A 288,358-nucleotide genomic window follows, 5' to 3' on the forward strand; every position below is an offset into this window, starting at 1 on the left:
TTCATAAACCATGAATGATACATTAGAACAGTGTTCAAACTGGGGAGCTACAATATGGTGAGGTAAGTATGACTGTAAGAGAAATACCTGTCATTGGTCAGGAGGACAACACAAATGGGAAGTTTGTTGGCTTGAGGGGGACTTTGGCACAACAGTCATACCTGACTGATTCAAAAAGATGTCCAATAAGGGAATGGATTAACTGAATGAAATGGGGGGAAAACCTTGTATGACGCTCGTGATTACAGTACATAATTTCCTAACACTGTGTTACAGTGGCTCAGAGAGGACAATAGAAGGGGGAAAGGGATAGGCAGTTCATTTCAGACTTAAGGTGGCATAGGTCACAATGAATTTGTGGTTTGTAGAGAGAGATGGAAATGGACACAGTCAATAATCTCCTCTTGAAATCCTCAGTGATTGGGATGAGGTGAGGGAGCATGCTGGCTGACTTGAGACACATGGTGTCTACGTTAAGACTCCTCCTCTGATCCTCATGTCATCTGGCAGACTGTGGGATGGAGGAGGGAAATGCACCGGCATAGATGGGCCTGTGTGGGAAACCTGCATTCACCTGTCACTCACTGGAAGGACACAGGAGAAGAGGTGGGTTAGGAAGTGACTTCTGTCATTTTACACGGTTGTTTGGTGGTGTACCATATCTACAGAGAATACTTTTTTTTTAGCAGTTTGAACAATATCTTCTCAAGAGGCAGAGTGAGTAGAAACCAGTTAGATTTTTGAGGTAAGTGCATTCTTCAGGGATGGGTTTTAAAAGATGTTCTGCTAGAGACTTTTTATTAGAGACAGTTTTGAAGTTTTAATTACAGATTGTGTTCTTTATAATGATCTTCTGGAAATGTGCATGCTCAGGTGAACGATAATTGAACAGAGCACAACAAGTTGTTGACTGTTTGCTGCCGTTAAGAGGCAATGGTTCAGGACGCTCAACTGCATTTCAGTCTGTGCTCCGGACATCAAAGACGATGTAGAACAAATCCTCAAGCTGATATTATAGATGTTTCCATGTTTTGCAAATAGAGTGCCTTTAATCTTGTATAAGAGGCTTTGTAACCCCAGGGACTCTGTTGATGTGTTTACATCAGCAACTCTGAAACACCTGTCTCCCTGGGTGACACTCTGTCCTCAGTGGTCCTCTGTTTCTCTATCTATTGGTTTCTCAACCCTCCATCTGTTCTTTAACAGTGTGGCACCCTGATGTGGGGTCGCTGGGGTTGTTGAAACACTTGTGAGAAATTGGCACAACTGTACAATTAGTGTGAGGATACATGCATCTGTGATGCGTTATGCATCAGTAATACGTATATCCAACAACTCAACATCTCTGAGGCTTATCCTCATAAGCGAAAAACAACAAGAGACGTTTCAATGGCCAAGATGCGAGGATGGCCTTGTACAGGTGTGGCTGGATTTAAAGCCCAAACACGAGCCGCTGAAATCCCACGTGTGACTCTATTTCTTCTTAGTGTGAATTTAGCGTTGTGTTCAGAAGGGCTTTCAGATGCTAATCCAGTTATTCAACACTGAAGGCACGTTGAATTTGCTCAGCCACAACCATTCTGTTGCCATACACAGAGATTAAACGGGCAATCTAGGACAACATCAAACCGGTCATCCCCCCACTTATTTGGTAAACAGCTAAGGGATAGGGCTGGAGAAGTGTAACCACTCTCAAAGAGATAAACCATCATTATCCCTGATGGAGAATTATGTTGCGTTACCTCCAGTCAAACTGTCAGCCATATCAGAGAAATGTGTTGTTGATCTATAGATCATTCTAATGGCCCATTGAATGGCTCTGTGGTTTTGCCTCAACTTCAATGCCAACACAATCAACAGACTGGTCTGACTACTGGTTTATTTCCCTAGAGATCTCTAGGTGTGTGCCTATGCCAGACTGCGTTTTAGTCTCTGACCTTTGACCCCTCTTGTTCTGTTTCTCAAAGCTCCAGTTGTGATGTAGGCTGAGGGTCCAGTTCCATCTCTTCCAAGATGGCTACTGTGAAGAACTCTGTGTCTGAGGACCCCCTCCTGGGCAAAGGCCCTGACAAGGACGCCTCAGAGGTGTCTTTGTCAGGGAGTGTGTTAGACTCCGGGAGTGTACTCTCAGATGACTCAGTGCTTCCAGACTATGAGCAGGAAGGTGATTCACAGGGTACTGCCAACACGCTGTATGAGGCGTGCACTCGGAATGACCCCCTGGAGCTCCGAAAGGTTCTGGAGAGAGGGATTACAAAAGAGGAGGTCATGGCGGTAGACCACAACGGCTGGGTATGGGTCTCTCTTGCTATTTCACATTTGGGATAGCTTTTGGGGTGTATGATCCAGCGAGTCCTGCGGGTTACTAGTTCAAATACCAGGAACATCATGCCCTGTATGAAGACAGAATGCTTCAATCAAGTCATGTAAAATTGTTGTTGGACTTAATTGCAGCCTTGACTCTGACGCAGTCAGATTTTTTCTTCATCAGTCTAATCCACATTTTTTACCCAACAGACTGGACTGATGGTGGCGTGCTATAATGGTTTTTTGGACATTGTGCAATCTCTTTACCACTGTCCTTACTTGGACATAAATCACCAGGACAACGATGGCAACACAGCACTGATGATCGCTGCACAAGCAGGTGAGCCACTCTCCCCAGACCTATTACTAAATACTACACAGTGAAACCTCATTAGCACTTCTCTAGGTTGCATCCCAAATGGCACCTATTACCTTTATAGAGTACAACCAAAGATTTTTATAACTAATCCATGATATACCAGAGCCTGTCCTTTCCAGTGGGAGAAAATGAATCATAGTGGGCAGAACAAGCACGGTGGTGGGCAGAGCCAAGCACAAGCTAGTGAGATCCTATTGGAGCGTTCTAGTATTTATTTGAATATTTCAGTTGGGGAACGTATACCCTGTGAAGTGTGCGTGTGCAATAACTCATTTTGCCCTTACACTCCTTTTAAACAACTACATTTTTTTTTTACTTTGACAAAGGATAAAGTCTACAAAACACAGTCCACTCTGTTTGTTACAGATTATAGTTTTGGAAGGAGAAAACTGTATAGAGATCAAATGTTTAATTGATGAGAAAATGAGCAGAATGTTGGCCAAAATCCATATCGCTCCATCTTCTCCCACTGCTGGCCACTGGGCTTCCTCTTCTTACCATATTTGGTTGTGAGTGGAAACGCCAACCAGATTTTTCACATTCAAACATCCAGTGAAATTTCTGGCTCATTGTTCTATCTGTGGTACTTACTACTTCAAAAGTAGTGCACTATATAGGAAATAATGGTGACATTTGTGACAGGCCTTTAGTATTTTCGATGGCACTTCATGATCCCCTGAACCCATTCTCACCCTGTTTCCTTCTCCAGGTCACGCCATTACAGTGACCTACATCCTCAACTACTACCCCGGGGCAGACACAGAGATCCGGGACTGCCGTGGCTTCACTGCACTCATCAAAGCTGCCATGCAGGGCCGAGATGATGTGGTGTCTTCCCTCGTCATGGCCGGTGAGTGAGAGGCCTCCTCCACTTCAATGCTACTATACACACCATACTGTAGTCATGAGAAACCATCTTATAAATGTTTAGATAACCTGAGAAATTGATGTTACAAGTATAAAAACATAATTCTGACCCCAATTTACCTGCGTATACTGAGTATAAGCCTTCATGGTATGTTTGTGCAGTTCACAGTGGCACATAGCTCACATGTATTATCAGACACACAACAGTGTGTCCACTGACATTAAATTATTTCAATTACCTTAGAGATTCCAAAGGGTATACTTCTAAACAGAAGTAAGGCCCAGAGAGGGTGAGAGGAGGAATAGATAGTTATACACACAGAATTCTGGGATTAGCCTATGCTTTTCTCCCAGGCAGCAATGTTGCTAATTTTAGAATTGCCAATTCTAAAATCTCTGTTCTATTTGGGGTTGAGCATGAACCCACAAATTGAAGGGCTAAGGGTATAGGAAGTGTGTAGTAATGTGGTTGGGATGGCTGTACCTGTGGTGTCAACTTTCTCTGGTTGAGAGCATGTGTTAGTGACGGCTGCCAGGTTTAAGGGGTCAATTTGGGGGCACACTGGTGTAATCTTTGTCTTGGCTGCCAGGAGATTAGCCAAGTTTATTTACTCCAGATATTTTGTCCTCTTTTCACAAGATCAGTAGTATCCACTGGAGTCACAGTCACTCATTTGTCAATATACTAAAAGAGTTGAGGAAAACATGCTCAGCTAACTGAAGCTTTTCCCCCATCACATTAAAGATAATTAATTCTCCCCTCTATCCATCATAAACCAAGAAGCATCTATGTTTTCTTATTCATGTAGCACATGATTATCATTATGGTGCTATAATATAGATCTATATGCAATGGAATGTGAATGAAAGTGTTTCAATGGAGAAATATTATGACCTGAAAGCTATTTTATTTTTTTCCCTTCACTGATATTTCTCTTTCAGGTGCAGACCTAAATGCAATAGACACCAGGAAGCAGAAGTGTGCGCGGGACTGGGCCCTAAAGACGGGCCGCTACGAGACGCTGAACCGCCTCCGCCGCCTCAACCTGCGGCCTAGAGCCGAGCAGTTTACTGAGAGCTACGTCCCCGAGTGGCCAGAACTGAAAGTGCTGGTTGCCAAAGCCACAGCCAACAAGAGCGCCGGCCAGATGATCACCCAGCGCATCAAGTCCATCTTCAGCTTCAACTTTCCCCAAGACCCCCAGGACAACGGGGTCTTGGACCATATGGTGCGTATCACCACCAGCCTTCACAGCCCTTTGGTGGCCACCGCCTGCCGGCCGCTATGCCCCACCAGCCCCCCTGAGGTGGGGAAGAGGCGCTTGGCCGTGCCTGAGCTGATGAAGAAGCACTCAGAGAAGAAGCTGGAGGAGAGGTCTGTGTGCCACAGCAACGGCTCCGTCTCCTCCATCATTCCACACATCCACTCGGCCGAGACCATCGCCACGTCCTGCTGTGTGGACACAGAGCGCAGGGGCAGTATTATCTTTATAGTCTCCACCGGGGTGCGCACCTTCATGCCCCGGAACATGGCCCACAGGAACAGTGTGTTCCCTTACGGCTGCATCCCCAAGATCCAGATAGTGAAGTCTGGAGAGCCCACGCCTAAGAAGGAAAAAAAGAAGAAGAGGCACAAGGGTCACCTGGAGCTGCCCATATGGAAGTACAAAGCAGAGAAGCAAGAGAAGAAGAAGGAGAAGAAGAAGGCAGAGAAAGAAAAAGAGAAGGCCAAGAAGGAAAAGGAAAATAAAAAAAAAGAAAGAGAAGTAGTGAGATGTCTAAAGCTGCCAATTTATTTCGATGCCACACATTTCCAATAACTTCCAATATATTTTTCCTGGAGTTATACTCCAAACATCTGAATTATGAAGTACTGCTCAAATTACTCAAAGGTCTGGACTCGGTTTTACGGCCAATGCAGTAAAATGGATTCTTTAAAGGTCATCATATTCATAATGCTTTGTAAATATTTTTCTTTTTTAATTTTACAGGACTAGTAAAGGCCTAGTGCACTACATTTGTGAAATTTTTATAACTAAATGTATTCAAGTGTTTACCAGCATTTGCAACTTGAGTCTGATAATTATCTGCATAAAACAGTTAATCTGATAATACTTCTGGAATATACAGGAAAGTATTCAGAATAATACTTCTGGAATATACAGGAAAGCATTCAGACGTCTTGACTTTTTGACATTTTGTTATGTTACAGCCTTATTCTAAAAAAAAAATATTTTTATTTTTATCCACAGCATCTACACACAATACCCCATAATAACAAAGCGAAAACAGGCTTTTAGAAATGTTTGCACATTTATTAAATATAAAAAACAGAAATACCTTATTTACATAAGTATTAACACCCCTTTCCACATTTTGTTAAGTTAAAGCCTTATTGTAAAATTGATTAAATAAACATTTTCGTCATCAATCTACACAAAATACCCCATGACATTTGCAAATGTTTCCATTTTTTTTTTTACTGAAATACCTTATTTACATAAGTATTCAGACCCTTTGCTATGAGAATCCAAATTGAGCTCAGGTGCATCCTGTTTCTATTGATCATCCTTGAGATGTTTCTACAACTTGATTTGAGTCCACTTGTGGTAAATTCAATTGATTGGAAAGGCACACACCTTGTCTATATAAGGTCCCACCAATTGTATATATGTGTGTATGTATATATATATATATATATATATATATATATATATATATATATATATATATATGTATATGTATATGTATATACACTGCTCAAAAAAATAAAGGGAACACTTAAACAACACAATGTAACTCCAAGTCAATCACACTTCTGTGAAATCAAACTGTCCACTTAGGAAGCAACACTGATTGACAATAAATTTCACATGCTGTTGTGCAAATGGAATAGACAACAGGTGGAAATTATAGGCAATAAGCAAGACACCCCCAATAAAGGAGTGGTTCTGCAGGTGGGGACCACAGACCACTTCTCAGTTCCTATGCTTCCTGGCTGATGTTTTGGTCACTTTTGAATGCTGGCGGTGCTTTCACTCTAGTGGTAGCATGAGACGGAGTCTACAACCCACACAAGTGGCTCAGGTAGTGCAGCTCATCCAGGATGGCACATCAATGCGAGCTGTGGCAAGAAGGTTTGCTGTGTCTGTCAGCGTAGTGTCCAGAGCATGGAGGCGCTACCAGGAGACAGGCCAGTACATCAGGAGACGTGGAGGAGGCCGTAGGAGGGCAACATCCCAGCAGCAGGACCGCTACCTCTGCCTTTGTGCAAGGAGGAGCAGGAGAAGCACTGCCAGAGCCCTGCAAAATGACCTCCAGCAGGCCACAAATGTGCATGTGTCTGCTCAAAGGGTCAGAAACAGACTCCATGAGGGTGGTATGAGGGCCCGACGTCCACAGGTGGGGGTTGTGCTTACAGCCCAACACCGCGCAGGACGTTTGGCATTTGCCAGAGAACATCAAGATTGGCAAATTCGCCACTGGCGCCCTGTGCTCTTCACAGATGAAAGCAGGTTCACACTGAGCACGTGACAGACGTGACAGAGTCTGGAGACGCCGTGGAGAACGTTCTGCTGCCTGCAACATCCTCCAGCATGACCGGTTTGGCGTTGGGTCAATCATGGTGTGGGGTGGCATTTCTTTGGGGGGCCGCACAGCCCTCCATGTGCTCGCCAGAGGTAGTCTGACTGCCATTAGGTACCGAGATGAGATCCTCAGACCCCTTGTGAGACCATATGCTGGTGCGGTTGGCCCTGGGTTCCTCCTAATGCAAGACAATGCTAGACCTCATGTGGCTGGAGTGTGTCAGCAGTTCCTGCAAGAGGAAGGCATTGATGCTATGGACTGGCCCGCCCGTTCCCCAGACCTGAATCCAATTGAGCACATCTGGGACATCATGTCTCGCTCCATCCACCAACGCCATGTTGCACCACAGACTGTCCAGGAGTTGGCGGATGCTTTAGTCCAGGTCTGGGAGGAGATCCCTCAGGAGACAATCCGCCACCTCATCAGGAGCATGCCCAGGCGTTGTAGGGAGGTCTTACAGGCACGTGGAGGCCACACACACTACTGAGCCTCATTTTGACTTGTTTTAAGGACATTACATCAAAGTTGGATCAGCCTATAGTGTGGTTTTCCACTTTAATTTTGAGTGTGACTCCAAATCCAGACCTCCATGGGTTGATAAATTGGATTTCCATTGATTATTTTTGTGTGATTTTGTTGTCAGCACATTCAACTATGTAAAGAAAAAAGTATTTAATAAGATTATTTCTTTCATTCAGATCTAGGATGTGTTGTTTAAGTGTTCCCTTTATTTTTTTGAGCAGTATATATATATGTATGTATATGTGTGTGTATGAATATATATATGTATGTATGTATGTATGTATGTATGTATGTATGTGTGTGTGTGACTTTATTGTGTAAATAAACCATTGTGAAAGATGCCTGTTTATGATGTCATTTGATTCTGTGCTGTTTACCGTGGTCCTAAAATGGGGTGCTGAGGCTATTTAAAGATTTAGGAGTCAGTACTGAGTTGTGTAAATCAAGTCTGCAAAGGGATTACCATTTTAAAGGTGGACTCAGAGAAATTACGTTGAGATGAGATAGATGCAAGACTTCGCTCTCACACAGTCACATACAGTATAGCCAGGGGACCAAAACAGATGAGAACTTGAGCCTCACACGTCAACGCTCTTAGTTGATGCGGAAATTGACCCACTATGCTGTTTACTTTCTCAATCTACGTCATATTGCTGAGTCTACCTTTAAAATAGTAATCCTCTGGCATGAAGTCAAAGGTATAATGGGAAGTTAATTATGGCCATGCCATCATTAGGTATATATATATATATATATATATATATATATATATATATATATATATATATATATATATTACATTTTAATGATGTATGAGCCAGATATAAGCATGCAATAGTGCAAAGTCGGCACCTGCTATTTTCAGAAGTAAAAAGAACTTGACAGACTTCACTTGGGCTACACTTTACCTCAAATCTGCCACCTGATGGCGACCTTGTTTCTCTTTTTACATTCCTCACGGCTTTACTAAAGACTGTCGACGCAGTCTGACTGGAAATATTCCAATCAAGGTAAAATGATCAAAGTACAATAAGTGAATGCAACTACAAGACAGCATCGATTTAAAAATTCTACTTTTAAGATCAGAGTGTAATACGCAAAACGAATGAGCTCTAACTAAGCTAATCAAAATGGAAATGTATTTGAAATGACTTATTGGTCACACTTACAAAAATTATACAACAAAAGAATACTAATCCAAAAAAAAATACATTGGTTCTTTGGATTGTACTTCACCTTAATCCACATTTTGACCCCCCAAAAATAATGCATTTGTGTCCCACACTCCTATCCATTACAGTTTGTCAGTATATGGTTGAAGGCAGTGTTTCCTCTCTACACTTCTCTCTGTGTAAGATATGTGTAGGCCTGTCGGGGTATGGTTGTAAATATCTGTATGTGTGGGAGTCAGTGAACTTCTGAGAGATAATACCCCTTCAAAGCCTCCGCCTGTCTGGTCAGTCTGGCAACCTAGGGCGTGGTGGGGGTTGACGGGGGCCAGGGGCAGAGTATTTTTTAGATTTAGGGGGATTAGGCATTGCCATAATGTACAGACCAATCCCCCTATAAAGGTAGAGGACAATAGATTATGGTCTGGAGCTAATTCAAAGGAGTTCAACCTTTATGCAAATACTTACAAATAGAATTAGGCTATAGTACATATAATATTCATGACTTTAATTTATGCAACTAAAGATATTACAAAGTTTATTTGGGGTAAATGTCTGCACTTTTAGTTATTTGAATGCTGGACAAATGGAGAGTTACAGAGGAAAAAGAGAGCTTCTATTTATTTATTTTACAAAACAGAGAGAGATCATGAGTGCTTCACTGGATTCGGTATCTAGATGGTAATCATGAGTAATTAAATCAACTCGTGTTGTATGCACACATCTCGTATTATCGGTTTCAGGAGGAATGTTGGGAGTATACATGTACTGTAGCAAGACAGAGTTGCATTTCTTTGAACACTACACTTCCACTGGTACACACTGGTTGAATCAATGTTGTGTTAATGTAATTTCAATAAAATTACGTTGAACCAACATGGAATAGATGTTGAATTGACGTCTGTGCGAGAGAGAGAGATACAATAAACTGGATCAAACTAGCTCCCTCCATAGGTGACATACATGAGCAGGACCACACCCTCTTCTACTGTGAACACATAAATCAATCCAAGGTGGAGCTGAGTGGAAAGACATTATTAGGTAACTGATGCCTCTACAATGTAACACAACACAATGACAATGGAGGGATTACTGCACTGTGTCCAGCCTAAAGGCACATTTCGCTGTCTAGGAGGGAGGGACACGGCTCTCTCAAAAAGATGGAGTTGATTTCTGTGTCCTCCTTTTTAGATGTATGGTACACATTGTTCATTTTTCAGAAGTTCAGTAGCATTGTCTGATAAAGTGGGGCGGTGGTATGGGTATTCTTATTGGGGCAGCATTATTGGGGTGGCAGGTAGCCTAGTGGTTAGAGCATTGGGCCAGTAACTGAAAGGTTGCTGGATTGAATCCCTGAGCTGACAAGGTCAAAATCTGTCATTCTACCCCTGAACAAGGCAGTTTTGTAAATAAGAATTTGTTCTTAACTGACTTGTCTAGTTAAATTTAAAATAGTATAGAGATCATGTTCTATGTGAGTGGTACATACAATGTTAAAGGCCTATTCAATATTTAAACCACCTGGGTATAAAATCACATTATCATATTACATTTTTTGAATTTAAAGTTTATATTTTAAGCCTTGACCAGACGTTACATTGTGCTTTCTAATCTTATCTAGTTTATTTTATCGCCCTACTTCAAAATAACAGCTAGTTAGCCATTCCTCTCCTTTAAATTCTCCACACCCCTTTAAGGCGTCTGTCTGCTGGCTGGCTGGAGCTGTGTGTCCAATGATGTATATTTAAATCGTTGGTTGTGTCTCGCACTGCTGTCAATACCACACCACCCAACATATTAATGCAATGCAATGGGAATATAACGATCATGGCTAAGAAACAAATGTTGTTAACGCTTCTCGTCTTGGGCTTATTCAGAAGTTATGATGGTGAGTATAATGTTTTATTCCGCCTGTGTGTATTTATTTACTTGGTTTGTGCGACTGGGGCTGACATCGCTTGGCACAACAACATGGCGCACGTAACGTTATTTGGTATCAAGCAAGCCGAGTTAGCAAATTGGACCTGATTTTAAAATATATATATATATATATTATTATTTTTTTACTGGTAGTTAATTGTTTGAATAGAGCAGAAATAAATTAAGAGAAGCAGCTACCTACCCTTCTTGACTGCGTTGTTTCAAGATGCTTCGTAACTAGCTATCTACTTGAGAATATCACAGCCAGCTAGTAACTAATTGTCTGATACGATCACGTTAGTAAGTTAACATCTCAGAAAGCACATATTTTAGGATTTGGTAAGAACAGTCAAGGTTAGCTATCTACCAAGGATCTTCCACCATTCCTTGACACCCATCACAATAATCAAATAGCAGCAGTTTGAGTCATCTGATCAAAGTCAAATTAATTCATTTGCTGTATTCTCAAAAGCTAATATGGAAATATTTGTTTTATTTATAATAAACGACCACATAATATTACATATATTATCAGCTTCCTGCTCAGATTCATACAGGTATGATATCCTTATTCCTAAATGTGAGTTTGTTTTTGTCATAATTTTCAGTGAGAAAATATTTGCTTATCTGCTTTTTAACAGTTTCTGTTAGTGTGTAAACTGTATGCTCTGCACACACGATAACGAGTGGTTTTTAAAGTGAAGCTCTCAATAAGCTTTTGCTGAAACTACAACACAATGAGGGACTGAGGCTGACCTATTTAGCTTTCAAGAGCTGCTGTACATTGAAAAATGAGCCATTGTGTGGTGTTCTACCCATCAGCCTGAATAGGCTTACACTGTAGCTATCATTATTGGATACAATATTTAATTTATAAAGGAGGAAATTGGATGTTAAACAGATGTTGAGGGACGTACCTTACAGTAGCCAGGTGTGTGTGTGTGTGTGTGTGTGTGTGTGTGTGTGTGTGTGTGTGTGTGTGTGTGTGTGTGTGTGTGTGTGTGTGTGTGTGTGTGTGTGTGTGTGTGTGTGTGTGTGTGTGTGTGTGTGTGTGTGTGTGTGTCAGAGATAGAGAGTGATATGTGAATCTGACAGTCAAACCTTAGAGGTTGTCAGGGCCAGTGGCAGAACGTGAGAGAGTGGGCTCATGCACCTCGTTCAGTTGAAGTCTGGGTTGCTTTTGTTTCAGAAATGAGGGCAGGGATGGAGTTAGGCAGAAAGAGGTGACCTCCATCTTATAGGCTACCCAGGGGCAGGTCCACTGCTGCTACACCCCCACCCTCTGCATGAAAATGCAGCCCCAGTGAACATGAACCTCATCTGATGGAGCTGATCAATGGAGGACTGGACTGATACAACTGTAATGCAGCAAGAAGCTGCTTTTTTCACTCACTCAACCGTTCAACAATGAGCAAACAGAACAACCCCCTCAGCCTCAGTTCCTCCTCTCCCTGGCCTTTAGTGCTTTTCAAGGTCTATAAACAGTCTGTCCCTCCCGATAAAGTCCCCAATTGTGCACTCATGTTTGAATAACATGGATGATATGGTTTGGCTCTTCTGTGGTTGGGTGCTTGTCTTCAGCGTTGTCTTATCAAAACAGTTTGAACACAGATTGCATGTATACAGGCCTTTTACATGTAATCTGGGCACGGCAGGGGGCTTTGTTGTATCCATGTTTTGAGATTTTTTTAAAAGACCAAAAAGTTGGATAATGGTGATTTTCCAGCTTGTTATCTAATCTGCCAGACTGAAGGGTGTTAAAAGCCTGAATAAAAAAATCACAGCTTTTCTTTGCAACTGACTCATTGTGAAAGTTTGAGCCTGTTTCAACCTTTAAGTCCTGTTTCTGTAGGCCTATTTGATTGCTGTTCTCCAGTTTTGTGACTTTAGGCAACTTTGAAGGGGGTGGGGGCCACAAAAAATCTGAACTCATCATGAAGGGCCGCAGCTGCTCGAGGGTCTGCAGTACCCACATCCGCCCTCTATCTGTTGAGTTTAGGAACATTTGCGCTGAGGAAAAAGGTGTGTGTTGAATTTGAACTTAACTCATTATGACATTATACTGAAAAAACTTGAACAATAAATAGTTTGCATAACTGTGACATGAGAATCTGGTAATTAACATGATTATGACATATTGAGTCATAAAGTGACCTGAATGGCACAACACTACATTTGGTCGTTTTAATTATGACAGACAATTGAAATACCACAACATCATAACCCAGTGACATCATAAACATCACAGCGTGCCTGTTAGGCTACATCACATAACAATGTATAAAACAATGTTCAGTTTGCCCTTTTTTTTTTTTTTCCTCTCTACCCTTCCTCTTTCCCCCTCTCCCTCCCCCACTCCCTTCACACAGCCCTGTCACCAAACAATACCTGTACTAGAGGTCGACCGATTAATCGGAATGGCCGATTTTCAAGTTTTCATAATCATTTTTTTTGGCCACCGATTTGCCTATTTTTATTTTTTTTATTTTATTTTTTATTAATTTTTTTTGTATAAAAAAATAAAATAATTGTATTTAAAAATGTTTTTAACTAGGCAAGTCAGATTAAGAACACATTCTTATTTTCAATGACGGCCTAGGAATGGGGGTTAACTGCCTTGTTCAGGGGGGATTCGGGGATTTGTTTTTGCAACCTTCAGGTTACTAGTCCAACGCTCTGACCATCTGCCTTACATTGCACTCCACGAGGAGCCTGCATGGCAGGCTGACTACCTGTTACGCGAGGGCAGCAAGAAGCCAAGGTAAGTTGCTAGCTAGCATTAAACTGATCATTTTTTATAAGATAAATCTTAACATAATCACTAGTTAACTACACATGGTTGATGATATTACTAGTTTATCTAACGTGTCCTGCGTTGCATATAGTCGATGCGGTGCCTGTTAACTTCTCATCGAATCACAGCCTACTTCGACAAATGGGTGATGATTTAACAAGCGCATTTGCGAAAAAAGCACTGTCGTTGCACCAATGTACCTAACCATAAACATCAATGCCTTCCTTTAAAATCAATACACAAGTATATATTTTTAAACCTGCATATTTAGTTAATATTGCCTACTAACATGAATTTATGTCACTTCTCTTGCATTCCGTGCAAGCAGTTAGGGTATATACAGCAGTTTGGGCCGCCTGACTCATTGCGGACTGTGTGAAGTCCATTTATTCCTAACAATGACCGTAATTAATTTGCCAGAATTGTACATAATTATGACGTAACATTGAAGGTTGAGCAATGTAACAGGAATATTTAGACTTAGGGATGCCACCCATTAGATAAAATACGGAACGGTTCCGTATTTCACTGAAATAATAAACGTTTTGTTTTCGAAATGATAGTTTCCGGATTCGACCATATTAATGACAAGGCTCATATTTCTGTGTGTTATGTTATAATTAAGTCTATGATTTGATAGAGCAGTCTGACTGAGCGATGGTAGGCAGCAGCACGCTCGTAAGCATTCATTCAAACAGCACCTTCGTGCGTTTTGCCAGCAGCTCTTCGCAATTCTTCAAGCATTGCGCTGTTTATGACTTCAAGCCTATCAACCCCCGAGATTAGGCTGGTGTAACCCATGTGAAATGGCTAGCTAGTTAGTGGGTGCGCGCTAATAGCGTTTCAAACGTCACTCGCTCTGAGACTTGGGAGTGGTTGTTCCCCTTGCTCGACATGGGTAACGCTGCTTCGAGGGTGGCTGTTGTCGATGTGTTCCTGGTTCGAGCCCAGGTAGGAGCGAGGAGAGGGACGGAAGCTATACTGTTACACTGGCAATACTAAAGTGCCTTTAAGAACATCCAATAGTCAAAGGTATATGAAGTACAAATCGTATAGAGAGAAATAATCCTATAATTCCTATAATCACTACAACCCTTAAACTTCTTACCTGGGAATATTGAAGACTCATGCTAAAAGGAACCACCAGCTTTCATATGTTCTCATGTTCTGAGCAAGGAACTTAAACGTTAGCTTTTTTACATGGCACATATTGCACTTTTACTTTCTTCTCCAACACTTTGTTTTTGCATTATTTAAACCAAATTGAACATGTTTCATTATTTATTTGAGGCTAAATTGATAGTATTTATGTATTATATTAAGTTAAAATAAGTGTTCATTCAGTATTGTTGTAATAGTCATTATTATAAATAAAATAATCAGCCGATTTAATCGGTATCGGCTTTTTTGGTCCTCCAATAATCGGTATCGGCGTTAAATCATAATCGGTCGACCTCTAACCTGTACAGTGTTTGACTTCAGTAACACACCAAACACCAGCTTTTAACCTCTCTGGGCTAGGCTGGACGAATTCGTCCCACCTACGTAACAGCCACTTTAAGCCTGTGGCGCGATTTTCAAAACCTTAAAAATCCTATTACTTCAATTTCTCAAACATATGACTATTTTACAGCTATTTAAAGACAAGACTCTCGTTAATCTAACCACACTGTCCGATTTCAAAAAGGCTTTACAACGAAAGCAAAACATTAGATTATGTCAGCAGAGTACCAAGCCAAAAATAATCAGACACCCATTTTTCAAGCCAGCATATAATGTCACCAAAACCCAGAAGACAGCTAAATGCAGCACTCACCTTTGATCTTCATCAGATGACAACCCTAGGACATTATGTTATACAATACATGCATGTTTTGTTCAATCAAGTATATATTTATATCAAAAAACAGCTTTTTACATTAGCATGTGACGTTCAGAACTAGCAAACTTCCGGGGAATTCGCTAACATTTTACTAAATTACTCACGATAAACGTTCACAAAAAGCATAACAATTATTTTAAGAATTATAGATACAGACCTCCTCTATGCACTCGATATGTCCGATTTTAAAATAGCTTTTTGGTGAAAGCACATTTTGCAATATTCTAAGTACATAGCCCAGGCATCACGGGCTCGCTATTTAGACACCCGGCAAGTTTAGCACTCACCATAATCATATTTACTATTATAAAAGTTTGATTACCTTTTGTTGTCTTCGTCAGAATGCACTCCCAGGACTGCTACTTCAATAACAAATGTTGGTTTGGATCAAAATAATCCATCGTTATATCCGAATAGCGGCGTTTTGTTCGTGCGTTCCAGACACTATCCGAAATGGTAAAGGGTCGAGCGCATGGCGCAATTCGTGACAAAAAAATTCTAAATATTCCATTACCGTACTTCGAAGCATGTCAACCGCTGTTTAAAATCAATTTTTACGCCATTTTTCTCGTAGAAAAGCGATAATATTCCGACAGGGAATCTCCTTTTCGGCAAACAGAGGAAAAAAATCACAAAGGCGGGGGCGGTCGGGTCACGCGCCTAAGCCCAGTGTCCCTTGATCGGCCACTTGAGAAAGGCGATAATGTGTTTCAGCCTGGGGCTGGGATGACGACATTCTGTTTTTTCCCGGGCTCTGAGCGCCTATGGACGACGTAGGAAGTGTCACGTTAGAGCAGAGATCCTTAGTAAAAGATAGAGATGGAAAAGAAGTTCAAGAAATGGTCAGACAGGCCACTTCCTGTAAAGGAATCTCTCAGGTTTTGACCTGCCATTTGAGTTCTGTTATACTCACAGACACCATTCAAACAGTTTTAGAAACTTTAGGGTGTTTTCTATCCATATGTAATAAGTATATGCATATTCTAGTTACTGGGTAGGAGTGGTAACCAGATTAAATCGGGTATGTTTTTTATCCAGCCGTGTCAATACTGCCCCCTAGCCCTAACAGAACACCACTATGGCCCAAGGGTTGTTCCACCTCAAAAAGCACAACAAATAGGATTTTGAAACCCACCATCTCAGATTGTTCTGAAATATTTTCTGTAGTTAGAAGCAAGTAAGATTAGTATTCCTGCAGCATTATTTTGTTGAAATATAATTTTATCTCTGAGAAATTAAGCTAATTGATTGCGCCCTCATTGGCCATTTTTTATTTATTTTTATGATTCATATAATATTCAATAAATACAGTACAAAACCTCTGATTTGGACCCCCCCAAAAAAGATAAAAATATATTACTGACAGATTTTCATGCAAATATAAAAAAAAAAAAATCGGAAAGTTATGTTTCCATCAACTTGACTTGTTGTGGATTAAAGGCTGTGTGTGACGACGTAGTGCACATAAATTCCCGCAATAATAAAAAAAATTCAAGTTAGTAAGTCATGAGGATTCCAAAGAAATAGTAAAAAGCCACTCGCGAACCCCCGCACACCCCATTTCAATCCCAAACTAACAGAGTATACAGTATCAAATAAAGTAAAAAAATCTAATCAATCACAAGGTAACACAAGAAATGTACATAACAGGCTATATACAGGGGGTACCGGTGCCTAGTCAATGTGCGGGGGTACAGGTTAATCGAGGTCATTTGTAAAATGACTATGCATAGATAATAAACAGCGAGTAGCAGCATTGTAAAAACAAAATGGGGAGAGTCAATGTAAATAGTCCAGGTGGCCATTAGATTAGTTGTTCAGCAGTCTTGTGGCTTGGGAGTAGAAGCTGTTAAGGAGCCTTTTGGTCCTAGACTTGGTGCTCGGGTACCGCTTGCCGTGCAGTCTATGACTTTGGTGACTGGAGTCGTTGATAATTATTTTGAGTCCTTCCTCTGACACCACCTAGTATATACAGTGGATATAAAAAGTCTACACACCCCTGTTAAAATGCCAAGTTTTTGTGATGTAAAATAATAAGATAAATCATGTCAGAACTTTTTCCACCTATAATGTGAACAATTGAAAAACAAACTGAAATCTTTGAGGGGGGAAAATAAAAAAATAAAAAAACTCACAATCTGGTTGCATAAGTGTGCACACCCTTAAACTAATACTTTGTTGAAGCACCTTTTGATTTTATTACAGCACTCAGTCTTTTTGGGTAGGAGTCTATTAGCATGGCACATCTTGATGTGGCAATATTTGCCCACTCTTCTTTGCAAAATCGCTCCAAATCTGTCAGATTGCGAGGACATCTCCTGTGCACAGCCCTCTTCAGATCACCCCAGAGATGTTCAATTGGATTCAGGTCTGGGCTCTGGCTGGGCCATTCCAAAACGTTAATCTTCTTCTGGTGAAGCCATGCTTTCGTGGATTTGGATGTGTGCTTTGGGTCGTTGTCGTGCGGAAAGGTGAACTTCATCTTCAGCTTTCTAATGGACACCTGAAGGTTTTGTGCCAAAATTGCCTGGTATTTGGAACTGTTCATAATTCCCTCCACCCTGACTAAGGCCCCGGTTCCAGCTGAAGAAAAACAGCCCAAAAGCATGATGCTGCCACCACCATGCTTCACTGTGGGTATGGTGTTCTTTGGGTGATGTGCAGTGTTTTTGCGCCAAACATACCTTTTGGAATTATGGCCAAAAAGTTCAACCTTGGTTTCATCAGACCATAACACATTTTCCCACGTGCTTTTGGGGGACTTGATGTTTGCAAAAACAAACTTCAGCCGGGCTTGGATGTTTTTCATTGTAAGAAAAGGCTTCCGTCTTGCAACCCTACCCCATAGCCTATTCATATGAAGAATACGGGAGATTGTTGTCACATGTAGCACACAGCCAGTACTTGCCAGAAATTCCTGCAGTTCCTTTAATGTTGCTGTAGGCCTCTTGGAAGCCTCCCTGACCAGTTTTCTTCTTGTCTCTTCATACATTTTGGAGGGACGTCCAGTTCTTGGTAATGTCTCTGGTGCCATATTTTCTCCACTTGATGATGACTGTGTTCCATGGTATATGTAATGCTTTGGAATTTTTTTTGTACCCTTCTCCTGACTGATATCTTTCAACAATGAGATCCCTCTGATGCTTTGGAAGCTCTCTGCGGACCATGGCTTTTGCTCTGAGATGCAACTAAGAAAATGTCAGGAAAATCCTACTAGAACAGCTGAACTTTATTTGTGATTAATCAGAGTCACTTTAAATGATGGCAGGTGTGTAATGACTTCTATTTAACATGAGTTTGAATGTGATTGGTTAATTCTGAGCACAGCCACATCCCCAGTTATAAGAGGGTGTGCACACTTATGCAACCAGGTTATTGTAAGGTTTTTATTTTTCATTTTTCCCCCTCAAAGATTTCAGTTTGTTTTTCCAATCGAATTGTTCACGTTGTAGGTCACATTAAAGGTGGAAAAAGTTCTGACATGATTTATCTTTGTCTCATTATTTTGCATCACAAAAACCTGGCATTTTAACAGGGGTGTGTAGACTTTTTAAATCCACTGTAGGTCCTGGATGTCAGGAAGCTTGGCCCCAGTGATGTACTGGCCGTACGCACTACCCTCTTTGAGGATCTGAGGACCCATGCCAAATCTTTTCGGTTTCCTGAGGGGGAAAATGTGTTGTCGTGCCCTCTTCACGATTTTGTTGATGTAGACACCAAGGAACTTAACTCTCGACCCGCTCCACTACAGCCCTGTCGATGTTAATGGGGGCCTGTTCAGCCCTCCTTTTCCTATAGTCCACAATCAGCTCCTTTGTCTTGTCACGTTGAGATGGAGGTTGTTGTCCTGGCACCACACTGCCAGGTCTCTGACGAACACCCTATAGGCTGTCTCATCGTTGTCGGTGATCAGGCCTACCACTGTTGTTGTCTGCAAACTTAATGATGGTGTTGGAGTCGTGCTTGGCCACTAATCATGCACCCCTGAGGGGCCTCAGTGTTGAGGATCAGCGTGGCAGACGTGTTGTTGCCTACTCTTACCACCATGCCAAATCGTTTCAGTCACCTGAGGGGGAAAAGGTTTTGTCATGCCCTCTTCACAACTCTCTTGGTATGTTTGGACCATGATAGTTTGGTGATGTGGACACCAAAGAACTTAACCTCTTGGGGCTATGTGGGACGCTAGCGTGCCACCCGTGGTGCACCCTATCAACAGCAGGTGCATTTCAAGAGCGGCAAATTTGAAACCAAATAAATGTCAAAATTCAAATTTTTCAAACGTACAACTATCTTACACCCTTTGAAAGATAAACATCTCCTTAATCTAACCACGTTGTCCGATTTCAAAAAGGTTTTACGGCGAAAGCATAAAGTTAGATTATGTTAGGAGAGTACATTGACAATAGCTGTGTGTAATGTTTTGTCAATTCAAAGACAGGCGTCACCAAAACCATAAAACCAGCTAAAATGATGCACTAACCTTTGACAATCTCCATCAGATGACACTCCTAGGACATTATGTTAGACAATACATGCATTTTTTGTTCTATCAAGTTCATATTTATATCCAAAAACAGCGGTTTACTATGGTGTTGATGTTCAGGAAATCGTTTCCCTCCAATAACCGGCAGTCAAGTCAGCACCACAAATTAAATAATTAAAATTAGAAAACATTGGTAAAATATTATATTGTCATTTAAAGAATTATAGATTTACATCTCTTGAAGGCAATCAACTTGCCAGATTTAAAAATAACCTTACTGGGAAATCACACTTTGCAATAATCTGAGCACTGCGCCCAGAAAAATACGCTTTGCGATACAGACAAACGGCCATGTTGGAGAGATCTAAAATCGAAAATACTATGTAAATAATCCATTACCTTTGATTCTCTTCATCAGATGTCACTTCCAGGAATCCCAGGTCCATAACGAATGTAGTTTTGTTCAAAAAAGCTCATCATTTATGTCCAAAAAGCTCCGTGTTGTTAGCACATGATCTAAGCCAGCCGGACTTCTCGTCATGAACGAGGGGAAAAAATATATTTATGTTCGTTCAAACATGTCAAACGTTGTATAGCATAAATCATTAGTGCCTTTTTTAACCAGAACATGAATAATATTCAAGGTGGACGAATGCATTCTCTTTTAAAACGAATTGGAACGAGGGTACCCTACATGAACTCGCGCGCCAGAGTCTAATCGGCCATCACCGTTCCAAGGCTCTTGTTCGGTCAGATCTCACAGTAAAAGACTCAAAACACTTTGTAAAGGCTGGTGACATCTAGTGGAAGCAATAGGAAGTGCCAAAACATTAATCAGCCCCTGTGTGTTTCAATGGCATAGGCTTAAAGGTAATTCAACACATCAGGTATCCACTTCCTGTCAGAAAATGTCTCAGGGTTTTGCCTGCCAAATGAGTTCTGTTATACTCACAGACACCATTCAAACAGTTTTAGAAACTTTAGGGTGTTTTCTATCCATATATAATAAGTATATGCATATTCTAGTTACTGGGTAGGATTAGTAACCAGATTAAATCGGGTACGTTTTTTTTAATCCAGCCGTGAAAATACTGCCCCCTAGCCCCAACAGGTTAACTCTCGACCCACTACAGCCATGTCAATGTTAATGGGGGCCTGTTCAGCCTGCGTTTTCCTGTAGTCCACGATCGTCTCCTTTCTCTGACTCACATTGAGGGAGAGGTTGTTGTCCTGGCACCACACTGCCAGTTCTCTGACCTCCTCCCTATAGGCCATCTCATCGTTGTCGGTGATCAGGCCTACCACTGTCGTCAGAAAACTTAATGATGGTGTTGGAATCGTGTTTGGCAACGCAGTCGTGGGAGAACAGGGAATACAGGAGGGGACTAAGTACACACCCCTGAGGGACCTCAGTGTTAAGGATCAGCATGGCAGACGTGTTGTTGCCTACTCTTACCCCCTGGGGGCGGCCCATCAGGAAGTCCAGGATCCAGTTGCAGAGGGAGGTGTTTAGTCCCAGTCCTTAGCTTAGTGATGAGCTTCGTGGGCACTATGGTGTTGAACGCTGAGCTGTAGTCAATGAACAGCATTCTCACATAGGTGTTCCTTTTGTCCAGGTGAGAAAGGGCAGTGTGGAGTGCGATTGAGATTGCGTCATCTGTGGATCTGTTGGGGCGGTATGCGAATTGGAGTGGGTCTAGGGTGTCCGGGAGGATGCTGTTGATGTGAGCCATGACCAGCCAAAGCACTTCATGCTACCGACGTGAGTGCCACGGGGCGGTAATCATTTAGGCAGGTTACCTTCACTTCCTTGGGCACAGGGACTATTGTGGTCTGTTTGAGACATGTAGGTATTACAGACTCGGTCAGGGAGAGGTTGAAAATGTCAAGTGAAGACACTTGCCAGTTGGTCCGTGCATGCTTTGGGTACACGTCCTGGTAATCCATCTGGCCCAGCGGCTTTGTGAATGTTGACCTGTTTAAAGCTTTTGTTCACATCGGCTACCGAGAGTGTTATCACACAGTCATCCAGAATAGCTGGTGCTCTCGTGCATGCTTCAGTGTTGCTTACCTGGAAGCGAGCATAAAAGTATTTTAGCTTGTCTGGTAGGCTCGTGTCAATGGGCAGCTCGCGTCTGGATTTCCCTTTGTAATCCGTGGTAGTTTTCAGGCCCTGCCACATCCGGCTCTGACGCTCGTCTGTGTAGTAGGATTCAGTCTTAATCCTGTTTTGACGCTTTGCTTGTTTGATGGTTCGTCTGAGGGCATAGCGGGATTTCTTATAAGCATCCGGATTAGTGTCCAGCTCCTTGAAAGCGGCAGCTCTAGCCTTTAGCTTGATGCGGATGTTGCCTGTCATCCATGGCTTCTGGTTGGGATATGTACGTACAGTCACTGTGGGGATGACGTCGTCGATGCACTTACTGATGAAGCCGATGACTGAGGTGGTGTACTCCTCAATGCCATTGGATGAAACCTGGAACATATTCCAGTCTGTGCTAGCAAAACAGTCCTGTAGTGTAGCATCTGACCACTTCCGTATTGAGTGAGTCACTGGTACTTCCTGCTTTAGTTTTTGCTTGTAAGCAGGAATCAGGAGGATAGAATTATGGTCAGATTTGCCAAATGGAGGATGGGGGAGAGCTCTGTGTGGAGTAAATCCACTGTGTGGATATTTATTTTCTCTGGTTACACATGTGACATGGTGGTAAAACTGATTTTAAGTTTGCCTGCATTAAAGTCCCCGGCCACTAGGAGCACCGCTTCTGGGCAAGCATTTTCTTGTTTGCTTATGGCCTTAAAGAGTTGGTTGAGTGTGGTCTTACTGCCAGCTTAGTTCTGTGGTGGTAAATAGACAGCTACGAATAATAGAGATGAGAACTCTCTTGGTAGATGGTCTACAGCTTATCATAAGGTACTCTACCTCAGGTGAGAAATACCTTGAGACTTCTTTAATATTAGACATTACGCACCAGCTGTTATTGACAAATAGACACACACCCCCACCCCTCTTCTTACCAGAGTTAGTGTCTCGGTTCTGCCGGTGCATGGAAAATCCCGCCTGTTCTATATTGTCCTTATTGTCGTTCAGCCACGTCTCGGTGAAACATAATATGTTAGTTTTTGATGTCCCGTTGGTAGGATAAGCTTAATCGTAGGTCATCAATTTTATTTTCCAATGATTGCACGTTAGCAAGAAGAACTAATGGCAATGGGAGTTTACTCGCTCACCTACGGATTCTCAGAAGGCTGCCCGATCTGCGGCCCCTTTTCCTGCGTCTTTTCTTCACGCAAAAGGTGTGGATCTGGGCCTGTTAGAGTGAAAGCAGGATATCCTTCTCGTCTGACTCGTTAAAGGAAAAGGTTTCTTCCAGTCCGCAGTGAGTAATCGCTGTTCTCATGTCTGTAAGTTATTTTCGGTCATAAGAGACGGTAACAATAACATTATGTACATAATAAGTTACACAACAAAACTAACAAAATAGCACAATTGGTTGGGAGAAAGTAAAACGTCAGCCATGTTCTTCGGCACCATCAACTGTTCTCTGTCGTGGATGATGTTGGCTTTCCCCGACTGTTTGAGCACCGGTACACACTACCAAGTCGGTGCTATTTTTCAGATGTTGCCCTACTGGAGTTACACAGTATTGTTGAATCACATCCATGAGCTACTTGCTATGGGCGTCGCTGCTATTAGCTTCACGACTGACATTTGGGCCAGCAACGTCAGCCCCATAAGCATGCTGAGTCTGACAGCACAGTGGGTCAACAAGGATTTTGTACTGAGGAAAGCTGTATTGCATGCTCAAGAATGTGCTGGTTCTCATACCACTGCTGCCATTTTCAATTGCATTTGAGAACATGTTTGAGACTTGGAAACATGAACACACTCCTAGCGCCATTTGAACAACTGACTCGAGAAATAAGATCAACTGCGTCTGCAGCAGACGTGATACCCTCTGCCATGGCATTGAAACGTGTGCTCAACAAAACTGCTGACACAGACTGTGGGGTTAACTTACAAATGTACTCGAGGCTGTGAACAAGTGATTTGGTGGCATACTCTCTGACCCTCTACTGTGTCGCCACCATGCTCAATGCTAGGTACTTCGATGCAGACAAGAAACAGGGTTTACGTGAAATGTTACATACGCAGCTGGACAAGATAGAAATGGACAAAGTGACAGTGCGCACCGAGGAAGAGGGGCCACGGACAGACGGAGCTGAAACTTCACTGCTTGACATGTATGATGAAATCCTTGTTGAGAATGAAACGACTGAACAAATGAACAATGAAACAGCAAGTGAAAGAAATGGGTTTTGATTATGTTTTACTGGTAATGGGGACATGCATAAATGCCAACATAACTTTTTTGTGTGTGTAACCTTTATTTACCCAAGAAAGTCAGTTAACTTCATCGGGGTAGAGGGCAGTATTTTGACGTCCGGATGAAAAGCGTGCCCAGAGTAAACTGCCTGCTACTCAGGCCCAAAAGCTAGAATATGCATATAATTAGTAGATTTGGATAGAAAACACTCTGAAGTTTCTAAAACTGTTTGAATGATGTCTGTGAGTATAACAGAACTCATATGGCAGGCAAAAACCTGAGAAAAATCCAACCAGAAAGTGTGGAAATCTGAGGTTTGTAGTTTTTCAACTGATTGCCTATCCAATATACAGTATCTATGGGGTCATATTGCACTTCCTAAGGCTTCCACTAGATATCAACAGTCTTTAGAATGTTGTTTCAGGCTTATACTGTGAATGGGAAGAGAGTAAGAGCTGATTGAGTCAGGTCTCTGCCAGTCGGCCATTATTTTAGTTACGCGCGCGGCCATGAGCACGAGCTCAGTTCTCTTTCCTTTATGAAGACAAAGGAATTGTCCGGTTGGAATATTTTTGAAGATTTATGATAAAACCATCCTAAAGATTGATTCTACACATCGTTTGACATGTTTCTACACACTGTAATATAACATTTTTGACTTTGTCTGGACTTTAGTGCGCGCGCCTTCTGCATTTGGAATAGTGAACCTAACGCGCGAACAAAATTGAGGTATTTGGACATAAAGATGAACTTTATCGAACAAAACAAACATTTATTGTGGAACTGGGATTCCTGGGAGTGCATTCCGATGAAGATCAAAGGTAAGTGAATATTTATAATGCTATTTCTGACTTCTGTTGACTCCACAACATGGCGGGTATCTGTATGGCTTATTGTGGTTTCTGAGCGCTGTACTCAGATTATTGCAAAGTGTGCTTTCGCCGAAAATCTTTTTTGAAATCTGACACAGCGGTTGCATTAAGGAGGAGTTTATCTATAATTCTGTGCATAACACTTGTATCTTTTATCAAAGTTTATGATGAGTATTTCTGTAAATTGATGTGCTCGTTCACCGGGGGTTTTGGAGGCAAAACATTTCTTAACATTACACGCCAATGTAAAATGGGGTTTTTGGATATAAATATTAACTTTATTGAGCAAAACATGCATGTATTGTGTAACATGAAGTCCTATGAGTGCCATCTGATGAAGATCAAAGGTTAGTGATTCATTTTAGCTGTATTTCTGGTTTTTGTGACGCCTCTCCTTGCTTGGAAAATGGCTGTGGTTTTTCTTGTCTAGGTGTTGTCCTAAGATAAATTAATGCTATGCTTTCGCCGTAAAGCCTTTTTGAAATCGGACACTATCTTTAAAATGGTGTATAATACTTGTATGTGTGAGAAATTTGAATTATGAGATTTTTGTTGTTTTGAATTTGGCGCTCTACTATTTCACTGGCTGTTGGCGAGTGGGATGCTACCGTCCCACATACCCCAGAGAGATTTTAACCTCTCTTGGGTAGGGGGCAGTATTTTCACGGCCGGATAAAAAATGTACCCAAATTAAACGGCCTACTACTCAGGCCCAGGAACTAGAATATGCATATTATTAGTAGATTTCGATAGAAAACACTCTGAAGTTTCTAAAACTGTTTGAATGATGTCTGTGAGTATAACAGAACTCATATGGCAGGCAAAAACCTGAGAAAAATCCAACCAGGAAGTGGGAAATCTGGTTCTTGTTGTCTTTTCAAGTCATTGCCTATCTAACACACAGTGACTTAGGGTTCATTTTGCACTTCCTAAGGCTTCCACTAGATGTCAACAGTCTTTAGAAAGTTGTTTGAGGTGTCTATGGTGAACAGAGAGCCAACAAAGGAAGTTGGAAGTTGTTGACTCAGGAAAGCACATGAGTTCATTGGCGCGCATTCACGTGAGGGGTAGCTGTGTTCCAAAACGTTTTTCAAGACATTGGAATCGTCCGGTTGGAATATTATTGAAGTTCTAAGTTAAAAAGGCCCTAAAGATTGATGCTATACAACGTTTGACATGTTTGAGCGAACGTAAATATAACATTTTTTTTTTACTTTTCGTCATGACATTTTGGCCGCGCTTCCTACACTTGGAGTAGCTTACTGAACGCGCAAACAACAAGGAGGTATTTGGACATAAATTATGGACTTTATCGAAGAAAAAAAAACTATTGTGGACCTGGGATTCCTGGAAGTGCCTTCTGATGAAGATCATCAAAGGTAAGTGAATATTTCTAATGCTACTTATGATTTTAGATGACTCTAAAGTGGCGGGTATTTGTATTGCTTGATGTCTTTTTCTGAGCGCAGTACTCAGATTATTGCAAAGTGTGCTTTCCCCGTGAACCTTTTTTGAAATCTGTCACAGCGCTTGCATAAAGGAGATGTTCATCTATAATTCTTTGAATAACAGTTTAATATTTTATCAATGTTTATGATGAGTATTTTTGTAAATTGTAGTGCTGATTCACCGGCAGGATTGGAGACAAAATATTTTCTGAACATCACGCGCCAATGTAAAATACTGTTTTTGGATATAAATATCAACTTGATCGAACAAAAAATGCATGTATTGTGTAACATGATGTCCTAGGAGTGTCATCTGATGAAGATTGTCAAAGGTTAGTGATTCATTTTAGCTGTATTTCTGGTTTTTGTGACGCCTCTCCTTGCTTGGAAAATGGCTGTGTGGTTTTTCTTGTTCAGGTGCTGTCCTAACATAATCTAATGTTATGCTTTCGCCGTAAAGCCTTTTTGAAATCGGACAATGTGGTTGGATTAACGAGAAGTGTATCTTTAAAATGGGATATAATAGTTGTATGTTTGAGAAATTTGAATTATGAGATTTTTGTTGTTTTGAATTTGCCGCCATGCTATTTCACTGGCTGTTGAATAGTGTGTCCCGCGGGTGGGACCGCGGGACGCTAGCCCAGAGAGGTTAAAGAAAAACTCTTAAACCAGTTCGAGGTGAGTAATCGCTGTTCTGATGTCCAGAAGCACTTTTCGGTCATAAGAGACGGTAATAGCAACATTGTGTACAAATGATTTACAACTTTTATTTTTATTTTTTTTAACTAACAAAATAGAAAAGTTGGTTAGGAGACAGTAAAATGGCAGCCATCCCCTCCGGTGCTAGTTCTCTATGTTTAACAATTAGTATGGAGTGGTGTCTCAGAGTATTGTTTCTTCATCCTATGTAATGCATTCTCAGTGAATTGTGTGTGGCTTTTTTTTTTTTGCATCAGAGAAATTAGTGATTGAAGTTGTTAGGTTTATGTCCCATTCTACATCTTGATATTACCAGGTTCTGACTGTAAATTGGTTCACCCAAATTACAAAATGATATATATTGGTTTCCTTACCCTGTAAGAAGTCTATGGACAAGGTATGACCGCTACCTATGCTTTGGTTTTGTTTACCTGGCCAGTGTTTCAAACGCTAACTTATATTTGGCACAAATACAATATGGTACCGACAGTTGAAGTCGAAAGTTTACATACACTTAGGTTGGAGTCATTAAAGGCTAATTGACATAATTTGAGTCAATTGGAGGTGTATCTGTGGATGTATTTCAAGGCCTACCTTCAAACTCAGTGCCTCTTTGCTTGACATCATGGGAAAATCAAAAGAAATCAGCCATGACCCCAGAAAACTAATTATAGACCTCAACAAGTCTGGTTCTTCCTTGGGAGCAATTTCCAACTGCCTGGAGGTACCACGTTCACCTGTACAAACAATAGTATGCAAGTATAAACACCATGGGGCCACGCAGGCGTCATACCGCTCAGGAAGGAAACGCGTTCTGTCTCCTAGAGATGAACGTTCTTTGGTGCGAAAAGTACAAATCAATCCCAGAAAAACAGCAAAGGACCTTGTGAAGATGCTGGAGGAAACAGGTACAAAAGTATTTATATCCACAGTAAAACAAGTCCTATATTGACATAACCTGAAAGGCCGCTCAGCAAGGAAGAAGCCACTGCTCCAAAACCGCCATTAAAAAAAAACAGACTACGGTTTGCATCTGCACATGGGGACAAAGATCGTACTTTTTGGAGAAATATCCTCTGGTCTGATGAAACAAAAATAGAACTGTTTGGCCATCGTTATAATAGCCATCGTTATGTTTGGAGGAAAAAGGGGGAGGCCTGCAAGCCGAAGAATACCATCCCAACCGTGAAGCACGGGGGTGGCAGCATCATGTTGTGAGGGTGCTTTGCTGCAGGAGGGACTGGTGCACTTCACAAAATAGATGGCATCATGAGGCAGGAAAATAATGTGGATATATTGAAACCGCATCTCAAGACATCAGTCAGGAAGTTAAAGCTTGGTCGCAAATGGGTCTTCCAAATGGACAATGACCCCAAACATACTTCCAAAGTTGTGGCAAAATGGCTTAAGGACAACAAAGTCAAGGTATTGGAGTGGCCATCGCCAAGCCCTGACCTCAATCCCATAGAAAATTTGTGGGCAGAACTGAAAAGGCATGTGTGAGCAAGGAGGACTACAAACCTGACTCAGTTACATCAGCTCTGTCAGGAGGAATGGGCCATATTCACCCAATTTATTGTGGGAAGCTTGTGGAAGGCTACCCAAAACGTTTGAACCAAGTTAAACAATTTAAAGGCAATGCTACCAAATACTAATTGAGTGTATGTAAACTTCTGACCCATTTGGGGATCTGATGAAATAAATTAAAGCTGAAATAAATAATTCTCTTTACTATTATTCTGACATTTCACATTCTTAAAATAAAGTTGTGATCCTAGCTGACCTAAGACAGGGAATATTTACTAGGATTAAATGTCAGGAATTGTGAAAAACTGAGTTTAAATGTATTTGGCTAAGGTGTATGTGAACTTCTGACTTCAACTGTATATTAGCATTTTCACGCTTCATTTTCAAATCATCCTGAAGTATTAAAAACATTTTGTGAAACTCAATTATGTTACTCAAGATGATTTGGATCGCCCCACCCCCGACGTAGATGAGAATAGTCCCTATACTCTCACAGCCTAGTGGCTGTAACTGACAGACCCCCTCAGACCCAAACAGACATATTTGTGTGTTAATATCTATACCACACCAAATAACAGCCCCCAAATTACTTTGCTTAACCACTCAAGCCCAGGGGAAATTAAACCACAGCTGTACCTTGTATCAAGGTTGGGGGATGAGAAGGTTCCTTCACTTCAGGCCTCTTTTGAAAATATGAAAAATCCCTGGCCTTTACAACTCGGCATGTACATCCTTGTTGATAAAGAGCATCAGAGTAAACAAGCTTAAAGACAAACAGGGAATTGTTTGTGAAACGGTATGATTGAGATGTTTAAAGAAGAGGTTACAGTGAGAGTGACCAACTCGCGTTCCCTGGGTTTGTGATACGTGGAAAGGAGAAGTATTTTAGACTGAGGATGAGCTGGACTGTGTAGTAAGATTAAGTACAGTTCATGGGATCTACAAAACAGGCATGTAATTACATTGAGAGAGAGGCTAATGCTGAAAGCATTTTACAAATGCATATCTTTTACCAAATGTGTCATTCAGTAAGTTAAAGAGGTCTGTTTTCCCCTCTTATCTAATTTCTATCAACTGCATTATCTACTCTTCTTCTGTAGTCGCTCATTGATTTTCAATGTTTTTTTTCTCCCTCTCAAATTGACACGCTGCATCCTGTCTCCAAGGAATCCTGTGTCAAGACTGAGTATCTGAGGCCAGTCTCCCATGGGCACTATAGCCAGGGGGGGAAAACAAATCAAGTACTCACAAGTTTGGGCTGCTTGCCTATTATGTATCTGGTTTTACTGTCAGTTTTAAAAAAAATGGTTACTCTTTTGAACAGACCTCGCTCTGGCCTTGATTGATCAAAGTATGTTGACATGGAAACATATTTTGTTCCAGCATAACCTACATGTTCTTCTCACCGATCAAATTAGCATGTTTTCTGGTGCTGGAGTTTCTCAGGCTTGCAGTTTTCCCTCTTGCTTCCCAATCATTCTCCAGCCAAACACTGACCCAACATGGCAAATGGCCATTCCAACACATGAATGTTAACATGCCTCCCCACATCCTCACGGACTAAGTACCATGCGAGGAACACACTGCCTGCTTATCTGAGATCACTGAACCTATGTTTAGAAAGCCAGCTAGAATCAGAATACTGAGAGCACAGATACAATAACAGGAGCATGTGCACAAGCGTGCGTGTACGCACACATCCTCTGTATCGATCCGAGTGGGGTAGTCGGGGAGGATAGGGTGAGTAGAGTGTTTTTTGCGTGGTGGCGTCTGGGTGTCTTAATCAGTTGTTCCCTGTCTGGGTGCTGCCTGCCTCGCGTGGTGCTCTTTCCTCCCTCCTCGTCTAGAGTATCAGCACTTAACTACACTACCTACAGCAAGTAACAATCCCCTTTCATTTCTCACTACTTTAGCTATTCATGTTTTTGAAGCCTTATATTCAGGGTTCTGGTTACACTTTCAATTAGGCTTCTATCAACATTCAGCTTATTCAGCTTTTTGGGGTCTCAACTTATTGTTGCAAGTTAGTATAGTAGAATACACAAGGTGGAATTTTTTTAATGGGGTCGTGGATCAGCAGTTTTTCTCAATTAGCCCATGTCAAAAATGTTGGGAGTTAGTTTAGCAGCCAGCTATCTAAACTTGTTATCATTACTGGCCGGGGGGGCTAACTTTTCTCTCCACCCTATGGCAAAATGTGTAGAATTGCAGGAAATTAGCTGTAAAACAGCTTATTGTCCTCTCCGCCCCATGGCAAAATGTGTAGAATTGCAGTAAACTTTCTTTTAAACTGCGACATTTTCTCTACATTGCAGAATGTGTAGAATTACACAAAATTAACTCTAAAACATTGGGGGGGGGGGCACAAACGTTTTGCTCACTGTGTGGATGTGGGTCCGCAGACCTGTGAGCAGCTGCGGCCCCTCTATGCACAAGGACTACCTTTTTAACTATTTTGTTGTGTGACAAAACTGCACATAGAGTGGCCTTTTATTGTCCCCCGCACAAGGTGCACCTGTGTAATGATCATGCTGTTTAATCAGCTTCTTGATATGCCACACCTGTCAGGTCGATGGATTATCTTGGCAAAGGAGAAATGCTCACTAACAGGTATGTAAACAAAATTTGAGAGAGATAATAAGATATTTTATTTCAGTTCATAAAACATGGAACCAACACTTGCATTTTATATTTTTGTTCAGTGTAGTGGGCAGGGGTCTTTAGTTCTACATTATTGTGTTTTGATGTATTTCTAATACCTTTTTAAGACTTTTTTTTCTGGTAGATATATTTTTAAACTTTTCCATCTGTTTGACCAGAAATGAAAGCCTTTGCTTATGCCCCCAAAAATATATACAGTACCTTCGGAAAGTAATCAGACCCCTTGACCTTTTCCACATTTTGTTACGTTACTGCCTTATTCTGAAATGGATTAAATAAAACAATTTCCTCAGCAATCTACACACAATACCCCATAATGACAAAGCGAAAACAGGTTTTTAGAATTTTTTTCAAATGTATAAAAAATAAATAAAAAAATGCCTTATTTACATAAGTATTCAGATCCTTTGCTATGAGAAATTGAGCTCAGGTGCATCCTGTTTCCATTGATCATCCTTGATGTTTCTAAAACTTGATTGGAGTCCACCTGTGGTAAATTCACTTGATTGGACATGATGTCAAAATAAGGTCCCTTAGTTGACAGTGCATGTCAGAGCAAAAACCAAGCAATGAGGTCGAAGGAATTGTCCATAGAGCTCAGAGACAGGATTGTGTTGTGGCACAGATCTGGGGAAGGGCACAAAAACATTTCTGCAGTATTGAAGGTCCCCAAGAACACAGTGGCCTCCATCATTCTTAAATGGAAGATGTTTGGAACCACCAAAACTCTTCCTAGAGCTGGCGGCCCAGCCAAACTGAGCAATTGGGGGGGGCGGGAAAGGGTCTTGGTCAGAGAGGTGACCAAGAACCCCATGGTCACTGACGGAGTTCTCGAGTTCCTCTGTGGAGATGAGAGAACCTTCCAGAAAGACAACCATCTCTACTGCGCTCCACCAATCAGGCCTTTATGGTAGAGTGGCCAGACAGAAGCCACTCCTCAGTAAAAGGCACATGACCGCCCGCTTGGAGTTTGCCAAAAGGCACCTAAAGGACTCTCAGACCATGAGAAACAAGATTCTCTGGTCTGATAAAACCAAGATTTAACTCTTTGGCCTGAATGCCAAGCGTCACGTCTGGAGCAAACCTGGCACCATCCTTATGGTGAAGCATGGGGTGGCGGCATCATGTTGTGGGGATGTTTTTCAGTGGCAGGGACTGAACGGCGCAAAGCACAGGGAGATCCTTGATGAAAACCTGCTCAGAGCGCTCAGGACCTCAGACTGGGGCGAAAGTTCACCTTCCAACAGGACAGCGACCCTAAGCACACAGCCAAGACAACGCAGGATTTGCTTCGGGACAAGTCCCGGACTTGAACCCGATCTAACATCTCTGGAGAGACCTAAAAATAGCTGTGCAGCAACACTCCCCATCCAACCTGACAGAGAAGAATGGGAGAAACTCTCCAAATATAGGTGTGCCAAGCTTGTAGTGTCATACCCAAAAAGACTCAAAGGCTGTAATCGCTTCCAAGGGTGCTTCCAGAAAGTATTGAGTATAGAGTCTGAATACTTGAGATTTAGGGGGGGGAAAAAACAATTTAATATATTTTCGAATAGGGCTGTAACATAACAAAAAGTCATGGGGTCTGAATACTTTCCGAAATATGCCTTTTTAATTTAGAGAGAAATTACAGGATCTTAGCTTTCGATTGACATCCAATTTGACATGCTCCTATGAACTTCACTTGTTCACGCTCATGGATCATTTCACACCGTGTTAGCCTCGGTGCCCCAATAAATTTCACTTATTCAGAATTTGACTTAGGCAGTCACCGTCTAGACTGAGTTTAATGACTGCCACAGCTGCTCACGAGTCAACTCCGTCTTCTGTACAAACCACTACTTCAACCCCATCCCCTTCTTCCCAAAAACACACCAAAGCCTACCCCCCCAAAAACAGTAATTGCTGCTGGGGATTAAAAAACCTTGAACGCTACTGTGCCACCCCTCAAACCCCTCCTCCCTTCTCTGCCCTTAATTCCCCTACCATCTCCTCTGCTGTTGGTTGGGATTAGCCCCAACCTAATCTCCCCAAAATGTAGGAGCTCCCCCTTTTAGTACTTCCCCACCACTACATCCTGGGTTCACTCCCCTACCCCCAATGATCTCAGTCTGGGTTGGTCAAATTCCCTGTAATTGGCAGACAAAGGACCAGTATTATGTCACAAGATGAAGGATTATAAAATTGTATGGGCAAAGTCCACTTTTGACTACAGTAACACTGTCAGTAGAGCAGCACTATTTAAAAGCAAGCTGTCAGCATTAAACAGATAGCCCTTTTGTCTTTTGAACTTCACTTCCCCCATGTGTTTTACCATTTTTATAGAGCCTGTAGGTTCAGAGTATCAAATGACCAAGGTGTCTTTGAGCTTTCTGTTGATGTTTGCATGTGCAAGAATTTGTAAAATTGCTTGTCATTCAAAATAGAGCCCGACCATAACTAATGAAATTACAGTTAACGAAAATGTATGCTAAATCCAGTATAAACTCATTTATATAATTTATTACTCGAGTCTAATTCTACAGCACAATTGGCCTGGACCCTTTGCTGCCGACACGGAGTCCCGCCGATCCATCACGACTGGTATGCCGACCTAACCGTCCGAGGGGGTTTCAGACTCTCCCGTTGCGACGTCCCCCTGAGGCCCATCTGCTAGCCTGCTGCTAGCCCCGGCCTGCTAGCTGTCTGAATCACAATGCCTCCAGCTCGCCTAGCTACTCACTGGACCCTATGATCACTCGGCTACATATTCCTCTCCCTAATGTCAATATGCTTTGTCTATTGCTGTTTTGGTTAGTAATTTTGGTCTTATTTCACTGCTCAATATGCCCTTATGTTCCACCCCCCACACATGCGGTGACCGCACCTGGCTTGAATGGTGCCTCTAGAGACAAAACCTCTCTCATCGTCACTCATTGCCTAGGCCTACCTCCACTGTACTCACATCTTACCATACCCTTGTCTGTACATTATGCCTTGATTCTATTCTTCCTCACCCAGAAACCTGCTCCATTTACTCTCCGTTCCGAACGCACTAGACGACCAGTTCTTTTAGCCTTTAGTTGTACTCTTATCCTACTCCTCCTTTGTTCCTCTGGTGATGTAGAGGTTAACCCGGATGTCCTAGCCGTGTCTGAATCCTGGCTTAGGAAGGCCACCAAAAATCCTGAAATTTCCATCCCAAACTATAACATTTTCCGACAAGATAGAACTGCCAAAGGGGGCGGAGTTAGCCTGCAGAGTTCTGTCATACTATCCAGGTCTGTGCCCAAACAATTCGAGCTTCTACTTTTAAAAATCCACCTTTCCAGAGCAAGTTGCTCACTTTTGCCACTTGTTATAGACCCCCCCTCTTATATTGATTGCCCCCCCCCCCATCTATCTTCAGAGTTCGTACGGTTAGGTGACCTAAACTGGGACATGCTTAACACCCAAGCCGTTCTACAATCTAAGCTAGAATGCCCTCAATCTCACACAATCATTAAGGAACCTACCAGGTACAATCCTAAATCCGTAACCATGGGCACCCTCTTAGACACCAACCTGCCCTCTAAATACACCTCTGCTGTCTTCAACCAGGATCTCAGTGATCATTGCCTGCGTGCGTACTGGGTTCGCAGTCAAACGACCACCCCTCATCACTGTCAAACGCTCCCTAAAACACTTCAGCGAACAGGCCTTTCTAATCAGCCTGGCCCGGGTATCCTGGAAGGATATTGACCTGATTTGACTGCCCTTGACCAGCACAAAAACATTCTCCTTCACCCAAATCCAGACAGCTGATGTTCTGAAAGAACTGCAAAATCTGGATCCCTACAAATCAGCTGGGCTAGACAATCTGGACCCTCTCTTCCTAAAATTATCTGCCGCAATTGTTGCAACCCCTATTACTAGCCTATTCAACCTCTTTTGTATCGTCTGAGATCCCCAAAGATTGGAAAGCTGCCGTGGTCATCCCCCTCTTCAAAGGGGGAGACACTCTAGACCCGAACTGTTATAGACCTACAGTGGGGCAAAAAAAGTATTTAGTCAGCCACCAATTGTGCAAGTTCTCCCACGTAAAAAGATGAGAGGCCTGTAATTTTTATCATAGGTACACGTCAACTTTGACAGACAAAATGAGAAGAAAAAAATCCAGACAATCACATTGTAGGATTTTTTTAATGAATTTATTTGCAAATTATGGTGGAAAATAAGTATTTGGTCAATAACAAAAGTTTATCTCAATACTTTGTTATATACCCTTTGTTGGCAATGACACAGGTCAAACGTTTTCTGTAAGTCTTCACAAGGTTTTCACACACTTGCTGGTATTTTGGCCCATTCCTCCATGCAGATCTCCTCTAGAGCAGTGATGTTTTGGGGCTGTCGCTGGGCAACACGGACTTTCAACTCCCTCCAAAGATTTTCTATGGGGTTGAGATCTGGAGACTGGCTAGGCCACTCCAGGACCTTGAAATGCTTCTTACGAAGCCACTCCTTTGTTGCCCGGGCGGTGTGTTTGGGATCATTGTCATGCTGAAAGACCCAGTCACGTTTCATCTTCAATGCCCTTGCTGATGGAAGGAGGTTTTCACTCAAAATCTCAAGTTACATGGCCCCATTCATTCTTTCCTTTACACGGATCAGTCGTCCTGGTCCCTTTGCAGAAAAACAGCCCCAAAGCATGATGTTTCCAGTCCCATGCTTCACGGTATGGTGTTCTTTGGATGCAACTCAGCATTCTTTGTCCTCCAAACACGACGAGTTGCGTTTTTACCAAAAAGTTATATTTTGGTTTCATCTGACCATATGACATTCTCCCAATCCTCTTCTGGATCATCCAAATGCTCTCTAGCAAACTTCAGACGGGCCTGGACATGTACTGGCTTAAGCAAGGGGACACGTCTGGCACTGCAGGATTTGAGTCCCTGGCGGCGTAGTGTGTTACTGATGGTAGGCTTTGTTACTTTGATCCCAGCTCTCTGCAGGTCATTCACTAGGTCCCCCCCGTGTGGTTCTGGGATTTTTGCGGGGTGAGATCTTGCGTGGAGCCCCAGATCGAGGGAGCTTATCAGTGGTCTTGTATGTCTTCCATTTCCTAATAATTGCTCCCACAGTTGATTTCTTCAAACCAAGCTGCTTACCTATTGCAGATTCAGTCTTCCCAGCCTGGTGCAGGTCTACAATTTAGTTTCTGGTGTCCTTTGACAGCTCTTTGGTCTTGGCCATAGTGGAGTTTGGAGTGTGACTGTTTGAGGTTGTGGACAGGTGTCTTTTATACTGATAACAAGTTCAAACAGGTGCCGTTAATACAGGTAACGAGTGGAGGACAGAGGAGCCTCTTAAAGAAGAAGTTACAGGTCTGTGAGAGCCAGAACTCTTGCTTGTTTGTAGGTGACCAAATACTTATTTTCCACCCTAATTTGCAAATAAATTCATTAAAAATCCTACAATGTGATTTTTCTGGATTTTTTTTTCTCATTTTGTCTGTCATAGTTGACGTGTACCTATGATGAAAATTACAGGCCTCTCTCATCTTTTTAAGTGGGAGAACTTGCACAATTGGTGGCTGACTAAATACTTTTTTGCCCCACTGTATATCCATCCTGTCCTGCCTTTTCTAAAATCTTCGAAAGCCAACTTAATAAACAAATCACCGACCGTTTCGAATCCCACCGTACCTTCTCCACTATGCAATCTGGTTTCCGAGCTGGTCAAGGATGCACCTCAGCCACGCTCAAGGTCCTAAACGATATCATAACCGCCATCGATTAAAGACAGTACTGTGCAGCCATCTTCATCGACCTGGCCAAGGCTTTCGACTCTGTCAATCACTGCATTCTTATTGGCAGACTCAATAGCCTTGGCTTCTCAAATGACTGCCTCGCCTGGTTCACCAACTACTTCTCAGAGTTCAGTGTGTCAAAACGGATGGCCTGTTGTCCGGACCTCTGGCAGTCTCTTTGTGGGTGCCACAGGGTTCAATTCTCGGGCCGACTCTTTTCTCTGTATACGTCAATGGTGTCGCTCTTGCTGCTGGTGATTCTCTGATCCACCTCTTCACAGACAACACCATTCTGTATACTTCTGGCCCTTCTTTGGACACTGTGCTAACAAACCTCCAAACGAGCTTCAACGCCATGCAACACTCTTTCCATGACCTCAACTGCTTTTAAATGCTAGTAAAACTAAGTGCATGCTCTTCAACCGATTGCTGCCCGCACCCTCCCGCCCGACTGGCATCACTACTCTGGATGGTTCTGACCTAGAATATGTGGACAACTACAAATTCCTAGGTGTCTGGTTAGACTGTAAACTCTCCTTCGACTCACATTAAGCATCTTCAATCCAAAATTAAATCTACAATCGGCTTCCTATTTCGCAACAAAGCCTCCTTCACTCATGCCGCCAAACATACCCTCGTAAAACTGACTATCCTACCAATCCTTGACTTCGGCGACGTAATTTACAAAATAGCCCCCAACAGACTGCATCCAGTTTGCTGAGTAAAGTATCACAGTGCCATCCGTTTTATCGTGTGTGTGTGTGTGTGTCTCAAAAAAATAAAGGGAACACTTAAACAACACATCCTAGATCTGAATGAAATAAATAATCTTATTAAATACTTTTTTCTTTACATAGTTGAATGTGCTGACAACAAAATCACACAAAAATAATCAATGGAAATCCAATTTATCAACCCATGGAGGTCTGGATTTGGAGTCACACTCAAAATTAAAGTGGAAAACCACACTACAGGCTGATCCAACTTTGATTTAATGTCCTTAAGACAAGTCAAAATGAGGCTCAGTAGTGTGTGTGGCCTCCACGTGCCTGTATGACCTCCCTACAACGCCTAGGCATGCTCCTGATGAGGTGGCGGATGGTCTCCTGAGGGATCTCCTCCCAGACCTGGACTAAAGCATCCGCCAACTCCTGGACAGTCTGTGGTGCAACGTGGCGTTGGTGGATGGAGCGAGACATGATGTCCCAGATGTGCTCAATTGGATTCAGGTCTGGGGAACGGGCGGGCCAGTCCAAAGCATCAATGCCTTCCTCTTGCAGGAACTGCTGACACAGTCCAGCCACATAAGGTCTAGCTTTGTCTTGCATTAGGGGGAACCCAGGGCCAACCGCACCAGCATATGGTCTCACAAGGGGTCTGAGGATCTCATCTCGGTACCTAATGGCAGTCAGGCTATCTCTGGCGAGCACATGGAGGGCTGTGCGGCCCCCCAAAGAAATTCCACCCCACACCATGACTGACCCACCGCCAAACCGGTCATGCTGGAGGATGTTGCAGGCAGCAGAACGTTCTCCACGGCGTCTCCAGACTCTGTCACGTCTGTCACGTGCTCAGTGTGAACCTGCTTTCATCTGTGAAGAGCACAGGGCGCCAGTGGCGAATTTGCCAATCTTGGTGTTCTCTGGCAAATGCCAAACGTCCTGCACGGTGTTGGGCTGTAAGCACAACCCCCACCTGTGGACATCGGGCCCTCATACCACCCTCATGGAGTCTGTTTCTGACCGTTTGAGCAGACACATGCACATTTGTGGCCTGCTGGAGGTCATTTTGCAGGGCTCTGGCAGTGCTCCTCCTGCTCCTCCTTGCACAAAGGCGGAGGTAGCGTTCCTGCTGCTGGGTTGTTGCCCTCCTACGGCCTCCTCCACGTCTCCTGATGTACTGGCCTGTCTCCTGGTAGCGCCTCCATGCTCTGGACACTACGCTGACAGACACAGCAAACCTTCTTGCCACAGCTCGCATTGATGTGCCATCCTGGATGAGCTACACTACCTGAGCCACTTGTGTGGGTTGTAGACTCCATCTCATGCTACCACTAGAGTGAAAGCACCGCCAGCATTCAAAAGTGACCAAAACATCAGCCAGGAAGCATAGGAACTGAGAAGTGGTCTGTGGTCCCTACCTGCAGAACCACTCCTTTATTGGGGTTGTCTTGCTAATTGCCTATAATTTCCACCTGTTGTCTATTCCATTTGCACAACAGCATGTGAAATTTATTGTCAATCAGTGTTGCTTCCTAAGTGGACAGTTTGATTTCACAGAAGTGTGATTGACTTGGAGTTACATTGTGTTGTTTAAGTGTTCCCTTTATTTTTTTGAGCAGTGTATTTTGATTTGTTTAACACTTTGGTTACAACATGATTCCATGTGTTTCATAGTTTTGATGTCTTCTCTATTATTCTACAATGTAGAAAATAGTAAGAAATTAAGAAAAACCCTTGAATGAGTGTCAACTTGACTGGTACTGTATGCATGTACTGTACGTACATACATCCATACATACATACATACAGTACCAGTCAAGTTGACACACCTCTTGACTTTTTCCACATTTTGTTGTTACACCCTGAAATTTAAATTGGATTGAGATTTTGTGACTGATCTACACACTATCCCTTAATGTCAAAGGGGAATTTAGTTTTTAGAATTTTTTTACAAAACTGGAATGTCTTGAGTCAAGTATTCAACCCCTTTGTAATGGCAAGCCTAAATAAGTATGGGAGTAAAAATGTGTCTGTGGCCAATAATGGTTGTTTAACAACAAAGACCAGGGAGATTGCCCAATGGCTCACAAAGAAGGGCACCTATTGATAGAGGGTAAAAAATAAATAAGCTGGCACTGAATATCCCTTTGAGCATGGTGAAGTTATTCCAAAACATGCATCCTGTTTGCAATAAGGCACTAAAGTAATACTGCAACAAAAAAAATGTGGCAAAGGAATTAACTTTTTGTCCTGAACACAAAGAGTTATGTTTGGGGAAAACACAACACGTCACTTAGTACCACTCTTCATACAGTATTTTCAAGCGTGGTGGCTTCATGTTATGGGTATGCTCGTCATCGGCAAGGACTGGGGAGTTATTTAGGATTAAAAGACAAGTAGCCTGATAGAGCTAAGCACAGGCAAAGTCCTAGAGGAAAACCTGGTTCTGTCTGCTTTCTAATAGACAATGGGAGACAAATTCACCTTTCAGCAGAACAATAACCTAAAACACAAGGCCAAATATACACTGGAGTTGCTTACCAAGACCACATTGAATGTTCCTAAGTCCTAGTTATAGATTTGACTTAAATCAGCATGAAAATCTATGGCAAGACTTGAAAATGGCTGTTTAGCAATGATCAACAACCAACTTGACAGAGCTTGAAGAATTAACACAAATAATAATGTGAAATCATGTACTATCCAGGTATGCAAACCTCTTAGACTTATCCAAAACACATATTGACTCAGTGGGTTGAATACATATCTAATCAAGATGCACTGAGTGTTCAAAACATTCCGAACACCTACCCTATCCATAACTTAAACTGACCAAGTGAAAGCTATCACCTCTTATTGATGTCACTTCCACTTTAAATCAGAATAGATGAAGGGGAGGAGACAGGTTATAGAATGATTTTAAAGCCTTGAGACATGGATTGTGTATGTGTGTCATTGAGGGTTAAAGGGCAAGACAAAGGATTTGAGTGCCTTTTGAACAGGGTATGGTAGTAGCTTTCAGTGTGTCAAGAACTGCACTGCTGTTGGGTTTTTTGCACGCAACAGTTTCCTGTGTGTATCAAGAATGGTCCACCACCCAAAGGACATCTAGCAAACTTGACACAACTGTGGGAAGCATTAGAGTCAACATGGGCCAGCATCCCTGTGGAACGCTTTCAACACCTTGTAGTCCATGTCCCGATGAATTGAGGTTGTTCTGAGGGCAAAAGGGGCTGCAGCTCAATTTTAGGTGTGTGTGTGTGTGTGTGTGTGTGTGAACTTTTTTTTTTTTTACGCTGTTAGAGGACCCGGGAAAAAAAGAAAATAACTCTTACGCAGCCTGTCCAAATGGGCTCGGGAGAGGCGCAGGTTGAGTCATGCGTCCTCCGAAACATGACCCGCCAAGCCACGCTCCTTAATGCCCGCCCGCCAGCTGCACCAATGTGTCGGAGGAAAACACCGTTCAACTGATGACCGAAGTCAGCCTGCAGGCACCCGGTCTGCCGCAAGAGCGCGATGAGCCAGGTAAAGCTCCCTCCCGGCCAAACCCTCCCTTAACCCGAATGACGCTGGGCCAACTGTGCACTGCCCTATGGGACACCCGGTCACGGCCAGTTGTGACAGAACCTGGGATCGAACACGGGTCTGTAGTGACGCCTTAAGCACTGAAATGCAGTGCCTTAGACCGCTACGCCACTCGGGAGGCCCCTCCATCCAAGAATTTAAATGGCAGAGACATTTAAAATGGCCACAATTGTTTTGTGGCCCGCCACTGAGTGTGTCTTTTGAAGATGTCGTGCAGTTTGATTTACAGTTGATACACTGTTTCTGGGATGAACCACCTCTGTAGGGTAGGGGTGTTTTTTCATTTGGAGGAACAATGTAATAAACACACCGTTAATCTGTTTGTCTGTAGTCCTATGCTTGGTGGCACTGCTACTGTCTGAGAGCCCTCTGCTGGATATGTACTTGCATCTCATACAGTGGAGGAGTGAAAAATGTCACTTGTGTCAACGCCGGACACAACTTCATAAGCAATTACAAAATATTGAAATTCTGTCTCTTTCTGTTTACAGCTTTGTGGTGTAACTGCACCACGGCCCAGTGTCAGAAGACTGGCTCCCAGTGTGAGACAGACGGGGCCTGCATGGCCTCCACGTCCTTCATCGATGGCCAAGAGCAGCACATTCGTATCTGCATCACCCGGGACAAGCTGGTACCCCCGGGCCAGCCCTTCTACTGCCTGAGCGCTGAGGGCCTCCTCAACACACACTGCTGCTACACTAACTACTGCAACAGCCTCGACCTCAAAGTGCCCTCTGGTGAGCTCCACACATTCCACAGGGATAGGCTATCTGCTGCCACAGAAGACATGGGTCTCAAACATAGTTCACAGAGTTGTGTTTGGGTTGTTATGTTTACTCATTAAATATATACTCAACAAAAATATAAATGCAACATGTAAAGTGTTGGTCCCATGTTTCATGAGCTGAAATAAAAGATCCCAGAAATGTTCCATACGCACAAAAAGCTTATTTCTCTCAAATGTTGTGCACAAATTTGTTTACATCCCTGTTAGTGAGCATTTCTCCTTTGCCAGTATAATCCATCCACCTGACAGGTGTGGCATATCAAGAAGCTGATTAGACAGCATGATCATTACACAGGTGCAACTTGTGCTGGGGACAATAACATTTCCCCAGCACAATGTGCAGTTTTGTTACACAGCACAATGCCACAGATGTCCCAAGTTTTGAGGGAGCGTGCAATTGGCTTGCTGCCTGCAGGAATGTCCACCAGAGCTGTTGCCAGAGAATAAGCCGCCTACAATGTAGTTTTAGAGAATTTGGCAGTACATCCAACCGGCCTCACAACCTCAGACCACGTGTAACCACACCAGCCCAGGACCTCCACATCCGGCTTCTTCACCTGCGGGATCGTCTGAGACCAGCCACAGACAGTTGGTGAAACTGAGTTTGCACAACCAAAGAATTTCTGCACAGACTGTCAGAAACCGTCTCAGTGAAGCTCATCTGCGTGCTCGTTGTCCTCAACACGGTCTTGTATGGCGTCGTGTGGGCGAGCACTTTGCCGATGTCAACGTTGTGAAAAGAGTGGTGGAGGGGTTACGGTATGGGCAGGCACAAGCTGCTGACAATTAACACAATTGCATTTTATTGATGACAATTTGAATGCACAGAGACACCGTGACGAGATCATGAGGGCCATTGTCCTGCCATTCATCCGCCGCCATCACCTCATGTTTCAGCAACATAATGCACAGTCATCATCCATTTGTGCAGAACCTTTGTGACAATTCCTGGAAGCTGAAAATGTCCCAGTTCTTCCATGGCCTGCATAATCACCAGACATGTCATCCAGTGTTTGGGATGCTCTGGATCGATGTGTACGACGGCATGTTCCAGCAACTTCGCACTGCCTTTGAAGAGGAGTGTGACAACATTTCACAGGCCACAATCAACAGCCTGATCATCTCTATATGAAGGAGATGTGTCGCGCTGCATGAAGTAAATGGTGGTCACAACAAATACTGACTGGTTTTCTGATCCACACTGCTAGCTTTTTTTATGCATCTGTTTGTCACAGATACTTATCTGTATTCCCAGTCATGTGAAATCCATAGATTAGGGCCTAATGAATTGATTTAAATTGACTGATTTCCTTATATGAACTGTAACTCAGTAAAATCTTTGAATTTGTAATGTGTTGTGTTTTTATATTTTTGTTCAGTGTAAATGAAATGTGTATTTATTCTCATTGTCTCTCTTCCCTCTTTCTCAGTGACGTTGCGGCCGGGCCTGGGGGGCGGCTTTGGCCCTGACGGTACATGGGGTCCAGTGGAGCTGGTGGCAGTGGTTGCAGGGCCTGTCTGCCTGCTGTGTGTGCTGCTAATCATGGCTGTGTTCCTGTTCCAGTACCACCAGAGGGCCTACAGCCACAGGCAGAGGCTGGAGGTGGAGGACCCCTCCTGTGACCACCTCTACATGGCCAAGGACAAGACCCTGCAGGACCTCATTTACGACATGTCCACCTCTGGATCAGGATCCGGTCAGTACAGCACAGCTGGGGCTCTCTAGGGGTCTGATCGATCTCAATAAATGTGTGACTGTAGCTTTAATGATGTCTTCCATAGATAAAGAAGATCCATAGGGGGAAATGTGGTTGATATTAGGCAATGTGTTTCATTGTCTGACCGCATATTCCTCTCTCTTTTTGCCTTGTCTCTGTGTCCCGTATGCCTCGGTCCTGTCCCTCTTCTGTCTCTGTGCAGGCCTCCCTCTGTTTGTCCAGCGGACGGTAGCCAGGACCATCGTGCTGCAGGAGATCATAGGGAAGGGGCGTTTTGGAGAGGTATGGCGGGGCCGCTGGAGAGGAGGAGACGTGGCGGTGAAGATCTTCTCGTCCAGAGAGGAGCGCTCCTGGTTCCGGGAGGCTGAGATCTACCAGACCGTCATGCTGCGCCACGAGAACATCCTGGGATTCATCGCCGCGGACAACAAAGGTAAACACTGGCCGTCGTCATGTGACATCACATAAAATATATTCCCTTTCGAAAGGCACTTCTTGTAGCTTTCTGGTGTTCAGGTCAGTTTTTCGTATTAGGTGGTGTAGGGTCTAACAATTGGTCTCTAAACTTAGTCTCTCTTTCTCTCATAGATAATGGCACATGGACCCAGCTGTGGCTGGTGTCAGACTACCACGAGTACGGCTCTCTGTTTGACTACCTGAACCGCTACTCCGTCACCATCGAGGGCATGATCAAACTGGCACTGTCTGCTGCCAGCGGCCTGGCACACCTGCACATGGAGATCCTGGGCACACAGGGTGAGTGTGTGTGTGTGGGAGTGTGTTGTACTTGTGCCCATGTGCAAACTGGATTGCATGTTGCTGTATGTGTCAAATCTTCTGGGCTCTTCGATTTGTTCCCTACTCCACCTTTTCCTGGCCTGTGCAAACAGTGAATGTAGGCCATGCTTCCTAGCTGATAGAAACTCCAATTCAGGGTTATTGATTTGCCTAGTTTGATTTGCATAGCAGCCCCTCTAAAGCATCTATTGATAGTTGAGTTATTAACATCATTCAACATGTTTTGAAATGTTGTTGACTGTCATTGGAAGCCAGTGGTTTACTGCAGATAACCATGATCAATGTTTGATTTAAATGAATTGGAAATCATAAACACCTGTTTCACACGAACATGTTACATCATTCCTGACAATCAATGGAACTTCAGTAATTTTCAGGTAGTCTAACTCTCTTTGCCTTCCTCTAGGTAAGCCTGGTATTGCCCACCGGGACCTCAAGTCTAAGAACATCCTGGTGAAGAAAAACAGTACCTGTGCCATCGCTGACCTTGGGCTGGCAGTGCGCCACGAGTCCACCACCGACACCATAGACATCGCTCCCAACCAGAGAGTGGGCACCAAGAGGTACAAACACACATACCATCAACCTTAAGAAGTACTTGATTTCTCAACTTCACCTACTGACACCCCCCCCCCCACACCCCACATCCCACAACACATACCGCCACCTATCAGGGATATAGACCAGCTTACAAATACTTATTTTCTCTGTGTCAGGTACATGGCCCCTGAGGTTCTGGATGAGAGCATCAACATGAGGCACTTTGATTCGTTTAAGTGTGCAGACATCTACGCTCTGGGCCTGGTGTACTGGGAGATCACACGTCGCTGCAATGCTGGAGGTCAGACAGGCTCCCCCTCAGCACACTCTGGCTGGGTTCCAACTGGCACCCTAATTGGCCATATCAGGGATCATCAACTAGATTTAGCCTCGGGACAATTTTTTTTTCTTGAGCGGATGGTCAGGGGGCCGGAACATAATTTGTAGACTGCATATTGACCCAAGAAGCCCAAAGAGATATAATATTTGATTAAAACATCATCTTTGCAAACCTTTCTTATATTTGTATACAATCACATACACTGAATGTACAAAACATGACATAGACTGACCAGGTGAATCCAGGTGAAAGTTATTATCCCTTATTGATTTAACTTGATAAATCCACTTCAATCAGTGTAGATGGAGGAGACAGGTAAAATAATGTTTTTTTTTAACCTTAAGACAATTGAGACATGGATTGTGTATGTGTGCCATTCAGAGGGTGAATGGGCGAGACAAAAGATTTAAGTGCCTTTGAACGAGGAATGGTAGTAGGTGCCAGGCGCATTGGTTTGTGTCAAGAACTGCAACACTGCTGGGTTTTTCATGCTCAACAGTTTCCTGTGTGTATCAAGAATGATCCACCACCCATAGGACATCCAGACAACTTGACACAAGTGTGGGGTCAACATGGGGGGCTGTTCTTAATGTTTTGTACACTCGGTGTATATCTCTCTATTATGCGTGGGAGTACTTTGGAACCGATTTCCAAAATTAAAAAAACTTGAAGCTGATTTGCTGGTGTTTTCAGTCTTTTATGTCCAACAATAAAAAATACAAAAACTTGGGACCAAATAAAATCACCTGTGCGCCGAATTCGGCACGCCAGTTGGGAACCTATTTATTGCCCGTTGGACTCCCTATAGTAGTGCACGATATAGGGAAAAGGATGTCATTTGCGATGCATACAGTATCTCAATGTAGTTAAAAGTTTAATTCATCATCAATTAGAAACTGGGCCTTACCTGACCTTTGACCTCTGCCCCTAGGTATCCATGAGGAGTACCAGCTGCCCTACTATGATCTGGTGCCCTCTGACCCCTCCATAGAGGAGATGAGGAAGGTGGTGTGTGACCAGAAACTACGGCCCAACGTGCCCAACTGGTGGCAGAGCTACGAGGTAGGGACAGACACATGTAGATAGATATGCAAGCTCTTTTAAGGTCAATCAAACAATCCTATTATGATAGCTCAGCAGTTGCTCACTAATATGAAAGTGTCACTGGTTTCTTATAAGTATTACATTGTATACTTGTGTATTTTAAATGAAGTATGTTCATTTGTCGGGCTTGTTCTCTGGGGATGCTTTGGTGGTTTTGATAAGCTTGTTTAGCCCTGTGCATATCTGCATGTATGACTTTATCTAATCTAATTTTCTTCATGTTCGCTCAAGCCTTCATGTTCGCTCAACCCTACTTTATCCCAGAGCTCTAGATAACACACTACATTATCCCAGAGCTCTAGATAACACACTACATTATCCCAGAGCTCTAGATGACACACTACATTATCCCAGAGCTCTAGATAACACACTACATTATCCCAGAGCTTTAGATAACACTCTACATTATCCCAGAGCTCTAGATAACACACTACATTATCCCAGAGATTTAGATAATGCTCTACATTATCCCAGAGATTTAGATAACGCTCTACATTATCCCAGAGATTTAGATAACACTCTACATTATCCCAGAGCTTTAGATAGTGCACTACATTATCCCAGAGATTTAGATAACGCTCTACATTATCCCAGAGCTTTAAGATAACTCTACTTTATCTCTCCTTCTTTTCCTCCCCCCAGGCCCTGCGTGTAATGGGGAAGATCATGAGGGAGTGTTGGTACGCCAACGGAGCCGCCCGCCTCACCGCCCTGCGCATCAAGAAGACCCTGTCCCAGCTGAGTGTCCAGGAGGACATCAAAGTCTGAGAGGGTTCCGTCCCAAAGACCTGAGAAGAGCGCTAGGGACCCTGTCCCGCACTAAAGTATACTAAGAGAGAAAGAGCGGGGGACAGTGTCTTTTCCAATGAATGCACAAGCTAACAAAAGAAAAGAATGCAATGACAAAAGCAAAATGTAAAAAGAACACTATATTAAAACTTTCCTGCCAGTCTTTTTAAAGCCACCACTGTTTGAGTTGTGACAAGCCCTACCTCGCCTATTCAGCCAAAACTACTGTCCTTCCCTGTCCCCAACCTACCCCACCCTTCTGTCCCTGCAGCCCCCCTTCCCCGTTCTGTTCCTACTAAAATGGCTGCCAACGCAATTACTACTACTACTACTACTACTACTACTACTACTACTACTACTACTACTACTACTGCCCCTGACAATGCCCATGTTAATCTCAATGGCAGGATATATACTGTATACAACTGTGTATTTATTAACAGAATGTGTAATTTCATTCTAAACCTTTTTTCTTTCTTTTTTTTTTGTTCTTTTTTTTAGTAACTTTCCCCAAAGACTTATCAAAGGACACTAATGGATACCCTATACATTAATTTATTTTTGTTCTGTTTGTCTTTATACTGTATTCATGTTGACTCGATGTTGGGAGAGGTCTGACTGTTTTCAGTGTTTTCTTTGTCAGGGAGTATATAAGGGGAAAGTAAAGTCTTTCTATGAATGCTGTGTAGGGGTCATTCCACCAATTCAGTGCCTTTTGAGATATCTAACTTGGTGGGGGAAAAAAATGTTGGATTTCTCCACATTTTTACATTCTGTCATAAAGAGCACATGTTCAACTTAATAAAAAAAACATGTTTTCCCATCTCAAGGTTAAATCAAAAAAATAAAAATAAATAAATAAAAAAAGACTAGTATGTGCCTAATAAAGTATATAGGTTGACTAACAGTGTTGACGATTTCCTCTTAAATCAGCCATGAATCCTCTTGTGACAGGGGAAATGGAAGCTTATTGTGTGCAACAGGGAGGGGCAATTGAATGCAAGCTCTTCACAAAAATATTTTAAAGATTCTAGCATGTCTATCTATGAGTAACATGGTTGATGTGTTATACTTGACCCACTCAGTTTCCCACCACAAAACACCAGAAAATGGCCAGAAAGAGTAGAACCTGCTCACTTGCTTTTACACTATTAGATGTTCAGAGTTCCACCATATTAAAAAGAGAGTTCAGCTCATGTAACAGGGTATTTTTATTCTCCTTAAAATTAATCATCACATTTTAAAATATATAATAATCTTCAGAAATGACTTTGTCAAAGCAAAAAAATAAATAAGGGAGCAATGTTGAGGTTAAAACCTCTACGGGATCGGTGTCCCTATCCCGGGACAGTTGAGATAACGTGCGCTAATGTGATTAGCATGACGTAAGTAACAGTAAACTTTCCAGGACATAGACATGTCTTATATGGGCAGAAGTTTAAATTCTTGTTAATCTAACTGCACTGTCCAATTTACAGTAGCTATTAGAGTAAAAAAATACCATGCTATTGTTTGAGGAGAGTGCACAACACACAACTTTTATCACAGCAACTGTTTTGATACATTCACCTCTGAAGGTAAATAATGTACTTACATTCAGTAATCTTGCTCTGATTTGTCATCCTGAGTGTCTCAGAGATAAAATGTAGGAACTGGGTTCTACAGTTTGAACCCCTACTGTCTCTGCTCCACACCCACCCCACCCGGCCATCTAGATGTGTGAAAGTTAGATGATGGCTCATTAGCTTATACACTATGACATTCCTGGGAGTGTGTACACTTAAATGTTGTATTACCATATCATTTTCTGTATGTTCTCTATAGTTATCTACTTGAAAATGTATCAATTGACCAGTTCGGGCACATTTGGGCAAACTTGATACAAAATATTGTCCAGTATTGCTATGCTTCACTGGATCAATCTGAAACTTTGCACACACACTGCTAAATTGCACCTAAACTGCAATATTATATTATGGCCTTTCTCTTGCATTTCAAAGATGGAGAGAGAAAAAATAGAAATCGCATGTTTTTTTTGTTCGTATTATCTTTTACCAGATCTAATGTGTTGTTCTCCTACACTAATTTCACATTTCCACAAACTGTTTCCTTTCAAATGGTATCAAGTATGTGCACATCATTGCTTCAGGCCCTGAGCTATAGGCAGTTAGATTTGGGTATGTCATTTTAGATGAAAACTGGAAGGAAAAAAGGGTCCGATCCTTAAGAGGTTTTAAGTGGGTAAAAATCTTTCTGGAAGTCAGAGGGTGCATGGAGGGACAATTCAAAATGCTGGCACTTTAACAGAAACTCTGATTGAATTCTCCCTGTGGTCTATATTAAAGGGTACATCATTGAATATAACAGTCTTTTAAAATTCAATATTGGTGCACAATTTCTATTTAAAATATTAAAGGGAAGCAAAAGGCACTCATTTGTGGAAATGATCAAGTTGTAGACGGAGCTCTCTGTTGTACACATAAACTAAGAAATTGTTTTTAAAATCAATGAGGACCAAGTCTTCCTCATTTATCGGGTCATGTTATCTATCATTTATGGTAGCAGTGGACTATGAGTCATTGAGAGATCAGCTTACATAGATTTAAAGAAACTATGTTTCCCATTACTACATCCATTGTTGTAATGGAACTCCTATTGCCCACTCAGAGGCAGGAGTGGTCCATACAAACACCTGGCTCTATGGTATTTCATGACGATGGACTGTATTGTAGCCATTTTGTAAACACATAAATTGTTGTTATGATTATTTTATTTTTTCTCACAATACCTCCATGTATGTTTCCCCTCATGTTATATTCTCCCTGACCGAGTATTATCACTGTACATACGATAACTTTTTTAGGTGTGACTATATATGACCCTTTTTTGAGTTTCCATTGATATTTTAATAATGTTTTGGAATGTTTGCCAACAGTTACACTGATTACTGGTCTTGGATGGGAGACAATTGGAGAGGCTTATGTGCTGTCAATCATCCACTGATAAACCAATGGAATATCTACAAAGCAACACTACTGTACACTGAGTCATTGAAAGCACATACTGAGTCCCTCCTATTTGATGTCTCCCATTACTATAGAACAGTATTTGATTTTTAATCTATTCCACTCCATATTCATAAATTATACCCCACCTACATTACCTCTTTGATATGCAAATTGTAAATAGTTTGTATGATGGATGATGATTTATCTGTCAAAAATCTTGTTTTCACCATGTATTTTGTTTTCAGGAAAATAATATGTACTGTTAAATTTGTCGCTTTATTTTATTTTTTGTTGAGCACAAACTCAAAAGGTACTGCTGACGTGAAGTCTCCATCCTTGTGTTCTTAATCCTGCCAGTTTATTGTTAGTTCCTAGAAAAGGCTCTACAGGGCCAATATGTGCACTACTCACTCCACCTCAACCAAACTGTTCTCAACACTGTTTTACTGCAGATCACAGCAGTGACAACAGAGGGTGTTTATAATATATTAATTAAGCATTTTAATCACAGTTCTTCAGATTTGGTGATTGGTAAATAACTGTCACAGATTTCTTCACATTTTCATAAAGCTTAGTAACAGTGAGGAGTCACCAGACCCTCTGTAAAGAGTGCTTATTCAGTGTGGCTGTAGCACAAAAAGATTGTTGTTAAACTTTTTTGTGGTAAAATTAATACTACTGATACTTATCAATGCTGTTCCCCAGGAAATATGTATGGCCTGTATGCATTTATTTGATTTAATTTGTGTTAGTTTATGACCATGTCACACTCGCCTGTACTGTATATTATTTGTTTATAGTTCTTGGGAGATGTCCAAGAGGACTTGGCGTGTGTACATGTGCATATTTTTCCTGAAAATGTGGTTGCTTATGTTTTTGGCTGTGAGTGGTAGACGGAGCCTGGGTGTTGTCTGCGTACTGTTAGGTGAGTTGAGATTTTCTGTCCTTGGTCGGGGAGTGATCCTATGTAAACGTCATAGGCCATGGATGGGATGTGTCTCTATGGCCTTGTTTTGAGCACATACTGTTAAGGGGAATTATGACAAGATGAAATGTTGTATGCTGTTGTATTGCACTATGGAGTGTTTAAGCAGTAAGGCACGAGGTGGTGTGGTATATGGCCAATATACTACAGCTAAGGGCTGTTCTTATGCGCAACGCAGAGTTCCTGGACACAGCCCTTAGCCGTGGTATATTGGCAATATACCTCCGAGGTGCCTTATTGCTATTATAAACTGGTTACCAACATAATTAGAGCAGTAAAAAGAAATGTTTTGTCATACGGTCTGATATACCACGGCTGTCAGCCAATCGGCATTCAGTGCTCGAACCACCCAGTTAATGAAGCGACGAATGATAACGCCCAGGTCTCTTTGTCCAGACATCTGGACAAAGAAATCAAAATACGATTTTAAAACCAAGTGAAAATCTTTTCAGGACTAGTATCCAATCATGTATATAGGTAATATTATATAGCCTATAGTAATAAATACAACTGTTTTCCTACATAGTTTTTGTCTTTATTTGCTCACACCAGTATGTACACCTAATGCAAAAACAGTTTATAATACTGCATTTGTGTATGCATCTTCCAATGTTTTTCAGATGCAACCTTAATTGTGTCTTCCTTCTTAATTCCCTGTAAAAATGCTTTGTCCACAGTTGCTGATTCGTGTGGTCAGCAGTCTCATTACCCTGATTTAGGACTAGATTGTATCAGATCTGCACTAGCCTACACCCGCGTAGCAGTAGTTTGAGGTCAGCAGTGCTTTAGAGCCGTCAAATCCACAAGCGACTCCCGGCATTGTACCTAAAGCAGACATTGCCATTGGCTGTATGGTGTTTGTATTTAAAGATCTCCATTAGCTGCTGCCAAGACAGCAGCTACTCTTCCTGGGGTCCAGCAACAAAGGCATTTCCATTAAGATAAATCCCATGCAGACTTGATAAAAATCCTCATTTTGTTTAATGAGTGTCATTTCTATATAGCCTACACTTTCTCGTTTGGAAATGAACGAGTGAGACGGGTGTGGCTTTTTGACAATGACCAGCTGCTCACCGATTTGAACATTTGAAAGCGCCAACGCAGGTACACCGCCGACATCTGCTATCGCCGGTTAATTCTTCATCTGATTAAATCTAGGCCATAGTGTTACATCACATCCTGCTCGTCCCCACAACCGCCGACTGACCTACACCCACTCAGTTACACATCAACCCTACTGCTTCACCAAGACAAAACATTCAGAAGTGCATACATGTCAAAAACAACCCCATGTAAGAGAAATAATATTTATTGCTCATGCATCAAACTAGAACTTCACATGAGTAGTAGAAAAAAAGACAGCATTTACATACTTGTACTCATCTTATTCATACCAAAAGTCAATTTTGAAAAGTAAAAATGTTAAAATGTACTGACTCAATGGCCCAAGGAAGTCCTTTTCATAAGTCGAGATTGGTTTGCCCTCAGAATGTAAAAAGAAGAAAGAAAATGGTGGCGGTAATGAAAAGGCTAAAATTGAATCCTATAACAAGGATGAAAGAAAATGGAATAGACACAGCAAAAAGATAATGTCTAATGCTTCACTGATATACCCCCAATAACAATCATGATGATAGCGCAGAAGCACTTAACATCCAATCAGAAGGACTAGAAAAGGCTCACAAGCAAAAGTGAACGAATCCATCGTAATCAATCCACACACTCACGCTACATGTTGTTGAAAACTGTCTAAAGAAATATTGTTGGGATTGGGAAATGAGTAAAACTTAAAAAGGCAAAATAATTTCTCATGTAGCTCTAGAATGACTTTGAGGAACAAGGCCCTAACAGCAGCCTTATGTTATGGTTCACGGTGTAGCACTTTCTTCAGTCTTCGGAGTCCAACTGAATGCATGTCAAGACAAACAAGGACACACTGACTAAACCCCCCCCCCAAAAAAACTAAATAAGAGCACTTTAGCAACAGAAATAAACATAAAACATTGTTATATTTACAAATATTAATTGGTTGTGCATCAATATATAAAGGAGTACAACTCTAAAATGACATCTACAGCAGTTCCATCTCCGACAATCCAGACTTTCCAGCGGAGTTGCCGTTGTAGATTTGTATATCTTCAAGTTCCACTGTGACATTCTTTAACCTGCGATCCATGATTGGCTGGCTAGTTGTGCTTTAGAGATACCAGACCTATAAGGATGATGGGTGAAGGAATGCTGCTCAGTTTCGGGCCAGGGAGGGAAGTTATGGACTCCTCTCTCCAGTGTATCTACAGACCAAATGGGAGAGAATAGGTGGGGAATGGATTTGTCTGAGAAGTGGCAAATTGATCCCCATCATTCCTGTACTGTATAGGTCCGCCACTTGTATTTACAGAGGAGAGACACTAGGTTGTGTTGGGCTGCCCAGAATGGACATACAGCGCCACTCCATTGGCTACTTCTGGTCCTGCTTCTTGTTTGGGTCTTTTTGGTTGCTTGGGTTTTGGCTTGGTTTACAGTGTTCCTGTATGTCCCTTGTTACTGTACGCGTCTATATTGCTGGATTGAGAAAGTCAATGAGACTTCACATTTGTAATCCGAGAGAAAGATGTCCTCCTGTGTTGTAGATGTACATTTCTACATGAGGGGATGTAGAAGATTCTTATCTTTTCCTCTCTCGCGTCACTCCTCTTTCTCCCTCTTCCCAGATCGTCATTTTCTCTATCCTTCCTCATCTTTTTGGAGGAATATTTCCTTTATCACTCCCTCAAGCAGTACCTGAAATACAAAACACCAGATGAATCTTTAGTTCAACTTGACAATTATTTAAATCCTTTAAAAAAAAATATATATATATATATATAAAATAAAAAATCACAAAACAATTTACAGGTAAGACATTACCTCTCAGAACTGAGTTGAAGCTAAATTACATTCACATTGTTTTCATTTGATTTATCAAGGTCAGTGAATAGAGAAGGTTTGTTTACCTTAGTCTGCTTCTTCATTAGTGAGAACCAGTGCCTGGAGGATGTCTGAGAGAGAGACGATGCCCTTCACCACCTCCTGCTCATCGACCACCACCAGCCTGTGCACCTGAGAGAGAAGATAGAGACAGAAAAACAAAACCATAAGTTAAACTAAAAGCCAAGAATAGATCTCAGCACCTGTGTGTATTACATTGTGTGTACTACTTCTATTGACCTAAACAAACGCCCAGGAAACGATTTAAATTGTCGACCCAAACAATAATAAAGTGTATACACAGGTGTCTCCAGCTCTCTCACCTCTGCCTCCACCAATCTGTTGATGATGGACTCCAGTGTGTCGTGTGTGTTGCAGGTGAGCACTCCCTCAAAATACTGAGAGCGGTGCTGTAAAGCTTTGGTCACAGTCACATCCAGGTTGTTGTACATCTTCTCTGCTGCTAGGTTCTGTGTGGGGGACATTATTACTTCTCAATGCTGCTTGTGTTCAGTACTGTATTTGGATAGCAGAGATGAAAACACACAGACAGACACATACTGTCATCTAGGGGTTAGTGGAGTCCAGTGCAGAGTGAGCCCACTTGCTCTTGTTTCCTCAGGCTAAAGGCTAATAAACCCCAGCCAGTCCGCTGGTCGATAACAGCCCACAGGCTCTATATACTGCCTGCCCACTGGGTAAGAGACCCATTGATCTAGAACAGGAGAGACTTACTTTGGTCTGCACTGAATTCTTTGCCTTTATAAAATACTCTTACAGCACAAGGATACAGACAATTTTGGTTACGGTCTTTCTGTTTCGTCTCATTGTCGGTCTCTCACAAACAATATTTTCTGCTAACCAGTGACTATTCTGTTTAAATACCACCCATTGGTAGCACAGCTGTTCAGTACTTACAATGACATCAAATTTGGAGTAAATGTCCACCACTCGTCCTGTGTGTGAGAGAGAGAAACATGGGTACATGAGAACTACCTACCATTTACAACAGGAGAGTGTCTGGGTCAGACATGTTTAACCAACTGTCCCGTCTCCCTAACTTACCGTTGTCATCAACGACAGGCAAGGCAGACACTCTCTGGTCCACGAAGATGCCCAGTGCTGTGTAGAGGGGTGTGTCAGAACGCACCACTGCAATCTTATGGAATGTTCCGATGCCAAGCTCCTCTAGAGTCTGGCCTAAGAAGGCAGGTTTCGCCATCTCCGATATCTGGGAGGAAAATAACACACAATGTTCCACTAATGCAAGTGGCTTGAAAAATACATAGAAATGAAACACGGTATATTACCTCAAAAGAATGAATAAACACTTGTGTGGACTTCATTAACAAGGCCTACAGTTGTAACAGTGCTCTTGTCCTACCTTACCTACTGCCGAGAATGAGACATTGAGATGTCAAGGAACAGCAGATGATAAAATGTGGTAAAAGAGATGAACGGGCAGAGTGTAAGAAAGAGAGGATCACAAGAAAGACTCACAAAGAGCTTGAGGAACTTGAGGATCCTTTTGTGAGTGAGGATGTATAGGGTGTTCCCTGTCAGAGGGTCGACCACAGGCAGCCTGTGGATCTTATTCTTCAGCAGAGACGATACAGCATCATACAGACTGAAACAGGGAGGAAGCGGAAATTGTATACACGCGTGTCAGTATCAAACAGTGCCAGTAAGTAACCGAATTGATCTCAAGCTGATTGAACTAACTGTCCAGTGACAACCCTCAACATCTCGCCATGGCAGTAGACCCACCTTGCGTTAGGGGATATGCTGACGAGGGGCTTGAAGGAGTCTTGAAGGTAGACTTCTATGGTGAAGGAGAACAGAATAGGTACTAGTTAATTCACTGGCTCCAGAAGGCTATCAGTCACTTATTATTACACAGTTAATGAATGCCCTTACCTCTCCACGTCTCTATCTTGTGCTCCTCCAGCTCATATATCTGCACCTGAAACATTAGAACAGGAGAAAGTGCTGACTAAAATAACAAGGAGGGTGAGAGGCATGAAGGTCAACTGTTCAATAGACAGAAGGATGTGCGCTGCAAATCACGTGTTGTGCCTTTTCACCCTCTACCACCACTATGATTCAAAATGTGAAATTGAGATAGGGTATCCTATAAACAAGCAAACACAGAAACAGTGGACGTCGAGGGCAGGCTGAAAGCTAGGACAGGCCTTACCAAAGGAGACTTGTAGTAGCGATGGAGGATGTTGATGAAGTCTGTGATGGTCAGCATACCTGCAGTGAGAGATCAGCAGGAGAACACTGTCACCAGAGTCCAAAGGGACTCTACTCATTGTGCATTCGAAATCTGCCAAAAGCCCAGCCAGCAAAAGTGATGGACTCTATTCTTACCTACAAAACACTGCTTCTTACTGTCCCAGAGTGGCGCTGCTCTCACCCCATTGGACACCAGAGCGAAAAACGCCTTCTTTACCTATGGAGATATGAACACAGTTATACACACACAAACACAAAGCAGCATCTTTGGTACAGATTTATTTGACAGGATGGAGTTAAAAGCAGGATGTGGTCTTGCCTGCAGTGAAGTATCGAACACCACCAACTTGGAGCTGGTAGGGACCAAGTCATAGCACCGATGAGACTTCATAAACCTGGTGTAGACATTATAATCTGGGTCTGAGGAGAATGAGGAGGAAAGGGAAAGGGTTCAACTTACTGTCCATTCCTTATACGCATTTACAATTGTAATAGTTTTGTATTTAAAAAGAGCTGCCTCAATAGATTCCAGAATTTATCACAATGTCACACTTTCAGGATTCCTTCCAACATAGGCAAAAGAATGCTTTTTAAAAACTCATGTAAAAGAAAAGCACATTAACAATTTCTCACCATGCATAGGATTAAGATTACCTCATCATGCATCGCTATTTATCCTTTCATTGCTGTCTATTACACTATGCATTAACAGTAAAAGGTGGCTCTTTACCTCCTAGAAGTGGCTCCTTTTTACAATCCACATCATCAACAGCAAGTGGAATCTGAAAGAGAGTATAAGTTCATTGACTCATTTCCCCCAGGCAAGGCAAAATTCTAAGGAAATGAAATATCTTATGTTCTCTACAAGAACCCAAGGCTTTTTATATTAATTACCACCAATGTGTTAGTCATGGATAATCATTGCATAGTTATATCAGGAATATAAAGTACATTTACATTTTACATTTACGTCATTTAGCAGACGCTCTTATCCAGAGCGACTTACAAATTGGTGCAGTCACCTTATGATATCCAGTGGAACAACCACTTTACAATAGTACATCTATATCTTTTTTTTTTGGGGGGGGGGGGGGGGGGGGGTGTTAGAAGGATTACTTTATCCTATCCCAGTAGCCAACATACTGCTGTTTGAAAGTGGTTAAATGTTTGATCACTCCTCCTAATCAGCAACAAACACTCTCTGCACCAACACAAATGGCTTTATTTAGCCACTACTGAGGAATGGGAGTAATTATGTGACTGTCCTTGTCACATTTAGATATAAGAACCTTTGGACAGAAAAGGTAGCCAACAAAGCTTAGCTGGATCATAGCTCAGATATTAGACAGTTCATGCAGTCAATGTAACATTAAAGGAAAAATCTGCACAAAAAAAACAACAACTAGTATTTAGGTCATTTGTCCACTGCTGATACAGTCCCACAATGTTTTGTGTGACAGCAGTCAACTTTTCAAGATATTGGACATTCAAAGAGCAATGCCACTTGCCACATCATCATATGATGCATTTTCGATCATCATGATATAGCAAGTGTCACTTGCTTCCTGAAAGTCTAATACCTTGAAAACTTGACAACTGGCATGCAAAACATTGTGGGACTGTATCAACAGTGGACTAATTAAAAAATATAGTTCGAGTGGATTTTCCCTTTAACACGACAGGTAATGTTATCTCACCTAGTTCGCCATGTAGAAGACAAAGCATCTTAACCTCTCTGAAATGATAACTAGGGCTTAACAATGTCAACAGCTAATGATGGCCTACAATTTGGTATTTTAAGAGGTCATGATGTAAACTAGTACTGTAACGTTAACTAACTAAGGTTACTGGCTGGAATGTGAACACAACAGATGCAGCAAACTAACGACGTTAGCTAACTAGTTACGCAGGCTTCCAGTAGTTATGACACACAACCACAGATAACCAAGCTAATCTTGCTGGCTTAGCCTGGCTAGCTAATCATGTATCATCTTGAATGTAGCTAGCAAACATCAAGTACTGTGATTGGCTAGCTAGGGTAGGCTAACGTTATTAGATAGCTAGTTTAGCCTTGCTGGCGGTGTAGCTAAGCTACTTACACACTCCATATTCCATGCACTGGCTCGCCCTTGCTTGATCCTGTAAGGTAGCGTCGTAACCACTGTTTCTCACGACGGACTTCTTCCCGAGGTATATACGTTATTTGTTAAACTGGAGCTAGACGACGAGAGACAAGCATTGAAACTCCCCGGAAGCGCGAGAGATTGCCCTCTCTACTTGACTTCCGATTACGCATGACCGCGAAAAAAGTGTGAGTCGGGGTGCTCGGGAGATCCCACCCTCAAAGTCAAAATTGGCTATTATCGTAAAAAATCATGAAAAAAAAGTGCTTTTTGGTCTTCATTTAAGGTTAGGGGTAGGCATAAGGTTAGCAGTGTGGTTAAGGTTAGGTTTAAAATCTGACTTTAATAAGATACATTGTAGAAATATGTTTCTCTTTTTATGTCCGTCACTGACAATAACCACATTTCCATCCACAGTTTTTATGGTAGTAAAGTCATACAGTATATATATATATATATATATATATATATATATATATATATATATATATATATATATATATATATATATATACAGTATATATACATACAGTATAGTAAAGTCATACAGTATATATATATATATATATATATATATATATATATATATATATATATATATATATATATATATATATATATACATACAGTATATATACATACAGTATAGTAAAGTCATACAGTATATATATATATATACTGTATGACTTTACTACCATAAAAACTGTGGATGGAAATGTGGTTATTGTCAGTGACGGACATAAAAAGAGAAACATATTTCTACAATGTATCTTATTAAAGTCAGATTTTAAACCTAACCTTAACCACACTGCTAACCTTATGCCTACCCCTAACCTTAAATGAAGACCAAAAAGCACTTTTTTTCATGATTTTTTTACGATAATAGCCAATTTTGACTTTGAGGGTGGGATCTCCCGAGCACCCCGACTCACACTTGTTTCCATCACGACAAATGTGATGGAAACAGTACTTTCGGTAGAATTTTTTAAATACCAAGAGATAATTTGTTCGTTGGACATGGTGGGATCTTTTTGTGTAAATGTGGAGTGGCAATGACATGGTGTGTAGTCCTCCCACTATGACTAGAGAAATCATGCAGTTAATAGAGCCCCACAGTGGAGGTGTCATAACAGCCATAGAAACTAGCGGTCAAACATGGAAATGGTTCCAATCATTTTTTTACAATTCATTTTTCCCATAGGGAGTTTTAGAAACACTTAAAATAACGGCTGTGTTTTGTGTAGGCTTACCCTGGCGTAACTTTTTGATAACCATGTAAATGTCTCTCAGACAAGGTGACTTTTATCAATAATTCAGCTCTATTTACTCTCAGATTCAAAAACGCTAATAAGTATCAAAGTAGACATCATGCAAGACTACAAATCCCTGCAAGCTCCTGCACATCATCTCTAGCTGACACCTTTTCTAACAGGTACTGTGTCAATTTAAAACTTGCACAACACAGTTCCCAGAATTGTTCATTTAAAGAAATGTAGCCAATTTATTCATTTATTTCTACATTCAGCTAACATTAGATAGTTAATCCAGAGAGTTTTGCCTTTACCTCGATTCGGCAGTCTCCTCCAGATCATCATGACATTTGAAGTTCTTTATGATATCCTAATTAGCAGTTCATTTTGGAGGTATATATTGATAAAAATCACCTCCTAGAGAGATTTGCATAGTTATCAAAACAACAGGCTAGGATAAGCCTACACAAAATACAGCCTTTATTTTAAGTGTTTCTAAAATCCCCTATGAAAAGTGAATAGTAAGAAAATGAGTGGAACCATTTCTTTGTTTGACTGCTAGGTTTAATGGGCATTATGGGCATACTGTTGTACTCTATTAGGCTACAGTTTAAACAAGTAATGATGAACTTCACAGGGTGGTGAAAGTGCCCAGTGATCTTGATGCTCCTTTCCAATAAATAATCAAGGGTCTTATTCTGGTGACATGATGATCGATGCTTGACTGCCATTTGACAAATAAAAATATTCTCTATAAAAATTCTTATCCATAATAATCTCATCGTGTAGACTAGCCTACCCACACAGCCTACCCGCACTGTATCTGGGAGCTGTTGGCTAGAGCTTGTGCCAAGGCCAGTGTAGGAACATTTACTATTTAACGCAACAGTTTATGTGACAAAACAATCAGTAGAGTTGAAAATGCGATGGAAAAACATTGAACTTCAGATTTTTATTTGGTACATGGAAATTTTATTGAAAAAGTACATTTTGTGTGTGCTACGTCATCACACACTGATTTTTATCTTCAACAAATAGTTTGTTGGAAACACCACTGGTGGGGAAATGCGCATATTTTCTTAATGCATATTTTTGAATATTCGCATGAAAATCTGTCGCCAATTGGATGGAAGCCTAGCTACTCACTCAATTAGCCATGTCAGCTAATCATTTTTTGATTGGTATGTTAGTCTAGCCAGCTATCTAAACTTGTACTAATCATTGCCGAATACTGACCGGGCACGCAAGGCACGTGCCCAGGGGCCATGACCTCCGGGGGGCCCCATTGATTTTGTTAGTCACTCTCAGATACCATATTAAAATGGCATAAGTCATGGCACAATTTGTAGAAATGCTGGAAATTCATTTTAAAACTCAGTGGCATGTATTCATGGATGTCAAGGGAAGCCAGCCCCTCCTCCCAAACAAGAAAATAACATAAAATATCTTTCATCTCTGTGTTTCATCATTTTCCTTCAATTCACAAGAGACTGAATGTATCTCACCGGAAAAAGCATCCGAGCGAGCGAAACAGCGCCCCTCTGTATGTGTAGTCCATCTATCTGATGCTGTCTGGTAAAAAATAGTAAGACATCGTTGCCGCCCGTAGCATTAGATGAAAGGGAAGCCATCGAGCATTTGGCCTCCCTTGATAAAAAAAGTATAAAATAATAGCCAATCAGCATTGGGCTAAACCTAAACTGAGTGAGCCCAACTATGAATGGTCCTGGTGCACCCAATAAAAAAGTGTTAAGGGAAGCCAGTTTGGATTTGGCTTCACAGCAATCACATCACATCAAAAACTAAACGTCATTTACAGAAAAAACTTGAATTGTTGCATCTCATTGTGTTGTTGTCCTCCGGTGGCTAGCTAGCTAGCTAAAATTGTCCCTTTCCTAAATTAGCCATGGATGGAGATAGGGATTTGGACTTGTGGTTTGACTTAATACTCCGTACTGGTCAATGATTATAACGGCGCTTCTGATCTAACCATTCACATACATTGTGCGCCCTTTGCCTGAGAGGATGGATGTTTAATATGTAGCTAGATGTAGTAGGCTAATGTTAACTAGTGGTCTCATCATTGCCCATGAAAGGAAGTTTGGCTAGCATGCAAGCATTTTAGCCAGGTAGCCTAGCACAACAAAAACTAAAAGCATGTACTGTGTAACAATCATACACATTGGCGTTTCTCTACAAGTAGGGTGAATCAACATGTTTTTTCTACACACACAAATCAGTACCATGGACAGCCACTTAACAGCCACATAATGTTTAGCTTACATTGATTGGACTAAATCGTTTTGGATATATTTTAGTGGTTCTGTATTCTGCAGAGGTGATTTGATGATGTTGAAATGTTAAAGTTGAAATGGTGCTGGAATAGTGGAGGCAGCATCTGTTTTCTTTGACTTGCGGTAGCCTAACTCTCCGTGGTTCTAAATTAATTGTTATTTAGTAATCCGAAAATGTTGGAAACATTAACTTGCTTGACCATTCTGTAGGTCATGTAACTGTTTATTACACACAATATGCTTTGTGGACTTCACCAGACAGATGTTGCTCTCCGGTTGTGTGATGAAACACAGGTGTGGTTGAATTTATTCTGCCACTGTGTCTTCTTATTGTCTCGGCTTTAGGCTTATATACACTATATATGCAAAAGTATGTGGACACCCCTTCAAATTAGTGGATACGGCTATTTCAGCCACACCCGTTGCTGACAGGTGTATCATTTATTCATTTAATCATTTACATTTTAGCAGAAGCTCTTATCCAGAGCGACTTACAGTAGTGAATGCATACATTTCATACTTTTTTTTTCTTTTTTTCCATACTGGTCCCCCGTGGGAATCGAACCCACAACCCTGGCGTTGCAAACACCATGCTCTACCAACTGAGCCACACGTGTATAAAATCGAGGACACAGCCATGCAATCTCCACAGACAAACATTGACAGTAGAACGGCCTTGCTGGCCTCCCGAGTGGTGCAGTGGTCTAAGGCAGTGGTGCAGCAGTCTGAGGCAGTGGTGCAGTGGTCTAATGCTTAAGGCGTCACTACAGACCGATCCTAGGCTGTTTCACAGCTGGCCGTGACTGGGAGACCCATGAGGCGTCGTCCGGGCTAGGAGAGGATTTGGCCGTTCGGGATTTCCTTGTCCCATCGCGCTCTAGCGATTCCTTGTGGCGGGCTGGGCGCCTGCAAGCTGATTTCGGTCGCCAGCTGGACGGTGTTTCCTCGGACACATTGGTGGGGTTGGCTTCCGGGTTCAGCGAGCAGTGTGTCAAGAAGCATGGCTCTCAACCTTCACCTTTCCCGAGTCCATAGGGGAGACAAGACTGGATATCACGAAATTGGGGAGAAAAAGGGTTAAAAAATATTTATTTTTTTATCAAGAATGGCCTTACTGAAGCGCTCAGTGACTTTCAACAGGGCTGCATCATAGGATGCCACGTTTCCAACAAGTCAGTTTGTAACATTTCTGCTCTACTAGAGCTGCCCCGGGCCAACTGTAGGTGCTGTTATTGTGAAGTGGAAACGTCTAGGAGCAACAACGGCTCTGCCGTGAAGTGGTAGGCCCCACAAGCGCACAGAACAGGACCACCGAGTGCTGTAGCACATTGCGCGTAAAAATCGTCTGTCCTCGGTTTCAACACTCACTACCGAGTTCACAAGCCTAAGATCACCATGCGAAATGCCAAGTGGTGTAAAGCTCACCGCCATTCGACTCTGGAGCAGTGGAAACGCGCTTTCCGGAGTGATGAATCACGCTTCATCGTCTGGCAGTCCGACAGGACGAATCTGGGTATGGCAGATGCCAGGAGAATGCTACCTGCCCGAATGCATAGTACCAACTGTAAAGATTGGTGGAGGAGGAGTAATGTTCTGGGGCTATTTTTTCATGGTTTGGGCTAGGCCCCTTAGTTCCAGTGAAGGGAAATATTAATGCTTCAGCATACAATGACATTCTAGACGATTCTGTGCTTCCAACTTTGTGGCAACAGTTTGGGGAAGGCCCTTTCCTGTTTCAACATGACAATGCCCCCGTGCACAAAGTGAGGTCCATACAGAAATGGTTTGTCGAGATCGGTGTGGAAGGCTTGCACAGAGCCCTGACCTCAACCCCATCAAACACCTTCGGGATGAAATGGAACGCCGACTGCGAGCCAGGCCTACTCGCCCAACATCAGTGCCGACCTCACTAATGCTCTTGTGGCTGAATGGAAGAAAGTCCCTGCAGCAATGTTCCAGCATCTAGTGGAAAGCCTTCCTAGAAGAGTGGAGGCTGTTATAGCAGCAAAGGGGGACCAACTATTTTTTTTTTTTATTCTATATATATATTTAACCTTTATTTAATTAGGCAAGTCAGTTAAGAACAAATTATTATTTACAATGACGGCCTACCAAACTACCAAACCCTAACCCGGACGACGCTGGGCCAATTGTGCGCTGCCCTATGGGACTCCTAATCACGGCCGGTTGTGATATAGCCTGGAATCGAACTAGGGTCTCTAGTGATGCCTTAGACCGCTGCGCCACTCGGGAGCCCAACAACTAACAGGTTATAGAGCAAAAACCGCAATTATCATAACACATAATGGACTTCACCGGACAGATGTAACATGGCATTTTTTTTCCTGGCTTCCCCACTGATTTTACCCACACACCGCGAGTGTTAAATCTGCAAAAGTGTCTCTCCACCCCATGGCAAAACTGATAGAATTGCAGAAAATGTCCTGTTAAACTGTACATTGTTTTTCTCTGCCCCATAACAAAATGTTTAGAATTGCAGGAAATGTACTTTAAAACCTACATTTTTCTCTCCGCTGTCAAGACAGGGGCCAGTAAAATGCTTTGCCCGCGAGGTGGGGGGAACCCCAACCAAATCTCGCTAAGGACCCCCAAAAGGTTAGGGCCATCCCTGGCTACTGGTAATGCAATTAAGAGTTAGCTTAACTGCACAAATGGATTGATTCCATAAATCAGTTGACTGCATGTGTGGGTATGGATGTGGGTACGCAGACCCTCATGATCAGTTCATATTTGTTTGTGTAAAGTCAGTAAAGACCATTAATGACGGCTTAGGCTTAGTACAGGGATAATTTAAAAATACATCTGCATAATTGTAAGCATCATAATTCGGTTTTGTCAAATAAATAATTACTCATTTACTAACAGATTTGTCTCCAAGTGGTGTGGTATTATAGTGGCTGCATGTTTCTGTTTCAGAGATGGAATTCAAATTCTTAGCTGCAGACAGTTATTGAGCAGCCATAACACAACTAATCAATAAAAAAAAAATTAAAAAAAAAATACTTTTAAAGGAGTAAAAGATTTATATATACAAAACAGTTTACAGCAATATTTCTGAGCTAACACTAACCAATGTGGGGGTATTGGTGTTCAGGTGTGTGTTGTGCACCTTGTTTTCCCCATCGGGTCAAGTCAACAGAGAAGGGGAAAAAAACCTAGAGGACCTTGAGTCAGGTAGGGAAACATGTGGGGGGGGGGGGGGGGGCGGGTAAAGCGGGGGATTGAAGGGTAAGGCACAAGACACAGCAACACCAGCTCCTCTTAGGCTGAGTTTACACAGGCAGACCAATTCTGATATTTTGACCAATCACATCAGATCTTTTTCAGCACAAATCTGATTGGTCAGAGGACCAAGTAGTGAAAAAAAGTTTAGAATTGGGCTGCCTGTGTAAACTCAGCCTTAGACTGCATCATCAATCATCAATCAATCTACTACTTATTCAAAGAGAAGCACTCTATAAAAAAAATCTAAACAACAAATAATAGACACTAGGGGGTGGACCATCTGGATAAATGTAAGTAATGTCAGTAAAAACCATTGGGCATCAAATTGCTCTTTTGTGGACACGCAAATCAGGTTATGGTGAGCACTGTGTCCGCTGGGAGTCCCCGACACAACATAAATTCATAAGTGATAATGTGTCATAAGGCGTCCTTGCTTGGCTTGATCGAGCCCTACATCACTTCTGGAATGAAAACCCCAAAACGGAAACTAAACCAGCAGATCCTGTGGTCCCCATGAACTGGTTAACAGTCCACAGTGGTAAGGAATTATCAGTGAATACCAAAACTGCAACTCCATCTTCTTAATTATAGTATAATTATATGCAGACATTTCGTTCAATATGCTGCTGAATGAACACACTTGTATTATCTCAGAATATAACTAACAACACTATCAAACCTGTGTCTAGGATCCTAGTTCTCTGGGATCAAAAGGCCACAACGTTTTTATATAACAGATCCATTCCATTCTTTTTGAAACACCATTCAAGGGTGCCTCATCCACTGGATAATTGCAGCTTAATTATTAAAGTCAGATGGTAGATCATAGCGGAAAAGAGCGAGGACCAAACTGCCAACCAGAAGAACATAAAACTGTATTCTAGAAAATACAAATTGGCATGTTTCCTAAAAGACATGATTTACAGTTCAAGAGTGAAGTGTAACCTGAAGTTGACTTGCTGAAAGCTTTACAGTGAAAAAATGTTAGCCAAGACCAATGCTAGATGAAATGTATTTCTGCAATACACATCTTGTGTGAAAGAGAACTCATTCCTAGATACTGTAACCAATACATTAATCAGTTGTGAATTATAGTGCTTTCCAAACAATGACCTGAGAAAAAAAAGTCAGGCATGTTTTTTAGGCATCAAGGTCAGCCCTTATTATGTACAAGGTGAAGCTAGCCAGTGAGAGTTGGGGACACTAACCAGTCACCGCTCCATCTGTTGATACATGGCTAGCTATTTGATTGCAATTATCAGGGAGCTGTTTTTTGTTGTGAAGTTTGGGCTTGTGGCTCTTACATTACATTTGGTATTTTCATGAGGTTTGGTTTATGCCAACCAAACTTATGTACAAGGTTTTTTCAGTAAAACTGACAATGAAACCCTTGTGTGACACCTGTCAGAGTTCTTTTTAGTCAGCCTTGAGTGTGATTGGGTGCCTTTGTGTAAAACACTGTTGAATTATAAAGTGGCCACATTTCGACTGCGGCTCCTTGGTGCTAGGGAAGTCATGATTGGCAGGCTGGTGACGTTGTCTCCCCTGGCTTCATCCAATGAGCTTACTGCTGTCCTGGTGAGACCCTCTTACATCACGGCACACTTTTTATCCTCTGAAGGAACGTTCCCATCCGCCCTCTCCATCTCCAGAATGATCCGCTTGAATACCTCTACAGCGGTCTGCAATGCATAGAGTTGAATGTAGAAAAACAATCAATAAATAAGTTCATACCTTTGAATAGACCATTTTTTTATGAGTAGCTCTGTCTACAGAGAAGATATCTTTGTCTACCTCGTTTTCCTTGGCAGAAGACTCCATGAATGCTGCTCCCCATGAGTGGGCCAGCTTCTTCCCTTCCTCTGGCTTGATCACCCTGAGGGGAGGAGGGACACACTGAGAATGATGTAATGGTAGCATGAATGTACCTATATGACCACAAGGTCCAAGACCTCAGCTGGAAAACCAAGGTGAAACCATATACCAGTTTTTAAAATGAGATGGTAGTGGCATGGTTCTATACATAATGTACCAGCTATGCATGTGAGTGGGAGCACCAATGCTCTCCTCTTTCATTCAGCTCAAGTAGGTTTACCTTTCCATGTGGAGATCTTTTTTATTTCCAACAAGAACAGTTGGCACCCTAAAAGAACACACATCAATTTTAAAAAAATGTACTGGGAAAGCCGATTTCTTAAGACAAACAGATCATCAAAAGCAGCATCACCAACCTTTTATAACTTCGGTTAACTTACTGTATTTTCCCAACCATATCTAGCAGCTTGTCATGAAGAACCTGAACAACTTCAAAACTGCAAAAAGTTAAAGACAAAAAGAGACAGGTTACCAGTGTGTATTGATGGACAGACAACTATCTATACACACAGTAGAGTCACAAGATCAGAGGGCCAGCACAAAGGATGAACTGCGAATTAAATGTACCTGTGACTACTCACCTTTTCATGGAGGTTACTGCGTAGACCAAGACATAACCATGGATGTCCATTGAATGAGACTGAGGGAAAATAGAGTACTCGTCCTGTAGAGATAAGGCGAGAAATCGGTTAAAGAGAAAACACACAAGGACAGACAAGTGCTTCTGAAAAGAATATTGTCTGTTGTTTTCCTGAGAAACAGAGGTAAAGAAAGAAGATGAGTAATGTAAAGCATACATACCTGACCAGCAGTATCGACCAACTGAAGATTGAAATCTTGACCGTTGACAGACACCATTTTGTTGAAGGCTGGAAAGAGTTGAAGAGGATGTTGTCAAGCCCAGGCTATGCCACATAAGGTGAGCACGTGGTAATTGCTGGACATAGCATGATCATAAAAAGGAGCATATGTTCTGCTTTTCACCCATGCATATTATTTGACCCTCAATGACACCTTAATAGTGGCTGCAATAACTTAGAATAACAAAACTGATCCAACGAAAAAAACGAAATAAAAATACTTACTGTTTTCAATGGTAGGGTCATATGAATCTACAAACTGTCCTTCCACGAACTGTATTGTGAGAGAAGACTTTCCTGTAGAGACAGAGATAAATTGCATTGTTATGGCCGATGAGCAGCAATTTCCAAAATCATAGGAAAACAAAATGACCATTTGTTACCTGACTCTGAACAACAGTTATACAATGTGATTGGCCGTGTTAGCTATGACTGCAGCGGTTTCACAATGAAAGTATCTAGCTAGCTAGGTCTATGAGCTAACGTTAGTAACGTTTGTTGGCCGCGTTAACACATCGTGGAACTTGGCTTAAGTTGTTAGCACACAACTTTGGCATGGTGACTAGAGTGAGTAGAAGCTTATCAACTACAACGTTTATACATTAACACACTACATAATTCACAATTACAGAGCTATGACATTTTCTTATGTGCTTGATTCTGTTTTGGTACTAGAAGCTAGCTAGCTTTTTTGTTTATCATAGCTACGCTATTGCTAACTAACCATCTAGCAGCAACGTTAGCTATGAAAACAAAAACAAAGGCTAGCTAAGTAACTTAGCTTCTTATTTCACTCACCAACAGATCTGTACCCAATCACAGCAATCTTCCTGTATTTTGGTTGAGGCATTGTTTTAAAATAGTAACGTAATATGTAATGTTGTTTTTGTATCTATGGTCGTTTTAATAAACAAACAAAAACTTTATCACTACATTCGTGTCACGTGACAACAACAAACTTTTCAAAGCCGCCGGGCTTCGCGTTGCAACTTCAGAACTGAACTGAAGCTGATAGAACACGTATTTCGACTGATACTTTCACTATATCGGTTATCGATATAGTTATGTATGGCGGTAATTAGTTTGAAATTATCTAAATATTAGTTTTCAGAACTTAAAACAGGAAACCAAAACGGTTTATTCACAAGAGTTGCGCTTCCCGAGTAACACTGTCGGAAACTGGTAAAGCACACCGTCGTAAAACTACATACGTCAGAGCTTCTTCTTCTTCTTCTTCTTCTTCTTCTTCTTCTTCTTCTTCGATTAGGTTCAACGGCGGTTGGCATCCAGTAAATGTTGCATTACCGCCACCTACTAGACTGGAGTACAACTCCCTAATACTTTGTTTGAAGAAATAAATAAACAAATACCCTACCATCTAACACAACACTCACAAAAAAATACAAATAACACTACCCTACTCCACTATTTACATCTATTTAGTCCTACCTCAGGCCAACAACTTGAAAGGAAGGGACACCACCACTTAAGACACCCTGTAACTCTTCTGATGTATAGTCTCGTACACCCAAATTCGCACAACCTCAATTTTCTGCAACATACGTTCCATCCCTGCAGTACAGTTGATAACCATTGCTATAAATGCAAAAAAATCCAATCTTACTGAAACATATCACGTGTTGGCATTTCCCTCTTTACTGGTACAGATCTACTACTCACACCACTCCTCCCAGGACCCCTCTCCCTTGACTCATCTTCAAATCAAATCAAATCAAATCCAACTTTATTTGTCACATGCGCTGAATACAACAAGTGTAGACCTTACCGTGAAATGCTTACAACAGTGCAGTTCAATAAGAGTTAAGAAAATATTTACCAAATCATCTAAAGTAAAAAAATTATAAAAATCAAATCAAATCAAATCAAATTTATTTTTATATAGCCCTTCGTACATCAGCTGATATCTCAAAGTGCTGTACAGAAACCCAGCCTAAAACCCCAAACAGCAAGCAAAGCATGTGAAAGAAGCACGGTGGCTAGGAAAAACTCCCTAGGAAAAACTCCCTAGAAAGGCCAAAAACCTAGGAAGAAACCTAGAGAGGAACCAGGCTATGAGGGGTGGCCAGTCCTCTTCTGGCTGTGCAGGGTGGATATTATAACAGAACATGGTCAAGATGTTAAAATGTTAAAATGTTCATAAATGACCAGCATGGTCAAATAATAATAATCATAGTAGTTGTCGAGGGTGCAACAGGTCAGGGTCCGGTGAACAGGTCAGGGTTCCATAGCCGCAGGCAGAACAGTTGAAACTGGAGCAGCAGCACGGCCAGGTGGACTGGGGACAGCAAGGAGTCATCATACCAGGTAGTCCTGAGGCATGGTCCTAGGGCTCAGGTCCTCCGAGAGAAAGACAGAAAGAGAGAAAGAGAGAATTAGAGAGAGCATATTTAAATTCACACAGGACACCGGATAAGACAAGAGAAATACTCCAGATGTAACAGACTGACCCTAGCCCCCCGACACATAAACTACTGCAGCATAAATACTGGAGGCTGAGACAGGAGGGATCAGAAGACACTGTGGCCCCATCCGATGATACCCCCGGACAGGGCCAAACAGGCAGGATATAACCCCACCCACTTTGCCAAAGCACAGCCCCCACACCACTAGAGGGATGTCTCCAACCACCAACTTACCGTCCTAAGACAAGGCCGAGTATAGCCCACAACGATCTCCGCCACGGCACAACCCAAGGGGGGGGCGCCATCCCAGACAGGAAGACCACGTCAGTGACTCAACCCACTCAAGTGACGCACCCCTCCCATGGACGGCATGGAAGAACACCAGTAAGCCAGTGACTCAGCCCCTGTAAAAGGGTTAGAGGCAGAGAATCCCAGTGGAAAGAGGGGAACCGGCAAGGCAGAGACAGCAAGGGCGGTTCGTTGCTCCAGCCTTTCCGTTCACCTTCACACTCCTGGGCCAGACTATACTTAATCATAGGACCTACTGAAGAGATAAGTCTTCAGTAAAGACTTAAAGGTTGAGACTGAGTCTGCGTCTCTCACATTGGTAGGCAGACAATTCCATAAATATGGAGCTCTATAGGAGAAAACCCTACCTCCAGCCGTTTGCTTAGAAATTCTAGGGACAATTAGGAGGCCTGCGTCTTGTGACCGTAGCGTACGTGTAGGTATGTACGGCAGGCCCAAATCGGAAAGATAGGTAGGAGCAAGCCCATGTAATGCTTTGTAGGTTAGCAGTAAAACCTTGAAATCAGCCCTTGCCTTAACAGGAAGCCAGTGTAGGGAGGCTAGCACTGGAGTAATATGATCAAATTTTTTGGTTCTAGTCAGGATTCTAGTAACACAATAAAATAACAATAAAGAGGCTATATACAGGGGGTACCGGTACTGAGTCAGTGTGTGGGGGTACAGGTTAGTTGAGGTAATTTGTACATGTAGGTAGGGGTGAAGTGACTATGAATAGATAATAAACAGCGAGTAGCAGCAGTGTACAAAACAAATGGGGGGGGGGGGGTTCAGTGTAATTAGTCCAGTGGCCATTTGATTAATTGTTCAGCAGTCTTATGGCTTGGGGGTAGAAGCTGTTAAGTACAACTCCGGTACACCTTGCAGTGCGGTAGCAGAGAAAACAGTCTATGACTTGGGTGACTGGAGTCTCTGACAATTTATGGGCTTTCCTCTGACACCGCCTATTATATAGGTCCTCCTGGATGTCAGGAAGCTTGGCCCCAGTCATGTACTGGGCCGTACGCACTACCCTCTGTAGCACTATCCTCCTTTTTGAGGATCTGGGGACCCATGCCAAATCTTTTCAGTCTCCTGAGGGGGAAAAGGTTTTATCGTGCCCTCTTCACGACTGTCTTGGTGTGTCCTCTACTTTCTTCACTGCCTCAGCATATGACAACTTCTGCACTACTCTAACCCTGAAAACCTCAACCTGCCTCTCTCGCACGGGACATTTCTGATTGCCAGCCCCATGGGCACCCCTACAATTAACACATACCACTACTTTCCCCAATGATACACATTCCTTTGTCTCATGCCCTTCTGCACACTTCTCACACCTAGGAACCTCCCTCCTACACACTGCTGCCACATGCCCATAAGCTTGACACCTGAAACAACATAATGTATTCGGCACAAAAGCTCGTACAGGATAAGTTATATATCGTAATATCACTTTGTCGGGAAAAGACTCAACATTAAAACTCAAAAGAACAGACATTGACTCTTCTGTTTCACCACTCTTGCCACCCTGTCTGCGTCCCACCAAACAATGAGCATCACAAACACTGGGAATCTTCCCCTTCAGTTGGTCAACTTTTACATTTACTGCTACCCCAGTAATCACTCCTTTAAATAGTGCCCTTTTCTTGAGAACAAAACAATTCACATTTCTTGCCCCCATTCGTTTATCGCAGAGCGCCTTCTCCCTCTGACCAGCAGAAACACAAACAATTATCACAAGACCACTTCTGGTTACCCTCACTGATTCCACAGCACCCAACTCTGTTTTCACCCACCCTGAAACCACACATGGATCAGCCAAAAGCCAAGGATCCACTTTTTCCAAAATCTTCACTCCTATTGTCACAGATTCATCTTTATCCTGACCCTCAGTGCAAGCCTCAGGCTTCGTGAACTTCACCACATCTACCACCTCAGATACTTCGCCCTCATTCACTTCCATTTCTCCTCCTATTTCAGCTCACTCTGTTTACATTTTCTACCATTCTTCTTTAACAAACCATCTCACTTTTTAATGACTCAAGCTCACCCTTTTCCTCCCTCTCTCTCTTCAACATAATCTGCCTCTCTTTTTCCCTCCATATTCCAAGTGATGGTCTCTTTATGATAATACTGTACTTCTCCTGACATACATCTTGTTATTGCCTTCTCAAGGGACACCATTTAACTGGCTGTCACAATCTCCGTACAATCAGCACGAACCCCTCGGGATGTAGCGCTCAACAGTGCATCCCACTTATAAAGCAGCTGCTTCGTCTTGATGTTCTTCTTTATAAGAAGCTACCGCAACGCTTTTCCGTTTCAAACAAGCGCGCTCTTCCAACCACCATCCACCGTCTCGCTTCATGCGCTTGATACCCTCACGTCAGAGCTTGACATGAGGGTGCCCTATTTTGTACAGCAGAGGTCACTCTCACCCTGATTTAGTTATATGCAAACGCGTGTGAGAGAAATTCACATTCATATAGCAAAACACGTTCAGCAGTTTTTATTATTAAATGCTCAATGACCATACAATATTAACATATACATCCTTTTACAGAAACATTATTTTTTTTATAAATAATAATATGTGCCATTTAGCAGACGCTTTACCCAAAGCAATTTACATTCACGCGTGCATACATTATAAGTATGGGCAGTCCCCAATACTTGACTTGGACTGAAATAGGTGCCGGTACTCATTTTGGGTGTTGGTACTGTTTATATTTAGGTGCAGGAGTTCCACAATATGTTTGAGATAATATTCTATAACAGGATCAGGAGCTTAAGCAGTAGAACATTTGATGTGCCGCTACTAACCCACTACCCTGGCGTTGCAAGCGCCAGCTGTACCAATTGAGCTACAGAGGACCACACAGAGAACCTTCTATCAGTTTTAAATAGGCCTATGCTTATTTTATGGCCCTATCAACCACGAATGTGTACGGTGGTCCTTGTTGTGTGGAAAGTGATCACTTCACAACAAAATCAAAATCTGTTAAATAGCTGCTTAAAAAGTTGTTAGGTTGAGTACACTTATGCCATCTTTGTGTAGCCCCAGCGGTCCCTCAATTACACAACTGAAGAATTAAGAAACAATTTAAAATGATGACAGACTTATCTTTACCATACCATTTGGTACTTAGACACATAACAGATGTTGTGGGAGAAGGAAGACGCGCCTACTTTTGAGGCTCTAAAAACTTCAGGCAGCCTTACAGATTGGAGTGAAACAGGGTTGCCAAATCAATATATTTTCTCAGTGGGTATGCTATGCTCAAATCAAAACAAGCAGCAATGGTGTAAGAAACAGACTGAAAAAAACATTTATTGTTCCAGTAGAGGAGTCCTTACAAAACTCTCTTCAGTTTAGATATTCACAGTTTTAAACAATCTTCATATACTTTTAACCTGAGTTCACATTTATAGATAGCTAACAATCATACATCATCGTAAAGAATAGTTTAACAAGACATACAGGCAATTAAACATGCAGTAGCTGACTGTTCTGGCATTGAAATGACAACACATTTTGACATTTGTATGATTCAGGAGAGGTTAAGGAGTGTTTTTAACCCTGTGAGACAATAACATATGAACATTCACTTGAGGTCAACATAAATCTATGGACACAAACTCATAATTGAAAAACGTAATTTACAAAATGAAAGGAACTTGGTAAAATATTGGAGAAAAATCTCCATGCATGTACACAACACGCTGCACAAAAAATGAATGTACACTGACGGACAGATCCACGCACGCACGCACTCAAACACACACACACAAACAGTCTTACTTGGTCTTAAGTTCCAGGCCATTGTTTCCAGTGTTTGTTGCTGTTCTCTTCATAAAAGACTCTTGTCCAACTTTTCAATCCAACAATAAAATGTCCTTATTACATAAGGTTGTGATACAAATATGTAAATGACAATGATATACTAAAAAAAGTTATATAGTAGAATTGGCCATATGCATTGAAGTAGAGTTAATGTACTTTAATTACTGTCAACTGATTTACTCTTATTCTTTGACACCATGCAGACATCTCCTTCATTCCTAAACATTCCATTAGAGGACAACAGAAAGAAGGGAAATTAAGTTCACAAGATGACACAGCAGAATAAATCTTTTGAATAATACACAAAAGGTAATAAGTGCAAGAGAGCAATAGGCAAAAAGGGAGAGAGAGAGATGAAAAGACAGCGATATCGAGAGAAGTACACAGAGCTGAAGTTGTTGTGGATATAAGGGCACAAGGCGAGACCCAGATGCAGACACAGGAGGCAGATGGTTAGTCTTTGTAGATTCTTTATAATCCAAAAGGAGTAGGCAAGGACAGGCAAAAGGTCAAAACCAGATTCTGAGTCCAAGAGGTAAAGAGTGGCAGACAGGCTCGATGTCAGGGCAGGCAGAAGGGTCAGGCAGGCGGGTACGGAGTATAGAAAAAACAGGCAAGGGTCAAAACCGGGGAGACAAGAAAAAGAGCATAGAAAACAAGAGCACGGGAAAACACACTGGTTGACTTGAAAACATACAAGACAAATTGGCACAGAGAGACAGGAAACACAGGGATAAATACACTGGGGAAAATAAGCGACACCTGGAGGAGGTGGAGACAATCACAAGGACAGGTGAAACAGATTGTGGCGTGACAGAGTTTTTTCCAGTCAAGGATCAAGATGTTTTGAGATTGGCAGACATTTTAGCAAAAGTCACCGTGGATGTCGATGAAGAGTTCATGTATTGGGAAAGACCTCGAGACGAGAAGACAACCATCTCCATACTCTATATACTATACATGTATATACTATACGTCTATACTCTATATACTATACATGTCTATACTCTATATAAGATACATGTCTATACACGATACATGTCTATACTCTATATACGATACATGTATATAGTACGGCTCCTCTCCCCGTTCGGGCGGCGCTCGTCGTCGCCGGCCTACTCGCTGCCACCGATCCTCTTTTCCTTTTTCGTTTGGTTTGGTCTGGTCTGGTTTTGTGTTACACCTGTTTTGAGTTTAGTAATTGGTGGGGTATATAGTCTTGCTGTCGGGGTTTAGGTTTTTGTGCGGGATTGTTCGTTTGTTGCTTGTCGTGGGGTGTTTTTGTTTTCTACATTTCTTTTATGCGGAGGACGTTTGTTTCATTGCTGGACTGCGCTCATACTATTTTTGAGTTGGACATTTTCTGTTTTGTCGTCTGGTATGGTTTTTCCTTGTTCATTTTTTCCTAAAGGATTTTTTGTGGAACTAGGAAAATAAAACACCCTACTCTATTTATGTGGTCTCCTGCGCCTGACTTCACCCCCCATCACTCTAGTGAATCGTGACAAAATCTCGCACCAACTATATATGGAGTCAGCAGGAGCAGAGGCGCCACAATCGTCGATGGAGGAACGTGTCGTGCAACACACCAATATACACATCGTCTGGGATCAGCAATGGACCAGGTGTTGGCCAGAATGGAGATTTGGGAGAGAAGCGCTCTCCCTACACCACCATCAGCTGCTCTACAACCTGCGCCACCACCATCACCGCCGACGTCCAGCAGCAGCGGAATTAAACTCTCTCTCCCGAGGGAATACGATGGGTCGGCTGCCGGGTGTAAGGGGTTCCTGCTTCAGTTAGAACTTTACCTGGCGACTGTTCACCCTACTCCCTCGGGAGAGGAAAGAGTCAGCGTCCTCGTCTCCTGTCTTACTGGGAGAGCCCTGGAATGGGCCAACGCAGTCTGGGAGGGTCCAGATTCGGCTAGGTACCACTACCCAGAGTTCACTCGTCGCTTCCGGGCTGTGTTCGATCATCCACTTGAGGGCAGAGCGGCGGGTGAGTGGCTGTTCCATCTGAGACAGGAGACGAGGAGTGCGCAGGACTTCGCGCTGGAGTTCCGGACCCTGGCCGCTGGCTCGGGGTGGAATGAGAGGGCCCTGATGGACCATTATAGGTGTAGCTTTAGAGACGACGTCCGCCGGGAGCTGGCATGTAGGGACACCACTCTGACTCTTGACCAACTTATTGACATGTCCATAAGATTGGACAACTTGTTGGCTGCTCGCGGGCGTCCCGATCAGGCCCTCTTCGTTCCACCTCCCAGCACTCCTGCTCCAACGCCCATGGAGATAGGGGGTACTGCTGTTAGGAAGACAGGAGGGGGAGTCTTTTCCTGCACCAACTGTGGTCGGAGAGGGCACACTGCTGGCCGGTGCTGGAGGAGCTCTTCTGGGAGTCGAGATGGCAGGCAGAGTACTACTCAGACACCACAGGTGAGTCAACACCACGCTCACCCAGAGCCCCCTGTCGGCCATATGCATGTATTGGTTTCTTTCCCTGAGTTTTTCCCTCATTCCCAGCATAAGGCGCTAGTCGATTCAGGCGCAGCTGGGAGTTTTATGGACCGTGGGGTCGCGAGTAAGTTAGGGATTCCTTTGGTTCAGTTGGACCAACCCTTCCCCGTGCACGCCTTAGATAGTCGACCACTTGGGTCAGGGCTGGTCAGGGAGTCCACAGTCCCAGTTATGGGGGGGGGGGGGTCATGAGGAGCCGATTAGCCTCTTCCTCATTGATTCCCCTGCGTTTCCTGTGGTGCTGGGGATTCCCTGGTTAGATGATCACAATCCTAATATTTCATGGCGAGAGGGTGCTCTTAAATTCTGTATGGTAACACATGAATAATAGGCCTACAGAGCTGCAACTCTCACGCATTCACCGTGAGACACACGCAATTGACTCTGAAAACACGCGCTCACGCTACACCTTTTTGTGTGCTTCATTTTTTTATGAATTGTGTGCAGGTATGAATATGAAGGCGGTATTTCGCCATTACTTATGGGCGTCTGCTGCAAGCCCAAAGAAAGCCCCTCCTACTCGTAGCCACACTACGGTCAAAGTTGATACAGACTGCGCTCGTGCATTGTCATCAAGCTTCACTGACAGAATTTAGTGTTCAGCAGCTCTCGGACTCCCGTCATTTTCCAAATCAAGACAAGTCCCCAGAGAGAGTTCAATTCAAAGAAAGAACAAAGTAATTTAGGTAAGCAATGCAGTCCGCGTTATCATTGACGTAATTTTTGAATGTATTTATTATGTTTTATTTTGTTTTGATTTTATTTATGATTTTTTTTTTTTAATGTTTTGTATATTTTAGTATTTTTTTTTTTATCATTGACATAAATTACAATGTGAGGCAGGCTGTTAAGTTTGTTATTTTATTTATGGAAAACTTAACCTACCTACTGTAGCTAACTTAGCTAATGCTGGCTTGACAGAGAGTCTCAAGTTCCTCCTAAAAAGTGTAAAACCATCCCCCATTGGTTTACTTTGGATATTGGGGAACACAGTCAGTCATCCCTCTCTCCTTTGAGAAATGATGAGGGTGGTGATGAATTGCATCAGGTAGCTGGCTTGTAACTATTGATTTTTAGAGATTGATTCAATCTCATAAATTACGTCAAACAATCAATCCAGATTGGAGTTTAGCTAATGCAGTCAATCTCTGTTTTAAGGATGTTATCTAAAGTGGCAGGGAAGAGAACATTAATTTCAATGTGGGCAGCAAAAGATCAGCCCACAACAACAAAAAGGCACCAGCAATCGTTCAGAGAAGCCAGAGAGAGAACTGGGCCCTATCCTTCAGAGCAGCTAGAGAGAAAGGATGACAGAGAGACAATACAGCAGACCCAGCCAGAGACGGCAGCAAGAAAATAAGTGGTCAAAAAGCAAAGAGCCCTGAGTGTAGCTGCCAAGTATAAGTCCATGTTTAAAAATGAGTGGACAGCCAAATGGTCATTTTTATATAATGGAACCATGAGCATGCATTATTGGTGTTCAATATGTCGACAGGAGAACACATGTTCTAACCAAGACATTACAGATGTTATCAGACATATTAAGAGCCAGGGCCACCAGGAGAAACATGAGGTGCTGCAGTCTGCAAGTGACATTGCCTGGTTTTCTGTCTCGGTAGCCACTTCTGTTGGTGGGATGTCTACACAAGAAGCCAAGGTACACTATCAATGTAAATCAGGGGGAGTGTAGAGCTTAAGACTGCACTGGATGGGCAACATCTGGAAGAGAAAAAAAACCGGAATGTAACATGAACACATGTAACACTGTTAAATCTACTACAAATAAAACATTTTTTTTGTTGCAGACAAGGAGGGCAAAGGTTAAGGTGGCCTTGTCATTGGTTGAGCACAATGTGCCGATGGAGGTGGCAAATCACCTGGGGCCTCTGTTCAAGGAGTGTTTCATTGATTCCCAGATTGCTAAAGACTACAAGTGTGCCCGCACAAAGACCACCTGTATAATCAACAAAGCTGTCACACCACACATCAAAAATGTACTGGTGATGAAGATGAAAGACAATCCGAACACGATCATCACCGATGGATCCAGGAAATCCCACACCAAGCTATCTCTGAAAGTTGGCAGCCTTGGGCCTATCTAGAAAGTAGAGAGTAGAGTAGTAGGCATACTTTAATGATCCCAATTTGGGAAATGATTTCATCAATCAGCATCCTCCATAAATTACAAGGACTAGACACATATGAATGACAAACATGATTTAAAAAAATACATCATCAGTATGAAGGCACCTGCACCTTAGAGATAGAGCTGATTTAAAAAGGTAAGAAATTCGGATTTCTATCTTACTGGGCAAACAAGCAACAACCCTGATGAGGACAGCTTGTCTGTCTAAACGTTGGATATTAGGTTATTCAGTTATTGCATCTGAGCTCCTAGAGTGTGTGGCTCTCCTTTAATTTTTCAAACAAGCAACAACAACATTCATATTAAGAAGCATGGTTGGGTATGTTACTTTCTAAATGTAATTCATTAGTTATTAGTGAGCCTACTTGTCCAAAATTGTAATCATTAATGTAATTTTCAGATGACCCAAATTCAGTAACATAATCTGATTTCTTTCAGTTACTTTTGGATTACTTAATTAGAAGAAGACAAAAGGGATCCAGCAAATACATTTGGTGTGTCATCATAGTGGTAACCCTAACCTTAACCACACTGCTAACCCTGATGCCTAACCCTTACCTTAAATTAAGACCAAAAAGAAGGGGAAAAAATCATTAATGTTTACAATATAGCCAATTTTGACTTTGTAGCTGGCCCATCTAGCGGAAATCGCTCAGTTCTGCTTCAAGAACAAGACTCATTCCAATAAACGTCAACCTGCTTAAGAGGCATTAGAAGAAGACTAAATTGAATATTACCAATTGAACAACATCTATTGCAGGATAAATCAATGTTAGAGTTTACAGCTGGCCATAACAGCCAGGTCACACATGATACAAGTCAGTATTAGACTAGCCCAACCTCCACAATTGGATGTTGCATTTTACTTTCTGGGTTATTTATCTAGGATTCTTATAACCCATCGCTTTCTACTACAGATAATAATACGTTTAGACTATCTTTACATTTAAAAAAAATAAAGTCTGTCAGATTTCCAGTCATTCCAATTAATTGAATATCCCTTGATCTTCAAGAATTGGACTTGTAAATATAGATTAGCCAAATATGTTTTACCTGAGCATAACCCTAAAACGAAGTACTAATTATCTGAATCTATTGTTTTTTATTTTGTTGCCATGGAGGACTGATTGGGCTCATTGCTTTGAGTTGAAAAATAAATGCTGCTCTCGGAATGACATGTTTTGAGCACTACCGAAAAGGGCTAACAGTATTCGCATGTGAAAAACTAGATGGTCATTTTTCATGAAGAAAATAAAAGCCCCACTCTTGGTCGTCTTAAATAAACTTGTTTTTGACAGTATGGAACACAATGCCAAGGGGAAGTTGAGAAGGGAGGAACTCAAACTTTAATTCCATAGGCTGGGATCAGTAATATGCAGCTGTTGCCAGGGCCGGAAATCCCGGGGGGGACACAACCCCCCCCCCCCCCCCCCCCATCCTGGGAAAAATATGATTTGTCCCCCCCAATATATCACTGAAACATAACTATGTAATTTAAATAATATTAATAATACGCAATAAAAGCAATTGTGCTGATTATAGACACTTAATAGCACATTTTTAAGTTTCAAAAGATTGCGACCCCCCCCCCCCACCCTTTGCCTCACAATGGTTTGATCCACTGCCAGTTCCTTAGCTTGCTAGGTAACGTAGAGGTCGTATCTACTGTCTGAAAGGCACTCAATGTACGTAACTGTCGTGAGGTTAATCCAGTCAATCGCGCACACACACTAGCTGAATATGCAGAGCTAGCGCGCGAATATTAACTATTAAGCTAGCTAGTACCTATTCCATTTATGTGGCATCGTCAAAGATGGAATCTTTGCTATCGTCAATTTATTCCAAGATCAGCATGCATGTAAGTTAGTGCTTCAAAGTCCCTGTGATAAGGTTAGTGATCAATTGAACAGAACTACACTCTCTTCTACCATTGTTTTAAATATATTTAATGGTCTCGTTGCAAAAGCTAAATTGTCGCAAGGGAACTTTTATTTATATATTTTATTTCACCTTTATTTAACCCGGGTAGCAAAGATTATAGCAAACACCACTAAATTGGTGCTCGCTAGCTTTGCAAATTCAGCTATTGTTAAAAGCCAGCCAATATGAAACAAACTATTAAAATTACAAAAGGTTGCAGCATATGTTGTGTAAATGGTGAACTCATACAGCTGTCAACTCTTGTCACTGCAATCCGTTTCACATTTGCTAGCTACCTTTTAGATCGAAGCCCATATAGAATGATAGAAGATAAGATGATAGAAGCCCATCTCCTACTGTAAATAACCTACATACTGTGTGTGTGTAGCCAACCAGGTAGAAAAATGGCTGAAAAATGGCAGAAAAAAGACGGACATCAGAGTATTTTTCAGTACACCAAAACGCAAAGTAAGAACCCTAGTAGCCTAATATCTCAAAGACTAGTTGATAAAATGTTCATAACAAAGAAATGAAATTCTAATGGAAATGTTTCACAATGATGTCATTAGGCAGAGCAGGCAACAGATGGCAGACAGCAGAGTTGGGGACAGATATGCAGCGACAGACTTGCAGAGAGGGGAGTCTCAGGTAAGTTTGTTGAGTCTTTGTTTGGCAACATTATGAAAGGTTCTCAATTTTTTTTACTTGTAAAATAGGAACATAATTGGAAAATGCCATGGATACCCCCACTCAACTTAAACTGGTGACTGAACTAAGATTTGTTCAAGGCAATGGTATTGCTGTTGTGATTAGTTGTGTAGTTTTGGGTACCGGTAGTTAGGAGTACGGCAAACACCTTATTTCTTTGGTTCCTCAATATACATTTACCATATTAAACGTAGGCCATGTGTTACAGCACTACTTTTGGTGTCCCCCTCAGGAATTGCTCTTGAGAAAATGTAATGTAATTGTCCCCTCCAAAGTTGATATCAGATTTTCGCCCCTGGCTGTTGCAAGAGCTCAGGCAGTAGGACCATCCTACCCATGCTAGATTACGGAGACGTAATTTATAGATCGGCAGGTAAGGGTGCTCTCGAGCGGCTAGATGGGCATTACCATTCGGCCACCAATATTCCTTATACATCACTGCACTCTATACTCTGTAAACTGGTTCTCTGTATAACTGTCGCAAGACCCACTGGTTGATGCTTATTTATAAAAACCCTCTTAGGCCCCACTCCTCCCTATCTGAGGTATCTACTGCAGCCCTCATCCTCCACATACAACACCCAATCTGCCAAGGTCCCCAAAGCACACACATCCCTGGGTCTTTCCTCTTTTCAGATCGCTGCGACTGGAACGAGCTGCGATAAACACTCACTGGACAGTTGTTTCTCAATCTTTTCAGTGAAAGACTCAATCATGGACACTCTTACTGACAGTTGTGGCTAATTTGCGTGATGTATTGTTGTTTCTACCTTCTCGTCGTGCTGTTGTCTGTGTCCAATAATGTTTGTACCATGTTGTCATGTGTTGCCGCCTTCCTATGTTGTCTTCGGTGTCTCTTTATGTGGCGATTTGTGTTTTGTCCTATATTTAGGAGGCATTTTGCCTTTTGGTAAGCCGTCATTGTAAGTGAGAATTTGTTCTTAACACACTTGCCTAGTTACATAAAGAAAGAGCGCATTTTTCACTGGCTGTCCAATGGGGCGTATTCATTACTCCAATTCTGTTGCAAAACGTTTCTTAAACGGAAGAAAACGGGATGGAACGAGGGAACTACCTGAATTCGTCCAATAGAAACTCTCGGTTTGCTTCCTTTTGGTTCTTAAACGGTTTCGGTAATGAATATACCCTGTTTGCAAAAACGATGAACGATTGGCTTTTTAAACTTATTTATTTCAACCATTATTGGTTAAAATACACATATAGCATACATTTGTAAACAGCCATTCACAACAACCTCAATCCGTAAACCGCAAATAAATGAGAGCGCAGCAGTGTGGTTCACATCAATGTGCTATGTAGCCTAGATATGAATAATAAATTATATCAGTATCACACGTAGGCTACACCACTGCTGTTGTCCTTCCCGCCAAGCGTTTATTCAAGTTGGATAACCTTTGGATCCTAGAAGTAATCATCTAGATTTTCAAAAGTATCTGTAATCTGATGACAATATATTTTATGGTAATGTCACTGATTACAGTTAGTTTTTTTTGTAATCCGTTACATGTAACTGATTACATGTAGGCTAAACCGTTACTCCACAACCCTGAACGCAGGACATGTTTAGAAAAAGGCTGCAAGCCAAGGCTCACATGATGATGGATAATGTCATGGAAACAATCCACAGCACTCTAATGCAGCACAGAAGCTCCACAGAAAGGTTTAGAATGGTCGTTCTTACCCACAGCCATGAGACTTTTTAATGAGTGCAATGATTAATTGAAGTATGATGCTTCTTAACAGGGCCCAACAATTACAAAAAAAAACTAGGCCTAACTGTAATCTTTTATGTTACAAGCAGAAATATTGTAATCCAATTACAAATACTTTTTAAAAACTAAATGATTACTTCCAAGATAATTTTTTTAATTCAGATGACACGAATCAGTTTGTTCCACCTGAGCAAGTCTGACCACAAATCAGAGACCACTATGACCAACACTATGACAAACCAAATGTGTTTGCGGGAAAAGAGCAGGAATAGGCTTTTGTAGGCTACAGTCCAAACTACAGTGCTTCTTCCAATGGTGCAACTGCTGTCGGCATTCAAAAACTATCCAACTTGAAAAACTTTTGGCAGTAAGACTTGACAGCAGTGGTGTAGCCTATACGGGCAATACCCAGTGGGCACATACACTACCGGTCAAAAGTTTTAGAACACCTACTCATTCAAGGGTTTTTCTTTATTTTTACTATTTTCTACATTGTAGAATAATAGTGAAGACATCAAAACTATGAAATAACACATATGGAATCATGTAGTAACCAAAAAAGTGTTCAACAAATCAAAATAGATTGTATATTTGAGATTCTTCAAAGTAGCCACCCTTGCCTTGATGACAGCTTTGCACACTCTTGGCATTCTCTCAACCAGCTTCACCTGGAATGCTTTTCCAACTGTCTTGAAGGAGTTCCCACATATGCTGAGCACTTGTTGGTGGCTTTTCCTTCACTCTGCTGTCCAACTCATCCCAAACCATCTCAATTGGGTTGAGGTCGGGTGACTGGAGGTCAGGTCATCTGATGCAGCACTTCATCACTCTCCTTCTTGGTCAAATAGCCCTTACACAACCTGGAGGTGTGTTGGGTCATTGTCCATCAAGGCCTTGGAGGCGGTCAAAAAATTTAAGTGGTGAAGAAATTTGGCCTGTCCCCAAGGGCCCTCACAGAGTTTTACAGGAGCACCATCGAGAACATACTGTCAGGCTGCATCACGGCCTGGAACGGCAACTCCACTGACAGCAGGGCCCTACAGAAGGTGGTACGCTCAGCCGAACACACTATTGGGTTCTCACTGCCTGTCTTCCAGGACACGTACAACACCAAGTGTCGCAGGAAGGCCAAGAAGATCATCAAGGACCTCAGCCACCCGAGCCACGGCCTGTTCTCCCCATTTCCATCACTCAGACGCGGGCAGTATACGAGTATCATGGCAAAAATGTTCAGACTGGCCAATAGCGTCTACTCCCAGACCATCAGACTGCTGAATAGCCACTAAGTAGTTACCTGCTCCCCCTGTCCCCCGGACTTCCTGCCGCTCCCCCTATGAATGTTCTTCCACCCCCTTCCAACAGACACTTACCCTGCCCCCCCATCGGATTATTTATTTATTTATCACCTTTATTTAACTAGGTAGGCCAGTTGAGAACAAGTTCTCATTTACAACTGCGACCTGGCCAAGATAAAGCAAAGCAGTGCAACAAAAACAACAACAGAGTTACACATAAATAAACGTACAGTCAATAACACAATAGAAAAATCTATGTACAGTGTGTGCAAATGTAGAAGATTAGGGAGGTAAGGCAATAAATACGCCATAGAGGCGAAATAACTACAATTTAACATTAACACTGGAGTGATAGATGTGCCAGTAGAGATACTGGGGTGCAAAAGAGAAATAAGATAAATAACAATATGGGGATGAGGTAGTTGGGTGTGCTATTTACAGATTGGCTGAGTACAGGTACAGTGATCGGTAAGCTGCTCTGACAGCTGATGCTTAAAGTTAGAGAGGGAGATATATCTCCAGCTTCAGTGATTTTTTTTTAATTTTTTTTGCAATTCATTCCAGTCATTGGCAGCAGAGAACTGGAAGGAAAGGTGGCCAAAGGAAGTGTTGGCTTTGGGGATGACCAGTGAAATATACCTGCTGGAGCACGTGCTACGGGTGGGTGTTGCTATGGTGACCAGTGAGCTGAGATAAGGCGGGGCTTTACTTAGCAAAGACTTATAGCTGACCTGGAGCCAGTGGGTTTGGCGACGAATATGTAGCGTATCATTGCTACAGTTGTAAACGTGTATATATTATTATTGTAATTTGTATTTTTTATTATTGTCTCATTCATTCCCTTTTTTGACCTGCACTGTTGGAGCTCGGAGCATAAGAATTTAATCTAATACAGTGCATTCGGAAAGTATTCCCCTTTTCCACATTTTGTTACGTTCTTATTCTAAAATATATATTTTTTAAATGTTTCATCAATCTACACACAATACCCCATAATGACAAAACAAAAACAGTTTAAATTGTTTTGGCAAATAAAATATAGAAATAGCTTATTTACATAAGTATTCAGACCCTTTGCTATGAGACTCGAAATTGAGCTCAGGTGCATCCTGTTTCCATTGAAATGTTTCTACAACTTGATTGTATCACGTTTTAGGGAAGACCCAGATGCAGACAGTGTCGAAGTAACAAAAGTTTATTACCAGAACAGGGACAGGCAAAACGACAGGTCAATGCAGGCAGAGGTCAATAATCCAAATCGGAGTCAAAAGGTACAGAACGGCAGGCAGTCTCAGGAACAGGGCAGGCAGAGGTCAATAATCCAGGGCGGTGTGACAAGGTATAGAATGGCAGGCAGGCTCAGGGTCAGGGCAGGAAGAATGGTCAAATCCGGGAAAACTAGTAAACAGGAACTATAGAAAAAGACAGGAGCAAGGGGAAAACCACTTTTAGGCTTGACGGACAAAACGAACTGGCAACAGACAAGAGAACACAGGTATAAATACACTGGGGAAGATGGGCAACACCTGGAGGGGGGTGGTGACAAGCACAAACACAGGTGAAACAGATCAGGGTGTCACAGATTGGAGTCCACCTGTGGTAAATTCAATTGGTTGGACATGATTTGGAAAGGCACACACCTGTCTAGATATTATGTCCCACAGTTGACAGTGCATGTCAGAGAAAAAACCAAGCCATGAGGTTGAAGGAATTGTCCTTAGAGCTCCGAGACCGAATTGTGTCGAGGCACAGATCAGGGGAAGGGTACCAAAAAATGTCTGCAGCATTAAAGGTCCCCAAGAACAAAGTGGCCTCCATCATTCTTAAATGGAAGAAATTTGGAACCATCGAGACGCTCCCTAGAGCTGGCCACCTGGCCAAACTGAGCAATCGGGGGAGAAGGGCATTGGTCAGGGAGATGACCAAGAACCCGATGGTCACTCTGACAGAGCTCCAGAGTTCCTCTGTGGAGATGGGAGAACCTTCCAGAAGGACAACCATCTCTGCAGCACTCCACCAATCAGGCCTTTATGGTAGTGGCCAGACAGAAGCCACTCCTTAGTAAAAAGCACATGACGCCCGCTTGGAGTTTACCAAAGGGTACCTGAAGGGCTCTCAGACCATGAGAAACAAGATTCTCTGGTCTGATGAAACCAAGATTGAACTCTTTGGCCTGAATGCCAAGCGTTATTATTGTTGCGTCTGGAGGAAACCTGGCACCATCCCTATGGTCAAGCATAGTGCCAGCATCATGCTGTGGGGATGTTTTTCAGCGGCAGGGACTGTGAGACTAGTCAGGATCGAGGGAAAGACGAACGGCGCAAAATACAGAGAGATCCTTGATGAAAAGCTGCTCCAGACTGCTCGGGACCTCAGACTGGGGCAAAGGTGTTCACCTTCGGGACAAGTCTTTGAATTGCTTGAGTGGCCCAGCCAGAGCCTGGACTTTAACCCGATCTAACATGTCTGGAGAAACCTGAAAATAGCTGTGCAGCAACGCTCCCCATCCAACCTGACAGAGCTTGAGAGAATCTGCAGAGAAGAATAGGAGAAACTCTCCAAATATAGGTGTGCCAAGCTTGTAGTGTCATATCCAAGAAGACTCGAGGCTGTAATCGCTGCCAAAGGTGCTTCAACAAAGTGCTGAGCAAAGGGTCTGAATACTTATGTAAATGTCATATACATTTGCAAAAAATTCAAAAAATCTGTTTTTGCTTGGTCATTATGGGATATTGTGTGTAGATTGATGAGGGGGAAAAAACTATTTAATCCATTTAGAATAAGGCTGTAACGTAAAATGTGGAAAAAACACTTTCCGAATGCACTGTATGTGAGAGACTTTTTAACATTTATTTCACCTTTATTTAACCAGGTAGGCCAGTTGAAAACAAGTTGTCATTTACAACTGCGACGTGGCCAAGATAAAGCAAAGCAGTGCGACACAAACAACACAGAGTTACATATGGAATAAACAAACGTACAGTCAATAACACAATCAAGAGTCAAGAATCAAGACGCATCAAGAGACACCAGAATGCCACATTTCAACTGATATCATGCAGTTAAATCAACTGAAACCTATTCTGATAGTTCTCAGGCTCTGCATGGCCTTATTTGGATGCACCATGCAATCACATTTTCTCTTTTGGACACAGAAACACACACACACACACACACACACACACTGTACAGCAGTAGTGCCACCCTGTGGCAGATGAGTAAACAGCCGATCTAAACTGTTTCGTATACTGTCTATAACATTACTACCACTGCCAAAGTTCTAGTTTTAGGAATACAAATATGTGATTGAACTTTTTTTCACCCAGGTCAGTATAAATGTTTGAAGTCAATCTGCATTATTAGACATTATCAGTGACTGTACACGACTCTTTCGCAGTCTTATGATTGATATTTTATCCTTCAAACGATTTTACTACTTTTTCCCAACCACTTGATTTTCATAAATCCTCCACTCATCAAAATCTTTAGGTTAACAAAAATTATACTTCTAGTGGGCTGCAGCCTAAATGGAACTATCTTTGATGAATACAAGGGCAGCCCAGTTTCGTAAAAATACAACACTGGTGAAAAGGGAATTGCCAAGAGTGTGCAACAAATCATTGCATGAAAGATAGACAGCCTACAGGGAATAAAAAAACGATCATCTTTTCCTCTGAATGAAAAGGCTGGACTATGTAGGTACTAGGTCCTATGTGACATGTAATGTGCAACACGTGGGTCAGTTTGGGAAGATGGCAGTCCTTAGCGGAGCCACAAACTCGATACACGACATTCTGTTGATGAGAATCCATGGGAGTTGGATTAAACCGGTCTGTATCCCGGAAATTGTTTAGGATTTGAGGTAAATGCTGCCGGGAGATGCTGTCGCCGCAAGGGAAAACAAGCGGAGAACCAGAAAAATAAAATCACAGAATCGAGGCCTATCGTGGCAGGTACGGAAGATTTTCAAAAAAATATTTGTGTAGATGCTGTTTCTACAGATGGTTTGTTTAAATGCTTTTAATTAAGTGTATAGCTGACGATGCCATCAGCCAGATAGGCTAGCTAAATGATTAGCTGTAGGAATAGTGAATGTTTCTGGGCGGTGGGTACCATAGCAACCGCTTAAGAAACATTATTAATGTAACTAGCCAACCAGACATGCTAAAACGTGGAATTGAGAGTAAACATATCTACAATGTTTGCATTCGATATGATTTAGCTAGGCACCATTTAGTAATATTTTATGTTCTTTACTATTTGGTTTTTGTTATATCGAACTGTCACTGTCGGTTTGACTCCGGTAGCTAGCTAGCAAACGTTAGGTATCTGAAAACAATTGGCTAATTACAGTAGTAACGTTCGTTAACAACGTTATCAGTTGGCAGGCTGGCCAGACAGCTAGCTAGTGGTCGCTGAGCTCAGTTAGCTAGCATGTACTAACAAACTAGCCAACTAAATGAGCCAACTAACGTCAAATATCATAACTAGCTAGCTAACCCTTTCATCTGTGCTAACCAAATATTATTTTTGCTAACGTAGTACAGGTTACAACCCCCACCAAATGAACAAATAGCTAGGTAACGTTCGCTAACTATGTACAGTAACGTTACAAGCACGAATAAAGTCTGTTTGGTGGTTAAAATAACTTGCATAACCAATGTATCTATAAAAGTAACTAGCTTTTTAGGCTGTCACACTGTAAGCAAGTAAAGTAGCTAACTAGATATTTCGATACACATTGACTGAGTGTTAGTGACTTCCTTCTGTACATAAACTTAGCCAAGTGTATCTTGGTTTTGCCAAGTTAGTCTTTAATTGTTATGTACTTGGCTGGTAGCATATTTGCTTGTATTGCAATCTAGCTCTACCAACCAACTATCCTAAATTACAGACAGTATAGGCCTAGTGCACAGTCTTGAAGAAATTGATAGCTAAGTGTTCAACAAAAGGCCATTGTATCTAGCTCCATTTCATGTCCCCAGAAATTGCTGGGCTTGGCTCAATGAGGGCCAGTTGCACTTCAGGAATTTTCATCTACTATGCATTTCCTGGAACTGTGAATGTGTGTACAGAAGAACAACTGATAATTTAGAGGCTCTTCTCTACCTCTTTGTTTTTTCCTTCGGTTAGCTGGTGTTAGAATGGATGACGACTGCAATGGCCATCCCTACATGTCAGGTATGGAGGGCAGGGCATGGACAGTCCTTTGTATTAGCTGACTTACTGACCTTATGGTTGTGACATTATTGAGATGACTGAATGGACTGTCAGTAGGCCTGTGTGGTGTGTGTCTGTGTGTGTGGACTGCAGGCAGTGGAGAATCTTCGAGGGAGTTTTCAGGGGCCATGGGAGGCCGCACAGTGAGCACCCCCAACAGCCAGCACACTTCCCCCAGCCGTTCTCTTAGTGGTCAGTTCCAATTAGTCAATTCCTTTGTTGTAGAAGTAGTGAACTTTATTATTCCCAAGGCAGAGTATGGTAGTTGGTTTTGTGGCTCAGATGTTTTTATTCTAATTTAGCAAGCACAGCCGTGTCTCTGCTCTCATCATATATCCTTCTCCTGGTCTATTCACTGTCTCTCTCCAGCCAACTCCATCAAAGTGGAACTGTACAGTGACGAGGAGGTGGGCCGTGGCACAGGGCCAGAGGATGAGAAAGGGGACAAGGTGGAGGAGGATGATTCTGAGCAGGGAGGAGAGGCAGGAGGCGGCTACAGGGAGCTGGCCAGTCCGGAGCCCATGTCACCAGGAGGTGCCATCCGGCTGCCCAATGGGAAACTCAAGTGTGACGTCTGTGGGATGATCTGCATTGGGCCCAATGTCCTCATGGTGCACAAACGCAGCCACACAGGTGACTGACCAATTAATTGAGTGATTAGTCCTTTATACGATAAGATTAGTTTGCGGAGCAAATCTGCCCCGAAACCAGGTTGACAGTGTGATTTGGGCACGTGACTGGGGGTGAAACTGATTTCAAATTACTCAAACTGGTTTGAAATTTGGTTTGTACGGGGTCGGTGTGTGTAAACGGGTATGTGCCTCCTCCAGGTGAGCGGCCATTCCAGTGTAATCAGTGTGGGGCCTCCTTTACCCAGAAGGGGAACCTGCTGCGTCACATTAAGCTGCACTCAGGGGAGAAGCCTTTTAAATGTCCCTTCTGCAGCTACGCGTGCCGCAGACGGGACGCTCTCACCGGCCACGTCCGCACTCACTCAGGTGAGAGGGATACACATACTGTACACACATTATCGCACACACTTGGGTGATGAAAAGAGGGTCTGAGTTGAGCCTGTCAGCTCCTGAGCAAAGTACACACATATTCTGTATGTACTGTATTTACGGTATGTTTACTTTGTCCCCAGTGTCGTCTCCCACAGTGGGAAAGCCCTATAAGTGTAGTTACTGTGGACGCAGCTACAAGCAGCAGAGCACCCTGGAAGAGCACCGCGAATGCTGCCACAGCTACCTGCAGAGCCTGGAGACACAGAAGCCAGCCAGTGCTCACACTCAAGGTAGTGGCGAACAAACTCTCACACACGCACACAGAGCAACCTATAGAGCCTTGATGACATTTAAATCACATTCATACATACACAAACACTGCATGTTACTGCTTTTATCTACGGTGTGATCATGTCTTCTATAGTAGAGGAGCTGAGGGACCTGGAGTTCATGCCTGACACCCTGCTGCAACCTTCCTCAGACAAGATTACGTTCATCGATCGGCTGGCCAACAGCATCACCAAACGCAAGAGATCCACACCACAGAAATTTGTAGGTCAGCACTTAGTTGGAATGTGTAAAGGGGTGGGGTGAGCAAAGACACCACTCACACACGCACACAGGTAACACAAAGGGTACAACATCATTGATGAGATCAGGTGTCTGTTTAAAAAATATATATAATAATTACCTACCTTCACATCACTAGTTTCTCTGAGTTGTGGTACAGTGTGATTCCCTGCCTTCTATCTGCCCTGCAGGACAGAAGCACTTGCGCCACAGTCTACCTGACACGCCTTACGAGCTCAGCGACGCCTTTGACAAGGACGGGGAGACACACCACGGTCTGGACCAGCCACACTACACCGGCCTGGGAGGAGGCTACCTGGGGGTGCCAGGAGCTGGTGGATCTGAAGGCCTCCGACCCCTATGGCTGCCACCCCCTCACCCCTCCTGTCTGTCAGAGCTCCGGCCAGTCATCAGCTCGGCTCACACCCCCATGGCGCCGCTGGGGCCGGGGCTGGACTGCATGGGGGCTGGCCTAGGGTCCACAGGAGTGGGGGGCAGGGAGGCTGCAGAGGGTCACGAGGACCTACCTCTTGGCCGCAGCCACGCCCCTTCGCCTAGCAACGTTTGCCAGGACTCCACAGACACTGAGAGCATGCCGGACGAAGTGTTAAGCAATGTGGCGCCTGCCCTGCCTCTCCACAACAACAATCACCACCTCCACTCCAACCACCACCCACCTCCTCCGCCCCTACTGCACCACAGGGGTAGGGACAGACACAGCCCAAGCCACGCCAGGGAGAGGGAAGAGGATGCCATCCCCCCGGCCCCAGGCTCCCCCACATCCAGGGAGGCGTTTCAGGTGGTGGACGGAGAGGGGCACGTGTTGCGCTCCTTCCGCTGCGAGCACTGCCGCGTGCTCTTCCTGGACCATGTCATGTTCACCATCCACATGGGCTGCCACGGCTTCCGCCAGCCCTTTGAGTGCAACATCTGTGGCCACCGCAGCCAGGACCGCTACGAGTTCTCCTCGCACATTGTCCGCGGGGAGCACCTGCTAGGCTGAGGGGTGGCTGGGCAGGCCTCTGTACTTAGGTTTTGTTTGTTTTTTACTCTGAGAGAAGGGCCTGCTTGGGTTTGGTCTGCATCACAATAGGGGGTAGGGGTAGTACGAAACTGCTTTTAGTAAATTATTTGTGCAAAGGCGTTGATACTGTTAACACATAAACCTTGACTTGAAATTGGTACATTAGGTCAATTGCATCACTTAAAGGAAAGAGAATCCTCACCACTCTGAATGCACTTTTCAAAATGCATGAATTCTTAATGAGAAAATGCACTTTCAAATAGATTTTATTCTGAAGTAAATGGAGTGAATGCACTTTTTTTTATCCTCAAAGTGCCTTTCTCTGCTGTGGTCTACCTTTCCTCTCTTATCCTGGTAAAAACTGGGTGCACAAAACAGCGATGCTACCATCTGGACAATGTGATTTATGTGACATTTTGAGTTGCTTTGTCTACTGCACTTTAATCAATATTTTAACCAAGATAAAAACAAGAACAGTCAGGCTACCTTGGAATTTGTCAAAGCTCTATTTGAAAAGCACTTAACGGATCTATTCCATTCCGTAACACACCTAGTCCCTGGGGGTGTGGCAGGCAGTGTTGTTTCAGATTATGTGTAGATGGTATATATCACTGTTGGTCATTTATTAGAATAAGTTGCGGTGCAGACCGGACCCAGGATCCCAAGTTAAATGTTCAGAAGAGATTTGAGGGGTTGGCCTCAATGAGGAGTGCACTTTCCAATTTCAGTTTGTGTATAGGTGTGTATGTTTGTTATTTTGGAAGTTAAGTTAAATGAGAGTTTTAGGCTTTTAGCAGTGTGAATGTCGTGGAATGGGGTGCAGTATGTTTGTTTTGTTTACTTTAATTGCTTTTGTTGCACTGAGATACCTGCCGAGATAGTTCAATATAAATTATTTTATAGAAGATTACATTTATGGCCTGCCCCTTTCTCTGTGCAGCATGTTGAAAGAAATAAAATGTTTTTAAAACTCATTCCACAAAAGAAGAGGGCCACTGCCACTATTTTGGAGTTGATGTCAACAAAGGTTGGGGATAAGATTTTTGGCCATTTTAGGTCCTTGATATCCCACTGCTTTGTGTACTACGAAACAAACCTAAACATGATTATTATTTACAAGTGAGACCTAAAACAATTGTATATTCATTGTACTGTGCCTTTCATGATGTTGACCTGGGGGACATGTATTAACAGCCATGTCTTGCCAACATATATCTTTATGGATGAGAAGATGTAGTTATTTTGACGATATAACATGAAATATCCTGTCTGCCCCTGCTAAGTAGCCTGCCCATGCTGAATTCTAGATTGCCCTTCACTAGTCACTTTGATTTGCACAGTCACTCATTTCTTAAGTAGCCTAATCATGATGTAAATTGTATTACCTTGTCCAAAAAGGAAATAAACATGTTTAAAAAAGCATTCGGGCATGTAAAAGATTTTAAAATATTCAGTTGATAAGTACATGTCCACAAGATTGTCACCTGCTGCTAAGGCGTAAATGAGTAGTGTGTCATAAATGAGCAGTGTGTGTGTGGTTGTCCACAGTCCTCGGTGGTTGAGATTGAGAACGTGGTTCTTGCGAAGTGACGTTGAAATGCTTATTCTTGTTCAATGATTTTCCTTTTTTCTCATTGGACTTGTTTTTATAGTGCACTGATGTTGGTAAACATTTTCCTTGGAATCATGACTCATTTAGATCCCTTTGGTCGACTTTGACGACCAAGATGTATATTTTGTATTTTATTTTCCACAACAATGCTTTGCTCAAAGGAACTTGATGAATATGCACTTGTGAATTTAAAAAAGCACTTCCATTGAGAGATTAGGAGACTGAGGGTAAGGGGTCAGTTAGGTCCTGATTGGTTTTGGCAGTTGCCTTACTCGTTTACCTAATCTCTTGGTCTTCACAGTGAATGAACTTGGAAGCCTGTGGGGTGTATAGCTCTTGATTAGGGCCCCAGAGTTTTCTATGGTCAAGCAAAACTACTGGCTCTACTAATGACACAGATGAAGTATGACAGACTGGAAAATCTGCCATTGGATTTAAAATAAATGACACTTTACCTCATAATTGCCTCTTGGGGGATAAAGGTTTGGTGAATGTTTATTTTTTTTGGTGGTTAATTTGACCTTTTATGTTTTGACAGCGACGGCTCTGTATCTTCACTTAGATATTTTAATACGTTTTACCAACAAAAAAAAGGAATGTGGCTTTGAAGTGGAGTACAAGAAAATATCAGAAAAGATCTTAAACTATTTCATAGCACTTACATTGTGCTGAATTACAGGGCATAGTTGCATTAATGTTAATCTGTACTGCTGTTCTAAATGTAATGCCTTATGAACGGATATGTAATTACTCTTCAAAGTAGATAATATTTAGAAGGTAAATAAAAAATGGTTTGATTATTGAACTGATATGGAAGTTGTGCATCGTTTCACACTAATTCGAAGGGCAGGATCTCTCTCCAGATCTGTTGTTTCGCTTTAAAAATCGGTCTATTGTGCCTTACTCCGTGAGGTTCACTGTTTGAGGATGTTGGCTCAACATAGATTTGAGGACAGAACACTTGGTCCAGGGTCAACCTCAATAAGAAATAACAAATGTATGTAACAGATATTAGGGGGGAAAAAACTTTAATGAGTGTTAATTATAGTTGTTTCACATCAGTCACCAATCCGACACCTAGCTACATAGACATGACCTTGTCGTTCCACAAATCACGCAGATGGCACAGCACAAAACTCTAGCTTCTGACTCATCTCACAATAGCTTTCATTTACAAATGTGTCTGTGACTTCACTCGTGTTATGATGCAAAAACAGTTTGTTCTGTAAACCAAATGGCATGTACACAATAATGGACATTAACTGCCAAAGATCCAGGTTTGAGATGGCATGATCTATGCATGATATTACGGGTCTTTATAAGAATGAATTCTGCCTGTCCCAGAGTAGATAGATGGCTTGTTCTAACAGAGCTATATTAAAGAGCTTGTCAACGGAAATACTAGCAGAGATGTCTGGGCTTTGGTAAGTGTGAAAATGCCAATTCAGTTAACCTAACCAGACAAGGATAATAGGACAGGATGTCTCATACTTGCCCTGGCAATGACCAGTGCAGTTTCTCTTACATGAAATCCATTTTGACCAGAAGTTAAGCAAATCCTTGAAAAAAAAAAAAGTAAAGGAGGTGATCCTGGATTTTATTCTTTGGTGTACTACACTGGATTGCCTTTATGCTTTTAAAACCTGGTGCATGTGGTAACAATGTGGTCTGCTAAACCTTAAAAGTTTTCACAAAAATCTAAAGTACAAATGAGTAACGCTTATTTTGTATTTCCCCTTAAGTCACCCCAACCTCAGAGAAAAATATTTTGTTACTGATGTGTGCTTGTTTTTGCCTTCGTTTCAACGTTCCTTTCCTTTTCAAGGTTTCTTGATTGCACTGTGTTTGTGTTCCCTTTGACTTGACTATCTGCTCTGAGACCTTTACTCCTGCCCCTGTGAATGGTGTGAATTCGCTTTAACTGCAGAGCCTTTTTTCATGTACCATAATGTAATTAAGTATTTGTGTATTAAGATTAAACTACTGTACATTTTGTACTGTATTGAAGGAGACTATTCCAAATAAATACACTTGACTGGCTGATATTTTCTACAATGATAAGACATTCATATTTATAAAGATGTATATAAATGTTTTGCAAGTGAAAAATATATTCCAATCTGTTTTACATGGGCCGTGGAGAAACTCTGGGTGGGCCACCCTGTAGAAAGAGAACACATTCCATCAGAACAGTATTCCACAATCACATCATGCAATAACAGCCAACGTTAGAGGAAAAGCAAGAATGGAAATGTCAGTTTCTGTATTTGACTGAGGATTCTCTCAATCCAAGCAGATATCCCAGACATGAGGACTTGTGCAGGCCACAGTTGTCAAACTCATTCCCTTGTACTTGATTGATCCTTACGGTCACTGACTATTAAGGAACTCCCCTCACCTGGTTGTCTAGGTCTTAATTGGACAAACTGAAAGGAAATAAAGAAAACTAGCACATATTCAGCCCTCCATGGAATGAGTTTGACACTCATGATCACCATTTAATTGCCATGGCAGAGCTTGGTGCTCGAGTACTCACAACTGGGCCTGAAGCAGGATGGTGGTGTGCGGTCCTTCCTGGCCTCTGTGGAGTGGTTCCTGACCACCTTACAGTGGATGGCACAGCTCACGCAGTAGTGCAGTTTCACATAGAGCTTGGGCAAAACAGGCTTGCCAGAAGAAAGGATGTTTGAGTATGAAGTGTAATAAACCAAGGATCTGGTGGATCTAATCGAGCGAAATACATGCTCCAGTGCCATTCAATGCTGGTCCTGGGGACCAACAGTGTGCCTAATAGCATCACATGACTAATTACCCTCAGACCATTCAACAATCTAGCCTCTGAGATATCCCTGACGGCAGCAGCCTCAACAATGTTCCTGATGACAAACTTTTTTTTATGGCCTTGTCCTTGTGCAACGGATGGGCTGCACATGCCCACAGCCCTTCTTGGCACGACCGCAGTTCCGTCTCTTCTTAGTCTATAAACAAAGGCATAATGAATGTCTTGAAACATCAGCAGAGACTCACTGTCGAGTTATTCACAAGTGTTCCTCAACTCTAGTCCTTTGTGTAGGTTCATTTCAGCCAATTAGCTACTCCCATTAGCAAGGCTCAATCAACTGATCTAAAAATGTCACAAATGCTGAGTCAGTAATTTCAGTATAATTAATATAGGTAGAATAATTTGTTAAGCACAAACATACAGTGCATACAAAGAACCAACCTGCGATATACCGACTCTTGGTCAACCAAAACAAAACCCATGTTTCAAGCAAGCTCAATTTCCTCAACTTAAGCCTTATTCAGCATATAAAAAGAGAAAATGTTTATAATTGTTGCCTACGAGTTTCCTATTATTGCAGTGGTCTTTGCCAGAATGTGCAAGAAACTAGCTAACCAACTATAGTACATACCGTACCGGCAAATTAGCAATCTAGTTAGCTAGCTGGTCCACAGTTATACAATATTCAATTAAAAAGCTTGACTTAATGCATCAACAGTCACAGTACTGTGGAAATTATTTTTATTGCTTTGTTTTTTATTAATATTAATGAGTATGTAAAACAAATAGTTAAGTTGAGTTGTTATATAATCAATTGAAATGTATTTAACGTAACTTTAGACAACGTTAATTCATATTGGGAAATCGACCCTGTGAATTGCATTTGACTGATCAGTTGATTCAGCATCTTCATGAATGATATCACCACACAGGTTACACAGGGCAGTACAGATTCAAAGTATTTTGTCCATTTTAGATGAGAGGTTGATTGGCACTGTCTGTGAGATGATTCTAAACCGTTTGAGTCTTTTAATTACACGTTCCAAATGAACCCTCACTTTGGCTATCCATCTTGTACATGTGGTGTCCTCCACTGACAGCTGTGCGCCTCTTTTTGTGAAGGCTGGAATTGCTCATTTGACCTTCCTCTCATGTACCAGATCACGGATTGTGAAGCCCCGGTCAGCCATGACCTCAACATCTGGACAGAGGTTCTCCAGGAACCTAGAATCCAACGTTATATATTTGTTGCTACATCTACCTCGATATGCTGAGGGGATGAGCATCACCAGACCACAAGGTGCAATGACCACCACGTACTTTTTTGATTTATTTCACCTTTATTTAACCAGGTTGGCAAGTTGAGAACAAGTTCTCATTTACAACTGCGACTTGGCCAAGATAAATCAAAGCAGTTCGACACATATAACACAGAGTTACACATGGAGTAAAACAAACATACAGTCAATAATACAGTAGAAAAATATGTCTATATACAATGTGAGCAAATGAGGTGAGATAAGGGCGGTAAAGGCAATAAATAGGCCATGGTGGAGAAGTAAATACAATATAGCAATTAAAACAATGGAATGGTAGATTTGACAGTAGATGAGTGTGCAAAGTAGAAATACTGGGGTGCAAAGGAGCAAAATAAATAAATAATACAGTAGGGGAAGGGGTAGTTTGGGCTATTTATAGATGGGCTATGTACAGGTGCAGTGATCTGTGAGCTGCTCTGACAGCTGGTGCTTAAAGCTAGTGAGGGAGATAAGCGTTTCCAGTTTCAGAGATTTTTGTAGTTCGTTCCAGTCATTGGCAGCAGAGAACTGGAAGGAGAGGCGGCCAAAGGAGGAATTGGCTTTGGGGGTGACAAGTGAGATATACCTGCTGGAACGCGTGCTACGGGTGGGTGCAGCTATGGTGACCAGCGAGCAGAGATAAGGCGGTACTTTACCAAGCAGGGTCTTGTAGATGACCTGGAGCCAGTGGGTTTGGCGATAGTGTTTATAGTTTAGTTTTACTTGATAGTGTTCTGGGCGTAGTAATGGTTGAACGACTCCCCCCTTGAATCCAGATTCTTGCATTCTGTAAAGCAATTTCTGAGCAGTCGATAATCCAGGTTGTTCCTTGTTAGTGGTCCTTAAAACATTGTGGCATTGTAGCACGGATGGTCTCCCTTGGCAACCATGGAATGTACTCCCTCAGACTCTCTTCCATCATGTCAATCCAATAACTAATCACTCAACTGACAATACTCTGGGAAACACCAAACCTTTCTGCTAGGTACTGCTGCAGCAAGTTGAGCTTCAGCTTCATCAGAAGTTGATCTGTCAGGTCTAATCGAAAGCTGCCTTTGTAAAAGGGTAGGAGATGTTCCACCAGGAGGGTAGAAAAGGCAGCAAGAGACAAGCCTGTATGCAGTCAACAGAGTGCTTCATTCCTCAGCAGGGTTTTGTAGAGGTAATGCTGGGCACTGTGTCCCTGCCTCACAGGTAGTGGGCTTTATATGATCACCTGAGCTGAAGTTGTGATCACTTAGAGATGGGTCTTCCCATTGGGTTTGGGCATCCTTTTCTGAAGCCATATCCATTCCTTCTATTCGTGTTGGCCAATCCCCATTTTCAATTTGGTGAAAACCTGAACCTGTTGTGTCATCTGTTAAGAAATCAGTATGGCTTGTTAAACAAGTCAATGGACAATTAATAACAAAACACCACACTGCATGGACGCTCCTAATAATATGTAATAAACATAATAATTAAGTATATATATTTTTATTGAGTTGTAGAGGAAATAAATTGTGCTATTATGAGACTGCTTAGCTACAAGAGCGAGACACAAAGGAGAGAATGCAAACTGCTCAAGCGTTTGGCTTAACGTTACCTGTCACTGATGACTGCCTGACCAACACCCGCACGTTTTACGAGTGGATTTTAAGATTTTGTGCGGTTCTGTCAGTGTAAAACTTTCAAGCTCTCAACGGAAAGTACAACTTTTGCATGCGCGTCACGCGAATGTTGCCGGAAATAGAAACACAATTGCAACGAACTCGCCGTGACGTTCCAAGAATAAGGCCAATACGTTCCATTTTTTCTGCATCAGAATATAAACGAACTGGACCGGAAGCATGGGTGCCGGCCGTACATTTCACAACAATGACAGTTTTTAGAAAATTAATTCTTTTTCAAAATCATGGACAATTCAGCAAAGCACTCACCATTTTGAACAGGAGGACCTGAGGGATGGGTGCCGACCGAATTATATCTCTCTAGCACCCTGGATGTTGTGAACGACACAGAAAGCACTCATATGTATTTGTTTTAATATATAGTTTGCATAATTATGCTATTATCAAATAAATCAAATGTTTACTTATTTTAGTTCTACAAAATAACAAGAAGGAAGGATATGTGCCATCTTTGCTAGTAATAGACGTCATTTCCCATTATGCATTTCCATTAATCCGCAATTTACAAACATTTGTTTGTACAATCGAAGTTTCTCTGTTGATGTTACAAATTGACTGGCGCTTCGCTTCGGCATTCCAATACTTTTATTTCAATGCTAATTGTAAATTATTTCAATTTGCTAGAGAGTAAAAGCATGCGTTTCGTGTTCCTGTCTGTGCTGGACAGCGAGAAATGTCTCCCAAGAAAGGGCACATTTGCCATTATGTTAATTCGCATGACGCTTGCTTTATTTGCATAATGCATCGTTTCTGCAGCTAGGTATTGATAAACCTACTTTTCACATTATCACAAGTTACTAAATTAATTAATTTTATGATATTGTTCATTCATTCATTGATAATGATTGTTTTGTCGATAACATTTTTCCTAGCGCTTTATTTTTGGCACATTGGCGGCGCGGTATGTGCAGTCTGGCGCGCCCCCTGGGTGGGTTTAACTCCTAGAATGTTGCTAGGAGACCAAACACAAACTCATTTTGTGGAGATCTCGCAATCATATCTCTAGAATTCACACAGGTAAGACATCGCATCATGTTAGTTGTCGCAAATACATTTACGGGTTGTTTGTAAACTGCATGGACATGGGAAGCTCTGGACAAGACCATATGACAGTGCGAAATTGCGTCATAGAATGAATGGTTAATTAGCTAGGCATTGGTCATGAGGTTTTTACTATGCTTTTGCTTGGTTATTGGACAATGACAACCAACTTGATGTTAATTAAATGTTTAGGCTGTTTTGTGTGGGTTGCTCATTTTTTTTAAGTATGTCTGTCTTACCTCTTAAATCTTGGCTTCCCATTCTGAATGAAGAGAGGGCGAAGTGGGCTGAGTGACACCAAAACAGCACCCCAGGTGGAGCTTGAGAGAGGAACCATGCCAAAGAAGGGTGCAAAAAAGGGGGGAGCAGGGAAGCAGGCAGGGATGACAGAGGAAGAGAGACTCTTGTACATGCAGCAGAGGGCCCAGGCAGAGGATGAAATGGCCAAAAGGAAGGAAGACATGCTAACTCAATTTCTCAAGGTACGTTAAAGAATGTAACCCAATGAATAGTCACACAGCCTGATGCAACTTGTTAAGCCTATTCTATTCTCAAAATGTCCTTGCATGACCTCTAAGTACTGTCCCCATCATCTCTACCCGTAATGCAACCAGGATAAGCTGCAGAAGGAGGAGCGCAACAGTGCAGTGAACCTACACAAGTTGACGCAGCAGTGGCGAGCAGTTCTCCGCCAGACACGGGCAGCTGAACTGCGCAGTGACATTGCTGTGCTCAGCCAGACCTTTGAGAGGGTGCTGGACCGGAAGGACAGTGTCATCAAGGTTAGGTATTTATTTATTTCCACAAGCATCTGTGAGAGACTTCTACTTAGGGGGGGGGGGTGTGTGTGTGTGTGTGTGTGTGTGTGTGTGTGTGTGTGGGTGTGTGTGGGTGTGTGTGTGTGTGTGTGTGTGTGTGTGTGGTGTGTGTGTGTGTGTGTGAGAGAGAGAGACACACACACAGAAGGCTACTGAGGGGAGGACGGCTCACAATAATGGCTGGAATGGAGTGGTATCAAACACATGGAAGCCATGTGCTTGATGTCTTCGAAACCATTCCATGAATTCTGTTCCAGCCATTACGTACTCCCAAATTTAGGTATCACCGGCCGCCTGTGGTGTGACAGTCTCTTTATCTTTCTCTCTGCTGTAGTGTTTGGTGTGTGACCTGAGTGAGGCAGAGCAGCAGTCAGCCCAGGCCCTGCGCTCTCACCTGGAGTGTGTGGACTGTCTGCTGGCCCTGCAGAAGGGTAGGCTGGCATCCCTGGAGCAGCAGTGGAACAGCGGCCTGGAGGGACTGAGCTACGAATTCAATTCTGAGAGGTGTGTGTAAAACCTTCTCACACACACCATGACAGATAGACCTATCCGTCCAGTTCTCTAATAGACAGACAGAGACACTATACACAGTTCTGCACAACAATTAATATAACTGAATTATGCTGCACTAAACTATTTAATTGAAAAGCTTTTCTAACCTTGATGCAAGTTTGATATTTACTAGATAGTGATGCTCTGTGTTGTATGCGAATTGACAGCTGTGTGTGTGTCACAAGCGACCGGTGGCACCTTAATTGGGGAGGACAGGCTCATAGTAATGGATGTAACGGAGTAAATGGAATGGTGTGGAACACATCATTTCCATGTGTTTGATACCATTCCATTCAGTTCATTCCAGCCATTACACACCATTCCAGCCATTGTTATAAGCAGTCCTCCCCTCAGCAGCCTCCTATTGTGTGTGTGATAGTGTGTGTGTGTGATAGTGTGTGTGAGAGAGTGTATCTTAAAAAATTCCACAGCACCCCCCCCCCAAAAATGTGCCTTTTGTGAACTACCACTCGCACTTTGTTGATAGCTTCTTTATTGTGGAAAATTGTACTTACTATGACTAAGATATGTGGTTGTCTCACCTAGCTGTCTTAAGATGAATGCACCAACTATAAATCACTCTGGATAAGAGTGTCTGCTAAATTACTTAAATGTGTGTGTGTGTTTCCCAGGGAGCAGATCCTGTCCCAGCACCAGCAGGAGTGTGCTTACCTGGAGGATGTGACCTTTGCCATGGAGCAGTTCTACATAGAGGTAGATGGGGAGGCTCGCCAGGACTACCAGAGCACCAGAGACGACATCAAGAACAGGGTAGGGGTCTGGCTCAGACAACCAGCATCAGAGTTGTTTTTCCCTCTGGTGGGCCTCTTTCATTTCCCCTCTCTCCATTTGCAGATCCTCACAATTGGTCTAGGATAATCTCTCCTCTTTAGCATGCTAGCAGATACCCATAGACTTCCAGCCATTGGACTAACGCTAGTTAGCATTGGCTTGCAAAACTACCTCTAACTTCCTTCATACTGGACACAGACATAAAAATGGTATCCACGAGTTCATCTTAGTTCATCATTTGGGGAAGTAGATAAAGGGCCTCATTGCCAAAATCCCGAAGTATCCCTTTAACCTTAATCATTATGAACCACAGAACAAAACAAGCCTTGAACCAGCTGTTAGGGGATATTGTGTGAGCTGGCTTACATTCCCTGTCTGTGATCTGTGATCTCTTTTCCCTCTCCCATTAGAACATAGAGGAGAAGCATGCGTTGAGGATCCAGTTAGAGGGGACGGTGGAGGGCCTGTGGCGTCAGTTCCAACATGCCCTACGCAGCTACAATGAGGCTACAGAGGACCGTCACATCGCCTTTGAGTCGTTGAGGACCCGCGATCAGCGCAGTGCCCAGGAGATCGACACGCAGATGAGGAGGCTGCAGAAGATGCAGGTCAGTGTAGGGCTACAGAGACTACTTTTCCAATGGGGGCCGATTCAGACTTAGGAAATGTATGCCTTTTTAACATGTTTTGATTGAAACACTTCTCAGTATTTGGTATTCAGACTTACCGTATGCAGGTGCGCAACAAACTCTTTGGGTGTGCCTCCAATATGCGCACTGAATACATTTAATTAAACTGCTGAAAACCCTCCCACTTGTTGGCCAACAGATTTTCTCATGGAGTTTTCATTTAATAGGGTTTTCAGTACTTTTATCAAAAGCCATCCCGTTAAATACGGTGTACCTTTTAATTACATTTTCTCAAGACTCACTAGAATATATCGAGAGAACGGGTTCTGAGTATTAGAGATCAATGAAGAAAGCCATCAAAATATTATTATTTAGGTTTAGGAAAGTATTTATGAATCTACCTAATTAATACATTTAAAAAACTGGTTTGGAATGCCTTTATGCACAGCGTATATTGATTAATCAAAAATACATAGGTTTGGTTCATCCTGAAAGTTGCTATATTCAGTTGTTCAATCCTTGAAATATTGGAAGGGGAGCAAAGTGTAGTCATATAAATCTACCTTAGTTCCATCATCAGTGAGTATTGTGATGACAACAGTCCAGTTGTCGTGAACCGTGCGCCAGGCTCCAGGTTTAAACTGCCACATTTTGTCTGCGTTCCTTAATGATTGAAATAGGCTACATGTCCCAAATTATTGGACAATTTGTAATTAAAAATGATTTACTACTGCTAGCGACCTTCCGCAACAACCACATGGACAGGACAGCGTTTACAGAGGAAACAAATAAAGGTCGGCAAAATCAAACAATGGAATGATAGGAAGGGAATTAACCCTAAATTGACAGTTAAATATGTGTGGTTATTACTTATGGTCGCTACCAATAGAAAATTGTAGGAAACAGGAAAAGTTGGGGAATATGATTAAAACATTCTAGAGCGCACAAAGGTACAATTTGGCATGACTGTCATTCTGCTCGGCTTTGCACCTCCAAGATTTATCCTTAAAAGTTAAGGCCATACGATTTAAATTATGCATAGCGGCACAACATTTCGTACTTCACTGTGGGAAAGGGGCATAAATACCTGTCATGTTGATAAGCTTTTCAGTTTGCAGCCATATTACTGATTTCAAATTTGTCTCCATAAGTTAAAATAGATCTAAAACAATTATTTATATTTACAATCCCCTTATCCAAATGGATTACTCATTTACCTAGCTCTTTATCAATTTATAAATGACAGTGCGTGGAGAATGGCGTTATTACTATCGGGTAAAAATAAAGATGTTTTTCCACTTGGAACTGACAGGTGCTAAACCTTATTCATGGCTCCTCGCGAGTAAAGGTGTTGGAATTCTGAGGGAATTAAGTCAAGGTCAGAATAGACGTATCTGTAGACACACCTCTGCCACACCTCCATTTCTGTGATCACCTCCCCAAACTAATATCTGGCTGTCACATGCATTTCCTCATACTTAAGATCAAGGTCAGAATACGCATAGAGAAAAATGCATAAAAGGGAATTAAGTTCCATTTACAGGCGCGTAACTCGGGTCTGAATTCATCCTATGTAGAATACAGGGTCAAGAGGACTACTCTGCAACAGTCTACCATATGAAAATAGAATGATTATATTGCTCATCTGTTATGTGATTGTATTAACTTTATTTGAATACAGTATTCATGCATGCCCTCTGTATGTCAGCATGAGTGCTCGTTTCCCACTGTATTTGTGTGTCTCCCCTCCAGGACTCTATCTCTGCTCTGCGCTCTAGGCTGAACTCCAGCCAGAAGGAGAGTGAGGGGGCAGCAAGGGGCCTGAGGGCGGCCAGGGAGGAGGTGACCCTGCAGGCTCGCCAGCTCAAGGCCCAGCTGAGCCGTGCCCGTGCAGCCGAGAGGAACCAGCTCACCAACCTCACTGTGCACAGCAACGCCGCTGCCAAGAACCTACAGGGCATCATCACTAAGGTGCTAACGTTAATGCATGTGGCCACATACAGTATATACGTTTAGCAGCCAGACATACACACGCTTTGACTTACATATGCATACATTGACAGCACACTTATGCATGTGTACTGACTGATATTCACTTCCTATGAATTCTCACACCCTGTCCTGTGATGTTGTGGATCAGGGGGAGAGGGTGCTGCGTCTGGCTGAGATGTGTCGTAAACTAGAGACAGAACATGAGAAAGTCCTGCCCTTCTACACCTCATCTCTCACTGCTGAGGAAGAGAGCCAGGAGAGAGCTAATGCTATGGAGCCTCCATCTGAGGAGCTGGCACAGGTATTGGTAGTACTGTATTATACACACACTGATCTGATCTTTGACTCCCACCTAACTTCATTTGTAACCTGGTGTGCTCAGGCCATGCTGGACTACCTGGTTCTGGAGCGGTTCTGGCAGCGTTATAACAAGGTTCTGCTGGAGCGGTTGTGTTTGGAACGGGAGAGAGGAGCTCTGACCCAGGAGAACCAGCAACTGCGGATCTTACTGCGCCAGTACCTGGATGGCATCTCCGTTAGCGACGAGATCCTTCGCCATCGCAACCCCCTGCTGATGGTGTCACGGCCCACCCTCGCCGTTCAACCCACTGCTGACGTCCAACGCAAGCGCCACACTGTCATTGAGGCAGCACATGTTGTGCAGCGCATGCTATAGACACAATAACAGGCTCACATCACACACCATCACTCCTAGATTAACTTCAAAAGGGGTTTAAGTTGTACACTGACTAGGAGTAACTAACTTCAAACTGCCAGAATGCACTCCTGACAGAACTCAATTCCTTATTCTATTTGTGTGTAAATTCTTTCTACCAGGTGTCTTACAATATCCATCAAATAAAAGAGGACTATTCCATCCGATAATAACAACGTTCCCTTGTTGTTTTTACATTTTATTATTTAAATAGTTCTGAGTTTCCTTTATTTATTCTTGCTCTTCTTGGCCGCCTTCTTGCCTGGCCGCTGGGCATTGGCCTTGTTATAGAGGTAGAGGCCCACCATGCCCAGCAGAGTGGGAACCAGACCCAGACACACTAGGGGGAAGACATCGTTCACCATCTTCTGCCATGGGGTTGCCTGGATCAGTGACATCACCTCCACTTCAAACTCTAGAGCAGCATCAGCTAACAGGACAGAGGGAAGAAGAGCGAGAGAGGATCAACTACTGAGTTGTGTGTGTTGCTGTGCTCAGCCAGACCTTTGAAAAGGTGCTGAACTAGCTAGACAGTTAAAGGTGAGACATTTATTGCTGTATTTATTATTGTGTGTATATGCAGATGTGGTTAAGTACCTGGGATGGTGGGAGGGTATCCTCTCTTTCCATAGGCAAGGTGTGGTGGAATAGTAGTCTTGATTTTTTGTCTAGAGAACCATAAGACAGACTGAGGTTATTCTCATAGATTTTCATGTCATCCACTATTTGTGACATTTTACCAAAGTAATTTGAGACAGGATCTTTGATTGCTTCACATAGTGGTAATATCTATATTTGAAAAAATTGTCCTTGCTTAGCCAAGTCATATTGAATTCCTAGTGAAAGTGGTTCTAAATTAATGTAGTCCACTTCAATTTTGTATTGGCAGACCTTGACTGTTTACTTACCTTTCACAAACTCCAACCAAGCTCTGTTCCAGACCTGTTGGAGATACAGTATCACAGTGAATGATGCAATAAACACTGCACTGCAAGTGTGAGCTATATTTGAAGGTATATTTAAGCAATAAGGCACGAGGGGGTGTGGTATATGGCCAATATACCACTAAGGGCTGGATACAGCCCTTAGTAGATATTGGCCACATACCACAAACCCCACAGGTGCATTATTGTTATTATGAACTGGTTACCAATGTAATTAGAACAGTAAAAATAAATGTTATACCCGTGGTATACGGTCTGATATATGACAGCTGTCAGGCAATCAGCACTCAGGGCTAGAACCACCCAGTTTATAATACTGTTAACTTAATTAAGCTAGTGTTCCTGTTTTGTGTGATCAATATATTGTCTAAAACTGTCTTTTTGAATGGTTGTGATTTTACCAGGGATAACGGTCCTCTTTCCCAACACAACAACAAGGGGGTCCCGGGACAGTGATGAGTCAATCACCTTGCCATCTGCCAGCAGTTTACCCTGTTCAGAGCATTGGAACAATATGGTAGGTGCATGTTAAGAGATTTTGCACGCAAGCTGTGATTCTAATCTAGATAGAAGGTTAAGATGCCTATCCTGTTCAAGTCACATAAAAATGTGAAACACTTGACAGACCGTTCAACTTTCTTTACAGGAGTGGCTGCACTGGGCACACCGTTGAATCAATGACCTCGTCGTTTTAATGAAATCACGTGGGACCATTCTAGCCAATGAGATGGCAGACACGCATGTGAACAACCAGCGCAACGGTTTTCACTAGTTAACAGCCAGTCAAAATTGGCTTTATCGTAAAAATGAAGGAAAAAAAAGTGCTTTTTGGTTTTAATGTAAGATTAGCAGTGTGGTTATGATTAGAAAACGCCACCTACTGCTGAAGACAGATTTTAGGCCCAGTTATGCCTCATCCTTTCTGGTTTGGTCATGTTCTCCTGCTCAGACATTGCTGAGGCATGACAGATCTTACAACGCCTGGTTAGGTATTTTACTTATCAAACCACATGTTATAGCAATCTGGTAATGAGCAGGAGTGCTGACGTGTTGCAGCTCCCCCATCACACTACCGAGTAGAATGTTTGGCACGCGGAAAACTTGTCCATTGCACATGGGGTAAAACACGCAATTTACTTGCCATCCCAGATATGATTACAAACTAAGTGTAATGCAAAACTGAAAGTTGCTTTTATTTGACTGGCACACGAATTTCCCCAGTCTTTAGTGAAACGAACTTGCTGCTTCACACCGTGCCACATAGGCAAGATCGTATCGAGGTGCAATGAATCAGCACCACTTCAATTGCAGAGAACACTTTTGACCAGATTTCATAAAAATCGACAGTTGTCTCAATAAGCATGTAGGCTAGGTCTGATGTCAAACAGGGCGGTGCCTAGCCTACCTTTGAAATTGAAAATGTTAGTTAGGCCATTAATGTACACTTTTTTTCTTACCGTATAGTGGATTTGTAGCGTGTCTCCCATTTCTGACATTATAGAGCAAGTTTCGGGTTTCACCTTATGAAGGGGGAGAAAAATGGGGGGGAAAATAAAATCAAGTAATTTTTGCATTCAAAATATGACATCGTTTTATTACATAAAATAAGCGATACCTTAATAACAAGCTGATAGGCCTACATTGTTTGAATTTGGTCTGAATGTTGCAATGCATTATTGTATTCGGCTCGTGCAAGAGTCGCCACTTTCTTATCGCTGCTTTGGCAAAAACAGACAGAACTCACCAAGGTTTCCACCAATAACTCTTCCACAACATTTTCCTCGGCTTCAGCATCCTGTGCTGCAACATAAACGAAAGCTGCAAGCATGACTAGGATGACCCCAATCTTGGCTTTCATTGTAAATCCGACCTTTTGGAAAAACTATCCAACTAACTTCAGTGAAGCTGTAGAGCATGCAAGCGCCGACGATTGACTATCGAAGGTAAAGCAGGCCGGTTAAGAATGATGTGTTGTTATATTAGGCTATGGCGATAACGGGGCAGCCGAACCACGGACGTTGTCCTAAAACACCTGGGTCGCCGAAGTGCCCGCCTTAAACATTCCGCCAGCAACCCAGAAGTCCCTTGCTGATGGGTAACGGTGCAGTTACATTCTTCGTGTCGGTTGAGGGCAGTTGTGAGTCTGATAAAAGCCTCAGCAGTTAGGATATGTCCTTTCAACTGGCCTAGGACCAGGCTACTTTCATCGCGATCTGAAACCTCAGATCATGGGGGTTCCCATGGTTGCTGCTCGTTGTGCTGTATCTGATTAGCGCTATAGCTTGTTTGTTTACTTTCCATACCTCACATGACAGTCACCACCATCTGTACTGACCTGTGTGCCAGCTGGACTCAATTATGTGTATATAAACCCTAGATTGTTAATGTTATGGTTGACCATTGAGGCTTTGAAGCCATCGGTCCGCCATATTGGCACTCCCCAGTGCAACCTGGTCTCAGAGCAAAACGTATTATATTTTACGAAAGTCCAGCACCGACATTTAGTGTGATATGTTACATTACATTGGCCAACCAATGTTGTAGCGGTCTTACAATTACAAATGAATTGCAAGATGTATAGTATCTTACGTCTTGATCATTTAGTATGACATTTTGTTTGACTACTTTAGTATGATATGCTATGTTTGACTGCTTTAATATGATAGAATAAGTTTGACTGCTTTAGCATGATACGCTACGTTAGGCATTAAGGTTAGGGCTAGGAGTTAGGTTAAAGGGTTAGCTACCATGGTAAGTAGTTGCAATGTAGCTAAAAAGTAGTAAGTAATTGCAAAGTTGCTAATTAGCTAAAATGCTATAGTTGTCTGTGATGAGATTCGAACCTTTGGGATGCTATATTTTCGCATTATATATCCAACCACGCTTCTTTTGTTTTTGCCTTAAGTAATCTAATGTCAGACCAAACATAACATACCAATTTCAGTGTCCTGAATTTACATAGACTAATGTAATCTAACATAAAGTAAGAATTCATACTAAATGGAGTGGCACAGATGAAGAAAATATAAGCAGCCCTCCACAGTATTTCAATGAAATGTTAAGGACAAAAGTACATGTGTTAAAGCATTTTTGTTGTTGTATTGGGAATAGTAATGTTAGAAATCTGAAAATGTATAGCTTAAGAATTTTTTATTTATTTTTTGTTTAGTTCACAATATAATTTAATAATATTCATTAAGGTGTCTGTAATATAACACGTGGCAAAAACGAATGTAGACACTAATAAATGCATTTCTATAGCGTCCAAAATATGTTTTACAAGATGGAGACACGTTGGTTTCAACACAGCACCCCATATTAGTCATCTAGTGTATTTATGAATCATTGGCTAAAATGCAGCTCTTTAAAAGAGAAGGGTGCAATTGTGGCCCGCAATTGCGGCGTTCCTGCATGTGGGCATTGGCAGGAACCCCTCTATATATACTTCTATAGGTCCATTTTTAAAATAGGACTCCCGTACACAGTCTGGAGGCGGGGGCGCTCCAGTACAGTAGGTGGCGGTAATGTACCATAAAATTGGATGGAAACCACCAATAAACTCCACAGAAGAAAGGACAGGCGAGTCCAATGTTGCCAACTTAGCGATTTTGTCGCTATATTTACATTTAAGTCATTTAGCAGACGCTCTTATCCAGAGCGACTTACAAATTGGTGCATTCACCTTATGATATCCAGTGGAACAACCACTTTACAATAGTGCATCTAAATCTTTTAAGGGGGGGGGGGGGGGTTAGAAGGATTACTTTATCCTATCCTAGGTATTCCTTAAAGAGGTGGGGTTTCAGGTGTCTCCGGAAGGTGGTGACTGACTCCGCTGTCCTGGCGTCGTGAGGGAGCTTGTTCCAGAGTAGAGCTTGTGCCAGAGCAGCGAACAGTTTTGACTGGGCTGAGCGGGAACTGTGCTTCCTATTTCCTATTTAGCAAGTATTCATACCCCTCTAGCGACACATTTTTTAAAAATCGACTAGCGACAAATCTAGCGACTTTTTCTGGTGTTATTGGAGGCTTTTGGAGACTGACGTGAAAGCACGTATCGTTCTTACTCTTCTCAACGAGCAGCGGGTGCTGCCGTGGGCCCAACCCCCGTCACAAAGCACTCACAGGCGGCCCAGTCCTCGCGCTGAAGTCAGAGCAGGAGATGTTCACCCCTCCGCGTCCAGACTGCAAATGAATCGCGCATGCGGGAAGCCGCCGCTGGCTGATCCTGTAAATGTAAAATGTTCTTTGTCTAAAATAAATCACTGCACAAAAATAAATCACTGCATTTGACTCACACAGCCTCAGTCACTTACTCACCTTGTCCAATGTGTGTGTGCCTCTCTGTGACATAAGATAAACATCTAGCTGGCTAGCTCATCATGTCTCAGTCTAAACTGTACACTCAAAAATACAGAAAGGAGTGGGAATCAAACCCTGAATTCAAAGGCTGGTTGAAGCTGTTTATTGGAGAATACGGGCATACTGCCTGTATTGTAAGGCTGATTTCTATGCCAAACTTCGTGATGTAAAAAAAACACATGACAACTCAAAAACATACTCAAAAGGCAAAGCCTTATAATGTGATCACATTGGAGAAGCATGTAGAGCTGCTTTCTCAGACTCCACTGCTGCTACCCACTTCAAAATGCACAGGACAAAGTGCACAGAAATGATTAATGGTGTTCTAGCACCATACTTTCTGAAAAAGTTGGTCGCAGATGTGGGTGACCAGCGTTTCAGCCTCCTCCTCGATGAGTCCACGGCAGTGGCGGTTCTAGACCATTTCAACTGGGGGGGGCCAAGCTGGGGCCAGTTGTACTGTTAGAGGGGCCAGTTACATTAGACGTTATTGTTGTCATATCATTTTCTTCACTGCATTGCAGGCATTAGCAGGCAAAAGACCATGTTCATAATCATCATCGTTGCTACTGTCTAATAACGGATGTAAAAAAACAATAGCATAACTGTATCAATTTATTCGACATGCTCATTTAATATATTTAATTATTTGCACAGTTTGTTACTTACAAATAAGCAGGGTGAAACCATTTCACTTTGTATTTTTCAGGTGTTGTATTCTATTTTGACCTGTCAGATACAGTATGTTGTTAACACCTAAAGCTAATGACAGTATAAATGGAATGCATTGAGAATATTCATCGCATTACTAGAACAATACCTGACCTCAAACCTCCCTCTGATTGTATTCTGTCAAGACTCATCAACACATCAGTCTGATTTAGTTGCTTGTCCAGATGTAAGCCATTCTACCACCACTGATACCAGCAGAACTCAGAGGTTACTGTCTTTTTGGAGTGTTGTAATATGTAACACTATTATATCATATACAAACCAAACAGTCCAGTATTCACATACATACAGCATCTATGTTACTTGTTCGTGTTGAATAATTTGAGTTGTGTTGCCTTATACACTGCTCAAAAAAATAAAGGGAACACTTAAACAACACAATGTAACTCCAAGTCAATCACACTTCTGTGAAATCAAACTGTCCACTTAGGAAGCAACACTGATTGACAATACATTTCACATGCTGTTGTGCAAATGGAATAGACAACAGGTGGAAATTATAGGCAATTAGCAAGACACCCCCAATAAAGGAGTGGTTCTGCAGGTGGTAACCACAGACCACTTCTCAGTTCCTATGCTTCCTGGCTGATGTTTTGGTCACTTTTGAATGCTGGCGGTGCTTTCACTCTAGTGGTAGCATGAGACGGAGTCTACAACCCACACAAGTGGCTCAGGTAGTGCAGCTCATCCAGGATGGCACATCAATGCGAGCTGTGGCAAGAAGGTTTGCTGTGTCTGTCAGCGTAGTGTCCAGAGCATGGAGGCGCTACCAGGAGACAGGCCAGTACATCAGGAAACGTGGAGGAGGCCGTAGGAGGGCAACAACCCAGCAGCAGGACTGCTACCTCCGTCTTTGTGCAAGGAGGAGCAGGAGGAGCACTGCCAGAGCCCTGCAAAATGACCTCCAGCAGAAACAGACTCCATGAGGGTGGTATGAGGGCCTGACGTCCACAGGTGGGGGTTGTGCTTACAGCCCAACACCGTGCAGGACGTTTGGCATTTGCCAGAGAACACCAAGATTGGCAAATTCGCCACTGGCGCCCAGTGCTCTTCACAGATGAAAGCAGGTTCACACTGAGCACATGTGACAGACGTGACAGAGTCTGGAGACGCCGTGGAGAACGTTCTGCTGCCTGCAACATCCTCCAGCATGACCGGTTGGGCGGTGGGTCAGTCATGGTGTGGGGTGGCATTTCTTTGGGGGGCCGCACAGCCCTCCATGTGCTCGCCAGAGGTAGCCTGACTGCCATTAGGTACCGAGATGAGATCCTCAGACCCCTTGTGAGACCATATGCTGGTGCGGTTGGCCCTGGGTTCCTCCTAATGCAAGACAATGCTAGACCTCATGTGGCTGGAGTGTGTCAGCAGTTCCTGCAAGAGGAAGGCATTGATGCTATGGACTGGCCCGCCCGTTCCCCAGACCTGAATCCAATTGAGCACATCTGGGACATCATGTCTCGCTCCATCCACCAACGCCACGTTGCACCACAGACTGTCCAGGAGTTGGCGGATGCTTTAGTCCAGGTCTGGGAGGAGATCCCTCAGGAGACCATCCGCCACCTCATCAGGAGCATGCCCAGGCGTTGTAGGGAGGTCATACAGGCACGTGGAGGCCACACACACTACTGAGCCTCATTTTGACTTGTTTTAAGGACATTACATCAAAGTTGGATCAGCCTGTAGTGTGGTTTTCCACTTTAATTTTGAGTGTGACTCCAAATCCAGACCTCCATGGGTTGATAAATTGGATTTCCATTGATTATTTTTGTGTGATTTCGTTGTCAGCACATTCAACTATGTAAAGAAAAAAGTATTTAATAAGGTTATTTCATTCATTCAGGTCTAGGATGTGTTATTTTAGTGTTCCCTTTATTTTTTTGAGCAGTGTATATAACCAATCTACAGTTTTTATATACCTTCTCCTATGAAATGTTTTGTTTTTTGCTCCATAATGCAAAATTGGTCAACAAGGGGTTTCTGTCCTCTGTCTTCCTTTTGGTTCCTGTGTTTGATGAGTGTGCTTGGTTCATTTTTGGTAGTTGGTGTTTGGGGTACAAAAATGTGATGTTGTCTGTGAACATAAAGGAACATAAATTATGATAATCAATGGGAAATTGATGAATTACCTAGTGACTTATTGATGAATTACCAAGTATCTGGGGTGTCATGGACACCCTACCATGTAAAGCTGTAAAGTGGTGTAATAAAACAAAGGAAAATAAACCCATTTCTCTATGACCTGTCTCATAGGCTCTGTGTGAAAGTTACTGAAATGTACAGTGGGGAGAACAAGTATTTGATACACTGCCGATTTTGCAGGTTTTCCTACTTACAAAGCATGTAGAGGTCTGTAATTTTTATCATAGGTACATTTCAACTGTGAGAGACGGAATCTAAAACAATTATCCAGAAAATCACATTGTATGATTTTTAAGTAATTAATTTGCATTTTATTGCATGACATAAGTATTTGATCACCTACCAACCAGTAAGAATTCCGGCTCTTACAGACCTGTTAGTTTTTTTTAAGAAGCCCTCCTGTTCTCCACTCATTACCTGTATTAACTGCACCTGTTTGAACTCATTACCTGTATAAAAGACACCTCTCCACACACTCAATCAAACAGACTCCAACCTCTCCACAATGGCCAAGACCAGAGAGCTGTGTAATGACATCAGGGATAAAATTGTAGACCTGCACAAGGCTGGGATGGGCTACAGGACAATAGGCAAGCAGCTTGGTGAGAAGGCAACAACTGTTGGCGCATATATTAGAAAATGGAAGAAGTTCAAGATGACGGTCAATCACCCTCGGTCTGGGGCTCCATGCAAGATCTCACCTCGTGGGGCATCAATGATCATGAGGAAGGTGAGGGATCAGCCCAGAACTACACGGCAGGACTTGGTCAATGACCTGAAGAGAGCTTGGACCACAGTCTCAAAGAAAAGCATTAGTAACACACTACGCCGTCATGGATTAAAATCCTGCAGCGCACGCAAGGTCCCCCTGCTCAAGCCAGCGCATGTCCAGGCCCGTCTGAAGTTTGCCAATGACCATCTGGATGATCCAGAGGAGGAATGGGAGAAGGTCATGTGGTCTGATGAGACAAAAATAGAGCTTTTTGGTCTAAACTCCACTCGCCGTGTTTGGAGGAAGAAGAAGGATGAGTACAACCCCAAGAACACTATCCCAACCGTGAAGCATGGAGGTGGAAACATCATTCTTTGGGGATACTTTTCTGCAAAGGGGACAGGACGACTGCACCGTATTGAGGGGAGGATGGATGGGGCCATGTATCGCGAGATCTTGGCCAACAACCTCCTTCCCTCAGTAAGAGCATTGAACATGGGTCGTGGCTGGGTCTTCCAGCATGACAACGACCCGAAACACACAGCCAGGGCAACTAAGGAGTGGCTCCGTAAGAAGCATCTCAAGGTCCTGGAGTGGCCTAGCCAGTCTCCAGACCTGAACCCAATAGAACATCTTTGGAGGGAGCTGAAAGTCCATATTGCCCAGCGACAGCCCCGAAACCTGAAGGATCTGGAGAAGGTCTGTATGGAGGAGTGGGCCAAAATCCCTGCTGCAGTGTGTGCAAACCTGGTCAAGAACTACAGGAAACGTATGATCTCTGTAATTGCAAACAAAGGTTTCTGTACCAAATATTAAGTTCTGCTTTTCTGATGTATCAAATACTTATGTCATGCAATAAAATGCAAATTAATTACTTAAAAATCATACAATGTGATTTTCTGGATTTTTGTTTTAGATTCCGTCTCTCACAGTTGAAGTGTACCTATGATAAAAATTACAGACCTCTACATGCTTTGTAAGTAGGAAAACCTGCAAAATCGGCAGTGTATCAAATACTTGTTCTCCCCACTGTATGTGACAGATGTGGTGACATTAGATGAAACTAAAGTAGATGACATACAGTCAACAATCAGAGTATTATTGGCTATAGCCCTCTATCTGCACTAGATCCCAACTCCGGTTCTCCAGTACCCCCAACAATTCACATTGTTATTGTAGCCCTGGACAAGCACAACCGATTCAACTAATCATCAGGTCCTCAATGAGTTGAATCAGGTATGTTCGTCCAGGGCAAAAATGTGTGCTGTTGGGGGTACTCAAGGACCAGAATTGGGATCCACTGGTATAGAGTGCTCCATCACATCTTGCCTAGAGCCAGGACATAATCACATTAAGTAATTTCTGTAATAAACCTGTGCATGTTTTCATGTTGGCCAGATGAGGTCAGTCTTCACCAGCACAGCTCACTGGCGAACGCATTACAAAAATGTTATTGCCATATGCCTATGAAATGTTTCATTGCCTGGCCTAACATGAAGGCAACTTTTGTCTAGCTGAATGAAGATATTGTAAAACAACCCCTACATGCTTGTGTTTAACTCTATCTTTGTTTATTGTATTTGACCCCATACCTCACTGTTAACCAAGATGAAACAAGAGGTCCTTTTTCGAAATTATAAGATCTTTGAGAAGATCTTCCTGGTAGAACCTCTGGCTATAGTGAGATATTTACTATTTGTTTTAACATTGCATAACAACAGTAGGTTTATGGCAATGGCACAAATAAGAACATTTTGGGGTGTTTTGTAGGGTGGTTCTACTAAACTAACATATGGAATTGTTTCAAGATGATCATACCATGGATCATTTAACTATATGATTTGGAATTTTAGGAACCTTTTACGTATCAAAAAAATATTTAAAAAAAAATGATTTGATAAAATATTGAATGAAATATTATAGCCCATAGAAACGCATTGATTAACACATTCATAAATGACAAAAAACAGTAAAGAAACAAATCATAAGGAATAAGGTTTTGAAGTGTCTGTCCTATTATCTAGGAGATATAAGAAAGCGCAGGATTTTTTTTTTTGGACACATATTTAACCCCTTATTTTTGTTGGCAGAAAACTACCTCCGTACTTCTATTCATTTGTATGGGTTATGTTCAGATAACTCCTGAGACACTTATGGGGGTAGTAGAGCAAAATGGAGAACACCATCATGTTCGTGAGTCTCTTCTTTCCATAGAGTGGTCATTAGTTTGTAGCCCAAAATGTTGGGACACTACAGACGTTTTCGTGAGAAGACCAATTTTTGGGATGTCTCCTGGTCTGACAAACAGCTGTACCTCTGCCACTTTCCAGGGCAGATGCATAAGGGTGACATTGGCGGATGTGAGACGCAGACCAATTTCTCAAGCTTAAACTAATGGATTTTGATAGGGATTTTTTAAATTATGTTCATTAGCTTGACACATGGGTGCGTCAATACACTCAAAGATTTTAATTAGTGCCTGTCTTGTTCAATCACTGACAGACACACTCACACAGACTGGAGTTACAGGCAGAGCCAGTTTCAAGAGAGCAGTTGTTAAGCTGGCTCATCCGCTCAGACAGACATGTCTGTCTCTCTCCCTCTGTGTGTGTGTGTGTGTGTGTGTGTGTGTGTGTGTGTGTGTGTGTGTGTGTGTGTGTGTGTTTTTATTTTTGTGTGTGCGTGTGTGAACTATTCTGAGTCATTGTTCAATCGACAACCATCATGATGACATATAAACAGTATATTCATATGCAGGTCCTCTACTAGGATAATCATCAGTTCATCACTGTCTGTCACAGAATACCAAAATATAAATAGTTGAATTCATTTGATGTACTGAGAAAAACAGTGTTTCAGTGACGCACACGAGAGAATGCAAGAATGTTTGCCCCCTCTGTGCACGGGCTTGTAGGGTTGAGAAGTAAATTTGACCCGTGGACAATGCTGTCATTCTGATAGCGCTGGTCCAGCCCCCTTCAAAGAAAGAGTGACCAGTCCACGCTACCTAGGTACAATTCCGCCATTCACGGAGAACAGCGGGGCTTGTCACCAATGTAACTCTCAACAAGCAGACATTTATCAATGGTGGACTTACATTAGCCCTGCGATAAGCCAGGAATACCAAACGATGTTGAGTCAATTGTGTGTAGTGTTGTTAATCATAATTAATTGGTAGGGCTACAAGAATGTCTACAATTTATTTTTTCAAATACGTTATGTATATAATTATGGAAGGATATCCAAAAGACATTACAGAAATCAGAAAGATGATACGAAAATGATTTGTATTTTTCATATTGACATGACCAATACGATTAATATAGGCGAATAAAAAAAAGAACGATGAATAGGAAGCTTTATTTACTCACAAAGATGGTTCAATAATGATTAATTCGGGACACTTCGATACAAAGTGATTTTCGTAGCAGGTTAGGAGAGCAATTTCCCAACCTTAACCCCAGTCTCATAACCTGTTATGTTAATTATCCTTGCCTGCTGCGTAAATTCTCCTAACCTGCTACGAAGACAGTTGTGGAGTAGCCTACAGACGGCGCATTTGTCTCTGGTTGGTTCAACGACAGTCTCTTGTCCAATCAGTGACTACCGATGATTTTACACATCAGAGAGGTTGAAAGATTGTAAACTCTGTTCCAAACAGATATACACTCTCCCAATCCTAGCCTATATTTTGGTCAATAGGCCTACGAGTCGGCTTTTTACGTTTAGTTTTTCTGTAAATTAAAGGAATGTTTTAATCAATTCGAATCTGCTGATTAGCCTTCTGCTGCAAAGAAAACGTTCAAGATTGGGGACTCTTCAATCCGAATTTATTTACTTTGCCTGTTCTCTATGAGATACTGTACATAGCAGGGGATACATGTTTACATTTAAATGATTTATTCGACTAACAATTCATGAGCAGGAGGAAACCGTCGAGGGTAGTCGATATTGTACATCTCTCCCAGCTCGTAATGTTTAATAAATTGTGTCAACTGTCGGAATGAGGGGACTCCGGAAGGTGCTCGCGCTGTGCGTCGCGCTACCATGGCTCCAGCTCACCTGCGCTCAAACTCAAGAAGGTAAGTTTCGTGCCTCTATTGGGCTCGCCGTCAAATTTGTTAGACTTTCTGTCAAATAATTTCCTATTCCCCCGACAGTGCCCAAATTTCTGTTCAAAAAACCTATTATGAAAATGAGGAGTAATTTGGGAATTGGCCCAAAGTGTCTCATTCTGTGGGATACCTCATTTACGCCTCAAAAAAGTTGCCTATTATTTTGTCAATAATCCCAATGTGGTTTGTGTTTTTTTAGGAGGGACCAATCCCACAGAGTTGTGTACATAAAATAGTCAATATGGCATCACTTGTCTTCACCTAAATCAGTGCTGTGAATCTGACCCTCGAGACAAAACCCGTTTTCATATGTGCTGAACCTGTTTGCTGTGTGTTAGTCGACTTAAGTTAGCCGACTTTCGAAACAGTGTGTTTGTATGTGTTTGTGTCAGCTGTGTCTGTGTTATCGCTTTGCCATGCAAGTTGTTAAGGACAAGCAGCTCCTCCCTATAAATGTCTAAGAAAACAATGTTTACTTTCTGTTCTTTTGTGTCTTTCTCACTTTGCACCTCAAAAGTGTTCCTGGTAAATACTTTCTAATCTGTGCAGTTTATTCACCTGGTATTCATAGTGGGTCAGGTGTGAGTGTGTATAGCCTCCATGTCAGAGTGAGGTGTTGTGATTCGAATCACAAACAACCACAAACACTGGCTGAACTTTGCCTCTGTACTTATGTCATCCGGCTGTAGGTAAATAAGGTGGTGCATTGCAGGAGGAAAACAATGTAAACAACAGGTCAGGGTGATCCCCATCAGGTGACAGTCATTGGAGGATAAAAGGCTGAAGTAAATAGACTCATACTGTACATGTCACACAACAGTACAAATAGATTTAATGTAGATTTTGATCAGCATCAAATCAATACTTGTTTTCCTCTGCATAGCACACTATCCTTATTTCAATGTATTCTCTAGAGATCTATAACTCCTCATCAATATCTGGTAAACAATACATTCATTACTGGTAAATGTTGCATGGATCCATTTTTTTTTTACATGTTAATAAATTGTTTATTACACAATGGACCAGAGTTGAATCTGCATGTTAATATAGGTGGTCCTATATATAACAGGTTGGCTCCAGTCAAATTTAATGAAATATAATTTGATTGATGGACTGGTTGATTCATTGTCCTATATGTGACCATGGGCACTGGTCAGGTAGTGCTTTGTTGTCTTAACCATCGGGGATGTGGCACAGAGCTCAAGATTACAAGGCCCTGTGTGCCATAAACTCATATCAGGGTTCAGAGATAACGATAACTGCCATGTCATAAAAATATACCTATCACAACACTTTTTCAGGCATCTCTGAAGTTTGGATTTTCCTCAATCTCTTCAAGCTTGTTTTCTATCACCTGGAATTGTGTGTGTATGTGTGTGTGTGTGTGTGTGTGTGTGTGTTTGTCTGTGTGTGTTTGTCTGTGTTTGTCTGTGTGTGTGTGTGTGTGTTTGTCTGTGTGTGTGTGTGTGTGTGTGTGTGTGTGTGTGTGTGTGTGTGTGGTGTGTGTGTGTGTGTGTGTGTGTGTGTGTGTGTGTGTGTGTGTGAGTGTTGAGGTTTGACATTCCTGGCATGACTATTCTAATGCTCAGATGTTTGTATGTTTGTCTGTGTGTGTGTGTGTGTGTGTGTGTGTGTGTGTGTGTGTGTGTGTGTGTGTGTGTGTGTGTGTGTGTGTGTGTGTGTGTGTGTGTGTGTGTGTGTGTGTGTGTGGTGTGTGTGAGGTTTGACATTCCTGGCATGACTATTCTAATGCTCAGATGTTTGTGACTGTAGCATATTTATCTGAATCATTTCATTCTTGTTACATGACACAAATTTATCTTCAATGATTGATAATTTTGTGATTTCTGGTAAAGACCTTAATTGAATTATGATGCACACCCTTGTAGAATGTGCATTATTTTTGGTTAATAAAAAAACAAACAATTTACCTGTTCAGGTTTTATACTGCAGATGTTGGTGTCAGGTCTGTGAAATAGAGAGGTAGGAAAGCTTGGTTATTTCCTGTGATAGGGGAAAAACCGATACAGTTATATATCAGGATATTATTTTTGACGATATATCGCAATATTATTATTATTATTTAAATGGTTCCAAAATGTATTTATAGCTTTGATTTAATCTCCTTCTTTGTAATTGCACAATAACTACCCACACAAAACAATTTGTGCCTTACAGGTAATCCTCTCAGTGTTTACTGCTTCACTAGAGGGACACCTGTTCTTATTTACGGATACGTCACAAAAAAATGTTGTCGCACCTGTTAGTGAGGCATGTTATTGTGAAACCCCTGAACTTTTCAATGTGAACCTCTCAGTCAACACTAGTGTTCCCTTCGCAACACAGGTAGTTGTACCCCTTACAGTGAATATTTACCATTTTCATCTATCACAAATAATACCCTGTGGGAAGAGAACAATAGTACCGTTTTTTTTCATCACTGATGCAATTTTCACCAGTAAGTGGTACATTTTCACAACTCTTAGTACGAAACTCAAAACAGATCATCAAAAGGGCAGTTCTTTCAAAACTCTAAGTGCAAAATCCTACACTCACTTTTTTACCAAACTTAATCAGTGTTTCATCTGGAAATACATGTTTCACATTGCAATACATGTTCATATTAAGTCATTGTCTTTTACAATGCAATGCTCATATTATTTTTGAGAACTACATAATTAAAATACATGTCTGTAAAGTACAAGCCTCTCACTGTAATCAGTACCTGGAATCTGGTTCAGGTTATTAATCTACCAGGGTGTTTACAAATACTACAGAAACAAGATCATCCACATGTAGTGATCACATTTTTGCTAATACTGTAGGACTTTGTTCTAAAGCTGTATCCATACCCATTGGATACAGTGATCACAATACAGTGGCTATATCCAGGAAAAACAAAGTTCCCGAAAGCTGGGCCTAAAATAGTGTATAAGATATTATACAAAAGATTTTGCTGTGACTCTCATGTGGATGATGTTAAAAATATTTGTTGGTCTAATGTGATTAATAAGGAGCATCCAGACGCTGCACTCGATGAATTTATAAAATGTATTCTTCCAATTATTAATAAACATGCACCTGTTAAGAAACTGACTGTTAGAACTGTTAAGGGTCCATGGATTGATGAGGAATTGAAAAACACATGGTTGAAAGAGATGGGGCAAAAAGAGTGGCTATTAAGTCTGGCTGCACATCTGACTGGCTGAATTACTGCAAATTGAGAAATGATGTACAGTGAGGGAAAAAAGTATTTGATCCCCTGCTGATTTTGTACGTTTGCCCACTGACAAAGAAATTATCAGTCTATAATTTTAATGGTTGGTTTATTTGTACAGTGAGAGACAGAATAACAACAAAAAAATCCAGAAAAACGCATGTCAAAAATGTTAGAAAATGATTTGCATTTTAATGAGGGAAATAAGTATTTGACCCCTCTGCAAAACATGACTTACTACTTGGTGGCAAAACCCTTGTTGGCAATCACAGAGGTCAGACGTTTCTTGTAGTTGGCCACCAGGTTTGCACACATCTCAGGAGGGATTTTGTCCCACTCCTCTTTGCAGATCTTCTCCAAGTCATTAAGGTTTCAAACTGTTGGAAAAAATTGTGTTTGACCAAATACAAATACAATACAACAGACTTTCAGAATGCTTATAGAGAAGGGCACTCAACATGTACTGCACTGACACAAATGTCCGATGATTGGTTGAAAGAAATTGATAATAATAACATTGTGGGAGCTGTCCTGTTTGATTTCAGTGCAGCCTTTGACATTATTGACCATAACCTGTTGTTGAGAAAACGTATGTGTTATGGCTTTTCAACATCTGCCATATCGTGAGTTCAGAGCTATCTATCTAATAGAACAGAGGATTTTCTTTAATGGAAGCTTCTCTAATGTCAAAAATGTAAAGTGTGGTGTACCGCAGGGCAGCTCTCTAGGCCCTCTACTCTTTTCTATTTTTACCAATGATCTGCCACTGGCAGAAAACAAAGCATGTGGGTCTATGTATGCTGATGATTCAACCATATACGCATCAGCATATACGCAACAGCTAATGAAGTCACTGAAACCCTTAACAAAAAGTTGCAGTCTGTTTTGGAAGGGGTGGCCAGTAGTAAACTGGTCCTGAACGTCTCTAAAACTAAGAACATTGTATTTGGTATAAATCATTCCCTAAGTTCTATAACTCAGCTGCATCTGGTAATGAATTGTACCAGTAACGGAAAGTGCAAAAATGTATCCACTCACTACTATAAGTCTTTCTGGAGAAGAGTGTCTGCTTATGACTAAAATGTAATTGTGAACTGTCATGGTCAAAACATAGATTCAATGGTTGTAAAGATAGGGAGAGGTCTGTCTGTAAAAAAGCAATTCCTGCAGGCTCTAGTTTTACTTTATCTTGATTATTGTGCAGCCGTGTGGTCGAGTGCTGCAAGAAAAGACGTAGTTAAGCTGCAGCTGGCCCAGAACAGAGCGGCATGTCTTGCTCTTCATTGTAATCAGAGTGCTGATATAAATACTATGCATGCCAGTCTCTCTTGGCTAAGAATTGAGGAGAGACTGACTGCATCACTTCTTCTTTTTTATAAGAAGTATTAATGTGTTGAAAATTCCAAATTGTTTGCATAGTCAACTTACACACAGCTCTGACACACACACTTACCCCACCAGACATGCCACCAGAGGTCTTTTCACAGTCCACAAATCAAGAACAAATTCGAGAAAGCATACAGTTTTTATTGAGCTATTATTGCATGGAACTCCCTACCATCTCTTATTGCTCAAATGAACAGCAAACCTGGTTTCAAAAAACAGATAACGCAACACCTCGCGGAACAACGCCTCTCCCCTATTTGACCTAGATAGTTTATGTGTATGTATTGATATGTAGGCTACGTGTGCCATTTTTAAATTGATGTAGTTCTGTCCATGAGCTGTTCTTGTTTATTAATGTTCTGTATTATGTCATGTTTCATGTTTTCTGTGGACCAAAATTCCAAAATACCAAACATAAAAAGTATGATATATACTCGAATGTACTACTATGATGATGACTATTATGTAACAAATCAAAGTTTTTTGGTTGCGTACAAAGATTAGCAGATGTTACAGCAGGTGCAGCGAAATGCTTGTTTTTCTAGGTCGTACAGTGCTGTAATACAATATCAATACCATACTCATTATATTTCACAGTAAATTTATATTTTGGATCAATGGTTGTGTGGTGAAAGATGTTTACAAACAAAATCAATGCACAATGAAAGGTTTTTAATTTAAGACTGGCTGCGTTACAAGTGTCACTAGTTTGGAGTTTTGTACTAAGAGTTTTTAAAATTCAGCATATACTTGTGAAAATAGTACCAAAGCAATAAGAAACATACATCTCAGTGAGGCATGTGTGTGAATAGACCTCTAAGGTATGCGGTAGTCTCTTGGTGTCCCGAGCCAAGTTTCTGTTTACCTCATCCACCGTTTATATCACTTTATAAAACGTGTTTATCTCCTCCTCCCTCCCTCTTTTCTTTCTTGTCTTTCTTTTCTTCCCATTTTCTTTCCACTCCACTTTTTTAGTGTTGAAACATTGGAAACATGAATAAAAATTACAACTAAAACTAATCCAGGACTGAGTAATGTTTCTAGAGTGTTAGGCTACTGGCTATGGCAGTAATGTTTTCAAACGTGTTAGTTTACTGTCTATGGCAGTTTTCAAACGTGTTAGGTTACTGTCTATGGCAGTAATGTTTTCTAGCGTGTTAGGTTACTGTCTATGGCAGTAATGTTTCCAAGCATGTTAGGTTACTGTCTATGGCAGTAATGTTTCCAAGCATGTTAGGTTACTGTGTGTGAGTTTTCTGTGAACTCTTCCACCCCTCTCCATCTCTCTCTGTCTGCCATCTGCAAATACTGAAAGTATCTCAATACCAGCGAAACCCACCTACTCAGCCCAATCAGATTCTTCACTTCTCCAGCAACAATATTTGAACATGTATGTTGCTCTGCCTGTCTGTGTATTTGTGTGTGTGTTAATGTCAATTACTGTGATGGAACATTTTGTATGTGTGTTCTTTTTCATCTGATGACCTGGTATACATGGATTCTTCATTTCTTTGTGTTCAATTATTGTGCTTGCATACACATTAGTGTTTGTGTGGTGATTGTATACTTTCGTGATTGTGTGTGCCTGGGTGTACATGTGCATGTGCACAGGACTATTTCTCAACAGGCAATTGAACTGGTTGAGTGTCAACAGCTTTAAGCCATCTACTGATAGCAGTCACCCAGCTCAGGCTTCTCCCAGCGTAGGTGGGGTAGTGATAACATGGTTCTCATTGGGAAATGTACACATAAGAATATAATTACAGTCTAATGGGTTTCCAATGACCAAATGTGTATACATTGCACAAAGTCCATGATCCAATTTGAGCTGAACAGAACTCCTACAGTACACTGTGCTTGACTGTAACTTGTACACCTTGGATCTAGTTGGTGATTCATTATATAAGAATTTCTGATCCTTGTTTTTTACATGTTTATTACTCTCATGCAACCTCACAATGCAGGTTGCACATGTATGCAAATGCATGGCTATAGCAAAAATGTGCAACCCTGTGGGTGTCCAGGACCAGGATAGAAGAGCACTGGTCTAATGTAGCATGCTGCTAAGTTAGTGTTCAGGAATGTCCCTTGACCCTCTAACAAGGTAGAGTCAGTGTACACTGTCTGGCTCTGTGTGTGTTCACATTCCTCAGACTAGAGTCAGCACCTGTGACCCCCCCCCCCCCCCCTCTCTCTTTCTCTAACATCCATTCACAGGGAAATATTGTGATGAACCTTAAGAAACTATAATTTCACTCTGAACCTAACACTATTTGAACCCCTGTCCTTCGTCTCTCTCTTGCTCTCTCTCTCTCCTTCACAAACACAATAAAGTGTCTACTATCTCTGCTTTATGACGTCTGGTCCTGCTCATTGGACTGTTATCACACACTATGCTACTCTCTCCAGAATCACCTGCAAGCTTTTACTGATTGTTATTTCCTGTGTGAAGCGAATTAACTAGTACTTGTTAACACTCTCCTAGCTCATGTCTGTGTGACTCACAGTCTCCAGATTTAATGCTGAACATTTATTTCAGATAATTGTGAGAGCATAGGAACACAGCACATAGACAACATGTAAAAAGAGCAAATTAACTTGACAACATGGTCTATTTACAGTACCTCTAGTTAGTTAAAGGTCAATGTCCCATCAAACCCAACACAGTATATCTTGTTCTTAGAGATATATCTATCTGTGAATCTGTGAATAAATAACTTATTGATATATACAGAAAAATATTAATGGAACAGCAACAGCAACTACAGTGAGGGAAAAAAGTCATTGATCCCCTGCTGATTTTGTACGTTTGCCCACTGACAAAGAAATGATCAGTCTATAATTTTAATGGTAGGTTTATTTGAACAGTGAGAGACAGAATAACAATAAAAAAATCCAGAAAAACTCATGTCATGAATGTTAGAAAATGATTTGCATTTTAATGAGGGAAATAAGTATTTGACCCCTCTGCAAAACATGACTTAGTACTTGGTGGCAAAACCCTTGTTGGCAATCACAGAGGTCAGACGTTTCTTGTAGTTGGCCACCAGGTTTGCACACAACTCAGGAGGGATTTGGTCCCACTCCTCTTTGCAGATCTTCTCCAAGTCATTAAGGTTTCGAGGCTGACGTTTGGCAACTCGAACCTTCAGCTCCCTCCACAGATTTTCTATGGGATTAAGATCTGGAGACTGGCTAGGCCACTCCAGGACCTTAATGTGCTTATTCTTGAGTCACTCCTTTGTTGCCTTTGCCGTGTGTTTTGGGTCATTGTCATGCTGGAATACCCATCCATGACCCATTTTCAATGCCCTGGCTGAGGGAAGGAGGTTCTCACCCAAGATTTGACTGTACATGGCCCCGTCCATCGTCCCTTTGATGCGGTGAAGTTGTCCTGTCCCCGTAGCAGAACAACACCCCCAAAGCATAATGTTTCCACCTCCATGTTTGACGGTGGGGATGGTGTTCTTGGGGTCATAGGCAGCATTCCTCCTCCTCCAAACACGGCGAGTTGAGTTGATGCCAAAGAGCTCCATTTTGGTCTCATCTGACCACAACACTTTCACCCAGTTGTCCTCTGAATCATTCAGATGTTCATTGGCAAACCTCAGACGGGCATGTATATGTGCTTTCTTGAGCAGGGGGACCTTGCGGGCGCTGCAGGATTTCAGTCCTTCACGGCCAATTGTTTTCTTGGTGACTATGGTCCCAGCTGCCTTGAGATCATTGACAAGATCCTCCCGTGTAGTTCTGGGATGATTCCTCACCGTTCTCATGATCATTGCAACTCCATGAGGTGAGATCTTGCATGGAGCCCCAGGCCGAGGGAAATTGACAGTTCTTTTGTGTTTCTTCCGAATAATTGCACCAACTGTTGTCACCTTCTCACCAAGCTGCTTGGCGATGGTCTTGTAGCCCATTCCAGCCTTGTGTAGGTCTACAATCTTGTCCCTGACCTCCTTGGAGAGCTCTTTGGTCTTGGCCATGGTGGAGAGTTTGGAATCTGATTGATTGCTTCTGTGGACAGGTGTCTTTTATACAGGTAACAAGCTGAGATTAGGAGCACTCCCTTTAAGAGTGTGCTCCTAATCTCAGCTCGTTACCTGTATAAAAGACACCTGGGAGCCAGAAATCTTTCTGATTGAGAGGGGGTGAAATACTTATTTCACTCATTAAAATGCAAATCATTTTAGAACATTTTTGACATGAGTTTTTCTGGATTTTTTGTTGTTGTTGTTCTGTCTCTCACTGTTCAAATAAACCTACCATTAAAATTATAGACTGATCATTTCTTTGTCAGTGGGCAAATGTACAAAATCAGCAGGGGATCAAATACTTTTTTCCCTCACTGTACAATTAAAAAAACACATGTTATTATCCAGAGTTAGCCTCTCTTCCTTCCTCTCTCCTTCTTTCACTTTTTCTCTCTCTCTCTTTGGACATCTGGCTAAGATTTGATTAGCAAAACAGTCTCAGTTCCAATGACGTTGAAAGGGAAAAGGACTGGACTCCTACAGTCCACAATAAACAAGGCCTTGTAGGTCTGCCCCAGAGACAGTCAGTCACTGTATTATATGTAGCACTAGCCTAAAGGGAATGAGAAGGGAGAGTGAATAAGTTATTTATTATTCCTAGCACTAACATGTATTAGTCATAGTCAGAGTTTGAATGTAAGTTGTGACCTGATGTGTTACATCAAAACTACACAAAATGCATCAGTACAACAACAACATAGCCTAGAGTTTTGAATTTAAGTCCTTAAAACTGAAGAACTGTCTTTACCCATCTTTCCCCCAGTGATATGCTCCGGCACCCAAAATGCACTAAGCGTGACAGGAAGTTCACAGACGCAGTACACGCTAATGAAGGAGATGTACAGTGGCTGTGAGATCGTCATGGGTAACCTGGAGATCACCATGATGGAACACTGGAGGGACTTCACCTTTCTACAGGTGAGGGGATGAACAGGTGGATGAATGGCAACAGGGGGGGGGGGGGGGGGGGGGGGGGGGGGGGGGGGGGGGTGTGTGTGTGTGTGTGTGTGTGTGTGTGTGTGTGTGTGTGTGTGTGTGTGGTGTGTGTGTGTGTGTGTGTGTGTCTTGCATCAGGAGTATGTATCATCTACTCCAGTCCATAGAAGTCTATATATATAGTGCCAACACTAAACACACAATCAGACATGTCAGGCCACACTTCCCTCTGGGGCACAGAGAACAACACAGAGATTTTATCATTGTTTGTCTCTTGTGGATGATGTCACTGTCTCCTGTACACAATGAGTCCTCTTACATTCCCCTGTTGAAACCTTTAGCACTGTGGTAACTGATCACACAGCCATGGTAACTTAACACAAAGCCATGAAAACCAGTTAGTTATCCGTAAACAGAGCCATATACTGTATATGGCTCTGCCTGTAACTAGTTTAACTGTCATGGCACAGGTGTAGGATCTTAATTTTAGCCAGTTTGGTCAGCGGACCGCCCCGGAGGAAAATTATGTGGATTATAATTAATGGACATTTTTTTTGTAGGAGTTGATACATTCAAAAGCCTTTTTAAACCTCAAATACACTAGGTTTTACATGTCCTGCATTTCAGGAAAGTTCTCCTGCAACAGGGTGATCAAATTAAGATCCCACATCTGTACTGTAGTTAGCTAATGTTACGGCTGTCATGGAAACAATTGATGAGTGAGAGAATAAGAGGGCTGTTGTGATGTTATAGTCAAAGTTGTTGAATTTTAGAATTAAGATGTCAGGCTACCATGCAGTACATGATCCGCAACATCAGGTATTCCCAAACTGGGGCACGCGTACGCAATGCCGTCGGGGATACGCAAAATAAAAATGTGATTCACATTTTTACAAATATATATAAAGAAATAAAAACAATTCTTCACATTTTCAAACAGTACATTTATATTTTCCAACGGGGCTATACATTTGGGTGAGGTTTTTTTCTCGCCTGAGTAGCCTCGTTTCACTACCAAAAATAAAACTAAACCATCTAGTGTTCAGTGAAATAACAACACAATGTCAAATACAGGTAGCCTAGTCAAATAATGAACATCCAATCACATTAACCGTTACTCTCTCGCGGGAAACCTTCACTCTTGCGCAGACATTTAGAAACGAAACATGACAATTTAAAAAATAAGCCACATTCGTTTTTTGAGAGAGAATAAAGACTTTCGAGTAGTAAGACATGTATAAAAGCAACAGATACCATTAATAAGAAGGGGCTAGAAGCATCTTATATGGTGAGCTACCGAGTGGCTAGGACAGGCAAGCCCCATACTATTGTGGAGGACTTAATTCTTCTTGTTGCCACAGATATGGCTGGGACAATGCTGGGGGAGAAGGCCAAAAAACTATACAGACAATGCCTTCATCAAACAACACTGTTTCACGACGCATCAGTGACATGGCAGGAGATGTTTTGAAACAATTACTGCTTCGCATACAAGCCAGTGAATTATATGTGTTACAGCTGGATGAGTCAAAAGACGTGGCGGTCCTGGCCCAGCTCCTGGTATATGTCCGTTACGTTTATGGGGGGTCAATTAAGGAATTATACCCTGATGAATACAGCTTGTCTGTCGAAACGTTGGTTATTAGGTTATTAAATTATTGCATCTGAGCTCCTAGAGTGTGCGGCTCTTCTTTAATTTTTAAGTGTTCTACTCTGCTAGCCAGCACCTCGCCTAAATAGGTGTGCTTTTCTTTCACCTCTGGGTAAATTAAGGAAGACATCTTCTTCTGCAAACCACTGGAAACCAGGACAACATGAGAGGATGTTTTTAAGGTACTGGACAGCTTTGTGACATCAAATGGACTTTGGTGGTCAAGATGTGTTGGTATCTATACTGATGGCGCAAAAACCATGACAGGGAGACATAGTGGAGTGGTAACGTGCGTGCAAGCAGTTGCTCCCGGCGCAACTTGGGTACACTGCAGCATCCACCGAGAGGCTCTTGCTGCCAAAGGAATGCATGACAGCTTGAAAGATGTTTTGGACACTACAGTGAAAATGGTTAACTTTGTTAAAGCAAGGCCCCTGAACTCTTGTGTATTTTCTGCATTATGCAATGATATCGGCAGCGACCATGTAACGCTTTTACAACATACAGAAGTGCGCTGGTTATCAAGTGGCAAAGAATTGACATGTTTTTTTTTTAATTGAGAGACGAGCTAAAAGTTTTCTTACTGACCATAATTTTAACTTGTCTGACCGCTTGCATGATGACGAGTTTCTCACACGACTGGCCTATCTGGGTGATGTTTTTTCTCGCCTGAATGATCTGAATCTAGGATTACTGTCAGGGATTTCTTCGTCGGAGGACGATATGGCGAAATCATAATCGGAAAATGAGGACCAATATGCAGCAGAGTTGAGATGGTTCATTTTGAACTTTTAATAAATTCCAAAACGAACATACAAAATAACAAAAACACGAACGCACGATACACTGACAGTCCTGTTAGGTTTACACACACTAAACACGGAACAATCTCCCACAAATACACAGACAAACACACCCAACTAATATAGGACTTCCAATCAAAGGCAACACCACACAGCTGCCTTCAATTGGAAGTCCACCCCAATTAACTCAACATAGAAACAGATCAACCAGACTACACATAGAAATACATCAACATAGACCATAACTCAAAACCCGGAAATAATAAATCAAACGCCCTCCTAACTAACACACCACCCTGAACCACATAAAACAAATACCCTCTGCCACGTCCTGACCAAACTAAAATGACAATTAACCCTTATACTGGCCAGGACGTGACAATTACAGGGACTCTCCTCACCTTAATTCAATGTGCGGGACAAAATTGAGGCTATGATTAAGAAGTTGGAGCTCTTTTCTGTCTGCACTAACAAGGACATCACACAGGTCTTTCCATCACTGTATGATTTTTTTGTGTGCAAATGAACTCAAGTTTACGGACAATGTCAAATGTGATATAGCGAAACACCTGAGTGAGCTGGGTGCACAATTACGCAGGTACTTTCCCGAAACGGACGACACAAACAACTGGATTCGTTATCCCTTTCATGCCCTGTCTCCAGTCCACTTATCGATATCTGAACCCGAGAGCCTCATCGAAATTTCAACAAGCGGTTCTGTGAAAATTGTATTTAATCTGAAGTCACTGCCAGATTTATGGATAGGGCTGCGCTCAGAGTTTCTTGCCTTGGCAAATTGCGCTGTTAAGACACTGATGCCCTTTGCAACCACATACCTATGTGAGAATGGATTCTTGGCCTTCACTAGCATGAAAACTAAATACAGACACAGACTGTGTGTGGAAAATGATTTAAGACTAAGACTCTCTCCAATACAACCCAACATTGCAGAGTTATGTGCATCCTTTCTATCACCCCCTTCTCATTAACCTGTGGTGAGTTAACAAATTTTGATGAACAAATAAGGTTTTATATGTAAGATGGCTAAATAAAGAGCAAAATTATTGATTATTATAAGAATATTATTTGTGCCTTGGTCCTATAAGAGCTCTTTGTCACTTCCTACGAGCCGGGTTGTGACAAAAACTCCCACTCATTCTTATGTTTAATAAATGTATCGTATAGTGTGTGTGTGGCAGGCTTACAGTGATTGCAAAAAACAACATATGAGAGTGCGCTGACCCTGGTGCTAGAGGGGGTACGCAGCTGGAGGTTGAATGTTTGAAGGGGTACGGGACTATAAAAGATTTGGGAACCACTGCACTACATAAATGTTCTTTACTCTGCATACGAGAGGGATATTTGCATGCAGGCTTTTTTCCCCAGCCCAGTTCTCACACACCTGACTGAGCAAATCAAGGTCTTGATGTGTAGTTCATTCAATTGAGTCAGGTGACAAATGCCTGCTGACACTGCAGCTCTCCAAGATCAACAATGAGGAATATATCCGTATCCTGTTTCCGTCTACAGTAACACCTTTTTCTTTCCTCTTTCTCTTTTCCTCTTTACTTCTTCCCTGACCTCTCCTCCCCCGTAGTCTATTAGAGAAGTGACGGGCTACATCCTCATAGCCATTAACCAGTTCAGCCGGCTGCCGCTGGACCAGCTCCGTGTCATAAGAGGCACCACTCTGTACGAGGATCGCTTTGCTCTGGCTGTCCTCGTCAACTACCAAAAGGACGGCCAACACGGACTGAAGGAGCTGGGCCTCACACACCTCACAGGTACACACACACACACACACACACACACACACACACACACACACACACACACACACACACACACACACAATTATTTTTTTTATCATTGTGATGAAGATAAGTCTTTAAGTGATATACATCATCATCATGAACAGCAACATGGTTATCATGGTCCACATGCCAACTACCATACGAACTTCAGTAGCAGGATTGGGGTCAATTCCAGTCAATTCAGGAAGTGCAATGAAATTCAAATTTCAATTCCCAACTGTAGCATGAGAGATGAGAGGAGCCACTGTGGAGAGAGAAATACACATTTGTGCCCGTTTTGATTTGGTTAGTCACCAACGTGTTCTGTTAAACTAATTGTGCGTCTTCCTGTGTGTGTGTGTGTGTGTGTGTGTGTGTGTGTGTGTGTGTGTGTGTGTGTGTGTGTGTGTGTGTGTGTGTGTGTGTTCCACAGAGATACTGGAGGGAGGGGTGCAGATCATTCAGAATAAGTTCCTGAGCTACACCCCTCAGGTAAACTGGCTGGACATAGTGAAGGATGGAGACTCTGAAGTCATCATCAACGAGAACGGGCCTGAACGTGAGTATAGCAGGAGGTAGATGGTAGCACTCACAGAAATTATACAGTGCCTTGCGAAAGTATTCGGCCCCCTTGAACCTTTCGACCTTTTGCCACATTTCAGGCTTCAAACATAAAGATATAAAACTGTAATTTTTTGTGAAGAATCAACAACAAGTGGGACACAATTATGAAGTGGAACGAAATTTATTGCATATTTCAAACTTTTTTTAAAAATAAAAAACTGAAAAATTGGCCGTGCAAAATTATTCAGCCCCTTTACTTTCAGTGCAGCAAACTCTCTCCAGAAGTTCAGTGAGGATCTCTGAATGATCCAATGTTGACCTAAATGACTAATGATGATAAATAGAATCCACCTGTGTGTAATCAAGTCTCCATAAAAATGCACCTGCTCTGTGATATTCTCAGATGTCCGTTTAAAGCGCAGAGAGCATCATGAAGAACAAGGAACACACCAGGCAGGTCCGAGATACTGTTGTGGAGAAGTTTAAAGCCGGATTTGGATACAAAAAGATTTCCCAAGCTTTAAACATCCCAAGGAGCACTGTGCAAGCGATAATATTGAAATGGAAGGAGTATCAGACCACTGCAAATCTACGAAGACCCGGCCGTCCCTCTAAACTTTCAGCTCATACAAGGAGAAGACTGATCAGAGATGCAGCCAAGAGGCCCATGATCACTCTGGATGAACTGCAGAGATCTACAGCTGAGGTGGGAGACTCTGTCCATAGGACAACAATCAGTCGTATAGTGCACAAATTTGGCCTTTATGGAAGAGTGGCAAGAAGAAAGCCATTTCTTAAAGATATCCATAAAAAGTGTCGTTTAAAGTTTGCCACTAGCCACCTGGGAGACACACCAAACATGTGGAAGAAGGTGCTCTGGTCAGATGAAACCAAAATCGAACTTTTTGGCAACAATGCAAAACGTTATGTTTGGCGTAAAAGCAACACAGCTCATCACCCTGAACACACCATCCCCACTGTCAAACATGGTGGTGGCAGCATCATGGTTTGGGCCTGCTTTTCTTCAGCAGGGGCAGGGAAGATGGTTAAAATTGATGGGAAGATGGATGGAGCCAAATACAGGACCATTCTGGAAGAAAACCTGATGGAGTCTGCAAAAGACCTGAGACTGGGACGGAGATTTGTCTTCCAACAAGACAATGATCCAAAACATAAAGCAAAATCTACAATGGAATGGTTCACAAATAAACATATCCAGGTGTTAGAATGGCCAAGTCAAAGTCCAGACCTGAATCCAATTGAGAATCTGTGGAAAGAACTGAAAACTGCTGTTCACAAACGCTCTCCATCCAACCTCACTGAGCTCGAGCTGTTTTGCAAGGAGGAATGGGCAAAGATTTCAGTCTCTCGATGTGCAAAACTGATAGACATACCCCAAGCGACTTACAGCTGTAATCGCAGCAAAAGGTGGCGCTACAAAGTATTAACTTAAGGGGGCTGAATAATTTTGCACGCCCAATTTTTCAGTTTTGTATTTGTTAAAAAAGTTTGAAATATCCAATAAATTTCGTTCCACTTCATGATTGTGGCCCACTTGTTGTTGATTCTTCACAAAAAATTACAGTTTTATATCTTTATGTTTGAAGCCTGAAATGTGGCAAAAGGTCGAAAAGTTCAAGGGGGCCGAATACTTTCACAAGGCACTGTATGTATTCAGATTAGTGCTAGGACTGCTATTATATACACTACCGTTCAAAAGTTTGGGGTCACTTAGAAATGTCATTGTTTTTGAAAGAAAAGCACATTTTTTGTTCATTAAAATAACATGAAATTGATCAGAAATACAGTGTAGACATTCTTAATGTTGTAAATGACTATTGTAGCTGGAAACGGCAGATTTTTTTATGGAATATCTACGTAGGCGTGCAGAGGCCCATTATCAGCAACCATCACTCCTGTGTTCCAATAGCACGTCGTGTTAGCTAATCCAAGTTTATCCTTTTAAAAGGCTAATTGATCGTTAGAAAACCCTTTTGCAATTATGTTAGCACAGCTGAAAACTGTTGTTCTGATTAAAGAAGCAATAAAACTGGCCTTCTTCAGACTAGTTGAGTATCTGTAGCATCAGCATTTGTGGGTTCGATTACAGGCTCAAAATGTCCAGAAACAATTAACTTTCTTCTGAAACTCATCAGTCTATTCTTGTTCTGAGAAATGAAGGCTATTCCATGCGAGAAATTGCCAAGAACTGAAGATCTGGTACAACGCTGTGTACTACTCCCTTCACAGAACAGCGCAAACTGACTCTAACCAGAATAGAAAGAGGAGTGGGAGGCCCCGGTGCACAACTGAGCAAGAGGACAAGTACATTAGACTGTCTAGTTTGAGAAACAGACGCCTCACAAGTCCTCAACTGGCAGCTTCATTAAATTGTACCCGTAAAACACCAGTCTCAATGTCAACAGTGAAGAGGTGACTCCGGGAGGCTGGCCTTCTTCTATGGTTTTGTGTGATGTAGCTTTTATGTTTTCTAACATTTCTGACATGTTTTTCAGAGCCATGTGATGAGGCATGCGGAGGTCCATGTTGGGGGCCCAGGAATGACACCTGCCAGAGCTGTGAGTCACTTTTGACCCCTGGCTCTCATTTTCTGACAACACTAGATAGCTTCGCTCTGATGTAATGTCCTACAACCCAGCTCAGTCAGTTTGCTTGGCTCAAAGTACTCTCTATCTCTCTTTCTCTGCCCCCCCAGTGACGAAGACAGTGTGTGCCCCTCAGTGTAATGGCCGCTGCTTTGGGAGGAGTCCTAGTGAGTGCTGTCATATGGAGTGTGCAGGAGGTTGCACCGGACCACTGGACACCGACTGCTTTGTGAGTTTGCTATACACACAAACACACCGCAAAGAAGTCTTAAAAGTAGTTCTGATAGTCATTGCATAGAAATGAATGGGTTAAAACTATACTACTAAGCAATGCATACAGTATCATATAACTGTGTATTTTCTCTATCCAGGCCTGCCGTAACTTCAACAACTCAGGCTCCTGTGTGCCCCAGTGTCCCCAGACCCTCATCTACAACAAGCACACCTTCAAACTGGAGCCCAACCCCAGCGCCAAGTACCAGTACAGTTCCATCTGTGTGGCCCAGTGCCCCAGTGAGTCCACACACAGCATGCTCTACCCACTTCCCCTCATTGGTCAACTCCTGGCCATAACCATGACCATCATGTCTCACTCATTGTCCTCATTCAATCTATAAATGTTCTAGCATGGTCCAATCTTCCTGTGGATTTCCCTATGGATTTTAATGATTTGGTTTTCTCCCTTTACCTGTCCCTCTGCCCCACTCTTTCTCTCTCACATTACATTCCTCCTCAGCTCATTTTGTGGTGGACGGGAGCTCGTGTGTGAGCAGCTGCCCTTCTTATAAGACGGAGATGGAGAAGAAAGGAGTGAAGAGGTGTGAGCCTTGTGGAGGCCTCTGTCCCAAAGGTACCCGGCTGTCCGGTGCCCATATATACACCCTTCAACTATCATTGCTTTATAGAGAGTCTTCTACTCCAGCAACATGCCCTTATGACTCATGTTCTGAAACTTTGGCTTTATTAATTATTTCCTCTCCTCTCCTCTCCTCTCCTCTCCTCTCCTCTCCTCTCCTCTCCTCTCCTCTCCTCTCCTCTCCTCTCCTCTCCTCTCATCTCTAGCTTGTCAAGGAACAGGCACAGCCTCCAGACAGACAGTGGACTCTCAGAACATTGACAGTTTCATCAACTGCACCAAGATCCAGGGTAGCCTGCACTTCCTAGTCACCGGGATTAAAGGGTGAGTGACAGCAGCAATATTCTATCAAAATTGCATGGCTTGGGGTAGTCTAGCTGCCTCTGGAGCACATGTACGATGTATTGCTACCAGCATAGGTTCCAATCTGGCCCAATGTTTTCACAGCACTCTTTCTCCTACCTTTCAGCTCTAGCTCTTTCTATCCAATAAACATACAAAATACTGAAATATATACAGTACCAGTAAAAGGTTAAGTACCAGTAAATCTACTCATTCAAGGGTTTTTCTTAATTTTTTTACTATTTTCTACATTGTAGAATAATAGTGAAGACATCAAAACTATGAAATAACACATATGGCATCATGTAGTAACCAAAAAAGTGTTAAACAAATCATAATATATGTTCGATTTTAGATTCTTCAAAGTAGCCACCCTTTGCCTTGATGACAGCTTTGCACACTCTTGGCATTCTCTCAACCAACTTCATGAGGTAGTCACCTGGAATGCATTTCAGTTAACAGGTGTGCCTTGTTAAAAGTTAATTTGTGGAATTTCTTTGCTTCTTCATGCGTTTGAGGCAATCAAATCAAAATCAAATCAAATTCTCACATGCACCGAATACAACAGGTGTGGACCGCACAGTGAAATGCTTACTTACAAGCCCTTAACCAGCAATGCAGTTTTAAGAAAATTCCCGAAGAATAACAAATAATTAAAGAGCAGCACTAAATTACAATAGTGGTGCTATATACAGGTGGTACAGGTTCAGAGTCAATGTGCAGGGACACCGGTGTCGAGGTAACTGAGGTAATCTGTACATGTAGCTAAAGTTATTAAAGTGACTATGTATAGATAATAACCGAAAGTAGCAGCAGCGTAGAAGAGGGTGGGGGCAATGCAAATAGCCTGGGTAGCCATTTGATTAATGTTCAGGAGTCTTATGGCTTGGGGGTAGAAGCTGTTTAGAAGCTTCTTGGACCTAGACTTGGTGCTCCGGTACTGCTTACCGTGCGGTAGCAAAGAGAAAAGTCTATGACTAGGGTGGCTGGAGTCTTTGACAATTTTTAGGGCCTTCCCCTTACACCGCCTGGTATAGAGATCCTGGATGGCAGGAAGCTTGGCCCCTGTGATGTACTGGGCCATACGCACTACCCTCTGTAGTGCCTTGTGGTTGGAGGCCGAGCAGTTGCCATACCAGGCAGTGATACATTCCATCAGAATGCTCCCGATGGTGCAGCTGTAAAACCTTTTGAGGATCTGAGGACCCATGCCAAATAATTTCAGTCTCCTGAAGGGGAATAGGTTTTGTCATGCCCTCTTCACGACTGTCTTGGTGTGCTTGGACCATGTTCGTTTGTTGGTGATGTGGACGTCAAGGAACTTGAAGCTCTCAACCTGCTCCACTACAGCCCCGTCGACGATAATGGGGATGTGTTCGGTCCTCCTTTTCCTGTAGTACACAATCATCTCTCTTGTCTTGATCATATTTAGGGAGAGGTTGTTGTCCTTGCACCATACGGTCAGGCCTCTGACCTCCTCCCTATAGGCTGTCTCATCATTGTCGGTGATCAGGCCTATCACTGTTGTGTCATCTGCAAACTTAATGATCGTGTTGGAGTTGTGCCTGGCCGTGCAGTCATGAGTGAATATTGAGTACAGGAGGGGACTGAGCACATACCCCTGAGGGGCCCACATGTTGAGAATCAGCGTGGCGGATGTGTTGTTACCTACCCTTACCACCGTCGGTAGTCATTTAGGCAGGTTACCTTCGTTTTCTTGGGCACAGGGACTATGGTGGTCTACTTGAAACATGTTGGTATTACAGACTCAGACAGGGAGAGGATGAAAATGTCAGTGAAGACACTTGCCAGTTGGTCAGCGCATGCTCAGGGTACGCGTCCTGGTAATCCGTCTGGCCCTGCGGTCTTGTGAATGTTGACCTGTTTAACCTGTTATGGTTGGGGGCAGTATTTTCACGGCCGGATAAAAAACGTACCCGATTTAATCTGATTATTACTCCTGCCCAGAAACTAGAATATGCATATAATTATTAGCTTTGGATAGAAAACACTCCAAAGTTTCTAAAACTGTTTGAATGGTGTCTGTGAGTATAACAGAACTCATTTGGCAGGCCAAAACCTGAGAGGATTCCATGCAGGAAGTGCCCTGTCTGACAATTTCTTGCCCTTCTTGATTATCTCTATCCATTACAGGGGATCTCTGCTGTTACGTGACACTTCCTACGGCTCCCATGGGCTCTCAGAAGGCGGCAAAAAGCTGAATCGTGGCTTTGCAGGCTCTGGCTGAAAAAAAGTAGCGCGTTTGGATAGTGGCTGGTTACAGTACTGTGAGACTCAGGCTCGTGCCCGAGTCGACCCCATGCTTTATTTTCTTTCGTCTGTTTACCTAAACGCAGATTCCCGGTCGGAATATTATCGCTTTTTTACGAGAAAAATTGCATAAAAATTGATTTTAAACAGCGGTTGACATGCTTCGAAGTACGGTAATGGAATATTTAGAAATTTTTGTCACGAAATGCGCCATGCTCGTGACCCTTATTTACACTTCGGATAGTGTCTTGAACGCACGAACAAAACGCCGTTATTTGGATATAACAATGGATTATTTTGAACCAAACCAACATTTGTTATTGAAGTAGCAGTCCTGGGAGTGCATTCTGACGAAGAACACCAAAGGTAATCAAACTTTTGTAATAGTAAATCGGAGTTTGGTCAGAGCTAAACTTGGTGGGTGTCTAAATAGCTAGCCGTGATGGCTGGGCTATCTACTCAGAATATTGTAAAATGTGCATTCACCGAAAAGCTATTTTAAAATCGGACACCTCGATTGCACAACGGAGTTCTGTATCTATAATTCTTAAAATAAGTTATGTTTTTTGTGAACGTTTATCGTGAGTAATTTAGTAAATTCACCGGAGGTTTGCGGGGGGTATGCTAGTTCTGAACGTCACATGCTAATGTAAAAAGCTGGTTTTTGATATAAATATGAACTTGATTGAACAAAACATGCATGTATTGTATAACATAATGTCCTAGGTGTGTCATCTGATGAAGATCATCAAAGGTTAGTGCTGCATTTAGCTGTGGTTTTGTTTTTTGTGACATTATATGCTAGCTTGAAAAATGGGTGTCTGATTATTTCTGGCTGGGTACTCTGCTGACATAATCTAATGTTTTGCTTTCGCTGTAAAGCCTTTTTGAAATCGGACAGTGTGGTTAGATAAAGGAGAGTCTTGTCTTTAAAATGCTGGAAAATAGTCATATGTTTGAAAAATTGACGTTTTTGTATTTTTGAGGAATTTGTAATTCGCGCCACGCCTATCGTTGGATATTGGAGCAGGTGTTCCGCTAGCGGAACGTCTAGATGTAAGAGGTTAATGTTGCATCTAGACGTTCCGCTAGCGGAACGCCTCGCCAATATCCAATGGAAGAACGTGGCGCGAAATACAAAACCCTCAAATGCAATAATTTCAATTTTTCAAACATACGACTATTTTACACCATTTTAAAGACAAGACTCTCGTTAATCTAATCACATTGTCCAATTTCAAAAAGGCTTTACAGCGAAAGCAAAACATTAGATTATGTTAGGAGAGGCGTTCAGGTCACTATCCAAAGGGTAACGCGCGAGCGCATATCGAGACAAAACATTTCAAAATGTTCCTTTACCGTACTTAGAAGCATGTCAAACGCCGTTTAAAATCAATTTTTATGGTATTTTGTCTCGTAAAATAGCGATAATATTCCAACCGGACAATAGTGTATTCATTCAAAGAGGAAAAGAAAAAACAGCATGGTCGCGGGACCGCGCATATCCAATCTCTTAGTCACCAGGCAGACCACTGACAAACTGTGCTACTATACTCTGCCCAGAGACAGGAGACGCCTCAATCCGCTTTCTGAAGGTTTTAGAGAGCCAATGGAAGCCTTAGAAAGTGCGACGTAACCCCACATATACTGTAGTTTCGAAAGGGACTAGAAAGAAGAACTACAAATTCGCAGACAGGCCACTTCCTGCTTGGAATCTTCAGGTTTTTGCCTGCCATATGAGTTCTGTTATACTCACAGACACCATTCAAACAGTTTTAGAAACTTCAGAGTGTTTTCTATCCAAATCTACTAATAATATGAAAATATTTTACTCTGGGTCCGAGAAGTAGGCCGTTTAATTTGGGTACGTTTTTCATTCGGCCGTGAAAATACTGCCCCCTATAGCGAAGAGGTTAAAGGTCTTACTCACATCGGCTGCGGAGAGCGTGATCACACAGTCGTCCGGAACAACTGATGCTCTCATTCATGTTATTCAGCTCATCAGGTAGACTCGTATCACTGGGGGGCTCTTGGCTGTGCTTCCCTTTGTAGTCTGTAATAGTTTGCAAGCCCTGCCACGTCCGAAAAGCGTTGGAGCTGGTGTAGTACGATTCAATCTTAGTCCTGTATTGATGCTTTGCCTGTTTGATGGTTCGTCAGAGGGCATAACGGGATTTCTTATAAGCTTCCGGGTTAGAGTCCCGCTCCTTGAAAGCTCTACCCTTTAGCTCAGTGCGAATGTTGCCTATAAGCCATGGCTTCTGATTCGGGTATGTACTTACAGTCACTGTGGGGACGACGTCATCGATGCACTTACTGAAGCCAATGACTGATGTGGTGTACTCCGCAAAACAGTCCTGTAGTTTAGCATCTGCTTCATTTGACCAGTTTTTTTAAAGACCGAATCCCTGGTGCTTCCTGCTTTCATTTTAGCTTGAAAGCAGGAATCAGGAGGATAGAATTATGGTCAGATTTGCCGAATAGAGGGCGAGGGAGAGCTTTGCACTCTGTGTGTGGAGTAAAGGTGGTCTAGAGTTGTTTTCCCTCTGGTTGCACATTTAACATGCTGATAGAAGTTAGGTAAAACTGATTTAAGTTTCACTGCATTAAAGTCCCCGGCCACTAGGAGCGCCACCTCTGGATGAGCGTTTTCCTGTTTGCTTATGGCGGTATACTACAACGTTTCAGGTAAGTACACAAATTCAGACTGTGTTGAAGTAAAAATGTTTATTACAGCAACAGGGGCAGGCAAACAACAGGTCAAGGCAGGCAGGGGTCAATAATCCAGAGTGGTGGGGCAAAGGTACAGAACGGCAGGCAGGCTCAGGGTCGGGTCAGGCAGAGGTCGGTAATCCAGAGTAGGGGCAAAGGTACAGGACGGCAAGCAGGGTTAGGGGCAGGCAGAGTGGTCAAGCAGCCGGACAGGCAAGGGTCAAAACCAGGAGGGCAAGAAAAAGAGACTGGGGAAAAGCAGGAGCTGAGAAAAATGCTGGTTGACTTGACAAACAAGAAGAACTGGCAACAGACAAACAGAACACAGGTATAAAAGGTACAGGGGATAATGAGGAAGATGGGCAAGACCTGTAGGGGTGGAGACAATTACAAGGACAGGTGAAACAGATCAGGGCGTGACAGTACACCCCCCCAGGGACGGCACCTGACATCCTATCTGGGCGCATACCTGGTTGAGTGGGGTACTGGTGTTGGAATTCAGAGAAAAGGCCTGGGACCAGGATGTCCCTAGCGGAGACCCAGCACCTTTCCTCCGTGCCATAACCCTCCCAGTCAACCAGGTACTGGAAACCCCTGCCCCAAGGTCGAACCTTCAGGAGACATCTCACCCTATACACCGGTTGGCTGTTGATGAGAGAGGGGAGAGGGGTGGGCCTGGAAACAGGAGACAAAAGGCTGTGAGACATGGGTTTACATCTAGACACATGAAAATTAGGAAGTATACGGAGGGTACGGGGCAACAGAGGACGAATAGCAAAGGGTCTAATGATCTTGGAGCAGGGGGAAAAAATGTCTCTGCTTCCTGGGGTGTAGCCGCGGGGCTATAGCGGTGTGCCAGCGCATCCGACTTAACATCCTTGGGTACCGGTCGGTGTTGCGGAAGCGAAGTGGCCTTACTGAATCCTCCCGGAAGTCCTGGCACACTGCGGGAATGGCGGAGAGGTCCGGAGCAGAACGGGCACCAGCTCACAATGGCACCAGTAGACCAGTCAATCAAGGGATTGTGCCACTGGAGCCAAGAGAATCCCAATACCAAAGGAACCTGCGGAGAATCAATTAGCAGGAATTGGATCGTCTCGCTGTGGTTCCCGACACTCGTAGGTTGATGGAGGTGGTATGGTGGGTGACCCAGCCTATAGAACGCCTGTCTAGTGCTCTAACATTCATGGGAAAGGAGAGGGGTTGAGTGGGGATGCCCAGCTCGGACACCAGGGACTCATATCGGCCCCCGAGTTGATGAGTATCTGGAGAGACTTGGACTGGTCGCCCCACAGCAGGGTGGCATGGAGAGGGGGGAAAGTAGGGGGAGAAGCTAAATTGTCCTTAGGACCCACCAGAGTACTCATCCCTACCAATGAGCTAGATCTTTTGAAGGGACATGTAAACACATAATGATCGGCAGTACCGCAATACAGACAACTCTGGGTGTTAAGTCTGCATACGCGTTCGGCTGGAGACAGCCTAGCCCTGCCGAGCTGCTTTGGCTTGGGAAGAGGTAAACTAGCAGTCTTCGGAGACTCTTGGAGGAACTCGGGTAAGCACGGATCCTTTCATGGACGTAGACGCTGGAGACTTCCGGAGTCCATCAGATGCAAGGTGGGATCCTTGAGTGAGAGATTGGGACCGCAATCAGTCCTTTTCTCCCTCCTACATTCCCGTAGCCGTCCATCAAGCTGGATGGTCAAAGCGATGAGTGAGTCGAGATCCGTCAGTAGTTCCCGGGCTGCAAGTTCGTCCTTTACTTCCTCCGATACACCGTGCAGGAAAGTGTCCAACAACGCTTCCGGGTTCCAGGCACCCTCCGCTGCTAGCGTGTGGAAATCCACCGCATAGTCTGCCACACTGAGGGAGTCCTGCCAAAGCTGGAGTAACCTCCGGGCAGCTTCTCTCCCGGACGCCGGCACGTCAAACTTTTGTCACCTCCGACCACGAATACCTCCAGACTGAGGCAGATGGCGGATTGTTGCACCCACACCACCGTGGCCCAGGCGAGTGCCCTCCCGGACACCAGCGTAATGATGTACGCTATCTTCGAACGGTCCAAGGGGAATGAAGAAGGCTGCAGCTCGAAAACGAGGGAGCACTGGCACAGAAAGGCCCAGCAGGTTCTGGAATCTCCATCGTAGCACTCCGGTGGAGGTAAGTGGGGTTCCTGGGAAACCGGGGTGACGTCGATGCTACCAGCCGGGTTACTTAAGGGCTGGGAGGTTACCGTTGTGGTAGGCTGCCAGTAGGCATCCCATGGAATTGCTCCCGCAATGCGTCCAAAGCTAGGTCGTGACATTCGGCCACGGCCTGGAACCTTTCCATCAGACCGCAAAGCAACTCCTTGTGCCTACCAATGGTGGCTCCTTGGGAGGAGATGGCATTGTGGAGCTTGTCCAAGTCTGCTGGGTCAGTCATGGCCAGTTCGTACTATAACGTTTCAGGTAAGATCCAAATGCAGACTGTGTTGAAGTAACAATGTTTATTACAGCAACAGGGGCAGGCAAACGACAGGTCAAGGCAGGCAGGGTTCGATAATCCAGAGTGGTGGGGCAAAGGTACAAGACGGCAGGCAGGCTCAGGGTCAGGTCAGGAAGAGGTTGGTAATCCAGAGTAGGGGCAAAGGTACAGGATGGCAGGCAGGCTCAGGGTCAGGGGCAGGCAGAGTGGTCAGGCAGGCGGGCTCAGAGTCCAGACAGGCAAGGGTAAAAACCAGGAGGGCGAGAAAAAGAGAGACTGGGGAAAAGCAAGAGCTGAGAAAACGCTGGTTGACTTGACAAACAAGAAGAACTGGCAACAGACCAACAGAGAACACAGGTATAAATGCACAGAGGATAATGGGGAAGATGAGCGACACCTGGAGGGGGGTGGAGACAATCACAAGGACAGATGAAACAGATCAGGGTGTGACATATACAGCTCATTGAGTGCGGTTTTAGTGCCAGCATCAGTCTGTGGTGGTATGTATACGTATATATGTAAAAAAGCGATAATATTCCGACCAAGAAGGCGTGTTTAGGTTCAAAGAGAGAGAAAATAAAAACATGGGGTCGACTCGTGCACACGCCTCCATCCCATTGTCCTCTGATAGAGCACTTACCAAAAGCGCTAATGTTTTTCAGCCAGTGGCTGGAATTACATCATTCAGCTTTTTCCCAACTTCTGAGAGCCTATGGGAGCCGTAGGAAGTGTCACGTTACAGCAAAGATCCTCAGTTTTCATTAAAGAGAGCCAAGAAGAACAAGAACTTGTCAGACAGGTCACTTCCTGTAAGGAATCTTCTCAGGGTTTTGCCTGCCATATGAGTTCTGTTATACTCACAGACACCATTCAAACAGTTTTAGAAACTTTAGGGTGTTTTCTATCCAAAGCCAATAATTATATGCATATTCTCGTTTCTGGGTAGTAGTAATAACCAGATTAAATTGGGTACGTTTTTTATCCGGCCGTGCAAATACTGCCCCCTACCCCCAACAGGTTAAGACAAAGGGTGGCTACTTTGAAAAATCTCAAATATAAATTATATTTTCATTTGTTTAACACTTTTTTGGTTACTACATGATTCCATATATGTTATTTCATAGTTTTGATGTCTTCAGTATTATTCTACAATGTAGAAAATAGTAAAAATAAAGAAAAACCTTGGAATGAGTTGGTGTGTCCAAACTTTTGACTGGAAGTGTTTACATATTCAAAATGGCACAGTAATGTCAACTTGTGTTCACTTTTCAATGGACCTCACTAGTTCTGTTGGATGATCTTCTATACACAGTGATCCCTACAACAACATCACAGCTTTGGACCCAGAGAAACTGAAGATCTTCAGAACTGTGAGAGAGATCACAGGTGTGTGTGTGTGTGTATATATATATGTGTGTGTGTTGAAGTTTCAAATGCATGTGTCTGTTTAGTGGCAGCAGTGTGAGTGATATGATATATTCGTGTTTGGAAGGTGTTCTGTGTTTTAACACTTTCTGCGGTTGCTAGACGTTCTGAGTATCCAGTCGTGGCCTGAAACTCTGACTGACCTGTCGGTGTTCTCTAACTTGGCAACCATACAAGGAAGAACCCTCTACAGGTGACCATCTATCTCTGTCTTTCTCACTCTCTGACATTAGACTTGTCTTTGTCTCTCTGCACTTAAGAAATATCTCTTTCACTTTCTACAGTATGTGTCCACTGAACCCATTTCCATCTCCATCTGTGCTTAACTGCATTGTAGACATGCATGCATAGACTGACCTGTTGTGTCTTGTGTGTCATGTCACCATTTTATCTCTCATCCCCTTTCACCCCATTTCTGCTCCTCTCTCTCTCTCTCTCTCTCTCTCTCTCTCTCGTTCCATCAGCGGAGGGCACTCTAAAAAGTCCAGTAGTGTGTGTGACAGTTGTTTTACTAATCTACCTGACTACTAATCTTCCTGATACTGTGTGAACTGATAAAACAACATCATACTCAGACAATGCTAAACAAAACAAAAATCCTCTGAATTGGTTACGAGTTGTCTTGAACTGTATGAGAAGTGTCTCAGCTGGTGATTTTAGTGTAGGTTGAGGTATAATCCTCATGATTGTATTCTGAACTTGATCATACCTTATGACCACCAGTGGATGAGGGAGGACGATTTTCTTTTCATGAGCATGGCCTTATTTGTATTACAGCATATTGGATGACTCTCATTCATATTCCATTCACCCAGTTCAATGTAACAGCGATAGGAGTAGGCTACTACATGATCCTCTAATTTTCCATATACCCATCATGAGGTTGCTACATCCTAGCCTATGAATGAAAGTTTACAACGTAGGTGCACACAGGTCGAGAGACAAATTTGAGGTGACAGACAGTGACATTCAATACCGCCTTACACACTCTTGCCTGCATCTAGCTGATATAGGCTGTGATCATTAGTCCAACAGCTGCAAACGAGAGTTTCTATTGGACAAATTCAGGTATGTTTATCCCCGTTTTGTTCCGTTTGCTTCCGTTTAAGAAACGTTTTTCAACAGAATGATTACACCCCTGATCACGCGTAACAGAGTTCACTCTCATAACAGCCACATTGTATTCCTGCTCTTCCCTTTGCTTGTGGGCTTCAATGCACAACAAATCATCTGTATGCGACCAGGCGAAAAAACCTTTCCAAGCCAAACCTCTACAAACAGCTCACATCGTTGTCACCATAAGCTAAAGTAACGTCATAGTCAGCATAGCTAAAATAACTAACGTGTTAGTAAACCCGCTAAAATCATACAGTAAAGTTAGTGTACAGTCAGTAAGCAGTTACACCGGCAGGCCCTGGTGGCAATAAATTAGTAAAACCAAAAGCTTAACTTGACTTGGAAGAGCTCCAATGTTGTGTTGGAAAGTCATAGCCAGCTAGCTAACATAGCATCCCTCTGTTTGAGCAGGGTGTTTCAGTAGGCTAAACTAGCTAGCTGCATTTGCTAGCTAAGTAAGTGAAACTGAAAGTGAAAAAAATGACTCTCTCTCTCTCGATTTCTCTCTTGCTTCTCCTTCATTTTGGAAGAAAGTAATTTGTTCAAAACTGTTCAACTATTGTCTTTCTGTCTCTACTCACCACATTTTATACACTGCAGTGCTAGCTAGCTGTAGTTTATGCTTTCAGTACTAGATTAATTCTCTGATCCTTTGATTGGGTAGACAACATGTCGGTTCATGCTGCAAGAGCTCTGATAGGTTTGAGGACGTCCTCCGGAAGTTGTCATAATTACTGTGTAAGTCTATGGAAGGGGGAGAGAACCATGAGCCTCCTAGGTTTTGTATTGAAGTCAATGTACCCAGAGGAGGACGGAAGCTAGCTGTCCTACGGCAACACCATGGTGCTACCCTACAGAGTGCTGTTGAGGCTACTATAGGCCTTCTTTTCAAAATTGTGTGTTTTAACCAGTTATTTGGTGACATGTCATTGTATTTACTATAGTTTTATCTTAATAACTTTTTTTAATGTTTTACATTTTAAATGTTTATGAAATTCACTGAGGAGGATGGTCCTCCCCTTCCTCCCGTGAGCAGTCTCCACTGATGACCACATTGGGTATTAGGAGTCTCTACCACAATAGCATATGAATTCCCTACATAATAACAACACACACATTTTCTGTCTACATGTAGACAATTAATTCATGTTTGGGAGCAGCAATGCCATATGCGGGATTCATTTACTTCTCTGTCCTGACTTGATTGATGTTCCCAGCACCAATATACATTTGTACATATTTTTTTCTGAAATATCCTCCATTCCCTCCACCTTAATTGTTCTCTCTCTCTTGGCTCTCCCTCTTTCTGTCATCACCCTATCCCTCTACCTTGCTCCTCTTCCTCCTCCTGCGTTCTTCCCTCCTCCCTCTTCTTCAGGGGCTACGCCCTGCTGGTAATGCGTATCCCGTCACTGACCTACCTGGGGCTGCGCTCACTGCAGAGCATCAATGACGGCGGCGTCTACATCACAGGAAACAGGAAGTTATGCTACCAGCACACCGTCAACTGGACACGCCACTTCAGTAGTAGCTCCCGCCCACAGCGCCACCAGAAGAACATCGACATCAAGGACAACCGACCCCAGAGCCAATGTGGTGAGACGGGGGATAGAGGAGAGAGATTGGGTGAAATCTTCAAAATCATTAAGTAAATGTAATTGTTTTGCGGGTACACTAGTGAATTACTAATAGTTTTTTTTGCATATTTTTTGTGTGTGTGTAGTTGCGGAGGGGCACGTGTGTGACCCTCTGTGTTCGTCAGAGGGGTGTTGGGGTGCTGGGCCGGACCAGTGTCTATCCTGTAAGAACTACAGCCGGGGGGGAACCTGTGTCAATCAGTGCAGATTTCTCACTGGGTCAGTACTCATTCAAAACAATGCATTTTTATTATAATGTAGATTTGTCAGTATGTCTCAATGTGTGTACGTGACTATGTGTTTAACCTACTTTTCAATCTCAATCTCTGCTTTTCTCCAGGAAGGGGCGTGAGTTTACAAGTCTGAAGGGCGAGTGTATGCCCTGTCACTCGGAGTGTGAGGTCCAGGAGGGACAGCCCACCTGCATAGGACTGGTATGCTCACCTCTGACATCTGCCCATAGACCTCTCTCAAAGCATCTTAAAAAGACAGTTCTATGAGCTCAGAGTGATCAGTTGAAAAGTGTCTCTCAAAGTATATCCAAAATGTAATGCTTCACTGCCACCTTGTGGATAATATTTTGGACCACAATTACAAAGATATTGTCAACTGTCTCCATCTCTCCATCCCCCTCTACCGCTCTCTCCCCCTCTCTCGCTTGCTCGCTCTCTTGCTTTCTTTCTCCCTCTCACTCTCTCACTTTCTCTCGGCAGGGAGCTAATGAGTGTGTGGTGTGTGCCAGTCTGAGGGACGGTCCTCACTGTGTGTCCTCATGCCCTGAAGGAGTGATGGGGGAGAAGGGTCTCATCTTTAAATACCCCAACCAGCAGAGACGCTGTGAGCCCTGCCACCTCAACTGCACCCAGGGGTGAGAGACAAGTTAGAGAATGGGGCTAGTGTGTGTGTGTGTGTGTGTGTGTGTGTCTGTGTGTGTGTGTGTGTGTGTGTAAATATCTCTCTGCTCTGTGTTTTCAGTTGCTCAGGCCCAGGAATTGGGGACTGTTTGGACTCCACCAGATTAACTGATAGGTGAGTGTAGTTTCTATATTTTTTTTACCTGTGACTGACAACCTGATTTATCCTCACTGTAAGTTTTGTTTAGTCTAGAATGTAGCATTATTCATTATTGTATATCAGGTGCTGATTGGCTGATACATGTGTGTCTTTCCAGCCAATCCATTACAGGAATTGTTTTGGGAGTATTGGCAGCAGTGATAGTGGGCTTCTCCATCTTTGTGATGAGTGTTCTGTACCGCCGAGGTCTTGCCATCCGGCGCAAGAGAGCCATGAGGAGATACCTGGAGAGTGGAGAGGTGAGGTGGGAGGGGAGTGTGTGTGTGTCAGAGAGCGCCAGAGCGAGAGAGAGAATTAGGATCTCTTAATAAGAGTATGTGTATGTGTAGTCTATTGTCTTGATATGTGTTGATATTAATTGTGTGCATGACGTGTATGTGTCTGTAGAGTTTTGAGCCTTTGGACCCTGGTGAGAAAGTGGTCAAAGTTCATGCCAGGATCCTGAAGGACACGGAACTCCGTAAGATCAAGCTACTGGGCACCGGTGTGTTTGGCTCCGTCCACAAGGTGTTTACATCATTAACCGTCACCCTCTTAAAGCCCCTATTATCATCATCACCCTGCACCTCTCTGATTTTCCCGTAGGCCCTACATGTATTGTGCTACTTACCTTACTTGTTTTTGTTTCATTGTGAGGTAACCCCTCTCCCCCTCTCTTTTCCTCCATATTTCTCAGGGCATTTGGATTCCTGAAGGTGACTCAGTGAAGATCCCCGTGGCCATAAAGACTATTCATGATCGAATGGGGCAAAATACCTTCCATGAGATCACAGAGGTAAGAAAAGACTCTCACATGCCCACTCTCAAGAACCCCTGCCCCTTAAAGCATACTGACCTAATACCCACTTATCTTGACTCTTGCTGCACCCCACCGACACACATCACTGTTGCAGTTGTTAATATGTATGTTATTACCAGTCAAAAGTTTGGACACACCTACTCATTCCACAAATGAATTCTTAAAACCTGTTATGGCTAGGGGTTCCGCTAGTGGAACTTTTCGACAACATCCGGTGAAATTGCAGAGCGCAAAATTAATTTAAAAAAAAAAAGAAATATTTAACTTTCATACATTCACAAGTGCAATACACCAAATTAAAGCTTAACTTCTTGTTAATCTAGCCACCGTGTCAGATTTCAAAAAGTCTTTACGGCGAAAGCAAACCATGCGATTATCTGAGGACAGCACCCCATCAAACAAACACATGACAATCACATTTCAACCCGCCAGGCGTGACACAAAACTCAGAAATAACGATACAATTCATGTCTTACCTTTGAATAACTTCTTCTGTTGGCACTCCAGTATGTCCCATAAACATCACAAATGGTCCTTTTGTTCGATTAATTCTGTCGTTATATCTCCAAAATGTCAATTTATTTGGCGCGTTTGATTCAGAAAAACACCGGTTCCAACTCGCCCTGCATGACTACAAAATATCTAATAAGTTACCTGTAAACGCTGTCCAAACATTTCAAACAACTTTCCTAATCCAACTTTAGGTATTTTAAAACGTAAATAATTGATCAAATTTAAGACGGGATAAACTGTGTTCAATATCGGATAAAAACAACGTGAAGCGCGTGACTGTCACAACTTCCACCGAAGTTGGCTCCTCTCCTTGTTCGGGCGGCGTTCGGCGATCGACGTCACCGGTTTTCTAGCCATCGCCGCTCCATTTTTCATATGTCCATTGGTCTTGTCTTGTTTCATACAGACCTGGTTTTCATTTCCCCAATCAATCTACTTGTATTTAACCCTCTGTTTCCCATCATGTATTTGTGTGTAATTGTTTCATGTTATTGTGGTGTTTTGTTACGCGCCTTACTTTTGTTATGTTCCGTGTTTTGAGCGCATTTGAATTATGTAGTGCTCTCGTTTTGGAACAAAAATAAAAGTGTGCCTGTTATCATTACTCTGCTCTGACTTCGCCTCTAGTACACCCCTTGACAGTGACCTGGAGCGCGCATCAAAACAGTAGAGAGCACTAGGCTGGACCCTCGTTCTGAAGAGCCGTACTTCTTCATTTCTCTAAAGAAAAACATCAACCAATTTCTAAAGACTGTTGACATCTAGTGTAAGCAATAGGAACTGCAACCAAGTGCCACAGAAATCTAGGTTCCCATAGAAAACCAATTGAAAACAGTCACCTCAACAACAACAAAAATGCCTGGATGGTTTGTCCTCCCAGTTTCGCCTGCCAAATAAGTTCTGTTATACTCACAGACATTATTTTAACAATTTTCAAAACTTTTGAGTGTTTTCTATCCACATCTACCAATTATATGCATATCCTAGCTTCTGGGCCTGAGTAGCTGTCATGTCCTGACCAATATATAGGTATTATTTGTATTATATTTGGTCAGGACGTGGCAGAGGTATATTTGTTTTGTATTATGGGGTTTTGTGTGTGTGGTGTAGTGGGGTGTGTTAGTTTTGGTATAGGTTCTAGGTTTGTTTTTCTATGTGTAGAGTTGGGTGCTGGACTCTCAATTGGAGGCAGGTGTTTCTAGTTGCCTCTGATTGGGAGTCCTATAAGTAGGTGTGTGTTTGTTTGGTTTTCGTGGGTAGTTGTATTTTGCACTGTGTTTCGTTTCACCTGTGAAACTGTCACCTTTCTCCTTTGCGTGTTTATTTTGTTTTGTCGTTTCCATCTATAATAAATATGATGTGGAACAGTCAACCCGCTGCGTATTGGTCATCGAGTGATTTCGACATATCTTCCGATGAGGGAGAATACGAGGAACGTGACAGTAGCAGGCAGTTTACTTTGGGCACGCTTTTCATCCGGACGTGAAAATACCGCCCCCTATCCCAAAGAGGTTGACACACCTGTTAATTGAAATGCATTCCAGGTGACTACCTCATGAAGCTGGTTGAGAGAATTCCAAGACTATGCAAAGCTGTCATCAAGGCAAAGGGTAGCTACTTTGAAGAATATAAAATATTAAATATATTTTTATTTGTTTAACACATTTTTGGTTACTACATGATTCCATGTGTTATTTCATAGTTTTGATGTCTATTTTTTTGTGTCTATTCTACAATGTATAAAATAGTAAAAATAAAGAAAAACCCTTGAATGAGTAGGTGTGTCCAAACTTTTGACTATTTATATTGATATTGTTGTTTTTTATTACCATTTCATTATTTTATTTCACTTAGTTCTGCATGTTGCAGCTCGAGGCCTAAGATGTTCACTTTACCCTGCAATCACACCTGCAACCCTGTACATGTAACTATTAAACACTGAATCTCTGAGAAAAAAATAAACTCTTATTAATGCTGTTAGATGTTAACCCCTGCAGCACATGTTGGCGATGGGTAGCTTGGACCACCAGTACATCGTCAGGCTCTTAGGTGTCTGTCCAGGTGCTAGTCTCCAGCTGGTCACCCAGCTAAGCAATCAGGGGTCCTTACTGGAGCACATCAGACACCACGGGGATAGCCTGGACCCACAGAGGCTGCTCAACTGGTGTGTGCAGATTGCCAAGGTGAGATACCGGTGTGTGTGGTGGTGGTTGGTTGGTTGGTTGGTGGTGGTTGGGTGAGCGGGTGAGTGATTATGTACAGTGCCATCAGAAAGTATTCACACCCCTTGACTTTTTCCATATTTTGTTGTGTTACAGCCTGAATTTTTTACAAATTAATTAAAAGTGAAAAGCTGATATGTCTTGGGTCAATAAGTATTCAACCTCTTTGTTATGGCAAGCATAAAAACGTACAGGAGTAAAAATGTGCTTAAGAAGTCACATAATAAGTTGCATGGACATGATTTTTTTAATGACTACCCCATCTCTGTACGCCACACATACAATTATCTCTAAGTTCCCTCAGTCAAAGTACATTTTAAGCACAGATTCAACCACAAAGAAGAGGAAGGTTTTCCAATGCCTCGCAAAGAAGGGCAACAATTTGTTTTTAAATCAATTACGCTTTAGATGGTGTATCAATACACCCAGTCACTACAAAAATTCAGGTGTCCTTCATAACTCAGTTGCCGGAGAGGAAGGAAATGGCTCTGGGATTTCACTATGAGGCCAATGGTGATTTTAAAACTGTTACAGAGTTAAATGGCTGTGATAAAAAAATATATTTAACCTTTATTTAACTAGGCAAGTCAGTTAAGAAGAAATTATTATTTATAATGACGGCCTACAACGGCCAAACCCAGGCGATGCTGGGCCAATTGTGCACTGCCCTTTGGGACTCCCAATCACGCCAGTAACTAAGGAAGGATCAATAACATTGTAGTTACTCCACAATACTAACCTAAATGACAGAGTGAAAAGAAGGAAGCTTGTATAGAATAAAAAATATTCCAAAACATGCATCCTGTTTGCAATAAGGCAAAAATGGGGCAAAGAAATGAACTTTTTGTCCTGAATACAAAGTGTTTTATGTTTCGGGAAAATCCAACACAATATCACTGAGTACCACTCATCATATTTTCAAGCATGATGGTGGCTGCATCATGTTATGAGTATGCTTCAGAGGAATAATGTATGTTAGTATTACGTGAATGCAAAAAATGTCAATTGTTTTTAATGGTATGCTGTATTTATTGATAAACTAGGGACTAGGACTAGGACTAAGGAGTTATTTAGGATAAAATAAAACAGATAAGAGCTAAGCACAGGCAAAATACTATAGTAAATCCTGGTTCAGTCTGCTTTACACCAGACATTGGGTGACAAATTCACATTTCAGCAGGACAATAACCTGAAACACAAGGTCAAATATATACTGAAGTTGCTTACCAAGACAACATTGAATGTTCCTGAGTGGCCTAGCAACAGTTACTTAAATCGGATTGAAAATCTATGGCAAGACTTCAAAATGGCTGTCTAGCAATGATCAACTACCAACTTGACAGAGCTTGAAGAATTTATTTATTGCAAATATTGTACAATCCAGGTATTGAAAGCTCTTAGGGTCTTATCCAGAAACACTCACAGCTGTAACCGCTGCCATAGGTAATTCTAATCATTGAATTTTTCTTACACTTTGACATTACAGAGGATTGTGTGTCGATCGTTGTCAAAAGAAAGGACAATTAAATACATTTTAATCCCACTTTGTAACTTAACAACATTTGTAAAATGTCAAGTGTGTGAATACTTTCTGAAGGCACTGTATATGACAGAAGTGTATGTGATAAAGGTGTGTGTGGGATTGTGTATGTAACCGAGGTGTGTGTGTGTGCTCTCCCCTGTCAGGGTATGTACTATCTGGAGGAACACATGATGGTCCACAGAAACCTGGCAGCCCGTAACGTGCTCCTGAAGAGTGACTACATGGTCCAGATCTCTGACTACGGCATCACAGACCTGCTCTACCCCGATGACAAAAAGTACTTCTACAATGAGGTGAAAGTGTGTTGACTTCCTCGTTAGGTCACATGGAAAAACTAGACATGGATAATGTCTCAGCCTATTATTTATCTTCTGCTCAAAATTGTCTAGAAGCATCTGCTGTCATTTGTCTTAAGTGAGATGTTGACTAGGTAAATGCCCTGTTTCTATACGTGTTTTGTATTGCTGCCATGAACACTAACTAATATGTTTTTTTCCAGTGGCCACAGGCTTTGAACTCGGTGTAATTCATGGTGACATAGTTCCCTGTCTTGTCTCTCTCACCACAGACGGCCATTAAATGGATGGCTCTGGAGAGCATCTTGTTCCGCAGATACACACATCAAAGTGATGTCTGGAGCTATGGTGAGTCACTGTGTGTGTGTTTGTGTGTGGGTTTCATGTGCTTTTATAGACTTTTATATCAACGGTAAGAAAGTTCAAAGTACTTGTGTGTATGTGTATGTTGAGTTACCATAATTTTATACTGTCTTATATTTCTCCGTCTTGCAGGAGTGACAGTGTGGGAGATGATGTCATACGGGGCGGAGCCCTACTCGGCGATGCGTCCACAGGAAGTGCCAGACCTTCTGGAGAAGGGCGAGCGTCTTTCCCAGCCACCCATCTGCACCATAGATGTCTACATGGTCATGGTCAAGTGTGAGTGACCACCCTCTCTCCTTCACCCTCAATACCAATATACCTAGCTTTCCCTCTACCCACTCTGCCAAAGAAACAGTGGTAACTCCCGGGTGCTGTTATCTACTGTGAGCAAGCTCCTCCAACCTGTGAACAATTCTTCTACCTCAGCCTCCCCAGAAAGGTGCAATCAATACCTGGGCTTCTTCCAAAGCAAAATGTAAAACATGAATAACACCATCCTGCCCTCTCCAGCCCTGGTAGTTGAGCTACTGAGTCCTACCCTCCCTGAGTCAAGGTTCTCCACCTTCACCACAGTCACTGCAGCTGATGAAGTCAGCTGGTTAGGACAATGAAGCCCACCACTTGCTCACTTGACCCTATCACCACCTCCCTTGTGACAACCTGCTTACCTGCTCTAGAGCCTTTCTTCACAGAAATTATCAACACGTTTCTTATCACTGGATGTGTCCCTCCTCAGCTCAAACTGGCCGCAGTCACACCAGTACTTAAAAAGCTTGGATCTGACCCTGACAACCTACAGAACTACAGGCCTATTTCCAATCTGCCCTTCCTGAGTAAGCTGTTTCTGGCCAACTCCAAAACCATCTGGCCACTCACAACCTACTTGAGCCCTTCCAGTTGGGTTTCAGAGCTAGACACAGCACTTAGACTGCCATGGTAATGGCCACTAATGACCTCCTCATGAATGCTGACTCTGGGGCTGCCAGCATCCTCATACTGCTGGACCTCGGTGCAGCACTCAACACGGTCAGCGACACCATCCTGCTGAACTGCATGGAGAAGCCCCTTGGCCTGTCAGACACTGTCCTGAACTTGTTCAGGTCCTATCTCACTGATCGCTACAAGTTTGTAGCCATTGGTCCTAGTAGGTCACACACAGTTGTAGTCAGACAGGGGGTGCCTCAAGTGCTAGTGCTGGTTAAGTTTATTTAATTTTGATGTATTTTTTTTTTTTGGGGGGGGGGGGGGTTCGAGGTGAGGAGGACGATTATTTAAGATACTGTTTTAAGAGGTAGGGTTTCAGATGTTTTTTGAAGATGGGCAGGGACTCTGTTGTCCTAGCTTCAGGGGGAAGCTGGTTCCACCATTGGGGTGCCAGGACAGAGAGGAGCTTGGACTCGGCTGAGCCGGAGCAGAATGGCATGCTCAGGTTGGGGTGTAGGGTTTGAGCATAGCCTGAAGGTAGGGAGGGGCAGTTCCTCTTGCTGTTCCGTAGGCAAGTACCATGGTCTTGTAGTGGATGTGAGTTTCAACTGCAAGCCAGTGGAGTGTGTGTAGGAGTGGGGTGATATGAGAGAACTTGGGAAGGTTGAAAACCAGGCAGGCTGCAGCGTTCTGCAGGGGTTTGATGGCACAAGCAGGGAGCCCAGACAACAGTGAGTTTCAGTAGTCTAGACAGGAGAGGACAAGTGCCTGGATTAGGACCTGCGGCGCTTATGTGTGAGGTAGGGTCGTACTCTATGGATGTTGTAGAGCATGAACCTGCAGGAGCAGGTCAATGCTTGGATGTTTGCAGAGAATGACAGGGGGTTGTCCAGGGTCACGCCAAGGTTCTTTGCACTGTGATGGCGACACTGTGGAGTTGTAAACCTTGATGGAGAGGTCTTTGAGCGGGGAGACTTTCCTCGGGAGGAAGAGCAGTTCCGTCTTGTTGAGATTGAGCCTGTGGTGGGCCGACATCCAAGTTGAGATATCTGCCAGGCACGCAGAGATGCGCGTCGCCACCTGGGTGTCAGAAGGGGGGAAGGAGAAAATTAGTTGAGTGTCATCCTCATAGCAATGATAGGAGACACCATGTGAGGATATGACGGAGCTGAGTGACTTGGTGTATAGAGAGAAGAGGAGCGGGCCTAGAACCGAGGCCTGGGGGACACCTTTAGTGAGACTACGTGGTGCAGACACAGATCCTCTCCACGTCACCTTGTAGGGTAGTTCTGTGTGAGTGAGATCAGTGGACTCAATAGGCTGAGTGAATGATTAGTTGATGTTGTCAACCTTTTTCTCAAAGTGGTTGACAAAGTCGTCTGCAGAGAAAGAGGAGGGATGGGGTAGTGGATTAAGCAGGAAGAAGAAGGTAGACAAGAGTTTCCTAGGGTTAGAGGCAGAAGCTTGAAATGTAGAGTGGTAGAAAGTGGCTTTAGCAGTGAATACAGAGGAAGAGAAGGTAGAGAGGAGGGAGTGAAAGGATTAGTTAAGTTTCCTCCATTTTCGCTCAGCTGCCCGCAGCCCTGTCCTGTAAGCTCGCAATGAGTCACTCAGCCACGGAACAAGAGGTGAGGGCAGAGCCAGCCGGGAGGAAAGGGGACAGCGCGAGTCATAGGATGTGGAAAGGGAGGAGAGTAGGGATGAAGAGGCAGAATCAGGAGACAGGAGGGAGAAGGATTTAGCAGAATGGAGAGATTATAGGATAGAAGAGGAGAGAGTAGTTGGAGAGAGAGAGTAAGGATTGCGATGGCGCATGACTATCTGGGTAGGGGCTGTGGTTAGGGTTGGAGGAAAGAGAAACGAAAACAGAGTTGGAAAGAAATTAATCGAAGGCAGACGTTGGGAGGTTGAAGTTGCCAAGTACGAAGAGCGGTGAGCCATCGTCAGGAAATTAGCTTATCAAGGTGTCAAGCTCATTGAGGAACTTTCCAAGGGCACCTGGTGGGCAATGGATTACAATAATGTTAAGCTTGAGTGGACAAGTGACAGTGACATTATGGAATTCAAATGAGGAGATGGAAAATCTCCACTTAGGAGAAATGAGTAGACCTGTGACACCACCGTGATGACCAGATGCTCTCGGACTATGAGAGAAAACATAGTCAGAAAGAGCAGCTGGAGTAGCAGGGTTCCCTTGGGTGACCCATGTCTCCGTCAGGGCCAAAATGTCAAGGGACTGAAGGGCAGCATAGGCTGAGATTAACTCTGTGTTCATGACCGCAGATCGGCAGTTCCAAACGCTGCCAGAGACCCAGAATTCCACATGGCTTGTGCACGCAGGGTACACTAAATTAGAAGGGTTTTTTATTAATATATATTTTTAATTCAGCACCCCTACTTCCAATGCCCACTGCACTTCTGGTCAGCTGCCTGCAGGACATCGAGGCATGGATGGAGTTGAGCTTCCTGCAGTTAAACTGCAAAAAGACAGAGGTCGTCCGGATTGGCACTTGCACTATCATCAGCAGCTTCAGCCTCAATATTGATCGTGTCAAGGTCCTCCCCTCCAGTCAGGTTGACATCCTGGGTGTGATATTTGACAGTCAGCTCTCGTTTGATGCCCACATCAAGAGTATGACCAAAGTTTAATATGTCCATTTACGGAACATTGCCAGGTTAAGACCTATGCGATCACAACCTGCAGCTGAGCGACTCCTACACGCCTTTATTTCATCCCGTCTGGACTATTCTAACACCATTTTTGTTGGCGCATCTGCCAAGTGCCTAAACAGGCTACAATATGTCCAGAACTGTGCTGCACATGTCCTCACCCACGTGTCCTTAGAGTACACTGGATGTATTACATTGAAATAATTAGTTTTGATCTGAAAGTATAGTTGATAAAGAATGCACAAACAACTGGCACTTTATTTTCAATGGGACTCACGTGGCATTATTATAATTTACAGGCTGGATGATTGACGAGAATGTCCGTCCCACCTTCAAGGAACTGGCCAATGAGTTTACCAGAATGGCCAGGGACCCGCCGAGGTACCTTGTGATCAAGGTAAGACAGAATGCCATCTTTGGGAGAAATCAGTTATCAGTAGCCCTACAAATCTATATGCTAAGAATGTCCTTTTCCACTCCCAAATGCCAGTCATTACAGCCCAAAGACTGTGCCGTTTACTTGACAGTCACACTCTTGTTCATCCAAACCAAATGTCAGCTCATGAGGATAATAATGTTGTTGGAGAATTTGATGATGACTGAAGTTGCATTCCACCAGGGGGAATGCAGCCCGTTGGACTCTCCCTCAGATGTATCTTACCAACGAAACACAAAGCTGGATGACATGGAGGCGGGGCAGGAGGACCAGGATGAGGACGGCACGCCCCCTCTCTACCGGTCACAGGCCAGGAGTCTCTCGAGACTTTCAGGAATGGACAGTCACAGGGTGAGGGCTCATATTAGTCATCTCTCCATATTCATACACTATACAAGGAGCCACAAGTTTTTCCGGACCATGTGACCTATCTAGGAAAACCCCTGGCCCGTATCTATGTAACATGGGCAGATCGAACCACCTTTTGGTTACCCTGTTTTCCTCTAATCCCCATTCTGTCCCATTTCTGTATTCCCCTCAGGGTGTTCACAGCAGTCAGGCTGGATACCTGCCTATGACCCCAGGACTGGATAACCCTCAGGTCAGTCACTGGAGATGAACCATGACCATTTTGCATACAAACATACACTACCGTTCAAAAGTTTGGGGTCACTTAGAAATGTCCTTGTTTTTGGAAAGAAAAGCACATTTTTTGTCCATTAAAATAACATCAAATTGATCAGAAATACAGTGTAGACATTGTTAATGTTGTAAATGACTATTGTAGCTGGAAACAGCAGATTTGTTTTATGGAATATCTACATAGGCGTACAGAGGCCCATTATCAGCAACCATCACTCCTGTGTTCCAATGGCACGTTGTGTTAGCTAATCCAAGTTTATGATTTAAAAGGCTAATTGTTCATTAGAAAACCCTTTTCAATTATGTTAGCACAGCTGAAAACTGTTGTTCTGATTAAAGAAGCAATAAAACTGGCCGTCTTTAGACTATCTGAGTATCTGGAGCATTATCATTTGTGGGTTCGATTACAGGCTCAAAATGGCCAGAAACAAAGACCTTTCTTCTGAAACTCGTCGGTCTATTCTTGTTCTGAGAAATTATTCCATGTGAGAAATTGCCAAGAAATTAAAGATCTTGTACAACGCTGTGTACTACTTCCTTCACAGAACAGCGCAAACTGGCTCTAACCAGAATAGAAAGAGGAGTGGGATGCCCCAGTGCATAACTGAGCAAGAGGACAAGTTCATTAGTGTCTAGTTTGAGAAACAGATACCTCACAAGTCCTCAACTTGCAGCTTCATTAAATAGTACCCGCAAAACACCAGTCTCAACGTCAACAGTGAAGAGGCGACTCCGGGATGCTGGCCTTCTAGGCAGAGTTCCTCTGTTCAGTGTCTGTGTTCTTTTGCCCATCTTAATCTTTTTTTTTTTATTGGCCAGTCTGAGACATGGCTTTTTCTTTGCAACTCTGCCTAACTGCCATAATTGCAAAAGGGTTTTCTAATGATCAATTAGCCTTTTAAAATGATAAACTTGTATTAGCTAACACAACGTGCCATTGGAACACAGGAGTGATGGTTGCTGATAATGGGCCTCTGTACGCCTATGTAGATATTCCATTAAAAATCTGCCGTTTCCAGCTACAATAGTCATTTACAACATTAACAATGTCTACACTGTATTTCTGATCAAATCGATGTTATTTTAATGGGGGAAAAAATGCTTTTCTTTCCAAAAACAATGACATTTCTAAGTGACCCCAAACTTATGAACAGTAGTGTACTTGAAAACGTGAACATGCTAACACCTCTTCCACCCTATATCAATCCTATAGGATTGATCACTCATATTGCATTATACCCCTTATTCCCCTGTATAGATGGTGTGGCCATCAGCGTCCCGCTCTCGCCTCAATTCCGCCCGCACCATGTCAGAGAGTTCCGAAGGGCGGGGCACTGTGGTGGAGCTGGAGATGAGCGAATACTTTTTATTGACTGGCAGCATGCGGAGAAAGCGGCATCGGGAGGACAGTGCCTACATGTCCCAGAGGGACAGCATGTCAGGGGGGCCGTCTGAGACCCCCTCCCCTGACACAGAGGGGGAGAAGGACCAGAGCGGATACATGCTCCCCGGACTGGGTGACAGCCCAGAGAGAGGTGATATATCAGAGATAGATGACGCAAACCAACATACCACACAATATGTATAGAAACATCTATCTTTGAGTTTCTGTCTGTTGAACATGTTGCATTTATGAATGTTCATTAAGCCATATAAAAAGTGTATATGGTTTTGCATGACATGTGTTTGGGGATGGTTGCATGGCATTGTTATAACTCTGAGTATATGAATGTCAGTATTAATTGCAAGAGGACTCAGATCATTTCAGATCCCTGGATCACCTTACTCACTCCTTTTTATCTTGTCACTCTTCTCCACAGAGACCATACTGTTTAGCTCCCAGGTCACCCTGCTTCACGGGAAGACATCCAAGGTCTCCTCATACCCATCAGGACCCTTGGAGGACCATGACAGGGCCTGTGAGGAATATGAGTACATGAACAAACAGGCGTCCATTATGTATCTCTCCCCCAGGCAGCAACCTGGACATTCCAATGATGGCCCACAGCGGCTGAAGATGAACAAGAGGCAATGCTCTTCTGTGCCGGACACAGAGTACTCAAAGTGCATGGGGTACAGGACATCAGCTGGGGAGAACAGGGGAGGCCAAACCAAGAATGAAGAACACCAGGACTATGAATTCCCTGCTCTCAACTCTGATTCAGACAACACAGAGCAACATGGCTCTGGTGATGTGGAATACAAGTACATGGACATTCGAGGTGTTGGACCAGGGGCCAGTGAAAGACCAGACGATCCCCCAACACGAGATGTCCCTCATCCTGGGGCTACGCCTAAACAGCGGATGAGAGGCGAGAGAGAGGTGGAGGAAGAGGAGGATGACGAATACATAGAAAAGGATGACTATCAGTACACTAACAGGCAGCCCAAGCTGCGGCAGACTCTGCGAGGCAGGGAGGGTCTGAGGATGCAAGGAGGAGGAGAGGGAGAGGTGGATGAGTACGAGGACATGGATTCCCTGGCCGCCCCTGGAGCTGGGGACCCAGTGGAGTACGAGAATGTGCAGAGAGAAGGTGAAGGCGCAGTGGGAGGTATGGAGGGTCAGCACACAGGGATGGGGGCATTTGTAAAAGTGCGTGCAGGGGTAGGGGAACCTAGTGGCGGAGATTGCTCCTTTGACAATCCAGACTATTGGCAGAGCAGGTTGTTCCTGAAGCTTAATGCTGTGAACACGTAGGGAAGTGGACCTCCCTCGCTGGCACTGAAGAGGATAGCCGCCTCTGTAGCTCTTCCATGCCAATTGAAATCAATGAAGGACCAGGGGAGGGGAGAAAGCCATCCAATATTAAACATATGTATGGCATGTTTATAACTATATTTATTTTATTTTATGTTATTTTTTTTTTTACCACGTTTTCTCCCCAATTTCGTGGTATCCAACTGGTAGTTACAGTCTTGTCTCATCGCTGCAACTCCCGTACGGACTCGGGAGAGGCGAAGGTCGAGAGCTGTGCGTCCACCGAAACACAACCCAACCCAGCTGCACTGCTTCTTGACACAATGCCCACTTAACCCAGAAGCCAGCTGTACCAATGTGTCGGAGGAAACACCGTGAACCTGGCGACCGTGTCAACATGCACTGCGCCCGGCCCGCCACAGGAGTTGCTAGTGCGCGATGGGACAAGGACATCCCTGCCGACCAAACCCTCCCCTAACCCAGACGACGCTGGGCCAATTGTGTGCTGCCCCATGGGTCTCCCGGTAAAGGCCAGCTGCAACAGAGCCTGGACTCGAACCCAGAATCTCTATGTTTGTATCTTTAATGTGTCTGTTACAGGTTTACATTGATCATGTTTTTATCCATAATAACATAAGCTTTGGGATGTTTTCTTTCTGTATTACAAGTGGAAGGCACTGTGAGTGAGGGAGGCACTAAATGAAATGGCCAGATTACAAGCTTTGTATTTGTGTTTACTTATAAGAACAAAAAATGTATTTGTACAATGTCCTTTTTCTCTTGTATTTTCATGTTTTGAATATGTTAATGTTACCTTTTAGTGATTTTTTTTGCTTTTTTAATAATAAAATTCTTTGAAGAATGTACATAATTGTTATTTATCAGGGGGACATAGTTCTCATTCAGTTTGTTGATACTAGATCTTTAGTGCTATTGTGCTGGTCTTGCTGTTTTCTTCTGACAGTCCCATTTATTGGGGTAAGTGAGAAATGAATGGGCACGTTCCATGTCATCTTTATTGCACTTGGTTTGAGCAGATTACTGGAGCTCAACACCAGAAACAACATCCATGCTTAAAAGCGCAGCATGCACTCTGGTACTGAAATCCATGCCTGAGGCTGGCCGTTTCCTCACCTGGGCAGTGTGCGTGCACCTACTGTAATTTTGTCCTAGCTCTCCAGTTCAGTGCTTCTTCATTCATTTATCTTTTCAGAAACCAAATCAGTTTTGACCATATTCGAATATCGAATAAATCAGAATGTTTTCAAATGTTTAGCCTACTTGTAAGACACTCAAATGTTCCTCTCCCCTTAGGGCATCAAAAGAAATGGCACAGAGCTGATATTTCCATGATTAACACAAACTTAATTCAAAACAGATGATCATGTGGTATTTGTATTTTATCACATTATAAATTAACAACTTGTCTTGACAAAGGCAGTAAGGCCCCCTGTTGGGATGGGGTTTCTCTCCGTATATCGTGCTCAGTGAGTCAGTGATCAGTGTTGTCTGGATTGACGATAACTGCCTAATCATTTTCCGTCTGTATCTAATGGACTCTTCTCCAGAGTATCGACTGCTCCAGAGTCACCGGAGAATATGATGATTAGGATGAGGATGTGTCACCCACATTTTGCACAATATTTACTACTTGAGTCAGTAATGATTAGAACCTTTCTTGGCATGTTGTACTCGCAGCAAAGGTGCTGCTCCGTCACAGTGCCAATCCAAAAAAAGACGACCTGGAACGCAACCCATGTTGTGGATGTAGATGAATGTGTGAAATGTAGTTTATTATGTGGTGCTAAGTGTATATGTATAGTAACTAGAAGGGGATTAAAAACTACAATCTAAACCATGAAGCTTCACTTCTCATTTTGGCGGCATGGTTGTTGGGACGTTTTTTGTTCTTACGTAGAAAGAAGGTGGGAGGAGAATCTGGGACGAGGAGGCTGGGCTTTAGCAGCGGAGTAGAGCTTTGGATGTGTGTGTATAGGTCTTGGAGCTTGACATATCAGGAAAACTGTTGTAAAGAGAGCCGTTGTCAAGATGTCTGACAACGAAGAACAAGAACAGACCATCGCGGAGGACTTGGTTGTCACCAAGTACAAAATGGGAGGTGACATCGCCAACCGTAAGTGTCCGATCGGAGGGACTTGAAATGAGGTGACCTACTCTGCATGCCTTTCGTTTCGTACACACAGCCCGTAGTGACAGTGGTAGTCACCATAACAGGTAGGCACATACCAATGGCCTTGTTCGAGAGCGTCAAAACAGTGAATGTCCATGGGTAAATTGTGACTGACTGACTGATCTACAAATAATAATGAGTCGTTATTTATGATGCAAGGTGATGTTGGACATCAGCCAGTTGGCAGTCGCATGTACTGTCGTTTGTAATGTCGAACAAGCCCAATCAATGACTAAGAAGGCACAGTCCAACAGCCATGTGCTTTGACATGCTAGTCGCAGTTTTAGAAACGTGTGGAATGGAAATAGGGCCCGCTCCTAGTTGTCTTGTAACTGTTGGTGCTAGCAAGCTGACTTCACGTTAACGTTGTTTTGTGAACAATGTTAACGCGGTTATTTTGTCAAGAACGTAGGCTAACTGTTATATCATCTACAGTCACATCAGACAGCTAACTGTCGAGTTTAGCACGCAAGCTAGCTAACCAAACACCTTATTTGTTAGTTATCTAGATGTAGCTAGTTGACTAGCTATTCTATAAGTCCTAGCTAGCTAGTTCACAGTTTGGGGATAACTGCATTTATGTTGCCTGACTAACAGATTAATTGGAACAACAGAGTTTGATAGTTAGCCAGCTGTGTGGGTGGTGTGGGTAGGTAGCTATTTAACGTTAGTTTACTTGTTCCAAGTGAAGTGAAATGTAGGTCTAACGGATTAACTGTTAACTACAGTGCCTTAAGAAAGTATTCACACCCGTTGACTTTTTCCACATTTTGGTGTTCCAGTCTGAATTTAAAAATGATTAAATTGACATGTGCCACTGATCTACACACAATACCCCACAATGTCAGTGGATTTTTGTTTTTAGAGACTTTTGCAAATGTAATAAAAAAAGAAACTGAAATGTTTTGAGTCAATAATTATTCTACCACTTTGTTATGGCATGCCTAAGTATTGAATATTTCAGGAGTAAATATTTGCTTAACAAATCATATGTTGCATGACTCACTCTGTGTGCAGTAATTGTGTTCAAGAAAAATGTATGATCAACGCATCTCTGTACCCCACACATACAATTACATGTAAGGACCCTCATTCGAGTAGTGAATTTCAAGCACACATTCAAGCACAAAAAACAGGGAGGTTTTTCAATGCCTCGCAAAGAAGGGCAGCTATTGGTAGATGGGTAAAAATAGCTGACACTGCATTGAGCATGGTGAAGTTATTAATTACGCTTTGGATGGTGTATCAATACACCCAGTCACTAAAGATACAGGGAGTCCTTCCTAACTCTGTTGCCGGAGAGGAAGGAAACCGCTCAGCGATTTCACCATGAGGCCATTGGTGATTTTTAAAACCATTACAGAGTTAAATGGCTGTGATAGGAGAAAACAACTGAGGATGGATCAACAACATTGTAGTTACTCCACAATACTAACCAATGACGGTGTAGGCCGTCATTGTAAATAAGAATTTGTTCTTAACTGACTTGCCTAGTTAAAGGTTACATATAAAAATGTATTAATAGGTGCTGTATGTGTGAAGTACAGAGATGAGGTAGTCATTCAAAAATCACGGTTAACACTACACACAGTAAGTGTGCACCTTATGTGACTTGTTAAACACATTTTTTCCCTTTGAACTTATTTAGGCTTGCCATAACAACGGGGTTGAGTAATTATTGACTGAAGACATTTCAGCTTTTCATTTTTAATTAATTTGTACCATTTTCTAAAAACATAATTCTACTTTGACTTTATGGGGTATTGTGTGTAGGCCAGTGACACACAATCTAAATTTTTTATATATATTTTTTTAATTCATGCTCTAACACAACAAAATGTGGAAAAAGTCAAGGGGTAAGAATACTTTCTGAATGTTTGGCACTGGATGTTTGGCTGGTTTCCAGCTATGGACTTCAGAGACTGGCCTCAGTCCCTAGGTTATGACTCATAACCCGATGTTGAAACTAGTTAAATGGCTGCTGATTCATCTTGACATAATACAACCATAATGGGTAGTCTTATTCATGGAGAATGCATATGGTGCGATTGAATGTAATAATGACATCTTTGGTCTCACTTCTACACTCATTTTTTTGACCTCATCTGTCTGATACCGCTCCACCTCCTAGTCCCCTGACCACCCTCTCGTCTGTTATCCAGAGGCCCTGCGTGTGGTGATTGAGGCGGCCAAGTCAGGGGTGTCTGTCGTCAACCTGTGTGAGAAGGGAGATGCCCACATCATGGTCGAGACTGGCAAGGTCTTCAGGAAGGAGAAAGACTTAAAGAAAGGTGAGGGGCTGGGATAGAGGGGAGATGAGGATGGGTGAGAAGTGCAAGAGGAATCGGGCTATTTACTGTACTGATAAGACTGTTTGCCCAGTCTCCCATCGCTGTTTATGTAGGGCAGGTGGTTCAAAGCAGTGGTTGTTCTCGTGAGTGGGTCAGTGTGTTGTCATACTGTCTCCAAATTAGAAACATCACCAGATCAGTTCAGTCTGGCAGGAGTCTGCATGTGTCCATGCCACACATTCACAATGGGCCTGAACGTGGGATGGGTCATTGAATATGCCAGTGAGATGACAGAACTATGAAGAGTGATATGGGGCAAGAATAGGGACGTCATTTGACATCAGTCAGGTCTCTCTCACAAACACTACAGATTATTTTAAATTAAAGATTTGGTGGTTCTCTCTTCCCTCTTCCAGGCATTGCCTTCCCTACCAGCGTCTCAGTCAATAACTGTGTTTGCCACTTCTCTCCCCTGAAGAGTGACCCTGACTACACACTTAAAGATGGGGACCTGGTCAAAATGTAGGAACCTCCATCTGCAGTAACGTGGCCCCCATCACTCTGTGTCTCTCTAGTACCCCTCTCGTCTGTCATCTTGTGGGCTGTGTTCTCATGCATCTGATGCTTGGCTGTTGGCTTGTATTTTCTGTTAGGTCTCGTCTCTATGTATGTGTGCCTTATGTCTATCTGTCATGTGGCAAATTCTAAGTAATGATTGGATTACATGTCATGTTCATCTGGCATTGGTGTTCAATTGTCACTTTGGCCATTGCATAGTTGATCAAGCCTCTTCATCTTACTTGTTGAATTGCCCACCTTTGTCTTCATCTATCTGTCTGACCCTACCTTTCCTGTTTTGTGTCAATATATAAGAATGTCACTGTTTGGAATATTGTTTAAGACCCAACTAATGGTTAAATGCCAGCTTATGCTGTGGTACTGTATGGCTGTGCCATTCTTAGAATCTGAAAAGTAACCTTTTTCATTACTGTAACAAAATCCTGTGTGTGTCCTTCCACCATGACAATGAAATTGCTAGTGTTGCTCTCTTTGAGATACATTGAGCCCCCTGCAGTATTGTTGTAGGTGAACATGAACAAACCAGTAACAAAACTTACCCTCAGCATATCCTCACTCACCCTCAGCATATCCTCACTCACCCTCAGCATATCCTCACTCACCCTCAGCATATCCTCACTCACCGTAATATAATCACACACATTCCATTCTTTCATATTTGTCTGACCTTGTATTTTTTGTTGACATCTTTCCCATATGATCTTTGGGAACACAACATTGAAATAATAATCTCATCTAGTCCTTTTACACAATTACATACAGTGCCTTCAAAATGTATTCATACTCCTTGACTTATTCCACAGTTTGTGTTACAGCCTGAATTCAAAATTGATTAAATAGATTTTTTTCTCACCTATCTTCACAGAATACCCCATAATGACAACATGTTTTTAGAGATGTTTCCAAATTTATTGAAAATTAAATACAGAAATATCTAATTTACATAAATATTCACACCCCTGGCAGAAATAATTCTGAATGTCTGATGCACTTCTATTGTCCTCATGACTTCATCTCCCCCTTTCCTTTCCATCTCTGCCCCCTTTATTTCTGCAGTGATCTTGGAGTCCATGTTGACGGCTTCATCTCTAATGTAGCTCATAGTTTTGTTGTGGGAGCTACTAAGGTATGTACCTTGTATGACCTTATGACTTGGTTTTTGATCCCTCATCGCAACAGGCTTAAAGTTTCAACCTCTGCCCTGTGTATGTAGGAGGCTCCAGTGACGGGGAAGAAAGCTGATGTGATCAATGCGGCTCACATGTGCGCGGAGGCAGCTCTACGCCTTGTCAAGCCTGGCAATCAGAACTCAAAGGTGACGGAGGCATGGAACAAGATTGCTCAGTCATTCAAATGCACGGCCATCGAGGGTGAGTGCCTTTACTAGTTAAGTTGACTCTGGTTCATGGGTCTAAGATAGTGAATCAACAGTTTTATCTGACCTTTAACATATGAACGTTACTGTTGTGTGACAACAGTCAAATGTAGGGAGAAAAACGTTGCAATGTTGTATTTTTTGTACCTTTCTGTTTAAGGTATGTTATCTCATCAGCTGAAGCAGCACATCATCGATGGAGAGAAAACCATCATTCAGAACCCCACAGACCAGCAAAGGTACATTAATGTCCAAGCACTTGAACACTTATTTTGTTTTACTTTTATTTAACTAGGCAAGTCAGTTAAGAACAAATTCTTATTTTCAATGACGGCCTAGGAACAGTGGGTTAACTGCTTTGTTCAGGGGCAGAACGACAGCTTTTTACCTGGTCAGCTCGGGGATTCGATCTTGCAACCTTTCGGTTACTTGTTACTAGTCCAACGCTCTAACCACTAGGCTACCTGCCGCTCCAGTCACACTTTGTAATAATTCCTGCCGCCCCAGAGAATTGTGGAGAATAGTGCTTTGACAAAGTACAATACCACAAAGACAGACAGGAGGACACTAAGACTGAATGAAAACTGAAAGCTTTGAGTTGTGCGAGTTGCTCTGATTGGCTACTGTTGATGCCGATCTGCAGGAAGGACCATGAGAAGGCGGAGTTTGAGGTGCACGAGGTCTACGCTGTGGATGTCCTGATCAGCACTGGTGAAGGGAAGGTAAGAGAGAGGGAGATGTTTATTTTTTTTGTTCACTGCCCCAATGAACTGTCCTAAGAAGCCCCATACAAATCTTTTTCCTTTACATTTCTTACCTGGCTAAATGTGACTGTCCAATGTTTCTATGCTCCTATGCCCAGGCCAGGGATGGAGGCCAGAGGACCACGATTTACAAGAGGGACCCCAGTAAGCAGTACGGGCTGAAGATGAAGACCTCCCGCATGTTCTTCAGTGAGGTGGAGCGACGCTTCGATGCCATGCCCTTCACTCTCAGGTAGGACACCAAATGGAAGCACATTAGAAGTGTCAGAGAGATGTTATAACCAAGACCATACTCTTATTTATTTTTATTTTTTTTAAATCATCAACCATCTCTGATGCTGAGTCAGGTGCTTTGAATGTCCGTTGGAAACCTCCTCAGCTAACGGGTCTGTCCTGTTGCTCTCCTCTCAGGGCGTTTGAGGATGAGGCCAAAGCCCGCCTGGGCGTGGTCGAGTGTGCCAAACACGAGCTGCTACAGCCTTTCAGTGTGCTCAACGAGAAGGAGGGTGAGTCTCTCCATCTGTCTTTTCCTATCCTCTGTGCACTTTCCTTCTGTTTTGAGTTACCTGTCTCATCTCTCACTCTGTCTCTCAGGAGAGTTTGTGGCCCAGTTTAAGTTCACAGTGCTGCTGATGGCCAACGGCCCCCATAGAATCACCAGCGGACCCTTTGAGCCAGAGCTCTACAAGTCAGAGCACGAAGTGCAGGACGCAGAGCTTAGGGTAAGGATCCCAGCCCAGAGCCCCCAGGCAACCTGAAAGGCTCTTCACTGCTCATATTACATGAATAACTATTAATGAACAGGGATTTGCACCTCAGAGCCTACACTAGATAACTGTGAGATGGCATCTGAGGTTTTGACCGGTATATTTCCACACTTGCCAGCTCTGTTGTGGCTTCCATAGAAGAAATTTCATGATTGACAAAAAATAATATCTCTCTCTCCCTCAGACTCTACTGCAGAGCTCAGCTAGTCGCAAAACACAGAAGAAGAAGAAAAAGAAGGTATTTGATATGAAAACCGAATTAAGTCGATACACTCTTCGCTCTCTCCATTCTTATCGGTGCCCTCCTTCCTCTCTCCTAGGCCTCCAAGACTGTGGAAACCGCTACTGGACAGCCAACTGAGGAGAGCAAAAAAGCAGCAGAGTAGATGGCTACCTGTCTTCCAACACCCTGACACATGTATACACACACACTCGCACCCCCCCCAAAGAATGGAAACATAAAAAGTGAATCTAAATATTCCCCAACTGTTAGCTGTTTTTGACCCTCATGCCCTTTTCTAGCATATGGCCCATTGAATAAATCTGATAGATCTCAAATCTGTTGAAAATACAATTTTGTGTCCCACATCATTCAGTTGATTCTGAATAAGGGTCACACCTGTGTAACACATTGTTGTAAACAGAATTTTTGCCGTTGATACTTAACTGGAATATGACATTGGGGAAACACATTTTTGGAATCTGATGGATAAATAACCTTTTGTAGCAGAGTTTTTACATCTTATCGTTAGGTGATGTAGCTACCTGACTTCAGGATGGTTGCCATCTATAGGTGAAGTTTTATAAACTTAAAAAAAAAAAGTAAATGAAACAAGTTTTATTTTAATTAATTTAAACTGGATGATATTTGTTGTAAAATAATGTTGGGGTGCCAGTCACACTTTGTAATAATTCCAAACCCTGATAAGCTGACTTGGTACTTTCATTGTACATGAAGGAGACTTGAGTTAGCCCCTCAAATCTTTTGGCCTAGGATCCTATTTGGTTAAAGTGTTAGTTATTCAAACATGACAGAATTGAACGGTTAGAGCACAGAATTTAGAGAACAGAATTCTCGCACCAACACCTGACTAGTTTACAGGAACGAACCCTGCTACATTTACTGCCAGCCCCTTCTTTCCTGGTAGGGGATTTTTTTTAGGAAATAGTGCACTGTTTTCAATCAAACAATTTTAGAAATATGTTTTTATTTTCAACGATACCTAATTTTTTATCAACCATCTACTAACATATGAAACTTTTTAGTGGAGCTTTTAAACAGTGTCTTCATTCAGAACTGCATGAAATCATATTTTATGCAAACCCATTATTCTGTTAAGTAAGATATCATATCATTATCTGGCAAAGCTACATTGACAACAGTTGTAGTAGAATGATTTTAGTGACAGGTAATTAGTTAGCTTACTTTTCTGTGGTAACCTTGCACACATTTTTTATGTAATTGCATACAAGTATTTTTTGAAGCCAGCCACCAGAATAACCTCCCCGTGTAGCCTAATTTGATCAGCTCAGACACGCACAGAGACGTCATGTAAGTCAACATACATATCCCCTGTGTTTTTGTTTTATTTTCAGAAAATTAAGAAAACATTCAATAAACTTTATAATACCAGTGCCTTGTGTGTGTTTTTTTTTAAAGTAGTTTCCACTATTCTTCTATTGATGCTTTTGCTCTATGAAACAAAATGGAACACAATTCTACCATCAGAGCACAACTCATGGACTGTATAGGGCACAGAGGAAAATCCTATATAATCTACGGGTTCCCTGGATCTTCAGTTTCACTATGATCAGAGTTTTTCTGATTATATATCTGTAAAGAGGACCGCAGATGTTTAGTGTGGTGAAAAATAACTTGCTCACAGAATTTTTAAATCTGTGTTTGATTTGCTTGATGAGATTTTAAAGGAAAGTTACATGGATGGAAAGTTTCACATTTTTAAAGTTGTGCACAAGTACAGTAAAATTTATTTTTTTGCTTGCTTTTTCCCAACAATGCAGTAATCAATATCAGTATTACTATGAAAAATACATTAAAAAGTCAAGTAGAAGAAAAGAAAACATGAGAAATAGAAATAAGTACACAAAGTAAGATATAGGTCAGTGACAATACTGTTTACAATAGAGCCCCATAGTGGAAGTGTCACAATACCCATAAAATCTAGCGTCAAAAGGAAATTGTTCCAGTCATTTTTCCACTAACATTTTCTCAGGATTTTAGAAACCCTTCAAATAAGGGCTGTTTCATGTAGACTTACCCTGGCATAATGTTTTGATAGCCATGTAAATCTTTTGGACAATGTGACTTTTATCAATATTTAAACTAAAATAAATGTATAAATATATTTGGCTCTATTTACATAAAGTTAAGTGTACATAAAGTAAAGTGTACATGGAGTCAGTGCAAAACTACTAAATAAAATAGAAGGGTCAATGCAGATAGTTTGTGTGGCCATTTTGTTAGTCTTATGACTTAAGTCTGCCCAATCTTTCTATTACAAACGGAACCCATAGACTTACACGGTTGTAGACAAACTAAACATACCTGAGCACAGGTGCATAATTCCAACATAAAATATTAGTTTATGTTCATCCGTTTCTGCCTACATCTCCCAGTGAGCACTGAGCTGAGCAAAGGGCAAGTTAATATGACGTTATTTTTGCGTTGGCACTATAAAGCCCCTCCCCTTTCTTCGTCACATCCTCTTTCAAGTTGGTGTCGCTTTAGTGGTAAGTCTTATTGTACGCTATCCCGAAACGAATCCAAACTAATCTGGAATAAGTTGTTGGCATCCATTGCATCTAACAACTTTATTATATATTTTTATTGCAGACACATCTCCACAAGATGAGAGCAAAGGTAAATTGATGAATATCAACTTATTGGCGGGTTTTTGTTTGGCTCTTTGTCACTACTCGTCAGTGGCTAGCTAACGCCAGACGAACCTTTCTCTAGCTTCCTTTATTTTATAACGTAACTGGTGTACTAGTATGGTAGTCTTTGTCTCAGGGTTAGCCTCGTCTATGGCGCTATATATATAACGTTACTGAACATAAATGTTAACGCGGCATGCAACAATTTCAACACGTTTTATGGAGGTAGTTACTCAACTGTAAATTAATTAGGCCCAAATCTATGGCATTCACATGACTGGACAGGGGCACTTGCCCGCCCACATGTTTAATAGGCTTGATATGCTACAGTCAAGTGGATTATTTTGGCGAAGGAGAAATGCTCACAACGAATGTCAACATTTGTCCACAAAATGAGAGCAAGTGCCATGTTTAACTTCACTGCATGTTTTGAATCACTTCAAATCATGCTCAGCAGTATGTTAACAAAATACTTTGCTTGTTTTGAATGTCGATTTTTCACTTGACAAGTTTGTATTTTTGATTTCTTACAGTGGAGGAAGAAGCGTATGCGCAGGTAAAAATCATTCATTGCCTTAATTCATACATTGGATATGACTGGTACAAGTTCTCATTAGCCAAACATGATGCTCCCTTGAGTGTACAGAGCAACTGATACACTGCAAGATTGGTTGGACTTGAGTTTGACTGAGAATCATGCTTAGCACAATTTCAGGCTCATTGAGTTCAATTCTGGGTGTACACTTTTTCTCATTGAGTACAGGTGGAGACTTGATCAGTGCAAAGTTAACTGTAGGGACTTTAACAATCTCAACTGATATGGCTGAGTAGTTTGGCATGTAATGTAGTGCTGTTCACTCATTGAAACTCTTGTCTGTAGGCTGAAGCGTAAAAGGCGAAAGATGAGGCAGAGATCTAAGTAGACTGGCCCATCCATACCCTACAGCTGTGATCTCCAAGCCCTCTCTGGTGACTGAAGTCTGCAGTCCATGATGTGCCAAGAGCTGAACGTGGTCGTCTGAAGCAAATGTTGCAATGGTGTAAAGGACAGATCCCGGCTACCAAGTCTTCTACCCATCAAATGGCTGCTGGCTGACGACCACTGGAGAATGGCGAGGAAGACTTGAGAATTGAATCTTCGGTCGTTTTTAATTCTGGCCTTATACCATCTGCCCTGCACAGCTGATTTGTTGTAAAGACCATAATAAATCTTTGGTTTACTAACCACAGTGCTCCCTGTTAATTGATTTATTGGTCATGTCTTTCAAGCCACATGCACCACGTGTGTTAGACCTACAGTAAAATTCTTATGTTATGAGAACACGAGGAAACTCTTGAAACCCTGTTGCAGCTGCCCTAGGTTGACAAGCTATCTACAGCTGTGGAGTATGAAATGGCTTGAGGTTTTGGGTAAGGGTAGCCCTTGGGATTATTTTTTTTTTGGGGGGGGGGGGGGGGTATAATACGATCGTGCTTTGTGTCAAACAATGGCGCCTGTTCAGTTGCACAAATGTCATTTAATAGTACTTTGAAAAATAAAATTGCTTAGGGTTTAGATCAAATGAACAGTCGGTTTCGGAGCTCTTATCTAGTGGACTCCGGGGCCAAACTAATGGGAACATGTCTAGCACTAAACTAATTCCAAGGCCCAAAATGCATAATTGTGGGAAGATTAACTCCATCCACTTGGGCCCGACAGTGAGTCGTTTTGGATGCTTACCCTGCTATAGAAAACCACAGGCTATGGCCGACGACCAGGGTGGAGGCGACAATATCAACGACATGGGCAATCGGCTGCAACTCTTACCCGGTACAAATGGTTTTAATTGCATTGGTAGACTAGTGTACTGAAGCATGCGTTTATTGTAATAGGACCTTAAACGCATCTGTATTGTATTCAAAGAAACGAGGCCATACTTAATGTGACAGCATAATGAGCTCATTCAATCACTGTCGCAGAGAAGCTAATTTTATCTTCACAGATTGATTGCTTGTTTCAGTAAAATATATCTTGCTTGTTACAACTGTAAAATGGCTCGTTAGCTAGCTACCATACATGCTAATGTAATTTAATTCCCAGCTGCTAGTAATGTCAGTCTACTAATAATAGCTTGCCAAACCTAGGTTTTCTGGTCTGTGATCAAAGGTGATTATCTTCCAAATGCTTCATGTCCAACAGGGTATTGTCAACGCAATGACTCAGGAAATTGTTTTGCAATGGGGCAATTAAAAGTGAAAGTACATATTTGCTTTCCTATGGCCACTTTGACTATTATTCTTACAGAAAATGAAGAGATGGAGACAGAGGATGCAGAAAAACCAAGCATAAACTTTGACCCGAGTCTTCCAACTTCACATGCTGTGGGTTTCATATTTACATCTACAAAGTATTGTTCAGCTGTATCACTGAGTATACAGTTCTTGGTTTTCTACACTGCACTAATGCTTCGGCCCCCCTCCTCCCAGTACCTGGGTTCAGACATGGAGGAGTTTCATGGACGTACGGTGCACGATGACGACAGCTGCCAGATCATCCCAGTGCTTCCATTCACAGCTGTCATGCTTATCCCTGGACAGACCCTGCCGCTGCAGCTCTTCAGACCGCAGGAGGTCAGCATGATGCGCAACATCATCCAGAGAGACCGCACCTTTGCTGTGCTCGCACACAGGTATAGAGTGAAGGGAGGGAGAGAAGGAGGAGGAGAGAGTGGGAATGGGCTCTGTTTAGGGTGATCACATGCCGGACAGCCCTGCATTTTGGCCCTTTGTCCCGCAACCAAACAATCATGTCCCACATTTTATCAACAAATGTGAGCACTTTGCTGATGTCAATGTTATGAACAGAGTACCCCATGGTGGGGGTGGTGTTATGATATGGGCAGGCATAAGCTACGGACAACGAACACAATTCCATTTATCGATGGCAATTTGAATGCCATTCATCCAACGCCATCACCTCATGTTTCAGCCTGATAATGCACAGTCACATGCACAGCCCCATGTTTGAATCAGTGGTGGAAAAAGTACTCAATTGTCATAAGTAAGTAAAGATACCTTAATAGAAAATGACTCAAGTAGAAGTAAAAATACTACTTGAGTGAAAGTATTTGGTTTTAAATATACTTATCAAAAGGAAATGGATTGCTCAAATGTACTTATCTATCAAAAGTAAAAGTATAAACCATTTCAAATTCCTTATATTAAGCAAACCAGACGGCACAATTTATTTTTTATTGACGAATGGCGTAGGGGCACACTATAACACGAAGCATTTGTGTTTAGTGAGTCCACCAGATCAGAGGCAGTAGGAATGACCAGGGAAGTTCTCTTGATAAGTGTGTGAATTGGACCATTTTCCTGTCAAAATGTATGGAGTTAAAAGTACATTATTATATTTAGGAATGTAGTGAAGTAAAAGTTGTCAAAAATATAAATCGTAAAGTACAGATACCCCCAGAAATTACTTTATTAGTAGTTTAAAGTATATTTACTTAAGTACTTTACACCACTGATTTGAATGCATTGGACTGGTGTCGTGTGTGTGATCACAGTAGGGTGTTCTTAATTAGATGTGTGTGGCTGTCTGTACCCCTCACCTCACCCTCCAGTGACACAGGCGAGGTGCATGCAGAGTTTGGGACGACAGCTGAAATATATGCTTATCGGGAGGAGCAGGAGTACGGCATCGAGACTGTCAAAGTGAAGGCAGTCGGACGGCAGCGGTTCAAGGTCCATGAGATCAGAACCCAGGCAGATGGGTGAGAGGAACTAAATGTTACTGAACAGAACCACCTGAAACCTCGTAGAACCTGGGCATAGTAATGAGGAAAACAGCTTATAGACAGAAGACCAAAATCTATCCAATCTGTCTGTCAGTTGAGCTTCATCTCTAAATGTAATCATCATTCTCACTTTCATAAAGGCATTATTATCTTCATGGCCTTATAAGTAGAGATGGTCCTTGTCCGAAATCCGTCTTGCCTACTACTTACTAAAACTACATACAGTGTACTAATAATACTGCATACTAGATCTTACTGTTTAATAAAAACACATGCATTTTAAGCAACAAATATCAACATACTACTCATCCATACTGAGAAGGTGTCATCTATTGCTCAATCGCACTTGTTCCCCGCCATTTGTACATTTTTGTAGAGCGCGTCCCTTATTCTGATTATCAGCTGTTATCAAACACACGTGGGTGTAAAAATACGATTCTCTTCCTCAATAGTGTGCAGCAAATTCTACTAGATGAAAAGCTGAAATTAGTATGACATCCAGGCATTTAAAACATACTCAATGAAAAAAATGTCACATACTATAAAACGTTCTATTTTCACATACCCTAAAAGCCTACTATTTAGAATGCAAGTATGGATATTCGGATATGGCCTTTATGTACAGTATGAATGAGCAACAAATATTTTGCATGTTATTCCACAAGATGGCAAACTCATTGTTTTTATCATTTTAGTAGAAAAGCATATTAGACACTATGGGGAGGTGATATAATATACTAGCCTTTTAAACAATATATATATATACTGACAAAAGCACATACAGTGCCTTCAGAACGTATTCATACACCTTGACTTATTCCATATGTTCTTGTGTTACAGCCTGAATTCAAAATGGTTAAGAAAATAAATGCATTTAATCCATCTACACCCAATACCCCATAATGACGAACTGAAAACATATTTTTGGAAAGGTTTACAGAAATATCTCATTTACGTAAGTATTCACATCTCTGAGTCAATAATTTGTAGAAGCACCTTTGGCAGCGATTACAGCTGTAAGTCTCTAAGAGCGTTCCACACCTGGATTGTGCAACATTTGCCCATTATTCGTTTCAAAATTCTTAAAGCTCTGTCAAATTGATTGTTGATCATTGCTAGACAACCATTTTCAGGTCTTGCCATAGATTTTCAAGTAGATTTAAGTCAAAACTGTAATTCGGCCACTAAGGAACATTCACTGTCTTGGAAAGCAACTCCAGTGTAGATTTGGCCTTCTGTTTTAGGTTATTGTTCTACTGAAAGGTGACTTAATCTCCCAGTGTCTGGTAGAAGGCAGACTGAACCATGTTTTCCTCTAGGATTTTGCCTGTGCTTAGTTCCATTTCTTTTTTTATCCTGAAAAACTCCATAGTCCTTAATGATTACAAGCATACCCATAACATGATGCAGCCACCACTATGCTTGAAAATATTGAGAGTAGTACTTATTCATGTGTTATATTTGACCCAAACATAACACTTTGTATTCAAGACAAAAAGTTAATTGTGTTGTCACATTTTTTGCAGTTACTTTAGTGCCTTTCAACATTGTATAAAATATTCTGGGCCCACAGAGTTTTCCATGCCAGTGAGCTTGGGACAGACACAACTGTAGGCTATTTGCGCAAGGGATAAAAAGCAGTGCTTGACTTGGGCAGGAGCTCATCGGAGCTGAGTACTGTCACTTCAAATGTTCTACTGCTTGAGCTCCTGTTTCTCTTATAGAATATTAGCTAAAAAATATTGTGGAGCTCCTGTACATAAATCTAAACAGTACCAGCACCCAAAATGAGTACTGTAACCTATTTCAGTCCAAGTCAAGCACTGATAAGAAGTAATCAGATAGGCTTATTTTATCATGTTTCCACTGGATCAGAGCATGACATTTTTCCCTTTCACGCTGGGTGGTTATCGAAAGGGAGAGAGCTGGGAAGATTTTTCAAATACATTGAGAAACTATTGTTATTCTCAATGGATGTAAAAACAGACTTTGTTTGCTTGCTGTTTGAGGTGAAGAAAACATTACTATGAGAGGCTCCGTAGGTCATTAGTGGTGGTGCGTTAAGCCAATCAGAAATACTATCAGATCCCCAAATTGGCACATTTATATTCCTACATTTGCGTGCAGGCCAGGTAGCCTATAGGCCCACTGCTATGCGTGCGCGTCCTTACTCAACATTGACAGGAGCGCTCCAAACAAAAGACAATGGCTACATTTACAAAACTCATAAATGGAATGAAACAAACCAAAACTTGTTTCTCACAAGTGTAGCATAGGTTGTGCACTCTGCAAACAATATGTCCACTCCGACAATAATAATGGGAAGACTGGAATAATAATATTGAATGCATTTAAATAAATGACCGTAACCAAAGTAACAAACATTGTAGATTAAAAATTATAGGAATTAATGGTAAATGTACTACTGGTGCTAAAATATTCATACCCCTTGACTTTTTCCACATTTTGTTAGGTTACAGCCTTGTTCTAAAATTGATTAAATATTTTTTTCCCCATCATTCTACACACAATACCCCATAATGACAAAACAAAAACAGATTTTTAGAAATGTATTACAAATAAAAAAACTGAAATATCACATTTACATAAGTATTCAGACCCTTTACTCAGTACTTTGTTGAAGCACCTTTGGCACTGATTACAGCCTCAGGTCTTCTTGGGTATGACGCTACAAGCGTGGCACACCTGTATTTTGGGAGTTTCTCCCATTCTTCTCTGCAGATGCTCTCAAGCTCTGTCAGGTTGGATGGGGAATATTGCTGCACAGATTTTTTTCAGGTCTCTCCAGAGATGTTCGATCGGACTCAAGTACGGGCTCTGGCTGGGCCACTCAAGCACATTCAGAGACTTGTCCCGAAGCCACTCCTGTGTTGTCTTGGCTGTGTGCTTAGGGTCGTTGTCCTGTTGGAAGGTGAACCTTCATCTCAGTCTGAGCTTATTCTCCATTGTAGAATAATTGTGAAGACATCAAAACTATGAAATAACACACATGGAATCATGTAGTAACCAAAAGAGTGTTAAACAAATCTAAATAGATTTTATATTTGAGATTCTTCAAAAAGCCACCCTTTGCCTTGATGACAGGTTTGCACACTCTTGGCATATTCTACAATGTAGAAAATAGTAAAAATAAAGATGTTTCACTAAAACAATCTCGGTCGACCAACAGCCTAACGACCAAACTCCAATGTCCTTTGATAATGCTAGTCCCGTGCAAATCGACATCCCTGTGTTTTGGGAGAAATGTCTGAGTTTCACAGATGTTGCGCGCGGCTTGAGCAAGAAAACAATAACTGATTAGATAAATTGAGCTAAGTGCTGCGCCTAAGCTAAATATGAATGGCCTACAGTTGAAGTTGGAAGATTACATACACTTAGGTTGGAGTCATTAAAACTTGTTTTTCAACCACAGGACCTTGTCAAGATGCTGGAGGAAACAGGTACAAAAGTAACTATATCCACAGTAAAATGAGTCCTATATCAACATAACCTGAAAGGCCGCTCAGCAAGGAAGAAACCACTGCTCCAAAACCGCCATAAAAAAGCCAGACTACGGTTTGCAACTGCACATGTGGACAAAGATTGTAATTTTTGGAGAAATGTACTCTGGTCTGATGAACTGTTTGGCCATAATGACCATTGTTATGTTTGGAGGAAAAAGGGGGAGGCTTGCAAGCCGAAGAACACCATCCCAACCGTGAAGCACGGGGGTGGCCACATCATGTTGTGGGGGTGCTTTGCTGCAGGAGGGACTGGTGCACTTCACAAAATAGATGGCCACATGAGGGAGGAAAATTATGTGGATATATTGAAGCAACATCTCAAGACATCAGTCAGGAAGTTAAAGCTTGGTCGCAAATGGGTCTTCCAAATGGACAATCACCCCAAGCATACTTCCAAAGTTGTGGCAAAATGGTTTAAAGACAACAAAGTCAAGGTATTGGAGTGGCCATCACAAAGCCTTGACCTCAATCCCAAAGAAAATTTGTGGTCAGAACTGAAAAAGCGTGTGCGAGCGAGGAGGCCTACAGACCTGACTCAGTTACACCAGCTCTGTCAGGAGGAATGGGCCAAAATTCACCCAACTTATTGTGGGAAGCTTGTGGAAGGCTACCTGAAATGTTTGACCCAAGTTAAACAATTTAAAGGCAATGCTACCAAATACTAATTGAGTGTATGCAAACTTCTGACCCACTGGGAATGTGATGAAAGAAATAAAAGCTGAAATAAATCATTCTCTCTACTATTATTCTGACATTTCACATTCTTAAATTAAAGTGGTGAAATGTATTTGGCTAAGGTGTATGTAAATTCCCGTCTTCAACTGTACATGTAGCCAATCAACTTTCACACGGAATGCTTTTGTTCATAGGCCTAAGACACTGCATGTCAGTGCAAGAGGTGTCACTGCGGTACCTGGTTTGATTCCAGGCTGCATCACATTCGGCCGTGATTGGGAGTCCCATAGGGCGGTGCATAATTGGCCCAGCGTCGTCCGGGGTAGGCCGTCACTGTAAATAAGAATTTGTTCTTAACTGACTTGCCTAGTTAAATAAATAAAGGTTAAATATATATATATTTTTTAAATGTGTATATGTTTTGTGCGTATGAATTGAATATTGCCAATGCATCAGTAAAAGATATTGAGCCTATTTAATGCAACCCTTGCTGTAAATAAATCGCAAAGCAGCAGCATACAACTTGTCATTTCCAAACGTTTAGGTAACTTTCTCATCCATAGCCTTAAAATGCATCTCAAGTGCAATTGCACTGTTTAGCTCACATGTGAAGGCTCGGGGTCAGTATGGCCCTATCACCTGGACATGTTGAAATACTGTATCTTCACTTCTAGAAAAAAAAACTCCAGGATTCCGTCATAATTGTCAATTTATTGGGGAAAAAGAAAGAATTACAGGGGGCAGTTTCGAAAAAACTGATCTCGTCCAAATCATCCTGGAATAAAGGACATTCTGGAGTAATAATTACAGAAGCAAAGTTCTCTAGTAATATTGTACTGTGTGAATAGGTCTTTGGTCACATGCGATGTGTGTGTCACAAAGAGAGCAAGGGTTGAGGCAATCGGGAATGTTTTTCCTGAACAAATTAGGGATTTCTCTAACAGAACCTTTCTGTCAGAAATGCCTGTAATTATGTTGCAGCTTCAGCAACACGGACAGCGCGATAAACACTTAGATTTTCTGTGGTGGTGTAACAACTGTCTTCAAAAATGGACCAAGGCGCAGCGGGAATGTGGATACTCATAGTTTAATTCAAAAGAGTAAAGCATCCACAGTGAAGAAACAATAAACAAGACAGCAACAGTTTTGCAGGCTAACTAAACACAGTGCAAAAACAACTACCCACAACCCCAAAGAAAAACACACACTCCTATATAGCACTCCCAATCAAAGGCAACTCAACACACCTGCCTTCAATTGGGAGTCCCAATCACCAACACAACCATTCACACACACAAAACCCCCTGCCACATCCTGACCAAAACTAACACAATTACGCCCTCTGCTGGTCAGGACGTGACAGTACCCCCCCCCCCCCCCCCTCAAGGTGCAGACCCCGTAATGCACCTAAAAGAAAAAACAAACCCCCAAACAAAAAAATATCCCCCTAAACAATAAGGGAGGGAAGGGAGGGTGGCTGCCGTCACCGACGGCACTGTGCTACACCCTCCCTCCCCAACCCACCTATCCTGGAAGTGGCTCAGGTGCAGGACGTGGACCTCGCTCCACCTTCGGCGTCGCCGACTTCGGTGGCGCCGGGCAGATGGGCCACTCGGGCTGACCCTGGCAGACGGACCACTGGCTGGGCCGGAAGACATGCGGGCCACTCGGGCTGGGCCGGAGGACAGGCGGGCCACTTGGGCTGGGCCGGAGGACAGGCGGGCCACTCGGGCTGGGCCGGAGGACAGGCGGGTCACTCGGGCTGGGCCGGAGGACAGGCGGGCCACTCGGGCTGGGCCGGAGGACAGGCGGGGCACCCGGGCAGATCCGGGCAGTCGGGCCACTCTGGCAGCTCCGTGCAGTCGGGCCACTCTGGCAGCTCCGGGCAGTCGGGCAGCTCCGGGCAGTCGGGCCACTCTGGCAGCTCCGGGCAGTCGGGCCACTCTGGCAGCTCCGGGCAGTCGGGCCACTCTTGACTGGCGGGCGGCTCTGGCGACTCTTGACTGGCGGGCGGCTCTGGCGACTCTTGACTGGCGGGCGGCTCTGGCGACTCTTGATAATCCCCAGCCTGAGTCCATGGTCCCTCTCCGTCCAGGATTTGCTCCCACGTCCATTGGTCCATCACGTTGTACTCCTGTGGCTCCTTCCTCTTCCGCTGCTTGGTCCTTTTGTGGTGGGTAGTTCTGTAACAACTGTCTTCAAAAATGGACCAAGGCGCCGCGGGAATGTGGATACTCATAGTTTAATTCAAAAGAGTAAAGCATCCACAGTGAAAAAACAATAAACAAGACAGCAACAGCTTTGCAGGCTAACTAAACGCAGTGCAAAAACAACTACCCACAACCCCAAAGAAAAACACACACTCCTATATAGGACTCCCAATCAAAGGCAACTCAACACACCTGCCTTCAATTGGGAGTCCCAATCACCAACACAACCATTCACACACACAAAACCCCCTGCCACATCCTGACCAAAACTAACACAATTACGCCCTCTGCTGGTCAGGACGTGACAGGTGGTCGCTGCAGCAGGGAGGAGAGAGAGACAACCGGGTGCTAGTCAGTCATTCACTGTTTATTTTTTTAAACACAGCGCAGCAATTCTGAGCCCGACCCGGGACAATTAAATCCATTGCTGGTCGGACTCGCTCTAGTCATTTGTGTGTCTTAATTATTTAATCAAACCGTGGCTTAAAGCATCAGGCAAGCTCAGTGAATATCGTCGATTTGATTTAAAACACATAGGATACGTCAATATATGGAAAAATACATGTTTAAAATGTAGACCTTTTGATTGGTTGAAAGAACAGGGACAGCTCTAGAACCAAGACATGGAAAAAGAAAATAGGCTGCTGTCCCTGGTTATTACAATAGTCAACCGCTCACTGATACTACGAGTCGATATTGACGTAATAATAAGGAATTGTCCTCGACCATACCCACAAATTGGTGAAAACAAACATTCCTTCCCATGCACCCCCATTGTAAAACATCTAACTTCGTCGTCAATTTTCTGTGTAACAAAACATGCCAAAAATAGAGCCTGCAAGAAGAGTCCTGTGGCTTCAGGCTATTCTGTGTGGGAAATGTGAGGACCTGGTTTCCAAATAGGCTACACAAAATATGCAAAAGTATGTGGACACCCCTTCAAATATGTGGATTCGGCTATTTCAGGTGTTGCCAGGTGTATAAAATCGAGCACACAGCCATGCAATCTCCATAGACAAACATTGGCAGTAGAATTACCTTACTGAAGAGCTCAGCGACTTTCAACGTGGCACCGTCATAGGATGCCAGCTTTCCGACAAGTCAGTTGGTCAAATTTCTGCCCTGCTGGAGCTGCCTCGGTCAACTGTAAGTGCTGTTATTGTGAAGTGGAAACGTATAGGAGCAGCAATGAGATTGGTGTGGAAGAACTTGACTTGCCTGCACAGAGACCTGACCTCAACCCCATCGAACACCTTTGGGATGAATTGGAACACCGACTGCAAGCCAGGCCTAATCACCCAACATCAGTGCCTGACCTCACTAATGCGCTTGTGGCTGAATGGAAACAAGTCCCCACAGCAATGTTCCAACATCTTTTGGAAAGTCTTCCCAGAAGAGTGGAGGCTGTTTTAGCAGCAAAGGGGGGACCAACTCCATTTTAATGCCTATGATTTTGGAATGAGATGTTCGATGTGCAAGTGTCCACATACTTTTGGTCATGTAGTGTATGTCATGCAGCTATTCGCAAGTCCATATTTTGTATTTTGCATTAAGGAGACATAACATTTTTATATTATTGGTCTACAAGACCTGTCATTATTTTTCTCAGGAAACGGGAAGGAGCTTAGGTGGGAAGTCCCGGGATACCAATCACCGGTATCCAACCCTTCAGGGAGGATCATTTCTTAATAATTCAGGACAAAATGTTCAGACAGTGAATATCACACAACAGAAATTAAGGATCAATTTATTCAGATCATTATTCTTTATAGACACCAAAACTAGACAATATAATTCATTGAGAATGCTATAGCTACACATTTTAAAGTGAAAGTGCAATCTGCTGTATACTCGAGTGACCAACAGATTATCCATTATACAACCTAATGGCTGTTGGAATAAAAGAGTCCCCATTTTGATTTTCCTTTGAACAAGTCTCTTTCCCCTTGTCCGGCTGCTGCTGTGACTGAGTTTTGAGTGAAGGGGATGAGTACTGTCCCGTAAAATGCTTTCAAGTTTTAGGAGGATGAGTTTAGTGTACAGGTTGATGGCTGATTCTTGAACTATACCAATTATCCTTTCCGCCGTTTTGATCTAGCGCTGAAGCTTAACTTGGTCTTGCGGTTGCATGTTTCCAAACACGTTTATCAGACCAAAGGACCACACTCTGCAGGACAGATTTCTAGAACATTTGTACAGATATGGTGATCGACATTAAAATGGTTCAGTTTGCTAAAAAAAAATATATATATATTTTTCCATTTCTTTATCTTTGCAAAGGCACAGTGTGTTTGTCTATTTTGAGTCCCAGGTATTTATATGTGGTCACTCTATCGACTGATTCCCCGTTGATCTTCGTAGGAGGTAGTGGAGTTTTGTGCCTTCTGAAATCAATTTCCATCTCTTTGACAATCAGCGACTTCTTCCATAAATCAATGTATCTTTGGTTTGTAGCCTGTGATGGTTTGTAGCCCTTGTCACGCTTTCTTACTGTCCTTGTCCTTGAAAAGGTTTTCTAATTTGTCTTTGTATGCTGCCTTGCACTCCTTGATTTTGCTTTTCTTTCTTAAAGCTGCAATATGTAACTTTTGGGGGACCTGACCAAATTCCCATAGAAATGTGTGTTACAGATCTGTCAATCGCATTGAAAGCAAGTCAAAAGCTGTAGATCTGTTCTATGTTTGTTATTTCTAAGTTTCGTTTTTGCATTTTTTTTCCCAGCTTCAAACAGCTGAAAATACAATACTTTTCGTTATGGAAAATATATGTCACTGCGGTTTAGATTCTACACAATACTTGCTTGTTTTGTCACATAAACTGAAATTAGGCAAACTATTTGAATTTTACCAACCAGGAAATGACGCAGCGAATTCTGGATAGTGCATCTTTAATAAGCTTAAACTTGTCATTCGATTTTTCTATAGGCTATTGATATTGTTTGTTCTCTCATTATTAGACCTTTGGCTACCTTATGTTTTTACCTTAGGCCATTCAATTAACTTTTGAGATAGAACTCTGTTATATTCATTGTTTGACCGGGAGAAAGCCATTCATAAAATGATTAAACTTAGGCTATCAATATTACTGAAGGCTATCAAATGGAGAGAAGGGAATATAGGCTACATTCTTTTAAAACAGCTGGACCGAAGACACTATAGACACACTATAGCATTATGCCCATGCATCTGACAGAGAGAGAAAGTATTTTCTGACTGGGCATTTTGCGCTGCTTTGGTGAATTCTCTGCTCTCTCTGGCCTGCATTCCTCTCTTGCTATATAACATATTTATTGGAACAGGCTATAGGAATTGTCAACTTACTCGGAATGTCACTTGCGCGCTGCCCTGCTGTGCTCTGCGACACTAAATGTTTTACTGCGTGGTGCCAGTGAAGTTCAAATATGCGAAACCTTCGTCTGTCTCATCGCTATGTCATCATCATCGACAATGGCTGTCAATCATAGTCGACAGACAATGATATCATAATATCACCCAAGCCTACTCGGAGCACATCTCTCACTAAATGCCCAGTCATTATTTACATTTTTTTTATACATTTGATGGGGAAGGAAAGTGGTATCTCTTCCCATTCATGGTGTCAAGTCATACATCTCTCTGTCTCTTTCCATGTTTCTCTCCGTCGCCGACTGTCTCTGTCATTTCTGTCTTTCTATCTCCTTTCTCTGTCTCTCTCTCCCTGTCATCATGAAGGACGCTTTTGATCTGTAGTCTAAATGCGTAGTATGTACCTATGGGTTTATTCACTGTCTGTATTTACCTGTGAACTAAATGTGTAGTATTTACCTATGGGTTTATTCACTATCTGTGTTTACCTGTGAACTAAATGTGTAGTATGTACCTATGGGTTTATTCACTGTCTGTGTTTACCTGTGAACTAAATGTGTAGTATTTACCTATGGGTTTATTCACTGTCTGTATTTACCTGTGAACTAAATGTGTAGTATGTACCTATGGGTTTATTCACTATCTGTATTTACCTGTGAACTAAATGTGTAGTATGTACCTATGGGTTTATTCACTGTCTGTATTTACCTGTGAACTAAATGTGTAGTATTTACCTATGGGTTTATTCACTGTCTGTATTTACCTGTGAACTAAATGTGTAGTATGTACCTATGGGTTTATTCACTATCTGTATTTACCTGTGAACTAAATGTGTAGTATGTACCTATGGGTTTATTCACTGTCTGTATTTACCTGTGAACTAAATGTGTAGTATTTACCTATGGGTTTATTCACTGTCTGTATTTACCTGTGAACTAAATGTGTAGTATGTACCTATGGGCCCGCCTGTGCTAGGTGTCGACCGGGTCACGTCTGTATTTACCTGTGAACTAAAGTGTGCCTAGGTCACGCTGTACCGGCGGTGCATGCGGGTTTATTCACTATCTGTATTTACCTGTGAACTCTAGCACCCAATTCTCTCTCTGTCTTCTCTCTTTCAGGATCAAACAGGCCAAGGTGCAGATCCTCCCAGAGCGGATCCTCCCGGATCCCCTGACTGCAGTGCAGCTCACGCCCCTGTCTCGCCTCCACATGCACCCCACCTCCAGACCCCCCGCTCAGAGCTGCAGACAGGCCCAGTGCTGGTGGGCCACCTACCGCCAGGTCCGACACACACAGACAGACCTACCCACTCTCACTAAGACACACCTACCACCACTTACATACAGCTATTCTCACTCACACATACACAGAGTGTACAAAACATTAGGAACAACTTCCTAAAATTAAGTTGCACCCCCTTTTGCCCTCAGAACAGCCTTAATGTGTCGGGGTATGGACTACAAGGTGTTGAAAGCGTTTCACAGGGATGCTGGCCCATGTTGACTCCAATGCTTCCCACAGTTGTGTTAAGTTGGCTGGATGTGCTTTGGGTGGTGGTCCATTCTCTACACACGGGAAACTGCTGTGTGAAAAACCCAGCAGTGTTGCAGTTCTTGACACACACAAACCGGTGCGCCTGTCACCTACTACCATACCCCGTTCAAAGGCACTTCAATCTTTTGTCTTGTCCATTCACCCTCTGAATGGCACACATACACAATCCATGTCTCAATTGTCTTAAGGCTTAGAAATCCTTCTTTAACCGGTCTCCTCCCCTTCATCTACACTGATTGAAGTAGATTTAACAGGTGACATCAATAAGGGATCATAGCTTTCACCTGGTCAGTCTATGTCATGGAGAGAGAGTTCCTAATGTTTTGTACAGTCAGTGTATGTACCACTATTCACATGATATATTGCACATACTCTACTAGCTTTAAATGAGACATCACATATCTTAAAACAGGGGTTCACAAACGTTTTGGGGCCGGGGACCCCTTTTGTGATAGCAAATTCACCAGGGACCACCTCATAACACAACTCGAGTGAGATAAATAGCATACGGGGTGTTTTACTATGACTTTGGCAGTGCATGGTCGGACGAACCACAGCCCGGCCCCTGGGAAGGAACATTTTGTCATGGGGCAGATAGATGTTTTCTTTTTGCAGCTTTAAAGCTAATATCCTGCAATTCTAAAATAATTGCCGTGAGGCAGATAGAAAACTTTGCCATTTCAAAGCTTAAAATACAGTGCATTTATGTCAACAATTTTTGTTGTTGTTGTTGGTGTGAGGTTGAAAAATGTATAATTGGTGGAGTACTGTGGATACCAATATCCCTGTGAGCCTCCCAGGCCCATGTTGCCCAGGGATAAGAACAGAGTACTGTGGATACCAATATCCCTGTGAGCCTCCCAGGCCCATGTTGCCCAGGGATAAGAACAGAGTACTGTGGATACCAATATCCCTGTGAGCCTCCCAGGCCCATGTTGCCCAGGGATAAGAACAGAGTACTGTGGATACCAATATCCCTGTGAGCCTCCCAGGTCCATGTTGCCCAGGGTTAAGAACAGAGTACTGTGGATACCAATATCCCTGTGAGCCTCCCAGGTCCATGTTGCCCAGGGGTAAGAACATCCATTGTAGGTTAATAATGTTACATTGTATTGCATGACACACTTTAAACTTATTCCACAGATCCCTAGGCCAAAAGTTGTTTAATCTGTTAGTAATATTCATTAAAAAAAAATGTACTGTCCAAAAAAAGAGATCTAGCCGTGGACCCCCTGCAGTACCTCCGTGGACCCCAGTTTGAGAACCCCTGCTTTAAAATATGACATTATATGTCTGTATATGTTGTTTCTATTGATGGTGAAGTCATGCACCGTCTGTTATCGCACGCTCTTGAAGTTAACAAACAGAGTGTGGTGGTAGTGACAGGGTGTGGAGAATAGGAGCGGTCGGAAGGTTAATTGTTTGTTAGGGGGATGTTTGGATGTTTAACGTGCAGAGGTAGAGGTGGCAGTCTTCAGGGGCGAGACACACGGAACATGAGACGCATGTTCAACTGAAGGCCCAATCTTATGGAGTGTTCAGATAAACTTGTTTTGTCTAGAACAGACATGCTTCTCTGTCATGTGGAAAAGGAAAAATGTCCCCTCTATATATAGTTGCTCCCTCCTGAATGTGACCTGGCAACCCAGTGTTGTTTGTGCAACACAATGCATATGAATGAAGATGTTCTCCTGCTGAGGTGATGTTTTCTGTGTGTTTGCCTGTGTTCTCATCAGAGGAAGTTCCACTGTGCCAACATGACATCGTGGCCTCCCTGGGTCTACGCCCTCTATGACTCTGTGAGTACTCAACACTGTTCTATAGGTTAGTGTCTTAACCTCTCAGGGCTAGATATACAGTCCATTCAGAAAGTATTCAGGCCCCTTCACTTTTTCCACATTTTGTTACGTTTCAGTCTTATTTTAAAATGGATTACATTCATTTTTTTAATGGATAAGCAAAAACAGATTTCTAGACATTTTTGGAAATAAATAAAAACTGAAATACCTTATTTACATAAGTATTCAGACCCTTTGCTATGAGATTAGAAATTGAGCTCAGGTACATCCTGTTTCCATTGATCATCCTTGATGTTTTTACAACATGATTGGAGTCCACCTGTGGTAAATTCAATTAATTGGACATGATTTGGAAAGGCACACACCTGTCTATATAAGGTCTCACAGGTGACAGTGCATGTCAGAGCAAAAACCAAGACATGAGGTCGAAGGAATTGTCCTTAGAGCTCCGAGACAGAATTGTGTCAAGGCACAGATCTGGGGAAGGGTACCAACATTTTTCTGCAGCATGGAAGGTCCCCAAGAACACAGTGGACTCCATCATTCTTAAATGGAAGAAGTTTGGAACCACCAAGACTCTTCTTAGACCTGGTCCCCTGGCCAAACTGAGCAATCGGGGGAGGCGGGTCTTGGTCAAAGAGGTGACCAAGACCCCGATGGTCACTCTGACAGAGCTCCAGAGTTCATCTGTGGAGATGGGAGAACCTTCCAGTAGGACAACTATCTCTGCAGCACTCCACCAATTGGACTTCATGGTTTAGTGGCCAGACGGAAGCCACTCCTCAGTAAAAGGCACATGACAGCCCAGTTGGAGTTTGCCAAAAGGCACCTAAAAACTCTGACCATGAGAAACAAGATTCTCTGGTCTGATGAAACCAAGATTGAACTCTTTGGCCTGAATGCCAAGCGTCACATCTGGAGTGAAACCTTGCACCATCCCTATGGTGAAGCATGGTGGGGGCAGCATCATGTTGTGGGGATGTTTTTCAGCAGCAGGGACTGGGAGACTAGTCAGGATAGAGGAAAAGATGAACGCAGCAGTACAGAGTGATCCTTGATGAAAACCTGCTCCAGAGTGCTCAGGGCCTCAGCCTGGGGCGAAGGTTCACCTTCCAACAGGACAACGGTCCTAAGGACACTTCCTAGACAACGCAGGAGTGGCTTTGGGACAAGTCTCTGAATGTCCTTGAGTGGCCCAGCCAGAGCGTAGACTTGAACCCGACCGAATATCAAAATTGCTGTGCAACGACGCTCCCCATCCAACCTGACAGAGCTTGAAAGGATCTGCAGAGAAAAATCGGAGAAACTCCCCAAATACGGAGGTGCCAAGCTTGTAGCGTCATACCCAAGAAGACTCGAGGCTGTAATTGGTGCCAAAGGTGCTTCAACAAACTACTGAGTAAAGGGTCTGAATACTCATGTAAATGTGATATTTCTACATTATTTCTACATTAGCAAAAATTTTTTTCTTTGTCATTATGGGGTATTGTGTGTAGATTGAATAGGGGGAAAAAACTATTTCATCCATTTTATAATAAGGCTGTAACGTTAAAAAAATGTGGAAAAAGTCAAGGGGTCTGAATACTTTCTGAATGCAATGTAACTACTGTGTGTACACAGACAGAACATTGCCAATGGAACTTGATTTGAGCTGATTTATTCCATAATGTGTTTTAGAAAAATAGTTGACTAGTTAAGTGACTTATGACACACATCCTGTTTGTAACCTTGTTTCTTGTGTTTGTCCCACAGGAGACTCTGATGAACAGAGTGAAGAGACAGCTCCATGAATGGGACGAGAACCTGAAGGATGATTCCCTCCCCACAAACGCTATAGGTACAACTCCTTGGCCTGCCCTAAAGGCTACTGTATATTTCTGCCACCAAAACTGTAATATTTTTAGGTACTTCTTCCAACCTCACAGATTTAAATCCTGAACTGTAACATACCATCTCCCCATCCCCCCTTCCTATCAGATTTCTCCTACAGAGTGGCAGCCTGTTTGCCCATAGACGATGCCCTCCGGCTCCAGCTGCTGAAGATAGGCAGTGCCATCCAGAGGCTGCGCTGTGAGCTGGACATCATGGACCGGGTGAGCACACACAGATAGACACAGACATGTGCACACACACAGAGCCATAAATAAACGTCACTAAACCTTACAATTTAAAGGCCAAGCACACTGCTCAACGCATGAACCAGGCGAGGACTTGTTCATCTGTCAGACACACAGAGCCTTATCCACACACTGTTTGATATGTACCCCTACACCCACCACGAATCCATCCAGCTGTACCCATCCAGCTGTACCCACTGTACCCCAACTGATCTGGTCTAACCTCTTACCCCTACTCCTCCCTGTTGTTCTGTGGCAGACTCCCGTCTCTCTCTCTCCTCTCTTTCCTCTACTCTAATGTGCTAGTGTTATATTTAGCCACCACCTATAAAGGGGATGATAATTTCCCCTCTCTTGAGGTGGTGGGTCAGAGATGCTGCCTTCTTTTGTGAGCTCTCCCATGCATTGAGAGCTGTGCAAGTGTTAAAGCACCTCTTCTCTAATCCATCCCTCCCTCCTCATCGTCGCTCTGACTAGAGCTGGAACGATAAACCGAAAATTACAGACGCTGACATTGCCTTGCTCTTATCGAAGCATTTTGCTGATGTTGGTAATTTTCTGTGATTTTGCTGCAAAATGTTCTTGTTCTAAAAACCATTATTTGGTCAACAATAGCATTTCAATCGGTGACGTCACTCGCTCTGAGACCTTGAAGTAGTTGTTCCCCTTGCTCTGCAAGGGCTGCGGCTTTTGTGGAGCGATGGGTAACGATGCTTCGTGGGAGGCAGTTGTTGATGTGTGCAGAGGGTCCCTGGTTCAAGCCCAGGTAGGGGCGAGGAGAGGGACGGAAGCAATATACTGTTACACTTGGGTTCATTGTCCATTTGGAAGACCCAATTGCGAACAACTTTCCTGACTGATGTCTTGAGATGTTGCTTCAATATATTCACATAATTTTCCTCCCTCATGATGCCATCTATTTTGTGAAGTGCACCAATCCCTCCTGCAGCAAAGCCCCCCCCACAACATGATGCTGCATGGTGTTCTTTGGCTTGCAAGCCCTTTTTCTTCAAAACATAACGATGTTCATTATGGCAAAACCGTTATATTTTGTTTCATCAGACCAGAGGACGTTTCTCCAAAAAGTATCTAGCAACAATATCATATTTAGTTAGCAATCTAGTGAAGTGTTTTGAATTCCCACTTCCTCAGGTGGTGAATAAAAGAGCTCGCTAGGCCAATAGAAACATAACAGCAATTATGTGACTAACATGTGAAGCCTAATTCCCTTCCTTCCCTCTCTCTGTTCATTCTGGATAGAGCGAGTGAGGGGGTAGTAAATAGAGATTTCATACATTCATGTGGGGGTGACAGCACCCACAATAGTATATGCATTGGTTGAAGCTCAATGTTAAATTCACATCTCCTTACAATCAAATCTAAGCCAATATGACACACAATTCTCTGAAAATGTGCAAGTGAACATGATTAGAGGTTCTCAACACACTCCCCGCCTCTGGTCATGAGCCATCCAGCCGTTACCGATAACCACAATACCAGATTTTTAACAGGGTCGTTAGCATTAGGGAAAAAAAGACTTTCTTGCCCTGACCTAGCTCAATATGTAGGAGTCGGATAAGAATGAGAATACAGCGTCTGTAAATCTACCATTAGACTTGCCACCATTCGGACTGACTAAGTTTGTAGCAGCAACAGTTTTGATTTAAAAAAAGTTGTTTAAATAGTGTCAAGATAATGCATTCATTACTGGGTTTGTAGCGTTAACGTCACCGCCATGGAATCTGAAGGTCTTGGGTTCTCCCCTCGGAGGAGACATTTTGGCCTTTCTCTTTCATGTATAGTTTTGACACCCCCTTCCTAGTCCCAACACACACACCGGCCCAAACACACGTGCAAGGTGTGTGCTTATTTTCAATTATCAAGTGGCTCATTGAGTGGCAATGGACAGGGACTATGGTGTGTTTACTACTGTGCGAGTCTTGCCGAACACCTGCCCTCGCCATCATTAACAGAACTGCAGGAAAACAGTGCCCGACAGACTGTATGAAGGACACTGTTTACATTTGTCCTAGCTAGTTAGCTACCAGCATTGTCACCCTCGCCTCTTCTTTTGTGGGGTTTATCGGCAGTTGGCATCCAACATTATGCTGCAGTAACGCCACCTACTGTACTGGAGTGCTCCCGTCTGTTTACTGGAGTCTTAGCTTAAAATTGGACCAATAGAAGAATAAAGACGTGTTCCTGCAGGAATGCCCACATGCAGGAACGGCCTGAATTGCGGGCCGCAATTGCACCCTTCTCCGTCTTAGACCAGTGGAGATTGGAGTGAACAACTCTCAAGGAGTAGGTCATTGTCCTGATCCGTCAGATGCTCTCCACCCCTACAGTACATCCCAGGGACACAGTGCTTAATGGCAGGGTGGCAGATTGTGTTCCCTGAAATGCGTACACCAGCTGATTGACAGGGCGCAGGGCCCTCTCTATGCACTTGTTTATCTTCTGATCCCACTGGAACATCTAGCTCCTCCACTGAGAGATATCAGAGAAGACCACGGTTGTCCTGGGAGACATTTGGATGACCATCTTTAAATCCGCGCATCTGCCGCACCATTGCCGTCCCGTTGGTGTATCCCAAGTCCTTTCCACCAAGGTGGATGACTAGGATATCAGGGGGAGAAGTAGCACCTCTGCTGGATAGATCAATATGTGAGCTAATTCTCTAGCTCCAACTCTGATTTTAAGATGATATGTAAGCCCATGCTATTGCATGGAGAATGAGGGTTACAAAGAAGATCCACCGAGCCCCCCTCCCGACACACGTACACACACCTCTAGCCCTTGTGAGGTTGCCAATTACAGACTGTTACATAACCTCATAGCACAGGCAATAACTATAATTATGTTTGTTATGTCTACAAAAGTCTGGTGGATTGAACATGAAGTCACATATGTTGTGTTTTCTCCCACAGTGCACCTCGCTGTGTTGCAAGCAGTGCCAAGATACGGAGATCACCACCAAGAATGAGATCTTCAGGTGAGAGAGAGGAGATGAGGGAGAGATGCATCTAGACTGCCCCAATAGTGTGTGTGTCTGTAGAGTAGTCTTACACTGGTTGTCAGTGAGTCAGAATGAGCTCGTATCGTGTGTGGGCAGTGGGATTGCATGTGTCAACTTTGCTCCCTCCGCCTCCCTCCCTCAGTCTCTGTTGACTGAGGTATTGCAGACAAGCCTTTGATTGCAGACAAGTCTGTGCCTCCACCCCGACTCCTCTCCCCCCCACTCTCTACTCCTCTCCCATGCTCCTCTCACTATCCACCCCTCTCCCCCTACCCTTCTGCCCTCCACCCTCCCTGTCTTCTTGTCACTTGACCCCCCTGGAGCGGCCAGGTCTCTTGTCACCCAGAAGTTAATTTGCTGAACTATACCAACCAGACACAGACTCACGCTGTGACAGGATGACAGTAGGAGTAGTGAATAATCTCATGTTGGCAGATAGAGTTGAAGTCAGAAGTTTACATACATCTTAGCCAAATACATTTAAACTCCGTTTTTCACAATTCCTGACATTTAATCCTAGTAAAAATTCCCTGTCTTAGGTCAGTTAGGATCACCACTTTATTTTAAGAATGTGAAATGTCAGAATAATAGTAGAGAGAATGATTTATTTCAGCTTTTATTTCTTTCATCACATTCCCAGTGGGTAAGAAGTTTACATACACTCAAGTAGTATTTGGTAGCATTGCCTTTAAATTGTTTAACTTGGATCAAACGTTTTCGGGTAGTCTTCCACAAGCTTCCCACAATAAATTGTGTGAATTTTGGGCCATTCCTCCTGACAGAGCTGGTGTAACTCAATCAGGTTTTTCAGGCCTCCTCGCTCGCACACACTTTTTCAGTTCTGCCCACAATTTCTTTATAGGATTGAGGTCAGGGCTTTGTGATGGCCACTCCAATACCTTGACTTTGTTGTCCTTAAGCCATTTTGCAACAACTTTGGAAGTATGCTTGGGGTCATTGTCCATTTGGAAGACCCATTTGCGACCAAGCTTTAACTTCCTGACTGATGTCTTGAGATGTTGCTTCAATATATCCACATAATTTTCCGCCCTCATGATACCATCTATTTTGTGAAATGTACCAGTCCTTCCTGCAGCAAAGCACCCCCACAACATGATGCTGCCACCCCCGTGCTTCACGGTTGGATGGTGTTCTTCGGGTTGCAAGCGTCCCCCTTTTCCTCCAAACATAACAATGGTCATTATGGACAAACAGTTCTATTTTTGTTTTATCAGACCAGAGGACATTTCTCCAAAAAGTACAGTCTTTGTCCCCATGTGCAGTTGCAAACTGTAGTCTGGCTTTTTTATAGAGGTTTTGGAGCAGTGGCTTCTTCCTTGATGAGCGGCCTTTCAGGTTATGTCGATATAGGACTCGTTTCACTGTGGATATAGATACTTTTGTACCTGTTTCCTCCAGCATCTTCACAAGGTCCTTTATTGTTGGGTTTGATTTTCACTTTTCGCACCAAAGTGCGTTCATCTCTAGGAGACAGAACGTGTCTCCTTCCTGAGCGGTATGATGGCTGCGTGGTCCATGTGTTTATACTTGCGTACTATTGTTTGTACAGATGAACGTGGTACCTTCAGGCATTTGGACATTTTTCCCAAGGTTGAACCAGACTTGTGGAGGTCTACAATTTTTTTTTCTGAGGTCTTGGCTGATTTCTTTTCCCATGATGTCAATCAAAGAGGAACTGAGTTTGAATGTAGGCCTTGAAATGCGTCCACAGGTACACCTCCGATTGACTCAAATTATGTCAATTAGCCTATCAGAAGCTTCAAAAGCCATGACATTATTTTATGGACTTTTCCAAGCTGTTTAAAGGCACAGTCAACTTAGTGTATGTAAACTTCTGACCCTCTGGAATTGTGATACAGTGAATTATAAGTGAAATAATCTGTCTGTAAACAATTGTTGAAAAAATTACTTGTAAAGTAGATGTCCTAACCGACTTGCCAAAACTGTAGTTTGTTAACAAGAAATTTGTGGAGTGGTTGAAAAATGAGTTTTCATGACTCCAACCTAAGTGTATGTAAACTTCAACTGTAGCTTGTTGTTGCTAGCTAATTTGTCCTGGGATATAAACATTTGGTTGTTATTTTACCTGAAATGTACAAGGTCCTTTTTTGTTGTTGCTGGATATTAGTAGAATTCTGACCCATTTTAACTCACACAAAATCGTGTTCCCTACTCCGACAATTAGTCCACAGATAAAAGGGGAAACCGAGTTAGTTTCTAGTAATATCTCCTTGTTTAGTCTTCTTTTCTTCTTCTGTGGATTTTATATGGCAGTTGGCAACCAACTTTAAGGTGCATTCCTGTAACCAACTGGACTGGCGTATGGATCTCCTTCATCTTTCAATCACCCATGTTGGTATTTGCTCCTAAAAACCAATGAGGAGATGGGAGAGGAGGGACTTGTAGTGTGTCAGGCGTCTAAAATCGGACCAAGTTCTATTTTAACGCAGACACTCGTTGACCCGCGCAGAAGCAGTTTGGATGAAATGATTGAATAACATGTATGTGTACATTTATTTTGCAACACTCGTGCATGCAACACAGGCTATTTCACAGCAATTTAGATGGTACAATGATTCTCTAAACTATATACTTGCTTAAGCTAACTGTTAGAGTTTTTGGGGCGGCAGGTAGCGTATTGGTTAGAGCGTTGGGCCAGTAACCGAAACATTGTTAGATCGAATCCCTGAGCTGCAAGGTAAAAATCTTTCGTTCTGCCCCAAGTCAGGTAACACACTGTTCCTAGGCCATCATTGTAAATAAGATTTGTTCTTAACTGACTTGACACGTTAAATAAATAAAAAAGTAATAGGAAATAGTATTTAAGCAACCAAGAAATGGCGGAGGGATTTCTACATCTTTAAAGGATTGTCTCAAAGACCCATTAAATGTAACAATAACTTGAATCTAAAAACCTCAAATAATTTGGAGTTTCTCATCAGTGTCCCTGAACACTCAACACTTTATCTATGGGGTCATCAGAGTGGCATGGATACGCGTGCGTGCGTGCGTGTGTGCGTGTATGCGTAAGGAAGGAAGGGTTCCGCAAGTTGGTGTCTCTTGTTTGACATTCATCTAGCTAAGTTTCATAACCATCTCTCTGGCTACTGTCCCATTCTGTCTGTCTACACAGTCTGATTCGACCTGGGTCATTCTAGAATATTTGTAGTTTAATGTATTCGCATACTTTAATATTTGCATGTCATTTGTACACCCAATTCGGTAGTTTTTTGTACAATGTGGTTCAGATAATAAAAACATTATCTCTACCCTGGTCTCCTCTCTTACCCCCCCTCCCCCCCCACACACACACACCTGCAGCTTGACTCTGTACGGCCCCATGGCAGCCTATGTCAACTCCCACGGTTACGTCCATGAGACCCTGACTGTCTACAAAGCCAGCAACCTCAACCTGGTCGGCAGGCCGTCTACACTCCACAGCTGGTTTCCAGGGTAACCCCTCTCTATACATGCCTCACACACATACATTCCCTCGCTCTCACACATTTAGATGTACACTAACCCATTCCCCACACTATACAAACTCACCCACAGCCTTACACTCACAAATTATATTCTCAAGTGACATGTACTGTACTTTTGAGGCGTTCATAATAAATTATTCATAATGATAATATAAGAAAATAATATAAGAAATGATCAACACCTGTCACGTTACCCAGGTTGTGTGATCTTGGACACATTAATACCATATTTGGTCCATTAATAATTTTACCTCTACAGGATCAGTGTCCCCCCCGTGGGATGGTTGAGCTTAATGTGTAGGCTAATGTGATTAGCACGAGGTTGTAAGTAACAAAAAAAATTCTCAGGACATAGACATATCTGATATGGGCAGAAAGCTTAAATTCTTGTTAATCTAACTGCACTGTCCAATTTACAGTAGCTATTACAGTGAAAGAATAACATGCTATTGTTTGAGGAGAGTGCACTATTGAAAATGTATTAATAAACCAATTTGGGCTTGATACAACATTTTGAACGGATATGCAATTGTTCATTGGATCAGTCTAAAACTTTGCGCATACACTGCTGCCCTCTAGTGGCCAAAATCTAAATTGCGTCTGGGCATGAATAATACATTTTGACCTTTCTCTTGCATTTCAAAGATGATGGTTAAAAAAAATAATTAAAAAACATTTTTTTCTTTGTATTATCTTTTACCAGATCTCATGTGTTATATTCTCCTATATTAATTTCTAATTTCCACAAACTTCAAAGTGTTTCCTTTCAAATGGTATCAAGAATATGCATATCCTTCCTTCAGGTCCTGAGCTACAGGCAGTTAGATTTGGGTTTGTCATTTTAGGCAAAAATGTTGAAAAAGAGTCCAATCCTTAAGAGATTGCCAAAGATTTGAAAGCAAAAGTCTCTGCGTTTTTGGTATACTGTCATTTTTTGCATTGTTTGTCATTTTTTGCATCATGTCGTCAATGTTTGTTTTTGTTTATTTTTTTTAATTATTATACATTTTTTTAATATTTTTTTTATTTAACCATTTAACTAGGCAAGTCAGTTAAGAACAAATTCGAATTTACAATGACGTTCTACACCGGCCAAACACGGACAACGCTGGGTCAATTGTGCGCTGCCCTATGGGACTCCCAATCACAGACGGTTGTGATACAGCCTGGAATCGAACCAGGGTGTCTGTAGTGACGCCTCAAGCACTTCCGACCGCTGCGCCGTATCGGGAGCCCAATATGAGGTGCCTTGTATTCATTGAGCTTTATTTAAAAAAAATTTACATTCTCTCTGTGAAGATATACACATACACCAGGTGTGTGTGTGCCCGTGTGTGCGTAACATCAGGCTTGCTTGACTGTATTGACATAGAGCCTGAACTATTTGGAGAGCTGTGGAGATCTCCCCTGGGTTCTCAGTGATTCTGTTATGTTACGTAAGGAATCTTCAACCAAAGCCACTCGTCAGTCCTCAGCACTCCTGTGTTAGCCTGTAATAATGACAGCAATAACTTCCTCCACTTATCCTCCCCATGGGCTGGCACTGGTCAAGATGAGTCTTATTCAAGTCCTCTGTGGGGAGCTATGGAGGAGGAAGAAACCTCTCTGCCACACTGCTCTTCTGGTGAAGCGTGCTATTACAGCCTGTTGTTCTGAGAAGACATGTTGTGCAGAGAGCAACAGACACACAACATGACAGATTTAGGCTGTTTATTGGTGTCTTTCATCTGTTAATTGCATGTGCTTCTGTGTGATAATTGTTATTCAAATGGTAGGTTGTTGCCAGGAAGAGAACCCTGAGAAACGTCTTAATTGAACAGGTGTCAGATGGGAGAGAAAAGATGAGAGTGGAGTGGTTTGTCTGTGTGCCTTCCTTCCTTTGCGTGGCCTGCCACCATTCCTACATGACAGCCAGTAAGGGCTTTAGTCTGAGGAGAAAATGGAGAGGCGATGAGAGAGGGAATTGTAATTGAATAGACACAGCCTGTGTTCTTTCTCTATGTAATATTTGTTTCTGTGTCAGATGCCTTATGTCAACAATAAGAAGAGAGGCATGCTGCACAAATCCCTAAGGACTGATGGAATTTATTTCTGCCTCTCTCTCTCGCTCCTCCCCCCTCCCTCAGGTATGCCTGGACGATCGCTCAGTGTCAGATCTGTGGCTCCCACATGGGCTGGAAGTTCACGGCCACCAAGACGGACTTGTCCCCTCCTCGTTTCTGGGGCCTGACCCGCTCAGCGATGCTGCCCCGCATCCCCCAGACAGGTGGCCAGGAGGGGGACGAGGGCTCCCGCCTGCTCTGCCTGTGACAACATGAGGACCTCCCCGCCACCCATGTCGCCAACACACCCTGTCCACTGGCGAGGGCCTCTCCTTAGTACTCGGTGTCCCACCCAACCTCCGACAGCCATGGCAGCAAATCCCTCATATATGGTCATTCTGCCTTTGAATGGCACTTTCTAACACACGCACACCCACACACCACACACACACACACACACACACACACACACACACACACACACACACACACACACACACACACACACACACAGAGAGGAGGAAGAGGATGGAGAGGTGTTTTGTTCCTGAGTGCAGTGACACTGGAGATAGAATGCGTTGCATATTGACAGATGTATATGGGGAATTGAGCAAGAGATTTATTCTGCAACACGGGCAAATCTTCCCCATAGCATGCTACTCTGGACTTGTCTGTACTGCTGTCTCTATCTAGCTCCTATACTATCTGTCACAGACACGGCACGCACTAGTGCATTGCCATACTATCCACCTGCTCTAAAACATAGGTGTGACTTTGCATGCAGTATCCAGCTAGGTGTGTATAGGGTTATAGACGCCCATCAAGAGGACCTTTGGTCGCCATAATCTCTAAACAAACCAATCAATAGAAAGCCACTTGGGATTCAGGTCACCGTTAGTTGTTGATGTGTTTCTCAGAGAACCTAATTTCAGCTGGATTGGTTCATGGAGAGATAGACCATGTAAAATCCAGGATTAGAGGTTGTTTGTATATGTGAAAGTATGCTGCTTTTACAAGGATGTATCATGCCTTTGTTTCATGTGCGAGATGTTTTGATCAATCGGTCAAGTGTAAAACAGCTTATATTTTCACATGAAAGGAATGCATAGAATGGAGGAATCTGAACAAGAAGAATAGGGGAGCAATTGCTTTATTTTGCCATGAATTTTGCCATGTTTGCAAATATATTCATCATTTGGTTTTCTCATAATTTCACATTGTCTAAAAACATATATGTACTATACATGTAGAGATACTCGTTTCTATTTTGTAACTGATGGAGGCCCATTTAACTGCAAGACACTGTGCCGCTGGTCAGTGAAGACTAGAGTTGGCTTGGTGCCGGATGTAGACTTGAGGAAAGCAGGGCACAAGGCAGTGGAGCCAGAGAATCTGTCAGTCACCATGGTTCTATGTGTGATGTTGATGGCTGGATGGAGTGCCTATGGTCCAAATCAATGTCTTGTTTGTTTGTTATGTCAGTGAGCCACACAATTAAATGGGACATTGTATAAATGAAACTGTCTTCGTTAAAAATGGCAACATCATAACGCAAGTTACCTGAATAACTATATTTTAGTTTATATCCATATATTTCCTTTAAGTTAAGAATTGTATTCCTTGTCGATGTACAAAGTTATTTTGGCTCGTGTTTGTAAAAAATGGTATCTTAAAACTTAATTGGGGTAGGGGGCAGTATTTTCACGTCCGGATGAAAAGCGTGCCCAAAGTAAACTGCCTTTTTCCCAGGCCCAGAAGCTAGGATATGCATATAATTGGTAGATTTAGATAGAAAACACTCTAAAGTTTCTAAAACTGTTAAAATGATGTCTGTGAGTATAACAGAACTGATATGGCAGGCGAAACCCCGAGGACAAAGCATCCCCCCCAAAAAATGTTCTGTTTACCACTGTTTTCAACAGCCAGAACTTTAATTATAAGCCCAAGTCCTCCCAAATTGCAGTTCCTAGGGCTTCCACTAGATGTCAACAGTCTTTAGAAAGAGTTTCAGGCTGGTTTTTAGAAAAATGACCTGGAAATTTTAGTTTTTCTAGGTGGCTCCCATTTTGGCTTTAGTGTTTCCAAGCGCGTGGAGGAAAGCACGTCCTTTGTTGTTTATCTCCGGTAAAGACAATAACAATTCTCTGTCTTAAATTGTATCGTTTATTTGCATATTAGGATACCTAAGGAATGATTTTAAACGTTGTTTGACTTGTTTGGAAAAGTTTATTAGTAACGTTTGGGATTCATTTTGTATGCATTTTGACGGAGGGAAACTGAGTGGTCAGAAACTGATTATTACAACCACTACTATGGAGGAGGCTACTACCAGGGTGATGGTGTGGCTACAGACACCCAGAGGACCGTGACACCTGAGGGGCAGGAAGCCACTGATGCCTCAGAGATGACAGCGTTTTTATGGATATAAAAAAGAACATTATCGAACAAAAGGACCATTTGTGATGTAAATAGGACCTATTGGAGTGCCAACAGAAGAAGATAATCAAAGTTAAGGCATTTTTATAGCGCTATTTCTGACTTTCGTGTCGCCACCTGCCTGGTTGAAAATGATTGTTATGCATTTGTGTGCTGGGCGCTGTCCTCAGATAATTGCATGGTATGCTTTTGCTGTAAAGCGTTTTTGAAATCTGACACCTTGGCTGAATTAACAAGAAGTTAAGCTTTATTTTGACATATTGCATGTGTATTTTCAAGATTGTTAAATATTTACAATTCTGTAGTTTGAATTTGGACGCTAGCGTCCCACCTATCGTAGAGAAGTTTTAAGTAACCAGTCAGTTATGGATTTTCTGGTCTGATATACAGTTGAAGTCGGAAGTTTACATACACTTAGGCTGTAGTCATTAAAACTTGTTGTTCAATCACTCCACAAATTTCTTGTTAACAAACTATATTTTTGGCAAGTTGGTTAGGACATCTACTTTGTGCATGACACAAGTAATTTTTTCAACAATTGTTTAAAGACAGATTATTTCACTTATAATTCACTGTATCACAATTCCAGTGGGTCAGAAATGTACATACACTAAGTTGACTGTGCCTTTAAACAGCTTGGAAAATTCCATAAAATGTTGTCATGGCTTTAGAAGCTTCTTATAGGCTAATTGACATCATTTGAGTCAATTGGAGGTGTACCTGTGTATGTATTTCAAGGCCTAACTCCAAACTCAGTTCCTCTTTGCTTGACATGGGAAAATCAAAAGAAATCAGCAAAGACCTCAGAAAAATAATTGTAGACCTCCACAAGTCTGGTTCATCATTGGGAGCAATTTCCAAATGCCTGAAGATACCACGTTCATCTGTACAAACAATAGTACGCAAGTATAAACACCATGGGACCACGCAGCCGTCATACTGCTCAGGAAGGAAACGCGTTCTGTCTCCTAGAGATCAACGCACTTTGGTGTGAAAAGTATAAATCAATCACAGAACAACAGCAAAGGACCTTGTGAAAATGCTGGAGGAAACAGGTACAAAAGTATCTATATCCACAGTGAAACGAGTCCTATATCGACATAACCTGCAAGTCCGCTCAGTAAGGAAGAAGCCACTGCTCCAAAACCGCTATAAAAAGCCAGACTACAGTTTGCACATGGGGACAAAAATCGTACTTTTTGGAGAAATTTCCTCTGGTCTGATGAAGCAAAAATAGAGCTGTTTGGCCATAATGACCATCGTTATGTTTGGAGGAAGAAGGGGGAGGCTTGCAAGCCGAAGAACACCATCCCAACTGTGAAGCACGGGGGTGGCAGCATCATGTTGTGGGGGTTCTTTGCTGCAAGAAGGACTGGTGCACTTCACAAAATAGATGGCATCATGAGGGAGGAAAATTATGTGGATATATTGAAGCAACATCTCAAGACATCAGTCAGGAAGTTCAATCTTGGTCGCAAATGAGTCTTCCAAATGGACAATGACCCCAAGCATACTTCCAAAGTTATGGCTTAAGGACAACAAAGTCAAGGTATTGGAGTGGCCATCACAAAGCCCTGACCTCAATCCTATAGAAAATGTGTGGGCAGAACTGAAAAAGCGTATGCGAGCAAGGAGGCCTGACAAACCTGACACAGTTACACCAGCTCTGTCAGGAGGAATGGGCCAAAATTCACCCAACTTATTATGGGAAGCTTGTGGAAGGCTACCCGAAACGTTTGACCCAAGTTAAATAATTTAAAAGCAATGCTACCAAATACTAATTGAGTGGATGTAAACTTCTGACCCACTGGGAATGTGATGAAATAAATAAAAGCTGAAATAAATCATTCTGTCTACTATTTTTCTTACATTTCACATTCTTAAAATAAAGTGGTAATCCTAACTGACCTAAGACAGGGAATTTCCTCTCTGATTAAATGTCAGGAATTGTGAAAAACTGAGTTTAAATGTATTTGGCTATGCTGTATGTACACTTCCCACTTCAACTGTATCAGTGATGTAGAACCTCAACACTCTTGCCTCTCCCATAGCCATGTATTTCCATTTTATAACAATGTAAAACAGGATTGATTTGTTCAGTTCAATTATCACAATTGAGCAAAGTAATTCTACGCAATAAGAAATGTTCTACAATACGACTGAGATTATATTTTTTCATGATTGTTATTATTATTTTTTATTTGTTTGGTATACCAGTTGGTAACACTTCAGATGAGACAATGCCATTGAAGAAGAACCTTGGATTAGTGGAAATAGAAAACAAGTAGAAAAGGAGCCCCAGATGGCTTGGTATGAAAAAGGTTTAGAAACTGATCTACTGTGTAAAATCAGAGTGTAGTACAGTACTCCAGTCAGCACTAGGCGTACAGAGGCCCATTATCAACAACCATCACTCCTGTGTTCCAATGGCACTTTGTGTTAGCAAATCCAAGTTTTATCATTTTAAAAGGCTAATTTATCATTAGAAAACCCTTTTGCAATTATCTTAGCACAGCTGAAAACTGTTGTACTGATTAAAGAATCAATAAAACTGGCCTTCTTTAGACTAGTTGAGTATCTAGAGCATCAGCATTTGTGGGTTCGATTACAGGCTCAAAATGTCCAGAAACAATGAACTTTCTTCTGAAACTCATCAGTCTATTCTTGTTCTGAGAAATGAAGGCTTTTCCATGCGAGAAATGGAACCAGAATAGAAAGAGGAGTTGGGGGCCCCGGTGCACAACTGAGCAAGAGGACAAGTACATTAGAGTGTCTAGTTTGAGAAACAGACGCCTCACAAGTCTTCAACTGGCAACTTCATTAAATAGCACCCACAAAACACCAGTCTCAACGTCAACAGTGAAGAGGTGGCTCCGGGATGCTGGCCTTCTAGGCAGAGTTGCAAAGAAAAAGCCTTATCTCAGACCAGCCAATAAAAGATTAAGATGGGCAAAAGAACACAGACACTGGACAGAGGAAGATTGGAAAAAAGTTTTATGGACAGACAAATCTAAGTTTGAGGTGTTCAGATCACAAAGAAGAACATTCGTGAGACACAGAAACAATGAAAAAATGCTGGAGGAGTGCTTGACGCCATCTGTCAATCATGGTGGAGTCAATGTGATGGTCTGGGGGTGCTTTGGTGGTGGTAAAGTGGGAGATTTGTACATGGTATTAGGGATCTTGAAGAAGGAAGGCTATCACTCAATTTTGCAACACCATGCCATACCCTGTGGACGGCGCTTAATTGAAGCCAATTTCCTCCTACAACAGGACAGTGACCCAAAGCACAGCTCCAAACTATGCTTCTTCCCTAACTATTTAGGGAAGAAGCAGTCAGCTGGTATTCTGTCTATAATGGAGTGGCCAGCACAGTCACCAGATCTCAATCCTATTGAGCTGTTGTGGGAGCACCTTGACTGTATGGTACATAAGAAGTGCCCATCAATCCAACTTGTGGGAGGTGCTTCAGGAAGCGTGCGGTGAAATCTCTTCAGATTACCTCAACAAATTGACAACTAGAATGCCAAAGGTCTGCGGGGCTGTAATTGCTGCAAATGGAGGATTCTTTGACAAAATAACACAATTATTATTTCAATTAAAAATCATTATTTATATAACCTTGTCAATGTCTTGACTATATTTCCTATTCATTTTGCAACTCATTTCATGTATGATTTCATGGAAACAAGGACATTTCTAAGTGACCCCAAACTTTTGAACGGTAGTGTACATCAGTGTGTCCTGCTGTTCCGTTGGCGGTAACATCTGTGACGTTTAGCTACAAACACATCTTGACATGTCTATATGCCTCAATGCGTACTCTATGTGTGTGTGTGTGTGCGTGTGGTGTATATCTACATGTATTAATAAATTACTGTCCTTTTGTATTGGTTTGTGTCCTCAATGGCAGCCCCTGGTGACAGATTGCTTAAGGTCAATACAGTGTAAGGGACAATAACCATCACCATGGAGGATGACTAATAGGACCATGTCTCACAGGGCTGATGAACACATGATTGGTCTTCAATTTTTATTCATCAGCCATATTACCCTGCATCCCAGTGCTGGCTTGCCTCTGAAGTTATGCTGGGTTGGGCTAGATGGGAGACCAGATGCTGCAAGAAGTGGTGTTGGAGGGCCGATAGGAGGCAAACTGTTTTTATCCTCTTAATCAGGGACTAATTCAGACCTGGGACACCAGGTGAGTGCAATTAAGTGTTTCGGCTCACCAGGACCAGAATTGGGCAGCCCTGTGTGTAGTCTGATACACTAATGCCCCTGTTTTCAGTGTTCTACTGTAGCTCAAATGAAAATAAGGAGCATACTTGTTTGTTCTTTGGCATATGTGGAGGTGCACATGTTCCTGCAGTCCATCTCAGCAGAATCAGCAGGCCTTTTAGAAGCTAGCAGACACTCTTCTCACTTCACTGTTGTAACCAACTAAGGAACACCAGGCACTCCTCAGACAGAAACAACAGCTATAGAGAGATGCAGCATGTATGAAAAACCTTTAGACAGAATGGGGTAAAAGTGAAAATGGAAACGTGGGAAGAAAAGGGATGGCAGGAATCCACTCTGTAGCCATATGTCATATGTCATTTCCAGTAATTGGTGAGCATGTGAGTGGACTTAACGTGTGTGTCTGCACTGTGTGTGTTGTAGGCATACAGGTACACGTGCAACGCGGTGTGCTGGCTTGGTCAGTGCTTTCCTGGTAGCCTCCTGTCGCTCTCATATGCTGGCCCAGCGAGGGGCTAACCAGAGAGAGTGGATACTGGGCGTGTGACTGGCCTCTGGGAGACGTATTTAAAGTAAAAACAAATTCTGCACTTTACTATTTATATTTTTGACAACTTTTTACTTCACCTACGTTCCTAAAGAAATAATGTACTTTTTACCTCATTATGTCTGAGTGTTGGAGTGTGCCCCTGGCTATCCGTCAATTCAAATAGAAGTGTGTGTCATCTGGTTTGCTTACTATAAGGAATTTGAAATGATTTATACTTTTGATACTTATGTATATTTTAGCAATTACATTTACTTTTGATACTTAAGTATATTTAAAACCAAATACTTTTTACTTGTATTCAAGTAGTATTTTAAAGGGATTTTACTTGAGTGATTTTCTATTAAGGTATCTTTTACTTTTACTTAAATATGACAATTGGGCACTTTTTCCACCACTGTCTGCTACTGTAACAGCCCCAGTGCCTGGCTTGTCTCTTTAGTTGTGATTCTGGTCTGCATCGCTTTTATCTTGTTCGGTTCTATCTTAACACTTAGCCAACTACTCTCATTTTATTCCATTGGCATGGCCATAATGAATGTAATCCAAGATACACTACATGACCAAAATTATCTGGACACCTGCTCATTGAACATCATTCCAAAATCATGGGTATTAATATAGAGTTGGTCCCCCTTTGCTGCTATAACAGCCTCCACTCTTCTGGGAAGGCTTTCCACTAGATGTTGGATTATTGCTGCGGGGACTAGCTTCCATTCAGCCACAAGAGCAGTAGTGAGGTCGGGCACTGATGTTGGGTGATTAAGCCTGGCTTGCAGTCAGCATTCCAATTCATCCCAAAGGTGTTCGATGGGGTTGAGGTCAGGTCTCTGTGCAGGCCAGTCAAGTTCTTCCACACCGATCTCGACAAACCATTTCTGTATGGACCTCACTTTGCGCACAGGGGCATTGTCATGCTGAAACAGGAAAGGGCCTTCCCCAAACTGTTGCCACAAAGTTGGAAGCACAGAATTGTCTAGAATGTCATTGTATGCTGTAGCATTAAGATTTCCCTTCACTGGAACTATGGTTCGATTTTCCCTTCACTGGAATAAAGATTTCCCTTCACTGGAATAATGGTTCGGGCTAGGCCGGAACTTCGGCCTAGCCCGAACCATTATTCCTCCTCCACCAAACTTTACAGTTGGCACTATGCATTCGGGCAGGTAGCGTTCTCCTGGCATCCACCAAACCCAGATTTGTCTGTCGGACTGCCAGATGGTGAAACGTGATTCATCTCTCCAGAGAACGTGTTTCCAGAGTCCAATGGGGGAGGGCTTTATACCACTCCAGCCGACGCTTGGCATTGCGCATTGTGATCTTAGGCTTGTGTGTAACTGCTCAACCATGTAAACCCATTTCAAGAAGGTCCCGACTAAAAGTTGTTGTGCTGACGTTGCTTCCTGGGGCAGTTTGGAATTTGGTAGTGAGTGTTGCAACCGAAGATAGACAATGATTTTTACGAGCTTCAGGACTCAGCGGTCCAGTTCTGTGACATTGTGTGGCCTACCACTTCGCAGCTGAGCCGTTGTTGCTCCTAGACATTTCCACTTCACAATAACAGCACTTAGAGTTGACCGGTGGCAGCTCTTACGGGCAGAAATCTGACGAACTGACTTGTTGGAAAGGTGGCATCCTATGACGGTGCCACGTTGAAAGTCACTGAGCTCTTCAGTAAGACCATTCTACTGTTTGTCTATGGAGATTGCATGGCGGTGTGCTCAATTTTATAGACCTGTCAGCAACGGGTGTGGCTGAAATAGCCAAATGGACTAATTTGCTAGCCACTTCCAGACACAAATGAGAGAACACCTCACTCTGACCATATTACTCACCCTAGCAGAGCTGGTTAGGCTGTTTTCATGTTATCTAGAGTGTTGGTGACGGTCACTTTGCTGCTGGCAACAATTTAATTATGTTTTTAAGCTGACGTTTACTGACACTGGTCATATTGAACTGGTGTTGCGCGTTCGTAAATTCATCCGTTTTTCTGCGCTCTGGCACACTCAGACGAGAGTGCTCTAAAATCGGAGTATATAGCCAGAGTAAATTTACGAACGCACCCTAAATGTGTTTTTCAATTAAGCAACACATTACAAAAATGAAGATACTCTCTTAATGTTCAGAATGTTCCTACCTCCTTTCCAAATGCTATTTTGCTCATGTGTTTGTTCATCTGAATGCTTGTTTCCCTATCAAGGGCTGAACTATCCTCCATAAATCCCTCAGAAATCCCCCCTCTTTCTCCCTCTGTTGGTTTTGTATTTGTTACTCTGTCCTAATTCTTCTTGTTTTCCTTGTTGGGTTTATAGTCCCTCAATCCCATTCCTCCCTTGTGTCGCCTGATGATTCAGCAGATGAGCCTTGCAAGAACCAAGTTGATCAATCTCTCAATAGCCAAACTATTTCCACAAAATAAAAATATCTTCCAATTCCTATAGATGTGCAGAGAGATGTGCAATTCGCTAAAATAACTAAACTGTTCACATATAATAAAATAATTTCACAAAAAATTGCAATTTAAGGAGAGGAGCTCTTCTTATTTTAGTACTCATCACTTCATTCTCTACCAGAAAGTTGGTTGGCCCTCTTTGATGTCACATATGTTGATGCATTGCTCTGTTTTCATTTATAAAGCCCTTTTACAAAAAGTTCCACTGTACCGTACCATCTTTACTAAACTTTAAACATACGAGTTAACACACCCAGTCTCAGGGATGGTTAACTCTGGAAATTCATTTGGTCTCTACTGAGTTAGGTAAATCAGCTTTTGTGGAACAATCTTCAAAATGTTGTTAAATGTGATGTTCTGGTGCCTCTAGGTCAATTCAGAAAGCTGATTAAGGACTTTATTACTGATTCATGTGTTTGTTTTTTATGACCATGTTTTTCTTTCTGCTTGCATTTTGTATTTATATTGATGTGTGTATTTTCTGTAATTCAGGGCTCATCTGTAAACTTGGTCTCAGTATGACTCCCTGATAAAATAAATGTAAAAAAATCAAGGTGAAGGATGTGACATATTGCAATCTAAACTTTACAAGCTCTCAGCCTCTTAATATAACAAATAAATAAATAAATAATAATAATAGTCATGTGAAAAGTAAGTACACCCACTTGAAAGTGTTTTTTAAATATATTTTATTTTCTACATATTTGGACACATGGATATTTGAGCAAAATTCTCACCACATTCATTGATAAAGGTAACCACATTTAACAAATCACACACATTTTTTTACTTTGAAAATGTTATTCAATTAAAATAAACAAAAATGCATTTTCCTTATGCGGAAAAAGTTGGTACACCCCTACCTTTACCATCACATAAAATGGCTCAAATTAGAATCAGGTGCACCAAAACAGGTGCAAATGATTAGAAAATCATTAGAAAGTAACTTAGGAGGGTCCAGCCTTCCATAAAGATTAGAAACTGGTTTGGTCCTAACCATATGGGTGTGTGGTAACACATCATGCCAATATCAAAAGACCTACCCGAGGCCCTCAGAAGAAAGATTATTGATGCCCATGAGTCTGGGAGGGGTTACAAGCAATTTGAAGTACATCATTATACTGTCTGACGGCTCATCTACAAATGGAGGAAATTCCAGACCGCTGGCAATCTACCAAGGACAAGTCATCCCACCAAATTCAGCCCAAGAGCTGACTGAAAGATGCTCATAGAAGTCTCTAAGAACCCCAGGGTAACATCAAGGGATCTACTGGCCTCTCTTGCCACAATCAATGTCAAAGTGCATGAGTCAACTGTCAGAAAGAGACCGCACAAACTTGGCCTACGTGGGAGGTCAGGAAGGAAGAAAATAATATCAAGACACGACTGACGTTTGCCAGACAACACCTGCGAAAAGACCAAAACTACTGGAGCAATGTGCTCTGGACAGATGAGTCAAAGGTGGAGTTGTTTGGCCGCAATGCCAGATGCCATGTTTGGCAAAAACGAAACCATGCCTTTGAACAGAAGAACCTCCTACCAACGGTAAAGCATGGAGGCGATGGCATTATGGTTTGGGGCTGCTTTGCTGCCTCACGGCCTGGACAACTTGCAAAAATTGAGTCAACCATGAGTTCTATATTGTACTAGAGAATTCTTGAGGAGAATGTGAGGCCATCTGTCAAAAAGCTGAAGCTGAACCGAACATGGATCTTGCAACAGGGCAATGATCCAAAACACAAAATCAAAGCTACAACAGAATGTCTCAAAATTAAGAAATAGAAGGTTATGGAATGGCTGAGTCAAAGCCCAGATCGCAATGCTGTGGGGGGACTTGAAGTGGGCTGTGCATGCAAGAAAGCCCTCAAACATGACACAGTTGAAGCAGTACTGTAAAGAAGAGTGGGCAAAAATTCCTCCCAGTTAATGTAAGAGACCGATAGTTACAAGAAACGGCTACATTAAGTTACTTCAGCCAAAGGGGGCAACACCAGCTATTAAAGCTAGAGATGTACTTATTTTTTCTGCACTATGGAATTGCATTTCCATTGATTGTTGATGAATAAATGATTGCAACATATAATCTTTGTGTCATTTGTTAAATTATATTACCTTTAATAGTGTTGAAATGAAGATTACATATCCATCTGTACAATAAAAAAGACAACTTTCCAGTGGGTGTACTTACTTTTTCACGACTCTACATGCCATTTAGCAGATGCTTTTATCCAAAGCGACTTAGTCATGCGTGTGTACATTTTTTATGTGTGGGTGGTCCCAGGAATCAAACCCACTATCCTGCCGATGCAAATACCAACAGAGCTAAAGAGGACTTTTTGACTGGTGATTACTTATGCAGACTCAGCACTCAGTGTGTTCCACTCAGTTAAATCCAAATCCATGTACCCTGAGGAACACAGTGACTGGGTGGCTTTTATATATTTGGTGGAAAAGCATAAGTGCAAAAAATGGTGTGTGAGTGAGAGAGTAACAGGGAGGGAGGGGTGAATCTGAGAGGGACAACAAACAAGCTATTATGAGTCACCCACTCTCTAATGCACTCCACTTCCATAACGTGTGCGCTCAGAGACCACACGTGGCCATAGAACAAGATTATCAAAGTGAGTGATGAATTGAAGAAAATGGCAGCAGTTTTTAACCTTACTGTAATAGATTTTTATTAAAATGTGAAAAAATATATTTTTTGCAAAAACTTTCTCAAGCAATAATTTTGCTAGGACTGTCTGGAATAGTCTGAGTGGGGAGGGGAAAACTAGCTGTTATTGGCAGAGGTTTGGAACTCTTTGTTATTGCTCTATTAACCAATCCATCTGTACATGATGATGTCACCATGGAAAGCCAAAATCTCCCGCCCATGCAAACATGCTGATTAGAAGGTCCTGTGTACATCTTATTTTCAATAAGCAGGAATTAACACAGATTTAAAAAATCACACTTTTACAGTGTTAGTTTCAGCTGTTGTACAATACATATGGTGTCCACCTGCTCTGCCCAGAGTAGGTGAAAATGTGCTTCGGTGATGAAATTTCACTTCCTTATGTTATAAAATACATTTTACCAAGACAAATATGATTATTCATGTTCTGAATTGTTCAGTGGGGTCTTTCACTAACATTTCAACACCATTATATACACGAAGTCGGATTTCGTAACCTAAAACATCGAATAATAAGCACCAAGTTCTGTTGACATAGCTGTGCAGGTTTCTCTTCACAACTTTTAAGGATTTTACATTTTGTGGTCATCACTTTCAAAGTTTTTACTGCAGGTCGCAAAAAGCAAAATTAACATGACATGAGCTGAATTAAATGTAAACTGCGTTGAAACTGAAAGCTTGTTATATGCTGAGTGCTCCGTTGACATTTCAGAGATACGCTTGTTTTTGTGAGAAAATTTCAAATGAATATGAAAAGTGTATACTAAAATATGAAAATATTACATGTCATGTCTCAAAATTGATATCCATCTTACCTCTATATTGTTGTATGTCTTGAGGATTCAAGAAGATAGATTAGTTCAATGGGAAAGTGAGCCAGTCGGGCAGCCAGTAGCCTTAATTCTTGCACAGAATTTAGCCTACAGTAGCTGACGTGATGCAATTTTCCAGATTTTTTTTGTACCACTTTTTACTCTTGCCTCCATTGGTCACCCTAATTCTGGCCATCCTACAATGTTAAAAGCTCCAATAACTTTTGAACGGATTATTATAGAGACATCTACTTAGAGGAGTATCTGAAATTAACATTATTTTACCCATTGGTCAAATTTGGCCTTGTTTGATTAGACACCATACAATGCGATACAAAGCACAGGAAAAACTGGATTTTGACTGCACTGGGACTTTAGTGACATATGTTGGAATAGGCCAGCTATAACAGCCGATGGTTGTCATGGTGTTGTTGCTCTTTGATGCCAGGCCATTAGTCCCATCATTCTGTAAACATACAGCATATATCTCTCTCTCTCGCTCTCTCACTCACTCACTCACTCACTCACTCACTCACTCACTCACTCACTCACTCACTCACTCACAGTCCTCCTGCGCCACTGTTCATACAGTAGCTTCCACCAGCTGGTATATTCAAGAGCCTTTTCTTCTCTGCCTGAGATTACCTTTTAGGATTTCAGAAGTTGTTGTCTTTCTATGTAGACTAATAATACACTTTTTCTTCTCTTCAGAAATTGTAATCATAAACTGCATTCAAAGAAAAATGTTATCTCTTGCCATTTGAATGCAATTCACAACAGAACAGAATTAACCTCAAGCATCTTCAAAAACATTGACTAGGTTGATGACACCCCTCAATAGTTGTGTGACTGAACAAACTCAATATCACCAGTTTGCTTTAGTTTCAAAGTGACTGTATATTTGATTTGGCAGGAGCCGGTAATGGCCTCCTGCTCATTGGGTTCCGGTAGCTTGATCACCACCCTGACTACACCATGTCTGTAAATCTGGTCCAGTAGATGGTTTGCTATCCAGGCCAGACGACTCTAAGGGGAAAGTATGGAGAAGAATCCAGGGTCCGTGTTGATTCCTCCAAGTAATGTGACAGAGGGGATGTGGTGGCGGCCCTGTGTGATATCATCAGAGTGACACTCTGGGCATGGTTCTGATTCTCCAAAGGGAAATGAGACTGATTTCTGTAAATGCACCAAAACCCTGTTCCCAGCATGTGTTAATCCGATAAGAGCGCTGGGAATGAGATGACTGTGGATCCGCTGTGTTGTGTTTGATCAAGGATTTAATATGATGAGCTCCCTATGAGTCTTCATGCCTATCTGACTCCATCCCGTTGTGTCCATTGGACCGTTGTCCCAAACACAGATTAATTAAGCCTAGTCTTGGACTAAAAAACTATTTCAATGGGAATTCTCCATTGAGCATGTTTTTTGTCCAGGACTAGGCTTAATCTGTGTCTGAAAGCTGGCTCATTAAGTGTTTACAATAGCCTACTGTTGATCCACAGCTGGCCACTTTCTTAGAAACAAATGGGAAGCATCAAGCAAGTTTTATGACATTATGGGCCATTGCGTGGCCCTGACAACAGCATTTTTGGTGCTATCGCTCAGCATATGTTTTGTTATGATGAGACATTGGGAGTTACAACTGAATCAAGTTGTGCAGCACCACACCTCAAACTCCTTCAAAACAACCCAAGAGAAAAGATGGATGGCCTCTCTTGTTATCTTGTTGTTTCCTCTTTCCCTACACTCAAGCAGTGTGGGTGTGTGGTAATCAATTATCTTTGTTTTCTCTCAATAGTTCCGGCATCTCTCTCCATCTTGCTGTCCTCGCTCAGCTATTTGTCCTCGTTAGTTAGCCAGTGTGTAGGAGAGCAGGTAGGCACAGAGCTAGCTACACTGTATGTTATAATAGCTCATTATGACTGTGTTGTGGAGTCTCACAATGGGTCTAAGTCACAGGTCTCATTCATCCACCCACTCTTTGCCCTGTGACGTCAACTAAGTCAGCCACTCCAACTGGAGCTAACCACTCTGTCAGGAGCAACAGAGCACTCCAGGGCTCTCGTCTCTCGCCTGGTGGCTTTGTGACTGCCTGAATGGTGCTCTTTATTGGAGCTAGTCATGATTTGGTTGGAGTGGGCGCTACAGTACATGATCAATACACGTGTATCCTGCTCATAAGGAAGCGTCATCACTCACATCATCAGAGCTGAGACCATAGGCCCTCGTTGTCTGGAAAGTTTCAGTCACTCACCCTGTGTAGCTCAGTTGGTAGAGGATGGTGCTTGCATTGCCAGGATAGTGGATTTGATTCTCGTGACCACCTATATGTAAAATGTATGCACGCATGACAAGTCCCTTTGGGTAAAAATGTCTACTAAATGGAATATAGTATTATAAAATCTTGTACTTCTCTTTCACAAACTCTGAGGAAGTGGTGACTTGTCCTCTTCCTTCAATCACGGCACTTCTCTGCACCATCAAACAGGCAAAGCGTCAATACAGGGCTAAGATTGAGTCATACTACACCGGCTCCGATGCTCGTATTATGTGGCAGGGCTTGCAAACTATTACAGACTACAAAGGGAAGCACAGCCGCGAGCTGCCCAGTGACACGAGCCTACCAGATGAGCTAAATCACTTCTATGCTCACTTCGAGGCAAGCAACACTGAGGCATGCATGAGAGCCTCAGCTGTTCCGGACGACTGTGATCACGCTCTCCGTAGCCAATGTGAGTAAGACCTTTAAACAGGTCAACATACACAAGGCTGTGGGGCCAGACGGATTACCAGGACGTGTGCTCCGGGCATGTGCTGACCAACTGGCAGGTGTCTTCACTGACATTTTCAACATGACCCTGATTGAGTCTGTAATACCAACATGTTTCAAGCAGACCACCATAGTCCCTGTGCCCAAGAACACAAAGGCAACCTGCCTAAATGACTACAGACCCGCAGCACTCACGTCCGTAGCCATGAAGTGCTTTGAAAGGTTGGTAATGGCTCACATCAATGCCCTTATCTCAGAAACCCTAGACCCAATCCAATTTGCATACCGCTCAAACAGATCCACAGATGATGCAATCTCTACTGCACTCCACACTGCCCTTTCCCACCTGGACAAAAGGAACACTTATGTGAGAATGCTATTCATTGACTACAGCTCAGAGTTCAACACCATAGTACCCTCAAAGCTCATCACTAAGCTAAGGATCCTGGGACTAAAGACCTCCCTCTGCAACTGGATCCTGGACTTCCTGACGGGCCGCCCCCAGGTGGTGAGGGTAGGTAGCAACACATCTGTCACGCTGATCCTCAACACTGGAGCTCCCCAGGGTGTGTGCTCAGTCCCCACCTGTACTCCCTGTTCACCCACGACTGCATGGCCAGGCACGACTCCAACACCATCATTAAGTTTGCAGACAACACAACAGTGGTAGGCCTGATCACCGACAACGAAGAGACAGCCTATAGGGAGGAGGTCAGAGACCAGGCCGGGTGGTGCCAGATTAACAACCTATCCCTCAACGTAACCAAGACTAAGGAGATTATTGTGGACTACAGGAAAAGGAGGACCGAGCACGCCCCCATTCTCATCGACGGGACTGTAGTGGAGCAGGTTGAGAGCTTTAAGTTCCTTGGTGTCCACATCAACAACAAACTAGAATGGTCCAAACACACCAAGACAGTCGTAAAGAGGGCACGACAAATCCTATTCCCCCTCAGGAAACTAAAAAGATTTGGCATGGGTCCTGAGATCCTCAAAAGGTTCTACAGCTGCAACATCGAGAGCATCCTGACTGGTTGCATCACTGCCTGGTACAGCAATTGCTCGGCCTCTGACCGCAAGGCACTACAGAGGGTAGTGCGTACGGCCCAGTACATCACTGGGGCTAAGCTGCCTGCCATCGAGGACCTCTATACCAGGCGGTGTCATAGGAAGGCCCTAAAAATTGTCAAAGACCCCAGCCACCCCAGTCATAGACTGTTCTCTCTACTACCGCATGGCACGCGGTACCGGAGTGCCAAGTCTAGGACAAAAAGGCTTCTCAACAGTTTTTACCCCCAAGCCATAAGACTCCTGAACAGGTAATCAAATGGCTACCCGGACTATTTGCATTGTGTGCCCCCCCAACCCCTCTTTTACGCTGTTGCTACTCTCTGTTTATCATATACATTCATGTACATACTACCCCAATTGGGCCGACTAACCAGTGCTCCCGCACATTGGCTAACTGGGCTATCTGCATTGTGTCCCGCCACCCACCACCCGCCAACCCCTCTTTGACGCTACTGCTACTCTCTGTTCATCATATATGCATAGTCACTTTAACCATGTCTACATGTACATACTACCTCAATCAGCCTGACTAACCGGTGTCTATATGTAGCCTCGCTACTGTATATAGCCTGTCTTTTTACTGTTGTTTTATTTCTTTACTTACCTATTTTTCACCTAATACCTTTTTTGCATTTGTAAGTAAGCATTTCACTGTAAGGTCTACACCTGTTGTATTCGGAGCACGTGACAAATAAACTTTGATTTGATGTGATCCTCTGAAGCACAATTTCAGCTAATCAGTCACATTTCTCCACTCAGAGAGAAGTGCACACCCTCCTACTCTCAATCTATTATTCTTTTTGGAGAATTCACTGATTATAAGAGTGTCTGAGTAAGAGGATGTACACCCCCCGACTTCAGTTCACCAGAGAGCTCTTTTGATGAGATAACAATAAGTTATGGAATAACTGTAAAACCCTTACGTGTAGCTCCACTTTGATAGAGCAAAATACACATGAAGATTGGTGTGCAAGCATTTTACAATAAAGTCTATACCAGTTGTATTCACCGCATGTGAGAAATAAAATTTGATTTGATTGGAGTTGGCAAGAAAATTGGGAGGCCTATACAAGCTTATGTGGAATATGTGAAGCGGTTCTGGTCCCTTGCTTGGATAATCATCCATACCCACTACCACTGCACTGAAAAATGCATGCCCACAGATCCAAGACTATTTATATACTTCAGAGGTAGTTACAGCTCATGATAAGATTCTGTCCAATCACAGGAGCCCTCTAAGTCAAGGCATGGTGGTTGCCATAGTGATCCAGACAAAAACCACCTGTCCGTTGTTTCTATAGTGATATTGGCCTGCCGATGCCAATAATGCCAGAGTATCAGAGATAGAGTTTGTCACACCATTATCTGTTTCACCTGTTATCTGTTTATCCACCCCCCTCCTGGTGTCGCCCATTTTCCCCATAATCCCCTGTGCATTTATACCTGTGTTTTATGTTTGTCTGTTGCCAGTTCGTCTTGTCTCGTCTCGTCAAACCTACCAGCATATCTTGAAATGTCTGCATCTGTGTCTTATCCTGAGGTCTGTTAGAGTTAATGAGTCTGTCTCTAATGTGGCAGAGATGTTTTGTGTCCACAGCGTTCTGTCATTGTCAGCTACTGGTAACTGCCAAAATAAAGGAAACACTTGAGTAAATAAGGAATACAAAGTGTGGTTCCTGAGTTAATTAAGAAATTAAAACATCCCATCATGCTTAGGGTCATGTTTATAAAGTGTCCTTGTTATTTGGAATCCTTGGGATGTCCCTACCCCATTGAAGTTTACATTTTAAATGGTTAAGGTAAGGGTTAAGGTTAGGTACAGTTTATGGTTAAGGTTAGTGGTTAAGGTTAGGGTAGGGGATAAGGTTAGGGTTTAGGGTAGGGATGTCCCAAGGATCCCGCATTGCATTAACCGTATACAAATGCCCAGTTGTCCATTATTTTGGCTACCATGGCTAGAAGAAATCTCAGTCACTTTGAAAGAGGGGTCTCAAAGGAGCATCGGGGTTTAAAGGGTGTGTGTGTTGGTTCTTCTAAAATCCCCAAAAGTCCCCACAAGGATAGTAAAACAAGGAAAATTCTTCCTCGTGGGGACATGTCCCACGTCCTCATGAGGACAAAGGTTATTTTAAATTTAGGGGTTAGAATTAGGGTCAGGGTAAGGGGTGATTGGTTAGGTTTAGAAGTTAGGTTTTGCGTTAGGGTTACGGGTTAGGGTTATGGTAGCGGTTAGGGTTAGGGGTTATGGAAAATAGGATTTTGAATGGAAATACATTTTAGGTCCCCAAGACGGTAGAACAAAATGTGTGTGTGTGTCTTAGTCACCAGATCTCAACCTAATTGAACACTTATGGAAGATTATGGAGCGGCGCCTGAGACAGACTTTTCCACCACTGTCAACAAAACACCCAATTATGTCATTTCTCATAGAAGAATGGTGTTGCATCCCTCCAGTAGAGTACCAGACAATTGTAGAATCTATGGCAAGGTGCATTTAAACTGTTCTGGCTGCTCGTGGTGGCCCAACACCCTATTAAGACACTTTATGTTGGTGTTTCCTTTGTTTTGGCAGTTACCTGTAGGTCTGTCATGATCACTGCCTGTCCCCCTTCCCCTGCCCTGGTAGCCTATAGGCTGGCTGGGTACAAAGCAAAGCCAAGTCATTTATTTTGGAACTTAATGTTGGTACGAGTTCAGGGCAGTGGAGTGGCTTGAGGTGTGTTTGGTTTAAATATGTATATGGAGATGAAATGGTATACAGATTGATTCTCCCTAGTCTAGTGATCATCCCTCACACACACATTGCTGGAGGATACATGAATTATCCATTTCTCGCTTTCTTCCCTTTCACCCTTTTCTCATTTTAGAAACCAGGCTTTGACGAAGGGGAAAAATACGAGATTTAAAATGGTGCTTCAGGAGTTACATCAGGCCTCTTACGTTTACCTTTTATAACCTGCTTGACTGTTATGCCTGGGATTAACAGTAATTGTTTGTATCACGTTTCAAAAGGTGTGTGTGTTTATGCCTATCTGTATGCTTAAATGCACATAAATGAGCCTTCGACTGTTTCAATTCCGCAGAACTTCGAGGAACAATACATCTTTGGCACTAAAGCCATGATTATAGGATGTAGCCTGATGTTGTATTTGTGTCAAAGTGACAGCTTAATATCACAGGGACAAGGGGGACCTATGGAACATTAAACTGTGTTTGTAATTATCACACCAACAAACTCAGTCTGTATTTGTGCAAGTTTCAATATTTCTTAGCCTAGATTTCCTAGAAGATTAAGTAATGAAATCTTGAATGTTGGCACATTTAACGGGGGGATTGGGGGGATTGTGCGATGAATCTCCTGGTAGACGCAGCACTTCCCAGGAGTCACCTGTATCCTCTTTCACAGGAGGAGACGGAGGCTATGGAAACATATGTCTCCGAATCTCTGGGACAGGGATACATTCGGCCTTCCACTTCACCTGCCTCCTCGAGTTTCTTTTTTGTGAAGAAGAAGGATGGAGATTTACGCCCGTACATTGACTATAGAGGTATAAATCAGATCACGGTGAAGTACAGTTACCTGCTGCCGCTCATAGCCAGTGTGACAGAGTCATTGCACGGGGTGCGCTTCTTCACCAAATTGGATCTCAGGAGTGCTCCGGGAGGGGCATGAGTGGAAGACGGCATTTAGTACCACCTCTGGGCACTATGAGTACCTCGTCATGCCGTACGGGTTGATGAATGCTCCATCAGTCTTAAAATCATTTGTAGATTAGATTTTCAGGGACCTGCACGGGCAGGGTGTAGTGGTATATAGATGACATTCTAATATACTCCGCTACACGCGCCGAGCATGTGTCTCTGGTGCGCAAGGGGCTTGGTTGACTGTTGAAGCATGACCTGTAAGTCAAGGCTGAGAAATGTCTGTTCTTCCAACAGTCCATCTCCTTCCTAGGGTACCGCCTGTCCACGTCAGGGGTGGAGATGGAGAGTGACCGCATTTCAGCCGTGCGTAATTGGCTGACTCCAACCACGGTTAAGGGGGTGCAGCGGTTTTTAGGGTTTGCCAACTACTACCGGATGTTTATCCGGGGCTTTGGTCAGGTAGCGGCTCCCATTACCTCCTTGCTGAAGGGGGGACCGGTGCGACTGCAGTGGTCAGCTGGGGCGGACAGGGCTTTTGGTCACCTGAAGGCTCTGTTTACCTCGGCTCCCGTGCTGGCTCATCCGGATCCCTCCTTGGCATTCATAGTAGAGGTGGACGCGTCCGAGGCTGGGATAGGAGCTGTGCTGTCTCAGCGCTCGGGTACGCCACCAAAGCTCCGCCCCTGTGCTTTCTTTTCGAAGAAGCTCAGCCTGGCGGAGCGAAACTATGATGTGGGGGACCGGGAGCTGTTGGCTGTTGTCAGGGCTCTGAAGGCATGGAGGCATTGGCTTGAGGGGGCTAAACACACTTTCCTCTTTTGGACTGACCACCACAATCTGGAGTACATCCGGGCGGCGAGGAGACTGAACCCTCGCCAGGCAAGGTGGGCCATGTTTTTCACCCGTTTTGTTTTCACCCTACCCTACAGACCAGGTTTCCAGAACGCTAAGGCAGACGCACTGTCCCGGATGTATGACACAGAGGAGCGGTCCACGGATCCCGCTCCCATACTTCCGGCTTTTGCCTGGTGGCACCGGTGGTATGGGAGTTTGACGCGGACATCGAGCGGGCGTTACGGACGGAGCCCACTCCCCCCCAGTGTCCAGTTGGGCGTCTGTACGTTCTGTCTGATGTCCGCGATCGATTGATCTGTTGGGCCCACACGTCACCCTCCTCTGGTCATCCTTGCATCGGTCGGACTGTGCGCTGTCTTAGTGGGAAGTACTGGTGGCCCACTTTAGCTAAGTCCGTGAGGGTTTACGTTTCCTCCTGCTCAGTGTGCGCCCAGTGCAAGGCACCTAGACACCTGCCCAGAGGGAAATTACAACCCCTACCCATTCCACAACGGCCGTGGTCACACCTATCGGTGGATTTCGTGATGGATCTTCCTCCGTTACAAGGAAACACCACGATCCTGGTCGTTGTGGATCGGTTTTCTAAGTCCTGCCGTCTCCTTCCTTTGCCCGGTCTCCCTACGGCCCTACAGACTGCGGAGGCCCTGTTTACACACGTCTTCCGGCACTACGGGGTGCATGAGGATATACAGTGACGGAAAAAAGTATTTGATCCCCTGCTGATTTTGTACGTTTGCCCACTGACAAAGAAATGATCAGTCTATAATTTTAATGTTAGGTATATTTGAACAGTGAGAGACAGAATAACAACAAAAGAATCCAGAGAAACACATGTCAAAAATGTTATAAATTGATTTGCATTTTAATGAGGGAAATAAGTATTTCACCCCCTCTCAATCAGAAAGATTTCCGGCTCCCAGGTGTCTCTTATACAGGTAACGAGCTGAGATTAGGAGCACACTCTTAAAGGGAGTGCTCCTAATCTCAGTTTGTTACCTGTATAAAAGACACCTGTCCACAGAAGCAATCAATCAGATTCCAAACTCTCCATCATAGCCAAGACCAAAGAGCTCTCCAAGGATGTCAGGGACAAGATTGTAGACCTACACAAGGCTGGAATGGGCTACAAGACCATCGCCAAGCAGCTTGGTGAGAAGGTGACAACAGTTGGTGCAATTATTCGCAAATGGAAGAAACACAAAAGAACTGTCAATCTCCCTCGGCCTGGGGCTCCATGCAAGATCTCACCTCGTGGAGTTGCAATGATCATGAGAGCGGTGAGGAATCAGCCCAGAACTACACGGGAGGATCTTGTCAATGATCTCAAGGCAGCTGGGATGATATGTTGCGTGTTCCTTCCACTACGACTCCGGAAAGCATGCAGTTTATTAAGCTACAGATGAAATAAGTTATGATGGACTTCACAGAATGGTGAAAGTTCACGGTGATGAGCTTGTTGCTCTTTTCCAATACATATTGAGGGTCTTATTCTGGTGACATATGATCGATGTTTGGCTGCCATTTGACAAAAAAAATATAATCTCGCTCTTTTGTCCATAATAATCTCATCATGTAGGTTATACGTGCGCTCTAGCCAACAGCGCTCAGATACACGACTGTACAGAATCTACTATATTGCTAGAGCGCACGTGCCAATACCAGAGTGGGCACACTTGCTAAATAAAGCACATTTATTTTGTGAGTAAACCATCTGTAGAGTTGAAAATGCGATGGAAACCCATTTAACTTGTATTTTCTTATTCGGTACATGGCAATTTATCTCTACAAGGTATTTTTTATCGTGCAACAAATCAATTTGATGGAAACACATATTTAATGCAAAAATGCGCATATTGTTTTTATGCGAGTTTTTAAATTCTTTAATATTCATTCGTATGAAAACCTAGCTATTGACCCACAAAAATGTGGTAGTTTATTTTATTATCGCTTGCACTACAAAATCATTGGTGTCTTTCTCAGTTTACAACATAGAAGATAAACATTAGAGAAGACTTTCAAGCATCGTTTTTTTGTATGTACAAAGTTAAGGTTTTCCAAAAATCTGTCTGGTCTTTCTAAAGTTGGCTTGTCGGCCTGTCTTGTTAAGCTACATCAAACCTGGACTGTCTCTGTGAACACACAGCTTCTATTTTGTAAATTATTATTTCACAATGTTTCTGCCTGGCCTGACTTGCCTAGTTAAATAAAGGTTAAATAAATAAATAAATAATCCTAAAAGCACTAAACAGCTTCTCCACTGTTGATGATGAAAGTTTGATCGTTTACAATATATGTATTAAATATAACAATAATAACAGGCAGTAAATGCATTCTATATGCCTGCTATACAACATTTTGTCAAACAGTTTGCAGGTGTTAACATGGATTTTGTGAGATTAGATTTGGACAATTATTCACAAAAGGTACCAAAGGAATCTATTTTCTGGACTCCACCGACATGTTGACCACACCTTGTCACAATGTCTCTCATTCCTATGTTGTCTGACAGAGGTTTTACACCCGTGATTTAGTTCCCTGTGACGCTCAGCACCAGCCTACCGCACCAACCGGCTGCCTTTATCCATTAGCGGTGGTTTACCCCCCAGGATTTGGCGCGTATTTGCGCACATACCCTACGGTCCGCTCACAATTACCCTACCTATTTCTGGCTCCATTATAGTGAGTGCTTTAATGTCCCCGAAAGATCACTTGACATATCTTGACCATGATATCGAGGGAGTAAATAGCATGGAAATAGCCCGTCATTAGAGCTGCGTATTAGAGCTGCCTATTTGGAGTCGGAAATGCTTTTGAAGCTCACGTAGAGCGAGCTGACCACCGCGGCCTCATCATTAAAGGAGTCTTTCGGACTCCGGCACAGCACCGTTTCCAGCTTCTTGGGCAGCTGGCCGCTGAAGAGCAGGTAGATGCAGGGGTTTGTGCAGCTGTTCAGACTCGCCAACAGCATCAGGATGGTGAACGTTGTCGCTGCAAAGACAATAACACACGATGAAATTACGCACAGGTAGACTAGCTTACCCAAAATCAGAGGGCGAGTAAACAATAAATCACTAGGCTACATCGACAGTCATAATTGTTGACTTTTTTTATTTAGTTATAATAAGATTGATATCCGTGTTCTTACTTTCCGTCGGCGCGTCCATGTCCCAAACAGACCAAAGCTGGACCATGAAGAACGGAGTCCAGCAGATGATGTAGACGAGCACAATAACCACCGTCATCTTCACGGTCTTGATTCGTGCTTTGGACACCCTGGCCACGCTGCTGGCTCTGGAGGGCAGTGGAAAGGCCACCCCGCTGCCCCCCTCCTGATGCGTCTTTAGATAAAGGTTGACCTGGATGGCTCGACATATTTGCACCTGGCACACCAGCACGGTCAAAATGGGTAAGACAAAGATGACCAGCGTGGTCCAAGTGATGTAGGTCTTCAGGCCCCAGGGCTGGATGAAGTCCGCCCAGCAGTCGAACACCCCGGGCGCCACCTGGACCCTCGAGAAGATGAAAATCTGAGGCAGGCCGCCCACGAGGGAGATCGTCCAGGCGACGAACACTGGGATGTTCCAGCGCGCGTGCCTCCTCTGAAACTTGACCATGGGGTTGCATATAGCCTGGTAGCGGTCAATGGTCATCACCACGATCATGTAGGTGGACGCAAACATGCCCACTACCTGCAGATACTTCACCAAGCGGCACACCAGGTCTGGTCCAATGAACCTGTCCGTAATGTCCCACATGAGCTGCGGGCAAACCTGGAAAAACGCAACCACCAGGTCTGCGATGCACAGATGGAACACGAAGACACGCATCCTGGAGACCTGTTTGCGCCGCTTCCACAGAACCAGTAATAGCCCGGTGTTCAGGATAGAGGCGCTTACGAAGATAACACTGAGCAGCGCGATCTCTACTTTGGCCAGTTTCTCATCCCTGGGCGTGTCCTCAACCTCCAGCATCATACTGAAGTTCCCGAGACTGCTGTTAAACGGGTGCATGGTTTACTGATGGAGAGCGAAGAGGAGGCCAGCAACTTTACGCACGAGTGGTCTTCTGCAGAGAAACAAATACAAAGATTCATACACTGACACAATGAGAAACTTTGATATGCAATTACACTATTGTTATGATTTACCTACCATATCTGATCTGAACTTCTCAAATAACAATACAAAGAAAGTCTGAGTGAGTAAGTTAAATTGCGTTTTATGCTAATTAAACTTCGAAATTACAATGAATAAATGCTTATCAAATACTGACATCATCACATCTATGTCAAAACAAAATGGCCTAAATGTCCAAATAGCTCAATGGTTTCAATCCATCCCCCCAAAATATATAAAAAATAGGACCATAGGCTAAAGAAACGTAAGCCTATAACTTAAACAAAGACAACTTACTGATCATTCGTTTGATTGAAGTGCGCAGGAAAAGTCTACTGATGAGGTGTTGCAGTGGTTTCTCTGGGTTTTATATTATTCGCATGGGAGAGGGTGGGGTGGGGCTCACACCACAGTCCGCGCGTACAGCGGCTGACGCTTTTCATGACTAGAGAGCCCTTTCCACTCTAGCGAGAAGTCTCAAATAGGATTACTTGTATAATTTTTTAAAATGTAAATATTGTTTTCTTTTTTGGCATAACGCGTTCGGGTCAGCTAAAATCGAATTAAATCTAAGTCAAACGTATTTGTCACATGTATAAAAGGTGCAGCGAAATGCTTCTGTGCGATAGCTCCCTCAACAATGCAGTAGGCCTACATTAATAAATAATACACAATAACAACGAAAAGAGTTAAAAAAAATAGAAGTAGTAGAAGTAATAGAAGAGGTAGTATGCATAGTAATAATGGACTGTATTTACACTATTTACAAATATAAAGTGGGTAGTGGAATCATTAATAGAACAGCATAGTTGACTGTGTGTGTGTGTGTATGTTCTGAGTGCTTATGTGTGTGTGTGTGTGTGTGTGTGTTTGTGTGTAAAGGTTGGATGTGTCGTTAGAATGCAAATCATTCCTAGCGTGTCAGGCTGCTACAGTAGGTTGTCTGTACTGTATTAGGCTAACAGATGTTAGCATTGGACTGCACTAGGTATAGGCTTACTTGTTACATACAGTAAGCACCCAGTCTTTGGAAGTTGTCTCAGCCTGGAATTCAGTTTCCCTTTACATAAATGCTTCTACACCCTGGGAGAATGAGAACATCCCAATTTACACAGATCTGAGTGTTCCTGCAACCCTAACCCCAAACTCCAAAATTAAATGTTCCTCAAATAAGTAAGTTTCAGTAATACAAATTTACACTTTCAAAAACCAAAACTTGATACAATTATCATAATTCATAAGCCTAAGTCTGATGGTCAGTGGCATTGCTTATTAAAAATGAATGATATTATATTTCTTTGAGTGCACAATTGTACATCACCAGACACTTAACGATCAAGACGTCTCTTTCTCCCATGGGAGACCACAGTTCAGACCCCGCCTGTGACAAATGCTTTGTATTTACATTGATATGACGAGTTGTCATAATTGCACAAACACAAAATGGATCAACCCTGACAATAAACAATCTACCCTAATACCCTATGACCTATAGTCTCATCCTCCCTATATTGGCCTATCCAGACAGACACAATCAGTCCCATCACAGGGCATGGAGATGTGCCAATGTAGCAGAACACCATTAGTGTTTCTAACAACCCCCAGATGTCCTGAAACAGTCATTGTTGATTCCAGACAGACAGTTGACTTCAGCTGGTTAAATATGTTTTCTGTGGAAAAATTACTCTGACACTGTGGCCCTTTGGGTCCCTCCTTCTGGAGGTGACTATCACAACTATATCACACGCTAGTGTTCATGTGGAACAAATTACAAATCAGGGGAATTATATCAGTAATTACTCTCACATGCCCATTGTAAAGATGTTGTGAGGATAGGCGCCTTATGATCTGTGAATCTGACTGATAATATAAGATTTGGTGATCAGCTCAGCCTCTGTGCCCAGCTTGTCCTCCCCTCCCTCTGACTCGCTGCACATATTCCTCTGGATCAGAATCCCTGGGAATTGCAGGTGCTCCTCTGGTCTTATAAGACATACATCATTGGGTTTACCCACTAAAGGGGAGGCAAGGGCAAGTTCAATTCGACACAGCCTCTCCTCTCCTGGGACACAGCTCACACAGCCTTGTGGATATCCAGATTGTGTATCTTCCATGGGGAGAGATGTGGAGAAGGTGAGATCAGAGGACCCGTATTGTCACCAGAGAGTGAGTGACCTCAATACTGGGAGTCTAACCCCAATTGGAGATAAACACTCGATACTTTCTTAGAATGCTAACACATCTCTGTGTTTTGTGCATCGTGTACAAATCATTCAAAAGGACTGATCAGAGAGACATACCTTTGGAGTCAGTCTTTTCGGTTGACTATATGAGAGAGACCCATAGATCTGATTATCTGTCTATGGTACAGTCCTCCATGAACATCTTTTGAATATTTTGAGGTTTTGGGGAGTGGGGGCAGCTGAATAGTGTAATAAGCCTATGTACACAGTTAGTATAGGGAATACAATAAAATACTTATTTCTCATGTTTTCTTTATTATATACTGAACAAAAATATAAACGCAACATGCAACAATTTCAAAGATTTTACTGAGTTACAGTTCATATAAGGAAATCAGTCAATTGAAATAAATAAATTAGGCCCTAATCTATGGATTTCACATAACTGGGAATACAGATATGCATCTGTTGGTCACAGTACCTTAAAAAAAGTAGGGGTGTGTATCAGAAAACCAGTCTTTTGGATGGGGTGTTAACCCCGGTGTCCTGGCTAAATTCCCAATCTTAAAAAAATATATATATTTAACCTTTATTTAACGAGGCAAGTCAGTTAAGAACAAATTCTTATTTTCAATGACGGCCTAGGAACTGCCTTCTTCAGGGGTAGAACGACAGATTTTTACCTTGTCAGCTCAGTATCATGCTGAAACATGAGGTAATGGCGGCGGATGAATGGCAAGACAATGGGCCTCAGGATCTCGTCACGGTATCTCTGTGCATTCAAATTGCTATCGATAAAATGCAATTGTGTTCATTGTCAGTAGCTTATGCCTTCCCACACCATAACCCCACCGCCACCACGGGGCACGCTATTCACAACATTGACATCAACCACCCACACGACGCCATACACATGGTCTGCGATTGTGAGGCCGGATGGACGTATTGCCAAATTATCTACAATGATGTTGGAGGCGGCTTATGGTACAGAAATTAACATTCAATTCTCTGGCAACAGCTCTGGTGAACATTCTTGCAGTCAGCATGCCAATTGCACACTCCCTCAAAATTTGAGACATCTGTGGCATTGTGTTGTGTTGTCACAGTTGACTTGGACTGGTGTAGAGGCAGAATCAGATGCAGGAGACAGGTGCTGGAAGTGAGTGTCTTTTAATAAATTGACACACACAAAAAGCCGCGAGGCACAGTGCGCTACATACAGTCTGCCTGGGAAAAACACATTCCCATAAACACGAAAAAAATATATTCACACGGCACAAAAAGCAAGGGGCGCAGCCCGGTAAATCTTCTGACGAAAACTGTCAGTAAAAATGTATAAATCACGGCCCACCGTCCTGAGTGGACAATAAACAATCCCGCACAAAATCCCAATTGAAAACACACACTAAATAAGGCCCCACTAATGACAGACACAAAACAGGTGCGGAACAGACAGACAAAACCAAAAGACACAGAAACAACGATCGGTGGCAGCTAATAGGCCGGCGACGACGACCGCCGAGCGCCGCCCGACCGAGGAGGGGCGCCACTTTCGTTGGATCCTGTGACATGTGTGACAAAACTGCACAATTTAGAGTGGCCTTTTATTGTCCTAATTTGATATTGATTACTGCACTGTTGGGTAGAGCATGCAAGTTAAACTGACTGTTGTGCATAGGACAATAACACATGACCCCCTTTGGATACATTTTGGGGAATTTAGTTTGAGGTCTCAAGCTACTGTTGCGAGTTAGAATAGTAGAATACACAAGGTCAAGTTCAGATTTTTGGTGGCCCCCATCCTCATCAAAATTGTCCATCCCTGGTGTAGAGTATATGACTGGGTGTATGTCTGTATGCCTGATAAGAAAAGGTGTAGACTACCTAGGTGACTCAAAAGCATGTTATTATACAGTGCTTTTTGTGGTGCAAAAGAACACAAGGCACTGCAACGTGCTGCCGGAAGAGGTAGGGTTTGATGTCGTGCTTGTAATGACAGACAAATGTCAAACCATGTTCACTACAAAAATAGGAACAAAATTGCAACAATAATATCAGAGCTCCCTTCACTTCTAAAGAGGGTAATTGTACTACCACCATTTTATTAACCTCGTCCCCAGCCTCTATTGCTACAGCATAGAGACAGCTGAGAGCCGGCCGGGTTGGCGAGATAACCATTTTATTTGGGTCTTCTCTGTGAGTAAACATAAATAGACTGTAATACCTTTTTGCCACCATTTCAAACATTCCACCGTAGGGTAAAAATAAAATGCTGCACATTTAGAGAACAACTTTACAAGAATCACACTTTTGCATTACAATTTTACTTGAAACAGAAACTGTTTAAACATTTTTAAGGCCAGGCACCACAGGTTGAAATACATTTTTTGATTTGTTGGTATTTTGATCCACTACTATTAGTATTTTCAAAAAGTACAGAATTTTAAGCAGGTTGACGTTTATTATCACAAATCTGCCCTGGATTTCCGCTAGATAGGACAGCTGCAAATTCAAAATGATCTATATCGTAAACATTTATGAAAACAAAAATGTGCTTGTTGGTCTTAATTTAAGGTTAGGGTTAGGCATTAGGGTTATCAGTGTGGTTAAGGTTAGGGTTAGGTTTAAAATACGTTTTTATAACTTTTTGGCTGTGCCAGCTAGTGAGGCATGACCCCTCTGCAGACCTGCCTCCAGGGAAAGATTTGTGACAATTAATGCTAAACTGCAATTTTTTTTAATGGATGAATACATAATTTCAAAGCTCACTACACAGAATTACACATTTAAAAGCCCAATTCATAGAGAATGTAACATTCTCAACTATATGTACTGTAGTTACTTACTTTGAAGAGATGGTGATTGGGTCTAAATTGAAATAGGTGTTTGACGTTTGATAATCAAAAGGAAGTATACTTGTCTTTAACTGCCATTTCCCAAAAGTCAGATGCCAATTCATTTTCCTCAGCTTCAGAAGCATCTACATTCACAACATTTTGTGTGGTTATCCTTAGATATATTCTCGAGACATGTTGTAAATCTTTTATTCTAGATCAAATTGTCTTCAGAAAAATTTGACAAAAATGCATTTTATGTACATGTCTTTAGTATTTGACAGATAGAACGACAAAAAAAGTAGTAAATTCGCTCCTGGAGTGTCTTAACAAAATTTTCCCGCGTTCATGTGCTAGTCGGAACTAGGAAACTCGGAAATGTGTGACTTGCTAACTGGTTGTAGTTATACACATGCCGTGTTCAACCAGTTAGCAAGTCGGAAATGTCAGAGTTTCATAGTTCTGACTAGCACTTGAACCCGGCATGAAACCAATATTTAGGCTGACTAATGCCGTGTTCACTTGCTAGTCGGAATTGGAACCTCTGAGTTAAAGGGAAAGTCAATTATTTACTTATAGCTTCCTATTGGTTGAATCTGATACTTCCCAACTGGGGAACTCGGGATCATATTTCTATAATGAGTCAGCAAATCGGAAACTTCTGAGTTTATTATTTCCGACTTGCATGTAAACGCGGCTTTAATCCAGTGTCCAGAAAAATGTATTTGCGGGACAAGCATATGCACACATTTGAGATATCACCTAATTTGCATATTTTAATACAATATTTAAAAAAAAAAATTATACAAAAAAGTATTATATTTGTATCTGTATTCAACTGTGGTGGAAAAAGTACTCAATTGTCATACACTGCGCCACTTGCGAGGCCCCTACTTAAGTACTTTACACCACTGCTCGTGCCTGGCCTTAACTGAGTTCAAATGATTTATTTCCCAATAAATAAGTAACCATTAATAACTATGTATAAATATTGTCAAAAATGTACCTTACATGTAAAATACGTAATTGGTCAAGGTCCATTGACAGACCGTAAAACAGGCCACTTAGTAGAGCCGTTCACTCCCCTGCCCTTAACATAAAATAATTAGCTAAAATGGGAGGAACTGCGATGAAAAGAAAGCAAAACAAACCTTCGTCGCCCGAATACAAGCCAAGTAAAATTACTTATAAATCTACTTTGTCTCTTGAGCATCCTACAAAAGGAAAGCCAGCCGCGAGCTGCTCAGTGACGCGAGCCTACCAGACAAGCTAAATGCCTTATAAGCTCGCTTCGAGGCAAGCAACACTGAAGCATGCATGAGAGCACCAGCTGTTTTGGACGACTGTGTGATAACGCTCTCGGTAGCCGATGTGAGTAAAACCTTTGAACAGGTCAACATTCACAAAGCCGTGGGGCCAGAAGGATTACCAGGACATGTACTCAAACCATGCGCGGACCAACTGGCAAGTGTATTCACTGACATTTTCAACCTCTCCCTGACCAAGTCTGTAATACCTACATGTTTCAAGCAGACCACCATAGTCCCTGTGCCCAAGGAAGCGAAGGTAACCTGTCTAAATTATTACCGCCCCATAGCACTCACGCCGGTAGCCATGAAGTGCTTTGAAAGGCTGGTCATGGCTCACATCAACAGCATCCTCCCGGACACACTAGACCCACTCCAATTCGCATACCGCCTCAACAGATCCACAGATGATGCAATCTCAATTGCACTCCACACTGCCCTTTCCCACCTGGACAAAAGCAAAACCTATGTGAGAATGCTGTTCATTGACTACAGCTCAGCGTTCAACATCATAGTGTCCACAAAGCTCATCACTAAGCTAAGGACCCTGGAACTAAACACCTCCCTCTGCAACTGGATCCTTGACTTCCTGACGGGCCGCTCCCAGGCAACAACATGTCTGCTACGCGGATCATCAATACTGGGGCCCTTCAGAGGTGTGTGCTTAGTCCCCTCCTGTACTCCCTGTTCACCAATGACTGGGTGGCCAAACACGACTCCAATACCATCATTAAGTTTGCGGACGACACAAGTGTGGTTTGGCCTGATCACTGACAACGATGAGACAGCCTATGGGGAGGAGTTCAAAGACCTGGCAGTGTGGTTCTGTAACGCCCTGGCCATAGAGAGGGGTTTTTTGTTCTTTATTTTGGTTAGGCCAGGGTGTTACATTGGGTGGGCGTTCTATGTTTGTTTTCTAGGTTTTTTGTATTTCTTTGTTTTGGGCTGTGTGTGGCTCCCAATCAGGCACCGCTGAAGTTCGTTGTTGCTGATTGGGAGTCACACATAAGGAGCATGTTTTTCCTTTGGGTTTTGTGGGTAATTGTTTCTGTTGAGTGTTTTGCACCTGACAGGACTGTTTGGCTGTCAGTTTTCTTGTTTTGTTTTGTATAGTGTTCACGTTGTTCAATTAAAATCATGATGAACACTAACTCCGCTGCGCTTTGGTCTACTCTCTCTCCCGACAGCCGTTACAGGTTCCAGGACACCAACCTCTCCCTCAATTTGAGCAAGACATAGGAGCTGATCGTGGACTACAGGAAAAGGCGGGCCGAACAGGCCAGCATTAACATCAACGGGGCTATAGTGGAGCGGGTCGAGAGTTTAGAGTTCCTTGGTGTCCATGTCACCAACGAACTATCATGGTCCAAACACACCAAGACATTCGTGAAGAGGGCACGACAACAACTTTTCGCCCTCAGTAGACTGAAAAGATTTGGCATGGGTCCCCAGATCCTCAAAATGTTCTACAGCTGCACCATCGAGAGCATCCTGACCAGTTGCATTACCGCCTGGTATGGTAACTGCTCAGCATCTGACCGTAAAGCGTTACAGAGGGTAGTGCACACGGCCCAGTACATCACTGGGGCCAAGCTTCCTGCCATCCAGGACCTATATACTAGGCAGTGTCAGAGGAAAGGCCAAAAAATTGTCAAAGACTCCAGTCACCCAAGTCATAGACCGTTTTTTCTGCTACTGCACGGCAAGCGGTACCGGAGCGCCAAGTCTAGGACCAAAAGGCTCCATAACAGCTTCTACCCCCAAGCCATAAGACTGCTGAACAATTACACACATGGCCACTGGATTATTTACATTGACACCCCCCCTCCTCCATTTGTTTTTTACACTGCTGCTACTCACTGTTTATTATCTATGCATAGTCACTTCAACCCTACCTACATGTACAAATTACCTCAACTCACCTGTACCCCCACACATTGACTCGGTACCGGTACCCCCTGTACTATATAGCCTCGTTATTGTGTTACTTTTTATTATTTTTTACTTTAGTTTATTTGGTAAATATTTTCTTAACTCTTTCTTGAACTGCACTGTTGGTTAAAGGCTTGTAAGTAAGCATTTCATGGTAAGGTCTACACATGTTGTGTTCAGGGCACGTGACAAATAAAGTTGTGATTTGATTTGATCCTTAGGATGTTGGATCCCATGGGTCTGCTGGCTCTCTTGAGAATCATGAGATGGAGTCAGTCGGCAGTAATGATTCCTCTGAAATTGACCTCAACCAGGATTAAGGCCTATCTGTGGTGGCAGGTGTGGTGGTAGAGATTTCAAATGTTTGCCCTGAGAATCCTATGAGAGATGATTTTGGACCTGTATGAGTGAGGTTGCTTTGGCCGACCCATACAGCATGTTGTTTCAAGCTGGGTAAAGGATGAACTGGGAACTGTTATATTCGTCAAAGTTTTGTGAACTGGAATTGTTTGTATTAATTTGGGGACAGGTCGAAACACATGAAACATTCATGGCTGTTTAGCTAGCTAGCTTGCTGTTGCTTGCTACTTTGTCCTGGGATATAAACATTGGGTTGTTATTTTACCTGAAATGCTGAAAGTCCTTTTTTCTGGATCTTTGTAGAATTTTGACCCATTTTGAGTCACACAAAATAGTGTGTTCTCTACTCCGACAATTAATCCACAGATAAAAGGGGAAACCTAGTTAGTTTCTAGTAATCTCTCTTCCTTCTTCTTCAGTCTTCTTCTCATGGAGCCTGGTGTCTTCATGAGGAGCTTGAGGACCTTCCCAGCGTGCTGAACGACCTGAGCCATATCACCCAGTGTGTGGAACAGTGCCTCCTAGAAGACAGGCAGCAACCCAAGGAGGCATAATGACATGGGCCAAATGTATCAAGTGTCTCAGAGTAGGAGTGCTGATCTAGGATCAGGTCCCCCCGTCCTTTTAATCTTATTCATTATGATCTCAAAGGCAAAACTACATGAATACTGTATCCTTCACTATCTATTCTTTATTATCTATTGCATCTTAGCTGCTCTGTCACTGCTCATCCATATATTTTATACTTATATATCCTCATCCCATTCCTTTACTAGATTGTGTGTATTAGGTTTTGTTGTGGAATTGTTAGATATTAGATATTACCTGTTAGATACTGCTGCACTATCGGATCTTGAAGAATAAGCATTTCGCTACACTCACAATAAAATCTGCTAACCATGTGTATGTGACCAATAACATTTGATTCGATTTTGATTTGATCCTAGATCAGCACTCCTACTCTGAGACACTTCATGAATATGGTATGGATAGTAATGTAATTATTCAGCTCAGAGTCATATATATACTAGATATCTTTATATGGCTCTGATTCAGCTGTATTTGATGAATTCTGAATCTATACAAATAATCAGATAACAGCATGTAAAATGGTATGACTGGACACAGGTAAATCAGGGTGAATTCAGCGCTGTAGCAACTGGTGAGGTCTTCTCCATTTATTTAGCAATTGCTTAATATGGACTTTGTAGCCTACATGCCTGTGCATTCATTGAGCCAATAATGTGTTAATAATAACAATAATAATAATACCAATTCAGTGGCCTGACTTTAGAGCAGGTTTTGCTCATCAGCTTGTTAGTCACATTTACTGGGTTTGGAAGAGATTAAAGATGAAGTCGGGGATTTAAAGCACAACAAATTCTTAACATATGTATTATTGTGTCAATGGTTATCTTCGTGAGACTACCAATGTTGAATAAGGTGAAAAGTCCCTCAAGCATAAGTGATTATATGCTTTGGTTATACTAACGACAGAGTTGAATTCTATTAAGGAAAGAGACCAATGTCATTTTTATATTCTGTTCTATGGCTGTTCCATTCATGTGTTAGGTACTGTACTATTCTATAGTGTCTATAGGTGTGTGTGTGTGCATTCTATGCAAATTCACCTCTGAAGATTTGAATGTGTGCTACATGTCAGTGGCTGAAGTTATTTCCCCCAGCACCTGTCATGCTAGAGGAGGGAGATTGTTGGTGACCTGTTGCTAGGCTACGAAGAAACACAATCTGTCCCTGTCTTTGTAGTTGTTGCAGAAACATGCAGGCCGGGGAGAAGAGGAAGAAAACCTGGGACCCCAGTCCCTTCAGACAACAGCAGTGAGTCCAATCATCTTTCATCTTTCTTTCACTATGGAACCATTTAACTCTTATCCCTATTCCACAGCTCATTTGCCTGACATACCAAGTGTACCAAGTGTGGATAAATTGACCTACCACAGGGTTATATGCAGAGTAGACCCAGCTAGATTATTTAGTTTCATAGGTTAGGCAAGGCTGTATTGGTCATACTTGAATACTGATTCACATACCAAAATAGTATGCAGTAGGCTGTAATGTGTATGCATGCAAGCAATTTTCTGTAGGAAGGCACTTTGTAGCTCATATGGGTGAAAATGTGGAGATATTTTATGCCGCCATATTTTTTGAATGCGTGAACACAATGACACACACATCATCACAGATACAGATTGAGTGCTCTCTTTGTGGTGGATATGTATCTGCCCCTTATCTTGATTCTGGCAGACATTTGAAGATTACAGCATGTTCCTCTGCCAAAGACGTCAATCAGATATAGAATAGAAGATAAACGGTTTCCTGCCAGCTATCAGTCATGTGAATTTATCCCAATAGTAAAGATTAGACTGTTAATTAACACACTGATGCAGTTCTGGTTTACTTCAACAGCATGACATTTTGGCCCCAGGGTCACCCTGTGGTGTTTCCACACGTCCACACAGACCACTGGACCAAAATGAAGACTGCGGTATGGACGTCACCAGTACTTTATATGTAGCTCAAAGCAGTATCACTGGTTATGCATAGGGCCAGGAGTTTTTACTGGTAAGGTCTTGTGGTCAGGAAAATCCCCTGGCCCTACATGAATAATTGAGTAAAACTATCATATACTGTAGCTACACCCTTGAACTTTTTCATATTTTGTTAAGTTACAAAGTGGGATTAAAATAGATTTCATTGTAATTTCTGGTCATTGATCTACACAAAATACTCCATAATGTCAAAGTGAAAAGAAAATTATACACAGTTTTTACTAATTAATAAAAAGTGAATAACTTAATATAGTCGTTGCATATGTATTCACCCCCTTTATTTTCCCCAAGAGTCACGTCTGTGGAAAATCTTGCACCATCCTTACGGTGAAGCATGGTGGTGACAGCATCATGCTGTGGGGATGTTTTTCAGTGGCAGGGATTGGGAGACTAGTCAGGATCAAGGGAAAGATGAATAGAGCAAAGTACAGAGAGATCCTTGATGAAAACCTGCTCCAAAGTACTCAGGACCTCAGACTGGGTCAAAGGTTCACCTTCTAACAGGACAACGACCCTAAGCACACAGCCAATACAACGCAGGAGTGGCTTTGGGACAAGTCTCTGAATGTCCTTGATTGGCACAGCCAGAGCCTTGAGTGGCAAAGCCAGAGGTCTCTCCAAAGAACATCTTTATGTATCTGCAGCGACGCTCCCAATCCAACCTGACAGAGCTTGAGAGGATCTTCAGAGAAGAATGGGATAAACTCCCCAAATACAGGTGTGCCACGCTTGTAGCGTCATACCCATGAAGACTGTAATAACTGCCAAAAGTGCTTCAACAAAGTACTGAGTAAAGGGTGAGCACAGACATTATACCCAAACATCATGGAACATCCCCTTGCACAGAGTTAATAAATGGACTCGTGACAAAATTTATATTAGACCAGAAAGCATGGTGCTGTTGCTACATGGTGAAATGGTTGGCAATTTAAATAGAGTCAAGAGAACGCAGGGACGAGGTCCCAACGTTGGAATGGCTTCCACTCTATAGACCAAGCAGAGTAAGGCTGAGCCGGATGTTGCAAAATGGTTCAAACTAAATCTCTACCATAGGACAAGACCAGAGAACGTGGAGATCATCCCCAGGCTGAAATGGTTAAGAAATCTACAAACTAAAGACCAATTATTCAGTCTGCAGCTGTTTAAATACTTTAGTCTGGTAAACGCATTGGATCTAAGAACAAAGGTACTCTGAAAGATCTATTCTCAAGAACAATTCCGAATGGTACTCTGACGTATCCATTATAACAAGCTACAACTACGAAAGACTTTGATCTGTCAACAGACTATCCAGCAGACGGACCGGCGATCGCAGAGAAGGATAACAAAGGCATACACTCGTAAATACGTAAATTGCATTTTCTTTTCGAATGAGCGGTTGTTCATGTTCAAAGTATTCGCATTTCCATGAGTGTAGTTATCGACTGTATGGACGTGGGTCCGGTCTGAGTTTCCCGCTCTAGGAAAAAGTCAAGGGATCTGAATATTTTCAGAATGCACCGTATTAGTGCTTTTTAAAAATTTATTACAAATATTAGAAGTTTTCTTCCACTTTGACATTTTAGTATTTTGTTGAGATCATTGACAAAAAAATGACTATTAAATCCAATTTAATCCCACTTTGTAAGACAATAAAATGTGAAGAAATCTAAGGGGGGTGTATACTTTCTATATGCACTGTATATCCTTTAGAATGATTTGTAAATCACATTTGGGTTCTATTCACCCAGGTACCCACGTATCTGGTCTTAATGCCAGCTGCCATGGTGAAGGAAAAAGGTACTGTAATATTACGCCTGAGCATGAGCAAACTAATTATACATATGATAAGGTTTCTCATAACTGATCATGCAATCATCAGACATAATGAAAATGTGAAAGAACATTCAATAAACAAGTCTTCCTTCTAAATGAAGTTAAGTAATGCTGATGGAATTGATTGAAGTCCAAGTCTACTATTCCTCCACTCCTGATAGTGTACCTCTCGTTAACACAACCAGTCCATATTGAATTAGATTTTAATTACGTCAGCATCCCACTCTATTCACACACAAGCACTGGAGTCATTGTCCAGTCTCCAAAAAGTAATAGATGGGATTTTGAAGAGGACATTTTACACTGACTGTGATTATTTTCGCCTTTCTCCTACTTTGCAGTTTGATGACATAACCCGAGAGTCCAGAGAACAGGTTTTGTGAATAGTTCTATAAAGTTCAACATATTTTGTCTTGACCTCAAAGCCTTCTCACTAGGAGCGTGGCAGTGGCTCTTTTCAAACTCACTGTGTACTGACTGTCTCTGCGCTGACAGCTGTTGATCTGCTTGCTGTATTTATCTCTTCTGTAGCTTGTAGGTTGGTGTATCTAGTCATTTGGTGACTGGTATTTCTTACAGTAGGTCTTCTTGCTAGGCCGGGTATGAGGGTCCAGTGTGTTGGTAGCTTGGTAGGTTGAAATAAGGCTCTACTGTGCTGGCGTGAGTTCCCCAAAAACATAAAGATCATCTTTTGCATGAAGAACATTGTTGGTCCCTGCCCTTGTTCCTAGATCCTCAAGTGTATGGGATGGGTCCGGCTGGTTTGCATAGCCATCTATTTCCTCCCCTGACTCAAATGTCTGAGGCTTCACCTAATGATCCTAACACTTCTAAGGCACAAGGTAAATCCTCTTCAGGGTTATTAATGATCTGATCGACATAAATAATGACCGAGATAATGACTTGATCTAACTGAGCTCGGACTGGAATTTTTCTGGGCAAATTTGCTCATGTCATGCTGTTTTGTTTGCCTCTAGGCATGTCCCATAGTACTCTGGGGGGTAACACCTCTCTCCAAAACCTGCCCCAGTACAGGAACGAGTACAACGACCGTGCCAGGAGGGGTTTCCGCTACTGGCCCATTGAGAAGAAGGCCCCTAAATGTGAGTATCTATAAACAGGCATTTGTCTTCTCCCCTCTTATGTCTCCCTGGTTACACAGGTTTTCATAATCTATATCACACGGGACTGTGTGACATTCACATACACATGTGAGAGAGGGGAATGAGATCTCTCCTTAAGTCTCTTTAATTTAAGTTCCCGCTGTGCAAGGTCCCTGGCCTTCTCAACCTTTACACTTTTATCTCTGTCATATTTAAAAAGCTGACACCAGGATCTGCAGAGACAAACCCTGTTAACTCCATCTCTCCCTCCGCTCCACAGAGTTGACACCCATCCCTTTTCCTGCTCCACAGAGTTGACACCCATCCTCCACTCTGCTTCACGATCTCTAATCCCCATCCCTTCTTCTCCTAAAGGCTTTGGTTGTAACCCACTCCCTCCCTCTGCTTTAGATCCTCTTAGATCCCTTATCTAAATGTTTCTGACTCATGTAGGTTAGTAAATTAATTCTCACATATGCCAGGGTTTAACACTACAGGAAATACAGTATTACTGCCTATACCAAGTCAAAGTTTATTGGTTGTGTACACAGATTTACAGATGTTATCGCAATCAAAAAAATGTAAAGAAAGAAATGAAGAAATATCAGAATGAGCAATGTCAGAGTCCGGAATATACATTTAAATATCAGCTAATATACAGTTTGGATGGAACTATGTCTTCTCTGACTTACCTACTTTGCATGGGATTTGATCATCAGTACAATGCTTTGTGAAGTAGTGCATATTGGTGTCTCCATGAAAGGGTTTCAGACTGAGAGGCCCAAAGCGATGCCTATATTTTAGAGTAACAGCATGCCTGTGAGTTATGATAGAATGGATTGTCTCTTTGGAGATGATGTTGACTAGCACCCAGCCAGGTGACTGATGATGATGTAATACCTCTGCTCTAGGTCATGGACACAGCTTTGGAGCCTACAAGACCTTACTGGGATTACCAAGAGTCTGAAGGAGGAGAAGCTTTAGCTATTTTCAATGTTTGAAGTTTGATGAAACATTCTTATCTTTCATGGATTCTAGTGTAGTAGGATGTCCCTTGGGGGTATCCATACCTATGTATGACATGCGCGGACTGGGCTAGTAAACAGGCTGGAGCTAGAACCTCGTTGTTGTGCCTCCTTATTTTAGATCATACTACATGGTGTCAGACGTGGTTTTAATAATCACATAAACGTGAAGGACGTACCAAGTAAATCATACATTCAGGCCGACAGGCTGTTTCAAAGCAGGGAGGGCACAGTGTTGGAGATAAACAGCGCAGATCATTATTGTGCTAGCTAACTAGCAAGGACTAAGTTACTGCTAAGCAACATGTTGCAAGAGGAAGAAACTGGCGGGATTTCAGGATTTGCGACTCCAAGTTCAACGGGCTCTCGCGCAAACAAGGACAGGCCAGTGGCTAGTGCTGACGGATTTCGCATTAGTCCCCTGGAGAATTTTGATTATATGAACATTCAAAACTGGCCAAAATGGATCAGTCGCTTTGAAAGGTACAGAGTAGCATCAGGCTTAAATGTGAAAAATGAGGCATTTCAAGTTAATACACTGATCTACTCTATGGGTGATGAAGCTGAGGATATATTAAATGCTTCACTGTTGACTGAGTAAGAGAAACTTAACTACAGTGCCGTTAAAGACTGTTTTGAAATGCATTTTGTAGGGAGACACAACATTCTATTTGAGAGAGCAAGGTTTAATGTGCGCAAACAGGTGCAGGGTGAAACCACCATCAGTTTTATCACAGCTGTTCACAAGCTAGCAGAACATTGTCAGTTTGGGGCACTCAGGGAAGAGCTGATCCGAGATCAGATTGTAGTGGGAATAAGAAATATATCACTTTCTGAAAAGTTACAGTTGGATTCCCAGCTTACCTTGTCCAAAGCTGTAAACCAGGTTAGGCAGAGTGAGACAGTAAAAAGACAGCAGATGATGCTGCTGGCAGCAGCTCCTTGCAGAGCGAAGAGAGTGAGGAAATAAATGCGTTTTCATACCGAGCTAAAAAAATGGAGGGGAACACAGAACAGAGACAGACGTGGAGAAAACAGTCACAGACTGCACGAGTAGTCGCAAATGTGGGAAATCCCCTTTCCACAGCTAGAAAGATTGCCCAGTAAAGGATGCGGAATGCAGGAAATGTCACAGGAGAGGACACTTTCAGCTGTCTGTCGATTAAAGCAAATGCATGAGGTCTCAGAGGAGTTACAGCAGGACAGCATCTTTCTGGGAGAAGTAAGGGAAAACAAGGTTGGCTTGCATTCAGACATTAAACTCAATGGGGAGGTTGTGTAAACTAGACACAGGGGAAGCAGTGACAGCAATCCCAACTAGGCTGTATAGCTATAGTAGAGATGGCCCTTTGCTCTCTACAAACAACAAACTGTACGGGCCCAGTAATAAGATATTACCAGTGGTTGGAGAGTAAAGACAAAAGTGCCATCCAGCCTGTCTTAGTCATTGACTCTCTGGCCAGACCGTTGCTGGGGCTGCCAGCAATTGAAGCATTGCAACTCATTGAGAGAGTGAGCGAACTGGAGGACCCAGGTGAGGTTTTCAAAAAGAAATTCCCAAAAGTGTTTTCTGGCCTAGGAAGGATAGAAGGTGACTACAAAATCCACCTGAAAGATGACGCTGCCCCCTATGCCCTTACCACCCCCCGCCATGTGCCTATCCCTTTATTGGCCAGAGTAAAGGAAGAGTTGGGGAGGATGGAAGAAATTGGGGCGGTGTCTAAAATAGAGAGTCCCACTGACTGGTGTGCAGGGATGGTGTTGGTCCCAAAAGCCAATGGGGACATGAGGATCTGTGTGGACATGACTAACTTGAATGAGGCACTCCGCAGAAAGAGACACATCGTTCCATCATTGGAGCAGTCACTGGCTCAGTTGGATGGCTCACAAGTCTTCACAAAGCTGGATGCCCGCTCAGGCTTCTGCCAGAGAGTAGGGCGCTCACAACATTATTAACACCGTTTGGCCGGTACTGTTTTAACGTTTTGCCATTTGGAATCGCTTCCGGTCCTGAGCATTTCCAAAGATGCATGTTCCAGCTGTTTGATGGGCTGAGTGGCGTCATAGTCCACGCGGACGACGTGCTTGTGTGTGGATTGTACAGAGCAGAACATGATGTAAGGCTCACAGCAGTTCTGACAAGACTCCAGGAGACTGGCCTGACACTCAAGAAAAATGCACTTTTGCACAGTCAGAGGTCTTGTTCTTGGGACACAAAATCAGTGCAGCTGGAATAGAGCCGGACCTGGAGAAGATCAGCGCCATCACAGATATGCCCATCCTCCAGAATGTGGCTGAAGTCAGGACCTTCTTAGGCATGGCCACATATGTAGGTTAGTTCCTGTCACGAGAATTTTCAATCCCAATGATGATAACAATCACTATAGCTTTGACCAATTCCCCCTAGGTTGTAAACTTAGGGTTAATAAGAATTAGGCAAAGACTCAGATTCTGCAAAAGGTTTGTTGTAGTTTATTCATGAGAGCTCTCCCCTCAACCAAAATTTTAACAGTCTTTATAACCCTCTCTATACACCACACACACACACACACACACACACCACACCACACACACACACACACACACACACACACACACACACACACACACACACACACACAGGTTTATCACTTTTCTACCAGCCTTGGCAGTTTCTCGCCGTTCCTTTCCTCCCCAGATAAGAGGGACCTTCGGAAGGAGCCTCTTTCCTGTTGTCCTTTGTTCCCTCAACTCTCACACCATTACACAGCAACACAATGGCCTAGTTCACACATATTATGGAATTATGACTACTAACACATTTCATACAATTATATGATTTCAAGGTGGAATCCTTTAGTCATTACTTTGAACATATAAATTCCCTTATCAGTTCCTCCCACAGTTTTCAGATACAACCAAACCCCTGAGAGACTTACTAGCCAAAGAGAATGACTGGTCATGGGGTCACGTGCAAAAGGTGGTGTTTGACAAAATCAAAGGAGACCTGGCCTCACAGAGAGCGCTGACCCAGTACCGTCCCCACGCTAAGATAAAGGTTTCAGCAGAAGCATAATCCTTTGGGCTAGGGGCGGTCCTCACACAGATGCAGGACAACATGGTGTGGCGTCCAATAGCATACATTTCCCGAAGCTTATCTGACACGGAACAAAGGTGGAGAAGGAGGTATTGGCTCAGCCAATACCTTATTGGCCTGCAGTTTACAGCAGAGACTGACAATGGATCTAATCCCAGCAGCTGACCGAAAACAACGGCGATGCAGAAGGGGCAGACGGAGCGGTGTTCTGGTCAGGCTTCGTAAAGGGGCACATTGTTCACTGCTCCCGAGTATACTACTCGCCAATGTCCAGTCTCTTGACAACAAGGTAGACGAAATTCAAGCAAGGGTTGCCTTCCAGAGAGACATCAGAGACTGTAACATTCTCTGTTTCACAGAAACATGGCTCTCTCGGGATATATTGTCGGAATCGGTCCAGCCACCGGGCTTCTCCATGCATCGCGCCGACAGAGATAAACACCTCTCTGGGAAGAGGAAGGGCGGGGGTGTATGCTTTATGATTAACAACTCATGGTGTGATCATAACAACACACAGGAACTCAAGTCCTTCTGCTCACCCGACCTAGAATTCCTTACAATCAAATACCGGCCATTCTATCTACCAAGAGAATTCTCGTCAGTTATAGTCACAGCTGTGTACATCCCCCCTCAAGCGAACACCAAGACGGCCCTCATGTCACGTCCTGACCAGTAAAGGGGTCATTTGTCATTGTAGTATGGTCAGGGCGTGGCAGGGGGGTGTTGTTTCTGTGTGTTTTGGGGTTTGTTTGTTTCCAGGGGATATGTTCTAGTTTTCTATGTTCATTTTCTATGTGTGGCCGAGTATGGTTTCCAATCAGAGGCAGGTGTCTTTCGTTGTCTCTGATTGAAAGCCATACTTAGGCAGCCTGTTTTTTCCTTTGGGTTTGTGGGTGGTTGTTTTCGGTATAGCCTGTGTGCCTTACAGAACTGTTGATTGTCGGTTTGTTATTTTTGTTTAAGTGTTCACTTTATTAAATAATAAAAGAAGATGAGCACTTTACCCGCTGCGCTTTGGTCCCCTTTCATCGACGCCTGTGACACCTCAAGGAACTTTACTCGACTCTATGTAAACTGGAATCTATATACCCGGAGGCTGCATTTATTGTAGCTGGGGATTTTAACAAAGCAAATTTGAGATCAATGTTACCTAAATGTTATCAGCATATCAATTGCACGACACGAAGGGCTAATACTCTCGACCACTGCTACTCCAACTTCCGCGATGCATACAAAGCCCCCCCCCCCGCCCTCCCTTTGGCAAATCCGACCATAACGCCATCTTGCTAGTCCCGACTTATAGGCAGAAACTCAAACAGGATGTACCAGTGATGAGAACCATTCAACGCTGGTCTGACCAATCGGAAGCCACGCTCCAAGATTGTTTTGATTACGCGGACTGGAATATGTTCCAGTCAGCCTCAAAGAACTACATTGCTCTATACACTGACTCGGTGAGTGAGTTTATAAATAAGTGCATTGGAGATGTCGTACCCACTGTGACTGTTAAAACCTACCCTAACCAGAAACCGTGCATGGATGGCGGCATTCGCGAAAAACTGAAAGTGCGATCCACCACATTTAACCATGGAAAGAGGTCTGGTGATATGGCTGCATATAAACAGTCTAGTTATTCCCTCTGCAAGGCAATCAAACAAGCGAACTGCCGGTACAGGGACAAGGTGGAGTCGCAATTCAACGGCTCAGACACAAGACGTATGTGGCAGGGTCTACAGGAAATCATGGACTACAAAAATAGTCACGTCACAGATAGCAACGTCACGCTTCCAGACAAACTAAACACCTTCTTTGCCCGTTTTGAGGATAATACAGTGCCACCGTCGCGGCTCGCTAACAAAGACTGCGCCCCCCCCCTCCCTCCTTCTCAGTGGCTGACGTGAGTGAAAAATTTAAACATGTTAACCCTCGCAAGGCTGCTGGCCCAGACGGCTATCTCTAGCCGCGTCCTCAGAGCATGCGCAGACCAGCTGGCTGGTGTGTTTACGGACATATTTAATCGCTCCCTATCCCAGTCTGTTGTCCCCACATGCTTCAAGATGGCTACCATTGTTCCTGTACCCAAGAAGGCAAAGATAACTGAACTAAATGACTACCGCCCCGTAGCACTCACTTCTGTCATCATGATGTGCATTGAGAGGCTAGTAAAGGATCATATCACAGCCACCTTACCGGCCACCCTAGACCCACTTCAGTTTGCATACCGCCCCAACAGGTCCACAGATGATGCAATCGCCATCGCACTGCGCACTGCCCTATCCCATCTGGACAAAAATAATACTTATGTAAGAATGCTGTTCATTGACTACAGCTCAGCATTCAACACCATAGTACCCTCCAAGATCGTCATCAAGCTGGAGACCCGGGTCTCAACCCCTCCCTGTGCAACTGGGTCCTGGACCTTCTGACGGGCCGCCCCCAGGTGGTGAAGGTAGGAAACAACATTTCCACTTCACTGACCCTCAACACTGGGGCCCCACATGGGTGTGTGCTCAGCCCTCTCCTGTACTCCCCGTTCACCCACAAATGCATGGCCATGCACACCTCCAACTCAATCATCAAGTTTGCAGACGACACAACAGTAGTGGGCTTGATCACCAACAATGACGAGACAGCTTACAGGGCTGAGGGCACTCGGAGTGTGGTGTCAGGAAAACAACCTCTCACTCAACATCAACAGAACAACGGAGATGATTGTGGACTTCAGGAAACAGCAGAGGGAGCACCCCCTTATCCACATCGAAGGGTCAGCAGTGGAGAAGGTGGCAAGTTTTAAGTACCTGCGCGTACACATCACAAATGAACTGAAATGGTCGACCCACACAGACAGCGTGGTGAAGAAGGCGCAACAGCGCCTCTTCAACCTCAGGAGGCTGAAGAAATTTGGCTTGCCCAAAACCCTCACTAACTTTTACAGATTCACAATCGAGAGCATCCTGTCGGGCTGTATCACCGCCTGGTACGGAAACTGCACCGCCCTCAACCGCATGGCTCTCCAGAGGGTGGTGCGGTCTGCACAACGCATCACCGGGGGCAAACTACCTGCCCTCCATGACACCTACAGCACCCGATGTCACAGGAAGGCCAAAAAGATCATCAAGGACAACAACCAACCGAGCCACTGCCTGTTCACCCCACTATCATCCAGAAGGTGAGGTCAGTACAGTGCATCAACGCTGGGACCGAGAGATTGAGAAACAGCTTCTATCTCAAGGCCATCAGACTACTAAACAGCAATCACTAACTCAGAGAGGCTGCTGCCCACATTGAGACCCAATCACTGGACACTTTAATAAATGGATCACTAGTCACTTTAAACAATGCTACTCTAAATAACGCCACTTTAATGATGTCTACATATCTTACATTACTCATATCACATTTAAATACTGTATTGAGACCCAATCACTGGACACTTTAATAAATGGATCACTAGTTACTTTAAAATGCCACTTTAAAAATGTTTACATATCTTACATTACTCATATCACATGTATATACTTTATTTTATACCATCTATTGCACCTTGCCTATGCCGCTCGGCCATCGCTCATCCATACTTATTTGTACATATTCACATTCACCCCTTTACATTTGTGTGCTTTAGGTCGTTGTTGGGAATTGTTAGATTATTTGTTAGATATTACTGAACTGTTGGAACTAGAAGCATAAGCATTTCGCTACACTTGCATTATCATCTGCTAACCATGTGTATGTGACCTATAAAATTGTATTTTATATGACCACAAACCACTGTTGGCTCTGTTAGGGACAAAAGCACTGGACGACTTGCCTCCGAGGTCTGCGCTTTCACCTCAGATTACTGAGGTTCACCTACAAGATGGTGTATGTGCCAGGGAAGGCACTGATCACAGCAGATGCACTCTCCAGGGCCAGGGTCTGAGTACTCAGATTGCCAAGCTGGTGGCCCAGTGTGAGGTGTGTACAAAATGTCAACCTTGTCATCCGGAGCCAATGATGGCAACGGAGCTGCCAAAACGGCCATGGCAAAAGGTAGTGGCAGAGATGTTCTATTGGAAAACTGACACTTGCTAGTGGTAGATTACTATTCAAGATAAATTGAAATAGCGAAGACACCCATAACCACATCAGCTGGTGTTATCAATGGATTAAAGTCAATTTTTTCGAGGCAAGGGGTTGCTGAGGTCCTGGTTACAGATAACGCTCCTCAGTTCTCCGTGAGCTCCTTTTCCAGCAGAATATGACTTCACACATGTGACCAGTAGCCTCTACCATGCACAGAGTAATGGTGAGGCAGAGAGAGCTGTGAAAACAGTCAAGGGACTGCTGAAAAAGAACAAGGATCCATACAGGGCTCTGTTAGCTTACAGAGTTACACCACTGCCTCAATCATGGGCCGTCACCTGCCGAGCTCCTGATGGGCAGGAGGCTGCGCTCCCCATTGCCTGTCTCGCTGACTCAGCTTAAACCCCGATGGCCTAACAGGAAGGCCTTCACTGAGAGGGACAAACAGCTGAAACAAACGGAAACTGGAGACTTTAATCGGAGACACCGTGCTACAGAAAGACCAGAGCTGGCAGAAGGTCAACGTGTGTGGATTACAAACTCAAAGACACCAGCAATAGTGCTGAGGAAAGCGGATGCCCCACGCTCCTATGTGGTGGACACAGGCTCAGAGGCGGTATGGAGGAACATAACACACCTCAGAGCTCTTCCAGATCTACCAGCCACACAGACTGAGGCCACAGACAACGCACAAAAAGAGGGGGAAGGAGAGAGAATGCTCACAGATCCACAAGCTCACCCAAAAAGGGATGTGAAGCCAGCAGAGTGGCTGAAATACTATGTTACGTGAAGAGAATATATAGTGTTGGGGACCATACACAGCAAAAAGAGACTGTACCTAAGTTAATGTTCATGCTGTGTAATTTAATGCTTTCACACTGTTTCAAGATGTGAAGTAGCATGTTAGAGAATAATACTGGTTTCCAAATTGCATTTTGAGTATGCTTCAGTGGTTATGCATGTTGAGTTCTTGTTCATTAGAGGGGAAGATGTAGTAGGATGTCCCTTGGGGGTATCCGTACCTATGTATGTGTAACAGTGTAGGTTCCGTCCCTCTCTTCGCCCCAACCTGGGCTCGAACCAGGGACCCTTGCACACATCAACAACTGACACCCCACGAAGCATCGTTACCCATCGCGCCACAAAAGCCACGGCCCTTGCAACGCAAGGGGAAACCCTACTTCAAGTCTCAGAGCGAGTGACGTCACTGATTGAAATGCTATTAGCGCGCACCACCGCTAACTAACTAGCCATTTCACATCGGTTACATATGACATGTGCGGACTGGGCTAGTAAACCTTGTTCTTGGGCCTCCTTATTTTAGATAATACTACACAGTACATCTTTTTTCTGTGAGTATTTTAATTACCATTACTGTATTATGCTCTCTGGTGTGTGAATGAATCAGTGTTTGTAAATGAACAATTATGAATAATATTAAAGGACTTCAGAGTAAATTCTGTTATTGTACAGTTTGTTTCCCCAGAAATCCTATCCTGAAACTCTCACTAGTCACTATACATGTTGCCAGGATTGTAAACTTCAAGTACCATTTGTTCAGGCTTTATTTACATCTATCATAACCGTTATGAGAAAATGTAATTATGTACATCCTCACTAGCTAGCTTTCCATCCAATTGGCAACACATCTTCATGCAAATATTCTAAAATATGTGCATTTTCCTACCAGTGGTATGTTCGAATCCCTGAGCTGACAAGGTACAAATCTGTTGTTCTGCCCCTGAACAAGGCAGTTAACCCACTGTTCCTAGGCCGTCATTGTAAATAAGAATTTGTTCTTAACTGACTTGCCTAGTTAAATGTCTCCACCAAAGGACTTGTTGCGGATATAAATCAGTGCATGATAACATAGTGCACACAAAATGTACTTTTTCGCTTAAGCTTTAATGTACCGAATAAAAATAAAAATGTCAATGTGTTTCCATCGCATTTTAAACTGTACCGATAGTTTTGTCACAAAAACTGTTGCATTTCATAGCAAATGGGCTTACTCTGGTCTTGGCACACAAACACGGCACTACACAGCTGATTCAAATAACCAACTCATCATCAAGCTTTGATTATTCGATATCAGCTGTGTACATTACATAGACTTAATCATTAGGTTGTTCTCTACAATATTATAACCTTAATATATTTTTACTTGACAGTGTTGATGAAATAAGACCGTTGCTAGGTTAAACTGCCCCGTCTTGGTTGTATCTCTTCCATATTTTGTGTGGCGAGATGGTACCATTTTGAGGTGTTTCCGCTGGATGGACCAATCAAAATCAACTTGATGCCTTCATCATTTTCACATCCAGATCCTTGGCTTTCATTGCCTATAACTGTGATCAATCTACGTTGAGGAGCCGTTTTTTGGCGTTTTAAAATGAAGACTCAGAAATACGCAATGCAAACAGGAACAGATTGTCTTCCCGGAGAGTAGATATTGAAATTCAGTATGTTAGCTTCGTGAATAAATACATATTGAGTCCCTATTTAGTTTTGTATTCAGCGAATTTCATTTAGAAAAAGCCTATGTTTTCACTCACAAACCTGCAGCCACTAGTTACCTTGTCAGTTGACTTTCGAAGTTGGCGCCGTTCTGCCGCAGAGCAGCTCCACAGTTATTTCGAGCAGTGACCACTTTTTGATCATGCATGTGATGACATTTAATTCACCCTGAACATGCTAAATTCTTAGAGTAAGTCGTCGGTAACTTTTGAACCATATATGGTAGAGACATGGGGTTTGGACTACTGACATAATTCTCTATTGAATGGACATATTTGTATAAAACTTGAATTAATTAATATTTTTATGGGTGAACACCCTATATTATCGCATGACTCCAAATTCAGGCTAATTCGATTTATTATATCAATATATGCGCTTGGCGTTTACACCGCCATTTCGCACATAATTCATTTTGACAGATAAAGATCCCACCATGTCTAACAAACAAATGATCTGTTGGTATTTATACACTATTGTATCGAAACTTCCTATATATGTATGTATGTATGTATGTATGTATGTATGTATGTATGTATGTATGTATGTATGTATGTATGTATGTATGTATGTATGTATGTATGTATGTATGTATGTATGTATGTATGTATGTATGTATGTGGATATATGTATGTATGTATATATATATATATGTATATATATATATATATATGTGTGTGTGTGTGGTATGACTTTACTTGCAGCAAACTGTGGATGGAAAGTAAGAAACGAGGTCAGTAGACAGGTTTTCATCCAACATTTTTATGCGAGTAATGTAGGCATACATGTCAGATAAAAAAAATTGTCATGACAGGCCTGATGGAAACAGCTAATTTGTCGGTAAACTTTCCAAATGTCTGCAAAACATAGTACAGCTAGACAGGGTGAGATCATTTTGTGTCGGTAAAATTAATAATGCGAAAATTGCGGTGGAAACGCATTTAAGGGCAAAAATGAATATAGCCCAATAACCATCATATCGGTCGGAGTCACGCAATTGACATGCTGTATGGTCCGCCCACTACTATGAGGCGTTATACGTGTCTATACTTCGATTGTAACATGTAATATTAAACTAACAACTAATAAAGCAATGCCAAAATAGAGTGATTATTGGAAGAATCTAACTGCTCATGCATCGAGAACCGGAAGTGCCGACTGCTAGGGGAAACACAGCATGCAGTTTTTGGCTACAGTTGAAAATAAATGATGATGAACTTCACAGGGTGGTGAAAGTGCACGGTGATGAGCTTGATGCTCCTTTTCAATATCGAGTGTCTTATTCTGGTGACATGATGATCGATGCTTGGCTGCCTTTTGACAAATTACAATAATTTTGCTATTTTGTCCATAATTATCTCATCATATAGATTTAACCCGCACTGTATCTGCAAGCTTTTGTCGGCGCACATGCCAATACCAGAATGGGCACATTCGCGATATGACACATTTTTTTTGTGACAGTAGAGTTGAAAATGAGATGAAGCCCCATTTAACTTGTATTTTTTTATTTGGTACACGGTGGCCTACAAGTATAGAATGTATTAAGTCCTACACCAGACTGATAAAACCATGCATCATTAGTGCAATAATTATGAATTCATTTATTTCTCTATATAATAACAACACTGTCATCAAATGGAGTCTTGCAAAATGGCAGGAATATAGAGCTTCCAGATGAACTCACAAATTGATAGATTTAGTATCAGTTTACCCTACCCAAATACATTAGGGGACGACTCAAGAACTGACCTAAGATCAGTATGTAGGGTCAGTCATACTATTCCACATTGTGCTCTTGAATTTTGTGTTCCTTGAGGAATATTTGCTTGAACTTTTTCTAACTACCAAAAGATCCAAACCAGGGACTCAATCGCCAATGTCTTTTTGACATCAAATCAGTCACGTGGATTTCCCTTTCAGCGCACACGTGGCAGATCCACAGATGACACAATCTCTATTGCACTCCACACTGCCCTTTCCCACCTGGACAAAAGTAACACCTATGTGAGAATGCTATTCATTGACTACAGCTCAGCGTTCAACACCATAGTGCCCTCAAAGCTCATCAATAAGCTAAGGACCCTGGGACTAAACACCTCCCTCTGCAACTGGATCGTGGACTTCCTGACAGGCTGCCCCCAGGTGGTAAGGGTAGGTAACAACACATCCGCCACGCTGATCCTCAACACGGGCCCCTCAGGGGTGCGTGCTCAGTCCCCTCCTGTACTCCCTATTCACTCATGACTGCACGGCCAGGCACGACTCCAACACCATCATTAAGTTTGCAGATGACACAACAGTGGTAGGCCTGATCACCGACAACAACGAGACAGCCTATAGGGAGGAGGTCAGAGACCTGGACGTGTGGTGCCAGGACAACAACCTCTCCCTCAACGTGATCAAGACAAAGGAGATGATTATGGATTACAGGAAAAAGAGGACCGAGCATGCCCCCATTCTCATCGACGGGGCTGTAGTAGAGCAGGTTGAGAGCTTCAAGTTCCTTGGTATCCACATCACCAGAAAATTAACATGGTCCAAGCACACCAAGACAGTCGTGAAGAGGGCACGACAAAACCTACTCCCCCTCAGGAGACTGAAAAGATTTGGCATGGGTCCTATTTACTGAGTCTGCAATAGACATATTCACTGTCCTGTTTACGGAAATATGCCAATAACACATTATGTCAACATGCCGTTCTTTGTCAGCTATAATGGGCAGAATGTTGTGCATCATTGTAAGCATATAAATAGTATATTATTGGTTACAAGATCACATTAGTAAATGAACTATCTCTGTCCATCTCTGATATACATGTGCCCCTCTATTACATAATCAACTGCATGTTCAAGAGCCTAAATCCATGATGTGATTAACCCAAAACAAATTTGGCAAACATTGAAAGCATCTAGTGGTTAGGATTCGGGGCTGCCACGGCCCGAACATGCATTTGGGCTCCCGAGTGGCGCAGCGGTCCATGGTACTGCATCTCAGGACTAGAGGCGTTATTCCAGACCCTAGTTTGATTGTAGGCTGTATCACAACAGGCAGTGATTGGGAGTCCCATAGGGCAGCGCACAATTGGCCCAGCGTTGTTAGGGTTTGGCTGGGGTAGGCAGTCATTGTAAATAATATTTTTTTCTTAACTGAATTGCCTATTTAAATAAAGGTTAAATAAAAATAAAACATCTATAAAAGTAATAATACAAAAAATAGACACGCTAGGTTTCTTACTCCACACTAGTAGGTGGCAGTCTTGAGTCTACTTAGCTAGCTACATCCCTCCGGAATGATCACGTGACCCAAACAGCACGCCTTCTTCGAAGTTGTGGATTGTTATTTCACTAGGTTGCTGGTTGTGAGCTAATATATCGAAATCTAACAGCCATGGATAAAAAGAAAAAGCAATATGCCGTGACTGCTTCATCTGTGAGTTGTTCAGAATAATTAATATTGTCATATTGTCTCTAATGTTGCTTGTCATCAGTGTGTGAACCATAGCTCGCTAGTTAGTTAACGGTCGCTAGCTAGCTAGCCTAGTCACTACCCTAACGTAGGAAGCTAGGCTACTTTCTGCTGACATCTTAGTCAGCAGGCAAACTAACAATGTTATAGTCAAAGTAAATGTAAAAAAAATAAAGCACTGTCTATTGTTGTCGAGGTTCATGGGTATTCAAATGGTGACACGACTTATTGGGCTAACGTTAGTTGCTATCAGTTTAACCACTAAAATGGCGACCACACTGCTACGTTACAAATTTCAATGGAGAATACATCACACTCTCATCTGCAGCTGGTTGATCTCAAGGCTGAACTCTACAGGAAACAAGAGCAATTCAAACATGAAAAATTGGGGCAAGATGCTGGAACTAGTACCAAAGCCCCCAAAATCAAGGTATGTATTGAACATTGTACAGGACAGAGACATGTAATGAACAGGATACCACACATTTTGACCAGCATATCCTAACTTTGTCTCCATAACATCCATTGTGTTATTTTCCCTGTGTAGAAACCTAATGTTTGGATCAAACAGAATGAGGGTGTTTCAGAGCGGGCTCAGAAAGATGTGGAACTGGTGGCAGAGGAAGAGAACAACCTTGACAAGGCAAAGTGAGTACAAAGTGTACTACACGCTGACAACATGTTTACTGCACCATAACTGACTTCTATTAGGTCTTTTTTTGTAGTATAGCAAAAGTCTCTCATTGCTGCTTGTCTTCCATGTCTCTCTTTTCCTGCAGGCGCAAGCTAGAGGAGAAGGCAAAACTGTATGAGCAGATGACCAAAGGAGACTTCCCTGGTATAGTGTTATTTTACATTTACATTTTAGTCATTTAGCAGACGCTCTTATCCAGAGCGACTTACAGTAGTGAATGCATACATTTAATTTCATGCATTTTTTAAATCTTATTATTATAATTTTTTTTGTACATGTTATGTCGTTTGTGATACTGTACAAGAAATGCTGTCATATTCTGTATGTAAAGTTGACATGTGAAGGCCCTGCAAATGCCTTTTGTTTTTCTCACATTGGAATTACTATCCTCTTTTCCAATGTGTCAGATGAGGAGACAGAGGGACTTTTTCTGGTGGATTTCACCCAGAAGATTATTGACAAGAAGAGAGAGAATCATGCCCAACGAGAGAGTGAGAGAGAGGATAGAGAGAGCTCCTCCCCCCCCATCCCACCCCCTGAGAACCCTGGCGAGGAATGGTAATGTATCTACAGCACATGAAGCCCCAAACTACTGTATGTCTCATCTATAGCAGAATCGGAGTATTGGACTGTAGATGCCATTGAGCGGTCGAGGGTTAGGAATTAAAGTAGCCATTTACTGATTTCTACTCAGGGTGGACTATGTAGATGCTTTGGGACGATCTCGGAGATGCATGAAGAAAGACCTACCAGGGTTCAAGAAAATGGACAAAGACTTTCAGGGAAAAAGGTATATTTTACTCTGATCAAACCTGGAAATGAATGTAAGCTTCTTTTTAGAAGAAGATGTTAGTACCGATAGTGTTGTTCTGGTTATTCATTTTTTATATATTTTTTTGTTAATGTTTTTTATGTGTTCTTGTTTTTATCTACACAGACATGACCCGGCTGAGAAGGACCTGCTGTCAGAGGACATGCGTAGAGAGCTGCAAAGGCAGGAGTGGGAGAGGGAGGAGGAGGAGGCCATGAACAGACCTGTGGGTCCAATCCACTATGAGAACATCAGGGAGCAAGGTTAGCAAGACACCTGTTACAGAGATACATCATCAAATCAAACGCTATTTACTGTACATTTTACAGCAAACCCAGAGAGGTGTGTTCTCTGTGGATTATGGATTGACTTGTGCTCTTCTCCACTCTCTCTGATCTCCGGCCTCTTCCATCTCCATCTCGCAACCTTCTATTTTTCCTCTCTGTTATCTTTCCTTCTGTCAACGTCAGAGGCCCGTGAGCTGGGTGTGGGCTACTTTGCGTTCTCTCAGGACCAGGAGCAGCGCAGGAAACAGAGAGAGACCCTGGACATGCTCAGAGATCAGGTGAGTTGCTCTCAGCCTTGGCAACCCCCGAGATTAGGACCTTACTTATATTATGTATCAGTTAATTTAAATGACTGAGTTTGAAGCAGATTGTCAATGTTTTTTTTCTCTCCCTTTCTTTTTCATAGACAACAGACCAGCGCAGTAAGAGGGACCAGCTGAAGGAGAGGAGAAAGACTCTGCTGGATGCTCGGCTGGCCAAGGTGAGGCAGAGGAAGATGAAGAAGGCCAAGCTGGACGGAACTGAGGACGACCAGGGAGATGAACACAACCAAGGTTAGAGGAAACTCCCACAACAATACTGCATCAGGGACAATGATAACTGATCACGCTAGATTGAATGGCTATGACTACTGCTCTGTATACTTTGGGCTGTAGTGAATGCTATTGTAAGTGTTATCGGTTGTATTGCTTCTCTCAGAAGGGAAGGAGGACCTGATTGGGCCCCTACCCCCATCAGGTGGAGCACCTGAAGAGGCCCCTGCATTGAAGAAGGTGGTGGTGGAGATCCAGGAGAGGAGGGACACCAAGCCAGGAGTACCCCACGTCAGAGAGTGGGACAGGGGCAAAGGTAAACGCTACTCCTTGTTTGGGGCTGACACGATTGGCATGGGTCTTTTTATAATTAATGGTAATCATTGATGTATAACACGACAAATTAGAGCAGGAGAGATCTAGGTGTAACCAGGGCCTGTCATCTCTGGCAATTTCCTCCAGTGGGACACTGATGACTGGTATGCTGTCGGGGGTTAAGTCATTAACTAACTCTCTTCTCTTTCCAATATGACAACACATTCCTTTCATAGTGGACTTTTTTGGCGAGTGGACGAGTCGGCGGCGGGATGAGAGGGAGTCGGAATTCGCCCCTCCCTCTGCGTACTTCAGCAATAATAAAAGACAGAGCTATGGGAAAGAGGCCAAACGTGAGAAGGACAAACCCAAAATGGCCTTCAAGTGGTCAGAGGGGCAGGGTGGAGGGTGCAAGGTGCCCCAGGCCAACCCCAAAAGTACTCCTGTACCCCAGCCAAGTACCCCTGTACCCTCACAACCTCAACCCACACCATCCCCTGCTCAGCCCCAAAACACTGTCCATCTCCAAAATACACCTGCACCTCCAGCCCCTCAGTGCCCCCCCCAACCCCCACCTCAGTACCCCCCCTCCCAACAGCCCCAACCCCAATATACACCACCTCCACCACCACAAACACACCCTCAGTTTGATTACCCATTTCAGCCCCAATTTGCACATCTACCCTTTCATCCCCAGTATCCCACTCCACCTCACCTCCAGTATGCAGCCCCACCTCACTTCCCCCCTCAATACACCCCACAGTATCCCCCCCAGCCCCAAACTCAGCCCCAGTGCCCCCCTCAGACCCAGCCCCCCTCCCAGAGCCTGGATGACATGCTGTCCTTCTACAAAAATTATTCTTGATCCTCACAGACATGTCTCACACAGGTGACACACACCTGTATTAATCTACCCTAACACACAAACAACGTCAATGTGTGTTAGACTATAATGACATTACCATGATCTTTGACCCCTCAGAGGGCACCAAAGAGAAGGAACCATTTTTGTAATTTGACCTGGGATCTGTAACCTGCTTTCTTTATTTATGATCTGTTATTAAAGGATAGCATTTTCATTTGACATTGTGTTTTCTGATTTGCTATATTTGTGATTCAAGGCACTTGTCTATAGCTAAAGATGTCTGTTTAATGGATTGATGCATGACTGAATCAGTCCATAGTTCATTTTGTTTAGACTGGTGATCTTGTTAATGTTTGATGATTGTGTTTTGAGACCCCTTGACTTTTTCCACATTTTTAATACATTACAACCTTTTAAAATTGATGATTTAAAAAATGTTTTCTCAATCTCCACACAATACACCATAATGACAAAGTGAAAACAGGTTTTTAGAAGTTGTAGCAAATGTATTAAAAATATAAAACAAATACCTTATTTACATAAGTATTTACATTTTTTTTACATTTTAGTCATTTTAGCAGACGCTCTTATCCAGAGCGACTTACAGTAGTGAATGCATACATTTCATACATTTTTTTTTTTTTTTCTGTGCTGGCCCCCCGTGGGAATCGAACCCACAACCCTGGTGTTGCAAACACCATGCTCTACCAACTGAGCTACAGGGAAGGCTCATAGCAAAGGTATTCACACCCTTTGCTATGAGAATTGAAATTGAGCTCCAGGTCATCCTTGAAATGTTTCTACAACTTGATTGGAGTCCAGCACAGATATGGGAAAGAGTACCAAAAAATGTCTGCAGGATTGAAACTCCCCAAGGACACAGTGGCCACCACCATTCTTAAATGGAAGAAGTTTGGAACCACCAAGACTCTTCCTAGAGCTGGCCGCCTGGCCAAACTGAGTAATCGGGAGAAGGGCCTCGGGCAAAGAGGTGACCAAGAACCCGATGGTCACTTTGACAGAGTTCCTCTGTGGAGATGGGAGAACCTTCCAGAAGGACAAGCGTCTCTGCAGCACTCCACCAATCAGGCCTTTATGGTAGAGTGGCCAGACGGAAGCCACTCCTCAGTAAAAGGCACATGACAGCCCGCTTGGAGTTTGCCAAAAGGCACCTAAAGGACTCAGACCATGAGAAACAAGATTCTCTTGTCTGATGAATCCAAGATGTAACTCTTTGGCCTGAATGCAAATCGTCACAGGAAGCCTGTCACCATCCCTACAGTGAAGCATGGTGGTGGAACCATCATGCTATGGCAATGTTTTTCAGCAGACTAGTCTGGATTGAGGGAAAGATGAAGGGAGCAAAGTGCAGAGAGATCCTTGATGAAAACCTGCTCCAGAGCGCTCAGACCGGGGTGAAGGTTCACCTTCCAACTGGACAACGACCCTAAGCACACAGCCAGGACAACACAGGAATGGCTTCGGGCAACTCTCTTAATATCATTGAGTGGTCCAGCCATAGTCCGGACTTGAACCTGATCGAACATCTCTGGAGAGACCTGAAAATGGCTATGAAGGGACATTCCGCATTCAACCTGACAGAGCTTGAGAGGATCTGCAGAGAAGAATGGGAGAAACTCCCCATGTACAGGTGTGCCAAGCTTGTAGCATCATACTCAAGGCTGTCATTGCTGCCAAAGGTGCTTCAACAAAGTACTGAGTAAAGGGTCTGAATACTTATGTAAATGTATTATTTAATAATAACTTAATCTAAACTTATTTGTACTTGGTCATTATGGGGTATTCTGTGTAGATTGAGGGGAAAATGTAAAAAAAAAACTTACCTTGACTTTTTCCACATTTTGTTTTCTGAATGCTTTCTGAATGCACTCGATTTAATTGATAATGTTTGGGGATGGATGTAGTTTTAAATGAGGAAGGATTCACTGACATTACTGCAGAAGGAGCCTCTAGATGGTGCTGTGTCCATTTACTTTTTGTGAGCCACCAGACTCAGAGCAGGGGTGTGTTCAGATTGTGTAACATTGCAATGTTTTTCAATCCAGCAAAGTACACCCTGGCCTGAACTGTTGTGGTCCATCTCATGGGCTTGACAGGGAGGCATATGTGTTTGTCCCATCAAGAAGGCAGGTCATGGAAATGACACTGATCCGGGAAAATCTTTCGCTTCTTCAAACGGCCAGTGAAGGGTAACTTTAATCATTTTGATTAATCATTGGATTTTTATTAAAGAGTTATTTATGCTATGTGAGTGTATTATATAACACAAGGAGACAATAATATAAACTTTACTGAGGCACATGTTAAATAGCGTTTCTGTTTTGGAGCACTCATTACATGTTTAAACCATTTTGAATACACCTCTGAAGTAGCTCAGGTAATGTCACCACTGTTTTGCAAATGACGTTTTATCACCTTTTTATCTTTTTTTTTCTTGCCACTGAAAGGAATAGTATCTTACTATGTATCCTATAGTAAAAATGCAACATGCAACAATTTCTACGATTCTGAGTTCCAGTTCATAAGGAAATCAGTCAATTGAAATAAATTCATTAGGCCCTAATCTATGGATTTCACGTGACGGCAGCCAATGACTTGTTCTCCACAAAGGGATTCATTACAGAGAAAAATAATCGTCAGCCCCCCCCCCCCCCCCCCCCCCCCCCCTTGTTATTTCAACAAGCGAGGAAGCAACATGTCTTGCTGTGGCCTATTTAGGGCCCAGAAGAGCCAGAAAACAAAAAAGACCATGGAGAGGGTAGCGAGAAAAATCAGTTGGATGGCCTAACAGGAAAGGAGGAAGAGGCTCATTGAGGAGCAGGCCCAAGGAGAGCAAGATAGGGACCTCCTTACTGTGGTGTCTGGTCGCACCAGGGGTGTGGCCCTGCGGGGAGGTGGGCAGGGTGGCAGAGGAGATACCCAGAACCCCCACAGAGGTTATTAAAAAGCTCCATGATCTGAGACTGAGCTTCTCATGGATGGATGAATGGGTGGGAGGCTTCCCACACCTGGGCTGCCTGCCCCTTTGGACCCAGCAGGAGGTGTCACTGCCTAGATAAGAAAGCCCATACAGGTAGCAAAATTCTGTATTGCTCATATTTCTCTAAAGTACTCTACAGTAATTTACTGTTTTTGTCCATGTATCAATGGCTGGTCAGGCGCAGTGTCTACTATCTGTTCTTCTGGCTGGGGAAGTGTAACAGCATAGCTTCCGTCCCTCTCCTCACCCCTACCTGGGCTCGAACCAGGGACCCTCTGCACACATCAACAACAGCCTCCCATGAATCATCGTTACCCATCAAACCACAAAAGCCGCGGCCCTTGCAGAGCATGGGGAACAACTACTTCAAGGTCTCAGCGAGTGACGTCACCATTTGAAAACGCTATTAGCTCGCACCCCGCTGACTAGCTAGCCATTTCACATCGGTTACAGAAGCAACTGGTGTTTGTCTGCATGGCGGCTAGCAGAGTGGAGAGCTGTATCGCAATGGTGACCACTACTCACCTAGTGGCCCTGCTGCACTGGATCCTTACAGCCAATTTGTCACTTGAAGAGCCAAGCACAGCAGGTTAGGGGGTACTGTGGGGAGGAGCCAGGGGCGGAAATCCCGGGGGGGACGGGGGGGACACGACCCCCCCATCCTGGGAAAAATATGATTTGTCCCCCCCCAATATATCACTGAAACATAACTATGTAATTTAAATAATATTAATAATACGCAATGAAAGCAATTGTGCTGATTATAGACACTTAATAGCGCGTTTTTGATTGCGACCCCCCCGCCCTTTGCCTCACAATGGTTTGATCCACTGCCAGTTCCTTAGCTTGCTACGTAACTGCCGTGAGGTTCATACAGTCAATCGCGCACACACACACTAGCTGAATATGCAGAGCTAGCGCACAAATATTAACTATTAAGCTAGCTAGTACCTATTCCATTTATGTGGCGTCGTCAAAGATGGAATCACCATGCAGATGATGTAAGTTAGTGCTTCAAAGTCCCTGTGATAAGGTTAGCGATAAACTGAAGTCCAAACTGAACAGAACTACACTCTCATCTACCATTGTCTTAAATATATTTAATGGTCTCGTTGCAAAAGCTAAATTGTCGCATGGGAACTTTTATTTATTTAATTTCACCTTTATTTAACCCGGGTAGCAAAGATTATAGCAAACACCACTGGAACTGAATTGGTGCTCGCTAGCTTTGCAAATTCAGCTATTGTTGGAAGCCAGCCAATATGAAACAAACTATTAAAATTACAAAAGGTTACAGCATATGTTGTGTAAATGGTGAACTCATACAGCTGTCAACTCTTGTCATTTTAATCCGTTTCACATTTGCTAGCTACCTTTTAGATCGAAGCCCATATAGAATGATTGAAGATGATAGAAGCCCATCTCCTACTGTAAATAACCTACACACTGTGTGTGTAGCCAGCCAGGTAGAAAAATGGCAAAAAAATAAAAGACGGACATCAGAGTATTTTTCAATACACCAAAACGCATAGTAAGAACCCTAGTAGCCTAATATCTCAAAGACTAGTTGACAAAATGTTCATAAGAAAGAAATGAAATTCTAATGGAAATGTTTCACAATGATGTCATTAGGCAGAGCAGTCATTTTGGTCAGGGAGTTGGTCAACCATGGTTTGCCAGTGCTGTGATAAGATATTGTGTAAAATACTGAATTTGAAGAATTTATTTGCACTGTATGTTTGTTAGCTAGCTAGCCAGTCAGTTTTAAAGGAATGTTTAATGTTTCAAATGAATTGCGTTTCGTTCGTATTTTTATTGTTTTTTTGTGCATTTCATTCATTAAACATGTGGAACCCATATCACGCTGCACTTTGGTTCGAATATTGTTACGACGATCGTGACAGAAGATCCCACCAAACCAGGACCAAGCAGCGTGCCCAGGAGGAGAAGGTATCCTGGGCTTGGGAGGAGATCAAGGAGGAGAAGATATCCTGGACATGGGAGGAAATCATGCAGGGACACGAAAGCCTTCCTTGGAAGCAGACGCAAGGAGATAAGGGAGGTCAGCGACGACGCCGGTGTTCGCGGCCACAACGAAAGCCCAAAGGACAGCCCCAAGATTTTTTGGGGGGTGGGCACAAGGAGCTGGCGGCTGAGCAAAGGGAAGAGCCAGAGACCACCTGGGAGGAGATAGAGAGGTGGTTGGTTGACCTAAGGAGAGTACCAGAGCCCGCCTGGGATTTGATGGAACAGTGCGAGGAGGAATACCGGAGAATGGAGTTGGCTAGGAGTATGCGGCAACGCAGGCGTTTGAAGGAACGCGTCATCAGTCCGGTGAAACCTGGGCCGGCTCCACCTATCTGGCCTCCATTGCGCATCCCCAGTCCGGTTCGTCCTGTGTCTCCTCCTCGCACTCTCCCTGAAGTGCGTGTTCCCAGTCCGGTATGTCCTGTGCCTGCTCCTTGCACTCTCCCTGAATTGTGTGTCACCAGTCCGGTACCACCTGTGCCGGCTCCACGCACTAGGCCTCCAGTGCGCCTTCCCAGTCCGGTACGTCCTGTGCCTGCTCCCCGTACTCGCCCTGAAGAGCATGTCACCAGACCGGTGCAACCTGTGCCGCCCCCACGTATCAGGCCTCCAGTGCGCCTCCCCAGTCCGGTATGTCCTGTGCCTGCTCCCCGCACTCGCCCTGAAGAGCGTGTCACCAGTCCGGTGCAACCTGTACCGGACCCACGCATCAGGCTTACAGTGCGCCTCCCCAGTCCGGTACGTCCTGTGCCTGCTCCACGCACTAGGCCTCCAGTGCGCATTCACAGTCCAGAGCTTCCGGCGACGGTTCACAGTCCAGAGCTGCCAGCGACGGTCCCCAGTCCAGAGCTTCCGGCGACGGTTTCCAGTCCAGAGCTTCCGGCGACGGTCCACAGTCCGGAACCTCCTGCGACGGTCCACAGTCCGGAACCTCCTGCGACGGTCCACAGTTCGGAACCTCCTGCGACGGTCCACAGTTCGGAACCTCCTGCGCCGGTCCACAGTCCGGAACCTTCTGCGCCGATGCCCAGTCCAGGCACGGTGTCCAGTCCTGCTCCATGGCCGGTGCCTTCTTCTGCGCCGGTGCCCAGTCCAAGCACGGTGTCCAGTCCAGCTCCAGGGCAGGAGCCGTCCTCTGCGCCGGTGCCAGTCCAGGCACAGCGCCCAGTCCCGCTCCATGGCAGGAGCCTTCCTCTGCGCCGGTGACCAGTCCAGGCACGGCGTCCAGTCCTGCTCCATGGCAGGAGCCTTCCTCTGCGCCGGTGCCCAGTCCGGGCGCGGCATTCTACCCGGCTCCATGACCGGATCCGTGGTCTGGGCGGGGGCAAAGACCCGCACCGGAGCCGCCACCCACGCTAGATGCCACCCGGACCCTCCCCTATAGAGTCAGGTTTTGTGTGTGGGGGGGGGGGGGGGGGGGGGGGGGGGTACTGTCACGCCCTGACCATAGAGAGCCTTTTTATTCTCTATTTTGGTTAAGTCGGGGTGTGACTAGGGTGGGTAATCTAGGTTGTTTATGTCTATGTTGGCCTGGTATGGTTCCCAATCAGAGGCAGCTGTTTTTCATTGTCTCTGATTGGGGATCATATTTATGCAGGCATTTCCCCACTGTGTTTTGTGGGATCTTGTTTATGTGTAGTTGCCTGTGGGCACTTCATTTACTTGACGTTTCATTCGTTCTTTATTGTTTTTTTGTGCGTTTCATTCAATAAACATGTGGAACCCATATCACGCTGCGCTTTGGTCCGAATATTATTACGAAGATCGTGACAGCATTTAAGAGCAGTTGGAGGCCACGGAAGGAGAGTTGTATGGCATTGAAGCTCATCTGGAGGTTAGTTAATTAACACAGTGTCCAAAGAAAGGCCAGAGGTATACAGAATGGTGTCGTCTGCGTAGAGGTGGATCAGAGAATCACCAGCAGCAAGAGCGACATCATTGATGTATACAGAGAAGAGAGTCGGCCTGAGAATTTAACCCTGTGGCACCCCCATAGAGACTGCCAGAGGTCCGGACAACAGGCCCTCCAATTTGACACACTGAACTCTATCTGAGAAGTAGTTGGTGAACCAGGTGAGGCAGTCATTTGAGAAACCAAGGCTGTTGAGTCTGCCAATAAGAATGTAGTGATTGACAGAGTCGAAAGCCTTGGCCAGGTCAATGAATACGGCTGCACAGTAGTGTCTCTTATCGATGGCGGTTAGGATATTGTTTAGGACCTTGAGCGTGGCTGAGGTGCACCCATGACCAGCTCTGAAACCAGATTGCATAGCAGAGAAGGTACGGTGGGATTCGAAATGGTCGGTAATCTGTTTGTTAACTTGGCTTTCGAAGACCTTAAATAGGCAGGGTAGGATAGATATAAGTCTGAAGCAGTTTGGGTCTAGAGTGTCTCCCCTTTGAAGAGGGGGATGACCGTGGCAGCTTTCCAATCTTTGGGAAATCTCAGACGATACGAAAGAGAGGTTGAACAGGCTAGTAATAGGGTTTGGAACAATTTCGGCAGATCATTTTAGAAAGAGAGGGTCTAGATTGTCTAGCCTGGCTGATTTGTAGAGGTCCAGATTTTGCAGCTCTTTCAGAACATCAGCTATCTGGATTTGGGTGAAGGAGAAATGGGGAGGTTTGGGCGAGTTGCTGTGGGGGGTGGAGGGCTGTTGATCAGGGTAGGTGGAAAGCATGGCCTGCTGTAGAAAAATGCTTATTGAAATTCTCAATTATAGTGGATTTATCGGTGGTGACAGTGTTTCCTAGCCTCTGTGCAGTGGGCAGCTGGGAGGAGGTGCTCTTATTCTCCATGGACTTTACAGTGTCCCGGAACTTTTTTGAGTTTGTGGTACAGGATGCAAATTTCTGCTTTAAAAAGCTAGCCTTAGCTTCCTAACTGCCTGTGTATATTGGTTCCTAACTTCCCTGAAAAGTTGCATATCACGGGGGCTATTCAATGCTAATGCAGAACGCCACAGGATGTTTTTGTGCTGGTCAAGGGCAGTCAGGTCTAGAGAGAACCAAGGGCTATATCTGTTCCTGGTTCAATTTTTTTTGAATGGGGCATGCTTATTTAAGATGGTGAGGAAGTCACATTTAAAGAATATCCAGGCATCCTCTACTGACGGGATGAGGTCAATATCCTTACAGGATACCCGGGCCAGGTCGATTAGAAAGGCCTGCTCGCTGAAGTGTTTTAGGGAGCGCTTGACAGTGATGAGGGGTGGTCGTTTGACCGCAGACCCATTACGGATGCAGGCAATGAGGCAGTGATCGCTGAGATCTTGGTTGAAAACAGCAGAGGTGTATTTGGAGGGCAAGTTGGTTAGGATGATATCTATGAGGGTGCCCGTGTTTACGGATTTGGGGTTGTACCTGGTGGGTTCATTGATAATTTGTGTGAGATTGAGGGCATCAAGCTTAGATTGTAGGATGGCCGGGGTGTTAAGCATGTGCCAGTTTAGGTCACCTAGCAGCACGAGCTCTGAAGATAGATGGGGGGCAATCAATTCACATATGGTGTCCAGGGCACAGCTGGGGGCAGAGGGTGGTCTGTAGCTAACGGCAACGGTGAGAGACTTGTTTCTGGAAAGGTGGATTTTTAAAAGTAGAAGCTCGAATTGTTTGGGTACAGACCTGGATAGTAAGACAGAACTCTGCAGGCTATCTCTGCAGTAGATTGCAACACCACCCCCTTTGGCAGTTCTATCTTGTTGGACAATGTTATAGTTAGGGATGGAATTTCAGGGGTTTTGGTGGTCTTCCTAAGCCAGGATTCAGACACGGCTTGGACATCCGGGTTGGCAGAGTGTGCTAAAGCAGTGAATAAAACAAACTTAGGGAGGAGGCTTCTGATGTTAACATGCATGAAACCAAGGCTTTTACGGTTACAGAAGTCAACAAATGAGAGCACCTGGGGAGTAGTAGTGGAGCTTGGCACTGCAGGGCCTGGATTAACCTCTACATCACCAGAGGACCAGAGGAGGTGTAGGTTAAGGGTACGGCTAAAGGCTATCAGAACTGGTCGTCTAGTACGTTCGGAACAGAGAGTAAAAGGAGCAGGTTTCTGGGCGTTATAGAATAGATTCAAGTACAGACAAAGGTATGGTAGGATGTGAGTACATTGGAGGTAGGAGGTAACAGAGCTAGGCATTGAGTAATGATGAGAGAGATATTGTCTCTAGAGACATTTAAACCAGGTGTTGTCACTGCATATGTGGGAGGTGGAACAACATGGTTGGTTAAGGCATATTGAGCAGGGCTGGAGGCTCTACAGTGAAATAAGACAATAATCACTAACCAGGACAGCAATGGACAAGGCATATTGATATTAGGGAGAGGCATGCATAGCCGAGTGATCATAGGGGTCCAGTGAGTGGTTGGGCTGGCTGGAGACACATGGCGATTCAGACAGCTAGCAGGCTGGGGCTAGCAAGCTAGCAGAAGGGCCTTAGAGGGACGTCTCGACGGAGGAAAGTCTGTTTTAGCCTCCTCGTGCGGTGACGTCGATAGACCAGTCGTGATGGATTAGTAGGGTTCCGAGTAGCAGAGGGGTCCAAGTCCAAATGGCAAAATAGGTATAGTGGCCCAAGAAATTTGCCGATGGATCTATACGGCTAACAGTTGAAAAACGAGTTTTAATGATTCCAACCTAAGTGTATGTAAACTTCCGACTTCAACTGTACCACGGCTAAGGGCTGTTCTTACATACCACACAACGTGCAGTGCCTGGATACAGTGCCTGGAAACATCTAGGTGCAACAACAGCTAGGCGCAAAGTGGTAGGCCACATAAGCTCACAGAATAGGACAGCCGAGTGCTGAAGCGCACACTCACTACCGAATTCCAAACTGCCTCTGGAAGCAACGTCAGCACAAGAACTGATCGTCTGGAGCTTCATGAAATGGTTTTCCATGGCTGAGCAGCCGCACACAAGCCTAAGATCACCATGCGTAATGCCAAGTGTCGGCTGGAGTGGTGAATCACGCTTCCCCATCTGGAAGTCCGACAGATGAATCTGGGCTTGACGGATGCCAGGAGAACGCTACCTGCCCTAATGCATAGTGCCAACTGTAAAGTTTGGTGGAGGAGGAATAATGGTCTGGAGCTTGTCATGACTGGCCGGTTCGGGTCAGGTTACCGTGGACCACAGTCCTACAGAGATACATGTCACACCCACCAGAGGAGAGGGGGATAGAGAAGTGGGGGGGTTTTTACGACATTTTAAATCTTAAGGCAGCTGACAAAATCCTTTGTCCTCTCAGTTTGAAGGATTGGAATGTGTGAGTGGGACCTATGGAGAATCTAACTCAGAACAATAACATGCATTAAATGGACTTCGGGACAAATATTTCATCAGCCAAAATGCTGGTAATAACGATAGATGGAATATGAAAATGAATGTTGTTTTTTTATGTTATTAAAAGTTAAATGACGACGTTATAATGAAAACATTGTAACTTGAAGAGTTTCCATAATATGCACATGATGTTTACATATTGTACATTGTGTGGAAATGTCCAGATCAAAGATAATGTTAGTTGTCTAAACTTGATCGGAGTACAATCTTGACGCCTTGCCTCATAATTACATACGCCTAGAGAACTTGCCATGAAGGCGGAAACACCCATTTCTACCCTGCGGTATAAAACATGTGAGTTAAGAATTTACATATCAGACTAGGTAACCATGCGCCACAGCGAAAGTCCGAGTAGTCACAACCCCAAAACGCAACACGAGGTTGGAGAAGACAAAATAACCTCTTAATAATCTATGCTACAGATGAGTAGCTGTGTCTAAGAGGGTGAATTCAAGCAGGATCACCTGGTTATTCTATCCAAGGAATTGTGTGTCTACACTGTTTTCATTCCCACGCTGGAACCATCTATACAAGGCTGATTAGCCGTCCAGAGAAGACCCCCTTTGAGAACAAGGGCGAGGAAACAGACCACTAAGAGAGAAGACACTGACATCGTGTGGACAATCAGAGACTTACACCAGGTAACCAAAGAGGTGCTGACATCAGAGGAGAAGGCGAACTCCGTCCACGAAGACACCCCTTCAGAGACCTTCGACAAGTAATTACATTATTATATTCTGACCCATAGGAGCGGCAGTTCGGGGCAAGGTGTTAGGGCTAAACTAAGCATAGTTTACAAATGTATCCAAGTGTGCTTTTTCTCGTGCACTCTCTCTCTCTCCTTCTAAATCCCTATTTTGTGTAACACGTGTCATATTGTGTTGGTCCGCTAGGGACCTGTTTCATTGTACTAACTTCTAATCAGTGGCCTAGACTGTGTGTTTGTGTATCTTATGTTATCATTTAGCTTGTTAGTAAATAAATAATCAACTGGTGTGGTACGGAATAATTTAGTGAGACTTGCGTTTGTGCAGATTCCCGAATTATGCAACGTTCAGGATGAGACTGTAGAGGAAATTAATTAATTAGCAACTGCTATAAAATCGATATTCTGATATTCTTTGAGTTCATTTGGGAAACGGAAACTCAATAAAAACAACTTTTCCCATGGTGCCCCAGGTTACTGAGTTAATGATTACCTGATTAACTTAATCACGTAATTATAAACAGTTAATCATTCGATGAACAACAGTCGTCACATGAATCAATACAAAATTACAACAGGCTGTTTTTCATGGTTCGGGCTAGGCCCCTTAGTTTCAGTGAACTAAGTGGCCTCGACATTCTAGACGATTCTGTGCTTCCAACTTTGTGGCAACAGTTTGGAGAAGACCCTCTCTTGTTTCAGCATGACAATGCCCATGTGTACAAAGCGAGGTCTATACAGAAATGTTTTGTCAAGATCGGTGTGGAAGAACTCGACTGGCCTGCACAGAGCCCTGACCTCAACCCCATCTAACACCTTTCGGATGAATTGGAACACCGACTGCGAGCCAAGACTAATCGCCCAACATCAGTGCCCAACTTCACTAATGCTCTTGTGGTGGAATAGAAGCAAGTCCTCGCAGTAATGTTCCAAAATCTAGTGGATAGCCTTCCCAGAAGAGTGGGGGCTGTTATAGCAGCAAAGGGGTGACCAACTCCATATTACTCCATATTAATGCCCATGATTTTGGAATGAGAAGTTCGACGACCGGGTGTCCACATACTTTTGGTCATGTAGTGTACCACAGCTTTCAACCAATCAGCATTCAGGTCTCGAACGACCCAGTGTTTCTGACGTACAAGGCTGACATCATGGGTGCTGCTGCTAAAGATTGACCTGAGGACACTGACCTCCAGCCATTAGTGAAACGTAGTTTCTAGGCTGACTCATAATCACCCGTAAACAGATTTATCACCTATTAATGTGTTCTAGAACTCTTTTGATTGTGACCAACATGTCCCTGTAGTGTTGAGCCTCCAGGACAACTGTCTTTGCCTTTCCTTTATACACAACAGTTCAGTAATTTAATATTTTCCTGTGAATCTTTCTGGCTGACACAAGGCCATCCCACTGGCCTTCATCAGTGTTGCCATTTTCTATGGCTTATGGGCATTTGATGCCTTTGGATGATAGGCCTAGTGGTTGAAAATAAACAAGTACTATTTGCTGCTAAATGCCAAAAGTACTGTATTTGCATGAGAGACCTTGTTCAAGTGGGATTACTGTCAACCATTTCACATTTGTCACAAAGGGTAATCCAGTCATCACACAAAAGAATGTCACTCGAGATAAGTTGTTAGTTAGTTATGTACAATCGGCTCAAATGCAACATATCCCCTCAACTACTACTTAAAATGATCATATATAAGCAACAAACGTCCAGATGAACTATAGTTGATTCGTTTTATACAGTAGTGCATCTCCAGATGCTCAAAACTAACAATGCATTCAGATATACAAACTACTTTACACCTAGAAAAGGTGTCACCAGCTTCAATGGATTGAATTAAAGTTGAGTAATTTTTCAATGTAATAGCAGCCATTTATATTTGTGTATTCACTTTCATTTAATACATTTTTAGGCCTTTGATGTTTCCACTGCTGGATAAGCAGCCATTAGTTGTGTGTGTTTCCATCAGACAAGCCTTGATGTTAGAGCCTTGTGTGACTTTGATCATTTGACAGGGCTGCCTAGTTCATTGATGTCTGGTTCTGCTTTATGATATACAACAAATCCCATTTAATGGGACAGTCAGTACAAGAGCTGCTCTCCTTGCTGTCACTCCAGTGCCATAGAACATTTTCGGAGAGTTCTGAACAGAACTGCATCAAAACTCTCAAAGTTTGGTCATAAAGAGTCATTGTTGACCCATGTTCTAGAATGGACCAGGAACCACCTCAACATTCTATGGGTTAGCCTGAACAGAGAATTCACATGTTCCATTTCCAAATTTGCTTTCTAATTGTTACACTAATAATCTTCTCTAAATGAAATACATTATGAGAGTTTGCCATGTTTAAAGCTAATCCTGAGATTACACTTGACCAATGTTGGCCTTAGCGTTTACCCGGTGACCTGAACTCCAAGGGACAGACATGGACCTGAAGACATTCCAGTGCTACACGGCTGAGGCTCCGGACCTCTTGGAGCAGATAGCTCAGCTCCTCCAGGAATGTCGGGAGAAGGAGATCCTGCTTCCCAAGGGAATCCGGAACCTGTGTGCCCTGTCCTGGGAGGAACTCTCAGACATCCCCGCTGACGCCAAACCCTTCCACCAGACCAGGGTGTCTGGTAGACCCCCGCGGCCCTACCCCACCCAGGTCGCCTTAACCCCGGACACCCGGTACAGGATGTCCATTGTCACCAGTCAGATCCTGCTGCCTACTGAGTCCTCCCTGTCTGTCCGCCAGCCAAACGCTCGCTTCAGCACCTTGAAGTTCAAGAAAAAGTTCCCTGTTGACCGGGACAACAACAGTGAGAAACAGATATGTAAGTCACACAAAGCAAAACACTTCCGGTTACAGTATATCTCTGTGCTCAAACAATGCAAATATCATGTGGCTTTATCGAGGGAAATGGCGAAGGGGTTGTAAACTATTGGGTTGCGATTGAAAGAATGTTTATTTTGTTCAATGTGAAGTATCCTGTGGATGAATGGTACATTGATCTCTGTCTGTCTGCAGCGACCTGTATTCCTGTGACGTCCACTCTGAGGCTCTGCCTGGAGGAGTGTCTGTCCCATCTCTCCTTCTCCCTCACGTACAAAGGTAACACACTAATGACAGCAGGACAGGACCCAAGGCCATGCCTCTCCTTTAAAAAACTGTCAGCAAACCACACCATCACCATGTAGACTTCAAAACAGATTCTACAAAATGCTTAGCAGAGCCCGATGAAGACAATTTAGAGTTGTAAATGCTACACTATTGTCTGGTGGGAAAACACGCATTTTCCACCCAGACTAGGCTGTAGATATGCAGTAGTGTTGCAAGTGTAACCCTCACCCTTTGTCTCTCTCTCTCTCTCTCTCTCTCTCTCTCTCTCTCTCTCTCTCTCTCTCTCTGTATCTGTATCTGTATCTGTATCTGTCTCTCCATCTCCCTATAGAGGTAAACAATGTCCCCTGTACTCCACGTCTTCACAGCAGGACTCTGGAGGTGTGTTACTGGGCTGTCAACAAGCTTAGACCTATCCTCGAACAGATGTAAGTGGTATAAACCTTTAGAGCAGCACTACAGATCAACCTGTAAAACCAAGACACTCCTTCTCCTTCCCCCGTCTACCCTTCTATGTCTTAACATATATGACTTACATAGACACTTGTGTAGCCATTGTGTTGATTTGATTATGCTCCTATAGAAAAGAGGAGAATGCCCGGCTGGATCTGAGAGGCCACATACGCCCCATGGTGGCTCAACACTACCAGGACTATAAGGTCCTCCAGCTGCCACAGCCGGTCCCAGCCCATGCAGAGGACTGCCTCTTCCCCTTAATCCCCGACACCAAGTACTTGAGCTACAGCATCTCCCCAAAACTGCACTATGGCCTGCCTGATGGAACCAGCTATCTCTAGTATCCTTGCCTCACCACTTCTGCTTTCTACCACTGCTGACTTCCATGTTTTTCCACCCTCTCTATCTATCTCTCTCGCCCTCCCTCTATCCTTTCCCAATGCTCTCTGCTCTTTTCACATCCTTAATCTATTTTAGCATGCAGCCCTCCTCTCAGTGTTGTCCCTGACTGTGTCTCAGCTACCCATCTGGTTCAGTAGCCGTGTGCCAGCTGCCCAGTGCCATGCCCGGAGGGGGCGTTTACACAAACATCTTCTCTGACAGTCCCTATGACATCCTGGTGGCCTCCTTCAAGCCCAGTGGCCATGGTGTTGTGTACCACACAGGCAAGCACAGGTATGGTCAGATCCCCAGCTGTTTGAAACCAAAATACACTAACACAGTTGTTCTGAAAGTGTGGTCGGCGCACCCCTGGGGGTTCGCGATGGTGCTGCATAATAAAAAATGTAGAAAATAATATTACTAACGACAACAGATTCAACACATTTTGGCCTAGGGATCTGTGGAATAAGTTTAAAGTGTGTCATGCAATACAATGTAATATTATTAACCTACAATGGATGTTCTTACCCCTGGGCAACATGGACCTGGGAGGCTCACAGGGATATTGGTATCCACAGTACTCTGTTCTTACCCCTGGGCAACATGGACCTGGGAGGCTCACAGGGATATTGGTATCCACAGTACTCTGTTCTTAACCCTGGGCAACATGGGCCTGGGAGGCTCACAGGGATATTGGTATCCACAGTACTCTGTTCTTAACCCTGGGCAACATGGACCTGGGAGGCTCACAGGGATATTGGTATCCACAGTACTCTGTTCTTAACCCTGGGCAACATGGGCCTGGGAGGCTCACAGGGATATTGGTATCCACAGTACTCTGTTCTTAACCCTGGACAACATGGACCTGGGAGGCTCACAGGGATATTAGTATCCATAGTACTCTGTTCTTAACCCTGGACAACATGGACCTGGGAGGCTCACAGGGATATTGGTATCCACAGTACTCTGTTCTTAACCCTGGGCAACATGGACCTGGGAGGCTCACAGGGATATTGGTATCCACAGTACTCTGTTCTTAACCCTGGACAACATGGACCTGGGAGGCTCACAGGGATATTGGTATCCACAGTACTCTGTTCTTAACCCTGGGCAACATGGACCTGGGAGGCTCACAGGGATATTGGTATCCACAGTACTCTGTTCTTAACCCTGGGCAACATGGACCTGGGAGGCTCACAGGGATATTGGTATCCACAGTACGCCACCAATTATACATTTTTTCAACTCAATACTTCTTGTATTTAAAAAAATGTAAATGCACTGTATTAGCTGTAAATTTGCAACAACAAAAAATCTCTCTGCCACTTGACAAAATATGTAGAATTGCATGAAATTAGCTTGAAAACTCAACATTTTCTCTCCGATGCAAAGCGATGGGTCTTTAAAAAGTTTCTTCCCAGGACCAGAGACTTGGTTTGTCCGGCCATGCACTGCTAAAGTCATAGTACAACTCATTGTATGCTATTTTTATCTCACTCAAGTTATGTTCTGATTATGAGGGGGTCCCTGATGAATTTGCTACCACAAAAGAGGTCCCAGGCATCAAAAAGGGTTGAGATCATCTGCACTACAGATGTGCAGTAATGGTAGCCATGCAATCACAAACTTTAGCAGTAATTTCAAGAGTAAACCTATGAGAGTCTGTAAAGGAGTCTGTAAACTAAGGACAGTGTGTTGTGTGATCAGGTCCAGCTGGGTTGCCTTGTTGGTGGGATCCTTGGGAGGTCAGCAGTACACAAGAGAGGGCTGTCTGACCAAGGAGTGGACCTTCAACCCCAGGTCTCAGAATGAAGTTCTGCACAAATACAAGGTGTGTGTGTACGTACGTGTGCGTGTGTGCAGCCCAAACACATCTACTATAGATTTTGTGTGTATTCATCAGGTGAACGAGAACATAACACTGACCTTCAGTAACCACTTGAACATGACCCTGATATTCAGCGTCCTGGCGGAGAATGACATCACCTTGAGTCTGAGGGAGGAGGAGCCGGTAAGAACCCAGAATCTAGGATCGAGCCCCTAAACACAGTCCTACATACTGAATATGGCTTCTACATACTGTAGGCACAGAGAGAGTGAGAGCAAGGAAGGGAGGGATAACAAGAGACAGCATGACTGCATTGGGCCTGCTATGATAAACTACTGAGCAAAACAATGTGATTGACTGATTAAATTCAGCAGGGCCATCTCTAGTCTTTTGGGGGGCCCTAAGCGAGATTTGGTTGTGCCCACCCCCCCATCACCTCGTGGGCAAAGCATTTTAGTGGCCCCCCTCTTGATGGCAGAGCAATGTTGATTTTAAAGTTAGTTTCCTGCAATTCTACACATTTTGTCATGGGGTGTAGACAGGACCTAAAATTAGCACCCGGGTCATTTCTATTATGTGGTGACTTTTGGACCTCATAACTTTCTGGGAAAAACGTATACACATACAGTACCAGTCAAAAGTTTGGACACACCTACTCATTCAAGGGTTTTTCTTTATTTGTACTACGTTCTACATTGTAGAATAATAGTGAAGACATCAAAACTATGAAATAACACATATGGAGTCATGTAGTGACCAAAAAAGGGTTAAACAAATCAAAATATATTTTTTTGATTTTAGATTCTTCAAAGTAGCCACCCTTTGCCTTGATGACAGCTTTGGACACTCTTGGTATTCTCTCATTCCTGTAAAAAGTTGAATGTGTAAGAGATATCTATTTGGTATTTGTTCGATGTGTTTTACTTAGTGTCAGTATGGAAGACTTGACAGCCTTCACTGTAGGCGGTTTATGATCACTATGGAAACAGCACTTTTTTCTGTCTCTGCTGTTGTCTAATGCATCTATTTCAATTCTCTCCTTCCCGCTATCCCCTCCTCTCACATCACTCTCACTTCCCCTCTTATCCCCCCCTTCTCTCCCTCTCCTCCTTTCCTTCCCTCTATCCCCTCCTCTTTCATCCTTCTTACTCGCCCTCTTATCCCTCCTTCCTTCCCTCCCTCTTCTCCTTTTCTCCCACTCCTCCCCATGTATAGCCTGTGAGTAGTGGAAGGGAGGGGCCAGGGGCAGCAGTGGTGGAGTCAGTGGAGGTCGAGGCCTACAGGGCGGAGTTACAGGGGATCAGGAAGAGAGTGAGAGATACAGCGCTGCGCTGGCTCCAACTCTACCTGATGGCCACAGGTACCCCATCACCCCATGGGCTATTCTCCATGATAGATGGCCCTAGAACAACCCTGTTTGTTGCGTGATGTTTATTTCTTGTAAACTAAACTACTAGTCTTCTAGCTATACTCCCTCTGTTCTTCATCCCCCAGGTCTCAGTGATGAACCACTGCTCCCACCCTACAAATTCAGACCACCTAAACGCAAAGAGGCTTGGACCGCAACTCCCAGAGTACCTCTCACCGTTGAGGAGATACCACCTACCTTTGTGCGTCCAGCCCGTCTGAGGAGGAAGGTCCCGAGGCCAGCCACCCGCAGCCTGCCCATGTCCACACCAGCCAACCTGTTCAGACCTACCTTACACAGGTGACACACACACACACACACACGCACACGCACACACACACACACACACACACACACACACACACACACACACACACACACACACACACACACACACACACACACACACACACACACACACACACACACACACACACACACACACACACACACACACTCATCTTACAGTCTCTCTCTCCCACAGGGCAAAGTCTGCAGGCCTGCCATGCATCTCCTCCCTCTCAGCCCTCTCCCCCAGTGAAACTCCTCCATGCCCTGTGGTTCTCAGACTCCTCCTCCTCCACAGCTCTCAGACCCCTCCTACTCCACAGGGCTGCCACTGCTCAACCCGCCTTCCCCTCCTGTCTGACCTGGAGCTGGAGCTGTTCCTCCGGGCCCCCTGGGCCCCCCGGGGCCACATCCTGGTGATCTACGTCACTTCCTCCCTCTGCCCCCCACCCAGGGCCCGCAACGTGGAGGTCATACTGCGGAGGGTCCATCACAGGCAGGTCCATGCCTCCGCCAATCCCTGTGCCAAGGTGAGGAGCTGGGGGTGTGGAGGAGGTGTTACTTCTGTCCAAATGATACTCTTCCTACTCATATATGGTGCACTGCTTTTGGTCTCTGATCTCAAATGGACGCAGTATTTTAGAAAGTAGTGCACAATATGGGGAATAGGGTGTCTTTAGGGACATACTGTATATCGACTATGTCTGATCATGGCTCAGACCAGAGTTGCCAGGTGTAGATCAAATTACTTGATCAATGACGACTCAAAACCTGCGAACAAGGCCTGAAAACGACCCACATTTATTGGCGGGCAGCAAGAGAGGAGTTGCCACATTTATCCAATAGGTGTTTCCATTCATGACGTGCGCACATGTTACTCTCCTCTCACTCACGTGACTCAGCTGACTGCTGCAGTGCTCTCTCAACACACACACCCTTCCGCTCCCCCCACTCACTCAGAAACACACACACACCGCTCCTGCCCTCCTCCTCATCACTCACTCAACAGAGAGAAATGCCATGGCGGCCGTGGTGAAGTTTAGAAGTAGCCCAGAAACTGAAACCCGCGACCATTACATTTTCACACGCAACATTGTTTTCAAAGTAGCCCAATTTGCAGCAAAACTGCAGACATGGCAACCCTGGCTCAGACATACAGTGGGAGTATGCTAGATGATTTTGCTGTTTGTTGAGTGTTAATAATTATGATGTTTATGTCTGTGATAGAGTTCTCAGGACCCGTTCAGGCTGGTCAAATACGACACAGACACGGCAACTCGTCTGACCCAGTCATCACTTCCTGTCCTGGTCAAGAGGCATGGCATTGGACCGGGAACACTTCTGGTACACGACATGGGGGCACAGGGAGGAACGGGGGATTTGGAAGTAGTTCATTATGGTTGGGACAGCCCAGCTAGCACAGAATGTTCTGAGAACCATATGTTTCTTATAGCTTGGCGAGAGCATGGATGTCCTATGGTTATTTTTCATTCTCACAACTTTATGGGAATGGTGCAGGATAGTTGCTTGGCTTTGGAACATTCTCAGCACATTTAAGGAACTAGACAAAGTAATGTTATTTTCTTGGTATTTCATTACTTTAACAGAATGTTTCCTAAAAATTCAAACATGGTAACTGTTCATAACATTTTTGGTAATGTTCTGCATTTGTCATTTAGCAGACGCTCCTATTCAGAGTGACTTAAAGGAGCAATTAGGGTTAAGTGCGTTGCTCAAGAATTTTTCACCAAGTCAGCTCGGGGATTTGAACCAGTGACCTTTCAGTTACTGGCCAACTCTCTTAACCGCAAGGATACCTGCCGCCCTAGAAAGGTACTCCAACTGGTTTGACATTGCAAATTCTCTCAGAATGTTCAGAGAACGTTAAGAAACAACGTTCTTCTGTGGGAATTTCAGTACTTCAGCAAAACGTTTTCTGCAGGTTTCCTTATGGTTCTATTTAAAGTCATGTTCTCAGAACATTAAGAGCTTTCCATTCAAAGAACGGTCTAAGAATGTTATTACAAAACATATTCATTCTGTTCTCAGTGTCAACAAAACTCTCTCTATCCTCTATCTTGTTAAAAAAAAATGAAAGCGTCAACCACCGCAAGGTGACTGGGAATGTGGTCGAATACAAACAGTGTAGTCATTCTCTCCATAAGGCAATCAAACAGGCAAAACGTCAGTACAGAGACAAAGTGGAGTCGCAATTCAACGGCTCAGACACGAGACGTATGTTGCAGGGTCTACAAACAATCCCGGATTACAAAGGGAAAACCAGCCACGTCGCGGACACCGACGTCTTGCTCCCAGACAAGCGAAACCCCTTCTTCGCCCGCTTTGAGGATAACACAGTGCCACTGACGAGGCCCGCTCCCAAGGACTGTGGGCTCTCGTTCTAAATGGCCAACGTGAGCAAGACATTTAAGTGTGTTAACCCTTGCAAGACTGCTGGCCCAGACGGCATCCTTAGCCACGTCCTCAGAGCATGCGCAGACCAGCTGGCTGGAGTGTTTACGGACATATTCAATCTCTCCCTATCCCAGTCTGCTGTTCCCACTTGCTTCAAGATGTCCACCATTGTTCCTGTACCCAAGAAAGCAAAGGTCACTGAACTGAATGACTATCGCCTCGCAGCACTCACTTCTGTCATCATGAAGTCCTTTGAGAGTCTAGTTAACCTCTTACATCTAGATGTTCCGCTAGCGGAACACCACTCCAATATCCAATGATAAGGCGTGGCGCGAAATACAAACTCCTCCTTTCAAACATATGACTATTTTAGACCATTTTAAAGACAAGACTCTCCTTTATCTAACCACACTGTCCAATTTCAAAAAGGCTTTACAACGAAAGCAAAACATTAGATTATGTCAGCAGAGTACCCAGCCAGAAATAATCAGACACTCATTTTTCAAGCTAGCATATAATGTCACAAAAACCAAAACCACAGCTAAATGCAGCACTAACCTTTGATGATCTTCATCAGATGACACTCCTAGGACATTATGTTATACATGACATGCATGTTTTGTTCAATCAAGTACATATTTATATCAAAAACCAGCTTTTTACATTAGCATGTGACGTTCAGAACTAGCATTCCCACCGAACACTTCCGGTGAATTTACTAAATTACTCACGATAAACGTTCACAAAAAACATAACAATTATTTTAAGAATTATAGAGACAGAACTCCTTTATGCAATCGCGGTGTCCGATTTTAAAATAGCTTTTCAGTGAAAGCACATTTTGCAATATTCTGAGTAGATAGCTCGCCATCACGTGCTAGCTAATTTGACACCCACCAAGTTTGGTACTCACCAAACTCAGATTTACTATAAGAAAAATTGGATTACCTTTGCTGTTCTTCATCAGAATGCACTCCCAGGACTTCTACTTCAACAACAAATGTTGGTTTGGTTCCAAATAATCCATAGTTATATCCAAATAGCGGCGTTTTGTTTGTGCATTCAAGACACTATCCGAAGGGTGACGAAGGGTGACGCGCGGACGCGTATCGTGACAAAAAAATTCAAAATATTCCATTAACGTACTTTGAAGCATGTCAAACGCTGTTTAAAATCAATTTTTATGCGATTTTTCTCGTAAAATAGCGATAATATTCCGACCGGGAGACGTCCTTTCCGTTCAAAGACTCAAAATCTAAAATGGACTCTTCACGCGCGCACCCGTCTCATTGTTCTCAGATCAACCACTTACCAAATGCGCTACTGTTTTTCAGCCATGGACAGCAGAGTCGTCATTCAATGTTCTGGCGCCTTCTGAGAGCCTATGGGAGCGTTAGAAAGTGTCACGTTACAGCAGAGATCCTTTGTTTTGGATAGAGATGACAAAGAAGGCCAAGAAATGGTCAGACAAGGTACTTCCTGTACAGAATCTTCTCAGGTTGTGGCCTGCCATTTGAGTTCTGTTATACTCACAGACACCATTCAAACAGTTTTAGAAACGTTGGAGTGTTTTCTATCCAAAGCTACTAATTATATGCATATTCTAGTTTCTGGGCAGGAGTAATAACCAGATTAAATCGGGTACGTTTTTTATCCGGCCGTGAAAATACTGCCCCCTATCCATAACAAGTTAAGGATTATATCACCTTTACCTTACCTGACTTCCTAGACCCACTTTAATTTTCTTTACCCGCCCCAATAGATCCACAGACGATGCAATTGGCATCGCACTGCACACTGCCCTATCCATCTGGACTAGAGGAATACCTATGTCAGAATGCTGTTCATTGACTATAGCTCAACCTTCAACACCATAGTACCATGCAAGCTCATCATTAAGCTCGGGGTCCTGGGTCTGAACCCCACCCGGTGCAACTGGGTCCTGGACTTCCTGACGGGCCGCCAAAAGGTGGTAGGAAACAACACCTCCACTTCGCTGATCCTCAACACAGGGGCCCCACAAGGGTACATTCTCAGCCCCCTGCTGTACTCCCTGTTCACCCATGACTGTGTGGCCACGCACGCCTCCAACTCAATCATCATGTTTGCAGACAACACAACAGTAGGCCTGATTGCCAACAATGACAAAACAGCCTACAGGGAGGAGGTGAGGGCCCTCATGGATTGGTGCCAGGAAAATAACCTCTCCCTCAATGTCAACAAGACGAAGGAGATGATCATTGACTTCAGGAAACAGCAGAGGGAGCACGCCCCTATCCCCATCGACAGGACCGCAGTGGAGAAGGTGGAAAGCTTCAAGTTCCTCGGCGTACACATCACTGACAATCTGAAATGGTCCACCCACACAGACAGTGTGGTGCAACAGCGCCTCTTCAACCTCAGGAGGCTGAATAAATTTGGCTTGGCCCATAAGACCGTCAAACTTTTACAGATGCACATTTGAGAGCATCCTGTCGGACATTATCACCACACCGCCCGCAACCGCAGGGCTCGCCAGAGGGTGGTGCGGTCTGTCCTACGCATCACTGGGTGCACAGTCTTGAAGGGAACTCCTTCAAGACTGTTGGAAAAGCATTCCAGGTGAAATTGGTTGAGAGAATACCAAGAGTGTGCAAAGCTGTCATCAAGGCAAAGGGTGGCTACTTTGAAGAGTCTCAAATATAAAATATATTTTGATTTGTTTAACACTGTTTTGGTTACTACATGATTCCATATGTGTTATTTCATAGTTTTGATGTCTTCACTATTCACTATTCACTATTCTACAATGTAGAAAATAGTACAAATAAAGAAAAACCCTTGAATGGACTCCAGAGTTGCGCAGCGGTCTAAGGCACTGCATTTCAGTGCTAGAGGCATCACTACAGATCCTGGTTCGATTCCAGGCTGTATCACAACCAGACGTTATTGGAAGTCCCGTAGGGCGGCGCACAATTGGCCCAGCGTCGTCCGGGTTAGGGTTAGGGTAGACAGTCATTGTAAATAAGAATTTGTTCTTAACTGACTTGCCTAGATAAATAAAGGTTAAATAAAAATAAAATAAAATGAGTAGCTGTGCCCAAACTTTTTTCTGTGCATAAACATGGACTCACTGGCCACTTTAATATTGGAACACTAGTCACATTAATAATGTTTACATACTGCTTCACTCATCTCATATGTATATACTGCATTCTATTGTACTGTATTTTAGTCAATGCCACTCCAACATTGCTCGTCCTAATATTTATATATTTCTTAATTCCATTCTTTTACTTTTATATTTGTGTATTGTTGTGAATTGTTAGATACTACTGCAATGGGAACACAAGCATTTTGCTACACCAGCAATAACATCTGCTAAATACTGTATGTATATGTGACCAATCAAATTTGGTTTGATTTAATTTGTGTGCAGATGTGTTGGCCGCACCTACTAATTAGCCTAAATCTTAATGAGTGTTTCCTTTCAAATGGGATTTGTTTGAATAGACTAAAATGAACACCTTTGTAATGAGTAAAAAAAACATGTCATGCTAGCTCCATTCTGGTGATGCAGTGGACTAATTCCATGGATAGAGAACAGAAGATCTTAGGTTGTATCTCACTGACACCGTGCCACAATAAAAAATAAATGCCTAAGCAAATGAATTTCCATGTATTTTATCTGTGCTTGGAGTTCAAATCCATTAACCTAAGCTAGTAGTGTTATTAAAAGTCTTATTGAAACATTCAGTGAACATTTTAAGGAAGTTATTCATAAACCTCCAAATACCCTTTATTTTTTGTTCAAAACATTCACTACAGAATGTTCTCAGAACGTTATTTAATAACCTTCAAATAACCTATGATTTCTGTTCTCAGAACATTAATTTGTTAAACCTCTCAGGAAAACTTTCAAGGAACCATAGTGAAACATTCTAACAACCTCCCTGCAACCTAAAAAGTAACGTTCCCAGAAAAGGTGAAATTTCTACTTCCATTCTCAAAATGTTTAAAAAACGTTCAGTTATACCTGTCAGGAAAATGATGGCTTTGTTCCCAGAACCAATGGGAAAACAAAAATGTACGTTGCCACAACTTCCAAGGAACCACATGTGCTAGCTGGGAGTGTAGGAGATCACTGTCCTACAGAAGGCGGGGGTGCTACTGTATAGTTGTCTGTTAATAGTTTTAACTTCCTCTCCTTGTCTCCTTTCCTCCATGATCACTGATCTGGCATCATTCGAAAGGTTGAGGCAATATTGTGGAAACTTACCCAGTTCTCTCATGAAGGAAAGGAGACAAGGAAATGGAGCCCATGTTATAGTATTGAGAGACATCCTGTATGGAGGGGCGAGGCGCTTCCTGGTTTGGTGGAGGGAAGACCCCCATGTGACCTTGACCCCCCCCCTCTTTGTTTCCATTTGCCTCTGGTGAGACCGGCCCAACAGACTGGGAAACAATCACTCAGACAGTCACAGCTCTTCTGTCACCATCTGTGTATGTTTGTTGTGTGTGTGTGTGTGTGTGTGTGTGTGTGTGTGTGTGTGTGTGTGTGTGTGTGTGTGTGTGTGTGTGTGTGTGTGTGTGTGTGTGTGTGTGTGTGTATGTGACTGTGTGTTTGTCTGCATTCCCATTTATGAAGATGCATTTATGTGTTGCTACCAGGGCACATTTTGGAGGGAGGGAGAGAAGAAGAATAGAATATGTTTCTAAACATTAATGTGGATGCTACAGTGATTATGGATAATCCTGAATGAATCGTGAATAATGATGAGTGAGAAAGTTACAAATATCATACCCCCAAGACATGCTAACCTCCCCTTTTATTGGTAATGGTGAGAGGTTAGCACAGCGTTTCCCAAACTCTGTCCTCGGGACCCCAAGGGATGCCCTAACACTACGCAGCTGATTCCAATGATCAAAGCTTGAGGATTAGTTGATTATTTGAATAAGCTGTGTAGTGCTACGGCAATAAATAAAACGTGCAACCCTTGGGGTCCTGAGGACTAAGTTTAGGAAACCCTGGGTTAGCATGTCTTGGGTGTATGATCTTTGACCCTCTGTAAATTTCTCACTCTGTCAGGTGCGTTGTAAAAAGTGGACCAAAACGCAGCGGGTACGTGAATACTCATCTTCTTTTAATAGAAGGAAACCAAAACAAAACACTTATACAAAAACAACGATGAAAAACAGTCCTGTAAGGTACTAGACTATACAAAGAACAACTACCCAGAAAACCCATGGAAAAACACCCCTACTAAATAGGGCCTTCAATTAGAGGCAACGAGGAACAGCTGCCTCCAATTGAAGGTCAGCCCAATTAACTAAACATTGAAATATAAGAACTAGAACGAACATAGAAATATATTAACATAGAACATAACCCCCCCCCCCCCCCAAAAAAAAACACACAAAACAAACACACCCCTGCCACGTCCTGACCAACTACAATAACAAAATGACCCTTTTTCTGGTCAGGATGTGACACACTCATCATTATTCACAATTCCTTCTGGATTCCTTAAATTTTTTGGAGCATACAACAGCTCAGCATATTAATTATTTTATACAGTCGTTATTGATAGTTTTAGTTTATTAATTTGACCATTTAAAAAAAACAAGCACACATAAAACTTGAAAAAGGAAAACATGCGCATGAGTAAAATCATTGAGGATAACACACAATAAAGTCTGGGACTTATTTCCATTGTGGTCCTCTTGAAACAAGATGGCTAGGCAAGATCGAACATGGTTGAACACCGCGCTCATATCTTTATAAACAGTGTCAATCATTTCAGACCCCACTATACATGCATATACACTGAGTGTATAAAACATTAAGAACACCTGCTCTTTCCATGTCATAGACTGACCAGGTGAATCCAGGTTAAATCTATGATCCCTTATTCATGTTGCTTGTTAAATCCACTTCAATCAGTACAATGAAGGGCAGGAGTCTGTAAAAGGACAATTTTTAAGGCCTTGAGACATGGATTGTGTATATGTGCTATTCAGAGGGTGAATGGGCAAGACAAATGTTTAAGTGCCTTTGAACGGGGTATGGTAGTAGGTTCCAGGCGCACCGGTTTTAGTGCATCAAGAACTGCAACGCTGCTGGGTTTTTCACACTCCACAGTGTCCCGTGTGTATGAAGAATGGCCCACCACCCAAAGGACATCTAGCAAACTTGACATAACTGTGGGTAGCATTGGAGTCAACACGGGCCAGCATCCCTGTGGAACGCTTTCGACACCTTGTAGAGTCAGTGCACTGACAAATTGACGCTGTTCTGAGGGCAAAAGGGGGTGCAACTCAATATTAGGAAGGTGTTCCAACTGTTTTGTACACTCAGTGTATAATGCAGTGCAAGGCAGAATGCACACAACAATAACCTTCAATAAGTGGCTTTTTCTTTATGACCAAATAATTCCACCTAATAAGAGCAGAGAGATACACACAATGATTTTGCTTGCCTCAGATGAAAAACGATAAGCCATATTTTTTGCCCTGTTGTCATTGCTTTATTTTATATGTTATTTATATGTTATTGTGCAGCTAGATAGAGACACTGTAAAATTACTTTCTCGCTAGATGGCCACGAAATTAGATTTTTTTGTATTTTGCCCTAAAGTTGAGGTTTCTAACCAAAACCATATCCAAATTTGCAATTTTCTTCTATTTATTTATTTTTACCAACCTGACACCCTTTACTGTTTTCTCTCCTTGTGTGTGCAACTGGTCATGTTTGTCCACAGATGTATGCTGGGGGAAAGTTGATTTTCGGAGGCAGTGCTCTGAATGGCTATGGCTTCAGCAAGACCAACCTCCTGAAGCAGATTGCCAAAACCCAGAGTGACTATGCCAAGGGCAACTTCCTACCTCATGATTACAAACTGGGGTGAGTCTGGCACAGAACCACATAGGACCATCACCTTGCTCAATGACTACTCAAACAGCCAAGGGTCTTACCAAAATCTGCCTGTGGGTTAACATGATCAGTGGGGTCATCTAGACCAGAGGTTTTCAAACTTTTCATGCCCAGGGACCCCTGCCCAGGCAAACCGGCTACCCAGGGACTCCATAGTATGTGAGCAAAGAAAATGAATCATGTCTTGTCTTATCATCAGGTGAATGAAAATGGCAAGTAGAATTAATCAACATTTTAAAATGAATATAGACAGTTTCATTATTTTGACCTCCTCACAGTTCATTGGTACAGAAAGTGTAAACTCTAACATAGCCTATTAACTAGAAAGGTAACTTGGCGGTGAAGAGAACATTTTGCTGTTGTAAAGCTATTTCTCTGCAATTCTTCAAATTTTTACATTGAACGTGGCCACGTAGTCGTGGGTGAACAGGGAGTACAGAAGGGGGTCCACGTGTTGAGGGTCCGTGTGGCAGATGTGGTGTTGCCTACCCTCACCATCTGGGAGCAGCCCGTCAGGAAGTCAAGAATCCAGTTGCAGAGGGAGATGTTCAGTCCCAGGGTCCTTAGCTTAGTAATGAACTTGGAGGGCATTATAGTGTTGAACACTGATC

The 288,358-nt window shown here is 42.9% G+C and overlaps 13 protein-coding genes and 2 long non-coding RNA genes across 22 annotated transcripts; 10 read left to right on the forward strand and 5 right to left on the reverse strand.

The window, feature by feature from the left end:
- Nucleotides 1-2,522: 2,522 nt before the first annotated feature.
- Nucleotides 2,523-5,453, forward strand: LOC106583147 (ankyrin repeat domain-containing protein 33B-like). Its single transcript, XM_014167003.3, has 3 exons — nucleotides 2,523-2,647; nucleotides 3,396-3,536; nucleotides 4,496-5,453. Exons 1-3 carry the CDS (start codon nucleotides 2,527-2,529, stop codon nucleotides 5,371-5,373), a joined length of 1,140 nt encoding a protein of 379 aa, XP_014022478.3. The 5' UTR covers nucleotides 2,523-2,526; the 3' UTR covers nucleotides 5,374-5,453.
- Nucleotides 5,454-10,536: 5,083 nt separating this feature from the next.
- LOC106583225 (activin receptor type-1B) lies at nucleotides 10,537-52,110 on the forward strand. The gene is made up of 9 exons (XM_014167149.3): nucleotides 10,537-10,720; nucleotides 42,012-42,257; nucleotides 43,738-44,004; nucleotides 44,228-44,458; nucleotides 44,614-44,781; nucleotides 45,230-45,386; nucleotides 45,540-45,664; nucleotides 46,635-46,765; nucleotides 47,450-52,110. The coding sequence occupies exons 1-9, from the start codon at nucleotides 10,633-10,635 to the stop codon at nucleotides 47,573-47,575; spliced, it is 1,539 nt and encodes a 512-aa protein (XP_014022624.1). The 5' UTR covers nucleotides 10,537-10,632; the 3' UTR covers nucleotides 47,576-52,110.
- Nucleotides 52,111-52,882: 772 nt separating this feature from the next.
- prkag1 (protein kinase AMP-activated non-catalytic subunit gamma 1) lies at nucleotides 52,883-58,999 on the reverse strand. The gene is given in 13 exon segments (NM_001141762.1): nucleotides 52,883-54,370; nucleotides 54,583-54,688; nucleotides 54,880-55,026; nucleotides 55,475-55,512; nucleotides 55,622-55,787; nucleotides 56,057-56,183; nucleotides 56,324-56,378; nucleotides 56,474-56,519; nucleotides 56,754-56,812; nucleotides 56,930-57,011; nucleotides 57,114-57,214; nucleotides 57,525-57,576; nucleotides 58,894-58,999. Coding segments are annotated over 12 exon segments (987 nt in total). The 5' UTR covers nucleotides 58,903-58,999; the 3' UTR covers nucleotides 52,883-54,370; nucleotide 54,583.
- A 7,566-nt stretch (nucleotides 59,000-66,565) lies between these two features.
- On the reverse strand, nucleotides 66,566-69,686 carry LOC106583224 (RHEB like 1). Its single transcript, XM_014167148.3, has 8 exons — nucleotides 69,241-69,686; nucleotides 68,668-68,739; nucleotides 68,384-68,451; nucleotides 68,164-68,246; nucleotides 67,963-68,019; nucleotides 67,803-67,850; nucleotides 67,502-67,583; nucleotides 66,566-67,389 (listed from the first exon to the last, which is right to left on the reverse strand). Exons 1-8 carry the CDS (start codon nucleotides 69,290-69,292, stop codon nucleotides 67,297-67,299), a joined length of 555 nt encoding a protein of 184 aa, XP_014022623.1. The 5' UTR covers nucleotides 69,293-69,686; the 3' UTR covers nucleotides 66,566-67,296.
- Nucleotides 69,687-88,922: 19,236 nt separating this feature from the next.
- Nucleotides 88,923-96,788, forward strand: LOC106583221 (zinc finger protein Eos). The gene is made up of 8 exons (XM_014167143.3): nucleotides 88,923-89,271; nucleotides 90,452-90,499; nucleotides 90,632-90,730; nucleotides 90,908-91,171; nucleotides 91,369-91,536; nucleotides 91,683-91,832; nucleotides 91,967-92,098; nucleotides 92,304-96,788. The coding sequence occupies exons 2-8, from the start codon at nucleotides 90,463-90,465 to the stop codon at nucleotides 93,113-93,115; spliced, it is 1,662 nt and encodes a 553-aa protein (XP_014022618.1). The 5' UTR covers nucleotides 88,923-89,271; nucleotides 90,452-90,462; the 3' UTR covers nucleotides 93,116-96,788.
- A 1,466-nt stretch (nucleotides 96,789-98,254) lies between these two features.
- On the reverse strand, nucleotides 98,255-101,013 carry LOC145862621 (uncharacterized). The gene is made up of 2 exons (XR_014382165.1): nucleotides 100,748-101,013; nucleotides 98,255-100,185 (listed from the first exon to the last, which is right to left on the reverse strand). It is a non-coding gene; the product is annotated as an uncharacterized LOC145862621 (long non-coding RNA).
- On the forward strand, nucleotides 100,594-107,213 carry drc2 (dynein regulatory complex subunit 2). Of its 3 annotated transcripts, none has more exons than XM_082967474.1 (9): nucleotides 100,594-100,841; nucleotides 101,814-102,021; nucleotides 102,154-102,321; nucleotides 102,692-102,861; nucleotides 103,542-103,680; nucleotides 104,112-104,309; nucleotides 106,083-106,301; nucleotides 106,471-106,623; nucleotides 106,705-107,213. In XM_082967474.1, exons 2-9 carry the CDS (start codon nucleotides 101,875-101,877, stop codon nucleotides 106,996-106,998), a joined length of 1,488 nt encoding a protein of 495 aa, XP_082823600.1. In that variant the 5' UTR covers nucleotides 100,594-100,841; nucleotides 101,814-101,874; the 3' UTR covers nucleotides 106,999-107,213. The 3 variants fall into 3 exon arrangements, with proteins under 3 accessions (XP_082823600.1, XP_082823599.1, XP_082823601.1); XM_082967473.1 differs by lacking the exon at nucleotides 100,594-100,841 and adding an exon at nucleotides 101,340-101,515; XM_082967475.1 differs by lacking the exon at nucleotides 100,594-100,841 and adding an exon at nucleotides 101,537-101,610.
- On the reverse strand, nucleotides 107,200-152,519 carry LOC106583223 (FKBP prolyl isomerase 11). 2 transcript variants are annotated; one of them, XM_082967476.1, is made up of 7 exons: nucleotides 152,206-152,519; nucleotides 121,973-122,009; nucleotides 109,439-109,501; nucleotides 108,383-108,473; nucleotides 107,946-107,979; nucleotides 107,635-107,705; nucleotides 107,200-107,467 (listed from the first exon to the last, which is right to left on the reverse strand). In XM_082967476.1, exons 1-7 carry the CDS (start codon nucleotides 152,250-152,252, stop codon nucleotides 107,265-107,267), a joined length of 546 nt encoding a protein of 181 aa, XP_082823602.1. In that variant the 5' UTR covers nucleotides 152,253-152,519; the 3' UTR covers nucleotides 107,200-107,264. The 2 variants fall into 2 exon arrangements, with proteins under 2 accessions (XP_082823602.1, XP_014022622.1); XM_014167147.3 differs by lacking the exons at nucleotides 121,973-122,009; nucleotides 152,206-152,519 and adding an exon at nucleotides 109,726-110,249.
- On the forward strand, nucleotides 119,541-164,905 carry LOC106583220 (receptor tyrosine-protein kinase erbB-3). 2 transcript variants are annotated; one of them, XM_014167141.3, is made up of 28 exons: nucleotides 119,541-120,005; nucleotides 129,442-129,596; nucleotides 133,666-133,852; nucleotides 134,295-134,420; nucleotides 136,942-137,004; nucleotides 137,142-137,260; nucleotides 137,403-137,544; nucleotides 137,768-137,881; nucleotides 138,094-138,211; nucleotides 146,991-147,064; nucleotides 147,206-147,296; nucleotides 149,598-149,815; nucleotides 149,943-150,075; nucleotides 150,197-150,290; nucleotides 150,570-150,724; nucleotides 150,832-150,885; nucleotides 151,028-151,169; nucleotides 151,318-151,437; nucleotides 151,607-151,705; nucleotides 154,240-154,425; nucleotides 156,151-156,306; nucleotides 156,576-156,651; nucleotides 156,799-156,945; nucleotides 160,563-160,660; nucleotides 160,883-161,050; nucleotides 161,241-161,300; nucleotides 162,600-162,876; nucleotides 163,162-164,905. In XM_014167141.3, the coding sequence occupies exons 1-28, from the start codon at nucleotides 119,927-119,929 to the stop codon at nucleotides 164,037-164,039; spliced, it is 4,329 nt and encodes a 1,442-aa protein (XP_014022616.2). In that variant the 5' UTR covers nucleotides 119,541-119,926; the 3' UTR covers nucleotides 164,040-164,905. The 2 variants fall into 2 exon arrangements, with proteins under 2 accessions (XP_014022616.2, XP_014022617.2); XM_014167142.3 differs by having other exon boundaries at nucleotides 156,151-156,300.
- Nucleotides 164,906-165,931: 1,026 nt separating this feature from the next.
- LOC106583219 (proliferation-associated protein 2G4) lies at nucleotides 165,932-173,639 on the forward strand. Its single transcript, XM_014167140.3, has 12 exons — nucleotides 165,932-166,173; nucleotides 168,393-168,521; nucleotides 168,938-169,043; nucleotides 170,157-170,226; nucleotides 170,314-170,470; nucleotides 170,636-170,714; nucleotides 171,119-171,197; nucleotides 171,338-171,471; nucleotides 171,651-171,745; nucleotides 171,834-171,961; nucleotides 172,191-172,244; nucleotides 172,327-173,639. Exons 1-12 carry the CDS (start codon nucleotides 166,089-166,091, stop codon nucleotides 172,390-172,392), a joined length of 1,182 nt encoding a protein of 393 aa, XP_014022615.1. The 5' UTR covers nucleotides 165,932-166,088; the 3' UTR covers nucleotides 172,393-173,639.
- A 1,038-nt stretch (nucleotides 173,640-174,677) lies between these two features.
- LOC145862622 (uncharacterized) lies at nucleotides 174,678-176,130 on the forward strand. Its single transcript, XR_014382166.1, has 4 exons — nucleotides 174,678-174,757; nucleotides 174,861-174,887; nucleotides 175,435-175,457; nucleotides 175,782-176,130. It is a non-coding gene; the product is annotated as an uncharacterized LOC145862622 (long non-coding RNA).
- Nucleotides 176,131-176,347: 217 nt separating this feature from the next.
- Nucleotides 176,348-202,912, forward strand: LOC106583217 (protein cereblon). 3 transcript variants are annotated; one of them, XM_014167136.3, is made up of 11 exons: nucleotides 176,348-176,711; nucleotides 177,186-177,262; nucleotides 177,368-177,570; nucleotides 178,510-178,659; nucleotides 189,558-189,720; nucleotides 191,730-191,792; nucleotides 193,545-193,629; nucleotides 193,770-193,885; nucleotides 196,840-196,904; nucleotides 200,271-200,402; nucleotides 202,561-202,912. In XM_014167136.3, exons 1-11 carry the CDS (start codon nucleotides 176,522-176,524, stop codon nucleotides 202,742-202,744), a joined length of 1,428 nt encoding a protein of 475 aa, XP_014022611.3. In that variant the 5' UTR covers nucleotides 176,348-176,521; the 3' UTR covers nucleotides 202,745-202,912. The 3 variants fall into 3 exon arrangements, with proteins under 3 accessions (XP_014022611.3, XP_014022613.3, XP_014022614.3); XM_014167138.3 differs by lacking the exon at nucleotides 200,271-200,402; XM_014167139.3 differs by lacking the exon at nucleotides 178,510-178,659.
- Nucleotides 202,913-226,771: 23,859 nt separating this feature from the next.
- Nucleotides 226,772-227,993, reverse strand: LOC106583146 (vasopressin V2 receptor-like). The gene is made up of 2 exons (XM_014167002.3): nucleotides 227,129-227,993; nucleotides 226,772-226,971 (listed from the first exon to the last, which is right to left on the reverse strand). The coding sequence occupies exons 1-2, from the start codon at nucleotides 227,991-227,993 to the stop codon at nucleotides 226,772-226,774; spliced, it is 1,065 nt and encodes a 354-aa protein (XP_014022477.3).
- A 10,414-nt stretch (nucleotides 227,994-238,407) lies between these two features.
- Nucleotides 238,408-243,321, forward strand: LOC145862669 (uncharacterized). Of its 2 annotated transcripts, none has more exons than XM_082967790.1 (6): nucleotides 238,408-238,553; nucleotides 239,142-239,220; nucleotides 241,015-241,063; nucleotides 241,831-241,941; nucleotides 242,077-242,202; nucleotides 243,114-243,321. In XM_082967790.1, exons 1-6 carry the CDS (start codon nucleotides 238,495-238,497, stop codon nucleotides 243,167-243,169), a joined length of 480 nt encoding a protein of 159 aa, XP_082823916.1. In that variant the 5' UTR covers nucleotides 238,408-238,494; the 3' UTR covers nucleotides 243,170-243,321. The 2 variants fall into 2 exon arrangements, with proteins under 2 accessions (XP_082823916.1, XP_082823917.1); XM_082967791.1 differs by lacking the exon at nucleotides 243,114-243,321 and adding an exon at nucleotides 242,483-242,618.
- A 12,844-nt stretch (nucleotides 243,322-256,165) lies between these two features.
- On the forward strand, nucleotides 256,166-260,078 carry LOC106583216 (coiled-coil domain-containing protein 174). Its single transcript, XM_014167135.3, has 11 exons — nucleotides 256,166-256,318; nucleotides 256,683-256,784; nucleotides 256,902-257,002; nucleotides 257,134-257,192; nucleotides 257,456-257,606; nucleotides 257,743-257,838; nucleotides 257,986-258,122; nucleotides 258,330-258,424; nucleotides 258,553-258,700; nucleotides 258,846-258,995; nucleotides 259,231-260,078. The coding sequence occupies exons 1-11, from the start codon at nucleotides 256,277-256,279 to the stop codon at nucleotides 259,857-259,859; spliced, it is 1,710 nt and encodes a 569-aa protein (XP_014022610.3). The 5' UTR covers nucleotides 256,166-256,276; the 3' UTR covers nucleotides 259,860-260,078.
- The last annotated feature ends 28,280 nt before the right edge of the window (nucleotides 260,079-288,358 follow it).

The sequence above is a fragment of the Salmo salar genome, chromosome 22, assembly GCF_965601325.2.
Source record: "Salmo salar chromosome 22, fSalSal1, whole genome shotgun sequence".
NCBI classification, from domain to species: Eukaryota; Metazoa; Chordata; class Actinopteri; order Salmoniformes; family Salmonidae; genus Salmo; species Salmo salar.

Coding starts and splice junctions, on each gene's coding strand:
- LOC106583147 (XM_014167003.3), top strand. CDS start 2,527: ATGGTGGCGTGCTATAATGGTTTTTTGGACATTGTGCAATCTCTTTAC. Junction 2,648..3,395: donor GATGATCGCTGCACAAGCAG/GTGAGCCACTCT, acceptor TTCCTTCTCCAG/GTCACGCCATTACAGTGACC. Junction 3,537..4,495: donor GTCTTCCCTCGTCATGGCCG/GTGAGTGAGAGG, acceptor TTTCTCTTTCAG/GTGCAGACCTAAATGCAATA.
- LOC106583225 (XM_014167149.3), top strand. CDS start 10,633: ATGCAATGCAATGGGAATATAACGATCATGGCTAAGAAACAAATGTTG. Junction 44,005..44,227: donor CACCTCTGGATCAGGATCCG/GTCAGTACAGCA, acceptor GTCTCTGTGCAG/GCCTCCCTCTGTTTGTCCAG. Junction 46,766..47,449: donor ACTGGTGGCAGAGCTACGAG/GTAGGGACAGAC, acceptor TCCTCCCCCCAG/GCCCTGCGTGTAATGGGGAA.
- LOC106583224 (XM_014167148.3), bottom strand. CDS start 69,292: ATGCCTCAACCAAAATACAGGAAGATTGCTGTGATTGGGTACAGATCT. Junction 68,740..69,240: donor GATTGGGTACAGATCTGTTG/GTGAGTGAAATA, acceptor CTGTCTCTACAG/GAAAGTCTTCTCTCACAATA. Junction 67,851..67,962: donor GATATGGTTGGGAAAATACA/GTAAGTTAACCG, acceptor GTGTTCTTTTAG/GGTGCCAACTGTTCTTGTTG.
- LOC106583221 (XM_014167143.3), top strand. CDS start 90,463: ATGGATGACGACTGCAATGGCCATCCCTACATGTCAG. Junction 91,537..91,682: donor CCACGTCCGCACTCACTCAG/GTGAGAGGGATA, acceptor CTTTGTCCCCAG/TGTCGTCTCCCACAGTGGGA. Junction 92,099..92,303: donor CACACCACAGAAATTTGTAG/GTCAGCACTTAG, acceptor TCTGCCCTGCAG/GACAGAAGCACTTGCGCCAC.
- drc2 (XM_082967474.1), top strand. CDS start 101,875: ATGCCAAAGAAGGGTGCAAAAAAGGGGGGAGCAGGGAAGCAGGCAGGG. Junction 102,322..102,691: donor GGAAGGACAGTGTCATCAAG/GTTAGGTATTTA, acceptor TCTCTGCTGTAG/TGTTTGGTGTGTGACCTGAG. Junction 103,681..104,111: donor GAGACGACATCAAGAACAGG/GTAGGGGTCTGG, acceptor CTCTCCCATTAG/AACATAGAGGAGAAGCATGC.
- LOC106583223 (XM_014167147.3), bottom strand. CDS start 109,839: ATGAAAGCCAAGATTGGGGTCATCCTAGTCATGCTTGCAGCTTTCGTT. Junction 109,502..109,725: donor AGTTATTGGTGGAAACCTTG/GTGAGTTCTGTC, acceptor CCCCTTCATAAG/GTGAAACCCGAAACTTGCTC. Junction 107,468..107,634: donor ATACCCTCCCACCATCCCAG/GTACTTAACCAC, acceptor CTGTCCTGTTAG/CTGATGCTGCTCTAGAGTTT.
- LOC106583220 (XM_014167141.3), top strand. CDS start 119,927: ATGAGGGGACTCCGGAAGGTGCTCGCGCTGTGCGTCGCGCTACCATGG. Junction 129,597..133,665: donor GGGACTTCACCTTTCTACAG/GTGAGGGGATGA, acceptor CCTCCCCCGTAG/TCTATTAGAGAAGTGACGGG. Junction 149,816..149,942: donor CCGACCCCAGAGCCAATGTG/GTGAGACGGGGG, acceptor GTGTGTGTGTAG/TTGCGGAGGGGCACGTGTGT.
- LOC106583219 (XM_014167140.3), top strand. CDS start 166,089: ATGTCTGACAACGAAGAACAAGAACAGACCATCGCGGAGGACTTGGTT. Junction 171,746..171,833: donor TGTGCTCAACGAGAAGGAGG/GTGAGTCTCTCC, acceptor TCTGTCTCTCAG/GAGAGTTTGTGGCCCAGTTT. Junction 172,245..172,326: donor AGAAGAAGAAGAAAAAGAAG/GTATTTGATATG, acceptor CCTCTCTCCTAG/GCCTCCAAGACTGTGGAAAC.
- LOC106583217 (XM_014167136.3), top strand. CDS start 176,522: ATGTCTAGCACTAAACTAATTCCAAGGCCCAAAATGCATAATTGTGGG. Junction 191,793..193,544: donor TCTACGCCCTCTATGACTCT/GTGAGTACTCAA, acceptor TTTGTCCCACAG/GAGACTCTGATGAACAGAGT. Junction 196,905..200,270: donor ACCAAGAATGAGATCTTCAG/GTGAGAGAGAGG, acceptor ACACACCTGCAG/CTTGACTCTGTACGGCCCCA.
- LOC106583146 (XM_014167002.3), bottom strand. CDS start 227,993: ATGCACCCGTTTAACAGCAGTCTCGGGAACTTCAGTATGATGCTGGAG. Junction 226,972..227,128: donor CATGGACGCGCCGACGGAAA/GTAAGAACACGG, acceptor TTGTCTTTGCAG/CGACAACGTTCACCATCCTG.
- LOC145862669 (XM_082967790.1), top strand. CDS start 238,495: ATGCAGGCCGGGGAGAAGAGGAAGAAAACCTGGGACCCCAGTCCCTTC. Junction 238,554..239,141: donor AGTCCCTTCAGACAACAGCA/GTGAGTCCAATC, acceptor TTACTTCAACAG/CATGACATTTTGGCCCCAGG. Junction 241,064..241,830: donor TGCCATGGTGAAGGAAAAAG/GTACTGTAATAT, acceptor CCTTGTTCCTAG/ATCCTCAAGTGTATGGGATG.
- LOC106583216 (XM_014167135.3), top strand. CDS start 256,277: ATGGATAAAAAGAAAAAGCAATATGCCGTGACTGCTTCATCT. Junction 257,193..257,455: donor GACCAAAGGAGACTTCCCTG/GTATAGTGTTAT, acceptor CCAATGTGTCAG/ATGAGGAGACAGAGGGACTT. Junction 258,425..258,552: donor TGGACATGCTCAGAGATCAG/GTGAGTTGCTCT, acceptor TCTTTTTCATAG/ACAACAGACCAGCGCAGTAA.